The 288,358-nt window shown below is 42.1% G+C and overlaps 9 protein-coding genes and 1 long non-coding RNA gene across 22 annotated transcripts in view; 4 read left to right on the top strand and 6 right to left on the bottom strand.

Moving 5' to 3' along the window:
• LOC117526653 (E3 ubiquitin/ISG15 ligase TRIM25-like) overlaps positions 1-1,895 on the bottom strand; it is a 13,913-nt gene extending 12,018 nt beyond the window's left edge. Inside the window, exons 1-2 of the mRNA XM_034188708.1 lie at positions 1,782-1,895; positions 891-1,499 (exon numbers count right to left, since the gene is read on the bottom strand). Coding sequence (XP_034044599.1) covers positions 891-1,481 — 591 coding nt within the window. The 5' untranslated portion in view covers positions 1,482-1,499; positions 1,782-1,895. The remainder of the gene's footprint in view (positions 1-890; positions 1,500-1,781) is intronic.
• Positions 1,896-5,953: 4,058 nt separating this feature from the next.
• Positions 5,954-41,287, bottom strand: rasal3 (RAS protein activator like 3). Of its 3 annotated transcripts, none has more exons than XM_034187409.1 (19): positions 40,358-41,287; positions 36,923-37,068; positions 35,033-35,111; positions 25,675-25,742; positions 25,501-25,586; positions 24,781-24,910; positions 24,592-24,690; positions 23,795-24,472; positions 23,474-23,618; positions 21,432-21,576; positions 19,759-19,995; positions 19,415-19,616; positions 17,210-17,301; positions 17,021-17,134; positions 16,504-16,678; positions 15,276-15,386; positions 14,986-15,176; positions 9,303-9,387; positions 5,954-6,900 (listed from the first exon to the last, which is right to left on the bottom strand). In XM_034187409.1, the coding sequence occupies exons 1-19, from the start codon at positions 40,932-40,934 to the stop codon at positions 6,769-6,771; spliced, it is 3,492 nt and encodes a 1,163-aa protein (XP_034043300.1). In that variant the 5' UTR covers positions 40,935-41,287; the 3' UTR covers positions 5,954-6,768. The 3 variants fall into 3 exon arrangements, with proteins under 3 accessions (XP_034043300.1, XP_034043301.1, XP_034043302.1); XM_034187410.1 differs by having other exon boundaries at positions 36,923-37,065; positions 40,358-41,286; XM_034187411.1 differs by lacking the exons at positions 35,033-35,111; positions 36,923-37,068; positions 40,358-41,287 and adding an exon at positions 34,527-34,710.
• Positions 41,288-65,119: 23,832 nt separating this feature from the next.
• Positions 65,120-155,538, top strand: si:dkey-237i9.1 (SEC14-like protein 1). 4 transcript variants are annotated; one of them, XM_034187416.1, is made up of 16 exons: positions 65,120-65,438; positions 67,952-68,041; positions 97,211-97,360; positions 97,652-97,783; positions 101,629-101,757; positions 132,535-132,808; positions 133,069-133,178; positions 133,407-133,596; positions 135,197-135,285; positions 135,521-135,591; positions 145,613-145,784; positions 145,946-146,080; positions 146,221-146,355; positions 148,277-148,528; positions 148,976-149,154; positions 152,364-155,538. In XM_034187416.1, exons 2-16 carry the CDS (start codon positions 67,979-67,981, stop codon positions 152,467-152,469), a joined length of 2,187 nt encoding a protein of 728 aa, XP_034043307.1. In that variant the 5' UTR covers positions 65,120-65,438; positions 67,952-67,978; the 3' UTR covers positions 152,470-155,538. The 4 variants fall into 4 exon arrangements, with proteins under 4 accessions (XP_034043307.1, XP_034043305.1, XP_034043306.1 ...); XM_034187414.1 differs by lacking the exons at positions 65,120-65,438; positions 67,952-68,041; positions 97,211-97,360; positions 97,652-97,783; positions 101,629-101,757 and adding exons at positions 125,874-126,023; positions 126,316-126,447; positions 130,293-130,421; positions 149,538-149,564; XM_034187415.1 differs by lacking the exons at positions 65,120-65,438; positions 67,952-68,041; positions 97,211-97,360; positions 97,652-97,783; positions 101,629-101,757 and adding exons at positions 125,874-126,023; positions 126,316-126,447; positions 130,293-130,421; positions 149,538-149,564 and having other exon boundaries at positions 145,613-145,789; positions 145,951-146,080.
• A 5,236-nt stretch (positions 155,539-160,774) lies between these two features.
• On the top strand, positions 160,775-166,387 carry LOC117526165 (cyclin-dependent kinase 12-like). 4 transcript variants are annotated; one of them, XM_034188199.1, is made up of 4 exons: positions 160,775-160,947; positions 162,868-163,767; positions 163,860-163,961; positions 164,847-166,387. In XM_034188199.1, the coding sequence occupies exons 2-4, from the start codon at positions 162,904-162,906 to the stop codon at positions 166,140-166,142; spliced, it is 2,262 nt and encodes a 753-aa protein (XP_034044090.1). In that variant the 5' UTR covers positions 160,775-160,947; positions 162,868-162,903; the 3' UTR covers positions 166,143-166,387. The 4 variants fall into 4 exon arrangements, with proteins under 4 accessions (XP_034044090.1, XP_034044091.1, XP_034044089.1 ...); XM_034188200.1 differs by lacking the exon at positions 160,775-160,947 and adding an exon at positions 162,485-162,702; XM_034188201.1 differs by lacking the exon at positions 160,775-160,947 and having other exon boundaries at positions 162,796-163,337; positions 163,371-163,767.
• A 3,982-nt stretch (positions 166,388-170,369) lies between these two features.
• On the bottom strand, positions 170,370-198,832 carry LOC117525620. Its single transcript, XR_004565105.1, has 2 exons — positions 198,789-198,832; positions 170,370-170,514 (listed from the first exon to the last, which is right to left on the bottom strand). It is a non-coding gene; the product is annotated as an uncharacterized LOC117525620 (long non-coding RNA).
• Positions 173,071-203,646, top strand: LOC117525619. 2 transcript variants are annotated; one of them, XM_034187517.1, is made up of 9 exons: positions 173,071-173,241; positions 173,877-174,375; positions 174,581-174,730; positions 175,477-177,669; positions 183,524-183,529; positions 187,669-187,675; positions 202,664-202,881; positions 203,152-203,227; positions 203,365-203,646. In XM_034187517.1, exons 2-8 carry the CDS (start codon positions 173,923-173,925, stop codon positions 203,212-203,214), a joined length of 3,090 nt encoding a protein of 1,029 aa, XP_034043408.1. In that variant the 5' UTR covers positions 173,071-173,241; positions 173,877-173,922; the 3' UTR covers positions 203,215-203,227; positions 203,365-203,646. The 2 variants fall into 2 exon arrangements, with proteins under 2 accessions (XP_034043408.1, XP_034043409.1); XM_034187518.1 differs by lacking the exons at positions 183,524-183,529; positions 187,669-187,675; positions 202,664-202,881; positions 203,152-203,227; positions 203,365-203,646 and adding exons at positions 182,882-182,957; positions 183,083-183,375 and having other exon boundaries at positions 173,073-173,241; positions 175,477-177,735.
• A 4,021-nt stretch (positions 203,647-207,667) lies between these two features.
• LOC117526102 (group XIIB secretory phospholipase A2-like protein) lies at positions 207,668-210,250 on the bottom strand. Its single transcript, XM_034188116.1, has 4 exons — positions 209,942-210,250; positions 208,691-208,779; positions 207,997-208,162; positions 207,668-207,798 (listed from the first exon to the last, which is right to left on the bottom strand). The coding sequence occupies exons 1-4, from the start codon at positions 210,198-210,200 to the stop codon at positions 207,680-207,682; spliced, it is 633 nt and encodes a 210-aa protein (XP_034044007.1). The 5' UTR covers positions 210,201-210,250; the 3' UTR covers positions 207,668-207,679.
• A 4,917-nt stretch (positions 210,251-215,167) lies between these two features.
• Positions 215,168-225,288, top strand: LOC117526573. The gene is made up of 11 exons (XM_034188635.1): positions 215,168-215,311; positions 215,400-215,481; positions 217,884-218,240; positions 220,338-220,451; positions 220,621-220,735; positions 220,847-220,956; positions 221,042-221,175; positions 221,288-222,954; positions 223,045-223,134; positions 223,926-223,984; positions 224,791-225,288. Exons 1-11 carry the CDS (start codon positions 215,262-215,264, stop codon positions 225,052-225,054), a joined length of 3,042 nt encoding a protein of 1,013 aa, XP_034044526.1. The 5' UTR covers positions 215,168-215,261; the 3' UTR covers positions 225,055-225,288.
• Positions 225,289-229,542: 4,254 nt separating this feature from the next.
• Positions 229,543-269,441, bottom strand: zmp:0000001082 (integrin alpha-X). The gene is made up of 31 exons (XM_034188194.1): positions 269,317-269,441; positions 261,547-261,664; positions 258,983-259,062; positions 258,805-258,887; positions 258,578-258,692; positions 252,172-252,302; positions 251,945-252,087; positions 250,893-251,040; positions 250,406-250,541; positions 248,305-248,378; positions 247,128-247,251; positions 245,586-245,728; positions 243,757-243,903; positions 243,479-243,676; positions 242,438-242,574; positions 241,148-241,305; positions 240,905-241,065; positions 239,873-239,989; positions 239,487-239,557; positions 239,268-239,409; positions 234,681-234,779; positions 234,449-234,525; positions 234,266-234,343; positions 234,076-234,148; positions 232,529-232,636; positions 232,403-232,444; positions 232,192-232,317; positions 232,011-232,121; positions 231,882-231,935; positions 231,680-231,787; positions 229,543-230,790 (listed from the first exon to the last, which is right to left on the bottom strand). Exons 1-31 carry the CDS (start codon positions 269,372-269,374, stop codon positions 230,521-230,523), a joined length of 3,630 nt encoding a protein of 1,209 aa, XP_034044085.1. The 5' UTR covers positions 269,375-269,441; the 3' UTR covers positions 229,543-230,520.
• Positions 269,442-281,128: 11,687 nt separating this feature from the next.
• The window catches only part of LOC117526821 (nicotinate-nucleotide pyrophosphorylase [carboxylating]-like), a 13,064-nt gene continuing 5,834 nt past the window's right edge, over positions 281,129-288,358 (bottom strand). For 2 of the 4 annotated variants that reach the window (XM_034188892.1, XM_034188896.1), the window contains 4 exons: positions 284,131-284,378; positions 283,089-283,435; positions 282,836-282,967; positions 281,129-282,757 (listed from right to left, as the gene is read on the bottom strand). In XM_034188892.1, the coding sequence (XP_034044783.1) occupies positions 282,524-282,757; positions 282,836-282,967; positions 283,089-283,435; positions 284,131-284,378 (961 nt within the window). In that variant the 3' untranslated portion in view covers positions 281,129-282,523. The remainder of the gene's footprint in view (positions 282,758-282,835; positions 282,968-283,088; positions 283,436-284,130; positions 284,379-288,358) is intronic. The other 2 variants (XM_034188893.1, XM_034188894.1) reach the window with 2 other exon arrangements.

The following is a 288,358-nucleotide window of genomic DNA, read 5'->3' as shown; positions in this document are numbered from 1 at the left end:
ATTCTTGTATCTCCTAACTTATAGGCTTCCCGTAGGGAGAGGGCGGAATCCACTCCACCGCCCTGCCTAAAGCCCGCTCTGCATGGCAAATATTGAAACCAGAGTTGCTTTGTTGTATGCTGGAAGCTTAACCAGTTACAACCAGTTCATGTGTTGAGTTATGCATGTTTAAAAATATAACAAAAACTCATAAAAAGTATAACCATTTAACTATAGCAATTACTTAATAACAAGATAGCAAAATAGAAGATAAACACATATATCTAACAATATAGTTAGATTTTGGCCAATCATCTCCTGCGATGTCATGTCAGACAGCTGTGCTTAGAGGGCCATACTAAAATGGGGCGAAATAGGGACTGATAATCACGAAATGGGATAAAATGTAACTAAATGGAGCAGACTGACTCCAAATATGTACTTTTATTTAAATGTTTGGCATTTGTTTGTTTTTGTGAGATGCGCTCAGTACATGTACTAGGGACAGGTCTGCCATCTGGTGTTCAAGAGCTGAAACGTCAGCCAATGGGTCAGTCTGCTCCATTTCGTTACCTTTTACCCCCATTTTGGTTAAAAAAAAAATTAAAAAGTACTTAATTGAATCATATTTGGAGTCAGTCTGCTCCATTTTGTTACATTTTACCCCCATTTCAAGATTATCAGGCTCCATTACATCCCATTTCGTCCATTTCTTATTTTAGTATAGCCACGTAGATGATGCCTTATCCAGCACAGTCATATGCTTCAAGGATCCTTCATATTAATCGCAGTTATTGCAGTTGATCAGTCACCCATTCTCAAAACACAGATATCTGGGGCTCTGCAGAGGATTCTCATTCCTGTTTATGGGTTCCAAAAATTGGAGAACTTGTCAGATAACATCCACCCACCTCATTGACGTTCCTCCGCTCCTCAGTCGTGGTAAAGTTGCAGCCTTTGTGGGCTTGCTGGAGACAGAGGCTGCAGATTAAGCGGTCATGCTGGGTGCAGAAGAGCTCCAACAGCTTGTGGTGGTCGGGACAGATGTGTTCAGAGAGGTCGATCACTGACTCACTCAGCTGGTGGAGATGAAATCTCGGGTTCTCCCTGTGAGGTCTCAGGTGTTCCTCACAGAAGGAGGCCATGCAGGTGAAGCAGGTCTGAAAAGCTTCTGCCTCCATACAGGTATCACAATGTATGAAGGCTTTTTTCTCAACTTGGACCTCGTCTACCTTGTCCTCAGCCCTGGTCTGTTTCATCTTGAAGGTGTGGACTACAGTTGCCAGGACAGTGTTCTTCTTCAGCTCGGGTTTGGTGGGGAAGTGGCACCGGCACTGAGGACAGCTGTAGGTGTCTGTCCAGAAGGACAGGAGACAGTTCTGGCAGAAGTTGTGTCCACAGGGGATAGTCACCGGACAGTCAAAGGCAGACAGACAGATGCTGCAGGTCAGCTCGTCCTCCAGACTGAGCAGGGAAAGCTCACCGTCCATACACTCCGCCATGACGACAAGAAACGAAACCTAAGAAGACCGAGGACGAAAAACGAAAGTAAAGTTCTCAACTCCTCCTTTTATTTACAAAGCGTTATTTTACTTTAAGAGCTGCCCCTTTTTGTCAGAGACAACAGGAAATGAGGAATGGCAAAAAAAAAAAACAGCAAAATAAATAAGTAAATGAAAGACGTTGTTTAATGTTAAACGCCACCAAGACATCCAGGAAGTAGACGGACTCAAATCACGAACACATCGTGTGGAAAACAGGAATATGTAAATAAGACAGATATAAAGTATATTTCAACACACCTTCTGGGTTCAATAAGTCCAAGTCCACATAAAAACTTCTCAATTACTGCAAAATGAAAGTTTGTGACAAGAGAAGTCGCTCTCGCTCTCTCTCTCTCACTTTTCTCCTCCGGGGGGGGGGCTGACAGTGTTGTGAAATTATCAAAACACACGCAGTCTAAATATACAATAAAAACGCCTGCGAAAAAAAAAATAATAATAATTTTTACTATTTTAATTACACAATTTCCATGGTCTATAGAATTAAAAAAAATGCACAGATATTTAAAAATTTGTCTGCCTCTTGCATTAAATCAAACACATTTTTTAAATATAAGATAAAAACTCTTGTGAAAATCACAAATGAATTTCAGCATTTTTTTTATCACTTAATTTCACTGTTCTCTTTAAAAAAAAATATGCATAGGCATAATACAAGCATCGTGCAGCAGCTCGAAGCTCGCTCATGGTACAGGGTGTCCTAAACAGGAAGTGCCACATTTTGAATCCACAGTAAAACTAGCACTGGTACCACAGTCTCTTGTACAAAGAGACTGGTTGCGTGTTTTTGAAAATATGGCTGTGATTGGTCCATCTGATACGTCGGCCGCTATTGGCTATCACGCCACGCTCTGTGATTGGCTGTGGCGTAACCGCTGAAAATGTGAAAAGCAAATCGAAAGACTTGAAAAGTGAGACAGACTAGTTGCAAAATGTCGCAAATGTGGGGGTTGGGAGTTTATTTCACCCCTGTTAAACCAAAAGGAAAACCAGGTATTTGCTTTGTGTGTCTGGAATTCGCACGGCAACCGAAAACATTTGGAGGTTTGAGGAGTGGAACCAACTTACCATCCTCCTTGCATTACTGCCATTTTGATTTTGAAACGTTGTAAACAAAGGCTGCAGCCAATCAGAGAGCGGCGTGTCTCAGCCAATTAGCAAAATGTCAGAATCCTGACTAAAAGTCACGTGACCAAATAACCCGATACCGACTCCTTTGCCTTGGCTGGAGGAGTGAAACCAACTTACAGTAAAACAGGACAGGTGCCGTCTCCATTCTGGATTACAAGGAGGCTGGCGCGTGATAGAAAATGGAGAGAATGTACGGTTATTACGATGCTTTAAATCCTCAAGATAAAGCTATTTATCATGATAGATGTGTAGCAGTTGGTTCAGTGGATCCGTATCTTATACCAGATAGTGAATTTAGTGTTGATGTAATGAACTGGCCGACAGTGTCACACTGCGATATTGTGAACTAGGAAGCTGCCGACCAGCCTCCTCAGCCTCGCCGGCCTCCTGCAGAGCATCACAGCGGAGCTCTGAAAGCGGAAGTCGTCTTGAAGTCCTGAGAGATTTCTCTCACCAGGCGCTAGAAGGGCAGCTTGCGGATCAGCAGCTTGGTGCTCGAGGACCACAATGTAAATAAGCATCCGTATTGGAAGCGTTCTTGTGTTATCCTCGGCGGTATTTTTATGTATTCTTATATAATTTTATTGCCGAATAAAATGAAATAAAATTCTGGGAGCAGTGGATTTCTGTTAGCAGCGGATCTCTCTCAGCACCACGGTGCCGTGAGGCTTCTTCACACCGATGTTGAAGCTTCTGTAATTGTTCGCCAAATGCACGTAGCGTATCGCAGCGGCCACCGCGTCGTAATCCAGAATGGCCGCTGGACACAAAATGACGTGACCGATACGTCACATGAAAACCCTATATATATATATATATATATATATATATATATATATATATATATATATATATATATATATATATATAACCACAGCTGCTTACTGTAATTTAACTTTAGAACACTACTTTATATATATATATATATATATATATATATATATATATATATATATATATATATATATATATATATATATATATATATATCTTCTAACACAACTAGCTTTACTCCAGCTCCAGCTGTACAAGGATAATGGGATAAGTTGTAGTGTAATTTTTGCTGAAGAAAGTTGATGTAAATGGACTGCATTTATATAGCGCTTTTCCATCTGCATCAGACGTTCAAAGCGCTTTACAATTATGCTCACTACACACCGGGAGCAGGGGATTAAAGACCTTGCCCAAGGGCCCTTAGTGATTTTCCAGTCAGGCGGGGATTTGAACCCAGGATCTATGGTCTCAAGCCCAACACCCTAACCACTAGACCACTATGTGTTATTCAAGTGTTTATGTCATTTATACTCTGTGCACACTAAAGAATGATGGAATTTTTACATTAAACTATGTGGAGTCAAAAGGATTTTAGACCAGGCAGTCCCAGGCCTTCTGTAGAAAGAAAGAGTCAAGACATTGGCCATTTGTCAAAATAACAGCCTCTTTAATACGAAGCTTCGGACGCTGTATCAAACAGCTTGTTCTGATTGGAACAGTGTGAAGTGTGGCTCTCTGGGCTCTGGTTTTATGCACGTCAGGGCGGGACCCACACACAGTGTCTAACAAATGCATCTATCAAACATAAACACAGAGTTAATTCAAAAACAGGTTGTTAAAACAGAGTCCCACCTGAAAGGCTAAATGATTGTCCTTTTATCTACAAGAATGATGGCTTTTGTCACAATGTTTGTGGTTCACAGTACTGTGGTGATCAAAGGATTGTCTTTCATCTGAGAGACTGTCTTTTTTATCACAGTGCTGATTGGAGGTCACTTGGAGGTTGTGAACAAAGTCTCACTGTGAAGATACCTTTATTTAAGACAGTGCCTTTTCTTCTGCATTGTAATTGATCACAATGTTTAGTCATTTCAGCTTGCAACTATTTGTGTCACTCAGAGGTCATTTGGGTCTGATAAGGCTCAAGGGATGACTTTATCAGATGCTATGCAGGGGTCATTCAGATGCTGTAAAGCTGAAGATGTTTTGCATACTGGGCATGGGGTCACGTGCAGTCAAACAGAACATTTAGTTAACAGAAAAACAGTATTCATCATTTGGTTTCCACAACTACAACATGTTTCAAATAAATGCAGATGTGATTTGGGCTTCACTGTGGAAGTGGAACACTGACACAATACATCAAACTGCAGTTCCTTTATTTAGAAAAGTTACACCATGTGACAAAAGTGTCTGAGATACACTGGAAAAATAAAAGCAGAGAAAGCCTGTAAGTTTCATGATGTTCTCACTCAAAGACAAAATTAAATTGCATCTTGTGTCATGTATACAACGAGTAAAATAAACAAGTATTGAACACGTCACCATTCTCTCAGTAAATATATTTCTAAAGGTGCTATTGAGTTGGAATTTTCACCAGATGTCGGTAACAATCCAAGTAATCCACACACGAAGAAATCAAACCTTAGATGTCCATAAATTATGTGTAATATTGTGAAATAACACAGGGGAAGTATTGAACACCTGAAGAGGGAGGCACAAAAAAGGAATGAAAAGCCAAAACACTAGCTGAATTCTATCAGTAATTATAAAGCAGTCCTGCTCCTTGCCAGTGCAAATTATTATCAGCTGGTTCAGTCAGACAAACACAGTCACACACACACACACACACACACACCTACGGACAATTTAAAGATTCCAATCCACCTAACCCGCATGTCTTTGGATGTGGGAGGAAACCGGAGCAACCTGGGAAACCCACGCAAGCACGGGGAGAACATGCAAACTCCACACAGAAAGGCCACAGATGGGAATTGAGCCCATGACCTTCTCGCTGTGAGTCAACAGTGCTAACCACTAAGCCACCGTGCTGCCATGTACTGAGGCATTCATGATAAAAAAATCTCTCATCTACCAGGATGATGAAGATGTGGACATTTCAGCCAGACAATGATCCCAAATACACAGCCAAGGAAACTCTCAATTGGTTTCAGGGAATGAAAATAAAGCTGCTAGAATGGCCCAGCCAATCACCTGACTTGAATCCAGTAAAAAATCTATGAAAAGAACTAAAGATCATAGTTCATAGAAAAGGTCCTACAGAACCGTCAAGATTTGAAGACCATTTATGCGGAAGAATGGGCCAAAATCACACCTGAGCCATGCATGCGATGAGTTTCTCCATACAGGAGGCATCTTGAAGCTGTAGGCGTGGAGATTTAGAACAAAGTCCCTGATCATTGGAGGAGAGTCTAAGTGTTTCAGCTGTGCTCAGTTATTAAAAATGTCTTCTTAAAGGTATCCAGAAAAGTCATAGAGAATCAGTCTCAAAGCAACAGTTTTTTATTTTGCTGGCAAAAGGAATCAGCTCACAGAGTCCCTGTAAAACAGCAAAAACCACTTCAAATACACAAGGATGACAATCATTTTATACATTCAGGGTCAGTAAAGTGGGTGGCCTTTCCAAACTAACAGAGGTTACTCCATTAATAACAGCTGTCCGTGACATCACTTTTTCCAGCAATATACAGGTGTAATGACTTTCAGTTTCTTGGAAATCCCCAGGCCTGTGAGTTCACTCTAGGTCATCAGGTCATCCTTCATTTCCCAATTATATATGGGTGTGTAATCCAACATTTACTTTCCTTCAAAAATTAGTGCTTTACTCAATTACACACTTAAATCTAAATTCTGGCCTTAGAGTTCCCTTTAAGAAATCATACATTTGCACACAACATATGTCCTTCTAAACATCTTTAACTGTCATCAGAAATACACAACAAACCATTTTCGGGCATTACATATTATCATGATAAATTTGTTATCAGCATGTCATCTGTCTTGTTGGCAAAAAATTAACACTCCGCGGTCATTACCAACAAAGGCTTTCATGCAAAGTATTAAACAATTTCAGTAAGTGTGTTCAATACTTTTCACTGTGTCATTCCATTATATAACATATAATTAATTTCTGTTCTTATTTGTTTTGGTGTCTTTGCATGTATGGATGACTTGGGTTGTACGACATCTGGTGAAAATTTCATCTCAATAGCACCTTTAGAAATATATTACTGAGAAAAATGGTGATGTGTCAATACGTATTTCACCCACTATATATGTAATATACAATTATTCCATGACCCTAAATAGCCTTTTCAGTGGGTACAGGTGTTGGTGGTATGTTCTTTTCAGCGTGCTGGTTGTTGTTTTGGCAGCTGGTGGAGGCTTCACTGAATCGCTGAAATTCCTTCATCAGGCCAGCAAACTGTTCCTCCTGTGAAGATGCAAAAATGAATACATTTTCAACAGCTTATAAGTCAGTTTCTGTACAAATGAAAGCTTCTTTTATGTATCATGTACAGCTATAAGATGTTGAATTAACCAACAACCCCCAGAGTTTACAGTCCTCTGTGTTTGATGGCCCTCAGAAAGTTACTGCAGTTTTGGTTGAGTAGATAATTGTCAGGATCTGCTCCGGCCCGGGGTTCATGTCTGGGTTTTCCCCCTATTTTGGTCTAGGCTTCCACTGAGGGTTTTACAGTTTTACTTTTCATATTATTATATGTTGTCATGTAAGTCTTGGTTTGGTTCTGTTCGTTTCAGTACTTTCTGTAATGCTTCTGTTACCGGTTTTATTCTGTGTATCATTTATTTATGGTTTAGTCATTCATTGCACTACCTAGTCCCTGGTTTTGATTTGTTCATGATTTATTTCCTATTCTGTCAATAGCTTGTTTTGTCATGTTTAGTGTATTCACTTTCCTGTGTCACGTCCTCTCTTTTTAGTTATTATCACTGGTTTTCCAATCCTCAACTCGCCACCTTAGTTTTAGTTTCGCCTCCTCTGTTTTGGTCGTGTTTATTATGGCTAGTCAAGCACATCACATTTTGCACCGTTGGTTTTTCTGTCATTCAATTATCTTGCTCCAGTTCACTTTGCTTTTGCCTTACTGCACTGTCGTGCACTTACCTTTGTCTTCCCTGGCCACGCCCCCTTCCAGCACTCTCTGCACACGTTCCTCATTTCACACTCTGATTCTTCCACTAGTATTTAAGCCCTCACAGTCTCACAGTCCCTCGCCAGATTGTTGCATTTCGCACTTTCCCGCCTCACGCCATTGTCCAGTTGTGCCTTGTTGTATTTCTGACCTTGCTAGTGTTACTGACCTCCGCCTCGTCTTATCCCTGAACTCTGCTTGTTTTTTTACTTTGCCTCTGCCTCAGCCCTGTGAACTCCTTGACGCCGTGTATTTGGAACTTTGCTTGTTTTTGGGCTCTGCCTCAGCTTGCTACCTGCCTGTACCTCCACCACGTTGTTTCATTCCCTGTGTACCGAACCTGTTGCCTGCCTATCAGATAAAGCCATTTTTCTTGATCTACACCTGTGTCTGTGAGTCTGCATATGCCTCCTACAACCTTCAGGGCCAAGCCACCACAAGCCATGACAATAATAAATGCATTTTCATTTCAGACATGCAGGATTTCATGATTTCTGAGTTTGAGAGAGAAAATTTCGCACATCAGACTCCTCAAACGGGTGCATAGGAGATAAGGGACAAGCCCAGCTAAACGTGAAAATGAAAAGGTCCCGCACTCCGGCTTACTTGCTGTAGAAAAATTTATTCAGGACTGTATCACCAACATTTCAGTGCCGAAACGTTGGTGATACAGTCCTGAATAAATTTTTCTACAGCAAGTAAGCCGGAGTGCGGGACCTTTTCATTTTCATGATTTCTGAGTTTAAAATCATCATCGTTTATTTATTTGTCTGTCTGTCTGTCTATTATCAGGATTATGTCAAAACTACTGCATGGATTTTGACGAAATTTTCACCACAGATACACATTAGGCCATGGAAGAATTGTGAAAACTAAATAACTTTCATGTGCCATGTTTATTTGATATTGTGTTCATCACTGTGGGAATGCACTGTGAAATGTCCTTACTTAATCCAGAGACTGTTCATGCAGTTTGCACAAAACGACTGATAGCCACATGTTTCTGTCTGATCCAGAGTGACACGGGAATTTTTTGCGGGAATTCGTCTCTCCACAGCCTGTTTCCAGATGAAGTCATTTTCAGATAGCTACCAGTATCAGTTTGGGTAGATGAGCTCATGAGAACTTGCGCAGGAACACCATCCTGACGTGTACATAAGGGTGCACTCTAAGTGCTGATACACACACACACGCTCAGACACTTGCTGTATGCTGTTTGTTTGGTGTGTCCAAAGGGTTTTTTGTAATAAACCTGTTAATTTTGACAAACAGTCAACCTCCTGACTCTTCCTTCCACAGACGGCCAGAGACCGCTTGGTTCAAAGTTTAAGGTTTTGCCTCGACAGAACCCATTAAATTTTGGATGTGATCCTGATTCAGATTCTGGATAAAGTTTCACTTTATATACGCTTTGAAGGATTACATCACGGATCCTCACTAAATTTGCACCACAGATAGATATTAGGTCATGGAAGACTCCACTGAATTTTGGAGGTGATCCTGATCCAGATTCTGGATCAAGATTGCCCCATATATAGGCTTTGAAGGAGTTCTTCAAAACTACTTCACGGATTCTCACCAAATTTGGCCACAGATAGATATTAGGTCACACAAGACTCCACTGAATTTTGGAGGTGATCCGGAGCTTGGTGACTTTATTGCGTTCTCATTTTCTTACCAGAATATTCATCCGTTCGGCTGCTGCAGTGGCGACACTCAGTTTTCTCACGTCTTCCTCCCTCTCCTCCTCAATCACACCCAGCCTGGAACAGATGCAGACAGAAGACAAAAGCAGAAAATAAGAAAAGCAGCAGTGGCCTTATTATAGGCCGCCGGGCCTCGGATTTGGAAAAAAAAAAGTGCAGAGAGAGAGAGAGATAGGGAGAAGGAAGGGGAGAAGGAAAATATAACTGCCTTGCTATATATAATCATAAAAGAACTCCTTTCTACGGTTGTGAGGACTTGTTGTCGTGTCATGTGTTTGGTGTCATGTGACTGGCATCTTGTTCAGGGTGTACCCCGCCTCACGCCCTCTGACTGCTGCATAGGGTGATCAGATGTCCCACTTTGTGCGAGACAGTCCTGCATTTCCATGACCTTTTTACAAATTGCAATGGAGTCCATCATTGTTATTGATAGTCAGTCTTCAGGTTTGACATGCGTGTTTGATGATTTGTTCATCAAACACGCATCATAAAACACGCATGTCAAAGTGAGACATCTGGTCACCCTACTGCTGGGATACACCCCCCCCCCCCCCCCCCCCCGCCCCGTCTTTTAATTGGAGTAAGCAGTTGAAATTTACTATATTTGATCAGCGTTGCCACAGTAACTTTGAAAAGTTACTTTATTAGTACTTTAAAACAGTTACATTTTACAGTTGCTTGTTGGCAGCTTCTGAGTGTAACCAATAAAGTAAATTGTAATCTTACTTGGTTATTTTCAAGACTGAGTACTCAGAAAAGTAACTATTAGTACTTTGCTGATTAGTTACTTTGCTGCTTACTCAATCTTAAAATTAAGCAAGTTAAGGTGTGCTGACACTTTGATGCACGCACTTGCACGATTTGTGTCTTGCAGGAGAGTAAACTCGTCGTAACGGGTGAAGACTGAACGTGAGAGGGGCACCGGTGCGTGCATTTGCGCAAGAGAATTTTGAAATATTAAAAAAATCTTTCACGCATAAATGTCGTGCAACGTGGCACGATCAGCTCACCAGCTCTACGTGCAGCTCACCAAGTGGATTAAAGAAGAAGTGAACGGTGCGAGTGGTTATGTCAGAGCACCGCATCAGAGCGCAGCTCGTCTGAATGATTATAATGAGATGTTAAATCTATCATAAACATATTTTTACAGCTGCACACAAGAAGGAAAGAACATGCAACTGTTTTACCAAGCCATGATAATATAAACATGACAAATAATTGCCTTTTTTAGACGGCTGCTGCTGGAGTGGTCCTCTGTGATTCAGGAAGCGATTAAAGCTGTTTTCAGCAGCCAGCTTGCAGAGAAAATAATTAATCCACTATGAAATAATTATTTTAGATACAAAGCGTCCAGTGCAGAGCACATGGCAGCCGGTGGAACAAAGCACGGTGTCCAGCTGGGAACGCAGCAGGTGGGATCAACACGACGACGTGCGTGCAAGCACGTGAATCAAAGTCGTGCAAGTGTCAGGGCAACTTCAGACTACTAGTTACCTTGTTAGTTACATTACTTATTAGTTACAAGTTGATGGCAGCTGCTAATAAAGTAACTGTGTCAAGTAACTAATAAAGTAACTTTTCAAAGTAACTGTGGCAACGCTGTATTTGATCTATCTTTTTTCTTAATACCAATTATTATTAGATATATGTGTGTGTGTGTGTGTGTGTGTGTGTGTGTGTGTGTGTGTGTGTGTGTGTGTGTGTGGTGTGTGTGTGGTGTGTGTGTGTGTGTGTGTGTGTGGGTGTGTATGCATGTGAACTCTCTCTTTCATGGCCCCATTCAACCCATATCTCACTTCTCCATCTTCCTTGCACAGACACACCTAAATTCATGCAAAATCCTTTCTGCAGCTATCAACCTGCAGTATGTCCACAGTACAGTAAGTATAAAGAGTGAGGTGAGTCAGCAATGACAGAGGAGCTGCATTTGTGCCACAACTGCTTAGGCTATGAACAGCTTTCAAAACCAAAATGTTATAGTCACCCAATGCATGGGATCCACATGTTGATCTGATTTTTTCCAAACATAATTCCAGCTGTATAAGGAGGATGGGTCACAGGCATACTTAAGTCTGAGATATTTTGCTTGGTAGACAAGCACACTTACTGTTTCAACCACTGTGCTGTCACACAACAGGAACTACTCTGAAAATACATTTAATTGTATATTATATTCCCACATTAACATATTTGTGCTTTAGTTGCACAAAGAATGTTAATATGAAAAGTTTTGAACAATTCGAGCTACTAAATATCACAAGATTTTCAGACTAATTCACTGAAACCAAACATTAACCACTTGGCCACCACTCCTGCTCTTGGTCACCACCCCTGCTGTCTGGCTCTGTTGTGTTGTCTCCCTTATGTGGCAGCACCCTCACATCGGGGTGAATGTGAGGCATTATTTGTAAAGTGCTATATAAATGCAGTCCATTTACCCCTCCCTTCTGTGTTTCTCTGCCAGTGGAGTTGATTGTCTACACTTGTGGCTGCAGCACATCTGCATCAACTCGCGGTGTCCTACTTAAGCCTCCAAATCTTTCCCTATACGGAAGTGATTATCTGGTCTCCCGTTTGTTGTTATCAAGTACCTTAGCATTCATTCTCCGCGTTTGGATTATTCTCTCTTTGTTCATCCTTGTGTTTTGTTTTTCCCTTTCTTGCAGTTCACAGTCACAGATACAGCTGCAGAAACATCTCAAGGATGATCAGTGGAAACAGGATGCACCTGAGCTCAATTTTGAGCCTCATGACAAAGGCTGTGAATACTTCTGTACATGGGATTTCTTAGTTTTTATTATTATTTTTAATAAATTCATAAAATCTCAAAAAGCTTTTTTTGCATTATCATTATGGGGTATTGCGTGTAGAATTTTGAGCGAAAAAACTAATTTCATCCATTGTGGAATAAGGATGAAACATAACAAAATGTCGAAAAAGCGAAGCACTGTGAATACTTTCCAGTGTCAGGTCCGCCCCTGTCTGGTCCCACGTCCTCTGCTGTTTAGGTCTTTGTCACGTTTTATCCCCCGTCTGCCTCCACTTCACCCCTTTGATCCTCTGTCTTTGTTTTTATTTTAGTCACTTGAGTCTTTCTTTTCATCATTCATCAGTTCATCATTCTTCAGCCATTGTGAGTTCTGTTCTAGTTTAGTCTTAGTCTTTTATTTTCTTGTTGTTCTACTTTTAGGTCTTTCATTTTATTTCCTAGTTTGTATCCTTGTTCTGTTCATGTTAATATTTGTTAGGCCTTTGGTCTTATCTATCTTTTGCAGTTTTGTGTTATTCATCATTGGTGTTTCTGTCACTGATTTATCTTGCTTCTGTCTGCGTTATTGTCAATCAATCAATCAATCAATTTTATTTATATAGCGCCAAATCACAACAAACAGTTGCCCCAAGGCGCTTTATATTGTAAGGCAAGGCCATACAATAATTACGGAAAAACCCCAACGGTCAAAACGACCCCCTGTGAGCAAGCACTTGGCGACAGTGGGAAGGAAAAACTCCCTTTTAACAGGAAGAAACCTCCAGCAGAACCAGGCTCAGGGAGGGGCAGTCTTCTGCTGGGACTGGTTGGGGCTGAGGGAGAGAACCAGGAAAAAGACATGCTGTGGAGGGGAGCAGAGATCAATCACTAATGATTAAATGCAGAGTGGTGCATACAGAGCAAAAAGAGAAAGAAACACACAGTGCATCATGGGAACCCCCCACAGTCTACGTCTAAAGCAACATAACCAAGGGATGGTCCAGGGTCACCCGATCCAGCCCTAACTATAAGCCTTAGCGAAAAGGAAAGTTTTAAGCCTAATCTTAAAAGTAGAGAGGGTATCTGTCTCCCTGATCTGAATTGGGAGCTGGTTCCACAGGAGAGGAGCCTGAAAGCTGAAGGCTCTGCCTCCCATTCTACTCTTACAAACCCTAGGAACTACAAGTAAGCCCGCAGTCTGAGAGCGAAGCGCTCTAATGGGGTAATATGGTACTACGAGGTCCCTAAGATAAGATGGGACCTGATTATTCAAAACCTTATAAGTAAGAAGAAGAATTTTAAATTCTATTCTAGAATTAACAGGAAGCCAATGAAGAGAGGCCAACACGGGTGAGATATGCTCTCTCCTGCTAGTCCCCGTCAGTACTCTAGCTGCAGCATTCTGAACCAACTGAAGGCTTTTTAGGGAACTTTTAGGACAACCTGATAATAATGAATTACAATAGTCCAGCCTGGAGGAAATAAATGCATGAATTAGTTTTTCAGCATTACTCTGAGACAAGACCTTTCTGATTTTAGAGATATTGCGTAAATGCAAAAAGGCAGTCCTACATATTTGTTTAATATGCGCTTTGAATGACATATCCTGATCAAAAATGACTCCAAGATTTCTCACAGTATTACTAGAGGTCAGGGTAATGCCATCCAGAGTAAGGATCTGGTTAGACACCATGTTTCTAAGATTTGTGGGGCCAAGTACAATAACTTCAGTTTTATCTGAGTTTAAAAGCAGGAAATTAGAGGTCATCCATGTCTTTATGTCTGTAAGACAGTCCTGCAGTTTAGCTAATAGGTGTGTGTCCTCTGGCTTCATGGATAGATAAAGCTGGGTATCATCTGCGTAACAATGAAAATTTAAGCAATGCCGTCTAATAATACTGCCTAAGGGAAGCATGTATAAAGTGAATAAAATTGATCCTAGCACAGAACCTTGTGGAACTCCATAATTAACCTTAGTCTGTGAAGAAGATTCCCCATTTACATGAACAAATTGTAATCTATTAGATAAATATGATTCAAACCACTGCAGCGCAGTGCCTTTAATACCTATGGCATGCTCTAATCTCTGTAATAAATTGTCACTGCACTCTCTTGCACCTGCCCTCAGTCATTTTCATTTCTTTCTTCTACACCCCCTTGTTCCCTCACCTGTGTCTCATTTTTTTTTGTGAATACCCCTCTGTTATTTAAATCTTGTGTGTTTTGTCCTTCACTGCCATCTTGTCATTTCTGTAAGCTTCGTTCCGGCCTCTCGTTTAGTCCTGGTAGCGTTTCCGTTTTTCAGCCTTGCTTTGTTTTTTGGATCACGCTTTTGTCTCAGCCCATCGACCTCTGTGTTACCGTATTTTGATCTCAGCTTGTTTTTGACCACTAACCCTAATGCCTGACTGTTACCTCTGCCACATTGACTGCCACCCTGTGTACTGAACCGCTGCCTGTTTTATCAGATAAAGCTTTTTGATTAATTCTATGCCTCTGTGAGTGTGAGTGTGCCATTGTGTCCCCACACTCTCTGAGCCACGTCGCATCGCATCATTACATCCAGACGCACTGTATGCTACCAGGTCAGCATGTCCTATCTTTAAATAACTCTCATTTTTCATAAGGACCATGTAAAAGTGTCATTTGATTGTTAATCTCTGTCAGAAAAATTAAAGCGCCCCATCTTATCATATTTGTCATTAGTAAAACATCTGTAATTGGAACAACGCAATGTTTTGCAAATAGTAACACATTATGTTCCCTTCAGCATTAATCCCACACAACAAAGAAAAAAAAAAAAAAATGCAAGCAAACTGTCACCTTGAACCATACTGCATTGTTTTGTACGCTTTGCTGAAGATAGGCTCATGCACATTGGTGTTGCTTCACTGACGCAATCTTACCTGAAGGTGGCGCTGGCAAGCTGATCCTCTAGCACAACCAGCAGATTCCGTAGTTCAGTGACCTCTGCCTGCAGCATTGCATTCTGGTCCTGGCTTTGAACAATGAAGTCCTCAAGCCTCTTTGCCATGTCCACTTCACGCTCGGTCACCTGCATTATTCCCAGACGAAGCTCGGACAGCTCCTGAGCGTGCTGGTGTGGGAATCGAACAGTCGCATTTCACATCATAAAGTAGTGTTTTAAGAATGATGCTGATTTTGTCAAAAGAGTGGGTGTGAAGGTCAGACGTACCCTGTCCAGTAAGCTGAGCTGCTCATTCTCAGTCTTTGTCTCATCTGTCTCCCTGTTATGCATGACTTTGATCCAGGGAACTGGTGCAGGTGGACGCTTGATGGTGTCACGCTGAAACAAGTGGAAAATGTCATGATCCTGCTCGTTCTGGACTCCTGTTATAGTTTGTCTCATGTCAGTATCCATGCCTCCCTCTCTGATCTTCAGCATTTGATAATCTGATTGTGTTCCTTTAGTTACTGGTTTTGTTTTCTGTTTATCACTTATTTTCTGTCCAGCCTGTAGTTTGATTTGCCAGTTTGTAATCATTAGTTGTATTATCTATTATACTTCCACCACTTGTGAGTTCTGGTCTAGTTTTGTCTTAGCATTTACTTTCTTGTTGATCCCTTTGCAGTTTTTAGATTTCCTCATTCCATAGTGTTGGGTCTTCTTTATTTTATTTCTTATTTATTAGGACTTGGATTTTTGTTCATCTTTGCTTTTGGTATTTTGTTTCGATCGCTGTGGTTTTACATTCATCTTTTAGTTGGATCCTGTTCACTTTGCTTTTGTCTTACTGCACGCTCTTGTCTGATGTGCAGGATTTGGTATGGGTGTGTCTTGCCCCTTCTGTTTGCCACACCCCCTCTTCCAGATTGTTCTCCCATACCTGTGCCTCGTTTCCTAATGACCACCGGTTCTATTTAAGCCCTTTGTCTCCTCACTGCCAGTTCATTGAATAACATTCACATTCTAGCCTTTTTCCACAGTCCTGTTTTTGCCTTGTTCTTCTGCCTGCCCGTATTTTGACTCTGCCTTGTTTTGAATTTGATTTTGTCTCTACCACTGAAACTCCACCACATTGTGTATTTTTTACCTCTGCTTGTTTCTTGGACCACGCCTCAGCCTCTCCACTGTCTGCTACCTCCGCCTCGCTGCTTGACCTCCTGTGTACCGAATCTCTGCTTGTTTTCCATATTAAACCTTTTTTTCTTACTCCATCTGCTTGTGAGAGTTTGCATTTGTGTCTACCAAGCCTGACAGAAAATTGTCACACAATTCCAAATACTTTAAGAATTTATACTGTCCACGTGTAATTCTAATGCATTTTGATTGTTGCCTCAAATAATAATTATTTAAAAAAATTCCAAATTTCAAGCCTGCTTGTCTAATATCACCTAATATGTTTAATTCTGGCAATGGCTCTATCACATGACCTGCTGAGCTCAGTGGCTGTCAGACTTACTGGATTTGGCGGGGAGATATGCGGTTGTTCAGACTCCATCTCTTTAACGCGGTCATCTTCATGCACGTATTCAGTACTGCTCTGTCTCTTCAAAGGATATTTTGCATGGATGGGTCTGTGTGGAGCGCTCTGAGTTCTGGTGACTGGCTTCCTCTCTCTCTTGCTCCTCCGAGTCCTGCAATCAGTCCATGTGTTTGGTTATTTAAACATCCAGTAAGTGGCTTTGGAGAAGTCTGCTCGTATCTGTGTAGTACATAATGCGTCGGTACAGAACATACTACATATATGTAGACTACATATTAGACATATTTCTTTAGATGTAAAGTGAACATGATGGGGTATCTCATCCTGGTAGATCCTCAATTAATTCCACAAAACACTTGCAAATCCCCTCCTACGCTCTTGTTTGATGTGCAGGATTTGGCCATTGTTCCACAAGTGTTTTGTGGAATTCATTGAGGATCCCATGCCGAGGATCGTGAGTTTGCGCTGGAATTAAATGATGCCATCTTCATACCAATCTGTGAGACTTTTGGGATCCACAGGAAGCTGCTGGAGGGATGACTGGTGAGGGCTGTACTTGCTCAGGTCTTTAGGGGGAACATATGTAGGCTTGCTCGGCTCCATGTGGCTGCAAAGAAGATGCTGCTTCAGTAACGGGTCACACTGTCATGCTGAGTAGGAGGGGATTAATTTTCCCAAATACCTGCTGACTGTGATCCGAGGGGCTTGAGGCCCTAGTGATTCTGTAATCTGGTTCAGTATCAAAGGCAAAGGATGCAGCTTGTCAGTTGTTTCCTGAGGAATGAACAATTTGAATGTGAGATCCAGTTTAGTGTTCAGTCTGCATGCAGTCAAGTTGCCACATCCACTACACCACAGAACCACCATGGTTCAGGTTACTGAGGGTACTTAGGGAGTTCCCAAGTTCCCATGACTTGGACTCCCCAAAAGAAGTAAAAACAACAGTTTGTGGGGTTCAAGGCATTTTACATCTTGCCTATAATTGTAAATATTACAATGTATTTCCCATTCTCATGTAACGGAGGCCAGCAGGTGTTGCTGTACAGTTGTAGTTAGTAAACCTCACTCCCAACAGCACAAAAGGATTCTCTGGTCACAAGGCCAGGGCCCTGGGTTTTAGCCTTCTGGTTAGAGAGTCTGACTCCCATGCAGAAGATCATGAGTTTGCGTCGAGAGGGGAGAGAATGGGCGGAGACATAACAACACAACGCAGAGTGCAGCCACTACAGTGGTGCCGTGACCCGAATGGGAGTGAGTTTAAGGGGGTGTGTAATGGAGGCCAGCAGGTGTCGCTGTGCAGTTGTAGTTAGTAAACCTCACTCCCAACAGCACAAAAGGATTCTCTGGTCACAAGGCCAGAGCCCTGGGTTTTAGCCTTCTGGTTAGAGAGTCTGACTCCCATGCAGAAGATCATGAGTTCGCATCCCAAGGGGAGCGAATGGGCGGAGACATAACAACACAATGCAGAGTGCAGCTGCTACACTAGTGCCGTGACCCGGATGGGAGTACCTTTAAGGGGGTGTGTAATGGAGACCAGCAGGTGTCGCTGTGCAGATGTAATGAAAAAACCTCACTCCCAACAGCACAAAAGGATTCTCCGGTCACAAGGCCAGAGCCCTGGGTTTTAGCCTTTTGGTTAGAGAGTTCGACTCCCATGCCGAGGATCGTGAGTTTGCGTCCCAAGGGGAGCAAATGGGCAGAGACATAACAACACAACGCAGAGTGCAGCCGCTACACTCATACCTAGAGCAATCTGGTAAAATAATTTCAGACACCGAAGTGGGCCATATCTTCTTAACCTTACTTGACCTTCTTGTCTCTCTGCCTCACTACCATCATTGCAACGGCTCATTTAAGTCTTAAACTCCAATGCACTTTGTATGTATTTAAAGGTATGCCTGTTTTGTCAATGCCTAAGTATTTGTTGGCTTGGCTGTAAACTTGATGACACTTGAATATTCAATATAGATGTGAAATACCCTGATGTGCAATATTGTTTAGTGTAAATTATATAGTTTTTAAACTTTTTATTGTTATTAGGTTTGCCAAGGATGTAATAAAATCATCGGCGTCTGTCTGTCTGTCTGTTAGCAAGATTACATCAAAACTACTACATGGATTTTGACAAACGTTTCACCACAGATAGATAATAGGCCATAGAAGACTCCTTTAAATTTTGGAGGTGATCTGGCTTCGAAGCCTATATACAGTGAAACTGTATATAGGCTTTGAATCCTATATACAGGATTACTGTTAGCTGGATTACGTCAAAACTACTGCACGGATTTTGACGAAATTTTCAACACAGATACATATTAGGCCATGGAAGACTCCACTAAATTTTGGAGATAATCCATCTCCGGATCCGGATTCTGGATCAACATTTCCCTTTATATAGGCTTTGAAGGATTACTTCAAAACGACTTCACAGATTCTCACCAAATTTGCACCACAGATAGATATTAAGCCATGGAAGACTCCACTAAATTTTTGGAGGTAATCCATATCCGGATCCAGATTCTGGATCAAGATTTCCCTTTATATAGGCTTTGAAGGATTACTTCAAAATGACTTCACAGATTCTCATCAAATTTGCACCACAGATATTAGGCCATGGAAGACGCCACTGAATTTTGGAGGTGCTCCGGATGCAGCTGGGCAGACATAAGAAATCTCTGACTGCTCTTGTCTTATAGTGTGTCTGTTTGTAACCTGTTTGTTCTTATTTGTTGTTTGTCTTTTAAGCAGCACTGAATATGAGCCTCCACCTCAATTTCGTTGAACTTGTGCAATGACAATTAAAGATATTCTCATTCTACAGGTTGTACAATCATAGCTTGTTATTCACTGTAACTATCAAAGCGGACTTGTTGGTTTTCAGTCTCACCTGGTCTCTCTGGTAAATAATGTCTACTAGCAGGCCGTGCAGCACAGCTAAGCGCAGAGGCAGGTCCACATAGCCATCAAAGGAGGTCATTGAGATGTCAGTATCTGGATTGGACACGGTTTTTAGAAAGCCAGTCATTCCATCCCAATGCTGCTCTAAGAATTCATTCATGAAGAGCATGTACTCCTCCTTCTCCCCAAACCTGAATCAGAATAAAAAAAATCAATTTACTTCAGTCACCTAGTCTGTAGTGATAATCTTGCTGTATACTGTCCGTTGTGTTGGTCAGGTGAGTTGGTTCAAATTTATTAAAGTGATGTATTTCACTGTTTATAGCCACGTACAGGGTGAAGTTAGCCAAATTCTGTACAACTTTGGCAGTTAAGGTGAGGGTACGCAGGGTGTTTGGCTCTGGGTAAGGCTGTGTCAGACCAAAAAGAGAAGGACTGAGGATGGCAGGACATAAGAAGCGAAGAAAGAGAGAAGCAGAGATGAGGCGGTGGCCGATCTCCGGTCTGCCTTGGTCTTCACACAGTTCCACCCAGCTGGAGAAGATTCTGTTTAATTCTTCAGGAAATGGTCTGAAGGCAAGAAACATGGGATTTTACTTTTTTTAGTGAAAACAATTAAAACAAGATTGATCTATTATTATCTAAAAAAAAACTAGTGCAGCAGATAAGAGGAATATTTACAGAGGAATCCTTCAAATGGTGATGCAAGCACTAAATTTGGCACAAATACTACTTAGACATTACTGTTTTGTAAAAGCAGAGTGTCCACTTGAATTTTCAATAGGCGGCCAAGTAGGAGTCAATTGAAGAATTACACAGGGGTCAAAATTTTAAAATGCTCCAATCATATTGAAAGGTATTCCATATTATTTTTCTGATCATAAAATTTCAAAAAGGTGTAGCTCGAACTATCTATGATTGAATTCTATGGAGTTGCAGGGTAAAAAAAATAGCAAAAATTGTGAGAAAAGTCGAGTTCAGTTTTTTACAGGGGTCAAAAGTTAAAGTTGCTCCCATTTTGGTGAAAAGTAATGCAAAGTATTGGTTGAGCAAACAGAGTTGTACAAACTGAAATTGATCTTTGTCACCATTCTTGTTGTTTTTACCCCATAACGTCATAGAAATCAGTGATAGATACACTCACAGAAATATTTGCCTATGTATAGGTAGCATAATTATTATGGAATTCAGACAATATACTTTATGTATTTTAAATAAATACTGTCATTATTATTGATTTAGAGTAATTCTATTTTATTAATACTAAATACATAAAACTGAGGATTATGCATTTCAAATAAATAGGATTAATGAATATGCATCATGTAAGGTTTATTTGGTAGGTTTGTATTAAAATTATCTAAAAAAAAAAGTAAATGGGAATTTGTCATGTAATAAAATTACATACATCTTAAAAGTTAGGGCAAATATTTCTGTGAGTGTAGTCCAAACTATACCTTTTGGAATCTTTATGATCAGAAAAATAATGTGGCATAGTTTTTGATATGACTGGAGAATTTTTAAATTTTGACCTCTGTGTAATTCTTCAATTGACCTCTACTTGGCTGCCTATTGAAAATTCAAGTGGTCCCCATGCCTTTTCAAAAGAGGAATGTCGAGAGTGTATTTGTGCCAAATTTGGTGCTCGCATCACCATTTGAATGATTCTCTTCAGTTATCCACTGCACTCTCCCTTGTGCAAAGCAGTGCACAGTGCATAAGTGTAATTGCTAGTTTCCAACCAACACTTGTCATTTTCACATCCAGCACACACGATGTTTACAGAGCAAGTGTACTTGTGCTCATCTGTCGACCCATCAGCACAGACTACACCAAAAACCTGGTCTAAAGTCATGCACGATTATACCATGTAAACAACAAAGTGGAGTTGGATGCACCTTAAATGTACTTGCGATATGCACTTTTACACTTATGTGCTACAGATAGTCAAGATAGGGCCCTCAAGCAGTTATTTCTTGTGCTTCATATGAGCTCTTTTCTCTTACCCATGAATCTCAGTAATCTTCTGCACCACTTCCTCACAGGTTTCTCTCAAATGTTTCTGATTGTTTGAAATCTCAGAGGCAGGACATTTACGTGGGTCAACTTCACAGCTGTCCACTGAGGCATACAGACAGGTGATGAAGTCTCCTGCAGAAAAAGCAAAAAAAAAAAAAAAAAGGACAACAATAACTGGGCTCAGTGGATTCTGGAAATCCACTGAAAAGACAAGAGATATTAAACCAGTACTCTTAATAATCAAATAGTCTGGTGTCATCGCATTGCTGCGAGTATAAACTGTTATAAAAATGTACTTATGAGCACAATAAATGAGCAATGTTTCCGTGAACATTGCTGCTAGGACAGACGTTTGTGAACTACCAGCCAAAATTACTGAGATTTTTGAAAATGGATTATGGAGTGATGACAAATAATGAGTTAAAGTAATATCCCATACAGGTGCTGGTCATATAATTACAATATCATGAAAAAGTTGATTTATTTCAGTAATTCCATTCAAAAAGTGAAACTTGTATAATGTATATATTTATTCCACACCAACTGATATATTTCAAGTGTTTATTTGTTTAAAGTTTGATGATTATAACTGACAGCTAATGAAAACCCCAAATTCAGTATCTCAGAAAATTTAAATATTACTTAAGACCAATACAAAAAAAGGATTATTAGAAATGTTGGCCAACTGAAAAGTATGAACATGAAAAGCATGAGCAAGTACAGCACTCAATACGTAGTTGGGGCTCCTTTTGCTGAATTACTGCAGCAATGCGGCGTGGCACGGAGTCAGTCAGTCTGTGATATTTTCTGACAATTACCACATTTTCTGGAGTGTAAGTCACTTTTTTTAAAAACTAATTTAACTACTTTGTGTGACTTATACTCTGGTGCAACTTCTATATTAAAATAAATAAATAAATCACACATTCATTATGAGGTAAGTCCTGTATAGGCCCTGAGGGCTGTTGGTTCCAGTGCGTATCTCCAGATTTTGCAGCATCAAGCGGTTAAGAGACCCAGTACCCATTTAGAGCCGGGTGGACTGAGACAATGTAGATTTCAGTGTCTTGCTGAAGGACACAGACAGGCTGCAGCAGCTGGATTTGAACCCAGGTCTACATATTAGAATGCCAGCATCTTATCCATTCAGCTACCTGCTCAATTGAAAAGATTCTATTGAAAAACTCAGTCATTCATTCTCACTCTTTAAAAAAAATAAATGAACTGACTGTTAACTAGTTAAGAATAGAAATGGTGAAATATGAACATGAATTTTTACATTTTTTTTAATCTGTGTGAACTGAACTTTGAGCAAGTTCTTGTACAACACTGGTTATTGTTGGGGTGGGTGGGGGTGGCACTGACATATACTAGGGGAGCTACGACCACTACCTTTGCACACACACACACACACACACACACACACACACACACACACACACACACACACACACACACACACACACACACACACCCCGCCCCAGGACCAAACCAAACCAACTTTTTTAGCTTCCTTAGATGACCCCAAAACACAATCAGGATGTTCCCAAAAATAAAAACTGGCCTCAAGCCAGTTATCCAAGATGGCCACCAAAATAGTTTTTTTTTTCCCACTAAAACACCTTTAAACAACATATAAACAACTTCCTACTATGTATTTTAATGATAAGGGTCTACTGGCAGCCATCTTAGACACCATTTTGAATCTTAAACCCATGAATAAATTTAGTTTAGGCACAAATGAGTTTGCTGTGACCTGCAATGGTCTTTCCATTGAATCTCTGTGATATTTAAGTTGTTTGTATGTTGTTTAAAGGTGTTTTAGTGAAAAACCCCATTTTGGTGGCCATCTTGGACGCCATCTTGATAACTGGCTTGAGGCCAATTTTTATTTTTGGGAACATCCTGATTGTTTTGGGGTCATCTAAGGAACCTAAAAAAGTTGTTTTGGTTTAGTCCTGGGGGGGGGGGGGGGGTGCAAAAGTAGTGGTCGTAGCCCCCCTTGTAACAGAGCATACTTTGTCCCTACCGAGTGTGTCAATGAGATATTTCTGCCCAACCAACTTCATATATTCATCGATAGCTTTCGTAGCCAGTGTGTTCTCTCTGAAGATTAGCGCCTCTTTCTGTCCAAAACGCTCCACTTCCGCACTGCCCAAATCGACGAGGAACTCCTGAAGCATACAAAGACATGAAGAAGTGACATTTTCCAGTTTCTTCAATAAAATAAATGCTTATTATATAGACATTTTTAAACACTGTATCATAAAATTGTCATATGATCTTGAACCATTGTTTTCTATATTGTATTGTTAGATGCTGTGCTGTTGATATGAGACTCTTTGTTGACCTTGGCTTTGCCGATGCTCTGCAGTACATGGACCAGAGCTCCTGCCAGCTCTTCCTTCTCCTTCACATTCAGAAGAGGCTCCAGGCTCCTGCACATTTCCACGTAATCCACTGTTACATACTCAGCAAACTCCTTGTATTTCTCCATGGGCAACACCTGCAAATTCTGGAAGCGAGCCTTGATACGAAGTGAAGCCTGGGGTCCGAGCAGTTCTTTGTTCCCCGCTGAGCCCGAAGACTTGTATGGAATAATAGGATACCACTTCTCCTGATAGGTCCTCCCTCTGATCTCAGCTAAAGGTACAGCCACGCTGCCCAGTGGGTGCAAGGTGGACTCATCTCGGGAGTGACGCTTTTTCTTGGGGTCATCTTCGCGGAAAAGGTGTAAGGTGATTTGTGAAACAGAGGGCAGGTTGTCCAGTTCAAAGAATTCACCCCAGAATAACTGGCACCCTCCACCCACACCACCACCACCGGCCCCAGAAGCTCCCGTAGACCCCGTAGAACTGTCCCCTGCCACGGTGGACCGGTGGGACGGTTTTTCAACAGCCCGGCTGCTGGAGCGAGCAAAGAGGGTCCCATCAAGATGTAATTCACAGTAATACCGCCGTTTTGGGGGCAGATCCTTAGCTTCATTTATCCAAAGACTTAAGGAGTTCTCTAAGCGCTCAATGTTATCCTGTGAACGAGACAATAAGGAATCAGTAAGAACAACAGCAAAAACAAACCAAAATAAATCTGCCCATTTTCACCTTCATAATACATCACAGTTTTCTAGGCAAAACAATAACAACTCACCTTGTTGGGCTGGGCAGCCCGTCTCAAGTCTTCAATCCAACGGTCGCGCTCAGCAGTCGAGGAGCAGCCGAAGCAGTGGGTGTTCTCAGAGTTTATGACCTAAAGGTTGGGAGAACCAAAATATTGTTTTAGATTCTTAATTGAAAGTAAAGTATTGGAAAAATAGAACAAGTCAAAGGTCAAATCTACCTCAAAGCAGTACTTTTCCCCCAAAATAGAGCTGTGGACCGGCCTGATGATGGTGCTGGTGTCCGCACTCAAGTCTAGACTCCCTACTGCACTGACTGGGATCGACACGGACTCTCTGGAACCGTAGTGCCTTCAGAAAACATGTAGTGGGAAGTAAATAGTTAAAAAAAAAAACATCTAAGAAAGAAGGGCCATCCAGGATTTGTTAATTTTAACAAAATGTGGTTAAATCGTTATTGGGAGAATAATGATGGAAACATCCAACTTTTATGGCTCAATCTCCAACAATGCAATAACAATGATGTGGCTTCCCACAGTCACAATGTTCTTTTAACAGTACAACAAGTGCATATGATCTCATTCAAAACAAGATTAAATTAACTCTCTCTTGGTGTATGGTGTTAAATCATCTGATCAATGCTTGTGGGATTTAATAATTCATTTACAACATGACAGACTTGGTTTAACGCTATGACAGCGTGAATTTAACACAGTCTTTAATGGGGCCACATGCGGTTGCTGCAGTGTTACATTAACAGATGCTTTTTTTGACAAATGCTTGACATATGTCACTAAACAGAAATACGTTTCAGACATTTCTAAAACATACAGATCATTTCCCTGCACCTTTAAACTTTTTTACCAACAAAATGTTAACGTGAAATCTTGTTTGTTGATGTACAGAAGTTAACTTAAATGTTGTCCACAAACATACTGTACCTGCTTCCTTTGCTTAGGCCAATGGGGTTCATTTGGGTGTTGCTGTTTCTTTTGACCTTGTTCTCAAGACGTCGCTTGATTAGTCCCTGAGGTTGCAGAAGCCAAGCAAGGAGTATGATGATAAATAAGTATTACATGATTTGCAGAGGAAGTGGAGTATAGTAGTGTACTCACCCTCACGCCACCATCTGGAGCCTTTGGTCGGGGTCCACCTGACAGGCCCACGTGATCTGGACTGCATTCTGTATTATAGCAATAGAAATTAAAACATTAACAATCAGAGTTATAGTGCGTCTGGAAAGTATTCACAGCGCTTCACTTTTTCCACATTTTGTTATGTTACAGCCTTATTCCAAAATGGATGAAATTCATTTTTCCCCTCAAAATTCTACACACAGTACCCCATAATGACAATATGAAAAAGTTGGATTTTTTTTTAGATTTTTGCTCATTTATTAAAAATAAAAAAATAAACAAAAAATCACACTTACATAAGTATTTGACAAAGTGACAAAGTGACAAAGTTTTTTAATTTGGCACACAAAATATTCAAATAGAAAAAAATGAACAATTCCACAAACAAACAGACAAAACTAGTGAGTCCGAAAGGGTGTGGGCTGAAGCAAAGCTTATTAGCGCCCACCCCTGCTAGTACAAGTCCAACAATTCTAATCAGTCATATTTACATAAATATAAATTCACTACTACATGTCGACACACAGACATACACATCAATATACTATTCACTTATAATTATATTTATATAGTACCAGATCATAAGAAAGTCGAATCAAGGCACTTTACGCCAGTAAGGACTAACCTTACCAACCCCCAGAGCAAGCACTAGGCAACTGTGGTGAGGAAAAACTCCCTATAAGGAAGAAACCTCAAGCAGACCAGGCTCTTGGGGGTGACCCTCTGCTTGGGCTGTGCCACATATACCTATATACATACGTATATACTTTACAAACATAAATATATACATACATATACACAGTCACTTATATACATATACACCTACCCATATCTATATATCTACATACACATATACATACCCACACATTCAAATATACAATAAGTCCCACTTATAAATTGAACATTCCATATAAATCAAATTATATTTGCTTCTTTATGATACTTAGACATAATGTTATTTTTGAGTAGTTTCTTAAATCTCACTAAGGTACTACTCATTCTAACCTCTGTTGAACATTTGTTCCATTTCCTCACCCCAACCACAGACACACAAAAAACCCTTTACATTTGTTCTTACTGGTGGTTTCATAAAAATTGCACAACCTCTTAAACTATATCTGGATTCCCTCAATCGGAACAGACTCTGGACATGTCTCGGTAAGGCTTGGTTTTTTCGCTCGAAATAAAGTTTGAATTGTAATGTAATCGACCAAATCAATGAATTTTAATAAATTTAAAGACACAAATAGAGAATGAGTTGGTTCACGATATTGTTTATTGCAGATGATTCGTATGGCTCGTTTTTGCAAAAGGAATATTGGATTGGTATTTGATTTGTAAGTGTTTCCCCATGACTCAACACAATATGTCATATATGGTACCATCAGAGAATGATATAAAGTAAGTAACCCTTCTTGCGGCAGTAGGTCTTTGGCTTTATACAAAATGGCTATAGTTTTTGACAATTTTGATTTCACATAATTTATATGTGGTTTCCAGCTAAGTTTATTATCAATTATAACACCTAAAAATTTATTCTCTGTTACTAACTCAATTTCCTTATTGTTTATAGTTAAATTTTTACATTTGGGTGCCTGTTTATTTCCAAATGTAATACATTTAGTTTTCCCAAGGTTGAGTGACAACTTATTAGCGTCAAACCAAACCTTAAATTTTTCCAGTTCTTTCTCCACTATGTCCAGAAGCTGTTCAAGATTTTCACCGCTACAGAACACAGTTGTATCATCCGCAAAAAGGACACATCTCAGTGAACTCGACACCCAACTTATATCATTTATATAGATTATAAACAACAAAGGACCCAGCACTGAGCCCTGCGGCACCCCACATGTGACATCCCTGAGTTCAGAATTTGTATTATTGAATTGAACATACTGAAATCTGCCTTGTAAATAACTAGCTAGCCATTCATATGCCAGACCTCTGATTCCATATTTCTGCAGTTTACTTAATAGTATTCCATGGTTAATTGTGTCAAACGCTTTCTGTAAATAAAAAAAAACACCTATTGTGTATTGTTTATTATCAATTGCAGTTGCTATACTTTCCACAAGGTCCATCAAAGCATGTGATGTAGTTCGAGACCTTCTGAATCCATATTGTTCTTCACAAATTATGTTATGCTTCAGTAAATAATCATTTAATCTTTTAGCAAATATTTTTTCCAAAATTTTGGAAAATTGTGGCAGGAGTGATATAGGTCTATAATTAGAAAAATGTGTGTTTGTCACCAGTTTTAAACAGAGGAATTACTCTGGCTATTTTCATTTGAGAAGGAAATTTACCAGTACTTAGTGACATATTGCAAATATAATTGAACAGTTTTACTATACAATCAATAACTTTTTTTAATAAAGCCATATCCAAATGATTAAAATCAGTCGATTTCTTACTTTCTGAACCATGAACCAGATCAAGTATTTCCCTTTCATGAGTACCACCAATGAACATTGAAACAGATTTGTTAAACGTTGAATTATTTACCCAGAAGTTATTAGTTGATGAGTCAATCTTACTGGCAAGATTTTTACCCACATTAACGAAGTATTCATTAAAGTGTTCAGCAATAGACTCGTCGTTATCAATCGTGATGTAGTTGTTACTCTGAAAAAATGAAGGATAATCTCTAGTTACTCTATTCTTTTTTACTATTTCATTTAATATGTTCCATGTGTTTTTGATGTTATTTCTATTTTTGACAAGTAACTCATTATAATGTTTTTTTACTGAGTCTCATGATATTGATTAACTTATTCTTATATGTTTTATACTTACTTTCAGCTTCCTTAGTTCGTAGTTTTATGAATTGTTTATATAGTACGTTTTTCTTTTTACATGCCCTCTGAAGTCCCGTAGTTATCCATGGTTTGTTGCTATATTGATTTCTATATATTTTGTCAACAAATGGACAGTGTTTATTATACAAACTGGAAAAAATGGAAATGAAAGCATCAAATGACCTGTCAACATCATCAACAAAAACATCTGACCAATTCTGACTTGATAAATCCTCCCTTAAATTATCAATTGTTTCAGGTGTTACTTTTCTACTCATGAATTTGATATTGCTTCGATACTTACAACAACCCTCCAATGCAAAGACTGAGAAAACTGGCAAGTGATCACTGATATCACTGACCAGTAGTCCCCCACTAAGATTACCGGATATAACGTTAGTTAAAATATTGTCAATGAGAGTTGTTGAGTCCATAGTTATTCTGCTAGGATGAATGATGGTTGGAAACAGTCCTAAACAGTACAAGGTGTTTATAAATGAGGTAATTTGTGGATGATTGTGAGGGTTTAAAAAATCTATATTGAAATCTCCACAGACAAATAAATGCTTATTTCTGTTGATTTTGTTGTACATTCCTAAGAATGTACAACAAAATTTTGAGCTTCATTGCTATGAAGCTCAAAATTGCGCTCAGGTGCCTCCTGTTTCCACTGATCATCCTTGAGATGTTTCTATAGCTTAATTAGAGTCTGCCTGGGGTAAAGTCAGCTGATTGGACATGATTTGGAAAGACACACACCTGTCTACATATAAGGTCCCACACAAACCAAACCAAGCATGAAGTCAAAGGAATTGTCCGTAGACCTCTGAGACAGGATTGTCTTGAGGCACAAATCTGGGGAAGGGTGCAGAAACATTTCTGCTGCATTCAAGGTCGCAATGAGCACAGTGGCCTCCATCATTAGTAAATGGAAAAAGTTGGGATCCACCAGAACTCTTCCTAGAGTTGGCTGCCCGTCTAAACTGAGCGAATGTGGGAGAAGGACTTTAGTCAGGGAGATGACCAAGAACCCGATAGCCACTCTGTCAGAGCTCCAGAATTCTACTGTGAAAGCCACTCATTAGTAAAATGCACATGGCAGCCCACCTGGAGTTTGACAGAAGACACCTGAAGGACAGACTATGAAAAACAAAATTCTCTGGTCTGATGAGACAAAGATTGAACTCTTTGGTGTGAATGTCAGGCGTCATGTTTGAAGGAAACCAGGCACCATCCCTACAGTCAAGCATGCTGGTGGCAGCATCATGCTGTGGGGATGTTTTTCAGTGGCAGAAACTAGGAGACTAGTCAGGATTGAGGGAAAGATTAATACAGCAATGTACAGAGACATCCTGGATGAAAACCTGCTGCAGAGCGCTCTTAACCTCAGACTGGGGCAACAGTTCATCTTTCAGCAGGACAATGGCCCTAAGCACACAGCCAAGATATCAAAGGAGTGGCTTCAGGACAACTCTGTGAATGTCCTTGAGTGGTCCAGCCAGAGCCCAGACCTGAATCTGATTGAATATCTCTGGAGAGATCTGAAAATGTCTGTGCACCGAGGCTCCCCATCCAACCTGATGGAGCTTGAGAGGTGCTGCAAAGAGGAATGAGCAAAACTGCCCAAAGATAGGTGCACCAAGCTTGTAGCATCATATTCAAGAAGACTTGAGGCTGTAATTGCTGCCAAACATGCATCAAAAAGTATTGACCAAAGGATGAGAATACTTATGTATGTGTGATTTCTTAGTTTTAAATTTTTAATAAATTTGCAACACTTTAAAAGAAAAGCTTTTTTCATGTTGTCATTATGGAATTTTGATGGGGAAAAAAATGAATTTCCTCCATTTTTAAATAAGGCTGTAACATGATAAAATGTGCAAAAAGTGAAGCAGAGTGAATACTTTCCAGATGCACTGTAACAGAAATGCAATGCCCAGTTACCTGTTTTAAGTGTTTTATGACCTCAAATTGATATTTTAAAATTCCACCTTATTCATGCAATAATTCTAAAAATGTACGCTGCTGATTTTAAAAGTGTAAAAAAATTACAACATACTTTAAATGTAATTAAAATATGAAACACAAAATTATTATTTAAGTACTTCAAGACAACAGACCCTAAACTAGAGCACTGTGCTTGTCGAGTGCAAATCGCTACAAAAACTAGTTTCCAGTTCCACAAAATTTTACCTTGGAAAATGTTTGAAACATCTTCTGGATGCAAAATATGTTCTGGATTAAATTCTGAGTAAAATTCTGGGGCATTATGCATCTGCTCACTAAATTCCATCAATGTCCTCTCACAGCTTTTTGAGTTAAATGTTGCTTTGTGCCAAATATTCTTCAGGATATCAGTTCCAGAAATTATTTTGGATCACCTCCTAAAATGAATCACTTATTTTTCAGAACATCATCTATCTACTCACTAAATTTCACTGAAAGCTGTTCATTGCTTTTTGAATTTTTCTGGTGTTCGAATCCTACCAGTAGCCAAAAAGATATAGCACTTGGTTTCAGGAGTATTACTGCAGGTTTTTATTTTAAAAAAGAAAGAAAGAAAGAAAGAAAGAAAGAAAGAAAGAAACTAACAATGTAAAACTATTTTTGTGCAACTTCTGTCACCATTTTAAATTTTGGAGGAAATTTCGTAACATTTCACATGTCTTAGCCACAGAAAGTAAAACTCAAATTCAGTACAGGTATGTGGATAAGAATACGCTTAATCACCACATAGTGTTACTAGGTTAGTAGTAGTAGTAGTAGTAGTAGTAGTAGTACTGCAATAGTATTAATAATACTGGATTCCACCGCAGCTGCTGTTGGAGCACTAAGTACTACCCAGTGTTGCCACAGTTATTTTGAAAAGTTACTTTATTAGTTACTTGATACAGTTACTTTATACGGTTACTTCATTAGCATCTTTACGTAGTTACTTCATTAGCAGGTGGCGTCAGCTTGTAACTGATAAGTAATGTAACTAGTAATCTAACTTGGTTACTCTTAAGCTTGAGTCAATCAATCTTTAAAATAACCAAGTTAGATTACTAGTTACTTTATTTGTTGTGTGGGCCGCTGAAGAGGAGGTACTGCTGGCCCACCACCACCAGAGGGCACCCTGCCTGGAGTGCGGGCTCCAGGCACCAGAGGGCGCTGCCGCCTCACAGGAGCAGCCGGGGTGACAGCTGACACTCATCACCTGTGACAGCTGTCACCACTCATCTGATCTGCATCGGTATATCAGCAAGACGTCATCTCCACCTCTTTGCCGAGATATCGTTCTACCTGAAAGGTAATATCCTCAGCCTGACTGCTTGATAGAAAGCCCTTTTTGTGATTTTTGTGAGCTTGGGTGCAGACGCACCCACGTTTAATTGTGTTTTTGTTCCTCGCCAGCAGTACCAGGTCCGACACGCGGAGGCAGTGGCCACCTGGGAGTTCGGGACTTGGCGGCTCCAGTATTCCCGGGGTCTGGTGGCGGAGGAAATCGTGTGGTTCCGGTTCTGCTTTGGACAGGCGTCTCCTATCTTCGAGCCTGCCCACACGACACCTTGTAATTTGACCTCTGATCTATTGTGTAATCTGTTGTGTTTGTTGTGCACGTTCGCAACAGTAAAGTGTTGTTATTTGACCTATTCCATTGTCCGTTCATTTGCGCCCCCTGTTGTGGGTCCGTGTACTTACACTTTCCCAACATTATTAGTTTCATTCAGCAGTTGCCGATAGGTTGTCCACAGCCGCTAGTGAAGTAACTGTACAAAGTAACTGTAACATGAAACTGTAACATGAAACTAATAAAGTAACTTTTCTCGGTAACTGTGGCAACACTAGTACTACCACTGGGTATATGGATACATAAATAGGATGTAAATCTTTTTTTTTTTTAATAAAACTGTATAAAGTAACTGTAAAAAGTAACTAATAAAGTAACTTTTCTAAGTAACTGTGGCAATACTAGTACTACCACTGGGCATGTGGATATGTAAATAGGATGCAAATAATTTTTTAAATTAAAATAAACTGTATAAAGTAACTGTCACATGTAACTGTAAAAAGTAACTAATAAACTAAATTTTCTAGGTAACTGTGGCAACATCAGTACTACCACTGGGTATATGGATACATAAATAGGATGTAAATAATTTTTTATTAAAAAAAACTGTAAAAAGCAACTGTAAAAAATAACTAATAAAGTAACTTTTCTAAGTAACTGTGGTAATACTAGTACTACCACTGGGCATGTGGATATGTAAATAGGATGCAAATAATTTTTAAATTAAAATAAACTGTATAAAGTAACTGTCACATGTGACTGTAAAAAGTAACTACTGAACTTTTCTAGGTAACTATGGCAACACTGGTACTACCACTGGGTATGTGGATATGTAAAATAAAACTGTATAAAGTAACTAACATATAACTGTAAAAAGTAAATAATAAAGTAATTTTTCTAAGTAACTGTGGCAACACTGGTACTACCACTGGGTATATGGATACATAAATAGGATGTAAATATTTTTTATTAAAAAAACTGTAAAAAGTAACTGTAAAAAATAACTAATAAAGTAACTTTTCTAAGTAACTGTGTCAATACTAGTACCACCACTGGGCATGTGGATATGTAAATAGGATGCAAATAATTTTTTAAATTAAAATAAACTGTATAAAGTAACTGTCACATGTAACTGTAAAAAGTAACTAATAAAGTAAATTTTCTAGGTAACTGTAGCAACACCGGTACTACCACTGGGTATATGGATACATAAACAGGATGTAAATTTTTTTTTATTAAAAAAACTGTAAAAAGTAACTAATAAAGTAACTTTTCTAAGTAACTGTGGCAATACTAGTACTACCACTGGGCATGTGTAAATAAGATGCAAATAATTTTTAAAATTAAAATAAACTGTATAAAGTAACTGTCACATGTGACTGTAAAAAGTAACTAATAAAGTAACTTTTCTAGGTAACTATGGCAACACTGGTACTGGGTATGTGTATATGTAAATAATTACTTTTTTTTTTTAAATAAAACTGTATAAAGTAACTAACATATAACTGTAAAAAGTAAATAATAAAGTAATTTTTCTAAGTAACTGTGGCAACACTGGTACTACCACTGGGTATATGGATACATAAATAGGATGTAAAGAATTTTTTTTATTTAAAAAAACTGTAAAAAGTAACTGTAAAAAATAACAAAGTAACTTTTCTAAGTAACTGTGGCAATACTAGTACTTCCACTGGGCATTGTGGATATGTAAATAGGATGCAAATAATTTTTTTAATTAAAATAAACTGTATAAAGTAACTGTCACATGTGACTGTAAAAAGTAACTAATAAAGTAACTTTTCTAGGTAACTATGGCAACACTGGTACTGGGTATGTGTATATGTAAATAATTACTTTTTTTTAAAATAAAACTGTATAAAGTAACTAACATATAACTGTAAAAAGTAAATAATAAAGTAATTTTTCTAAGTAACTGTGGCAACACTGGTACTACCACTGGGTATGCGGATATGTAAATGCCTTGTACCTGTAGCCCCGTCCTTTAAAAAAAAAAAAAAAAAAAAAAAAAGTTCCCGATTATTAAAAAATACAATGTTTCTGGTTTTGTTTTTTGTTTGTTTGTTTATTGATGTTGTTCAAATCAATTCAAAGCCTTGCTTGGAAATGTTCTTGTGTCAATCCCTGACTTGAATAAAGGAATCATCAAGTAGCCAAAGATTTAGTGGAGGGACCTGTAATGAAGACATTCTTAGCTCACTGATGTTTCAACTGTAGTATTAGGTAACTCGTTCAGATTAAGCTGCACAGGATGTGGTTTGCAGCTGAAACTGCTGCCATTTTATAGTACTGCACCAGCAGACGTTGTTTTTCCAGAGAGCCATTTCAAGGTTTGCAACCAGTGCAGACCAAAATCACATTCTTACTCAATTTAGATTTTTTTTCTGCATTATAAAATAAAGATGTCTATAAAGGTATAGACGAAAAATAGAATACTGTCAGACAAACACTATTTTGCTTACCCAAAGACCCACCACAGACAATCCAGCGTTTAAATCCCATCATTTAACCCAAAGGTGTGCAAACGTCTTCAGTCTGAGTCCCTTCTGGCTTTATGACACTATAAGGTTGGTGCGGTTGGAGAACCAACCAGCTAAAATCAGATCTATCTCAACTTAGCCTGAGCTCGATCTGAACAAAATGGCAAATGTGAGCAGGAGCCGATCTTGATTATGGCCTCGCTCTCTCTCCTTAACTTATGATTGGACATTTAAAACACCCCGGCCTGCCTGATGCTATCATCCTCCAAAACACAGAGGAAGCAATTTCACAACCGCTCGTGTGCATAAACATTCAGCCATTTCCTGTGTGATGTCTTCACAGTTTACTTCATGTGTTGCTGTGATGTCGTGATGTCAGTCCCCGTGAAGGTGCTCCCGCTGACCGACTATTTCTTCACAACTGTGCATTTAAACCTAATCTGTTGGTTGTTTTGCTTGTGTTAGGAGTGTGTGCTTCGCGTGTTGACCTGTGTCGATATCTGCGAGGTTCTGCATGCTGAGGTTGGACAAACAGCTGCTGACACGGTTGCGGGTCCACATCGTTGGCTGAGAAAAAGACACAAAGACACACAACGTAAAATCACTGAAATGTGTCATTTTAGGTATAATGTTCATTGACCAACGAAGAAGGAAATAAGGGTCCCCTCCCTAAAGACTTTGAAGATATGTGTCAGATTCTCAACTGGGGTCATGATGTCCTACCAAAGTCTTCTCTGGGTTTTTAAAATGACCTTTTTTCAGAAAAACCACTTGTCTTCTGTACTGATGCCTTTACGGTGTCAAATTTCACGCGCAATCATGTTCTCGAGATTTCGTTGTCAATGTAAACAAGTGTTTGCGGGTGGTGAAGTAGACAAGCAACAAGCAACTTGTTTGCAACATTGCGTCATTATGGAGGTGAGCTCAACCAAAATATGTATTTAGGTGTGTAACTAAGATAATCCTGAGTCTTTAATGTGCGTTTTAAAAAAAATAAATAAAAAGGCATGTTGTTGTTAGGGTTGCGTGTCATGAACCTGTTCTTTTCGGGTATTGTTAAGAAATGATTTGATCCATCGACATCAATAGCCTTTTTGCTTAATGATTCCCTTATCGGTCCTCCAGAGCGACCATTGTTTTTGGGGGTGTTTGTCAGGAAAATGATCATTTCTCTACATTGATTACAGATGCTGCAGTGGGTCTGTAATCAAGCGTTTCTACAGCGCAGCTCTACTTTGGACCTTGAACCAGTGAAGCAGTGCTTCGATCTTTGATCTGCTGCTTCATTGGTTCTTTGTTTTATTTTGCTTTATCTTAATTTTTCCCCACTAAAACCCCAAAGAACATATGTCTGTGAGTAATTTTTACCTTTTTTATGTTAAACTTACCTGTTATGGTCTTCTGAAACAGTTAATAGATGTATTTTATTGCTTAAAATCGGGACCGATGCTAACACGTTAGCATGTCTATGGCATTTTCACTGTTAAAGTTAGCATTTAGCTGACCCATTATTAAGCCTCCCTCCCCAGCACGCAAAAGATTCTGGGATACTCTAAAACCATCAATAGGGTTGGGGTTAGGGTTAATAAGTCCTCTATAGGCCTTGATGCCCCTTGATGCTGGTGCTTATCCCAGAATTTCATGGTGTGAAGCAGATCCCTGGATGGAACGCTTGTCTGTCACGGGTTATTTTCACATCTAAGACCGGCACCGGCACCCATTTGCAGATGGGTGGACAATGAAGATGAAGGGGTTTTTTTGTCCAAGGAATGGATGCCAGATCTACATATTGGTAACCCAACTCTTTATCCCACTGAGCTACCTGCTCTACATTAGGGGCTGGTGTTTATTTTATTTTGAATCATAGCAGAAATAAAGCCATCATAAGCCAATCATAGCCGGTGTCTCTATGGGCTAGGATCTATACCCACATGGTTTTTAAATGGTTGCTAATGTATATTTGTACAATGCCACAGTCCCTTGGACGCCACTATGTATGTCGCTGTCTTCTTAGATGTTCTTCTTTGGTTAAGAGGCTCTAGCTGCCTCATGGGAGAGCATAGTGAAGTCAGTTAACACCTATGCAGGTAGTAGATCCTCTAGGTACCCTTCAAATACTACTAAATGCCTATTTACTACCTTTTGCCAACTATATATTAAACTAGTATAAGTTCTTGGACTTTGCAGTAGAGTGTCATCAACTATACGCAAGCAAAATCTGGTGAAAAGCACCTGCACCAATGGACCTCTGGGTCTCTACAGGAATTACTTTAACTTCTACTGTTTATGCACAATACTAAGTAAGTATTAAACAAGTTATTGCTGTCACTACTAACAGAGGCATTAATGATGGGGTGGAACTGAGTGGAGCAGGGTACCTCATCCTCTGGTGAGATGAGAATTTGTCCATCTTCAAGCACACAGTTGCTAATGTCCCATAATGGGACCTCCTGAGAAGGAACCCACTGCAGCCTTGGAAGTTCAATGGGACCAGCTGGTACAGGCTCAGCCTCCCCCACATCTGCTACACAAAGAAGTACATAGAGTCAAACACAGGGAGGCATTGTTTTATCATGCAACATGGCTAAAGAGCTACAGAGAACGATCCTGCTCTGTGATCTCTCTTTACGCAGTTCCATTCAAAATGTGTTCTGCAAAATTCTGCTTTTGATACTGTTGACCATAAAATTTTATTACAGAGATTAGAGCATACCATAGGTATTAAAGGCACTGCGCTGCGGTGGTTTGAATCATATTTATCTAATAGATTACAATTTGTTCATGTAAATGGGGAATCTTCTTCACAGACTAAGGTTAATTATGGAGTTCCACAAGGTTCTGTGCTAGGACCAATTTTATCCACTTTATACATGCTTCCCTTAGGCAGTATTATTAGATGGCATTGCTTAAATTTTCATTGTTATGCAGATGATACCCAGCTTTATCTATCCATGAAGCCAGAGGACACACACCAATTAGCTAAACTGCAGGATTGTCTTACAGACATAAAGACATGGATGACCTCTAATTTCCTGCTTTTAAACTCAGATAAAACTGAAGTTATTGTACTTGGCCCCACAAATCTTAGAAACATGGTGTCTAACCAGATCGTTACTCTGGATGGCATTACCCTGACCTCTAGTAATACTGTGAGAAATCTTGGAGTCATTTTTGATCAGGATATGTCATTCAAAGCGCATATTAAACAAATATGTAGGACTGCTTTTTTGCATTTCCGCAATATCTCTAAAATTAGAAAGGTCTTGTCTCAGAGTGATGCTGAAAAACTAATTCATGCATTTATTTCCTCTAGGCTGGACTATTGTAATTCATTATTATCAGGTTGTCCTAAAAGTTCCCTGAAAAGCCTTCAGTTAATTCAAAATGCTGCAGCTAGAGTACTAACGGGGACTAGAAGGAGAGCGCATATCTCACCCATATTGGCCTCTCTTCATTGGCTTCCTGTTAATTCTAGAATAGAATTTAAAATTCTTCTTCTTACTTATAAGGTTTTGAATAATCAGGTCCCATCTTATCTTAGGGACCTCATAGTACCATATCACCCCAATAGAGTGCTTCGCTCTCAGACTGCAGGCTTACTTGTAGTTCCTAGGGTTTGTAAGAGTAGAATGGGAGGCAGAGCCTTCAGCTTTCAGGCTCCTCTCCTGTGGAACCAGCTCCCAATTCAGATCAGGGAGACAGACACCCTCTCTACTTTTAAGATTAGGCTTAAAACTTTCCTTTTTGCTAAAGCTTATAGTTAGGGCTGGATCAGGTGACCCTGAACCATCCCTTAGTTATGCTGCTATAGACTTAGACTGCTGGGGAGTGTTTCTTTCTCTTTTTGCTCTGTATGCACCACTCTGCATTTAATCATTAGTGATTGATCTCTGCTCCCCTCCACAGCATGTCTTTTTCCTGGTTCTCTCCCTCAGCCCCAACCAGTCCCAGCAGAAGACTGCCCCTCCCTGAGCCTGGTTCTGCTGGAGGTTTCATCCTGTTAAAAGGGAGTTTTTCCTTCCCACTGTCGCCAAGTGCTTGCTCACAGGGGTTCGTTTTGACCATTGGGGTTTTTCCGTAATTATTGTATGGCCTTGCCTTACAATATAAAGCGCCTTGGGGCAACTGTTTGTTGTGATTTGGCGCTATATAAATAAAATTGATTGATTGATTGAAAATAAATATGGAGTAGCCAAAATCATTCATTGAAACATGAGTACTGGTCCATCGTAATTACGGGCACATGGAGGCTGTTATTTGTTTTTCAGTTGTGGTAACTATGACAGGATGGCAGTTATCTTCCTCAATGCTTGGCCACTGCTGGAGCTACAGATGCTATCATCCCCTTTTCATGACACGCAAGGGTGAAGTACGCACATCCTGTCATTCCTCTGGATGTTCTCTTCACTTCCGTCAGCATGTACTTGTGGAATGTTTTAAGTAGACTTTATTAGCCTATATGTCAAACTGATGGTCAAAAATAGCTGAAATAGCTAATCACAGCGGGCAGCACGGTGGTTTAGTGGTTAGCACTGTTGCCTCACAGCAAGATGGTCAGGGGATTGATTCCCACCTGTGGCCCTTCTGTGTGGAGTTTGCATGGGTTCCCTCTGGGTCCGTAAATTGGATCAAAGACCAGAGAGAAGGATCAAAAATAAGGAACACTATCAATGATTCATAAAAAACTGGCAAAATCACAGTTCAGAAATTGAGATCAAAGATCAGTGTTCATATCCAAAACTCAGTGATCAGGATCAAAGCTCAAGAACATGGTAAAAATGAGTAATCGGGCTCAAAGGACCGTACCAGACATGAGTGATTAGGATCAAAGGTGTCTAATTAACTATAGAAGGTCAGCAGTCTCTATCAAAGTTTAGGACTATGATCAAAGGTAAACAATTAAGATGAAAGGTTAGTATTAAGTATTAAAGTTCTGTCATCAGGATCAAAGTGCAGGATTAAATATCAAACATAAGAAACAAAAGTCAGGAACATTATCGGACATTAGCAATTAATGTCAAAGTTCAGTAACTGGATTACAATTTCAGTAATTGGCATCAAATACCAGTAATATTTGATCAATGAACAGCATTAAAATTCATCAACTATCGTCAAAGCTGAGATATTAGGATCAAAGATTAGTAATCAGGAGAAAAGGTCAATGTTCACAATCAAAGATCAGGGTCAATGGTCATTGATTAGTGTCAAAGTTGAGCTATCAAGGTCAAAGATCAATCACAGAAAAGGTCAATGTCGCCATCAAAAATATCAGGATCAAAGGTCATCTATTATGGTTAAAGCTGAGCTACTGAGATCGAAGATCAGTAATCAGGAGAAAGGTCTATCTTCACCATCAAAGATCAGGGCCAAAAGTGTTCAGTTGTGGTCAAAGCTGAGCTATCAGGATCAAAGATCAGTAATGAGAAGAAAAGATCAATGTTCACAATCAAAGACCAGGACCAAAGGCCATTGATTAGGGTCTAAGTTCAGCTATCAGGATCAATTATCAGTAATCAAGAGAAAAGGTCAATATTCAGAATCAAAGATCTGGTTCAGCTGTCATTGACTAGGGTCAGAGTTGAACTATCAAGATCAAAAATCAGTAATCAGGAGAAAACGTTGACGTTCATTATCGAAGATCAGGAGCAAAGGTCATCAAATAGGGTCAAATATCAGCTATCAGGACTTAGAGAAAAACATTTAATTCATCAAAACAAGTGTGCAAATATATTTGAACTCCTGTTCCATCCTGAAAGAAAAACAAAACAAAACAGGTGATAAAGAAATTAAAAGTGTGACTGAGAGATTCTCACTTGTCAGGGAGCTGTTGTGACTCTGCAGCCTGGGCCTCTTCAGTTTCTGGGACACGTTCCTCAGGTACTTTTTGAACAGTGCCCCTCCACCTCCTCTCTGTGAAGGCTGAGTGGAGGAGACCCCTGACGCCTCCACAGCGGCTGAGGCTGGAGCAGCACTATTAGACAGAGACAGGGCAGCGAGCAGCGTCCCTGGGGGCTCAGACAGGGCCCGTCTGAATGGATTCTTACGTGTTCCAGTGTTTTTAGCTGCTTCTCCACCTCGCCCAGTACTGGAAGACTTATCTCCAGATTCTTCACTCAGTGCTTTACGCCAGCTTTGCATCTTGCTCCACTTGGAGGTTGTGGATTTCTGGACCTTATCAGGTACCGATGTTGAAGAACCCGTTCCTTCTTCTTCTTTCACCTGTTCGAGTGCTGCCTTGGAGCCAACATGCCACTTGTAGGTGTCGAGAGGGTCATTGTTCTCAGGCGGGTGACCCTTATCGTTCTCCAGAAGAGATTCTTTTTCCTTCTCAGCTGAATTCGGTTCCTCTGGCGATTGTTGAGGTTCGCTCTCTTTTTCCTCGCTACCCATGTCCGTTTTTTACTATTAAGATGATACTTTCAGAATTTTACCTTCATAGTAGATGTTTCCCCTTTCCCCTGCTGATGTGCTACCTTGAGAACAGCCTGATGTTTTAAGTAGGATCTCGTCTTCTACAACTGGGTTGGAACTCTGCGTCTCTCGTTTCCTGTCTTGCAAAAACGTTATCCGCCAGTAAAAAAAAACAAGCCTCGCTGCAGTGTCTGTGTTTGCACCTCTGCAGTGTCAGACGTGTCCTCTCACATACTGGTTCTTTGCTTCCTCATGCAGTGACGGCAGAAGTTATGTACAGAAATCACGTTTTCTTTTTTTTCTTTTTTTTCCTTTTTCACTTGATACTTCTGTTTGTTTTTGCTTCCTGTTCTGCTTTTATGCCTTTTTCTTAGGTTTCCCACCAAATGGCCTCTTCAGGTGGAACACTGTGAAGAAAAAAGCTTTGTCTTTACTTTAAAAACTGAAGGATACACATTTGATGTAGCTTATTAGATTCTACATTCAGTGCGTTAATTTTTTCTTTGGCCGTTGAGTCTCGGTCCTGGTATGAGTATGAGAGCTGTGGTTTAGCTGTCGGCACAGCTGCAATTCAAGTCATTACTCCTATTATATCTCCTGAGTGACACAATTATGTTCATCAGCGCATTGAATTATAAATCAAGTTTTCAAACAATTGAAATAAATGTTGATGAAGGTCATTCACGTGGGAGATATCTAGATATCTTCTTTAGGCTGAACAGGTCTAAAGAAGATTAGATTTGATTAGATTATGTAGGAGATTTTATTGACTGGCAGATCCCCTCCCGGTAATTTTATGTGTTGAGCAAACTTGAAGACTCAGAGACTGACAAGGCACGGACTTCAAAAACCAGATGTTGTACTGAAAAAAATGAACAGAGTCATTACGACAGCGATGGACTCTTGCAGCAAACGTCGCACCCCCCCCCCCCCCCCCCGAGTTACATACAAGACCCCTGACATAGCGCCCTGCCTACATTTTTAAGCCTGTGCTCGACTGGCCCCCAGGTGGGTGAGTCTTGCCCTATAGCGTGGATCAGTGCAGTTATGTGATTTGGATGGAGAGTGTTGCATTTGACATTTGTATGAGGGTGACATGCTTGTGTAGTTTATCAAGTCAAGTTCTGCATTATAATTTTACATGACAGATGCAAAAATTGCTCAGAAGATGATAAACACATGAAACTTTGGCAAAGACATTCACAACAATATTCTTTCAGAGGCATAGCCAGAGTAAAATTAATTACACAGCAATGGTCACTCTGCAACATATTTTCATAATCAGCCTGAGGATGCCTACCTACAATTTTTTTTCTAACCAGTAATATTTGTGTTTCATATGCATGACAATAAACTTCATATTAGCATTAATTTAAAGTCACTGATAATATGCAAGGGCACCAGGTGTCAGCTCTCCCTCCTACCAAGGCGGCCGGCCCTGAAGCAACATCTCTGGAGAGTAGTGTTGCAAGGTGGACACCACTGGGGACGTACTGCCATGCCATATTGTCCGTTGCCATCTCCTACTTGTCCAGAACAGTGGAGACCCCGTAGAACAACCTTCCCAGAATCCAGTGCATACTGCCTGGGAGCTGCTGACGTGTGCATGTTGGAGCAGGTGGAGAGACTTACATGGAAGATTGTGACAATGTCTGAACTGACTGTATGTATTAGCTGCTGCCTGGTAACAAAACAAATTTATTTATTTATTTATTTTGTATTCTGTTGACACCAGTCAACAGAAAACCATGTCTTCAGAAAGTTTTGATGTTCTATAACTTAGCACCATCCATTTTTTTTAATGGAATAGATAGCATCTAATACGACAGAGTTTTAGGGCCACATTGAATTTCTTTTTTTTTTGGACTTCGAGAATAAAGTTGTAATATTACAAGAATAAAGTCGTAATTTTACGAGAAAAAAGTCGTAATATTGCAAGAAAAAAGTCGAAATATTATATTATGACTTTATTCTCGTAATATTACAACTTTATTCTCATAAAATCACGACTTTTTTCTCGTAAAATTACAACTTTATTCTTGTAATATTATGACTTTATTCTCAAAGTCTTAAAATTACGACTTTATTCTCGTAATATTATGACTTTATTCTCGAAGTCTAAAAAAAAGAAATTAAATGTGGCCCTCAAACACCGTTGTACTCTATTAACTCATTGTTTGAGTAAATGCATTTCCCAGCAACCTTTGATAAAGAATCAGGATAGTTTGGACAGTAACTGTGCCAAATTTCATGCTTTTATCCCTGACTGAGCAGTTCTGGCTTTGTTTTACATCTATTGCCTCAAGACTATTCGGACACAACTCCATCACTTTGAGCAGGTGGGATCAGTTAATCAGTGAAATCACCTGGGGGAGTGTGTGGTTGCAAAGAAAACCTGCACCCTCTTGTCCCTTTCTGGAATCAGTTTGAGACCTCTTGTCCCTTTCTGGAATACTTTGGACACCACTGTTGTAGAGGAATCTTCTAAATTAAGATTTACATCTAAGTGCTCTAACAGTAGCTGACACAAGTCATCAATAAAATATTAATGTGCATGCTGAAAAATATGCAAGCAAAATTTTGCACCTGCTTTGTACAACATTGGGTTTGACATGCTGTCTGTATAGTGTTTTGTCTGATCAGTATGTAAAGGAGTCTCCCCCCCCCCCCCCCCCCCCCCCGACACATATACACACACACACACTTTTTGTTACTGTTGCTTTAAATGGATAGGATCCGCTCTCTTATGAAATAAAAAATGGGCATCATTGCTTTAAATGTTTGACATCAAGTCATGCAAATTATTTCTTTGTGATTCAGCAGTAACACTGTATGAGTGAAGTGACGGCGTCGCAGGCGTCAGCTCATGCTCGCTTTATGGTAGAGTGTATGTCATAATTTCCCCCGGCCTCAGCTCTGGATACTGTTTTTAACTTGTGTCGTGTTTTATTTCCCACTAGATGACGTCCTTAGTTTCTAGCCACAGCTGATTCTAATTACCCATGAGACTGTTTATACTCTGAGCATCTGTTAGTTGATCGCCAGATACTTTTGCGATCTTAGATCCAGAGACGTGCATGTTTTTTCTGTCTGTGCCTTGCTTTCCACGTTTTTGCCTCGCCAGCTTCCAGCCTTGTTGAAGGTGAAGATAGAATGAAGATAGATAGAATGGGGAAATTTAGCCTTACTGCTGACCCTGAACGTGTCTTCCAGCCGTGGGCTCATGTTGCTGAAGCTTCCTACAGCTTATACTCAGGTAAAGCAGGTCTCTCCCTCTAATTCCAGCATTAGAGCGAACTGTCTTTTCCTACTGTTCCAGGCAATCCCAGTACAGCTTCCAAGCAGACCTGGACCCTGGTACTAATACCTGCACCGCAACGTCAATTTGGGAACTCCTCTTCCCCCAGTGTGGTGCGTTCGTTGACTAAACGCCAGTTAAGTTCCCCTCGTCTCTGTGAGATCCCATTCTCACTAAATTCCTGTTGTGACTGTGCTATGATAAAGAACTATTTCAAGAACTCTGTCTACAACTAAGAACTGCACAAACTCCGATATCAAACAACTGAGAACTCTGCCCACCTGTATCAAGTCCTACTTAACTGGAACTGCGCTTCAAAGCACAGCACTTGACCTCTGACCTCTGGATACAACTTATGAACTGTGAACATTTTGCTTAACAGTGAACTGCAGCTCCCTAATTTCACCGCTAGAGGGTGGGCCACTCTCCATACGGCAGGCACGCCAGTGCAGCATAATCATTTATTTATTACAAATAAATCAGATTTTCCTTTGTACTCCTCTCCAAGTCCAGCTCCCTGCGTTTGGGTCCATAGTCTGAAACGGTTTGGTTCCATTCAACCCCATAACCATAACAGTGTAGCCCAACAACTGGCCTGAATTAGGCCAGACACCTATCTCTCTCTCTCTCTCCTAGCCTGTGATTGGTTGGCGGCTGAGATGCTGACCTCAGCGTTGGTCAGCCTCACTTTGGTCAAGTTTGGGGGTGTAGCGTGAGCACTGCTCTCCTATTGGTTGTTTAAGAGTGGGAATTCCTACTCCTAAATGTCAGCCAGTATCTGGCCTAATTCAGGCCAGTTGTCGGGCTAGGTAAAGCCGAAACCGGAAATACGAAATGTTAAAATCTTCCTGGAGCGATAATAGAGGAGATCTCATGGTAATAGAGGAGATCTCGTGTGAATTCAGTGGACAGTCAACACTGAAACCGGAAACGCTAACCTGGGTTAGTGGACTATATAGCCTGTAAATTACATGTAAAAATCACTCCTCCAATCACAACACACACACAAAAAAAAAATCAGATATCTTGCATCTTTTTTGTACAACTACCTTGGGATGGAAGGCAAAATCAGGGGCCCTGGTTTCAGTACCAAATGATGGACATCACAAGGAGCTTTGGTTACGTGCTTCTGCAACAGTTTTTTCATTATTATACAGAAAAAGTCTGCAGAAACCATATGACCCTTGATGGTTAAGTGTTTCTTCTACAATTTCATTTTGTAACTCTAAATTATACTGAAAAAATCTGAAGGACCTAAATGACACAGTGAGGTGGTGAGGAGCTTTGCTTGAATTGTAAATGTAGTCGTTTTTTAACTGTGTGCCCTCCTTTGACTGAGTTTGTGTAAGATAACCGTTCATGCTTAGATCACATCAGTGTCCTTTTGTTTCCTGTCTCTTGTCCAGTCTGTGTCTTGCTGTTGTAGCAGTTAGTGACCCTTATGTAATGTAGTCTGTTGGTGTATTGTAAGCTTCTGTGATGTTTGTGTGTTTTTACTGTAAATTGTTTGTTAATTTTTAGTCTGTCAGGGACTACAGATGGAGCCCATGGCTATAATCTGACATATTTACACTTTATGTGTTCATCATTGTGTGTTGTCCTTTTTAAATAAATAAATGAAAATGAAATCATTAATGTCGGCAACATGAAATATATTACCTGGTTCTGTGTGGTTGCAGCATTTGATCAATTAACAGGCAGTGAGGATACATGGCACCAGAAGTGGGTGGACCCACAATGCAGACTCCCAAATCAGGCGTAGGAGTAAAAAAAAAGTTGAAGTCTTTATTTAGGGCCAAGGTACGGTACACAGGGTATCAGTCAGCGGAGCAACGGTACAGACAGGGCAAGGAAAAAACGCAGTCATAATCAAGCAGGGTCCAAAGGCACGAGCAAACACAGATATCAGGGCAGAGGCAAAAAGGGCGCGGTCAAAAATACAGAGCAGGATTCGGAAACACAGCAAGACAAAACAGGACTGATGCAAGAGCTGGTAAGTGTACAATGACAACAAACTGGCAAGGGAGTGGTGCCTGAGAACTGTTTAAATAAACAGGTGGGTGACTGGATAACAAGGTGCACCTGCAGGAGAACATTCTAGACAGGGGGCGTGCCCGAAGGACAAAGACAGTGCAAGGTGCAAGATAGTGAGGTGGAGAAACACAAAGTGGAGTGATGTAAGCCACAATGACACGTGAGCAAGTGCAAAGACTGTGAGTGGATGGAACCACTAAACAGAAGAAATCACAGTGAGAGATGAAGACACAAGAACAGGGGCAGGGGCATGGAGTGACAACACAATCAAACGGAGTGAGGAAAAACTGTGAAAAAGATAAATCAGAAACCAAGGACAGAATACAATACTAATAGGCAAAGACTCACACTAAGTTTAAACCTAAGAACTGAAAAGGGAACAATAAGAAAATAAACACTAAGACAAAACTAGACTGGAACTGACTAAGACTAAGAAAACAAAGTGGCTAAACAACTATCAGTAAAACAGAGACTAGATAATTAACAGAAAACAAAACTCGATACAACAGCATAACTGATAATATCACAAATGATAAAAACAAGATAACCAAGTGATAAACTAATGATAAACAATGAAAACACAGACTGGCAGGACAAAATAAGAACGGGACTGAATCATGGCTAAAGTATGAAAAGTAATAAAGATACAAAAGTGGCAACACAAAACAGAGAATAAACATGTGACAAAATAAAACACTAATAAATCAAGGCCAGGGCAGATGGTGGGTAAAAGAAAGGGGAAAAATAAAACCATAACCCAGATCACGGCTGAAACCTGACATCAATTCTGTCTAAACTTTAGCCCTGTGACAGGCCAGTGGCCTCTCAAGGCTTTTACCCAGTGACAACTGGGATAGGCTCCATCCTTTTGCGACCCTTAACAGAAAATGAATGAATGTCTAAACTTTAACCACTTTATCCATAACTTACACACAATAGGTGTATCTTTAACCAGTTCCTTAGATTAGCCATTTTGATTATTCCCAATATATATATAAGGATTTGACCCAGATTTTACCTTGGTCGGTGACCTTACCTTTTAACTAATTTTTCTCCAAATTATATCATTGTGTCCTTGACTGACCCTCAGTCATTCCACCATGTTTGATCCAAATAGAGATTGGCACAGAGCATTAAATGGTAAATGGACTACATTTATATAGCGCTTTTCCATCTCCATCAGATGCTCAAAGCGCTTTACACATCAATGCCTCACATTCACCCCGATGTGAGGCTGCTGCTATGCAAGGCGCCCACTACACACCGGGACGAACTAGGGCATTAAGGACCTTGCCCAAGGGCCCTTAGTGATTTTCCGGTCAGGCTGGGATTTGAACCGAGGATCCTCTGGTCTCAAGCCCAAGCCTTAACTGCTTGCCCACCACCCCTGCGCTGAGTACATAAGTCCCTTTGGCTACTCCCTTGTTTTCACTCGGGCTCGCCACAGCAGATTTTGGATCATTAGTTCAGAAATGTGTTCATGATAAAACAAGCATTGATGTCATGGTCTGCCTCCAGAGCCTATTAACACCTGCTGCGCCTCACCGCTCATCACAACGGTGCACCTGTCGTGTTTGAGCGGCTGATGAGCGGCAGGCTATTTAAACCCAGAATTTCAGTTCACCTGTTGCCGGATACTTCCCCAGCTTCCAGATCCTTCCAGATGCTTCCAGGCACTTCCAACCCTGGCCATGCTCCATGAAGCCTGAGACTCCTGACCTTGACCTCGTCTTCCTGCTGCTCCTATGTGCTAAGATGACGGAGCTTCCCACAGCTAAAGTCAAGGTAACCTGGCCAGCTCTCTAATTCCTGTATTAGAGCAAACTGTCTTTCTTGGTGTTCCAGACACTATCCTGTGCAGCTTCCACGCTGCCCTGGTTCCTGGCTCCCAACTACCTGCACAGCAACGTCACTTTGGAACGCTACAGCTCTCAGCTCACAGCGTGCTGCTCTGCTCTGCCTCCAGTTAAGTTCCTTCATGTCTCAGTGGGATTCTGGTCTCACTCATTCCTGCCTGTGTCTGTGCATGTCTAAGAACTGTTCCAAGAACTGCTCCCAAGAACTGTATGAACTCTTTGATTGAACTGCTAAGAACTTTCCAAGCCGTCAAGTCCTGCTTAACTGGACTGTGTCACAGATGTGCGGTACTTGACCTCTGACCTGAGAAGATAATTCATGAACTGTGAACTATTCCTGACCTGTAAACCTTATTTCCGAAACGGAGAACATTATTTTCAGAACGCTGAACCCTTATGTTTTAAGCCGCCTGCAAACAGTGACTTGTTGAAGGCATCCTGTGTTACGAGTGCAATCACTCACCATCTTTCTCCTCCATTCTCCTAGTTCCTGGTCTCGGCTTTGTGTATCCCACCTGGTCCTTGGTCCTGAACCATTCAAAATTTCAGTTTGTTTGCAAGACTGGCTCAGGAACCTGCAGCTCCCGATTTTCCACCGTCACAAGCGGGCTGACATTCCACTCTGCAGGCACCCCCAGCGCAGCATTATTATTTTCTTCTTTGTAAATAAAAGTCTTTTTATTCACTACCCGCTCTGTTCCTTGCTCCCAGCATTTTGGTCCATAGCCTGAACCGGTCGCGTCCCATCCAGACCTTTAATCATAACAATTTATGCATCTTTTTTCTAAACAGAATTTCTTTTGTCTCACTGTATTACAAATTTAAATATTTTTAATAATCCATAATAGGCAGAGGTGAGGCCAAGTGGTTAGTGTACTCAGTTTCAGTGTGGAAGGTTCCAGTTAAAACTCTACCCCTTCCATATTTCTCCATGTAATGTGGAGGTGCATCAGGAAATGCATCCAGTGTAGAATTTGTGCATGCCAAATCAACATGCAGATCCAAACTGGATCTGCTGTGGCAACCTTGAGTGAAAACAAGTGGAACAGCTGAAAAATTGTACTTTTTATGAATAAAGCGAGTACGACGGCATTTTAGGGCCACATTGAATTTCTTTTTTTTTTTTTTTTAGACTTCGAGAATAAAGTCATAATATTACGAAAATAAAGTCGTAATTTTACGAGAAAAAAGTTGTAATTTTATGAGAATAAAGTCATAACATTCTGACAATAAAGTCATAATATAATGTTTCAGCTTTTTTCTTGTAATATTACGACTTTTTTCTTGTAAAATTACGACTTTATTCTCGTAACATTGTGACTTTTTTCTACAATTTTATGACTTTATTCTCATAAAATTATAACTTTTCCTCATAATATTATGACTTTATTCTCAAAGTCCAAAAAAAAAGAAAAAAAAAAAGAAATTCAATGTGGCCCTAAAACTCTGTCATAAAATTCAATGAAAATATTGAATTGATGATTGCTAGTAAATGTTACTTGAGTCTTTTAGAAAAACTAATATATAAAATTTACTTAAGATTTGTCCTTGTAAAATTTACTTGGAGTTTCTGAGTGAAAAAAAAACTTTCCTAGGTTTTTTCAAGTAAATATCACTACAAATTTTTTTCAGTGTAAAACAAAGTCTAGCTTCACCCTTAATTTGGAGACCAAGTGTTTAAAATGAACTTTAAAAGAGAGCTCTATGTCAATAGTCAGTCCCAAATACTTGTAGCTGCTGACTAGCTCAAGAACATTACCTCAGGCAGTTTTGATTGATGGGATGTTCTCCAAGGAAACAGGTGATTTAGATTAAAAACATTAATTTGGATTTTTCTGCATTCAAGACTATTTTGAATTTCTCCAGATGGTTCTGCACCACATCAAAAGCGGACTGCAACAATTCAAATGCCTTTGTCACTCTGTTTGAGCAGCAATAGATTACGGTGTCATCAGCATACAGATGGTAGAAGGTGTTTGATAGGTTTGTACACAAATCAGTATTATAAAGTATGAACAAGATAGGTCCTGAGACTGAGCCTTGAGGAGGTGAATTGGAAACTTTAAATTGTCCATAGGTGTGGGTGTAATTGAGTGTTTGTCTATATGTGGCCCTGCGACAGACTGCCATCCTGTCCAGGTTGTACTCCGCCTTACGCCCTATGACTGCTGGGATAGGCTCCAGCCCCCCCCCCCCCCCCCCACCCCATGACTCATAATTGGAATAAGCGGTTGAGGATGAGTGAGTTTTCATGTCATCTTGATGAAATTAAGTGGAGTCTCAATAAGGGGAAACAAATATTTTATGTAGATTTCAATCAATTTCATAAAAACTAATATACTGATATTTATGAAAATGCTACATATTCCATGAAAGACAATCAGTTAGAGAAATATCACTGAAATCTGGATGTATTAGAATAAAATTTCCACAGTAGTGAGATTAAGAAAATTGTGTACTTTTTAATCATTGCCCAGTAGAGGGCACTGCACATCTAAATCATCATTTACAGTTCACAGGTCAGAGCAACCTTCCATATAACATGATAAATAAGGACAATAAGCAGTCTTTAAATCATCAGCAAACATGAAAATAAGAGTTGTGTGAAAAGGGTGATAGCATGAGGTGAACCACATTTCAGTTTAAAACAAGCAGTTCCTTTCCATTTATAACCATTCAAGTCATAAGAAGTATTTTCTTCTGTACCACTTTAGTTTTGTTACCTCACATTAAAATGAGGGATTCACAATCTTATATCAACAATATAATCAAATTGGTCCTTGTCTGGAAACAATGTATGGTTTCGATCCAGGCGAGTTAAAATACAGACACAATTTCATTATGCACTTTCAGTGGGTGGCTTCATCGAAGATGACTCACAGGGGCTCCAATCCTTGAATGGCATGCTGGGAAATGATGTCATTTGAGGGTTGAACAGCTGCTATGCATCATACTCTACTGTTAGCATCATGGCCCAAAAGAAATACAATCAATCTTCTATTACGAAAGTGACGGAAAACTATGTAAAACTGAAGCAGAAACAAAGCAACGGACACAGTGAGCAAACATATGTGACCAGAGAACCTGTTTGGAAGATATCAGCAAAAAAGAAAAAAAAACAACCCTGGTTTTTGAAAGTTTTGCTGGATATTTGCTGGACAGGTCAGATAACACTTACAGAGGTCTGGTGTTACCATTTTTAAAAAAAATATTACAGCATTTTTACTTGGTTTGTCAAAATAAATCCTTGGGGAGACTAACATTCATCACAGTTGAATTTCATGTGTTTTTCCAAGTTCTCCATATGTTGGAAATTCTGAGTTCTGAGTTTCTATTGAATGCAGCACAAAATTTGAACTTTGTACATGATGCCGTGTATCTGAGTCCAAAGCTGGATGTCATACTTAGTACAGAACCTCTGCCTTTAGCTGACTGAACAGCTCAGCTAATAAGCTAATTGATTTACTTTCTGTTGAATTTTCAGTTATTTTTATGATAATCTTGACTTTGGATCAAAGCCGTGACATATATGATGATTCACATATACCGTTTTATTGATAAGTAATGAAAAATGTGTGTTTAGGTGGATTCATAACTGATTACATATTCTTGGGTTAGATATTATAAATCAGAAATACACTGCATAATAATAATGGCCAATGGGCAAAAACTTTGGTTGAAAAGATCCTGGATATGATCCTGAACTCCATCTGGAACTGCAGATGCAGGTGGTCCCCCCAGCACGTTGGAGGGGTTGGTGGTGGGTTTGACACTTGAACTACTTGACAGGCAACAATGGCCTCTCGTGGCCACCAAGACCCTATGATTAGCCATAACGCTTCACAACCAACTTGATAGGCATGGCTGTCTTTATTTTTTGGCATGTCATTGTGCATGTTACAATATGCCAACATGGCATAAAATAGAAGCTTTGGTGGTCTTCACCTGTGCCTACCAAAGCTCAAAATTCCTGAGCTGACTATGTAATAGTTTTCTGGAATTAATGATGCAAATTCTGTGAACCTCCTGACTCACTGATTGACTCTATTAATCCTAGTACAGCTCAGAAACAAAAGAGAAACCTGCAGGATGAGCATTACTCTGCTGTATCATTCTTTCAGAGAAATTATAAAAGAAAATAATTTGAATCCACAACATCAACTGATCAAATGTTGTCATAGTTTGCATTTTAATATTAATTTAATCTTTATTTAACCAGGTTAGTCCCACTGAGATCAAGATCTCTTTTGCAAGCGAGACTTGAGCAATTATAAAGTTTCCATAACTGTGGGAGAAAACCCATGCAAACACAGGGAGAACATGCAAACCCCACACAGAAAGGCCACAGGTAGGAATTGATCCCATGACCTTCTTCCTGTAAGGCAACCGTGCTAACTAGAGGTGGGCGGATCGATCCTAATATCGATAATATCGATATCAATGCTGGTATTGATATTGAACGATCCTCGTGTAAAAAGATCGATACTCAAGCTTTTTTTCTCTCCCGCATGCACTGACTGCTGCGCACGCAGATTCAAAGTCTACTCTCTCTCTGTAAGAGCAGCGCTGCGCTGTGTTATACAACACGAAGCAGTGCACCCTTGTATTGTGGTTTGTCAGCCCTCTACCTCAGGAGATTTTGTTTTAAGTTGTGTTGTGATTTTTTTTTAAACAAAAATGTTGATTGTGATAATAAAGTATTTTGTTGTTACGTACAATGTTTGGCGAAATTCTATCCTAGGTCTTTTGGATCCTTTGGATTTATGAAGCTTAAATATGAAAAAGTATTGGTATCGGTATCGATATCAGCGATACTGGGCCTGTATTTACTTGTTATCGGATCAATACCAAAATTCCTGGTATCGCCCACCTCTAGTGCTAACCACTATACAAAGCGAACATTTTCTTCTTGTCATGGCTACTCCCGTTAGGGGTCACCACAGAAGATTAACGATTCTTTTTCTGATGCAACACTACTCATTTATCTGGGCTTGGGACCAGCACTCAATGCACTGGCTGCACACCCCACCTGGCTGAGTTAATATTATGCAAAGCAAACAAATCAAGTAAATTAGAAATAAAATAAATCCAGTTTTGTATCCTTCTTGTTCCAAATAATGAGTAATAAGTAAATGCTGACACAGCTGATAATATATACGTTAAAAACTAAACTGAAAATACATAATAAAAAAGGTTTGAGAGCACCAATAAGCAGAGAAAGTTAACTCCCCCTTCTCTTTAACCACCTTGTTATGCTAACTGCAGACCATTCACCCTACTGAGGTTTCAAATCCCACAAAATCTTTTAAAATCTCGTAGAATTTGCTGCAATGCATTGAGAAATGCATTGAGACGGTCTGTTAAGGCTACAATTTAACCACTGTACACGGACAACAGCATTAACATCGCAACATAAAACTCTTTGTATATTGTGTGTTGTGAAAGTGTAGGAACACGGACCCACAACAGGGGGCGCAATGAACGGACAATGGAGAGAGTAAATAACAAGATTTACTACAGAAACCAGCACGAGTAATACAACAAACACAATTTGGGGTCGAATCCGTTGGTGTCGTGTGGGCAGGCTCGAAGGTAGGAGACGTCTGTCTCAGTCGAACCGGAACCACCCAGATCTCCTCTGCCACCGAACCCTGGAAATACTGGAACCGCCAAGTCCCGAATTCCCAGGTGGCCACTGCCTCCGCTCGTCGGATCCGGTACTGCTGGCAGGAGAGAGCAACAACACACAGGAGTGGATGAACGCACCCCGTAACAGAGAGGGGAGAAGCCGCCTCCACCTCTTGGCAAGAATAGCAGGAAGGTGAGTACTTATCCCAAAATGAGGTGTTTAGTAGTCACCAGTCCTGAAAACAAGGTTTTAGTTGATAATGCAATGTGTACCTGCAGAGAATACTACCTTGGTCTTAGGCGATATCTCGGCACTGAGGTGGAGACGCCGTCCTCCTGATATACCTTGGTGCTGAGTAGAACAGCTGTGTCCGGTGATGGGTGACAGCTGTCACCCAGGCTACTCCCATGATGCGGCAGCGCCCTCTGGTGCCTGGAGCCCGCACTCCAGGCAGGGCGCCCTCTGGTGGTGGTGGGCCAGCAGTACCTCCTCTTCAGCGGCCCACACAACAGGACCCCCCCCTCAACGGGCGCCTCCTGGCGCACGACCGGGCTTGTCCGGGTGGCGTCGGTAGAAGTCGGCCAGGAGGGCCGGGTCCAGGATGAAGCCCTTCCTCACCCAGGAGCGCTCCTCGGGGCCGTACCCCTCCCAGTCCACCAGATACTGAAAACCCCGGCCCATCCGACGGACGTCAAGGAGCCGGCGGACAGTCCAAGCCGGTGCTCCGTCGATGATCCGGGCAGGAGGCGGCGCCGGACCCGGGGTGCAGAGGGGTGAGGTGTGAAGAGGCTTGATCCGGGAAACATGGAAGACTGGATGGATCCGCAGTGAGGCCGGAAGCTGGAGCCTCACTGCGGCGGGGTTGATGACCTTGAGGATCTTATAAGGTCCGATGTACCGGTCTTGCAGTTTGGGCGAATCAACCTGTAGGGGAACGTCCTTCGTGGACAACCAGACCTCCTGCCCAGGACGATACTTGGGGGCCGGGGCTCGCCGCCGGTCTGCATGTCTCTTCGCCCTCGTCCGGGCCTGCAACAAGGCAGAGCGAGCGGCCCGCCACACCCGACGGCACTTCCGTAGGTGGGCCTGGACCGAGGGCACACCGACCTCTCCCTCTACCACCGGAAACAAGGGGGGCTGATACCCCAAGCACACCTCAAACGGGGAGAGGCCGGTGGCTGATGACACTTGGCTGTTGTGGGCGTACTCGATCCAGGCCAGGTGGGTACTCCAGGCCGTCGGGTGCGCGGCTGTCACACAGCGAAGTGTCTGCTCCAGTTCTTGATTCACCCGCTCTGCCTGCCCGTTGGTCTGGGGGTGGTACCCAGACGAGAGGCTGACCGTGGCCCCCAGTTCCCGGCAGAAGCTCCTCCAGACATGTGAGGTGAACTGGGGACCGCGATCGGAGACGATGTCTGATGGTATGCCATGCAGACGGACGACGTGGTGGACCAGGAGGTCCGCTGTCTCCTGGGCCGTAGGGAGCTTCGGGAGGGCCACGAAGTGGGCCGCCTTGGAGAAACGGTCCACTATCGTGAAGACGACGGTGTTTCCCTGGGACGGCGGGAGACCCGTGACGAAGTCCAGGCCGATGTGGGACCAGGGGCGATGAGGCACGGGCAATGGCTGTAGCTGCCCTGAGGTCTTCCTATGATCGGCCTTGCCCCTGGCGCAGGTGGTACAGGCCTGGACGTAGTCCCGGACGTCGGTCTCCAGGGATGCCCACCAGAAGCGTTGCCGGACGACTGCCACGGTCCTTCGCACCCCTGGGTGACAGGAGAGCTTAGAACCGTGACAGAAGTCCAGGACTGCAGCTCTAGCCTCTGGTGGGACGTATAGTCTGTTTTTTGGTCCGTTTCCGGGGTCCGGGACGGTCTTCTCTACGTCCCAGGTGAGGGCGGCCACGATAGCGGACTCCGGGATGATGGGATCCGGGGGATCCGACGGTTCCGTTTTGACCTCATCTTCGTGCACCCGGGACAATGCATCCGATCTCTGATTCTTGGTCCCGGGACGGTAGGTAATCCGGAAGTCAAAACGGCCAAAGAACAGTGACCAGCGGGCTTGCCTGGGGTTCAGACGCTTGGCGGTTCTGATGTACTCCAGGTTCCGATGGTCAGTGAAAACCGTGAATGGCACGGCTGTTCCCTCCAACAGATGTCTCCACTCTTCGAGGGCCTCTTTCACAGCAAGGAGTTCCCGATTGCCGACGTCATAATTCCGTTCAGCGGGGGTCAACCTGCGAGAAAAATAGGCACACGGGTGAAGGACCTTATCGGTCTTCCCGCTCTGGGAGAGCACCGCTCCTATCCCTGAGTCCGAGGCATCCACTTCAACCACTAACTGGCGGCTAGGATCGGGCTGCACCAGAACTGGTGCAGACGAGAAGCGCCGTTTCAACTCCTTGAACGCGGCCTCGCACCGGTCCGACCAGGTGAAGGGAACTTTTGGAGAGGTCAGGGCTGTCAGGGGGCTAACTACCTGACTGTAGCCCTTAATGAACCTCCTATAAAAATTAGCAAAACCGAGGAACTGTTGCAGCTTCCTACGGCTTGTAGGTTGGGGCCAATCTCTCACCGCCGCAACCTTGGCCGGGTCCGGGGCGACGGAGTTAGAGGAGATGATAAACCCCAGGAAGGACAAAGAAGTGCGGTGGAACTCACACTTCTCGCCCTTCACAAACAGGCGGTTCTCCAACAACCGCTGCAGGACCTGACGGACATGCCGGACATGAGTCTCAGGATCCGGGGAAAAGATGAGTATATCGTCCAGATACACGAAGACGAACCGGTGCAGGAAGTCCCGCAGGACATCGTTTACCAATGCTTGGAAGGTCGCGGGAGCGTTAGTGAGACCGAACGGCATGACCAGGTACTCAAAATGGCCCAACGGGGTGTTAAATGCCGTCTTCCATTCGTCTCCCTTCCGGATCCGAACCAAATGATAGGCATTCCTAAGATCAAGTTTGGTGAAGATATTGGCTCCATGCAAGGGGGTGAACACCGAATCCAACAGGGGCAACGGGTATCGATTGCGAACCGTGATTTCGTTCAACCCCCTATAATCAATGCATGGACGAAGCCCGCCATCCTTTTTACCCACAAAAAAGAAACCAGCACCCATCGGAGAGGTGGAATTCCGGATCAACCCGGCAGCTAATGAGTCCCGGATGTAGGTCTCCATTGATTCACGCTCCGGCCGTGAGAGGTTGTACAGCCTACTGGACGGAAACTCACTGCCTGGAACCAAATCAATGGCACAATCGTATGGGCGGTGAGGAGGAAGCGTGAGAGCCAGATCCTTGCTGAACACATCAGCGAGGTCACGGTACTCCGCTGGCACCGCCTTCAGATTGGGCGGGACTCGGACCTCCTCCTTAGCTTGGGAGCCGGGAGGAACCGAGGAACCTAGACACTCCCGATGGCAGGTTTCGCTCCACTGAACCACCACCCCGGACGGCCAATCAATCCGGGGATTGTGCTTTAGCATCCATGGAAACCCTAAAACCACACGGGAGGTGGCCTGAGTCACGAAGAACTCGATCACCTCCCGGTGGTTACCTGACACCACCAGAGTTACTGGAGGTGTCTTATGTGTGATTGGTGGGAGTAGGGAGCCATCTAGCGCCCGAACCTGCACAGGCGAGGTAAGAGCCACCAGAGGGAGCCCTATCTCCCTGGCCCATCTACTGTCAAGCAGATTCCCCTCAGAGCCCGTGTCCACCAGTGCTGGGGCCTTCAGGGTTGAATCCTCATAAAGGATCGTGACTGGGAGTCGTGTAGCAATGTGGGTGTGTCCCACGTGAATGTTTTGGCCCACCCCTGGCCCAGTCTCTAGGGGCGGGCGTTGGAGTTTAACCGCTCGGGGCAGTCGTTTGCCATGTGCTCACTCGAGCCACAAACATAACAAGCTCCGTGGGCCCGCCTCCTTTGTGCTCCAGGTGCCCTAAATGTTGCCCTGCTCGTGTCCATAGCTTCGTCAGCAGGGGGAGCCATAGGCGCACGGAGCGCAGGAACAGAGGAGCGTGGGGAGGGCGGAGCTCGATCGGACCCGGAAGGGAGAGGGACGACGCGTGCTTGGCCACGCCCTTCGCCTCGTTCCCGACGGCGTTCTTCTAACCGGTTGTCGAGTCGTATGACTAGATCGATGAGCCCATCTAAATCCCGCGGTTCGTCCTTAGCCACCAGGTGCTCTTTTAGGACCAGAGACAGTCCGTTTACAAAGGCAGCGCGGAGGGCAGTGCTATTCCAGCCGGATCTCGCCGCCGCGATGCGGAAGGTGACTGCATAGGCAGCTGCGCTCCGACGTCCCTGTCGTATGGACAGTAGTGCGGTTGAAGCGGACTCTCCTCTGTTGGGATGATCGAACACCGTTCTGAGCTCCCGTACAAACCCATCGTATGAACGAAGGAGCCGTGAGTTCTGCTCCCAGAGCGCTGTAGCCCAAGCGCGTGCCTCCCCGCGAAGCAGATTTATCACATAAGCTACTTTGCTAGCATCAGTCGCGTACATCACGGGACGCTGAGCGAAGACGAGCGAACACTGCATAAGAAAGTCCGCGCACGTCTCCACACAGCCTCCGTACGGTTCTGGAGGGCTTATGTATGCTTCTGGGGACGGAGGGAGGGACCGTTGAACGACCAGTGGAACGTTACTTTCGCACGCAGGGTCCTCGGGAGGGAGAGCCGCAGCGGCGCCCGAAGGGCGCGCCTCCACTTGTGCGGCGAGAGCCTCCACCCTGCGGTTGAGGAGAACGTGCTGCTCGGTCATTAAGTCGATCCGAGAGGTGAAAGCGGTGAGGATCCGCTGCAACTCACCGATTACCCCTCCCGAAGCCTCCGCCGCGCCTTGGTCTTCCATTGGCCGTTCAACAGCCGGTTGACGCCCCTCGGGATCCATGACGCTGGCCGAGATATCCTGTTGTGAAAGTGTAGGAACACGGACCCACAACAGGGGGCGCAATGAACGGACAATGGAGAGAGTAAATAACAAGATTTACTACAGAAACCAGCACGAGTAATACAACAAACACAATTTGGGGTCGAATCCGTTGGTGTCGTGTGGGCAGGCTCGAAGGTAGGAGACGTCTGTCTCAGTCGAACCGGAACCACCCAGATCTCCTCTGCCACCGAACCCTGGAAATACTGGAACCGCCAAGTCCCGAATTCCCAGGTGGCCACTGCCTCCGCTCGTCGGATCCGGTACTGCTGGCAGGAGAGAGCAACAACACACAGGAGTGGATGAACGCACCCCGTAACAGAGAGGGGAGAAGCCGCCTCCACCTCTTGGCAAGAATAGCAGGAAGGTGAGTACTTATCCCAAAATGAGGTGTTTAGTAGTCACCAGTCCTGAAAACAAGGTTTTAGTTGATAATGCAATGTGTACCTGCAGAGAATACTACCTTGGTCTTAGGCGATATCTCGGCACTGAGGTGGAGACGCCGTCCTCCTGATATACCTTGGTGCTGAGTAGAACAGCTGTGTCCGGTGATGGGTGACAGCTGTCACCCAGGCTACTCCCATGATGCGGCAGCGCCCTCTGGTGCCTGGAGCCCGCACTCCAGGCAGGGCGCCCTCTGGTGGTGGTGGGCCAGCAGTACCTCCTCTTCAGCGGCCCACACAACAGGACCCCCCCCTCAACGGGCGCCTCCTGGCGCACGACCGGGCTTGTCCGGGTGGCGTCGGTAGAAGTCGGCCAGGAGGGCCGGGTCCAGGATGAAGCCCTTCCTCACCCAGGAGCGCTCCTCGGGGCCGTACCCCTCCCAGTCCACCAGATACTGAAAACCCCGGCCCATCCGACGGACGTCAAGGAGCCGGCGGACAGTCCAAGCCGGTGCTCCGTCGATGATCCGGGCAGGAGGCGGCGCCGGACCCGGGGTGCAGAGGGGTGAGGTGTGAAGAGGCTTGATCCGGGAAACATGGAAGACTGGATGGATCCGCAGTGAGGCCGGAAGCTGGAGCCTCACTGCGGCGGGGTTGATGACCTTGAGGATCTTATAAGGTCCGATGTACCGGTCTTGCAGTTTGGGCGAATCAACCTGTAGGGGAACGTCCTTCGTGGACAACCAGACCTCCTGCCCAGGACGATACTTGGGGGCCGGGGCTCGCCGCCGGTCTGCATGTCTCTTCGCCCTCGTCCGGGCCTGCAACAAGGCAGAGCGAGCGGCCCGCCACACCCGACGGCACTTCCGTAGGTGGGCCTGGACCGAGGGCACACCGACCTCTCCCTCTACCACCGGAAACAAGGGGGGCTGATACCCCAAGCACACCTCAAACGGGGAGAGGCCGGTGGCTGATGACACTTGGCTGTTGTGGGCGTACTCGATCCAGGCCAGGTGGGTACTCCAGGCCGTCGGGTGCGCGGCTGTCACACAGCGAAGTGTCTGCTCCAGTTCTTGATTCGCCCGCTCTGCCTGCCCGTTGGTCTGGGGGTGGTACCCAGACGAGAGGCTGACCGTGGCCCCCAGTTCCCGGCAGAAGCTCCTCCAGACATGTGAGGTGAACTGGGGACCGCGATCGGAGACGATGTCTGATGGTATGCCATGCAGACGGACGACGTGGTGGACCAGGAGGTCCGCTGTCTCCTGGGCCGTAGGGAGCTTCGGGAGGGCCACGAAGTGGGCCGCCTTGGAGAAACGGTCCACTATCGTGAAGACGACGGTGTTTCCCTGGGACGGCGGGAGACCCGTGACGAAGTCCAGGCCGATGTGGGACCAGGGGCGATGAGGCACGGGCAATGGCTGTAGCTGCCCTGAGGTCTTCCTATGATCGGCCTTGCCCCTGGCGCAGGTGGTACAGGCCTGGACGTAGTCCCGGACGTCGGTCTCCAGGGATGCCCACCAGAAGCGTTGCCGGACGACTGCCACGGTCCTTCGCACCCCTGGGTGACAGGAGAGCTTAGAACCGTGACAGAAGTCCAGGACTGCAGCTCTAGCCTCTGGTGGGACGTATAGTCTGTTTTTTGGTCCGTTTCCGGGGTCCGGGACGGTCTTCTCTACGTCCCAGGTGAGGGCGGCCACGATAGCGGACTCCGGGATGATGGGATCCGGGGGATCCGACGGTTCCGTTTTGACCTCATCTTCGTGCACCCGGGACAATGCATCCGATCTCTGATTCTTGGTCCCGGGACGGTAGGTAATCCGGAAGTCAAAACGGCCAAAGAACAGTGACCAGCGGGCTTGCCTGGGGTTCAGACGCTTGGCGGTTCTGCTGTACTCCAGGTTCCGATGGTCAGTGAAAACCGTGAATGGCACGGCTGTTCCCTCCAACAGATGTCTCCACTCTTCGAGGGCCTCTTTCACAGCAAGGAGTTCCCGATTGCCGACGTCATAATTCCGTTCAGCGGGGGTCAACCTGCGAGAAAAATAGGCACACGGGTGAAGGACCTTATCGGTCTTCCCGCTCTGGGAGAGCACCGCTCCTATCCCTGAGTCCGAGGCATCCACTTCAACCACTAACTGGCGGCTAGGATCGGGCTGCACCAGAACTGGTGCAGACGAGAAGCGCCGTTTCAACTCCTTGAACGCGGCCTCGCACCGGTCCGACCAGGTGAAGGGAACTTTTGGAGAGGTCAGGGCTGTCAGGGGGCTAACTACCTGACTGTAGCCCTTAATGAACCTCCTATAAAATTAGCAAAACCGAGGAAACTGTTGCAGCTTCCTACGGCTTGTAGGTTGGGGCCAATCTCTCACCGCCGCAACCTTGGCCGGGTCCGGGGCGACGGAGTTAGAGGAGATGATAAACCCCAGGAAGGACAAAGAAGTGCGGTGGAACTCACACTTCTCGCCCTTCACAAACAGGCGGTTCTCCAACAACCGCTGCAGGACCTGACGGACATGCCGGACATGAGTCTCAGGATCCGGGGAAAAGATGAGTATATCGTCCAGATACACGAAGACGAACCGGTGCAGGAAGTCCCGCAGGACATCGTTTACCAATGCTTGGAAGGTCGCGGGAGCGTTAGTGAGACCGAACGGCATGACCAGGTACTCAAAATGGCCCAACGGGGTGTTAAATGCCGTCTTCCATTCGTCTCCCTTCCGGATCCGAACCAAATGATAGGCATTCCTAAGATCAAGTTTGGTGAAGATATTGGCTCCATGCAAGGGGGTGAACACCGAATCCAACAGGGGCAACGGGTATCGATTGCGAACCGTGATTTCGTTCAACCCCCTATAATCAATGCATGGACGAAGCCCGCCATCCTTTTTACCCACAAAAAAGAAACCAGCACCCATCGGAGAGGTGGAATTCCGGATCAACCCGGCAGCTAATGAGTCCCGGATGTAGGTCTCCATTGATTCACGCTCCGGCCGTGAGAGGTTGTACAGCCTACTGGACGGAAACTCACTGCCTGGAACCAAATCAATGGCACAATCGTATGGGCGGTGAGGAGGAAGCGTGAGAGCCAGATCCTTGCTGAACACATCAGCGAGGTCACGGTACTCCGCTGGCACCGCCTTCAGATTGGGCGGGACTCGGACCTCCTCCTTAGCTTGGGAGCCGGGAGGAACCGAGGAACCTAGACACTCCCGATGGCAGGTTTCGCTCCACTGAACCACCACCCCGGACGGCCAATCAATCCGGGGATTGTGCTTTAGCATCCATGGAAACCCTAAAACCACACGGGAGGTGGCCTGAGTCACGAAGAACTCGATCACCTCCCGGTGGTTACCTGACACCACCAGAGTTACTGGAGGTGTCTTATGTGTGATTGGTGGGAGTAGGGAGCCATCTAGCGCCCGAACCTGCACAGGCGAGGTAAGAGCCACCAGAGGGAGCCCTATCTCCCTGGCCCATCTACTGTCAAGCAGATTCCCCTCAGAGCCCGTGTCCACCAGTGCTGGGGCCTTCAGGGTTGAATCCTCATAAAGGATCGTGACTGGGAGTCGTGTAGCAATGTGGGTGTGTCCCACGTGAATGTTTTGGCCCACCCCTGGCCCAGTCTCTAGGGGCGGGCGTTGGAGTTTAACCGCTCGGGGCAGTCGTTTGCCATGTGCTCACTCGAGCCACAAACATAACAAGCTCCGTGGGCCCGCCTCCTTTGTGCTCCAGGTGCCCTAAATGTTGCCCTGCTCGTGTCCATAGCTTCGTCAGCAGGGGGAGCCATAGGCGCACGGAGCGCAGGAACAGAGGAGCGTGGGGAGGGCGGAGCTCGATCGGACCCGGAAGGGAGAGGGACGACGCGTGCTTGGCCACGCCCTTCGCCTCGTTCCCGACGGCGTTCTTCTAACCGGTTGTCGAGTCGTATGACTAGATCGATGAGCCCATCTAAATCCCGCGGTTCGTCCTTAGCCACCAGGTGCTCTTTTAGGACCAGAGACAGTCCGTTTACAAAGGCAGCGCGGAGGGCAGTGCTATTCCAGCCGGATCTCGCCGCCGCGATGCGGAAGGTGACTGCATAGGCAGCTGCGCTCCGACGTCCCTGTCGTATGGACAGTAGTGCGGTTGAAGCGGACTCTCCTCTGTTGGGATGATCGAACACCGTTCTGAGCTCCCGTACAAACCCATCGTATGAACGAAGGAGCCGTGAGTTCTGCTCCCAGAGCGCTGTAGCCCAAGCGCGTGCCTCCCCGCGAAGCAGATTTATCACATAAGCTACTTGCTAGCATCAGTCGCGTACATCACGGGACGCTGAGCGAAGACGAGCGAAACACTGCATAAGAAAGTCCGCGCACGTCTCCACACAGCCTCCGTACGGTTCTGGAGGGCTTATGTATGCTTCTGGGGACGGAGGGAGGGACCGTTGAACGACCAGTGGAACGTTACTTTCGCACGCAGGGTCCTCGGGAGGGAGAGCCGCAGCGGCGCCCGAAGGGCGCGCCTCCACTTGTGCGGCGAGAGCCTCCACCCTGCGGTTGAGGAGAACGTGCTGCTCGGTCATTAAGTCGATCCGAGAGGTGAAAGCGGTGAGGATCCGCTGCAACTCACCGATTACCCCTCCCGAAGCCTCCGCCGCGCCTTGGTCTTCCATTGGCCGTTCAACAGCCGGTTGACGCCCCTCGGGATCCATGACGCTGGCCGAGATATCCTGTTGTGAAAGTGTAGGAACACGGACCCACAACAGGGGGCGCAATGAACGGACAATGGAGAGAGTAAATAACAAGATTTACTACAGAAACCAGCACGAGTAATACAACAAACACAATTTGGGGTCGAATCCGTTGGTGTCGTGTGGGCAGGCTCGAAGGTAGGAGACGTCTGTCTCAGTCGAACCGGAACCACCCAGATCTCCTCTGCCACCGAACCCTGGAAATACTGGAACCGCCAAGTCCCGAATTCCCAGGTGGCCACTGCCTCCGCTCGTCGGATCCGGTACTGCTGGCAGGAGAGAGCAACAACACACAGGAGTGGATGAACGCACCCCGTAACAGAGAGGGGAGAAGCCGCCTCCACCTCTTGGCAAGAATAGCAGGAAGGTGAGTACTTATCCCAAAATGAGGTGTTTAGTAGTCACCAGTCCTGAAACAAGGTTTTAGTTGATAATGCAATGTGTACCTGCAGAGAATACTACCTTGGTCTTAGGCGATATCTCGGCACTGAGGTGGAGACGCCGTCCTCCTGATATACCTTGGTGCTGAGTAGAACAGCTGTGTCCGGTGATGGGTGACAGCTGTCACCCAGGCTACTCCCATGATGCGGCAGCGCCCTCTGGTGCCTGGAGCCCGCACTCCAGGCAGGGCGCCCTCTGGTGGTGGTGGGCCAGCAGTACCTCCTCTTCAGCGGCCCACACAACATTGTGTCTAAAATTCTCGTGAATATATTATCTGGGTTTTTGTTTGATGTTTTGTTTGTTTTGTTTGAATATATATATATATGATGTATGAAATTCGGTTTGCGTTTATAAAATTCAACACAGGTTAAACATAGCAGACACGGAATATTTTGAATATTTGTTTTAGCAAAGTCTTATTAACGTGATGAAAAGCATAAAAATTACATTTTGGTAGTATAATGTTCATTTGCAATTGTTGTCATGTGGTTTCTTTATGTTGTTTAGACTGCAGCAACTCTGACGCGCAAGGGATTATGGGATATCTCATAGGGAGAATTCAGCCCACCAGGTGAAAACTGCTTCTGCCGCCGATGTAAGACCCATTTTTTTTTTTTTTTTTTGCAGAAATAGAAGGAAGTCTCCTGTAATTACATGCATTTAGCACTGTTTGAGAGTTAGTGGAAATTGTCTTGCAGTCAAATTTTACTGTAACTTTCAAATTATTATTTATTTGATTTTTTTCGCCTGACTGTCTGTGGTAAAGTTTGCCCTGCAGTTCAGCAAGGCGCCGCCAGGCTGCGCAGACAGTAGCCAAAACCGCTGAAAACTGATCTGAAAGGGGCGGAGTTACAGCATTAGGATGACAGTGAGAGGAGGAGAGGACCGAGAGAGGTTTATTTGTCTTCTCCTTTGCGGTTCAGTTGTGTTTTCCTTTGCCTGTTTTGTTCATAGTTATTGCCGTGCTCGTCGCTGTCGTGTTGCGAGGAATTCTTACTTAAAGGTTTGCATGTTGATCCGACTACATGCCAGCTAGCACAACAAAGCTAGCTCGTTAGCCGTTGGCTTCAGATCGCTAACAGGTAAAGTGAAGAATCGGAGTCGCTGAAGGGAATGGAAAGAAACAACGACTAATCAGAGAGAACCACTCACGGATTCTGTCTTCTTGAGTCACTGGTAAGCATGACGTTTTGTGGGTAGTGATGTCATAAGGGTTTTTTAATCAAGGATAAATAAACGGAAGAGATTTTAATCACACCTGGATCTTTCTCAAAAACAATAATCTCCACACAAAAGTTAATTGAAATCCGGCACATACATTTTAAATTACTGTGAACACAGTAGATTGACAGCTTTCCTCCTGTTGGAGGTAAATGTAGACACAGACAGCTCTTGACCACCTGATAGAGGAAGGTTCTATGTCTCAAGTCTATATAAGCATACAGACAGTTGCCCAGTTCGGGATCACCTTTTCTAAAGTCCCGCTATACGAAGCCATAATGCAACTGAATGTCCTTTATTGGGTATTGTTGTATTGGGTATTTGGATGTTATCTGGCTGAAGAAGTCTGGATGGTGTAGCCCTTCTACTTAAAGTGTGAAGCCACATTATGTGTGGTGCAAATATTTGCCGGAAATGGATCACTTTGCCCGGTTCTGGATCACGACACTCTCTGTCACTTTGGGGGCCTTTCTGGCATCTGGCTGGAGCCCTTCTAATGCAGAATGATGCACACTGTGCCCGAGAATGTGTTTTGAACACAAAACTATATAAATTATACTTATTAAATGAGAATTTACTTAGTTTCGAAAGGAACTGTTATACGTTTTTACGAGCGAAAAATTAAGTGTGGAGGTGAGATTTCTCTCGAATTAAAAAGTAAAAGCCCCCACATTCATGCCCATTCGTGATGTTGAGGTGACCCCCAAAATAAACATGGCTCACAAGTACTGACACGAAGCTGCTGCTTCAGTGATCCACAACCGGCATATTTTTGCGTCAGAGATAAATGCGTGCAGCAATTAAACAGCAAGACATAACACACTGACATTTTCTACCCAAGTAAGTAAGTATTTTCCCACTCTGGAACCAAAAACACCGAATGGCTAACTCACCTTTGCTACGTCTTAGAGATCGTTACTTTCAAACTTGCAGGAATGAGTGAGTCAGAAAAAGTGCGCACACCGCAGACACCGAATGTTTTGATTCCTCTGCTGATCACAAGGATGGCTGGATCCGGTCGAGCTTGTTGTCGTTTGTAGACAAAACATCAGTCTTTCCATTGGTACCAAGTATTAGCTTATTCACACTGATTATGAGTAACGGCGGCGCAAATACTACAGCAGTGATTCGGAACCAGCAATGATCCGGAACTGGGCAAGTGACTGTACATGAATGTGAATTGGAAAATTTTCAGATTGGATCAGGACCTTATCAGGGTTCTGCAGCTGTACATGACTTCTTGTGGTCCGGAATTGCCAGATAAGTGTGACTCGTCCATTGCATCAAATTACAATTTAACTAGCACAAATGAAATGTTAGCTTGTATTGATAATTTAAGTAATGATACACAGGAAATTTTGCTGAGTAAAATTTATTCTGCTGGGATAACATTTGATCTCAGTCTAAATAGAGTAAATTACACGCTGTCATAGAGTAAATCAGCTCGACAGTTCTAGCAGTCTGAACGGCCCACCCCCTAAACATTGGTCTGCGCTGCCTCCACCGTGCATGTGCCATGCTGGAGCCCAGCCGCTTGTCTGACAGAGTCTCTCTACCCAAAGCAATCAAATAGATTAATCGGATAGCAAGTGTGTTTAGAGATGAATGCCGTTGCAACCTTTCTGTCCTAGACAGGTTATTATTAGTCTGCCAGCCCTGATCCCTCTGTAAGTAGAGCTAGGACATCAGCTCATGCTCCTCCTTGACACCATATTCCCATCACAAGATATCAAGAATTACACAGGCATGTGTCAGCATGCTCAACAAATCTGTACCTCAGAATAGGAAGTTCAAGCCAAACTATGCATTTTGCGCAATGTTGTGCTTCTGTGACAAACCTGTTCAAGCACACTTGTGCAAGCAGTTTTGGATTTCACTGCTTATGCATACAGTCTTTCCTACAACAGAGTACTTTACTACAAGTAAAAATGGGGAACTTACTGGTGTATTCTTGATGTTCTTTTGCACTTTGTTGCCTGTTTTCTATCCTCTGCACAAATGTTCCAGATAGATAATGTGCTTTCTACAGCATAAAGAATGAGCACCTGCATGTTTGTCACAACACAGTGTTGTTTGTACTTAGTCTACTTGAATCCCATGTAGGTTGCAGGTATCCATTGCTCAGTGAGATGCTGGGCTCTAGTTTCCTGAAATCTGTGCAGTTTTCTAAAGCTTTGAAGTTTGTGCCAACATGCACAAAAACATTCAAGCAATCTGGCGTCATCCAACCATTCATCCAAAACCACACCTTTACTTAATCACAGCTCAGCTGTCCTGTTGTATGGTGACCATTACACCTACAATACTGTAATGTTAGCCTTTAGTACAGAGTACAGGTATATTTATTGCAATTCAAAGCAATGCAGCCCACAATCCAGGCTTTTCCCTTTTATAAAAAATATGATCATGCTTATATACACTGCAATTACTGATAGTTTTCTTTCTGACTTTTTTTTTTTACTACTCAGGTTATTAGTGTTGCTGTAATCTCCAATATGGTGCAGAAGTATCAGTCCCCAGTGCGGGTGTACAAGCATCCCTTTGAGCTGGTAATGGCGGTAAGTATCTGTGCTTTTTATATTTTCCTCAGTTAACCACCTCTTGACATGCATATTTCATTGTATAAATGGTGAGTAGCTGATGCTAATGTGTGAGTACTTCAGAGGTCACCCTTAGAAGATAATCTTTGAATTGCACAAATTTGAACAGAAGTATTTTTCTGCATGCTTTTTCCATTTAGTGAAATGAAGATGCGGTCACACATTGCTTTCTTGGTTTCTGCTCTGTGCTTAAGGAACTGTGATTTTAATAATACCCAACCCGCTTATTATGACATGTGCAGTGTTCAGAGTAAATAATGGGTTGTCTTTGACTGACCTGATGTAATCCATCAAAAATTGTCCTGATACAGATAGTAAGCAATTCTTTGAGCCTAAGGACTTCCCAACATTGATCATTGAATTAGCTACAATTGTTGATTTTTATTATTATTATTATTATTATTATTATTTTGAGTTGCTGTTTGTGGCAGCTACATAAAATACAGCAATTAACTAGATACTAGTGACTACAGTGAGTACATACAGGGAAAAAAGCAGTTGTGTGTTCACATCAATGGAGCATGTTAAAAGCAGACAGCCTCTACTGCCTTGTACTCTGACTATCACGTCAGGGTCCAAACACTGAAAGAATCACTCCCAAATATTAGTAGATGAGGATGGAGTGTGTATGTTGTGCTTTCCTTGTGTATTTCTGAGCCAAGTGTGGGTGGGTCCGAGGTAGCTAGTAGTCCACTGGGCTTGGGGGGCTTTTGCCCTTATTCATGTTGTGTGGGATATTGTAATTTCTTAGCAGCGCAGTCTACCATATAAAAACACAAAAAAAGGTTTGTTATAGGTAAAGGTTCCACTGCAAAGTGTGTGCTGGCAATCCATTTGCAATTTTAAAAATTTCAGTGTCTTCCACAGCTTTTAGTGACTGATTGCTTTGTTGTATCTTTTCATTCATTCACGTATAAATGCCAGTGTTCAGTGTAGGAGAACGTGTGAAACATACGAAGTAAGGCATTGTTCTTAACTGTAATGTGTCCAAAAGCCACATCGGGGTTTAGTTATATATCATTAAACATAAAAAATCCAGTGAATCACATGGCAAATTGCAAAAGGCCCATTGTGCTTAGCGCCGAGGGGCCAATGGCCGCTTCACATTTTATACAGGCTGAATCCGTGTATGTGTGTGTATATGTATTTTTTTTTTCTCCACTATCCTAGCACACTATAGACTTTCTCTTCCTAAAAAAATGATCTTACATTTGCCATGATTGTAGGCATCAAGTGTACTGCACACAGCTTTTACTGCACACCGTAGGATAGCTGGTGAGTCAGTGTTGGAGAAGGTTCACTGAGTAAATGCTTCAGCAGAGAGCAAGTGGAAAAACAGTGTTGAGTTCCTGAATTGTGGCTTTTCCTCCCGGTTCTTTCCTTGTGACAGTAAGGCTGATGGACAAGAGGAGTTTGGGTTTATTTTGAGCTTTTACAACATATCTCTACATCTGTTGAGAGCCTTATTTTTCTTCATAGAAATTCATTAATGGATAACAGGACAATCATGTGATGCTAGAAACATATATACTGAATTTGTCTTAAGATTGTGTCCTGAGTTACTTGTGAGTGTTTTGGTGCTATTGTGTTCATACAACTGGGTTTGTAACTGATATATCCATCTCTTTTGCTCTCTATCATGTCTTTTGGGCTTCTTAAGCATAGGTTCAATTTTCTTAACAAGAACATGTCCCTTCTACGCTTGGAACAAGAGTGTTGTAGTACTTAATCCCCTTATGCCATGGATTGGACTGGATTGAGGCACTGTACCTGTGCACAACTATAAATGGAAGCCTGGTACTAGGCTGGGTCTACACATTCAGCTGAAAGAAGGGAATAACAGTAATTCTTGGGCTGAAGCTAATTCTTTATTAAATTGCGTAATCAAAATGGGAACAATCTTCTACATTGATGAATTGTTTTGTTCTAGGAATTGGAAAGGATTGGATAGTCATTATTTTATAGTAAACTAATATTGGTCTGGAGTCACCTGACTGAATTCAGTCATGTAAAAGTCACATGAACGAATTAAGCAATTGTCCCATTAAATTCACCAGCCTCAGTCTCTGTTCCAATGCATTTTAAAAGTGCACGCTTCACGCTATATACGAGTTTTTAAATTATGTTAATAGGCCTACTATAACCTGAATTATGATAAATAATTTCTGCAATGTGTGAATTTTATGATCATGTTTGGTGTGCGTATTTGCAGAATTCCGCAATAAACAGTCTCACATTTCCTCATTCAACTGAGCTGAGAGTTCCAAGTGGAGAAAAAAACACGCCTTCCACTTTATCTTTGGTGGAACCCCACGACATGAGCCAATCAGGATCATCAACCCACATGGTGGTCTGTGAGGTCTTTCTGGAAGAAATGCCACCCAAAGCAGACAAACTATCACTGCCTCCTGCTGGACAGAAGCAGGAATGGTGAAATGAGATTATTCCAGTGCACAAAAATACACATCTAACAAGTCAGAGAATCAGGCGCTCAGAATTAATTATGTTATTTTTTTTTGTTGTTGTTGGTTTTTTTTTTATTTGTTTATTTTAATCAATTTAGCTTTGCAAAGGGTCTATGTGACCCATTCAGAAACGCTTCCATTCCATACCATTACCGTGAAGGGAGATATATATATATATATATATATATATATATATATATATATATATATATATATATATATATATATATATATATATATATATATATATATATATATATATATATATATATATACATACACACACACACACATGAATTTTAGGTCATATCACCCAGCCCTGTTAGACACAGATGAATCCAGGTTCCTTTAAAATTCCAAAAATGACTTTGTGTATGTTCAGTTTGATCTCTGTGAGTCTGAATATATTGTGAATCTTAATTGAAGAGCTAAAAATGATGAGTTCAGTATGTTTGCTCTGACTTATCTCTGCAGAGTATTACTGCAGACACAGCAACGCAGACTTAACTATGCGTCACAACAGTTCCTGCATCTTTCTATTGAAACATTACTTCCTTTAGCAAGTCTTTCACCATTGCAGCACACTGAGTGTGACAACACATCCTGCATTTGTTGGAACTGTAATGGAAGGACTTATGCTGTGTGTGTATATAGTCTGTGTTAGAAATAATCTGCACTTTATTGATCTTTTTTAATTCCTCCTTGCTTTTTCTCTGTCAGAAGCTTCTGAACCATTCAGCAGTAATGGTGTCTGCCTTTTTTCTTTCTGGTGGTTACACTGTACTTTGAGGAATTTGCTGCACTTTCTTTGCTCTGTTCTGTCTTTTGGATAGTGTCACTTCTTTGGAATACCCATTTGTTTTTCTGAGAACTAAAACACTCAGGCGTAGTGTCCCCCTGTTAAAGCACTGAAATGCATTCCTTTAGTCGCAATGAAATACAGTCTTTTTACTTGCCCGCGAGGAGCCGCTCAGTTCACTGACAGGTGCTCTAAACATATTTCGACCTGTTGTGTCTTGAATGTGTAGTTGCACAAGTTATGCTTTGTTCCCAGATGGCCTTAAGCTGTTTTTGTTCAGTGTTTAACCGCACAATCCTCTAAACATTGCATTCCCAGTGTTGACAGTTCTTTGGCAAACATCATGGACTTCTCTCAGCTTGGCAGTTGTAATCCCAACTTCTTGATTATATAACTTGTATGCTTAACTGTCAAATGGTAACATACCTGTGCTGTAACTGACCTAATTGTTTTATGTTTTGCTCTCATCACTCATCTTCAACTAATCTGGGATCGGGTCATGGGGGTAGTAACAGCTTCCGCAGGGGACCCCAAACTTCTCTTTCCCGGGTCACATTAACCACTTCTGACTGGGGGATCCCGAGGTGTTCCCAGGCCAGTGTGGGGATATAATCCTTCCACCTAGTCCTGGGTCTTCCCCGGGTTCTCCTTCCAGCTGGACGTGCCTGGAACACCTCCCTAGGGAGGTGCCCAGAGGACATGCTTACCAGATACCCAAGCCATCTCAGCTGGCTCCTTTCAACATGAAGGGGTAGCGGCTCTGCTCCGAGCTCCTCATGAATGACTGAGCTCCTCACCCTATCTTTAAGGGAGACACCAGCCACCCTCCTGAGGAAACTCATTTTGGCCGCTTATACCCGTGATCTTGTTCTTTTGGTCATGACCCAACCAACCCTCATGACCATAGGTGAGAGTAGGAATGAAGATTGACCGGTCGATTGAGAGATTTGCATTTTTGGCTCAACTCCCTTTTTGTCACAACAGTACGATAGAGCGAATGCAGTACTGTCCCTGCTGCGCCAATTCTCCGGCCAATCTCATGCTCCATTGTTCCCTCTGTTGTGAACAAGACCCAGAGATACTTGAACTCCTTCACTTGTTACATTTATTTAAAAAAAAAAAAAGTTTATAACTTGTTACAACAAAAGTCTAGCGCAGGTAACTCAGTGGAAAATGATTTGAGCTACCAATATGTAGAGCTCTGGATTTGATTCCTCATCATGCTACCTGTCTGTAGGTGGGTCTCCATTATCCTCCAAATTCCAAATGCATGCATTTCGAAAAAAAAAAAAAAACATCCTCTCAAATATTGCAGAAAAGTTTTTACACTCACATGAGGTGGTTTTTCAGGCAATTTCAAAAATTTATATTTTGCTAAACTGGGGAGAATCACTTTTGCTGCCGTTATAAGTCAAATGACATACAGAAAGAGCCACATGATAGTTTGAAATCCATGGCACAGTATGCGTGGACAGAGTAAGATGGAATGCTTGTTAAAGCTTATTAGAGAAGACAATACAACAATATCCCATTAGAAGGAAATCAAAGAAACAATGAAATGTCAATATTTAACAGGACTTGCCCATCGGTCACTATGACTTTTGAAATTAGTTCTCGTGAGAGCCTTTGCTGGACTGATGGTTATCGTAAGAGCACAAAACCCAATTGGAGACCGCAGTCTTGTTTGCGGGTGGGTGATAATGGTTAAAATATAACGCATATGATTTCTCTACTTCAGGGGACCAACCACAGCATTTTCAATGGGTTTTTGGGCAAATTACATGCAAACAAAGTGAAAATGCAAAGAAAAAGTGACGATGCGGTGGGAAAGTGGACATGTGTTGCAGATTGTTTATGATCCGGAGCACAAACGTGTCAAGGCGGTTTTGCAGGCGAGAGAACGGAGCTACTCTGGCTAGCTGTGTAGGCTAACACTTACCGACACGACCTCTCCCACTCACTTCGTCTTTTCTTCTCCACTGGGAACCGAAAAACAAAATAGTTTCTGCGACTGCTACGGTGATTGCAGCGGAAAACAAAACAGTACACCATTTATCCATGTGAAGTTATACTGTGTATATATTGCGCAACAGAGCGCAGGCATCCCTCAGTGGTCAAATCCTGAGATATCACGTAGGGTTCAAATGAGACTGCGGCACCCTATAGGCACATTTTATCACTCAGTGGAAATGCTGTCATTTCACTATTGTGTTTTGTCAACATTCTGGAAATATTGCTTAATTTTTGTGGCAATCTGTAATGGAACTCAAACTTTATTGTCATGAGTTATAACATTGGTAGAGAAGAAAAAGGCAAGTGTGTATTTGCAAATTTTAAGCGTGTATTTGCAAATTTTGTTTGCCTTTGAGAAAGATGAGAACAGCAACACACAGTCTTGTTTGCAAAAGTCATTAATAAAATAGCAAAGTATCTAAAGGGCCACTCTTGTGATTTATATATTTATATACACTGTTCACGTCAATACTTTGTGACCAGTCGATGTATTAACAGGATGTGAGTTATAATGGTGCGTGTACGTGTGTGTTTCATTGTTATACATACATTATACTTTTTATATATACATACATTATACACCATGCAATTGATGGGCTTAAGCATCAGCATTAAATCATTTGTTCTAACCATTGTGGTGTTGTAACTTTTTGATTGGACACAGTTCAAAAATTCTTGCCTATAAATTAATATTTATAGTCATACACTGTACATTTTATTCATACACATAAAAAACACACATTGGTTGTTCTGTGCTAAATAGAATTTTTGTTTACCCTTTGCTGTCCACACTGCTTTGTCTTCCACTCACTTATCTTGTTCTTTCATGGTCACTCAGTTTTTTAAAACTGCCCTCCTCAGACAACTTTACCATGTAGTACTCCACTGTTTGTATTTCTCAGTATTTGATATAAATGAAGTTCAAGGCCTAGTCAGTGACATAGTGTTTGTGTCTATTCCCTGACGCATGTAAGGGAAACTTCTTGTGAAAGTAATGATTTGCATAAAAAAGCCTTATATTCAGTTTGTCCGAATACTTATGAGCTCCAAAGATGGAGGCACTATGAAATACACATGGCTATAAGTTTTAAGTGGTTAATGTAGTGTTTTTTGTTAAACTCCTTGAATTAGAGCTAACAGTTGACATCTTGAGTGGTTCTTTTCAACTCCATTGTAGTGATATACATGGGGAAAATTACAAAAGTTGTCATTCTGCAATTATTTCTGGACCTAACTGTGTGTATGTATGATACTTTGTGAACTGTACTCTGTGTGTGGTGTCCTGCCAGTCACTGAGTGCCAAAACTATCTCATTTAGTTTGGTCTTATTAAACATGCAGATACACTTATGTGTTAATACTGGCCTTGATAACTTAAAAAAAAAAAAAAAAAAAAATCCTCCAACAAAATGTTTTTAGGAGAGCGTGGCAGTGTGTCATCGAAGTAATGTAGAACAGACACAGTTTGTTTATACAAAATCAGCCTTGGCCTGCAGCGATCCCTTGAGTCTGCTACCACATCTCAAAAACAGGAAACGTACTCAATGCTGTTATTGCTATCATGGTGCAGGTCGCTCTCAGAGCCTCCAGTCTGTCCTCGGGGAGTCACATAAGAATGTCAACAACACAACACAATACCTCCATCACTGTTGTTTCAGGCCTGAAGGGACAGTTGCTTCTGGAACACATTAATTATTAAAGAATGACTTGAGTGGACTGACCCCAGAATAGCACATAACTTTCTAAATTGATGCCATCTGTCACAGTTGAATTTAATCGACACAAAATATGTCTAAAGTCTTTCATATCATAGATTAGTACACACACAGTAGAGAGGAGGGTATTAACTGAGTCAAAGCTTGTTGTTGTCTAACCTGCTCCATGGAAACGTATGGGCCTGCAGTTAATCCATGGGGACAAAGCGCTTTGGTCCTACCCCTGTCCCAGCAGAATTTCCACAGTGGAGGGGAAAGGGAACTGAGCGTGCTATGCCGGTTTAATGCCTGCTTTGCGTTTACACCCAGTCGTCAACAAGAAATGTTTTCGTCCAGATGATTTCCACATAAACCACACCAGAGATTCATTATGCGTAACCTGGAAATTTTGTATTACAACAGACCGGCTATTTTTAAAAGCATAATTTGATTTGTAGGTTGACATAAACAGGTAATGGGCAGTGTGACCCATACGTTACACTTTGGTCTTTGCAGCATGTCTTCAATCAGTAGCTGATTTTTCAAAAAGGGTGAATTCCTTAACGATAAAGCCAACTAAATGTTTTTTTTTTTTTTAAATATATCTATTTTTCACAACTGTAAGTTGTGCTTGTCAGGAGAAATTTTGTCCTTCTAGCAAACTTTTGCATATTAAAACTCAAGAACTGTCAAACTCTTAAAATCCTACTTTTTTATATATTAATACTGGGAGGTCAAAGCTCTCCATGCTAAAATAAATGCATTTCAGTCATTTATAAATTGCCTTTCTTAACCACACATGTACAGATATGTGCTCATGCACTTAAACCTCTTAAACTTAAAAGTTAAATTGAGTTTAATAATATGTTGAATTGATGGTCAAGTGTGATTTCTAAATCTTGGACTGGTTGACAGCCAAAAATCAGCTTACAGTGGTGTCCCTTTGCCTTTATCAGCAGCTTAATTGTGCTATTTTATGTGGAAATATTCATCAGTGTTTTTTTTTAATTGACTTTAAATAAAAAAAAAAAACCTGTTCTAGTTGACAGGTCACAGATTCAATGTAACCTGAATGTTCCGATGCCGACAAACTTTTGTGATAATTCTTCCACAAACTTAAGCAGTGTGACAGTTTTGCAGTTGCTTCTATCAAAGAATTTGCTTTCTTTTACAATGTGAAACATGCAATTTTTATTCATTTGTTAGGCATGCCTTCTGTAATTGTCTCCATGTAGGTTGATCCTTAACATGTCGCGTTAGAGCTCATTATTTTTGTTCCATTTACTCAGGAGCTGACATATCTAAACTTGGTTAATCCTGACAGCCTTGTCTGTCCCTGTCTGGAGCCACTGGGCCGGGGCAGTGTTCTGTCTTCCCGTATCCTGACCCACTTACCATCATGTCTGGTTAAAGGTGTTGCAGTCTAGTTCTCTAACATTGCAGCGGCGCTTGCTTTACTCGCTTGTATATCCAGCTATAAAATGCTTGCCTGTCTCCTATTACCTTGTGGCCTTACCTGTAGTGGCATGCACACTGTTTGTACACTATCTAAAGCAGCTGTAACACCAGGCCAGGTTTGGTGGAGTTTTCTCCAAGTGGTAAGCTTCAGTGGTTCCAAATGAGACCCACCAGGAAGGAAAAGTTGCAATTCTTTGACTGGCCACTTGAGGCTGGCTCCAAAAGTGACCACACTGCCACAGACACAAAGATTAAAAATAAAATATGCAATTTTAGAGGAGAAAAAAGGGCTTTGGTCTGTGTATATATATTTTCCCCTTTCATGACAACTATATGAAGGGAGAATTTTTTTTAACTTCTTATTTTAGATTAGATTAGATTAGATAAACCTTTATTCATCCCTCATTGGGGAAATTTCAGATTTCCACACTCACATTCCACATACAAACAGCAATTGATCTACATTTATTACTTGTTTACTGTAATAATGGCACACATCAGAATTAGGACAACACATATACATTTTACATTGTTTATGTGCACTAAACTTGAAACAGTCCGTTTTCCAATTGAGGCGATGTGAGTGTGTTGGTAGCCGCTGCAACTATCAAGTCGCGCTGCCTGCCAGCTTGGGAAAGAACGGAGGCCAGCCACAGGAAGGGAGGGGCAGGAAAGAGGTGAGAGGAGAGTGGAGGAGATGCGACTGCCCTCGTCGGAGTCCCAAGCTAAGATGTTTTAAGACATAGTTGTGCATAATTAGGGGCATGACCACTTTGAGTGACAGCTTTCTGAGCCAAGAGTTCAGACTCAGAGCATTGTGGAGGGCTATCTCTGTCGTGTTTTGAGCATTTTATTGCAAATATCTGTCATAATGTCTAGTTGTGTGGCTAATTCTCTTGACTGATCATCTAAGATGTCTGTGCTTCAATATTTGCATAGAGTGAAATTTTTATCTAATGTTGTATGCCAATGGTGTTAACACTTCCATTAGGTCCATTTAATCTGTGATTAAATAATAAATAAGCGGGTCATAATTTTTTATGCCCAGACCAAAGCAAACCTTTATGAGAACAATCGCCCAGTCACCAAAAAAAAGATTTATTAAAACACCCTAACTGAGTTTGCCTTTTAGGTTAGCTTATCAATAACATGAAGCTGGGGGCATATTCAGGCTTTTTGTCCCACCCAGGTCATGACTGTCTCACCCACACACCACCTCTTTTTCCAAACATAGGTTAATTGTGACGTAGGCAGAGTAAGCACTGTCAACATGGCAACACCCAAAGCAAAAACTTTTGGCCTTCATATAGGCTCTTCCGGGTCTATAGAAAACCTATGGGTGACGTCATGCAAGGTTTGTCCAGTATATGTACAATAGGGGTGTCCATAGGGGTGATCTTTTTTTTTGGCTCAGAAAAGAGAGTCAAATACTACTTTACTTTCCATTAAAAAAAAAAAAAAAAAAAAAAAAAAGAACTTGATGAACAATGAAAACAAGGAACTTTTGCCTGTGGTCCTGAATGAAAAATGAGAACAAGTTGCCCAGTGTTTTACATTTTTACTGCGACTGCATCAAAATTAATGCAGTTATCTCTTCAGAAACAAGCCACTTGACACTAAATCACACTTGTGTAATAATATGCATTTAATCTGCAGTTCAGATGCATGCCAAATCCATATGTACCACGGAACAGCTATGATCTTGTATATAGTCTATGGTATTCCCGATCAGTGCCTCTGCAAAGCTTTTGGGTGTCCCAGATGGAAGTAGACATGTTGGTTAAAGCCGTGCTGTTTTTCATCATGTTGAAAATTTGCAGGAGCTCAGTTGGACTCTGTGTGCTTAGCTCAGAGTGGTCCAGTGCATGTTTGGGAGAATCACCCGGGGGGGGGGATTATATTATATTATTATTATTTTGGACTGACTTTTGCCAAGAGGAGGGCCTGCTCTGGACGATGTGGTATTGAACTCAGCCAGACTGGAGCCCCTTTGAGAAATTAACTGCACCAAGCTGTACGTCAGCTCAAAACAAAGCCAGGTGTAAAAGCAGCTTTAAGAGTTTCAGAGTTACTGATGTGTAAGTACACATCAGCATTTCTTGAAGCATGAAATGGGCTCATTTAAGGATTTTGCCTCGTAAATTTTTTTAATTGTCCTTGAAGTAAGAGAAAATACTCAGCTTAAAAGCAACCCTGATTACACGTTGTTCTTGATATTCTGAATAATACAGCTTTGTTTTTTAAATCATAGCAGCTCTGCCAGAAGTTTTGTCTTGATGTTGTCCTGACATTGTACATGTCTGTCCTAACTGATGAAATATCCATCTGTTTTTTCTTAATGAATCGTGGTCCCTCGCCTGCACTGTCTCATTCATTTAGTTTGCTCAATGCCGAAAAGAGAGTGTGCTCTTCTGTGGGGACAGATGGCTGTTCAGCTTTGAAAAAGCATTAATAAAAGACTGTACCTCCAAGCACCATGTGACTGTGTGAACCACTGAGAAAATTTTGCAGCAGAGTTCATTCGCTGATCACAAGGACTCTTGCTCAGCCTCCTTCCTGCTGCAAGGCTGAAACGTTGCGCCAGCAGCTCCGCTCCCCCCACCGTGTTCCTCTGTCCGTTCAACAGAAACGGACACGTGCACTGACAGATGCATGTGTAAGCGTGCACTCTTACACAATGATCCTGTAACGTGTTGCATACTGCAGTCATACTACAGTACAAGGTGGCACTGGATAATAACGTGTGTGTGTGTGCGTGTGCGTGTGCGTGTGCGTGTGTGTGTGTGTGTGTGTGTGTGTGTGTGTGTGTGTGTGTGTGTGTGTGTGTGTGTGTGTGTGTGTGTGTGTAGATAGATAGATATCGGGTCCCACAAAATATGCAACATTTTATCAGCAAAGAAAATGGTCAAAGCAGATGTCTAGGAAATAAATGTTTTGCTAGATAGAAAGCTGAAAGGTTGAAGTTTTTCATACCAATGTCAATATTGGCCCTGCATTTTGTCAGCCTAGCATAAAGTAACTGCACCCGTTTGACACTCATGGTCTGGTGCCAAAACTCAATAAAATTTTTGTTCGCTGTAGTATGGTTAATCTTGGCATTTTCCTGTCTTGCTTGGCATCAACATAAACTTCAGGGTCTCTGCAAGTAAAAAAGAAACAGTAGTGATTACGTTTGTAGCATTTAAGGGTTAAACCGAGTGCTTTAAATGTTGTATATATTTTTTTGGAACACCCTATATGAGGTCTATTAGAAAAGTATCCGACCTTATTATTTTTTTCAAAAACCATATGGATTTGAATCACGTGTGATTGCGTCAGACAAGCTTGAACCCTCATGCGCATGCGTGAGTTTTTCCACGCCTGTTGGTTGCGTCATTCGCCTGTGAGCAGACTTTGAGTGAGGAGTGGTCCAGCCCCCTCATCGTTGTTTCATTGCCAGGAAATGGCGGAATGATTTGGGCTTTTTTTTCCATCAGAATTTTTTCAGAAACTGTTAGAGACAGGCAGCTGGAAACCATTAGAAAAAATTTATCTGGCTTTCGGTGAAAATGTTACAGGCTTGGTAGAGAATAAGGAGTGTTACTGTCAATTTAAGGACGGCCCCCAGTGGCTGTGGGGCGCGCCACGCTCCGAAGCCGCCATCGACAGGCTGAACGACCATTTCATTTCTAAACGGATGGCTGTCTGGATCCGTGACCATCGTGTGCTATTTCTCTGGTTATCACAAGAGCTGGACATCAACCATTTTCCGGCAGATTTCACTTTTAACAAGAGATTTTGTCATGGAAAGCCAAGCGGAGGCTTCGCGCGTCACGATGGATTTGCTACTGGAGCGAGACAAAACCACCTCCGTTTTGATCTCACAGGACGGCTTTGAGATGCCGTTCAGACAGCTGTCAGTGGTTTTTCCATCGAGTGATTATCCGAGAAATTGTGGATGTGCCTGGACATGCCAGAACATGTCCCATGAGGCTTCATTACGGCGTTGCTTTGCGCCATGCGGCACCACCGCGATGCGCGAAGCCTCCGCTCCTCTTTCCATGACAAAAACTCCTGTAACAGTGGAATATGCCGTTCATTTCCAAACTGGACGCTGTGTTTTATCCGGGACGTCGTCTGACTAGCACAGGAATTGTGAAAAGACGTGGACATCAGCACTTTTTCGGCACATTGAGACAGACGTGCGGAGGAATGGCCATATTTTGGCCTTGGGTAAAAATAAAGAATGGTGCAGAACGGTCAGTGAATGAGTTGAAAACAATACTACATATATCCATAGTAAAACACCCTGAGAAATCCATGTTGTTGAGTGTTGTTGTGTGAACAGTGGTGATTTATTTATTTATTTTCTTGTGTGTGTTGAAACTTACTTTGATAATGTCCTATGATTACCTAAGTCTGATGTCAGCACAGCTGTTATACAGTTCAGCATTTCATGTTTTAACTGCAGCGAGTCCTTGGCATGTGCCAGATGTCCATCTGCTGTCTTTAATTCTCAGAATCACACACGTGCCCTGTCATGCATTCATAACCTAGCAGCACTCATGGAATGTCATCCTACCATGTAATGTGGATGTTACTTGGAAGATTATTTCCTTCTTCCAAAGTTGAGTTTTTTCACTACAATGCAACACAGTGTGATCACTGGAGGAAGAGAAGTGCGTGGTGTAACTTGAAGAAACTAAAGGCTCTATTGTTGCATCTGTTCAATCAGAGGTTTGTTCTCCTTTCATTCTTTATGTTCCTATTATTCTTCCTGGCCACTGACAACCCAATGGATGGAAATTCCATACCGGATGCAAGCACGTTATGTATACTATCAGTAGAAAAGAGAAGAAGAAAAAAACTATTTTGATGAATGCCATTGACCACTATTTGTTCTTGAAAATAAGAATATTTTATTTATTTATTTATTTATTTTTATTCATTTAAATAAGTGTTTTTTTTTATCTTGTTTTAAAATGGTGCTATGATTTCCAGTCTAGATGTTTATATAGTGCATTCTGTTTCTGGCGCTCACTGGTGCAGAACAACAGATCATATCATTTGACTCTCTTTGTATCAAGCACTCAAATGTACTTTCCTACTAGTCTTACTGATGACGTGTCATTGTATGCAGCTGTATCCACAGTATTCCCGTCGCGCTGCGTCAGTAAGTTGTATTACTGGTCAGACCAGCTATGGAGAAAAAGGACATGGAGATTACAGGCCTGTTTCTCCATTGAAATGCACCATCTGTGCACTTGTATTCAAAAGGCGATATGGACACCAGACTAGGTGCAATTCATATAGCTCAAACTCGAGCCCCATCACCATTGTTTGGTCACTGGCAATTACAGTATTTGTACATCCACGGAATCCCAATAACATTTATGAGAAAAGTTTAACTGCAGCTTTGCATGATGATTGCAAAAGTTTAAGAAAAAAACGAAGCAAATGCACTTGCTGATTTGAATCATGACTGGAGTAATGCTACTTAGTATCCCCAATTGGAACCAATCATGAGAGGGGAGGTATCAGGCGCCAAGGTCAGCCAGGACTCAAACCAGCCACCTTCTGCACAGAAGTCCAGTACTCTTACCACCAAAGTATGTAAAACTGCCTCTGGACTTTTATAGCATAGATGAAATTAAACCCCTGAGCTCACACATGAAAATATTAGAATTTTATTTTACTCAGAATTTGACTGAGATGAAGAACTGGGAGTTGAAGAACCCACAGATTCAACTGAATCTGTGGGTTTTAGATGTATTTCTTGATGGCCTACTTTGGCATTTGTAGCTGCACTCTTGAAAATGAAAACCAGGACAGATTTACTAGGCCATTCCATACTTCATTCACTCTGAGTCTTTCACCTAACCTTTCAAACCCTCCAACTGCCAACAAAATGTTCTGTTCATATACTAATGTAGTGATTCCATCCTCTTTTGGAAAAGCACAGAAAAGTGAGGCTCCCTTCAAACCTTCTTTGGTTAAGCTGGTATTGTGGACATGAAACAAACATGGTCCAAAATTCATTTTTATTGAAGTAGCATTGACGAGCCCATACCTGACATGTTTTTCATGTTTGCAAATCGTAATGTTAAGCAAAACACCCAAACAGGCAGAGAGTTTATTAAGACATAAAAGCACAAGGCTTTCACAACACCTGCGTGCATCCCAGAGCAAACTGGTCTTTTTTTTATTTATTTATTTATTTATTTTTGCGGGGGGATAATTCCTTTAATTTATTTTTTCCTGTCAGAAATCTGTCCACTTTGCACCTGAAATGCTGCTGTTCTGTTTGAATAGATGTTCTTAACTTCAATTTTTACAGTTCGCTGTTCCTGTGTGAATCGGATTAATCCAGCTTTTGTTCCATGTCACATTGTTCCATATGTTTGCCCCCATTTTAGGTACCATTGCTGTTTTAGAAGCACTGGTTTTCCACATGGACAGCCAGTGTTGAAACACTAATTTATAGACTGAAGTCTCTCAAATGTTCTTATGATCCACGTTGTGTACCAGATGGCATCACAACATCCTCTGCATGAGTTAGACCAGCAACATCGACTCATTCTGTGCAGATAATTACAGACACATGTTAGAAAGTACACAACAAAGCCACAAATGTATGACGTATTATGCTTAGCATCTATGTTAAGTACAATACGTCATACATTTGTTGTTATGACAAGCCTATGTCATGCCAACCCTGTGAGCTGGTGGTAATTTTTTCTGCCAAATCTTGGGAATATTGTGGCATAATTTCCAGAAATGAACTCCCTTCTGGCTGCCCTCATTCAGTGTTAGATGTCATTTGCTTGTCTTGTCAATGTTTTACAGTTTATAATTGGTTGTTTCTGAGGAAATGTCAGCAAAAAGTTCAAAGAATGGTCCACCATATGTTGGCACACAAAATAAGGGTTTCTTTTTCCCCCCTGAGGTTAAGTCTTATTCATCACTGAATTTGCAAGAGTGAACTCTTTTTTTTTTTTTGGCTTTATTTCTGTCACTAGATGCTGATGTAGCGTAATGCTTGAGCCCCTAAATAAAATATCTGAGCTTCTCCTCCTTGCCGTCACCCAACTGAGCTGAAGGAACAGCAGTTGAAGATTTCTTTAACAGGTGTAATAGCTTTCAGTGTGGGGAAAAATGCTGGCGCATGTGGATTCTAGTCTGACCATGTTCTTGGTCAGAGGCATTTTTAGTCTCCAAATGTAACTTTTGGGCATATTTCTGGAAAGTTGCTGACATTTGGGGGGAAAAAATTTGATAGCTATGTGGTAAATAGTGAGTACTGCTGTTTCTTTATGCATGGGGAGAGGCAACAGTTTCACAGGGCAGGGCCTGTGCACTAAATGTGCATTAACAGAGGTCTGTTACACTACACAACCACACTGAGATTGTTAAAAAAGTTGGGAGGATGTTTTTTTTCATTCTCAGCACAGGACGCTATTAAACTAGTACCGGTAAATATTTACATTCAAAATAGTTGTTAGCTACTATATTAATGTTCAAAGGGTCATTTAAGGCACTTATGAAGTGGGGATAGGCATGCTAGTATCTACAGATGGCCTGATACCACTTCTTTTTTATTCTATGAATACGAATAATTGAGTACTGGCCATCACCAAGTTATACTAGGCAATTTAGTATATCTCCAGAATGAATAATGTGAGTAAAATTACATGAGATGGTATCCAAAACGAATACCTGGTACTAGTACCATATATGAAGAATGTGCACAGGTAGTCTTGAACCAGGACCCTTCTGTTTTGAAAGCAACTGCATTAATCACTCAGCAATCATGTTGGCCAAGATGCATTGATAATGTATTGGCATGTACAATTTGTTGCAACAGTTGTATGTATCTAGCAATGTCTAGCTGACTGATTACAGTCTTAGTTTATCAGACATACTGGATTAGCTACGAAGACGAATGTGTTACAGTACGGTTTACCATCAAGTCAGGTCATGTATTGGGCACGTTGTGATCCCTCCTCATTCGTGTGAAGGATGATGAGTTGTCAGTTGATTGAAGGCAGCTAATGAAACTGGTTGCTATGTTAATGAATTTCACAGGACTTTCTGTGTGAGGGCACGTCTTTGGAAACACCTCACATTCTGTCTCATTACCTTTTCTGCAGTTTTCATATTCATTAATCATTTTTCAGAAATATTCCACACAAACCTCAAATGCTTGTGCCCTGTATGCTTTTCTCTTTACGATATCAGGCCAAATGTCACGTTATATTTGCGAACGATTTAAGCCAGATAATGATCACACTGCCAGCCAGCACTCCATTTTCCCCTTTGCAGTCGGCTGCTGTTTATAGACTTAAGCTGCATTTCCTGCTTTCTTATGTGCACTGATTTCCTGATTGAAATGGTTCTGTTTTTGTTCCAAAGGGAATGTACTTTCTGCATATTCAGGAAGGGATAAAGTAACCATGTATTGTTGCTCATATACCCCTAGAAAGCCTAAAGTCTCCAGCCAAATTCCAGGAACTGTTAGTCACAGCTTGGCTTGTTGACTGGTGTCAAAAATAATTGTGTAATCATAGAGAATGGAGAACATTGTTCTCTCACTCGCCTTGAAATATGTACATTTATTGGTGCTAGAATCGAAACTCGGGTGTGGATGTGTGTGTATGTATGTGTGTGTGTGTGTGTATATATATATATATATATATATATATATATATATATATATATATATATATATATACACACACACACAGTGGGGTAAAAAAGTATTTAGTCAATCCCTGATTGTGCAAGTTCTCCTACTTAGAAAGATGAGAGAGGTCTGTAATTTTCAACATAGGTACACTTCAACTATGAGAGACAAAATGAGAGGACAAAAATCCAGGAAATCACATTGCAGGATTTTTAAAGAATTTATTTGTAAATTATGGTGGAAAATAAGTATTTGGTCACCCACAAACAAGTAAGATTTCTGGCTCTCACAGACCTGTAACTTCTTCTTTAAGAAGCTCTTCTGTCCTCCACCTGTTACCTGTATTAATGGCACCTGTTGGAACTAGTTATGTGTTTAAAAGACACCTGTCCACAGCCTCAAACAGTCAGACTCCAAACTCAACCATGGCCAAGACCAAAGAGCTGTCGAAGGACACCAGGAAGAACATTGTAGACCTGCACCAGGCTGGGAAGAGTGAATCTACAGTAGTCAAGTAGGTTGGTGTGAATAAATCAACTGTGGGATCAATTGTAAGAAAATGGAAGACATACAAGACCATTGATCATCTATCTCGATCTGGGGCTCCACGCAAGATGTCATCCCGTGGGGTCAAAATGATCATGAGAACGGAGAACAAAAATCCCAGAACTACACGGAGGGACCTGATGAATGACCTGCAGAGAGCTGGGACCAAAGTAACAAAGGCTACACTCTACGCAGAGAGGGACACAAATCCTGCAGTGCCCGGGGTGTCCCCTTGCTTAAGCCAGTACATGTCCAGGCCTGTCTGAAGTTTGCCAGAGAGCATATGGATGATCCAGAAGAGGATTGGGAGAATATCATGTGGTCTGATGAAACCAAAATAGAACTTTTTAGTAAAAACTCAACTAGTCGTGTTTGGAGGAAGAAGAATGCTGAGTTGCAATCCCAAGAACACCATACCTACTGTGAAGCATGGGGGTGGAAACATCATGCTTTGGGGCTGTTTTTCTGCAAAGGGGACAGGACGACTGATCCGTGTTAAGGGAAGAATGAACATGGCCATGTATCATGAGATTTTAAGACAAAACCTCCTTCCATCAGTGAGAGCATTGAAGATGCAACGTGGCTGGGTCTTCCAGCATGACAATGATCCCAAACACACCGCTTGGGCAAGGAAGGAGTGGCTCCGTAAAAAGCATTTCAAGGTCGTGGAGTGGCCAAGCCAGTCTCCAGACCTCAACCCCATCGAAAATTTGTTTGATTGAGTTGATGTCCGTGTTGCCCAGCAACAGCCCCAAAACATTATTGCTTCTAGAGGAGATGTGCATGGAGGAATGGGCCAAAATACCAGTTACAGTGTGTGCAAACCTGGTGAAGACTTACAGGAAACGTTTGGCCTCTGTCATTGTCAACAAAGAGTATGTTACAAAGTATTGAGCTGAACTTTTGTTATTGACCAAATACTTATTTTCCACCATACTTAGAAATAAATTCTTTAAAAGTCCTACAATTTCTTGGATTTTTTTTTTTCTCATTTTGTCTCTCACAGTTGAAGTGTACCTATGATGAAAATTACAGATCTCTCTCATCTTTCTAAGTAGGAGAACTTGCACAATCAGGGACTGACTAAATACTTTTTTGCCCCTGTGTGTGTGTGTGTGTGTGTGTGTGTGTGTGTGTGTGTGTGTGTGTGTGTGTGTGTGTGTGTGTGTGTGTGGTGTGTGTGTGTGTGTGTGTGTGTGTGTGTGTGTGTGTGTGTGTGTGTGTGTGTGTGTGTGTGTGTGTGTGTGTAACTTCCTTTGGCATCTCCCTTGTTTTCCACTGTTGGCCACTACAGTAGATCCAAGGTAGGTCTGCATGTTGATTTGGTACAAGTTTTATGCGAGATGCCCTTCCTGATGCAACTCTGTATTGGAGGATGGACAGGGGTGGAGTTTGGATCAGGAACCTTCTGCACTGGAAACACCTGCGTGTGTGCGTGTGTGCATAGTTGTTTGTGGTTATTTAAATGCAGTTCAATGTAAAAGGTGTGTGTGAAAAGTGTCTAAAAGTGGTTAAAGCTGTTATGTTTTATTCATTTATTACAAAAGTTAAAATGTAGTCAATAGGAAAAAAAACTCTAAAAACTTTTCTTACTTTTTAAATGACTAAATTTACAGTTTGGTTGTCAAAATAGTTGTCATTAATTTTCTGTTGAGTTTTCTCTCAAGCAACCAAACACTAGTTCTGATAGCACATATGCTGCCAATCCCATGACTGTCAAGCGTCCTGTTTTTATCACTTTTTTTGACAGCTGAGCTGTTTTCAGTTTGCCCTACTCAAGTTTTTTTGTTTTAAATGAGGGTGGCGTGCACAGGCTATTTGAGGTCAATGCATTGTTGTTGACATACAATTGTTTTAAATGGGGTGCGTACAAGCACTCTTATCTGCAGTGAAAAGCTCGTGGCCTGTGCTGCAGAGGGCTGGAGCTGAAAAACAGAGTTCATGATTCACGAAGTGGTAGCAGGCTGAGTGACACTAGCCGAGCCGTGTTCTGACCTGAAACCACAGCTAAGCAGTTGAAAGTCTGGGGTTATTGGCTATGATGCAGCAGTACCTGTATCTGTTAAACACCTTCTTTAAACATTGGGAAACAGAATCATCACATTGTTACCAGTGACTGTGTATGTGTGGATCAGTACGGGTAACTAGAACATCGTTCAGCTTCAGTGTTGAGTTGTTTTGGTAATTTCTGCACCTCAAATGTATTTTACAACCCTATTGCAGCAGCGGTGACTTGGCTGTTTTGTATTGTTTTTCAAAGCAGCTCAAAGTCATATTGGTTGTTTAACGCTCCACAGAACACAGCCTCTTTATCTGCAGAACCCAGCCGACCTCCAAGTCCTTCCAAACAGCACTCAGTCTTTGATTGCACTGTCACCTTCCCCCTATAATCTGCCTCTGCTTCTCTAGTCTTTTTATTTATTCATTTTAATCTCTTTCACCTATTTGCTCATTCAGTCATAGCAAATGTCATTCATTCATTCATCCCCTGGTAACCTGAGTGTTGGGGTACAATTTGAGAAATGGCGACAGAAAAATACATAATACATGCACACTATAATAAATCAGTTTGCAGTCATTAATGTCAGACAGGTTGGTGTGGCTTTAATCGTCTGATGTTCTAACGAACCTGCCTGTTATGCAACCATGCCAGTCAAATTCAAAATGTTGCATTGTGGCGATAATAAAAAGAAGACGTGCATAATGCTGTTGTGGCCTCGGGGTGCTAACAATAAATTGATATTGAGCCCTTTGTAACAAAAAATTGAAGTGTAAATATTTCACTTTGAGCTGTTCTGTGGTGTGACTAAAGATGGACACTGTACGATATTTTCAATCGTTGTACTCTGCTCCAACTCAAACTGTACAACAAAACCGCAGGGTGTAAAAGTTCAGAGTGCACGATTTATGTTCTCACACTATACGGCCCGATTATCTGATGCTGTCTGACTACTCCCATTGGGCCTCATGTATCAACGTTGCATACGGCGATATTTGAGTGTGTATGGGGTGTACGCCAAAATGGCTGCGCTACTTGGCATTTATCAATGTGGTCTTTGGCGTACGGTGCGCTGAAAATATACACCAGGTCGAGAGGTGGCGTAAATTATACACCAAAATGAACCAGCTGTTGTGAAAGTGTTGGAACACGGACCCACAACAGGGGGCGCAAATGAACGGACAATGGAGGAGTCAAATAACACTGTTTTTACTGTTGTGAAACAGGCACAACAAACACAGCCGATTACAATATTGAAATTGAGTCCAATTACAACGGTGTCGTGTGGGCAGGCTCGACGATAGGAGACGTCTGTCCAAGTCGAACCGGAACCAACCCGATTTCCTCTGCCACCGAACCCCGGGAATACTGGAGCCGCCAAGTCCCGAACTCCCAGGTGGCCACTGCCTCCGCTCGTCGGATCCGGTACTGCTGGCAAGGAACAGAAACAGTCAGGTGTGGGTGCGGCTGCACCCAGCAACACGGAGGGTGGAGATTCCACCTCCACCTCTCGTCAACAACAATAAAGGAATGTAGGAAGGTGAGTACTTATCCAAGAGTTGTCCAGTAGTCAACTATCCTACAAACAATCAACAAGAATTACAACTGTAATTAATAGCACGTTTGGGCGGAGATTGTTACCTCTTTGATAGGGCGATATCTCGGCAATGAGGTGGAGATGCCGTCCTGCTGATATACCTCCCTGTTGATTGGAATCAGCTGTCTCAGGTGATGGGTGACAGCTGTCACGCTGGCTGCTTCTGTGAGGCGGCAGCGCCCTCCGGTGCCTGGAGCCCACACTCCAGGCAGGGCGCCCTCTGGTGGTGGTGGGCCAGCAGTACCTCCTCTTCAGCGGCCCACACAACAGGACCCCCCCCCCCTCAACGGGCGCCTCCTGGCGCACGACCAGGCTTGTCCGGGTGGCGCCGGTAGAAGTCGGCCAGGAGGGCCGGGTCCAGGATGAAGCTCCTCTTCACCCAGGAGCGTTCTTCGGGGCCGTACCCCTCCCAGTCCACCAGATACTGAAAACCCCGGCCCATCCGTCGGACGTCGAGGAGCCGGCGCACAGTCCAAGCCGGCTCGCCGTCGATGATCCGGGCAGGAGGTGGTGCCGGACCCGGAGTGCAGAGGGGTGAGGTGTGATGAGGTTTGATCCTGGAGACGTGGAACACTGGATGAATCCGCAGTGAGGCCGGAAGCTGAAGCCTCACTGCGGCGGGATTGATGACCTTGAGAATCTTGTACGGACCAATGTATCGTTCTTGTAGTTTTGGGGAGTCCACTTGTAGGGGAATGTCCTTGGTGGACAACCACACTTCCTGCCCAGGACAATACGTGGGAGCCGGGGTCCGCCGCCGGTCTGCATGGTTCTTCGCCCTCGTCCGGGCCTTCAACAAAGTAGAACGGGCGGCACGCCACACCCGACGGCACTTCCGTAGGTGGGCCTGGACCGAGGGCACACCGACCTCTCCCTCAACCACCGGAAACAACGGGGGCTGATACCCCAAGCACACCTCAAAAGGGGAGAGGCCGGTGGCTGATGATACTTGACTGTTGTGGGTGTACTCGATCCAGGCCAGGTGGGTACTCCAGGCCGTCGGGTGCGCGGCTGTCACACAACGTAGGGTCTGCTCCATCTCTTGGTTGGCCCGTTCTGCTTGCCCATTGGTCTGGGGGTGATACCCGGACGAGAGACTGACCGTGGCCCCCAGTTCCCGGCAGAAGCTCCTCCAAACGTGTGAGGAGAACTGGGGGCCGCGATCAGAGACGATGTCTGATGGTATACCATGCAGACGGACGACGTGGTGGACTAGGAGGTCCGCTGTCTCCTGGGCCGTTGGTAGCTTTGGGAGGGCCACGAAGTGGGCCGCCTTGGAGAATCGGTCCACTATCGTGAGAATGACGGTGTTTCCCTGGGACGGCGGAAGACCCGTGACAAAATCCAGGCCGATGTGAGACCAGGGGCGATGAGGCACGGGCAGCGGCTGTAGCAAACCCGAGGTCTTGCGGTGGTCAGCCTTGCCCCTGGCGCAGGTGGTACAGGCCTGGATGTAACCCCGGACGTCGGCCTCCAGGGACGCCCACCAGAAGTGCTGCCGGACGACTGCCACGGTTCTTCGCACCCCAGGATGACAGGAGAGCTTAGAACCGTGACAGAAGTCCAGGACTGCAGCCCTAGCTTCTGGTGGGACGTAGAGTTTGTTCTTCGGTCCGGTTCCGGGGTCCGGGTCTCGTGTCAGGGCCTCCCGGACGGTCTTCTCCACGTCCCAGGTGAGGGCGGCCACGATAGTGGACTCCGGGATGATGGGATCCGGGGGATCCGACGACTCCGTTCTGACTTCATCTTCATGTACCCGGGACAAAGCATCCGATCTTTGATTTTTGGTCCCGGGACGGTAGGTGATCCGGAAGTCAAAACGGCCGAAGAACAGTGACCAGCGGGCTTGCCTGGGATTCAGCCGCTTGGCGGTCCTGATATACTCCAGGTTCCGGTGGTCAGTGAAAACCGTGAATGACACGGACATTCCCTCCAACAGATGTCTCCACTCCTCAAGAGCCTCTTTCACTGCAAGGAGCTCTCGATTGCCGACGTCATAGTTCCGTTCGGCTGGGGTCAACCTGCGGGAAAAATAGGCACACGGGTGAAGGACCTTATCGGTCTTCCCGCTCTGGGACAGCACGGCTCCTATCCCTGAGTCCGAGGCGTCCACTTCAACCAGTAACTGGCGACTAGGATCGGGCTGCACCAGAACGGGTGCAGACGAGAAGCGCCGTTTCAACTCCTTGAACGTGGCATCGCAACGATCCGACCAGGTGAAGGGAACTTTTGGTGAGGTCAGGGCTGTCAGGGGCTAACTACCTGACTATAGCCCTTAATGAACCTCCTGTAGAAATTAGCAAAGCCTAGGAACTGTTGCAACTTCCTACGGCTTGTGGGTTGGGGCCAGCCTCTCACCGCCGCAACCTTGGCCGGATCAGGAGCGACGGAGTTGGAGGAGATGATGAACCCCAGGAAGGACAAAGACGTGCGGTGGAACTCACACTTCTCGCCCTTCACAAACAGCCGGTTCTCCAACAACCGCTGCAGGACCTGACGTACATGCTTGACATGGGTCTCAGGGTCCGGAGAAAAGATGAGTATATCGTCTAGGTATACGAAGACGAACCGGTGCAGGAAATCCCGCAAGACATCGTTAACCAACGCTTGGAAAGTCGCGGGAGCGTTTGTGAGACCGAACGGCATGACCAGGTACTCAAAGTGACCTAATGGGGTGTTGAATGCCGTCTTCCACTCATCTCCCTTCCGGATCCGAACCAGGTGATACGCATTTCTAAGATCGAGCTTGGTGAAAATTCGGGCTCCATGCAGGGGTGTGAACACCGAATCCAACAGGGGCAACGGGTATTGATTGCGAACCGTGATTTCGTTCAGTCCCCTATAATCAATGCATGGACGAAGTCCGCCGTCTTTTTTACCCACAAAAAAGAAACCTGCACCCATCGGGGAGGTGGAATTCCGGATCAACCCGGCAGCTAACGAGTCCCGGATGTAGGTCTCCATTGATTCGCGCTCAGGCCGTGAGAGGTTGTACAGCCTACTGGACGGGAACTCACTGCCCGGAACCAAATCAATGGCACAATCATACGGGCGGTGGGGGGGGAGAGTGAGAGCCAGATCCTTGCTGAACACGTCGACAAGGTCGTGGTACTCCACCGGCACCGTCCCCAGATTGGGCGGGACTCTGACCTCCTCCCTAGCCTGGGAGCCGGGAGGAACCGAGGAACCTAGACACACCCGATGGCAGGTTTCGCTCCACTGAACCACTACCCCGGACGGCCAATCAATCCGGGGATTGTGCTTCAACATCCAGGGAAATCCTAAAATCACACGGGAGGTGGCCGGAGTCACAAAAAACTCGATCACCTCCCGGTGATTTCCTGACACCACCAGAGTTACAGGTGGTGTCTTATGCGTGATTGGAGGGAGTAGGGAGCCATCTAGTGCTCGAACCTGCACAGGCGAGGTAAGCGCCACCAGAGGGAGCCCTATCTCCCTGGCCCATCTGCTGTCCAACAGATTCCCCTCAGAGCCCGTGTCCACCAGTGCTGGGGCCTTCAGGGTTGATTCCTCATAAAAGATCGTAACTGGGAGTCGTGTAGCAATGTGGGTGTGTCCCACGTGAATGTCTCGGCCCACCCCTAGCCCAGTCTCTAGGGGCGGGCGTTGGTGTTTAACCGCTCGGGGCAGTCTCTTACGTGGTGCTCTATCGAGCCACAAACAAAACAAGCTCCGTGGGCCCGCCTCCTCTGTGCATCTGGTGCCCTAAATGTTGCCCTACTCGTGTCCATAGCTTCGTCAGCAGGGGGAGCTGTGGCCCCACGGAGCGCAGGGGCCGTGGAGCGTGGGGAAGGCGGAGCGCGGTCGGAACCGGAAGGCTGAGGGACGGCGCGTGCCCGGCCACGCCCTTCGTCTCGTTCCCGCCGACGTTCTTCTAACCGGTTGTCTAACCGTATGACAAGATCGATGAGCCCATCTAAATCCCGCGGTTCGTCCTTAGCCACCAGGTGCTCCTTAAGAACAAATGACAGTCCGTTTACAAAGGCGGCGCGGAGGGCAGTGCTATTCCAGCTGGACCTCGCAGCCGCGATGCGGAAGTCGACTGCATAGGCAGCTGCGCTCCGACGCCCCTGTCTCATCGACAGTAGCACGGTTGAAGCGGTTTCTCCTCTATTAGGGTGATCGAACACGGTTCTGAACTCCCTCACAAACCCATCATATGTCAGAAGGAGCCGTGAATTCTGCTCCCAGAGCGCTGTAGTCCAAGCGCGTGCCTCGCCGCGAAGCAGGTTTATTACATAAGCTACCTTACTAGCATCGGTCGCGTACATGACTGGACGCTGTGCGAAGACGAGCGAACACTGCATAAGAAAATCTGCTCACGTCTCCACACAGCCTCCGTACGGCTCTGGGGGGCTTATGTAAGCTTCAGGGGAAGGTGGGAGGGGTCGTTGAACGACCAGTGGAACGTTGCTGTTACGCACATGGTCGACGGGAGGGAGAGCCGCAGCGGCGCCCGGGGGGCGCGCTTCCACTTGTGCGGCGAGAGCCTCCACCCTGCGGTTCAGGAGGACGTTCTGCTCGGTCATTAAATCCAACCGAGTCGTGAAAGCGGTGAGGATCCGCTGCAACTCACCGATCACCCCTCCCTAGGACGCCTGCGCGCCCTGTTCTTCCATTGGCCGTTCAACAGCTGGTTGACGCCCCTTGGGATCCATGACGCTGGCCGAGATATCCTGTAGTGAAAGTGTTGGAACACGGACCCACAACAGGGGGCGCAAATGAACGGACAATGGAGGAGTCAAATAACACTGTTTTTACTGTTGTGAAACAGGCACAACAAACACAGCCAATTACAATATTGAAATTGAGTCCAATTACAACGGTGTCGTGTGGGCAGGCTCGACGATAGGAGACGTCTGTCCAAGTCGAACCGGAACCAACCCGATTTCCTCTGCCACCGAACCCCGGGAATACTGGAGCCGCCAAGTCCCGAACTCCCAGGTGGCCACTGCCTCCGCTCGTCGGATCCGGTACTGCTGGCAAGGAACAGAAACAGTCAGGTGTGGGTGCGGCTGCACCCAGCAACACGGAGGGTGGAGATTCCACCTCCACCTCTCGTCAACAACAATAAAGGAATGTAGGAAGGTGAGTACTTATCCAAGAGTTGTCCAGTAGTCAGCTATCCTACAAACAATCAACAAGAATTACAACTGTAATTAATAGCACGTTTGGGCGGAGATTGTTACCTCTTTGATAGGGCGATATCTCGGCAATGAGGTGGAGATGCCGTCCTGCTGATATACCTCCCTGTTGATTGGAATCAGCTGTCTCAGGTGATGGGTGACAGCTGTCACCCTGGCTGCTTCTGTGAGGCGGCAGCGCCCTCCGGTGCCTGGAGCCCGCACTCCAGGCAGGGTGCCCTCTGGTGGTGGTGGGCCAGCAGTACCTCCTCTTCAGCGGCCCACACAACACCAGCACTGGAATCCATATAAAAATGAAAATGATCAACATGATAAACAGTGCCATTATACAACTCAATGCATATGTTAGATAAATAACACTTTCTTGATTATACTACATAATAATTAATACAAATCCCGCTTTTGCGGGATTGTTGGTCTCGAGCACGATCCGTGGCCACAGCGCTGACTGCAAAGAAAGTGCTGCTCGCCTTTTTCTCCAGATTTCGAGCCTGGAGCCAGAGCAGCGCTGAGCTTAACTTTATGTGGTGTGATCGTTTTAGACAATGGAATTGATAATTACAACTGTAGTGTTGTCATTCCCTTCGCCCGTGCTGCAATCAGGTTGTGTCGTCTCCATTCGTTTGTTACAATAAAATAAATAAAGAAATACATTTTTAAAATAAAGAAATCTGAAAAATTAGGAGTGTCTTATTAATTGAGCGAGCAAATATCCACGTCAAGAATTATTGACGTGAAAAGAGAATACAGTGGTCCCTCGCTATAACACGGTTCACCTTTCGTGGCCTCGCCGTTTCGCGGATTTCTTTAGTCCAATTTTGCATGCCTTTTTTTTACAGTACATTGTGGTCTGCATGTCTGTTTATAAGAATCTTCTCGCCCCATATGAAAAAAGAGCGCCAACAACTACTCTTAACTGTGTTTGTCACTCGGAAAAAGACACCTGCAACGAGGTTTGATTGGAAAAAGACGCGACAGTGGTGCAGCGCCAGGACGAAGAGGTGCGGTCAGAGGAACTGTGAAATACTGGTCAGTCACTATTAATAATTTCTTATGTGTCCAACCTCGTAGGTTGATCGTTAAAATTAAATTTGTTAGTTCTAAAAGCCATCATAATTATTTATAGCAAAAACATTCTATTTTTATTTGGCAAACAAATGTTTGGGCCTGAAAGCAGTTTGGTCTTATTTTTCTACTAAGGTTTGAACTTTGAGAGTGTTTACACATGAGAGAAAAGTGAGAAAATGTTCATGCCTGATTGAGAAAAGTGTATAAAGTGGATTTACAGGGTTTTTACAGCTGTAAAACGACTATAATAATTGTAAAAAATAAGGCTGACTACGTCGCAGACTTCGCTTTTTGCGGACTATTTTTAGATTGTAACTCCCGCGATAAACGAGGGACCACTGTAACACTTTTTTGATTATACTACAAAACAATTAATACGACAGCCGCTTTTGACACTCTATTGGCACGCGTGATTGGTGAAGTTCTTTTTCTTTGCCGTCTTCCTGGCTTCCATGTCGTAAAATGAGGATGTGTCTGAAGCGGAGTCTGAATATTTATGGGCGTGTTTATTATAATTACAATTGTTTTCACCCGCCGCATTTATCAAGGTCACGTCAGGCGTACGCCGGAAATGGGCAGGTGCGCACTGCTTGATACTTGTCACAGCAACTTTGGTGTATTTCAGATTTACTCCGTAAATTTACGCCACAAGTGCGCAACTTTGATACATGAGGCCCAGTGTACGTTCAAAAAAAAAAAAAAACACGTCGGACTCGTGTTTCTGGAAGCAAAACGTAAACAGAAGCTTTTTTTCCCCCAAACTTTATTTACATTGCTTATTTTTACAAAAACTCTTGATGGGAGACACCAAAGTTTAAAAAAATAAATACAAGACTTTACATGAGTTGAAGATTAAGGGGGAAAATGAAACAGAAGCTGCTCTCCCAAAGAGATGATCACTGTTTATGCTCTCTCCGGTGTTTGCACATGCGCAGTGCGAGAGGTTGGGGTAAATCAGCTCGTAGACGCTTGTAGCGCTGCTTCAACAGCATGATACTCTCACGAGGGCCGACCAGAATATCAAACAGGTTTGATTTTCATCCAACCATACGATTGCCGATCAGGAGGTGGTTGTGAGAGGTTAAACGCAGCTCATTACTCCATGTATACTACACGAAGCAGGACACACAATTAAGCTGAATCTCGGCGCGATCCAAAAAATTCTCGTACGAGTGAAAAATTGGCTGAAAGAGGGCCAAAACTTGCACAGTGTAAGCCCAGCTTTAGCTGAAGTGGGAAGTTTTAAACAATGGTCAGCTAAAAGAGCTTTTGTTTGTAATCACTCTTGAGTTCTTCATAAAGTTATTAAATTTTCACCTTTTCTATATCTTCAGTCTACTGTAGTTCAGTGCTTCTTTTTGGCCTATGTCTAATTTTGTGCCAATGTTTTAGGCACATTGTTTCTTTGTAGGAGTACCCACCAACTCAGTAACACAAGAACAGTGGCAGATGGTCACATAATAATAAAATGGTTATTATTTTTCAGCATGACTCAGTTTTGTACTGTATGATGCTATGCAGGACCCAGTATAGCCATGTGTTTTACCACCTCTGTGGACATGAAATATTATCTTGCCGAAATAAAACTTTTAACTGAAAATAACGTATGTTTTCTCAGCTTTATAAGTGTTCTGACAAATCTCTACGTCTCCCCCCTTTCAGGCCTACGAGCGCCGGTTCCCCACATGCCACCTTATTCCCATGTTTGTCGCGAGCGATGTGATGAACGAAGAGAGCAGCGAGGATGGATCCACTCACAAAATAGAGCGGCGCTGTGCACTGGATGTGGATGCTCCACGCCTTCTTAAACGGGTATGCACATGTGGGATAATGATTGTATTTTACAGTGTGAGAACATTCATCCTTTGCTATAATTGATCTTCAAATTTTATTTCTTTTTCTTGGGTTGTCAATTTTTTATTACCAGGTAACCTTTTTTAAGTGCAACTCAGTGCATGCTTTTTATTTCTCTGCTTATTTAGGCTTCATTCAGCATAAATAGGTGTGTGTGTGTGTGTGTGTGTGTGTGTGTGTGTGTGTGTGTGTGTGTGTGTGTGTGTGTGTGTGTGTGTGTGTGTGTGTGTGTGTGTGTGTGATTTACAGATTGCAGGCGTGGATTATGTCTACTTCATCCAGAAAAACACGATTAACCGAAAGGAGAGGACGCTGCACATCGAGTCTCATAATGAGACGTTCTCCAATAGGGTGATCATCCTTGAGACTTGCTGCTATTCGGTTAGTAGCAAAGAGCAATGTGCCTTTTAATGTCAGCTACGTTCCAAAGGAAGCTTATCGTACATGGATATATTTTTTAAATTCACATAGGAAGGAGTTAAAATCAAACCCCGACCTTGACAGTTTTTGTGACCCAAAACTGCATTTACATAATCAAAGGCAAATATGCAAACACACTCCTTCAGTAAATTGAGTGTTCAGCTCCTGAATAGTAAGATGTTTGCAGCTGCCCATATTCATGTTTGTGTCTCCCCTAATCTCATCCTTTCACAAAAAGCAATCTGCTCGCACTGGGCGTTGTGCCAGCTGTCTCAGCCCTTTTGTAGTGAATAATTATCTGGTCACCTTACATCTACTTGAAGTCTAAAATTCCCATCTGAAACCAACAGGGATGCAAAGAATAACATTCACCAGGGGTGTTCAGTTAGAATTGATATTTCCAGTTTGAGATAATAACCCATCCAAGGTTCCCAAACATAATAATGTCAAACCTGATTTAGTTACATATCTGCTGAAGTAGTTTCGTAGTTGTTTTTCTGAATTATCAGCTCTTTAATTTGGGATTTTTTTTTTTCGTGCATTGTTATGTGTAATTTTTGTTGTTGCCATTTCTTCTTCTTTTTTGCACTTTGATTCCTGGAAAAGTTCCATATAAACACTTCCAATTTATTAATGTGTGTAATTTTTCAGTGTATAGATCACACTAGAGTATAAATCGCATGATCTTCCAAACTATAGTAAATAAACCGTGAGTTATACCATATGGCCAGAGAATATTTGGCACATGACCAAGATGTTAGCGACGACTTTCCCTCCCAGTGTGATTGGTACGAGTCATCTGAGTCTCTCGCAGTAACCGTTTGTTTTGACACAGAGTTGTACCAGCAGTTCCCAAGGATCTTCTGGAGAGACCAAGTACTGAAGATGTCCACGTACTGGTTTAAGACATTTTTTGTGTCATATCCTTTGTATGTGTGTGTGTCCAGCCTGGAGAGTTGAACATGCGAAACCAGCCTGATTGAACTCACCTACAGAACACAGTTCTGTGCATTACATGGCTCACTGTGACTTCAGATCCACGAATGGATGTTCCCTGAGTTAATAAGGTCAACGACTTCGTATTAGCCTTGAGCCAACTGCAATACTGAATTTAGGTGCAAGGCCACACAAGAGTTCTCATTATGTGAGTTAGCGCAGTATGTTAACAGATAAGGAAAGGGATGAACAGCTCAATTCAGCCGAGATAATGGACTTGATTAAGGATAAAACATTCAGCTTACTGCAGTAGAACTACTGGTATAATGGCTTCTGATAAGTACGTAAGCATTCAATTTGACTTGCTAGTCGGGTTTCCATTACCCTCCAAATGGCGCAAATTGATGTAATGAATTGAAACTATGCTTATGGAAACAAGTATTTTTCAAACTCTCAAATATTGCAGAAATGTTTTATGATGGAATGAGGTGGTTTTTCAGATGATTGGAAAACACTTATTTTGAAATGCACCAATGGAAGTACTTCTTTCATTAGTACTGGTCACATTATGTACAGAATGTCACATGACATTTTAAAATCTTAGTCTTAGTCTTGGTCAGCTTTATTGTCATTTCTACAATACATCACAGACATATTGAGAACTGAAATACCTGATCTCTGGACTCCCTGACCTCACAAAAGAAGGTATTAAAGAAATATAATAACAAAGTATAAGTATAAGTATCAAGTGTAGAAATGTAATAACAAAGTATAAGTATAAGTATCAAGTGTAGAAATGTAATAACAAAGTATAAGTATAAGTATCAAGTGTAGAAATATAATAACAAAGTATAAGTATCAAGTGTAGAATTGTAAACAAACAAATACTTGTAGTGCAAAGTGGTAGGACAACATTCAGCAGTAATGGATATGTGCAAATTCCATGACCAGAGCAAGAATATATACAGTTGTTGATCATTGTGCAGAGAGTATTGTATGTATAAAGTGCAATATCTTCACAGCAGCTTAGGTTAGGGAGGTTAGGGAATAGACGGGAGTGGAAAGTGAAACAGTCCAGTTTGTGTTTATGTGTGAGTGGAGGGCAACAGGGGGAAAGGGGGCAAAGCAGGGAGGGAGTTGAGTGACCTGACAGCCTGGTGGAAAAAGCTGTCTCTCAGCCGGCTGGTCTTGGCCTGGAGACTGCACAGTCTCCTCCCCGACGGCAGCAGGCTGAAGAGACTATGTAATGGTCTATGTAATGTAACTATGTAATGTAATGTAAAATGCACAAAGTTGTACGTGTGTATGGAATAAGCATGGTGAAGCCTGTTAAACGATATAAAAGATGACATTACAGCAATATTGGATTAAAAAAATGGCAAAAAAAAAAGAAACGGCACTATTTAGTGGGAATTAATGTGCCATCACCATATCTGTAGGATTTACAGTTCTCGTGAGAGCCTTGCTAGAATGACAGTTATCATGACAACACAGAAATCAGCAGTCGCTTGCCATTAGTTAACAGAAACGCTGTCATTTTGCCCTTCTGCTTTGTTGACATTCTGAAAACATCGTTAAACCTTTGCACAACTCTGTAATGAAAACCCAGATATTGACCAGTTTGATGCTCCTGTAACAGGAATCAAAATTATTTCAATTTCAATTCAATTCAGTTTCAATTGAATTAGCTTATAATGCGCCAAGTCACAGCAAAAGCCGTCTCAAGGCGCCTTCCATGAAACAATTCAACATAAAATTTAAATAAATAATTAAAAATTAATTTTAAAAAATTCAAATACATAATTAAAAACAGAAGTAAAAGAATAAAACAGATTAAAAAATAAAAAATATTCATAAGAAAGAGAATAAAAATGGGTTTTCAGTCTTGACTTAAAAATGTCCACGGACTCTGACTGCCTCACAGTCGCAGGAAGGCTTGCAGCAGGTTTACTCACACGGCACAGACTGAGAGGAACACATGGTTAAATTAAAGCACGATCCTCCCGCTCTCCCTCCCCTTAGTCTCACTGGTCCATGCTCCACCTGTTCCTTCTCTTTCTTCAGTCAGTGTCAGTAATTTTCGATCACTGTCACCCGGCACAAGCCCATCCATCAGGTTTGGAGCTACACTTTTTGGCCAGTTCTCTGGGTTCAGCCGTCCCTTTCAGGCCAGCTCCTTGTTTCTTGCGCAGGGCCTGGTGGTTAGTCTCTGCTAGCTGGACTTGAAGTCCTTGTGTGTTTTGGATCATGCTGTCTTCCATGTTGTGAAGTGTCTCTTATTTTTGTAACATGTCTCTCAAACACTCGTCTTCTACCAGATTGAAGACTACCAGACTGATGTGAAGACCTATATTTTTGTGCCTAAGCTGGTCCTGCCGCAGCTGTAGACAGTCGGTCATCCTCATCCAAACAGTGCTGACCTCACTTCCATCATGTGGATATAACGCCCTATAAAAAGATTTATAAAGGAAACATGAACAATAATTAAACTTTTTTTTTAAATTCAGCTATAACCCCTGCTGTTCTGCAGAATATGCTGATCATTAAATAGAAGACAATTGTGCTACATTTTGTCCTAAGGTGACAGTCTAATTAATGTAACCGCACACTGGCATTAAGCCCTTGTGTGTTTGTGAGTTGTGCTTTTCTGCGTCAAACTGTTTGTGTGTAAACGGCTGGCAGATTTTGATGTGGACAGGCTGACACGTACTCCCACTCATAGTGCACAGCGTGAAAATTGCTCTGTGTGCGTCATCAACTTCTGACACCGGGTGTGGGGTTGCTATAGAAACATGGCCATCTTTTTCCTGAATGTGTGTACAGTATATAGAGAATTTTTTGTTTGTTTGTTTCTGTGTGTATGTGTACAGGTCCACCCAGACAATGAGGACTGGACATGTTTTGAGCAGACTGCCAGCCTGGACATCAAGTCCTTCTTTGGCTTTGAGAGCACAGTGGAAAAGATTGCCATGAAGCAGTATGCCAGCAGTATAAAAAAGGTATGTATGTGGTATTACACAAAATCACACACTGAAATTCCTGCAGTATTTTAAACACTCCAGCATTTGTCCAACAGACGTGCACACATTTTTTCCTGTATGTGTGTACGCGCAGATGCATGGACAACTTCAAGACAAAAGAACAGCATATTTTCCAACTACTCATCGCTTCCTTCTCACATTCAGCATAATGCGGGCTTTATGCATGAACTGACTCGATGTGTTCTGTGCAACAAACAGGCTCGGTGTTCAAAAAGTTGCTGAATCATGAGTCATTTTTTGCTGTAACAGTATAATTGGGCTTTAAATGCAGGATTGGACAGAATCACTGCAGTGGGTGTTGATGCCTTGTTAGAATTGTACATTCCATCTTTCAGTTCATGCAAGTATTCTTACCATTGTACTCATTGTCATTTGTGTCATATGAAATGCATGTACAGTACTTACAGTAGTGTTCAGAATAATAGTAGTGCTATGTGACTAAAAAGATTAATCCAGGTTTTGAGTACATTTCTTATTGTACATGGGAAACAAGGTACCAGTAGATTGAGTAGATTCTCACAATCGAACAAGACCAAGCATTCATGATATGCACACTCTTAAGGCTATGAAATTGGGCTATTAGTAAAAAAAAAAAAAAAGTAGAAAAGGGGGTGTTCACAATAATAGTAGCATCTGCTGTTGATGCTACAAATTCAAAACTATTATGTTCAAGCTGCTTTTTTTAGCAATCCTGTGAATTACTAAACTAGTATTTAGTTGTATAACCACAGTTTTTCATGATTTCTTCACATCTGCGAGGCATTAATTTTGTTGGTTGGAACCAAGATTTTGCTTGGTTCCTAGTGTGCTTGGGGTCATTGTCTTGTTGAAACACCCATTTCAAGGGCATGTCCTCTTCAGCATAAGGCAACATGTCCTCTTCAAGTATTTTGACATATCCAAACTGATCCATGATACCTGGTATGCGATATATAGGCCCAACACCATAGTAGGAGAAACATGCCCATATCATGATGCTGCACCACCATGCTTCACTGTCTTCACTGTGAACTGTGGCTTGAATTCAGAGTTTGGGGGTCGTCTCACAAACTGTCTGCAGCCCTTGGACCCAAAAACAACAATTTTACTCTCATCAGTCCACAAAATATTCCTCCATTTCTCTTTAGGCCAGTTGATGTGTTCTTTGGCAAATTGTAACCTCTTCTGCACGTCTTTTTATTTAACAGAGGGACTTTGCGGGGGATTCTTGCAAATAAATTAGCTTCACACAGGCGTCTTCTAACTGTCACAGCACTTACAGGTAACTCCAAACTGTCCTTTGATCATCCTGGAGCTGATCAATGGTGAGCCTTTGCCATTCTGGTTATTCTTCTATCCATTTTGATGGTTGTTTTCCATTTTCTTCCATGCGTCTCTGTTTTTTTTTTTTTTTTTTTCCATTTTAAAGCATTGGAGATCATTGTAGATGAACAGCCTATAATTTTTTGCACCTGCGTATAAGTTTTCCCCTCTCCAATTAACTTTTTAATCAAACTACGCTGTTCTTCTGAACAATGTCTTGAATGTCCCATTTTCCTCAGGCTTTCAAAGAGAAAAGCATGTTCAACAGGTGCTGGGCTTCATCCTTAAATAGGGGACACCTGATTCACACCTGTTTGTTCCACAAAACTGACGAACTCACTGACTGAATGCCACACTACTATTATTGTGAACACCCCCTTTTCTACTTTTTTTACTCATAGCCCAAAGAGTGTGCATATCATGAATGCTTGGTCTTGTTGGATTTGTGAGAATCTACTGAATCTACTGGTACCCTTGTTTCAAATGTAACAATAAGAAATATGCTCAAAACCTGGATTAATCTTTTTAGTTCACATAGCACTACTATTATTCTGAACACTACTGTAAGTAATGCAAAAAGCAAGATACAATATGCATCATGGCTTCATCTTTCCAAGTCCAGAATGCCACACCTCGACATTTCCTCTTTTCTGATTTACTTATAGTGTTACTAAAACAGTCTGTGACAGTTCTGTGCATTCATGACCTCTTCTGCTGGTGTTGGGAAAACGTCCATTTGACTTGTTGTCATAATTGTCGCTTCCAGGGAAAGGAGATCATTGAGTTCTACCTGAAGGAACTTGAAGATGAGGGCATTACTCACGTGCCACGCTGGACTCCTTCTTCTGTTCCCTTTACTCCCAGCCAGCCAACCAGCCTCCCCATCAGCCCGGCTAACCTTCCCAAAACTCTCAGTCACTCCGGCCATTTCTATCCCGCTGCCTGCCAGTGTCAAGGACAGCGCCATTCAGGATGTCAAGCAGGAGAACAGCGTGCTTCTGGCAGATAGTTTAGGAGACTTGCTGGCTGGGACACCTGAAGGTCTGTACCCGCACACGGTGCCTGTTCTTCAGTATGTTTCTAGTAAAACAAAGTAGCAAATGAGAAAGAAAAAAAAAAAGAAAGGAAAAAAAAAACCCTACAATAAGAGTAAAATTGGAAGAGTAAGTACAGAGCACACACCTTTGCCAACTGAATAATCACCTTCAACAACTGACAGAGAAGATTAGTTAGATTTAGTTTCAGTTACAGTTATGCTTGACATAATGATTACCTTTGGGTGTTATATTTGTTTGGTACAGACAAACTGGATGCAGGATTATATCAAACGTTACCTTGGAGACCTCACCCCCTTGCAGGAGAGCTGTCTAATCAGACTTCGCAAATGGCTGCAGGAAACACACAAAGGTAAAGGTAATATTACTGTTTGTAATATTGACATAAAACTGTTCATTTTGAGGTACGTCATCCAAAAGTACTTTCAAACTTCCTCTGCCTGTAAATGTTAAATTTATTTTGAATTGCATGGCTGTTGACGGTGTGTTTGGGGAAACTGGTAACTAGCTTTACATTTTTACATTGCTCTATTACATTATTAACATATGAACTTCCCTCTAATGTCATCTGCTTATAATCTAGATCCCAAAGGATGAGCACATCCTGCGCTTCTTACGTGCCAGGGACTTCAACATAGATAAGGCTCGGGAGACCCCTGTGCCAATCACTGACCTGGAGGAAGCAGCACCAGGTGGACTACCTGTTGGAGACTGGACCGCACCACAGGTCCTCCAGGACTACTACACCGGGGGCTGGCACCACCACGATAGAGGTAGGCTCAGATGAACAGGAACAGACGTGCCACTGCTCATATGATTAATGCAAACCACCTGACAGCTGGACCCTACTGTTCTGTGAGCTGGAGGAAGGACTTGGTTCTCCAGTTACTTGCACGCTCAAATTACACACACCAAACACACGATCTAGCGTGTTTCAAGCAAGCCAAAGCCATTTTAGCAATGCGAGTGAATTAAACATGAGGATAAGTTTTTGTTCCTCTTTGTTTGCACAAATAGTTCATGCACTGTGGTCTGTGAAGTGGATCCCTTATTTAATGCAGGGCGTGTTTGTCGGATCATTTAAACAGTATCCTAAATGCTCTTCTGTTTTCTTTTTTCCTCTCTCCACAGTGCAGTTAATCTTGTGTTTTTACTTTACAGTGGTCCCTCATTTATCGCGGGAGTTACGTTCTAAAAATAACCCGCAATAAGCAAAATCCGCGAAGTAGTCAGCGTTATTTTTTACAATTATTATAGACGTTTTAAGGCTGTAAAACCCCTCACTACACACTTTATACTTTACACGCTTTATATTCAAACCACTCCCCTCGGGCAGGAGGCTACGGTCCATCCGGACCAGAACCTCCCGCCATAAGAACAGTTTCTTCCCCTCTGCCGTTAGACTCATGAACACCTCATAACTCAGTCACCTTAAGCTTAACTCTGTCACTTTCTCATTTTATCACGGGTCACTTTAGACAATGTACTTTGGTTTTTAATTGCACTCCTCCCACTGCACTGTTTTTTCTGTTTTTCTGTTGCACACAGCCTTTCATATTTCATATTTCTTTTTTTTTATCTTATATTTTATCTTATTTTGACACATATGTTATATTTTTATCTTAGCATTTTATCTCTTCTTAATGTTGCACCATTGTACCGAAGCAAATTCCTAGTCTGTGAATCCTATTCACTGGCAATGGCAATAAACTTATTCTGATTCTGATTATACACTTTTCTCAACAGGCATTAACATATTCTCACTTTTCTCTCGTGTGTAAACACTCTCAAAGTTCAGAAATAAAAATAGAATGTTTTCCTACAAATAATTATGATGGCTTTTAGAAGTAACAAATTTAATTTTAGCGATCAACCTACGAGGTTGGACACATAAGAAATTATTAATAGTGACTGACCAGTATTTCACAGGTCCTCTGATCGTGCCTCTTCATCCTGTCGCCGCGCCGCTGTTGTGCCTTTTTCCACTGAGTCACACCTCGGTGCAGGTGTCTTTTTCTGAGTGAAGAACACAGTTATGGGTAGTTGTTGGTGCTCTTTTTTTTCTGGGTGAGACATTCTTATAAACAGACACGCAGAACACAATGCGCGTGCTCTCCCTTCGCGGTGCCGCGACTGCCTGCTTGATGAGGACGCAGAACACAATGCGCTGTAAAAAAAAAAGCATGCAAAATTGGACTAAAAAAAAATCCGCGAAACTGCAAGACCACGTTATAGCGAGGGACCACTGTATATGCATAGTCACCTATTGTGACCTACAGCATAGAGAGTCAACGGAGCAACCTGTCGTTTAAACGGTACAGCCTTGGAAAAGTGTATAACGTGTTCAGTGATGGCATTTTTTTTTTCTTGTAGACGGTCGTCCGTTATTACATCTTGAGACTGGGCCACATGGACACCAAAGGACTTGTTCGTGCTCTTGGAGAAGAGTCTCTTCTCAGACATGTATGTACCACAGTCTCAATGCATGTAAGGCTTGTGCGCCTGTGTGTGGAATGTTCTGACAGGTGCCTTTTAGTATATCGGAAAGTGCACCATGAGTATGTAAAGAACGTGACTTCTTACTTTGTTATCACGTCGTACTCTCTGTCAAGCACTGGTTATGTGTTAATCAAATGTTTGAAATGTGTTCACAGTTACTCCTTTATGCTGCTGCTGAGTACATGTTTGATTTTTAGGTGCTGTCTATATACGAAGAAGGCTTGAGGCGCTGCGAAGAGAACACAAAGGTGTTTGGTCGACCTATCAGGTAACGCTACATGACAGATCAGTACTAGTTCCTCTCTCATATAGTAGTAACTATATGAGAGCTAAAGAACTATATGTTTAATTTTATATAGCATGCCTTTTATATGCTCATGCCATACAGCTGCTAATTAGCTAACCATAATGAAGCCAAGTTGGAATTAGTTACTTTGGTACACAATGGTGAATTCTGTGATAAAGCTTTTTTTTTTTTTACTACATTCATAAAAGGGTTTTTTGGTTGTTTGTTTGTTTGTTTGGTTTTTTTTTTTTGCATCAAATTTGTAAAGACAGAACTCTCTGTGAACACAGTAGCAGTATTGTGAGATAGCCAAAATACCCATGTTTCTGGATCTGGAGATGTTTTTTGATGCCTTCAGTTTTCTTGAGGAATTGCAAGTGACTGAAAATGATAAGTAAGGAGAAAGTGACTTGGGTTGATGCAGGTGCAACAGCTCTGTTATGCAGAGCAGGTAACTCAGTGGGATAGGAGTTGGGGTACCAGTACGTAGTAGGGCTGCAACAAACGATTATTTGGATCATCAATGAATCTGATGGGGTTTCGTCACGATTCATCGGAATTAGCGGGGAATTTTTAAAAATGTGCCAGGGAAACAATTTTTCTCTCCCTTCCTCACTTTATTTAACAACAGAACATTATTTGAAAACTTAAAATACTTGAAAATCAACAAATCGTCAAATGTCCCTTGGCTGTTGAAATATAAAATAATAAAGAATAAATCAGTTTATAATAAAGAACAAAAATAATTATTTCAAATGCAATGCTTTATCAAAGTGCTGAGTTGCCATAAAACAACATTGAAACATATAAATGTTATAAAATATATGGTGAAAAACGAGGTATTTTTGTTGCTGCAATTAGCATAACCAGTTAACCATAAAATCTAAATAAAAAATGTAGCCTGACTCATTATATGTGCAACATTCTCTGTATAACTTGTAAATTATGTGGTCATTTCACAATGACACACGTGACTCATGTCTCTTTCTCTAAAATTGTATTGTAGCATTATTAGTTATTATTACTATTATTATTGTTTGCTATTATTATTATTATTAATATATAAATAAATAAATATTAGAATTTGTAATACATTTGACTCTTTTACGACAACAAACGCTGAGCCATTAATTATTATACAGAAAACAAATGCACAAACATGCTGAAATGCCAGCAACTTAATGCTAACTTTAACATTGAAAATGCCATAGACATAGGCATTAGCATAAAATACGAGGTCTATTAGAAAAGTATCCGACCTTAATATTTTTTCAAAAACCATATGGATTTGAATCACGTGTGATTACATCAGACATGCTTGAACCCTCGTGGGCATGCGAGAGTTTTTTCACGCCTGTCGGTTACGTCATTCGCGTGTGGGCAGGCTTTGAGTGAGGAGTCGTCCACCCCGCTCGTCGATTTTTTTCATTGTTTAGGAATGGCTCAGAGACTGTTGCTTTGTTTGATAAAATTTTTTCAAAACTGTAAGGCACAACTGAGTGGACACCATTCAATAAATTCAGCTGGTTTTCGGTAAAAATTTTAACGGCTGATGAGAGATTTTGGTCTGGTAGTCAATCAATCAATCAACTTTTTTTCTTATATAGCGCCAAATCACAACAAACAGTTGCCCCAAGGCGCTCCATATTGTAAGGCAAGGCCATACAATAATTATGAAAACCCCAACGGTCAAACGACCCCTATGAGCAAGCCTTGGCCACAGTGGGAAGGAAAAACTCCCTTTTAAACAGGAAGAAAGCAACCTCCAGCAGAACCAGGCTCAGGGAGGGGGCAGTCTTCTGCTGAGACTGGTTGGGGCTGAGGGAAAGAACCAGGAAAAAGACATGCCGTGAAGGGGGGCAGAGATCGATCACTAATGATTAAATGCAGAGTGATGCATACGGAGCAAAAAGAGAAAGAAACGGTTGCATCATGGGAACCCCCCCACAGTCCTACGTCTAAAGCAGCATAACCAAGGGATGGTCCAGGGTCACCCGATCCAGCCCTAACTATAAGCCTTAGTGAAAAGGAAAGTTTTAAGCCTAATCTTAAAAGTAGAGAGGGTATCTGTCTCCCTGATCTGAATTGGGAGCTGGTTCCACAGGAGAGGAGCCTGAAAGCTGAAGGCTCTGCCTCCCATTCTACTCTTACAAACCCTAGGAACTACAAGTAAGCCCGCAGTCTGAGAGCGAAGCGCTCTAATGGGGTAATATGTACTACGAGGTCCCTAAGATAAGATGGGACCTGATTATTCAAAACCTTATAAGTAAGAAGAAAAATTTTTAATTCTATTCTAGAATTAACAGGGAAGCCAATGAAGAGAGGCCAACACGGGTGAGATATGCTCTCTCCTGCTAGTCCCCGTCAGTACTCTAGCTGCAGCATTCTGAACCAACTGAAGGCTTTTTTAGGGAACTTTTAGGACAACCTGATAATAATGAATTACAATAGTCCAGCCTAGAGGAAATAAGTGCATGAATTAGTTTTTCAGCATCACTCTGAGACAAGACCTTTCTGATTTTAGAGATATTGCGTAAATGCAAAAGGCAGTCCTACATATTTGTTTAATATGCGCTTTGAATGACATATCCTGATCAAAAATGACTCCAAGATTTCTCACAGTATTACTAGAGATCAGGGAAATGCCATCCAGAGTAACGATCTGGTTAGACACCATGCTTCTAAGATTTGTGGGGCCAAGTACAATAACTTCAGTTTTATCTGAGTTTAAAAGCAGGAAATTAGAGGTCATCCATGTCTTTATGTCTGTAAGACAATCCTGCAGTTTAGCTAATTGGTGTGTATCCTCTGGCTTCATGGATAGATAAAGCTGGGTATCATCTGCGTAACAATGAAAATTTAAGCAATACCGTCTAATAATACTGCCTAAGGGAAGCATGTATAAAGTGAATAAAATGGTCCTAGCACAGAACCTTGTGGAACTCCATAATTAACTTTAGTCTGTGAAGAAGATTCCCCATTTACATGAACAAATTGTAATCTATTAGACAAATATGATTCAAACCACCGCAGCGCAGTGCCTTTAATACCTATGACATGCTCTAATCTCTGTAATAAAATTTTATGGTCAACAGTATCAAAAGCAGCACTGAGGTCCAACAGAACAAGCACAGAGATAAGTCCACTGTCCGAAGCCATAAGAAGATCATTTGTAACCTTCACTAATGCTGTTTCTGTATTATGATGAATTCTAAAACCCTGACTGAACTCTTCAAATAGACCATTCCTCTGTAGTAGTGTCGCTTTAAGGACGGTCCACGGCGCCTGACGGCGATCTGCGCTTTGAGGCGATCTGCGCTTTGAGGCGGCAGCGTCTCGCCGTTTCAAGTTGAAACTTCCACATTTCAGGCTCTGTTGACGCAGTAGTCGTCAGAGAACAGAGAACTTTCAGAAGAAGTCGGCATGAGGAGTTTATTCGGACATTCCATTGTTAATGGTCATTTGTAATGAAAGAACGTGCGGGCAGAGTCGCATGTCGGGCTGGACCCGACCGCGGGGGGGGTCGCGGCAGGAAAAACACCTCCGTTGGAAATCTTAACGGGCAGTTGGAACATGCCCAAGCTGTTAAACAATTTCTCAGTTACTCACTTGTTGAAAGCCATTAAAAGCCGCCTGAATTCTACAATGGTTTTCAACACGGAGGTGTTTTTCCTGTCGCGGCGCACACAGATTTGCCGAGTCGTCACGGAAACGACTCGGCGAATTTGCGCGTACGTCTTTCATTAAAAAATGTCCTTAAACAGTGGAATGTCCGCATAAATTCCTCATGCCGGCCTCTTCTGAATCTTCTCTGTTCTCTCACGATGTCCTGGGTGAATTAAGCCTTAAATTAGGATGTTTTAAGCTCGAACAGGCCGACGACAGCGCCTGGAAGCGCTGCAGGACGTCCCGCTCCGTGGGGACGAAAAAACAACATTGAAACATATAAATGTTATAAATATATGGTGAAAAACGAGGTATTTTTGTTGCTGCAATTAGCATAACCAGTTAACCATAAAATCTAAATAAAAATGTAGCCTGACTCATTATATGTGCAACATTCTCTGTATAACTTGTAAATTATGTGGTCATTTCACAATGACACACGTGACTCATGTCTCTTTCTCTAAAATTGTATTGTAGCATTATTAGTTATTATACTATTATTATTGTTGCTATTATTATTATTAATATAAATAAATAATATTAGAATTTGTAATACATTTGACTCTTTTACGACAACAAACGCTGAGCCATTAATTATTATACAGAAAACAAATGCACAAACATGCTGAAATGCCAGCAACTTAATGCTAACTTTAACATTGAAAATGCCATAGACATAGGCATTAGCATAAAATACGAGGTCTATTAGAAAAGTATCCGACCTTAATATTTTTTCAAAAACCATATGGATTTGAATCACGTGTGATTACATCAGACATGCTTGAACCCTCGTGGGCATGCGAGAGTTTTTTCACGCCTGTCGGTTACGTCATTCGCGTGTGGGCAGGCTTTGAGTGAGGAGTCGTCCACCGCTCGTCGATTTTTTTCGTTGTTTAGGAATGGCTCAGAGACTGTTGCTTTGTTTGATAAAATTTTTTCAAAACTGTAAGGCACAACTGAGTGGACACCATTCAATAAATTCAGCTGGTTTTCGGTAAAAATTTTAACGGCTGATGAGAGATTTTGGTCTGGTAGTCAATCAATCAATCAACTTTTTTCTTATATAGCGCCAAATCACAACAAACAGTTGCCCCAAGGCGCTCCATATTGTAAGGCAAGGCCATACAATAATTATGAAAAACCCCAACGGTCAAAACGACCCCCTATGAGCAAGCACTTGGCCACAGTGGGAAGGAAAAACTCCCTTTTAACAGGAAGAAACCTCCAGCAGAACCAGGCTCAGGGAGGGCCAGTCTTCTGCTGAGACTGGTTGGGGCTGAGGGAAAGAACCAGGAAAAAGACATGCCGTGAAGGGGGGCAGAGATCGATCACTAATGATTAAATGCAGAGTGATGCATACGGAGCAAAAAGAGAAAGAAACAGTGCATCATGGGAACCCCCCACAGTCTACGTCTAAAGCAGCATAACCAAGGGATGGTCCAGGGTCACCCGATCCAGCCCTAACTATAAGCCTTAGCGAAAAGGAAAGTTTTAAGCCTAATCTTAAAAGTAGAGAGGGTATCTGTCTCCCTGATCTGAATTGGGAGCTGGTTCCACAGGAGAGGAGCCTGAAAGCTGAAGGCTCTGCCTCCCATTCTACTCTTACAAACCCTAGGAACTACAAGTAAGCCCGCAGTCTGAGAGCGAAGCGCTCTAATGGGGTAATATGGTACTACGAGGTCCCTAAGATAAGATGGGACCTGATTATTCAAAACCTTATAAGTAAGAAGAAGAATTTTAAATTCTATTCTAGAATTAACAGGAAGCCAATGAAGAGAGGCCAACACGGGTGAGATATGCTCTCTCCTGCTAGTCCCCGTCAGTACTCTAGCTGCAGCATTCTGAACCAACTGAAGGCTTTTTAGGGAACTTTTAGGACAACCTGATAATAATGAATTACAATAGTCCAGCCTAGAGGAAATAAGTGCATAAATTAGTTTTTCAGCATCACTCTGAGACAAGACCTTTCTGATTTTAGAGATATTGCGTAAATGCAAAAAGGTAGTCCTACATATTTGTTTAATATGCGCTTTGAATGACATATCCTGATCAAAAATGACTCCAAGATTTCTCACAGTATTACTAGAGATCAGGGAAATGCCATCCAGAGTAACGATCTGGTTAGACACCATGCTTCTAAGATTTGTGGGGCCAAGTACAATAACTTCAGTTTTATCTGAGTTTAAAAGCAGGAAATTAGAGGTCATCCATGTCTTTATGTCTGTAGGACAATCCTGCAGTTTAGCTAATTGGTGTGTATCCTCTGGCTTCATGGATAGATAAAGCTGGGTATCATCTGCGTAACAATGAAAATTGCAATACCGTCTAATAATACTGCCTAAGGGAAGCATGTATAAAGTGAATAAAATTGGTCCTAGCACAGAACCTTGTGGAACTCCATAATTAACTTTAGTCTGTGAAGAAGATTCCCCATTTACATGAACAAACTGTAATCTATTAGACAAATATGATTCAAACCACCGCAGCGCAGTGCCTTTAATACCTATGACATGCTCTAATCTCTGTAATAAAATTTTATGGTCAACAGTATCAAAAGCAGCACTGAGTTCCAACAGAACAAGCACAGAGATAAGTCCACTGTCCGAAGCCATAAGAAGATCATTTGTAACCTTCACTAATGCTGTTTCTGTACTATGATGAATTCTAAAACCTGACTGAAACTCTTCAAATAGACCATTCCTCTGTAGTAGTATCGCTTTAAGGACGGTCCACGGCGCCTGACGGCGATCTGCGCTTTGAGGCGGCAGCGTCTCGCCGTTTCAAGTTGAAAACTTCCACATTTCAGGCTCTGTTGACGCAGTAAGTCGTCAGAGAACAGAGAACTTTCAGAAGAAGTCGGCATGAGGAGTTTATTCGGACATTCCATTGTTAACGGTCATTTTGTAATGAAAGAACGTGCGGGCAGAGTCGCATGTCGGGCTGGACCCGACCGCGGGGGGTCGCGGCAGGAAAAACACCTCCGTTGGAAATCTTAACGGGCAAGTTGGAACATGCCCAAGCTGTTAAACAATTTCTCAGTTACTCACTTGTTGAAAGCCATTAAAAGCCGCCTGAATTCTACAAATGGTTTTCAACACGGAGGTGTTTTTCCTGTCGCGGCGCACACAGATTTGCCGAGTCGTCAGGGAAACGACTCGCGAATTTGCGCGTACGTCTTTCATTAAAAAAATGTCCTTAAACAGTGGAATGTCCGCATAAATTCCTCATGCCGGCCTCTTCTGAATCTTCTCTGTTCTCTCACGATGTCCTGGGTGAATTAAGCCTTAAATTAGGATGTTTTAAGCTCGAAACAGGCCGACGACAGCGCCTGGAAGCGCTGCAGGACGTCCCGCTCCGTGGGAAGTCCTTACACCGACAGAAACACCCCATAATCTCTCATCAGCCATTAAACTTTTCACAGAAAACCATCTTAATTTCTCGAATAGTGTCCACTCGGATATTCCTCACAGGTCCAGAAAAATTTTGATAAAGCAACGCGCGCCGTCTCGAGCAGCGTGTGAAACAAAGGAATTCAGCCGAGAGGGCGGGACCACATCTCACTCAAGGCCTGCCCACAGGGAAATGACGTCACCGACACGCGTGAAAAAACTCACGCATGCGCACGAGGGTTCAAGCATGATTGGTGTAATCGCATGTCATTCAAATCCATATAGTTAAAAAAAAAAAATAAAAGGGTCGGTTTATTATCTAAGAGACCTCGTACATCTATCAACTGTTTCAGAAGACCATAACAGGTCAGTTTAACATAAAAAAGGTAAATATTCCTCACAGACATATGCTCTTTGGGGTTTTAGTGAGGAAAAATTAAGATAAAGCAAAATAAAACAAATGAAACCAACGAAGCAGCAGCTCGAAGCACTTCTTCATTCTTACCAAAGCTCGGTTGATTATATGGAAGAAACGAAACATTTGCGGTAAAACAAAGTTATTTAGCAACTAATCAATGACTAAATAAGTTGACAACTATTTTAATAATCAATTTTAATCGATTAACTCAATTCGTTGTTTCAGCTCTAATACGTAGACCGTCTGTGTCCTTGGACAAGACATTCTATTAGCACTATCTCGGTCCACCCAGCTGTAAATGGATACCGACCTTACCTAAGTACGTTTGCTGCATCAGACTGGCATCCCATCCAGGGGAAGTCCGACTAGTCTCTCAAATGCTTCACACAAAAGAACCCAGGGATAAGCACCAGCCCTACTGGGCCTCAAGGCCTATTCAGTTCTTATTACTTCTCTTCTGTAACTGAGATATCAGTGCTTTCTAAAATGAGGTCAGTTTATAAATACAATCGCCATTGCTTAGATCAGTGATTCTCAACCGGGGTGCCGCGGCACCCTAGGGTGCCGTGATCGATCGTCAGGGGTGCCGTGGGTATTTTTCATATTCGCGATTATTTTTCATATTTGCGATTACCGTGAATTATTTATTTTATCCATAAAGCATAAAACGACTCAGAATCTGATGTCAAACGTGCTGCAGCCTCGCTCTCGTCTTAAGGCGGGACAATAACAAGGAGGCTGACAGCCGATTAAAACAGTGCCGTCTCCTTCAAAAGCCGTCTAAAATGCGGAGCTGTTGGTGTGTGTCAGTGCCTGTGTGTGTGCGCGCGTGCGGAGTTAACAGGCTGCAGACTGCGAGGGAGGGGGTGGGTGAGGGAGATTCCTGAATGCAGGTTCAGTGCACAGCGAGCGCGGAGCAGAGAGAGGATTTTAACCCAAGTGAACGTTAACAAAACGGAAACATGAAGCTGCCTTTACTTCTCTCTGAACTTTCTCTAAAGGTGTGATTCTGCCGTTACCGTCCTGTTCACACCATGTGCGCGTCGTATGCTGAATTTATGAGATCATGAGATGAAATAAATGGTCAAACATATTTAAAAAATGAGAATATGAAGCTGAGCCACAAAAAAAAAAAAAACCAATGTTCAGACGCACAGATCACAAAAAGCAGGTGAGAACTCTGAACTTTAACAGCTGTTATTTTCCAAAGGTATTTATTTGTTCAATCTTGAGCTTAATGCAGTGTTTAAGCACAAAACGTGACTGATGAGGAGAAACAATTTCAGAAATGCAACAGAAACAACCACAAATCAGAAAAAGTTGGGACTGTATGTAAAATGAAGATAAAAATAAAAATGTTGCACCATTCCCAGTTTCTCCACTCACAGAAGCCAAACGTTCTTACAGAGTTGTGTAATTATACTACAATAGTAGAATATAAAGAAGGGAAAAAAAGAAAAAAAATAGACAATATATTCGTCAATCGCAATTATTTGTCTGACAATTAATCGTCTCCAGAAATTCGTAATCGTGACAGCCCTACTTGAGATCAGAGCGCAAAATGCTTGAGGATTTTCGAAATGCGGTGTTTTCTGTATCGATTTTCTATTGCGATAATTGGGTTCTGCGCAAAACCAGAGGTAATAGCATTATAATATTATTTTGGTTGGTGGTGTGCCGCAGGATTTTGTAAATACAAAAAGGGTGCCGCGGCTCAAAAAAGGTTGAAAATCACTGGCTTAGATAACATTGTATTATGATGACGTCAGGTTCCCGTAATTATCATCATCCTTAATAAAATTTTAGTTTGAGGTGTTTTCTCACTCAGAAAACCTCTCTCTAATCATACATTCTTTTGGTGGATTCAGACACTATTCAGCACCTGGTGTGTTGGTACCAAGTGCTGTATCCTGAAGAACCAGTTCTCAGTTAGAGTTATTTGTTGACACCTGAGGGAGTGCTCTTTATTTATTTTAAACATATATTTATTCAGTGACATTGTGCTGAGAGCGATGCTGTCTTTTCCAGGCCGCACCCTGTTGACACACAAAAATTTCTGCTTTAAATATATATCCTTCTTTCAGATAAAGTGACATGCAAAAGAACATACTGAACCCAGTGTATTTTCGAACGGGTAACTAGAACATCGTTCAGCTTCAGTGTTGAGTTGTTTTGGTAATTTCTGCACCTCAAATGTATTTTACAACCCTATTGCAGCAGCGGTGACTTGGCTGTTTTGTATTGTTTTTCAAAGCAGCTCAAAGTCATATTGGTTGTTTAACGCTCCACAGAACACAGCCTCTTTATCTGCAGAACCCAGCCGACCTCCAAGTCCTTCCAAACAGCACTCAGTCTTTGATTGCACTGTCACCTTCCCCCTATAATCTGCCTCTGCTTCTCTAGTCTTTTTATTTATTCATTTTAATCTCTTTCACCTATTTGCTCATTCAGTCATAGCAAATGTCATTCATTCATTCATCCCCTGGTAACCTGAGTGTTGGGGTACAATTTGAGAAATGGCGACAGAAAAATACATAATACATGCACACTATAATAAATCAGTTTGCAGTCATTAATGTCAGACAGGTTGGTGTGGCTTTAATCGTCTGATGTTCTAACGAACCTGCCTGTTAGCAACCATGCCAGTCAAATTCAAAATGTTGCATTGTGGCGATAATAAAAAGAAGACGTGCATAATGCTGTTGTGGCCTCGGGGTGCTAACAATAAATTGATATTGAGCCCTTTGTAACAAAAAATTGAAGTGTAAATATTTCACTTTGAGCTGTTCTGTGGTGTGACTAAAGATGGACACTGTACGATATTTTCAATCGTTGTACTCTGCTCCAACTCAAACTGTACAACAAAACCGCAGGGTGTAAAAGTTCAGAGTGCACGATTTATGTTCTCACACTATACGGCCCGATTATCTGATGCTGTCTGACTACTCCCATTGGGCCTCATGTATCAACGTTGCATACGGCGATATTTGAGTGTGTATGGGGTGTACGCCAAAATGGCTGCGCTACTTGGCATTTATCAATGTGGTCTTTGGCGTACGGTGCGCTGAAAATATACACCAGGTCGAGAGGTGGCGTAAATTATACACCAAAATGAACCAGCTGTTGTGAAAGTGTTGGAACACGGACCCACAACAGGGGGCGCAAATGAACGGACAATGGAGGAGTCAAATAACACTGTTTTTACTGTTGTGAAACAGGCACAACAAACACAGCCGATTACAATATTGAAATTGAGTCCAATTACAACGGTGTCGTGTGGGCAGGCTCGACGATAGGAGACGTCTGTCCAAGTCGAACCGGAACCAACCCGATTTCCTCTGCCACCGAACCCCGGGAATACTGGAGCCGCCAAGTCCCGAACTCCCAGGTGGCCACTGCCTCCGCTCGTCGGATCCGGTACTGCTGGCAAGGAACAGAAACAGTCAGGTGTGGGTGCGGCTGCACCCAGCAACACGGAGGGTGGAGATTCCACCTCCACCTCTCGTCAACAACAATAAAGGAATGTAGGAAGGTGAGTACTTATCCAAGAGTTGTCCAGTAGTCAACTATCCTACAAACAATCAACAAGAATTACAACTGTAATTAATAGCACGTTTGGGCGGAGATTGTTACCTCTTTGATAGGGCGATATCTCGGCAATGAGGTGGAGATGCCGTCCTGCTGATATACCTCCCTGTTGATTGGAATCAGCTGTCTCAGGTGATGGGTGACAGCTGTCACGCTGGCTGCTTCTGTGAGGCGGCAGCGCCCTCCGGTGCCTGGAGCCCACACTCCAGGCAGGGCGCCCTCTGGTGGTGGTGGGCCAGCAGTACCTCCTCTTCAGCGGCCCACACAACAGGACCCCCCCCCCTCAACGGGCGCCTCCTGGAGCACGACCAGGCTTGTCCGGGTGGCGCCGGTAGAAGTCGGCCAGGAGGGCCGGGTCCAGGATGAAGCTCCTCTTCACCCAGGAGCGTTCTTCGGGCCGTACCCCTCCCAGTCCACCAGATACTGAAAACCCCGGCCCATCCGTCGGACGTCGAGGAGCCGGCGCACAGTCCAAGCCGGCTCGCCGTCGATGATCCGGGCAGGAGGTGGTGCCGGACCCGGAGTGCAGAGGGGTGAGGTGTGATGAGGTTTGATCCTGGAGACGTGGAACACTGGATGAAGCCGCAGTGAGGCCGGAAGCTGAAGCCTCACTGCGGCGGGGATTGATGACCTTGAGAATCTTGTACGGACCAATGTATCGTTCTTGTAGTTTTGGGGAGTCCACTTGTAGGGGAATGTCCTTGGTGGACAACCACACTTCCTGCCCAGGACAATACGTGGGAGCCGGGGTCCGCCGCCGGTCTGCATGGTTCTTCGCCCTCGTCCGGGCCTTCAACAAAGTAGAACGGGCGGCACGCACACCCGACGGCACGTAGTAGGTGGGCCTGGACCGAGGGCACACCGACCTCTCCCTCAACCACCGGAAACAACGGGGGCTGATACCCCAAGCACACCTCAAAAGGGGAGAGGGGTGGCTGATGATACTTGACTGTTGTGGGTGTACTCGATCCAGGCCAGGTGGGTACTCCAGGCCGTCGGGTGCGCGGCTGTCACACAACGTAGGGTCTGCTCCATCTCTTGGTTGGCCCGTTCTGCTTGCCCATTGTCTGTGGGTGATACCCGACGAGAGACTGACCGTGGCCCCCAGTTCCCGGCAGAAGCTCCTCCAAACGTTGTGAGAGAACTGGGGCCGCGATCAGAAGACGATTCTGATGGTATACCATGCAGACGGACGACGTGGGGTGGACTAGGAGTCCCTGTCTCCTGGGCCGTTGGTAGCTTTGGGAGGGCCACGAAGTGGGCCGCCTTGGAAATCGGTCCACTATCGTGAGAATGACGGTGTTTCCCTGGGACGGCGGAAGACCCTGACAAAATCCAGGCCGATGGGACCGGGCGATGGCACGGGCAGCGGCTGTAGCAAACCCGAGGTCTTGCGGTGTGTCAGCTTGCCCCTGGCGCTGTGGTACAGGCCTGGATTAACCCCGTCGGCCTCCAGGGACGCCCACCAGAAGTTCGCCGGACGACTGCCACGGTTCTTCGCACCCCAGGATGACAGGAGAGCTAGAACCGTGACAGAAGTCCAGGACTGCAGCCCTAGCTTCTGGTGGGACGTAGAGTTTGTTCTTCGGTCCGGTTCCGGGTCCGGGTCTCGTGTCAGGGCCTCCCGGACGGTCTTCTCCACTCCCAGGTGAGGCGGCCACGATAGTGACTCCGGGATGATGGGATCCGGGGGATCCGACGACTCCGTCTGACTTCATCTTCATGTACCCGGGACAAAGCATCCATCTTGATTTTTGGTCCGGGACGGTAGGTGATCCGGAAGTCAAAACGGCCGAAGAACAGTGACCAGCGGGCTGCCTGGGATTCAGCCGCTTGGCGGTCCTGATATACTCCAGGTTCCGGTGGTCAGTGAAAACCGTGAATGACACGGACATTCCCTCCAACAGATGTCTCCACTCCTCAAGAGCCTCTTTCACTGCAAGGAGCTCTCGATTGCCGACGTCATAGTTCCGTTCGGCTGGGGTCAACCTGCGGGAAAAAATAGGCACACGGGTGAAGGACCTTATCGGTCTTCCCGCTCGGGACAGCACGGCCTATCCCTGAGTCCGAGGCGTCCACTTCAACCAGTAACTGGCGACTAGGATCGGGCTGCACCAGAACGGGTGCAGACGAGAAGCGCCGTTTCAACTCCTTGAACGTGGCATCGCAACGATCCGACCAGGTGAAGGGAACTTTTGGTGAGGTCAGGGCTGTCAGGGGCTAACTACCTGACTATAGCCCTTAATGAACCTCCTGTAGAAATTAGCAAAGCCTAGGAACTGTTGCAACTTCCTACGGCTTGTGGGTTGGGGCCAGCCTCTCACCGCCGCAACCTTGGCCGGTATCAGGAGCGACGGAGTTGGAGGAGATGATGAACCCCAGGAAGGACAAAGACGTGCGGTGGAACTCACACTTCTCGCCTTCACAAACAGCCGGTTCTCCAACAACCGCTGCAGGACCTGACGTACATGCTTGACATGGGTCTCAGGGTCCGGAGGAGAAAAGATGAGTATATCGTCTAGGTATACGAAGACGAACCGGTGCAGGAAATCCCGCAAGACACGTTAACCAACGCTTGGAAAGTCGCGGGAGCGTTTGTGAGACCGAACGGCATGACCAGGTACTCAAAGTGACCTAATGGGGTGTTGAATGCCGTCTTCCACTCATCTCCCTTCCGGATCCGAACCAGGTGATACGCTTTCTAAGATCGAGCTTGGTGAAAATTCGGGCTCCATGCAGGGTGTGAACACCGAACCAACAGGGGCAACGGTGTATTGATTGCGAACCGTGATTTCGTTCAGTCCCCTATAATCAATGCATGGACGAAGTCCGCCGTCTTTTTTACCCACAAAAAAGAAACCTGCACCCATCGGGGAGGTGGAATTCCGGATCAACCCGGCAGCTAACGAGTCCCGGATGTAGGTCTCCATTGATTCGCGCTCAGGCCGTGAGAGGTTGTACAGCCTATGGACGGGAACTCACTGCCCGAACCAAATCAATGGCACAATCATACGGGCGGTGGGGGGAAGAGTGAGAGCCAGATCCTTGCTGAACACGTCGACAAGGTGTGGTACTCCACCGGCACCGTCCCCAGATTGGGCGGGACTCTGACCTCCTCCCTAGCCTGGGAGCCGGGAGGAACCGAGGAACCTAGACACACCCGATGGCAGGTTTCGCTCCACTGAACCACTACCCCGGACGGCCAATCAATCCGGGGATTGTGCTTCAACATCCAGGGAAATCCTAAAATCACACGGGAGGTGGCCGGAGTCACAAAAACTCGATCACCTCCCGGTGATTTCCTGACACCACCAGAGTTACAGGTGGTGTCTTATGCGTGATTGGAGGGAGTAGGGAGCCATCTAGTGCTCGAACCTGCACAGGCGAGGTAAGCGCCACCAGAGGGAGCCCTATCTCCCTGGCCCATCTGCTGTCCAACAGATTCCCCTCAGAGCCCGTGTCCACCAGTGCTGGGGCCTTCAGGGTTGATTCCTCATAAAAGATCGTAACTGGGAGTCGTGTAGCAATGTGGGTGTGTCCCACGTGAATGTCTCGGCCCACCCTACCCAGTCTCTAGGGGCGGCGTTGGTGTTTAACCGCTCGGGGCAGTCTCTTACGTGGTGCTCTATCGAGCCACAAACAAAACAAGCTCCGTGGGCCCGCCTCCTCTGTGCATCTGGTGCCCTAAATGTTGCCCTACTCGGTCCATAGCTTCGTCAGCAGGGGGAGCTGTGGCCCCACGGAGCGCAGGGGCCGTGGAGCGTGGGGAAGGCGGAGCGCGGTCGGAACCGGAAGGCTGAGGGACGGCGCGTGCCCGGCCACGCCCTTCGTCTCGTTCCCGCCGACGTTCTTCTAACCGGTTGTCTAACCGTATGACAAGATCGATGAGCCCATCTAAATCCCGCGGTTCGTCCTTAGCCACCAGGTGCTCCTTAAGAACAAATGACAGTCCGTTTACAAAGGCGGCGCGGAGGGCAGTGCTATTCCAGCTGGACCTCGCAGCCGCGATGCGGAAGTCGACTGCATAGGCAGCTGCGCTCCGACGCCCCTGTCTCATCGACAGTAGCACGGTTGAAGCGGTTTCTCTCCTCTATTAGGGTGATCGAACACGGTTCTGAACTCCCTCACAAACCCATCATATGTCAGAAGGAGCCGTGAATTCTGCTCCCAGAGCGCTGTAGTCCAAGCGCGTGCCTCGCCGCGAAGCAGGTTTATTACATAAGCTACCTTACTAGCATCGGTCGCGTACATGACTGGACGCTGTGCGAAGACGAGCGAACACTGCATAAGAAAATCTGCTCACGTCTCCACACAGCCTCCGTACGGCTCTGGGGGCTTATGTAAGCTTCAGGGGAAGGTGGGAGGGGTCGTTCAACGACCAGTGGAACGTTGCGTTACGCACAGGTCGACGGGAGGGAGAGCCGCAGCGGCGCCCGGGGGGCGCGCTTCCACTTGTGCGGCGAGAGCCTCCACCCTGCGGTTCAGGAGGACGTCTGCTCGGTCATTAAATCCAACCGAGTCGTGAAAGGTGAGGATCCGCTGCAACTCACCGATCACCCCTCCCTAGGACGCCTGCGCGCCCTGTTCTTCCATTGGCCGTTCAACAGCTGGTTGACGCCCCTTGGGATCCATGACGCTGGCCGAGATATCCTGTGTGAAAGTGTTGGAACACGGACCCACAACAGGGGGCGCAAATGAACGGACAATGGAGGAGTCAAATAACACTGTTTTTACTGTTGTGAAACAGGCACAAACAAACACAGCCAATTACAATATTGAAATGAGTCCAATTACAACGGTGTCGTGTGGGCAGGCTCGACGATAGGAGACGTCTGTCCAAGTCGAACCGGAACCAACCCGATTGTCCCTCTGCCTACCGAACCCCCGGGAATACTGGAGCCGCCAAGTCCCGAACTCCAGGTGGCCACTGCCTCCGCTCGTCGGATCCGGTTACTGCTGGCAAGGAACAGAAACAGTCAGGTGTGGGTGCGGCTGCACCCAGCACAACGGAGGGTGGAGTATTCCACCTCCACCTCTCGTCAACAACAATAAAGGAATGTAGGAAGGTGAGTACTTATCCAAGAGTTGTCCAGTTAGTCAGCTATCCTACAAACAATCCACAAGAATTACAACTGTAATTAATAGCACGTTTGGGGCGGAGATTGTTACCTCTTTGATAGGGCGATATCTCGGCAATGAGGTGGAGATGCCGTCCTGCTGATATACCTCCCTGTTGAGTGGAATCAGCTGTCTCAGGTGATGGGTGACAGCTGTCACCCTGGCTGCTTCTGTGAGGCGGCAGCGCCCTCCGGTGCCTGGAGCCCGCACTCCAGGCAGGGTGCCCTCTGGTGGTGGTGGGCCAGCAGTACCTCCTCTTCAGCGGGCCCACACAACACCAGCACTGGAATCCATATAAAAATGAAAATGATCAACATGATAAACAGTGCCATTATACAACTCAATGCATATGTTAGATAAATAACACTTTCTTGATTATACTACATAATAATTAATACAAATCCCGCTTTTGCGGGATTGTTGGTCTCGAGCACGATCCGTGGCCACAGCGCTGACTGCAAAGAAAGTGCTGCTCGCCTTTTTCTCCAGATTTCGAGCCTGGAGCCAGAGCAGCGCTGAGCTTAACTTTATGTGGTGTGATCGTTTTAGGACAATGGAATTGATAATTACAACTGTAGTGTTGTCATTCCCTTCGCCCCGTGCTGCAATCAGGTTGTGTCGTCTCCATTCGTTTGTTACAATAAAATAAATAAAGAAATACATTTTTAAAATAAAGAAATCTGAAAAATTAGGAGTGTCTTATTAATTGAGCGAGCAAAATCCACGTCAAGAATTATTGACGTGAAAAGAGAATACAGTGGTCCCTCGCTATAACACGGTTCACCTTTCGTGCCTCGCCGTTTCGCGGATTTCTTTAGTCCAATTTTGCATGCCTTTTTTTTTACAGTACATTGTGGTCTGCATGTCTTGTTTTATAAGAATCTTCTCTCGCCCCATATGAAAAAAGAGCGCCAACAAACTACTCTTAACTGTGTTTGTCACTCGGAAAAAGACACCTGCAACGAGGTTTGATTGGAAAAAGACGCGACAGTGGTGCAGCGCCAGGACGAAGAGGTGCGGTCAGAGGAACTGTGAAATACTGGTCAGTCACTATTAATAATTTCTTATGTGTCCAACCTCGTAGGTTGATCGTTAAAATTAAATTTGTTAGTTCTAAAAGCCATCATAATTATTTATAGCAAAAACATTCTATTTTTTATTTGGCAAACAAATGTTTGGGCCTGAAAGCAGTTTGGTCTTATTTTTCTACTAAGGTTTGAACTTTGAGGAGTGTTTACACATGAGAGAAAAGTGAGAAAATGTTCATGCCTGATTGAGAAAAGTGTATAAAGTGGATTTACAGGGTTTTTACAGCTGTAAAACGACTATAATAATTGTAAAAAAATAAGGCTGACTACGTCGCAGACTTCGCTTTTTGCGGACTATTTTAGATTGTAACTCCCGCGATAAACGAGGGACCACTGTAACACTTTTTTGATTATACTACAAAACAATTAATACGACAGCCGCTTTTGACACTCTATTGGCACGCGTGATTGGTGAAGTTCTTTTTCTTTGCCGTCTTCCTGGCTTCCATGTCGTAAAATGAGGATGTGTCTGAAGCGGAGTCTGAATATTTATGGGCGTGTTTATTATAATTACAATTGTTTTCACCCGCCGCATTTATCAAGGTCACGTCAGGCGTACGCCGGAAATGGGCAGGTGCGCACTGCTTGATACTTGTCACAGCAAACTTTGGTGTATTTCAGATTTACTCCGTAAATTTACGCCACAAGTGCGCACACTTTGATACATGAGGCCCAGTGTACGTTCAAAAAAAAAAAAAACACGTCGGACTCGTGGTTTCTGGAAGCAAAACGTAAACAGGAAGCTTTTTTTTCCCCCAAACTTTATTTACATTGCTTATTTTTACAAAAACTCTTGATGGGAGGACACCAAGTTTAAAAAATAATACAAGACTTTACAGTGAGTTGAAGAGTAAGGGGGAAAATGAAACAGAAGTGCTCTCCCAAAGAGATGATCACTGTTTTATGCTCTCTCCGGTGTTTGCACATGCGCAGTGCGAGAGGTTGGGGTAAATCAGCTCGTAGACGCTTTGTAGCGCTGCTTCAACAGCATGATACTCTCACGAGGGTCCCCGACCAGAATAATCAAACAGGTTTGATTTTCATCCAACCATACGATTGCCGATCAGGAGGTGGTTGTGAGAGGTTAAACGCAGCTCATTACTCCATGTATACTACACGAAGCAGGACACACAATTAAGCTGAATCTCGGCGCGATCCAAAAAATTCTCGTACGAGTGAAAAATTGGCTGAAAGAGGGCCAAAACTTGCACAGTGTAAGCCCAGCTTTAGCTGAAGTGGGAAGTTTTAAACAATGGTCAGCTAAAAGAGCTTTTGTTTGTAATCACTCTTGAGTTCTTCATAAAGTTTATTAAATTTTCACCTTTTCTATATCTTCAGTCTACTGTAGTTCAGTGCTTCTTTTTGGCCTATGTCTAATTTTGTGCCAATGTTTTAGGCACATTGTTTCTTTGTAGGAGTACCCACCAACTCAGTAACACAAGAACAGTGGCAGATGGTCACATAATAATAAAATGGTTATTATTTTTCAGCATGACTCAGTTTTGTACTGTATGATGCTATGCAGGACCCAGTATAGCCATGTGTTTTACCACCTCTGTGGACATGAAATATTATCTTGCCGAAATAAAACTTTTAACTGAAAATAACGTATGTTTTCTCAGCTTATAAGTGTTTCTGACAAATCTCTACGTCTCCCCCCTTTCAGGCCTACGAGCGCCGGTTCCCCACATGCCACCTTATTCCCATGTTTGTCGCGAGCGATGTGATGAACGAAGAGAGCAGCGAGGATGGATCCACTCACAAAATAGAGCGGCGCTGTGCACTGGATGTGGATGCTCCACCCTTCTTAAACGGGTATGCACATGTGGGATAATGATTGTATTTTACAGTGTGAGAACATTCATCCTTTGCTATAATTGATCTTCAAATTTTATTTCTTTTTCTTGGGTTGTCAATTTTTTATTACCAGGTAACCTTTTTTAAGTGCAACTCAGTGCATGCTTTTTATTTCTCTGCTTATTTAGGCTTCATTCAGCATAAATAGGTGTGTGTGTGTGTGTGTGTGTGGTGTGTGTGTGTGTGTGTGTGTGTGTGTGTGTGTGTGTGTGTGTGTGTGTGTGTGTGTGTGTGTGTGTGTGATTTACAGATTGCAGGCGTGGATTATGTCTACTTCATCCAGAAAAACACGATTAACCGAAAGGAGAGGACGCTGCACATCGAGTCTCATAATGAGACGTTCTCCAATAGGGTGATCATCCTTGAGACTTGCTGCTATTCGGTTAGTAGCAAAGAGCAATGTGCCTTTTAATGTCAGCTACGTTCCAAAGGAAGCTTATCGTACATGGATATATTTTTAAATTCACATAGGAAGGAGTTAAAATCAAACCCCGACCTTGACAGTTTTTGTGACCCAAAACTGCATTTACATAATCAAAGGCAAATATGCAAACACACTCCTTCAGTAAATTGAGTGTTCAGCTCCTGAATAGTAAGATGTTTGCAGCTGCCCATATTCATGTTTGTGTCTCCCCTAATCTCATCCTTTCACAAAAAGCAATCTGCTCGCACTGGGCGTTGTGCCAGCTGTCTCAGCCCTTTTGTAGTGAATAATTATCTGGTCACCTTACATCTACTTGAAGTCTAAAATTCCCATCTGAAACCAACAGGGATGCAAAGAATAACATTCACCAGGGGTGTTCAGTTAGAATTGATATTTCCAGTTTGAGATAATAACCCATCCAAGGTTCCCAAACATAATAATGTCAAACCTGATTTAGTTACATATCTGCTGAAGTAGTTTCGTAGTTGTTTTTCTGAATTATCAGCTCTTTAATTTGGGATTTTTTTTTTCGTGCATTGTTATGTGTAATTTTTGTTGTTGCCATTTCTTCTTCTTTTTTGCACTTTGATTCCTGGAAAAGTTCCATATAAACACTTCCAATTTATTAATGTGTGTAATTTTTCAGTGTATAGATCACACTAGAGTATAAATCGCATGATCTTCCAAACTATAGTAAATAAACCGTGAGTTATACCATATGGCCAGAGAATATTTGGCACATGACCAAGATGTTAGCGACGACTTTCCCTCCCAGTGTGATTGGTACGAGTCATCTGAGTCTCTCGCAGTAACCGTTTGTTTTGACACAGAGTTGTACCAGCAGTTCCCAAGGATCTTCTGGAGAGACCAAGTACTGAAGATGTCCACGTACTGGTTTAAGACATTTTTTGTGTCATATCCTTTGTATGTGTGTGTGTCCAGCCTGGAGAGTTGAACATGCGAAACCAGCCTGATTGAACTCACCTACAGAACACAGTTCTGTGCATTACATGGCTCACTGTGACTTCAGATCCACGAATGGATGTTCCCTGAGTTAATAAGGTCAACGACTTCGTATTAGCCTTGAGCCAACTGCAATACTGAATTTAGGTGCAAGGCCACACAAGAGTTCTCATTATGTGAGTTAGCGCAGTATGTTAACAGATAAGGAAAGGGATGAACAGCTCAATTCAGCCCGAGATAATGGACTTGATTAAGGATAAAACATTCAGCTTACTGCAGTAGAACTACTGGTATAATGGCTTCTGATAAGTACGTAAGCATTCAATTTGACTTGCTAGTCGGGTTTCCATTACCCTCCAAATGGCGCAAATTGATGTAATGAATTGAAACTATGCTTATGGAAACAAGTATTTTTCAAACTCTCAAATATTGCAGAAATGTTTTATGATGGAATGAGGTGGTTTTTCAGATGATTGGGAAAACACTTATTTTGAAATGCACCAATGGAAGTACTTCTTTCATTAGTACTGGTCACATTATGTACAGAATGTCACATGACATTTTAAAATCTTAGTCTTAGTCTTGGTCAGCTTTATTGTCATTTCTACAATACATCACAGACATATTGAGAACTGAAATACCTGATCTCTGGACTCCCTGACCTCACAAAGAAGGTATTAAAGAAATATAATAACAAAGTATAAGTATAAGTATCAAGTGTAGAAATGTAATAACAAAGTATAAGTATAAGTATCAAGTGTAGAAATGTAATAACAAAGTATAAGTATAAGTATCAAGTGTAGAAATATAATAACAAAGTATAAGTATCAAGTGTAGAATTGTAAACAAACAAATACTTGTAGTGCAAAGTGGTAGGACAACATTCAGCAGTAATGGATATGTGCAAATTCCATGACCAGAGCAAGAATATATACAGTTGTGATCATTGTGCAGAGAGTATTGTATGTATAAAGTGCAATATCTTCACAGCAGCTTAGGTTAGGGAGGTAGGGAATAGACGGGAGTGGAAAGTGAAACAGTCCAGTTTGTGTTTATGTGTGAGTGGAGGGCAACAGGGGAAAAGGGGGCAAAGCAGGGAGGGAGTTGAGTGACCTGACAGCCTGGTGGAAAAAGCTGTCTCTCAGCCGGCTGGTCTTGGCCTGGAGACTGCACAGTCTCCTCCCCGACGGCAGCAGGCTGAAGAGACTATGTAATGGTCTATGTAATGTAACTATGTAATGTAATGTAAAATGCACAAAGTTGTACGTGTGTATGGAATAAGCATGGTGAAGCCTGTTAAACGATATAAAAGATGACATTACAGCAATATTGGATTAAAAAATGGCAAAAAAAAAGAAGAAACGGCACTATTTAGTGGGAATTAATGTGCCATCACCATATCTGTAGGATTTACAGTTCTCGTGAGAGCCTTGCTAGAATGACAGTTATCATGACAACACAGAAATCAGCAGTCGCTTGCCATTAGTTAACAGAAACGCTGTCATTTGCCCTTCTGCTTTGTTGACATTCTGAAAACATCGTTAAACCTTTGCACAACTCTGTAATGAAAACCCAGATATTGACCAGTTTGATGCTCCTGTAACAGGAATCAAAATTATTTCAATTTCAATTCAATTCAGTTTCAATTGAATTAGCTTATAATGCGCCAAGTCACAGCAAAAGCCGTCTCAAGGCGCCTTCCATGAAACAATTCAACATAAAATTTAAATAAATAATTAAAAATTAATTTTAAAAAATTCAAATACATAATTAAAAACAGAAGTAAAAGAATAAAACAGATTAAAAAATAAAAATATTCATTAAGAAAGAGAATAAAAATGGGTTTTCAGTCTTGACTTAAAAATGTCCACGGGACTCTGACTGCCTCACAGTCGCAGGAAGGCTTGCAGGCAGGTTTACTCACACGGCACAGACTGAGAGGAACACATGGTTAAATTAAAGCACGATCCTCCCGCTCTCCCTCCCCTTAGTCTCACTGGTCCATGCTCCACCTGTTCCTTCTCTTTCTTCAGTCAGTGTCAGTAATTTTCGATCCCTGTCACCCGGCACAAGCCCATCCATCAGGTTTGGAGCTACACTTTTTGGCCAGTTCTTCTGGGTTCAGCCGTCCCTTTCATGGCCAGCTCCTGGTTTCTTGCGCAGGGCCTGGTGGTTAGTCTCTGCTAGCTGGACTTGAAGTCCTTGTGTGTTTTGGATCATGCTGTCTTCCATGTTGTGAAGTGTCTCTTATTTTTGTAACATGTCTCTCAAACACTCGTCTTCTACCAGATTGAAGACTACCAGACTGATGTGAAGACCTATATTTTTGTGCCTAAGCTGGTCCTGCCGCAGCTGTAGACAGTCGGTCATCCTCATCCAAACAGTGCTGACCTCACTTCCATCATGTGGATATAACGCCCTATAAAAAGATTTATAAAGGAAACATGAACAATAATTAAACTTTTTTTTAAATTCAGCTATAACCCCTGCTGTTCTGCAGAATATGCTGATCATTAAATAGAAGACAATTGTGCTACATTTTGTCCTAAGGTGACAGTCTAATTAATGTAACCGCACACTGGCATTAAGCCCTTGTGTGTTTGTGAGTTGTGCTTTTCTGCGTCAAACTGTTTGTGTGTAAACGGCTGGCAGATTTTGATGTGGACAGGCTGACACGTACTCCCACTCATAGTGCACAGCGTGAAAATTGCTCTGTGTGCGTCATCAACTTCTGACACCGGGTGTGGGGTTGCTATAGAAACATGGCCATCTTTTTCCTGAATGTGTGTACAGTATATAGAGAATTTTTTGTTTGTTTGTTTCTGTGTGTATGTGTACAGGTCCACCCAGACAATGAGGACTGGACATGTTTTGAGCAGACTGCCAGCCTGGACATCAAGTCCTTCTTTGGCTTTGAGAGCACAGTGGAAAAGATTGCCATGAAGCAGTATGCCAGCAGTATAAAAAAGGTATGTATGTGGTATTACACAAAATCACACACTGAAATTCCTGCAGTATTTTAAACACTCCAGCATTTGTCCAACAGACGTGCACACATTTTTTCCTGTATGTGTGTACGCGCAGATGCATGGACAACTTCAAGACAAAAGAACAGCATATTTTCCAACTACTCATCGCTTCCTTCTCACATTCAGCATAATGCGGGCTTTATGCATGAACTGACTCGATGTGTTCTGTGCAACAAACAGGCTCGGTGTTCAAAAGTTGCTGAATCATGAGTCATTTTTTGCTGTAACAGTATAATTGGGCTTTTAAATGCAGGATTGGACAGAATCACTGCAGTGGGTGTTGATGCCTTGTTAGAATTGTACATTCCATCTTTCAGTTCATGCAAGTATTCTTACCATTGTACTCATTGTCATTTGTGTCATATGAAATGCATGTACAGTACTTACAGTAGTGTTCAGAATAATAGTAGTGCTATGTGACTAAAAAGATTAATCCAGGTTTTGAGTACATTTCTTATTGTTACATGGGAAACAAGGTACCAGTAGATTGAGTAGATTCTCACAAATCGAACAAGACCAAGCATTCATGATATGCACACTCTTAAGGCTATGAAATTGGGCTATTAGTAAAAAAAAAAAAAAAGTAGAAAAGGGGGTGTTCACAATAATAGTAGCATCTGCTGTTGATGCTACAAATTCAAAACTATTATGTTCAAGCTGCTTTTTTAGCAATCCTGTGAATTACTAAACTAGTATTTAGTTGTATAACCACAGTTTTTCATGATTTCTTCACATCTGCGAGGCATTAATTTTGTTGGTTTGGAACCAAGATTTTGCTTGGTTACTAGTGTGCTTGGGGTCATTGTCTTGTTGAAACACCCATTTCAAGGGCATGTCCTCTTCAGCATAAGGCAACATGTCCTCTTCAAGTATTTTGACATATCCAAACTGATCCATGATACCTGGTATGCGATATATAGGCCCAACACCATAGTAGGAGAAACATGCCCATATCATGATGCTTGCACCACCATGCTTCACTGTCTTCACTGTGAACTGTGGCTTGAATTCAGAGTTTGGGGGTCGTCTCACAAACTGTCTGCAGCCCTTGGACCCAAAAACAACAATTTTACTCTCATCAGTCCACAAAATATTCCTCCATTTCTCTTTAGGCCAGTTGATGTGTTCTTTGGCAAATTGTAACCTCTTCTGCACGTCTTTTATTTAACAGAGGGACTTTGCGGGGGATTCTTGCAAATAAATTAGCTTCACACAGGCGTCTTCTAACTGTCACAGCACTTACAGGTAACTCCAAACTGTCTTTGATCATCCTGGAGCTGATCAATGGGTGAGCCTTTGCCATTCTGGTTATTCTTCTATCCATTTTGATGGTTGTTTTCCATTTTCTTCCATGCGTCTCTGTTTTTTTTTTTTTTTTTTTTTCCATTTTAAAGCATTGGAGATCATTGTAGATGAACAGCCTATAATTTTTTGCACCTGCGTATAAGTTTTCCCCTCTCCAATTAACTTTTTAATCAAACTACGCTGTTCTTCTGAACAATGTCTTGAATGTCCCATTTTCCTCAGGCTTTCAAAGAGAAAAGCATGTTCAACAGGTGCTGGCTTCATCCTTAAATAGGGGACACCTGATTCACACCTGTTTGTTCCACAAAACTGACGAACTCACTGACTGAATGCCACACTACTATTATTGTGAACACCCCCTTTTCTACTTTTTTTACTCATAGCCCAAAGAGTGTGCATATCATGAATGCTTGGTCTTGTTGGATTTGTGAGAATCTACTGAATCTACTGGTACCTTGTTTCAAATGTAACAATAAGAAATATGCTCAAAACCTGGATTAATCTTTTTAGTCACATAGCACTACTATTATTCTGAACACTACTGTAAGTAATGCAAAAAGCAAGATACAATATGCATCAATGGCTTCATCTTTCCAAGTCCAGAATGCCACACCTCGACATTTCCTCTTTTCTGATTTACTTATAGTGTTTACTAAAACAGTCTGTGACAGTTCTGTGCATTCATGACCTCTTCTGCTGGTGTTGGGAAAACGTCCATTTGACTTGTTGTCATAATTGTCGCTTCCAGGGAAAGGAGATCATTGAGTTCTACCTGAAGGAACTTGAAGATGAGGGCATTACTCACGTGCCACGCTGGACTCCTTCTTCTGTTCCCTTTACTCCCAGCCAGCCAACCAGCCTCCCCATCAGCCCGGCTAACCTTCCCAAACTCTCAGTCACTCCGGCCATTTCTATCCCGCTGCCTGCCAGTGTCAAGGACAGCGCCATTCAGGATGTCAAGCAGGAGAACAGCGTGCTTCTGGCAGATAGTTTAGGAGACTTGCTGGCTGGGACACCTGAAGGTCTGTACCCGCACACGGTGCCTGTTCTTCAGTATGTTTCTAGTAAAACAAAGTAGCAAATGAGAAAGAAAAAAAAAAAGAAAGGAAAAAAAAAACCCTACAATAAGAGTAAAATTGGAAGAGTAAGTACAGAGCACACACCTTTGCCAACTGAATAATCACCTTCAACAACTGACAGAGAAGATTAGTTAGATTTAGTTTCAGTTACAGTTATGCTTGACATAATGATTACCTTTGGGTGTTATATTTGTTTGGTACAGACAAACTGGATGCAGATTATATCAAACGTTACCTTGGAGACCTCACCCCCTTGCAGGAGAGCTGTCTAATCAGACTTCGCAAATGGCTGCAGGAAACACACAAAGGAAAGGTAATATTACTGTTTGTAATATTGACATAAAACTGTTCATTTTGAGGTACGTCATCCAAAAGTACTTTCAAAACTTCTCTGCCTGTAAATGTTAATTTTATTTTGAATTGCATGGCTGTTGACGGTGTGTTTGGGGAAACTGGTAACTAGCTTTTACATTTTTACATTGCTTCTATTACATTATTAACATATGAACTTCCCTCTAAATGTCATCTGCTTATAATCTAGATCCCAAAGGATGAGCACATCCTGCGCTTCTTACGTGCCAGGGACTTCAACATAGATAAGGCTCGGGAGACCCTGTGCCAATCACTGACCTGGAGGAAGCAGCACCAGGTGGACTACCTGTTGGAGACCTGGACCGCACCACAGGTCCTCCAGGACTACTACACCGGGGGCTGGCACCACCACGATAGAGGTAGGCTCAGATGAACAGGAACAGACGTGCCACTGCTCATATGATTAATGCAAACCACCTGACAGCTGGACCTACTTGTTCTGTGAGCTGGAGGAAGGACTTGGTTCTCCAGTTACTTGCACGCTCAAATTACACACACCAAACAACACGATCTAGCGTGTTTCAAGCAAGCCAAAGCCATTTTAGCAATGCGAGTGAATTAAACATGAGGATAAGTTTTTGTTCCTCTTTGTTTGCACAAATAGTTCATGCACTGTGGTCTGTGAAGTGGATCCCTTATTTAATGCAGGGCGTGTTTGTCGGATCATTTAAACAGTATTCCTAAATGCTCTTCTGTTTTCTTTTTTCCTCTCTCCACAGTGCAGTTAATCTTGTGTTTTTACTTTACAGTGGTCCCTCATTTATCGCGGGAGTTACGTTCTAAAAATAACCCGCAATAAGCAAAATCCGCGAAGTAGTCAGCGTTATTTTTTACAATTATTATAGACGTTTTAAGGCTGTAAAACCCCTCACTACACACTTTATACTTTACACGCTTTATATTCAAACCACTCCCCTCGGGCAGGAGGCTACGGTCCATCCGGACCAGAACCTCCCGCCATAAGAACAGTTTCTTCCCCTCTGCCGTTAGACTCATGAACACCTCATAACTCAGTCACCTTAAGCTTAACTCTGTCACTTTCTCATTTTATCACGGGTCACTTTAGACAATGTACTTTGGTTTTTAATTGCACTCCTCCCACTGCACTGTTTTTTCTGTTTTTCTGTTGCACACAGCCTTTCATATTTCATATTTCTTTTTTTTTATCTTATATTTTATCTTATTTTGACACATATGTTATATTTTATCTTAGCATTTTATCTCTTCTTAATGTTGCACCATTGTACCGAAGCAAATTCCTAGTCTGTGAATCCTATTCACTGGCAATGGCAATAAACTTATTCTGATTCTGATTATACACTTTTCTCAAACAGGCATTAACATATTCTCACTTTTCTCTCGTGTGTAAACACTCTCAAAGTTCAGAAATAAAAATAGAATGTTTTCCTACAAATAATTATGATGGCTTTTAGAAGTAACAAATTTAATTTTAGCGATCAACCTACGAGGTTGGACACATAAGAAATTATTAATAGTGACTGACCAGTATTTCACAGGTCCTCTGATCGTGCCTCTTCATCCTGTCGCCGCGCCGCTGTTGTGCCTTTTTCCACTGAGTCACACCTCGGTGCAGGTGTCTTTTTCTGAGTGAAGAACACAGTTATGGGTAGTTGTTGGTGCTCTTTTTTTTCTGGGTGAGAACATTCTTATAAACAGACACGCAGAACACAATGCGCGTGCTCTCCCTTCGCGGTGCCGCGACTGGCCTGCTTGATGAGGACGCAGAACACAATGCGCTGTAAAAAAAAAAGCATGCAAAATTGGACTAAAAAAAATCCGCGAAACTGCAAGACCACGTTATAGCGAGGGACCACTGTATATGCATAGTCACCTATTGTGACCTACAGCATAGAGAGTCAACGGAGCAACCTGTCGTTTAACGTACAGCCTTGGAAAAGTGTATAACGTGTTCAGTGATGCATTTTTTTTTTCTTGTAGACGGTCGTCCGTTATACATCTTGAGACTGGGCCACATGGACACCAAAGGACTTGTTCGTGCTCTTGGAGAAGAGTCTCTTCTCAGACATGTATGTACCACAGTCTCAATGCATGTAAGGCTTGTGCGCCTGTGTGTGGAATGTTCTGACAGGTGCCTTTTAGGTATATCGGAAAGTGCACCATGAGTATGTAAAGAACGTGACTTCTTACTTTGTTATCACGTCGTACTCTCTGTCAAGCACTGGTTATGTGTTAATCAAATGTTTGAAATGTGTTCACAGTTACTCCTGTTATGCTGCTGCTGAGTACATGTTTGATTTTTAGGTGCTGTCTATTAACGAAGAAGGCTTGAGGCGCTGCGAAGAGAACACAAAGGTGTTTGGTCGACCTATCAGGTAACGCTACATGACAGATCAGTACTAGTTCCTCTCTCATATAGTAGTAACTATATGAGAGCTAAAGAACTATATGTTTAATTTTTATATAGCATGCCTTTTATATGCTCATGCCATACAGCTGCTAATTAGCTAACCATAATGAAGCCAAGTTGGAATTAGTTACTTTGGTACACAATGGTGAATTCTGTGATAAAGCTTTTTTTTTTTTACTACATTCATAAAAGGGTTTTTTGGTTGTTTGTTTGTTTGTTTGGTTTTTTTTTTGCATCAAATTTGTAAAGACAGAACTCTCTTTGAACACAGTAGCAGTATTGTGAGATAGCCAAAATACCCATGTTTCTGGATCTGGAGATGTTTTTGATGCCTTCAGTTTTCTTGAGGAATTGCAAGTGACTGAAAATGATAAGTAAGGAGAAAGTGACTTGGGTTGATGCAGGTGCAACAGCTCTGTTATGCAGAGCAGGTAACTCAGTGGGATTAGGAGTTGGGGTACCAGTACGTAGTAGGGCTGCAACAAACGATTATTTGGATCATCAATGAATCTGATGGGGTTTCGTCACGATTCATCGGATTAGCGGGGAATTTTTAAAAATGTGCCAGGGAAACAATTTTTCTCTCCTTCCATCACTTTATTTAACAACAGAACATTATTTGAAAACTTAAAATACTTGAAAATCAACAAATCGTCAAATGTCCCTTGGCTGTTGAAATATAAAATAATAAAGAATAAATCAGTTTATAATAAAGAACAAAAATAATTATTTCAAATGGCAATGCTTTATCAAAGTGCTGAGTTGCCATAAAACAACATTGAAACATATAAATGTTATAAAATATATGGTGAAAAACGAGGTATTTTTGTTGCTGCAATTAGCATAACCAGTTAACCATAAAATCTAAATAAAAAATGTAGCCTGACTCATTATATGTGCAACATTCTCTGTATAACTTGTAAATTATGTGGTCATTTCACAATGACACACGTGACTCATGTCTCTTTCTCTAAAATTGTATTGTAGCATTATTAGTTATTATTACTATTATTATTGTTGCTATTATTATTATTATTAATATATAAATAAATAAATATTAGAATTTGTAATACATTTGACTCTTTTACGACAACAAACGCTGAGCCATTAATTATTATACAGAAAACAAATGCACAAACATGCTGAAATGCCAGCAACTTAATGCTAACTTTAACATTGAAAATGCCATAGACATAGGCATTAGCATAAAATACGAGGTCTATTAGAAAAGTATCCGACCTTAATATTTTTTCAAAAACCATATGGATTTGAATCACGTGTGATTACATCAGACATGCTTGAACCCTCGTGGGCATGCGAGAGTTTTTTCACGCCTGTCGGTTACGTCATTCGCGTGTGGGCAGGCTTTGAGTGAGGAGTCGTCCACCCGCTCGTCGATTTTTTTCATTGTTTAGGAATGGCTCAGAGACTGTTGCTTTGTTTGATAAAAATTTTTTCAAAACTGTAAGGCACAACTGAGTGGACACCATTCAATAAATTCAGCTGGTTTTCGGTAAAAATTTTAACGGCTGATGAGAGATTTTGGTCTGGTAGTCAATCAATCAATCAACTTTTTTTCTTATATAGCGCCAAATCACAACAAACAGTTGCCCCAAGGCGCTCCATATTGTAAGGCAAGGCCATACAATAATTATGAAAAACCCCAACGGTCAAAACGACCCCCTATGAGCAAGCACTTGGCCACAGTGGGAAGGAAAAACTCCCTTTTAACAGGAAGAAACCTCCAGCAGAACCAGGCTCAGGGAGGGGCAGTCTTCTGCTGAGACTGGTTGGGGCTGAGGGAAAGAACCAGGAAAAAGACATGCCGTGAAGGGGGGCAGAGATCGATCACTAATGATTAAATGCAGAGTGATGCATACGGAGCAAAAAGAGAAAGAAACGGTGCATCATGGGAACCCCCCCACAGTCTACGTCTAAAGCAGCATAACCAAGGGATGGTCCAGGGTCACCCGATCCAGCCCTAACTATAAGCCTTAGTGAAAAGGAAAGTTTTAAGCCTAATCTTAAAAGTAGAGAGGGTATCTGTCTCCCTGATCTGAATTGGGAGCTGGTTCCACAGGAGAGGAGCCTGAAAGCTGAAGGCTCTGCCTCCCATTCTACTCTTACAAACCCTAGGAACTACAAGTAAGCCCGCAGTCTGAGAGCGAAGCGCTCTAATGGGGTAATATGGTACTACGAGGTCCCTAAGATAAGATGGGACCTGATTATTCAAAACCTTATAAGTAAGAAGAAAAATTTTAAATTCTATTCTAGAATTAACAGGAAGCCAATGAAGAGAGGCCAACACGGGTGAGATATGCTCTCTCCTGCTAGTCCCCGTCAGTACTCTAGCTGCAGCATTCTGAACCAACTGAAGGCTTTTTAGGGAACTTTTAGGACAACCTGATAATAATGAATTACAATAGTCCAGCCTAGAGGAAATAAGTGCATGAATTAGTTTTTCAGCATCACTCTGAGACAAGACCTTTCTGATTTTAGAGATATTGCGTAAATGCAAAAAGGCAGTCCTACATATTTGTTTAATATGCGCTTTGAATGACATATCCTGATCAAAAATGACTCCAAGATTTCTCACAGTATTACTAGAGATCAGGGAAATGCCATCCAGAGTAACGATCTGGTTAGACACCATGCTTCTAAGATTTGTGGGGCCAAGTACAATAACTTCAGTTTTATCTGAGTTTAAAAGCAGGAAATTAGAGGTCATCCATGTCTTTATGTCTGTAAGACAATCCTGCAGTTTAGCTAATTGGTGTGTATCCTCTGGCTTCATGGATAGATAAAGCTGGGTATCATCTGCGTAACAATGAAAATTTAAGCAATACCGTCTAATAATACTGCCTAAGGGAAGCATGTATAAAGTGAATAAAATTGGTCCTAGCACAGAACCTTGTGGAACTCCATAATTAACTTTAGTCTGTGAAGAAGATTCCCCATTTACATGAACAAATTGTAATCTATTAGACAAATATGATTCAAACCACCGCAGCGCAGTGCCTTTAATACCTATGACATGCTCTAATCTCTGTAATAAAATTTTATGGTCAACAGTATCAAAAGCAGCACTGAGGTCCAACAGAACAAGCACAGAGATAAGTCCACTGTCCGAAGCCATAAGAAGATCATTTGTAACCTTCACTAATGCTGTTTCTGTATTATGATGAATTCTAAAACCTGACTGAAACTCTTCAAATAGACCATTCCTCTGTAGTAGTGTCGCTTTAAGGACGGTCCACGGCGCCTGACGGCGATCTGCGCTTTGAGGCGATCTGCGCTTTGAGGCGGCAGCGTCTCGCCGTTTCAAGTTGAAAACTTCCACATTTCAGGCTCTGTTGACGCAGTAAGTCGTCAGAGAACAGAGAACTTTCAGAAGAAGTCGGCATGAGGAGTTTATTCGGACATTCCATTGTTAATGGTCATTTTGTAATGAAAGAACGTGCGGGCAGAGTCGCATGTCGGGCTGGACCCGACCGCGGGGGGTCGCGGCAGGAAAAACACCTCCGTTGGAAATCTTAACGGGCAAGTTGGAACATGCCCAAGCTGTTAAACAATTTCTCAGTTACTCACTTGTTGAAAGCCATTAAAAGCCGCCTGAATTCTACAAATGGTTTTCAACACGGAGGTGTTTTTCCTGTCGCGGCGCACACAGATTTGCCGAGTCGTCACGGAAACGACTCGGCGAATTTGCGCGTACGTCTTTCATTAAAAAAATGTCCTTAAACAGTGGAATGTCCGCATAAATTCCTCATGCCGGCCTCTTCTGAATCTTCTCTGTTCTCTCACGATGTCCTGGGTGAATTAAGCCTTAAATTAGGATGTTTTAAGCTCGAAACAGGCCGACGACAGCGCCTGGAAGCGCTGCAGGACGTCCCGCTCCGTGGGGACGAAAAAACAACATTGAAACATATAAATGTTATAAAATATATGGTGAAAAACGAGGTATTTTTGTTGCTGCAATTAGCATAACCAGTTAACCATAAAATCTAAATAAAAAATGTAGCCTGACTCATTATATGTGCAACATTCTCTGTATAACTTGTAAATTATGTGGTCATTTCACAATGACACACGTGACTCATGTCTCTTTCTCTAAAATTGTATTGTAGCATTATTAGTTATTATTACTATTATTATTGTTGCTATTATTATTATTAATATATAAATAAATAAATATTAGAATTTGTAATACATTTGACTCTTTTACGACAACAAACGCTGAGCCATTAATTATTATACAGAAAACAAATGCACAAACATGCTGAAATGCCAGCAACTTAATGCTAACTTTAACATTGAAAATGCCATAGACATAGGCATTAGCATAAAATACGAGGTCTATTAGAAAAGTATCCGACCTTAATATTTTTTCAAAAACCATATGGATTTGAATCACGTGTGATTACATCAGACATGCTTGAACCCTCGTGGGCATGCGAGAGTTTTTTCACGCCTGTCGGTTACGTCATTCGCGTGTGGGCAGGCTTTGAGTGAGGAGTCGTCCACCCGCTCGTCGATTTTTTTCGTTGTTTAGGAATGGCTCAGAGACTGTTGCTTTGTTTGATAAAAATTTTTTCAAAACTGTAAGGCACAACTGAGTGGACACCATTCAATAAATTCAGCTGGTTTTCGGTAAAAATTTTAACGGCTGATGAGAGATTTTGGTCTGGTAGTCAATCAATCAATCAACTTTTTTTCTTATATAGCGCCAAATCACAACAAACAGTTGCCCCAAGGCGCTCCATATTGTAAGGCAAGGCCATACAATAATTATGAAAAACCCCAACGGTCAAAACGACCCCCTATGAGCAAGCACTTGGCCACAGTGGGAAGGAAAAACTCCCTTTTAACAGGAAGAAACCTCCAGCAGAACCAGGCTCAGGGAGGGCCAGTCTTCTGCTGAGACTGGTTGGGGCTGAGGGAAAGAACCAGGAAAAAGACATGCCGTGAAGGGGGGCAGAGATCGATCACTAATGATTAAATGCAGAGTGATGCATACGGAGCAAAAAGAGAAAGAAACAGTGCATCATGGGAACCCCCCACAGTCTACGTCTAAAGCAGCATAACCAAGGGATGGTCCAGGGTCACCCGATCCAGCCCTAACTATAAGCCTTAGCGAAAAGGAAAGTTTTAAGCCTAATCTTAAAAGTAGAGAGGGTATCTGTCTCCCTGATCTGAATTGGGAGCTGGTTCCACAGGAGAGGAGCCTGAAAGCTGAAGGCTCTGCCTCCCATTCTACTCTTACAAACCCTAGGAACTACAAGTAAGCCCGCAGTCTGAGAGCGAAGCGCTCTAATGGGGTAATATGGTACTACGAGGTCCCTAAGATAAGATGGGACCTGATTATTCAAAACCTTATAAGTAAGAAGAAGAATTTTAAATTCTATTCTAGAATTAACAGGAAGCCAATGAAGAGAGGCCAACACGGGTGAGATATGCTCTCTCCTGCTAGTCCCCGTCAGTACTCTAGCTGCAGCATTCTGAACCAACTGAAGGCTTTTTAGGGAACTTTTAGGACAACCTGATAATAATGAATTACAATAGTCCAGCCTAGAGGAAATAAGTGCATAAATTAGTTTTTCAGCATCACTCTGAGACAAGACCTTTCTGATTTTAGAGATATTGCGTAAATGCAAAAAGGTAGTCCTACATATTTGTTTAATATGCGCTTTGAATGACATATCCTGATCAAAAATGACTCCAAGATTTCTCACAGTATTACTAGAGATCAGGGAAATGCCATCCAGAGTAACGATCTGGTTAGACACCATGCTTCTAAGATTTGTGGGGCCAAGTACAATAACTTCAGTTTTATCTGAGTTTAAAAGCAGGAAATTAGAGGTCATCCATGTCTTTATGTCTGTAGGACAATCCTGCAGTTTAGCTAATTGGTGTGTATCCTCTGGCTTCATGGATAGATAAAGCTGGGTATCATCTGCGTAACAATGAAAATTGAAGCAATACCGTCTAATAATACTGCCTAAGGGAAGCATGTATAAAGTGAATAAAATTGGTCCTAGCACAGAACCTTGTGGAACTCCATAATTAACTTTAGTCTGTGAAGAAGATTCCCCATTTACATGAACAAACTGTAATCTATTAGACAAATATGATTCAAACCACCGCAGCGCAGTGCCTTTAATACCTATGACATGCTCTAATCTCTGTAATAAAATTTTATGGTCAACAGTATCAAAAGCAGCACTGAGTTCCAACAGAACAAGCACAGAGATAAGTCCACTGTCCGAAGCCATAAGAAGATCATTTGTAACCTTCACTAATGCTGTTTCTGTACTATGATGAATTCTAAAACCTGACTGAAACTCTTCAAATAGACCATTCCTCTGTAGTAGTATCGCTTTAAGGACGGTCCACGGCGCCTGACGGCGATCTGCGCTTTGAGGCGGCAGCGTCTCGCCGTTTCAAGTTGAAAACTTCCACATTTCAGGCTCTGTTGACGCAGTAAGTCGTCAGAGAACAGAGAACTTTCAGAAGAAGTCGGCATGAGGAGTTTATTCGGACATTCCATTGTTAACGGTCATTTTGTAATGAAAGAACGTGCGGGCAGAGTCGCATGTCGGGCTGGACCCGACCGCGGGGGGTCGCGGCAGGAAAAACACCTCCGTTGGAAATCTTAACGGGCAAGTTGGAACATGCCCAAGCTGTTAAACAATTTCTCAGTTACTCACTTGTTGAAAGCCATTAAAAGCCGCCTGAATTCTACAAATGGTTTTCAACACGGAGGTGTTTTTCCTGTCGCGGCGCACACAGATTTGCCGAGTCGTCACGGAAACGACTCGGCGAATTTGCGCGTACGTCTTTCATTAAAAAAATGTCCTTAAACAGTGGAATGTCCGCATAAATTCCTCATGCCGGCCTCTTCTGAATCTTCTCTGTTCTCTCACGATGTCCTGGGTGAATTAAGCCTTAAATTAGGATGTTTTAAGCTCGAAACAGGCCGACGACAGCGCCTGGAAGCGCTGCAGGACGTCCCGCTCCGTGGGAAGTCCTTACACCGACAGAAACACCCCATAATCTCTCATCAGCCATTAAACTTTTCACAGAAAACCATCTTAATTTCTCGAATAGTGTCCACTCGGATATTCCTCACAGGTCCAGAAAAAATTTTGATAAAGCAACGCGCGCCGTCTCGAGCAGCGTGTGAAACAAAGGAATTCAGCCGAGAGGGCGGGACCACATCTCACTCAAGGCCTGCCCACAGGGAAATGACGTCACCGACACGCGTGAAAAAACTCACGCATGCGCACGAGGGTTCAAGCATGATTGGTGTAATCGCATGTCATTCAAATCCATATAGTTAAAAAAAAAAAATAAAAGGGTCGGTTTATTATCTAAGAGACCTCGTACATCTATCAACTGTTTCAGAAGACCATAACAGGTCAGTTTAACATAAAAAAGGTAAATATTCCTCACAGACATATGCTCTTTGGGGTTTTAGTGAGGAAAAATTAAGATAAAGCAAAATAAAACAAATGAAACCAACGAAGCAGCAGCTCGAAGCACTTCTTCATTCTTACCAAAGCTCGGTTGATTATATGGAAGAAACGAAACATTTGCGGTAAAACAAAGTTATTTAGCAACTAATCGATGACTAAATAAGTTGACAACTATTTTAATAATCAATTTTAATCGATTAACTCAATTCGTTGTTTCAGCTCTAATACGTAGACCGTCTGTGTCCTTGGACAAGACATTCTATTAGCACTATCTCGGTCCACCCAGCTGTAAATGGATACCGACCTTACCTAAGTACGTTTGCTGCATCAGACTGGCATCCCATCCAGGGGAAGTCCGACTAGTCTCTCAAATGCTTCACACAAAAGAACCCAGGGATAAGCACCAGCCCTACTGGGCCTCAAGGCCTATTCAGTTCTTATTACTTCTCTTCTGTAACTGAGATATCAGTGCTTTCTAAAATGAGGTCAGTTTATAAATACAATCGCCATTGCTTAGATCAGTGATTCTCAACCGGGGTGCCGCGGCACCCTAGGGTGCCGTGATCGATCGTCAGGGGTGCCGTGGGTATTTTTCATATTCGCGATTATTTTTCATATTTGCGATTACCGTGAATTATTTATTTTATCCATAAAGCATAAAACGACTCAGAATCTGATGTCAAACGTGCTGCAGCCTCGCTCTCGTCTTAAGGCGGGACAATAACAAGGAGGCTGACAGCCGATTAAAACAGTGCCGTCTCCTTCAAAAGCCGTCTAAAATGCGGAGCTGTTGGTGTGTGTGTCAGTGCCTGTGTGTGTGCGCGCGTGCGGAGTTAACAGGCTGCAGACTGCGAGGGAGGGGGTGGGTGAGGGAGATTCCTGAATGCAGGTTCAGTGCGCAGCGAGCGCGGAGCAGAGAGAGGATTTTAACCCAAGTGAACGTTAACAAAACGGAAACATGAAGCTGCCTTTACTTCTCTCTGAACTTTCTCTAAAGGTGTGATTCTGCCGTTACCGTCCTGTTCACACCATGTGCGCGTCGTATGCTGAATTTATGAGATCATGAGATGAAATAAATGGTCAAACATATTTAAAAAATGAGAATATATGAATGAACTGAGCCACAAAAAAAAAAAAAAACAATGTTCAGACGCACAGATCACAAAAAGCAGGTGAGAACTCTGAACTTTAACAGCTGTTATTTTCCAAAGGTATTTATTTGTTCAATCTTGAGCTTAATGCAGTGTTTAAGCACAAAACGTGACTGATGAGGAGAAACAATTTCAGAAATGCAACAGAAACAACCACAAATCAGAAAAAGTTGGGACTGTACGTAAATGAAGATAAAAATAAAAATGTTGCACCATTCCCAGTTTCTCCACTCACAGAAGCCAAACGTTCTTACAGAGTTGTGTAATTATACTACAATAGTAGAATATAAAGAAGGGAAAAAAAGAAAAAAAATAGACAATATATTCGTCAATCGCAATTATTTGTCTGACAATTAATCGTCTCCAGAAATTCGTAATCGTGACAGCCCTACTTGAGATCAGAGCGCAAAATGCTTGAGGATTTTCGAAATGCGGTGTTTTCTGTATCGATTTTCTATTGCGATAATTGGGTTCTGCGCAAAACCAGAGGTAATAGCATTATAATATTATTTTGGTTGGTGGTGTGCCGCAGGATTTTGTAAATACAAAAAGGGTGCCGCGGCTCAAAAAGGTTGAAAATCACTGGCTTAGATAACATTGTATTATGATGACGTCAGGTTCCCGTAATTATCATCATCCTTAATAAAATTTTAGTTTGAGGTGTTTTCTCACTCAGAAAACCTCTCTCTAATCATACATTCTTTTGGTGGATTCAGACACTATTCAGCACCTGGTGTGTTGGTACCAAGTGCTGTATCCTGAAGAACCAGTTCTCAGTTAGAGTTATTTGTTGACACCTGAGGGAGTGCTCTTTATTTATTTTAAACATATATTTATTCAGTGACATTGTGCTGAGAGCGATGCTGTCTTTTCCAGGCCGCACCCTGTTGACACACAAAAATTTCTGCTTTAAATATGATAATCATCTTCTTTCAGATAAAGTGACATGCAAAAGAACATACTGAACCCAGTGTATTTTCGATGAGGGTTCTGGGTTCAGGTGGAATGTTTTTCAGAGCTGTTTTGTGTAACATTCACAGGCACATTTACTTGGAAAGAATGCAAGAGCATTTTTTCTGAGAGCACTGATTTAGATGGCAGTGCAGAGGGAGAAAGTCGAGATGTCTGTTATATGTCAGTCCTCTCAAAGAGGAGGAGATGGCTATGATAAGATCCACGCGGGAAGGCATGTGAACCATGAGTGTCACTGCTCTCTAGCAAAGGGGAGTCCAGAATTAACCAGCCTCACAGTCTGCACTGAAACATCAGGTTAATGGGTGATAAGTGATGGGTTTGTGCATGCGTGTGGTGTGTGTTTATCCACACCCTAATCCTGTCACTCCCCCCCTTTATTTTTAAGCTGTTGGACATGCCTGGTAGATCTGGAGGGTCTGAACATGCGCCATCTGTGGCGGCCAGGAGTCAAGGCCCTGCTGAGGATCATTGAAGTCGTGGAGGCCAACTACCCCGAGACACTGGGACGGCTGCTTATCCTGCGAGCGCCCAGAGTCTTCCCTGTCCTGTGGACACTGGTGAGGTCCAGGAAGCAGGAGCTTGAATGATCTGACATAAGCTGCTTAAGTGCATTTGAAATATGTTTGGTCTCTGAATAATGAGTGATGCAGCAGCTTTATTTTCCTTATCACATTTCTTGTGCGTGTTTTCTTATCTGTCTATCCATCTGGGATCTTAGGTGAGCCCCTTCATTGATGAAAACACCCGAAAGAAGTTTCTAATCTATGCGGGCAATGATTACCAAGGGCCTGGTGGCCTGGTGGACTACATAGACAAGGAGATCATCCCCGACTTCCTGGGAGGAGAGTGTATGGTGAGTGTTTGAGGAAGGTTTAAGTTTGTAGTTCGGCATTTGAGAGTAGACTTTAATTCGAAACTGAACATCCAGGGATTTGACACCACTCTCATCAAGGTCTTGTTTGTTGACCCTATTTCCTGCACTTTTCCCTGCAGTGTGAGGTTCCAGAAGGTGGACACGTTCCCAAATCTATGTATCGGACACCTGAAGAGCTTGAGAATGAGGATGTCCGCCTCTGGACTGAGACCATCTACCAAAGCGCCAGCATCTTTAAGGGAGCGCCACATGAGGTGAGGTTTAAGCTAGGGCACCTATTTCTGGCATGTGGGACATGAAGACAGGAAGCCGGTGGTGATATTTTATATGTGGGTCAGGGCAACAGAGAGCTGCATAATGTCTCTGAAATGTTTGGACTTTCTGCCACCTAGTGGTTTGTAGCTAAATTCTTCATGCTATCTGAACTCCTTTTTGGAACATACTGCATATGGCACAAGAAATATTCTTCCTTCACTGACACTATGATGACTAGTGATGTGACATAATTTGTATCAAAGGGAAAGCTCTGTAATATCCTGGTGTGCGTTTCTGCAAAGAGGAGGCTGATGCCTGGATATTTCAAAAAGGTCATACTCGGTAGGATCGAGTAGCAGCTGCTTGTTGCTCAGTAGTCACAGCAGTCCCATTTCATGCCTTAAAAGTCAACCATCAACCACTTTCTGGTTCTTTGAGTACACACTAAATGAAAGCGTGAGTACAGACTGAGTTTGAGTGTTCAGTGATTTTTGTGAACCCAGTGGATGTCTTGATTGTAGCACTTGAAAAGCTGAGTGAGCAGTCAGAGTGTTTGGGTTCATGATGGTCCTTGATCAAAATGAGGATACAGGCTTTCACTGACTTCCTGGACTCAACCATCAGAAGTGTATATGTTTACAGGGAATGCGTCAAACTTTTTGACACATTCCCTTTTCTCTGCAGTGATGTTTGTGTCTCTTGAGAAGAGTAACGGAGTTGTGAGGCTGCCAGATAGAAGTGTTTAGTAATGCCGATGTCTTACAGGAGAATGAAGGTCAAAGCCTTTAGGGTCCTGATGTTTCTTGTCAAACCAGTTACAAAGGTGGTGCCAGTCTCTCTGGAGGATCCTACAGTATCATTTAATTGGCTTTGAGCCATATCAGTAGTTCCTTATGGAGACAGAAGACATATCTGTTGCATTGTGTGCTAAGACACTGGCCATGTGGTGCGCTTCCCTGAGCGTGATCAAACACGCAGTCACCTCAGCGTTGAGCACCTGAGCTAAAACTAAACAAGCCTAAAGTGATGGCCGTGTATCACATGACTGTGGCAGACAGACGGCTACTTTTTGGAGGTGAGGATGGACCAGTGGTCTGCCTGGGTGGTTGCCAGTCACGACTCAGGGTGGTTCCATAGTGTGATGGATATGGCAACGAGCACTCCCAGACCTGACCTGACTTGGCCCAACCTTAGAGGTGCATGTTGATGAGTTTCTACCATTATGGAAATTGATTTTGTTTGAATAGCAAATACCTGCAATAGACTAACATCCTGTCCAGGGTGTACCAGGCCTCACGTCCTGTGACTGCTGGGATAGGCTCCTGCTCCCCCCCACCAGTCCCTTGATTGGCGTAAGTGGGTATAGAAATTGAAATTAGCAAATAACCTGACAGGTTTATCTGTCTTGTTCTTCTCTGATGTTTTTAACTGTATTTTCATTCGGCAGCCCTTAAATTTACATTCATTCATTTCCTACGCCCGGACACTGGGGCTGGAGCCTATCCCAGCAGTCATTGGTTACACACATAGGTAGACAACCTCAGTCACATTTCTCCCCTATGGTCAGTTTAAAGTTTCCAAATAAATATGACATATTAATTTTGTGTATGAAATCGGTTTCCAGTGGTTACTGATGTCATTACTATGACAGGCGATGAGGTTAAAGCAGTGAGCTTGAGACCAGAGGATCCTCAATTCAAATCCCTGTCAGACCAGTAAATGACTAAGGTCCCTTGGGCAAGGCACAAATACCAAAATTGATCTATGTGTGCAGTTGAGCAAGTTCATTTACTGTATGAACCATGTCTGAGGGGAATAAATGAAGTGTGAAAAGAAGAGCTATTTAAAGTTTTTCTTCTGAAACATTTTTTCTGTCTTGCTCTGTTTCTCTTCAAACTGTCCTCTTGCTTTCCTGTTCAGCTTCTGATTGAGATAATCGATGCCTCCTCTGTCATCACCTGGGACTTTGACGTGTGCAAAGGTGATGTGGTTTTCAATATCTACCACTCCAAGCGGGCCCCCCAGGTGCCACGTAAAGATACGCTGGGAACTCATGGCATCACCTCCCCAGGAGGCAACAATGTCCAGCTTATTGATAAGTCCTGGACACTGGGTCAAGATTACAGCATGGTGGAGTCTCCGTTCACCTGCAAAGAGGGAGAGAGTGTGCAGGTATGATTTTATTATTATTATTTTTTAGCCAAGGCCAAAATATGGCCGCAGGGTATTGCAAGGGCCTTGCGTGCGTCCGTCCATCCATCTGTGCTCAGCGTAAGTCCATTCCTATTACTGCCAGGGTCTTCAAATTCACAGGGAGCATTCTTGGAACACAGACCTTGGACAAGTTCAAAGATGACTAACCTTGACCTATTTTAAGAGGTCAAAAGGTCACATGCTGTTTCCTGTTTTTATGCTCATACGGCCAAGGGTATTTTAGCATTGCATTATATTTTATTTCTTCAGATTCCAATTCCAGCCATTAATGTTCCGACTTAATCTCTTTAACAACCAGCTAGAAGTGACCAGTTGGTGGTAGAAAGTGTGTGTGTGTGTGTGTGTGCACGCGTTGAGTTTCGTACGTACGTACTATGAACTGAAGAGTCCGTGTCCTTGCCGCAGGGTTCCCACATTACACGCTGGCCTGGTTTCTACATTCTCCAGTGGAGGTTCCACAGCATGGCGGCGTGCGCTGCCACCAACCTGCCACGCGTGGACGATGTTTTGGCCACGCTGCAGGTCTCCTCACACAAGTGTAAAGTCATGTACTACACCGAGGTGCTGGGCTCGGAGGACTTCAGGTTGGTACCGCTTCACTTGTGTCTGTGCTGTAGGTACCGTACGTGGGCTGTGTTTCTGCATTTTAAAGGTTGTCTACTTTTGTTTTAACAGTTTTAATTTCAAACATTGTTTCCTTTGTGATTGTTCATTCTCCCTCTTGTCCCCCCCCCACCCGGCATAGTGCCACTTCTGATGCTTAATGCTTGAAAGAATCAAATATGTGATCTTGCTAAAATTACATTTTGAAATTGAGATGGCTAGTTCCAAAAATCAGAAAAGAGGATGACTTCCTCGCTCTAATCTAGCCTTTTTTTTTTTTTTTTTTTTTTTTTTTTGTCCAATACGCTTCTGTGTTTTTTCACCTCCTCCTCCTCCTCCTCCTGCTCTGTCTCTTCCTCTGAAGAACGGCTTGCTGTGATGTGCAGAGTTTGTAAGTGGCTCAGTGTTTGCACCTTTTTTTCTTTAGCTAGTTTCACCTGCACTGCTGCCGTAGCAGTCATGCTTCAGGTTGATTAAGGAGAAGCTTGTTTGCATTATTTCTTGCTTCTGGCTTTTATTAGCTTTGGCGCACAGATTGTTTTACTGAGCTACCTTCCAGCTTCAGTCACTCTTGATTGCATGACTAACAAGATCAGGATTCACGAAAGACTGAGGCTCAGCTGCTGAATATCAATAACAGGCAACATGTTTAATGTTGTTTCTTGTTTCCACTCTACTGAAAAGTTACCAAAGTGTGATTTTTCTATACAATTACACTCCTATTTTTTTTTACCATGTAGCTTGCACTAGAGTATAAAAAGGTAACTTATAGTCTGGAAAAGATGTCATTTATCTTCCACTGTCAGTGAGTTGAGCCTTTTCTCACTTTCATACATGTGCATCCCAGAAGGGAAGGTCAGCAGCGTGTGAAGGTCACGGTCATCCATGAACGTGATCTCACAGTTTGATGACATAGCATGCCGACGTGTTGCACACTATAATGTCGTAACACACTGTGCTAGTACCATGCTATGTGTACAAAAACTATATACACACACCCACACACAGTATAACTTGACACAACTGCTGTGCTTCCTGAAAAACCTCCCGGAGATGTTACAACATGTATGACAACATTACATGCTTCACAAAAATGTAAGGAATTACCAAAGTATGTCAAAGGTGTGGGAAGAAAATAACATTTAAAACATATTTACAGCTTAGCCACAATTATAAAACAAGACCAGGTCATAATGATGTAATATTGCACACCACCATGTCCACCATCCCAGAGCCTTGGAGGTTTTCCAAGGTAAGGACAAGATTTTAACCTGCTGGCTTCCAGGATGCTTTTCCTGGAATGAATGATGAGTGAATGATGGCTTTAAACTGCAGACATACACTGTTTTTTAATCCGCTTGCTGCTTCTTTACCATTGTATTCTAAAGCAAACACATTGCTGCATTTTTTTTAAACAGGATGATTTGCTAATGGTTGACATAACTTTCCAGATGTCAAACATTAAATTAGTGCACATCTCATCTATGTACAGACGAGTGACAGATTAAAGGAAAAACGGTGCCTTAGTCACGTGTTGAGCCGCCACACGGTGCCAACACAGATACAATACACATGGTTGTTGATTCGGCAAGTTTCTGGAACTCTAGTGGCCTGATCGAAGACCATTCTTCCAAAAAATATTCCCACATTTAGTGTTTTCCTGATGGTGGAGGGTGGCGTCTAGCACAGTTGTCAAAAAGCTCCTACAGGTGTTCAGGTGGTTTGAGAATGAGTTCAAGTGACAACAAAGGTCAATAACATATGATTCACATCATGGGGTATTGATTTGCAGTGCCCCCCCCCCCCCCCCCCCACACACACACACACACACAGGGTATAACAGCGCCACCGGATCCCCTTGCTGTCGGGGTGACATATTCAGAGTTTTCCTTTAATTTGTCACGTTTGTCTGTGATGTGTTATTTGTAAGTGTATATCGCATTTTAAATATATGCACATGTTCATTTTGCAGTAGGACAGTTTGTAACAACGGTGGCACAATGTTTTCAGCCCTTATTAACAGCTCTGACAAAATGCAAGCTGTAACACTGCAAGATCATGTTGCTTTCAAACTGACTGCATTTTCACTTGGAGAAAGAGTTTCTAATGCGGCCACATGCACAATGTGATAAATATATATTTACCGTGTTGGGGAACGGCCAGCTTTAAGAGAAATTAATGTACTTGATTTTGTGTTACAGTCATTAGAATTAAGAAGTTATTTATGCTGCTCTAAAAATAGGGATATTCTAAGACTATTCACAGAATAGGTATTATTGTCAGTATGATCATTTTAGATATAATTCTGTTATTATTATTATTATTTTATCTATAATGACCTGTAACAGATAATAGCCACCTGTTTCATGTTCTGTCTGGATAACATTTGCATTGTTTTTGCAGAAACAGGTTTTGACACACACACACACACACACACAGTCGCTGTTGTTATACATTTTTAGTTTTTTTTGATTGGCAAAAAGAAACCTCTCTTTTTGCAATTTAAAGGGATTGGGAGGAAATGTGAAAGTTCTGAGAAGTTTTGTTACTAGAAATGATGACGGATATTTATTTAAGATGGGTGTGTCTGCTTTTTGGGTCTACATACAGGAACTGCACCTTTACTTTCATCATTACATTATACCAGTAATTGTCAACCTCACTTTCATATATGTTGACATTTTAATTTACAGTTTTTTGTTTTTTTTTTAATCCCAATATATAGAGGATGTAAAGTGCCAAATATTAAAAAAAGACAGCTGTGGGGGGGAAAAAACTGGAAGAAAATTTTGCACACAGCTTTCCCTCTGACTAAGACACAAAAACACACAAAATAAAATCCGAACACATTTCTCAGGGCTTAATTTGATCATTAATCATTGCAGTTGTAAATGTGACACGGTGAAACTCTTTACATTTAATGTTGTTTTGTGTCACTTACCTCCAGCACCATTAAAGTGTCCTTGTAACCAGGTTGAGATATGTGTGGTTTGGCTGATCACAAACTAGTCTGAGTGATGACATAGTTTAAAACTCCATCCTGTGCCTTCGATTTGTCTGCATGGTTCCAAGTCCGCACAGGTCGTGCACATAAAATGCACTCAGGTGTTTGCTGGCAGACTGATGTTGCTCAGATGTTGAATAAAGTGATCCAAAGAAGTGACAACCTTCCCTCTTTCTTACTTCTCAGGGGGTCGATGACCAGCCTGGAGTCGAGCCACAGCGGCTTCTCTCAGCTCAGCGCCGCCACCACCTCATCGAGCCAGTCACAGTCCAGCTCCATGATCTCGAGGTAGAAACCTGAACGCAGAAGACTTTGGACTTCAATACCCACAACTCCCCTGTACCCTTGCTGTCACCTGTCCTCCTGCCCCGTCTTCTTTGGACTCCTGTTGTACAGCCAGTCTCTACAGAACTGAAGAATGCTGGCAAAAATAATACAAAAAAATATAGAATATAAGTATATATATTTAAAAAAAAAGAAAAAGAAATCTGAAGCAAAAAGAAAACACAAAGACTCTGTGAAAAATTTTTAAGGGCTGACATTTGCACAAAGGTCGTACTTTTTACGCCTCCGCCAGACGTCACTTTGAAATCAGAACATTAGTAGAATGTTTGCATGTGGAAGACTTGATAAGATGACCTGGTGCCTCTGGGGCACTGGAGGTGGGGTGCAGCAATATACTCATTCTGGGTGCTCTGGGACCAGACCCAAAACACTGGAGGACCTGTTACATATATGCATTCATTTACACACAGATATACATATTTACAGCACGTTACAGGTGCGTACCTCATTCGTGTGCATTGGCTGAGGAGACTGGATGAGCTGTTACATGCAAACATGCAGGGATGTGTGATTTACAATGTGCACTGTTTGCCATATGATCTGAGGGTTTTATTTAATAGGTCAAATGTGTGTGAGTGTGTGAGTGAGGCAGAAACTCTCAGCCAAACCTCGATTAAACAGCACTTAAATAGTTTATTTTAGATGAAACAAAGTCACCGACTGGGTGACGCGTACTGAGTGAACACATTGCAGACGACACCAGCAAAGCTTTGCAGTTGTCAGGAAACTCCAACATTCTCGCTCCGCTTTCATTTTCTTGACACGAGTATCGGAATTCCGCCAGTCCATCTCACTAGGGGCTGAATCGCTTTTTCAATTCTTTGACTTGAGTTTAATTCTTGATGAAAGCAATAACACAGATTTGACTTTGTACTGTGTGAAGTGTTTTTATTTATCATGTGGAAGACGGGCGGCGATTGGATGATTTGTTGCGTGCAGGCAGACGGACAGACAAGCTGAGCCAGTGAAACAACAAGAAGTGTACGGCATAAACAGTTCTCCATGCCTTATAACACCTTCATAACATGGCGCCTGCTTCAAGAGGCACAACCTTGTAGCGGTTCGAGTTCAAAATGGCACCCCAGGCCCGTTTCAAAATGTAAATGCCAGAGGATTTTGAAAATGAGGATGTGGGGGGGGAAAGGCCTGTTTTGCGCTTGATGTAAACTGAATTATGAATTGTTCTGACCACACTTGGTTTGCGTTCTGTCCCATATCTGCATGAATGACACGCTCCTACCTTTTCATTGATAATGTGAATGTGCTACTGATGGAACTAGCGCACACTAACCAATGAGATGCCTGAATTAGGAGGATCTTGACGTAATCAAGCAGAGCTGCCGTCGTTACTTTTTTTTTTTTTTTGTAACTTTGATTCGGTGTACTTTCAGGGACGAATGTTACTTTGTGAAGATGCGTATCATTTGATGGCGCACTGGTAGAAAACCTATTGATACTGTACATTTCGGGTGGCACACGTTGCCGCTGTGGAAACGGTGTTACTGCATGTGCACATGGTAACCAGGTTTACAGATCTCTATTTAAAGACGTTTTAAGAGCCATGTGTCAATAACAGTTTTAGCCTTTTGTAAGCGTCACTTCTTTTTTTCTTCTTCTTCTCCCTAGAAGGTCACTATTTTATTCGAGCGGTAATTGTGAATTGAATGATGTGATCATTTTTACATGCAACACTTTTTCTATATGACAACTTTAGATATTAAAGAGTTCTAGCACTTTCTGTAAGATGTACACGATCAGACCAGCCCCGCGAAGGCGTCTCGAGTAGTTACTGGAAATTATATAAATCCGCAGCGAGCGGCTTTCCTGAATTGATTGGCCGCTGTTTATCTCTCTTTCTCTGTCTTTCAGAATGAATAAAACACTGTTGTTTTTAATCTGTGTAAATACAAGATCAAATGTCACTTTTAGTGTCCATAGTTAATTTCAGTAATCTGAAATGCTTCGTGTGTAAAGGACCTCGTCAGACTGAGGGCTATTTAGTGTTAGAGCAGCTGCTAAAGACTTAGAATTAATGTTGGTTAGAAATTTATGCATCGCTTCCCAAAAAGAGCATGGCAGGTGTATCAGTCTGCTTCGGGGGTCACCACCCCTGCACGTGATGCTCGCCTGCCCTGCATGTTTTCCGGGGCGTGCTCAGCCAAACTAGGAAATGCCAGACTCCACTAACCAGCTGCAGCTGCAGCAGGTACACACGGAAAATGTGCAGGACAGGTGATCTCTCCAAGAGGAGGGTTGTGACCCCTGGTCTATTTATATGTCCTAGAACCACAGGGCTTAATTTTCACCTGGTAACTCATTAAAAAGATCAGATTCCCGTTTATTTAGGATTCCGCTGACTAACCGTGATGTAACTCCTTCCGGTTGGCTCTTGACGCTCTCATACACTCCAGCTTTGCATTTTGCTTTAAAACGCTTTTAATCATTAAAAGCAAAGCAGACCCGCGATTCCTGAAGCTCGCTCATAAAAGATGAGATATGAAGCCATACGTGTAAAGCAGGGGTGGCCGTGGCCAAGTTCGGTCCTCGAGAGCCACCTTCCTGACACTCTTAGTTGTCTCCCTGCTCCAACACACCTGAATCCAATGAAAGACTCGTTAGCAGACTTTTAATGAGCCTTTCATAGGATTCAGGTGTGTTGGAGCAGGGAGACAACTAAGAGTGTCAGGAAGGTGGCTTTCGAGGACCGAACTTGGCCACTCCTGGTGTAAAGTGTACTTGGATCAGATGTTTCATATTGGCCTTAGTTTGGTGTTAATGCCAGAAAACATCCACTTTCTGCTGATTTCCTCCCAACACTTTCTACACATTCATCAGGATCTCTTTGACATATGAGGGCTATAATTGTTTTGTTGGCTGTTCAACACATTTATGTCTTTTCTAACATTGTTGCATATCTTTGATGTGAGAAACTGTATAAAAATAATAGTTTGGATTCATGAAAAAAAGACATCTTGATGGTTTTTGTTTTTCAAAGCATTAAAGTTGAATAATGAGAGAGTGTGTGTTTTTGTGATGTGTGATGAAAATGTTTGCCTCCAGATGTTGCCACACAATTTATTACATTGTTAGATTTTGCCTTGAATTGTTTTTCCCAGGCTTTTGAAAAGCCTGGGCAGGTACCTAAAACATAGTGAGTAAACAGATCAATCAATCAATCAATCAATTTTTTTATATAGCGCCAAATCACAACAAACAGTTGCCCCAAGGCGCTTTATATTGTAAGGCAAGGCCATACAATAATTATGTAAAACCCCAACGGTCAAACGACCCCCTGTGAGCAAGCACTTGGCTACAGTGGGAAGGAAAAACCCCCTTTTAACAGGAAGAAACCTCCAGCAGAACCAGGCTCAGGGAGGGGCAGTCTTCTGCTGGGACTGGTTGGGGCTGAGGGAGAGAACCAGGAAAAAGACATGCTGTGGAGGGGAGTAGAGATCGATCACTAATGATTAAATGCAGAGTGGTGCATACAGAGCAAAAAGAGAAAGAAACAGTGCATCATGGGAACCCCCCAGCAGTCTACGTCTATAGCAGCATAACTAAGGGATGGTTCAGGGTCACCTGATCCAGCCCTAACTATAAGCTTTAGCAAAAAGGAAAGTTTTAAGCCTAATCTTAAAAGTAGAGAGGGTGTCTGTCTCCCTGATCTGAATTGGGAGCTGGTTCCACAGGAGAGGAGCCTGAAAGCTGAAGGCTCTGCCTCCCATTCTACTCTTACAAACCCTAGGAACTACAAGTAAGCCTGCAGTCTGAGAGCGAAGCGCTCTATTGGGGTGATATGGTACTACGAGGTCCCTAAGATAAGATGGGACCTGATTATTCAAAACCTTATAAGTAAGAAGAAGAATTTTAAATTCTATTCTAGAATTAACAGGAAGCCAATGAAGAGAGGCCAATATGGGTGAGATATGCTCTCTCCTTCTAGTCCCCGTCAGTACTCTAGCTGCAGCATTTGAATTAACTGAAGGCTTTTTAGGGAACTTTTAGGACAACCTGATAATAATGAATTACAATAGTCCAGCCTAGAGGAAATAAATGCATGAATTAGTTTTTCAGCATCACTCTGAGACAAGACCTTTCTGATTTTAGAGATATTGCGTAAATGCAAAAAAGCAGTCCTACATATTTGTTTAATATGCGCTTTGAATGACATATCCTGATCAAAAATGACTCCAAGATTTCTCACAGTATTACTAGAGGTCAGGGTAATGCCATCCAGAGTAAGGATCTGGTTAGACACCATGTTTCTAAGATTTGTGGGGCCAAGTACAATAACTTCAGTTTTATCTGAGTTTAAAAGCAGGAAATTAGAGGTCATCCATGTCTTTATGTCTGATCAAACCATCCTGTCCAGTTTAACGCTATAACTCAAAAAGTAATAAATGCAGTTAACTTGTAACATAATAAATTTAAAGGGTAACCAGATGAATTAAAAAAAAACTTTATTTTGCCCACATAACATCCTTGTAGATGTCTGCCACCTGGAGGACAGTTAGTGGATGTTTAATTGATGATGGATTAGGAGCAGGTGTGGCTGTTGGTGAGAAGGATGTACCACTTCACCATAGAAATTTGTGAAAAGAAATAAAGACTTTCTGATTAGTTTTATAGTGGTTACGTTCTAAAACGCAAATGATTGACACATTCTCTTTCTCCCTTTGCCTTTGGTTAAAAACTAACATTTTTGCATAATGTAACATCAAGAATGTCACAAGGTTTTTCCTAAACTTCTTTTTACTATTGTTACAACTCAAACTAAAATGATGATAGACTCCTCAATCAAACATAAACCAACCTCTTCCACATGTATGGAGAAGGTGGAGGACTAGCCAGCCACTGAGGGTGGTGGCTAGATCGGAGCAGCTTCTTCTTTCTGCTTGTTCCCATTGTGTCGCCACAGCAGATCAATCATTTCCATTTCACCCTGTCCTCTGTAACCTCCTCTGTCACACCAAACACCTGCATGTCCTCCCTCAGCACATCCATAAAAATCCTCTTTGGCCTCCTCCTCTTCCTCCTGCCTGGTTGCTCCATGCTCAGCATCTTTCTCCCTATATGCTCTAGGTCCCTCCTCTGCACATGTCCAAACCATCTCAATCTCACCTCCCTGACTTTGTCTTCAAACCGTCCCACCTGAGCTGTCCCTCTCATATGTTCATTCCTAATCCTGTCCATTCAAAATCACATCTTCAGATCTGCCACCTGTCTTTTTGTTATTGCCACCATCTCTAAGACGGACAACATAGCTGGTCTTACTACTGTCTTTCAAACTTTCCCCTTCACGCTTGCTGATATTCTTCGGTCACAAATCACTCCTACACCCACTCAACCCTATGTGCACTCTCTTCTTCACCTCTCTACCACACTCCATTATTTTGGACAGTTGATCCCAATTAAACTCATCTACTTTCATCACTTCTACTCCTTTAATTGCACTATTCCGCTTGGCTCCCTCTCATTCACGTACATGTACTCAGTTTTGCTCCTACTGATTTTCATACGCCTTATCTCTAGAGCATATCTCCACCGTTCCAGACTAGACTCAACCTGCTCTCTCATTACAGATCACAATGTCATCAGCAAATATCAGTGCATGGAGACTCATGTCTGGTGTCATCTGTCAACATGTCCATCACCACTGCGAACAAGAAAGGACTCTGAGCTGATCTTTGGTGTAATCCCACCTCCACCTTGAATGAGTCTCATTCCTACTATGCAACTCACGGCTGTCACACTATCCTTGTACATGTCCTGTACTACCCTAACATACTTCTCTGCCACTCCAAACTTCCTCATACAATACTACAACTCTTGTCATCCTGTCATAAGCTTTCTCTAAATCCACAAACACATCTCCTGGCCTTTTCTATACTTCTGCATTAGTACTCTCAGAGCAAATGTTGCAGTTGTAGTGTTCTTTCTCACCCTGAAACCATATTGCTGGTCACAGATCTTCACTCATCTTCATCTTTTCAGGTCCCATCTTATCTTAGGGACCTCGTAGTACCATATTACCCCATTAGAGCGCTTTGCTCTCAGACTGCGGGCTTACTTGTAGTTCCTAGGGTTTGTAAGAGTAGAATGGGAGGCAGAGCCTTCAGCTTTCAGGCTCCTCTCCTGTGGAACCAGCTCCCAATTCAGATCAGGGAGACAGATACCCTCTCTACTTTTAAGATTAGGCTTAAAACTTTCCTTTTCGCTAAGGCTTATAGTTAGGGCTGGATCGGGTGACCCTGGACCATCCCTTGGTTATGCTGCTTTAGACGTAGATTGTGGGGGGGTTCCCATGATGCACTGTTTCTTTCTCTTTTTGCTCCGTATGCATCACTCTGCATTTAATCATTAGTGATCGATCTCTGCCCCCCTTCACGGCATGTCTTTTTCCTGTTTTTTTCCCTCAGCCTCAACCAGTCTCAGCAGAAGACTGCCCCTCCCTGAGCCTGGTTCTGCTGGAGGTTTCTTCCTGTTAAAAGGGAGTTTTTCCTTCCCACTGTGGCCAAGTGCTTGCTCATAGGGGGTCGTTTTGACCATTGGGGTTTTTCATAATTATTGTATGGCCTTGCCTTACAATATGGAGCGCCTTGGGGCAACTGTTTGTTGTGATTTGGCTCTATATAAGAAAAAAGTTGATTGATTGATTGATTGACTCTAAGCCTAGGTTCTACTACTCTTTCCCATAACTTCATGCTTTGGCTGGTCAACTTTATGCCTCTGTAGTTACTGCAGCTCTGCACATCACCCTTGTTCTTAAAAATAGGAACCAACACACTTAGTCTCCACTCTTCGGGCATCCTCTCACTTTCCAAGATTTTATTAAAGACTGGTTAGAAACTCCTCTGCCACATTTCCATGCCTCCACTGGAATGTGATCTGGACCAACTGCCTCATCCTCTTCATAGCTGCCCTAACTTTATCCTTACTGATCTCTTGTACTTCCTGATCATCCAACCTTTTCTCTCTCTCATTTTCTTCATTCATCAGCTCCTCAAAATATCCCCTCCACCTTCTCAACACACACTCCTCGCTTGTCAGCACATTACCATGTGCCGGTTTCGGTCATAGACTGTATTTTTTTTAATAAACTATATATTTTTTCTTTTTATATTATCTTTTCTTTCTTCTTTCAAACACAGCAGCAAATCTCATCAACTCTGCCAGAAAATGACGTGATCAGGTAGTTGGGACATTTATTTATTTTGCTGTTCTGCTTTAAAATGTTTAACACTTGAGTTAAAAACTATTTATGAATAGAACTTTATGTGGCGAAAATATTGTACATAAGAGTGATTCTTAGACTACGGGCACTTATGTCCTTTGATCATATTGTATGAAAAACAGAAAAAAGGGGAAATTTCACACTTTTATAGTTATCTTTACAATGAAAGTGTGAAGAAATTTTTTCTAGTAGTCTATGATGACTTTTTCACCTTTTTTCAGCATCATTATATGCAAATATTGCCGTTTTGTGCTTGTCCCACACCCAGACTTTTGATCTTCAATGATAAAAATGAATGGTAAAGAAACGTTTTTTCTAATGTTTTAAAATATCTCTGAATAAAATATCAGTAAAATAATCAAAACATAATTGGGGTATTCAATGTCATACAACTGTTTTTTTTTTTTAAACAAAATGTAGTTGTCCCACACTATTGCTGTAATTTCCACCACAACACTGTAATGTCCCTTTAAACAGTTTGTATGAAAGATTGTTTGGGTAGTTTCTATGGAGATAAACAGTGACATCAGAGCACATGTATATAGCGCCAAATCACAACAAACAGTTGCCCCAAGGTGCTTTATATTGTAAGGCAATGGTGTGGTGGAAATTACCTTTACAAGGCCAATAGTGCCCGTAGTTAAAGAATCACCCATAACACAGTAGCAAATAAAAAGGCATGAACCAGTCTGTTTTACGTCTGTGTGAGCCAATCAGATGCGCTCAGTGCGTCGCTCTCCAGCCAATGAAATAGAAGAACTCGCTACTATATGCCTGCCTCTTTTCCGCGTGTGCAGTGGTCAAGCTTCACATGCACGTTATTTGTGGCGATAATCTGAGGGGAAAAAAAAGCAAAACGGAAAGAAGCAGTGGAACAAGCGAAAAATAAAGTGTCCCCAAATGGTTCACAATTGTGGTGACACTGATTTGTGTCATAATTCCTCACAAATCCAGGCTGTTCAAACCCCGGCCACATGGTGGCGGAGTTGAAAAATGTGTTGCAGATTTGGCAGGAAACCGGACTAGCTCGATAAATTGCTAATGCAAAGCTCGGTGCAAGAAAAAAATTACCGAAAACAATTTCACTAATTAGCAAATAGTTTGCTGTTGTTGAGAGATTGCCAGATTCAGATTTTTGCTTCTTCTATCTGGCCAAGTTTGACCTGTAAGCGGAAGCGTGCTGCGGTCAAGGTAATCTCTAATCTCGTTCGTGAGCGTTTAGTTTTGCTAACTGTCGCTATGATCGTCCTTTAGCTAACATTTGCCTTAATTTGTGGACAACCAGACAGAAGACTTGCGTGCAGACGTGTCGCTTCTAACTGGGTATTATGTCAAAATGATTATACTTTATCCGTCATCACTGCGGCCGATTTGTTGTTCTACACGAGTTAGCCACATAACGCTAGCATTAGCCTGTTAGCTGAAACAAAAGCTGCTGCAGTCTACTCTTTACGACGTTTGATGGAAGCTTCCCCCACCCCAACGCATGACACATTTGCAGACTTTCTAAACTAAGCTTTTTCGTTAAAGCGCAATAAATTATATTGAATAGGCCAAATACATGCGTATGTGCATGCGCCAGTTTAGGCGGAACTACAGGCCAAAGGTGGAACGCGAGTATATCGGTTCTGAGTGCATTGCTTCTTTACCTTGGGGAAACCTGAAATTAATCTTGATTTCAAATTAGGTCACAATGGAAATACTTTTCATAAAGTTTCAGAGTAAAAGACCGCTGGTGTATTATGTACTTTCCCCTGGGCTCAGTGTAAAGCTAAATAAATGCAGTACCTAAATGTAGTACCTAAATGTAACTAACTTGTCAACCATGTTGTATGCTGGTGAACAGGTTTGTCTTCCCCATCTGTGACTGATCTTCAGATTCTCTTACAAGGTTGTGATAAATTTTGTGTTGATGAAGTCAACTTTAATGCTCAGAAATATTCAGTGATATTTTGTTTGAAGATGCTGAAAAAGGCTTTAATACAAAAATTTAAAATGTGTGGCAATTGTATAGAGGGTTTTCAATCACGTGACCGATTTGCTACAGGACAGGTGCCCTCTCCATTCTGGATTATAAGGAGGCTGGCGCGTGATAGAAAAATGGAGAGTGTGCGGTTATTACGATGCTTTAAATCCTCGAGGTAAAGCTATTTATCGTGATAAATGTGTAGCAGTTGGTTCAGTGGATCCGTATCTTATACCAGATACTGAATTTAGTGGTGATGTAACGAACTGGCCGACAGTGTCACACTGCGATGTTGTGAACTAGGAAGCTGCCGACCAGGTCAGCCTCGCCGGCCTCCTGCAGAGCATCACAGCGGAGCTCTGAAAGCGGAGGTCGTCTTGAAGTCCTGAGCGATTTCTCTCACCAGGCGCTAGAAGGGCAGCTTGCGGATCAGCAGCTCGGTGCTCGAGGACCACAATGCAAATAAGCATCCGTATTGGAAGCGTTCATGTGTTATCCTCTGCAGTATTTTTATGTATTCTTATATAATTTTATTGCCAAATAAAATAAGATAAAATTCTGGGAACAGTGGATTTCTGGTAGCGGCGGATCTCTCTCAGGGCCACGGTGCCGTGAGGCTTCTTCACACCGACGTTGAAGCTTCTGCAAGTGTTCGCCAAATGCACGTAGCGTATCACAGCGGCCACCGCGTCGTAATCCAGAATGGCCACGGGACACAAAATGGCGTGACCAATACATCACATGAAAACCCTCTATACATGAGGCAAACAGGTTTAGATGTCTTGACTACATTGTGTCAAATGACTTGACTGATGATGCTGACATTAAGAGACTGGTTCAGAAACTGTATGCACAAGGAAAATAATACTGCAATGAAACAAACTAGATATCTTTTTCTACCAATTTTGTAATAGACTTTTCAAGGAAACTGATTGCTTTTGTTCCACTCCCAAGAGCAATTATTCTGAAATGGCATACAGGTAGTGGCTTTCTCAGACCTGCTATGACTGTCTGTTGGATTATACAACAGACATGTTTGATGTTTACTTTTCTGTTCAGTTACCTGCAGTAAATTTTAGTAATTTTTTTTTTACAGATGAAACCTACACATTGAAATCAACACTGCTTTTCCTTTCTTGCTGCAGACTTTGTTGTCCGCTCTTCTTGGAGTCTGCTGGACGATGTATTTACACAAGTCTCAGTACGACGATGGTCAGAAGTATAATGATATGCATGCACGGCTGTTGGATGACTATGACAGAAGTAAAGAAAAGCAAACATCTCGCAGTGAAATATTGCAGGATTTTTATAGTAAATATGGTGAGGAGGCATACAGTGGCACAGAGAGGAGAGAGTATAATGACTCGCCAAAAAGGCTGTACACTGAAGACCCATTGAAGCGGGACTGGAGTAGAAACAGTCCAGGGAGGAGACGCATGTCTTCTCCAGGTTATAGTGTCCCAGAAAAGAAAAGAGGGCGGTATCCAGAAGATGATGATGATTACTACAAATACAGGAATGAACCTGATGATAAAATGTACATGAAAGACTCTAGACCCAGGCATGATGGGCCTGATTCAAAATACAGGAAGGACTATGACAGGCACGATTCAAGATACAGAGAAAAGTATGATGGACAAGAATCAAGATACAGGGATCAGGATGATGGACACGATTTAAAAGACAGGAAGGACTATGATAGACAAGACTTGAGACACAGGGAGAGGAGGGGGGTGTATGACAGGCAAGAACCAAGATACAGAGAGAAGTATGATGGACAAGAATCAAAATACAGAGAGCAGTATGGTGGACACAACTTGAAAGACAGAAAGGACTACGATAGGCAAGACTTGAGACACAGAGAAAGGAGGGGGTCGTATGACAGGCAAGAACCAAGTCGCAGGGATCAGGATGGTGATTTCTCATACAGGCCATCGCCTGAGGGATTCACTCACAGACGACAATCTGGATATCCTAAAGATGCTCCAGATAGGAACCGGGGCCATTCACAAGAGAGGACACATTCATATGAATTTCCTACGAAGGTTAATCATGTTTTGCATTGAAGTACTCCGAATTGCATTTGCCAGATTGAACTGTGTTTTAATTGTTCAATATTTTTCTTCATTTTGAACAGGTTTATCCCATGCTCAGAGAAAAGAGTGATCGTATTTTCACAGATTCTGTGGAACCTCGCCACACTGAGACAAAATTTCCAATAAATGGATCCAGTGGACAGGTGAGTTTATTTCCCCTCTTACTGGTACTTTGAGTGCATTTACACAACTGATGTTGGTCATCTCTGGTGGTATTTTTATTTAAGTAAACTTTGGACTTGGCTTTTGCCATTTTGTATCCAGCTGATCAAATACGCTAAAGACTTGAGTGTGTGCAGATGAACTATTTGGATGTTTCGTTCATATCCTCCTGACTACCAGGATATATATGGATATCTAAGTTTTTAGAAAACGGACGCAAATGCAGATGAAATCAGCGCGGAGTGCAGACAGAATCCACCATTCATATTTACATTCAGCATTGAACATAAATGATGCTCATGTCTGTTTCATATAGTTGAAAAAAAATGTCTCAAACTTTTGAAACAATTGCTAATTCGATGACAATTAAATGTAGTCAGACAATGTACAAACCCGATGCGTATCATTGGATTTCCAATACATATCACAATATCGATACAATTATCTGCTTAGTATTGCTGATATAAATTTTATTTCTAGCTATTTAGTATTTTAGTAATATTGCTTATTGTGTGTTCTATTTTATTTTGTACATTTTCACGTTTTTCTTTGCCTTTACCCTATCCCAAATTGATTTCAGGACCTACCCAGGACTCATAATCATTTTCATATTTATGACTTCCGTAACCCTAATAGGTCTGATTTTAAAGACAACCCCAGACAAACGCAGTAATGCCTGAGCTTAGATATTGCTTCAAGAACAAATAAATAAATAAAATATACTGCTTCACATTCCACTTGCGCTGATTACTGATGTTTCGATAATACAGCTAACCGGTATGGACTTCTGATATGTAGCTGCTGGGTCTAGTAAAGAGCACAGATGTAGGTACAATAAACTGGTTTCTTCTGTGTTTCTCCATCAGTCTTTGGGATATGTTCACCAGAGTCCTATTCAGGAGGAGATTAAATCCAATGAAGGTTTCCAACGTTTCCTCAGTGTACTCAACAAAGGTGTGAATGTCGCCATGCTTAACAAGATGATGACTCAAGACTCTGCAAGAGTGGATGCTCCATCTCCATCTCCAACTTACTTTTCAAATGCAAAGCATTCATGGTCCCCTCCTTACAGTGAGAGGCAACAGCAAAAATACCAAACTACCCACAAATGGAGCAAACCTGATGAGTCCCAAGGACATGCTTCTCCACAGTACAGATCTTTGAGCCCAAAGGATTACTCTTTGCCTGATACAAAGCCTAGAAAAAGGCATGATGAGCCAGTAAGCACCACCTTCAGTGCTTACAGTCAATCCAGGTCCCCCACTGTAGTAGAAAGAATGAGACTGAAACCAGAAGATGAGCACAAGCACCGACAGGTGCAGGATGTTTTGCACGCCATCGGCATGGATTTGGGATTCGAGGAGCTGGGCCAAATGACACATCGAATTCAGGAGCGGCTATATGGTAAGGATAATGACAGGGGTCACCATCGTAGTAGCCGGGAGAAGAACACGCTCCAGTCATTTTCTCCAAGACGACAAACCAGATCCTCTTCATCACCCGGTAGATTGGAGGAGGCGGGCCAACTGTCACCTCGTATTCCACGATGGTTACATTGGAAAGACAGCAGGGGCCAGAGCAGGGAAAAGGACATGAAACAGGCTTTTTCTCCAAAGAGCCGAAGCAGATCTAGATCCTCATCAAGCAGATCTAGTTATGGTCCCGGTGCTCGGACCTATACCCAGAGAAAAGATCAGGAGATAAAATACGGTCGCTTTGCTGCAGAGAGCAGCAGTAAGTCTGCACAGGACACTGAGAAGTCTGAAAGTCACCACCAGAGACGCACTGGTGCGTTGTCTTCATTCCCCACAAACCCAACCAGCACTCAGTCTCAACTGCCGTTGCCTCCGCCTGCAGTGCCACCTTTCCCCCTCATGCCCTTTCCACCAATAGGGTTCCTGCCTCCGCCTCCAACTGTGCCTCCTCCCTGGCCCCGGCCTTTTGCCCACCCCCCGCCCCCTTTTCTCTCCTACCCCTCTGCTCCACATTTAAATGCTTTCCCAGCATTATGTGCTCAACAGTCTGTCTTCGGTGCTCATCCTCCTCCATATTTCAACACACCGCCGCCGTATCCAATTCAGCAATTACAAAACACACAGAAGACAAAACCGCAAGCAAGGCCCCGCTGTTTACAGGTCATTACGCCCAAACAACCCGGATGAAGACTGATGGATTTGGGTGAAATTAGATGACAGAAGGTGAATAATTGTGAGGTTATGGATGATTTTTATTGTATTATTATTACTAAATACAGAAAGCAGATCCATCTGATTCGTTGCGATGACTTTGAACAAAACAGCAGAATCCAAAAGAGAAAACTGTGTATTCACGACACTACAAATAATGTACAAACTGTTTATTTGACCTTCATGGTGGCAAAAATCAGTTTTGAAACTGTCTTGGCAAACAAAGGTTTCAGAAAAGTTTGAAACAATGCAGACATTTAAATTCACAACTGCCTGAGTGGTTTGGGAGACCTGAAGTCTAGCCTCCACATTGGGCTTTGATCCTTAATCTAGTTTGCTGTTGTTGTACCTGTAACACAATGACTGAAGCATGTGTAGAAAATTTTTATACTTTTTTCTAAAGGCTAAATTGGTTTTATCAAATATTTACTTTAATACTGACATTTGATAAGCTGTAATTTTCAGTATGTCTTGGTCCAAAGAGGTCTTGTTGTAGAATCCAGGGTTCTATTCAAATAGTACACCGTAGTCCAATGTCTTGTCCTTGTGTTGTTGCTGACTTACAAAATATATGTGGCCCATGTTAAACTGTTTTTTGTTTGTTTTTGGGTTTTTTTGTTTGTTTGTTTTTTTGGAGGGGGGTCAACAACAAAATGATACTGTAAATACTTGAGTTGCATAATATTAAATATGCTACATAGTGAGCAGTTATTGTATTCATTTTTCTGTTTTGTTAAAAAAAGTTTGGTTTGAGGACACGTGATGCTCAGATGTGGGGCTGTCACTGGCTTTTGTGAATTTGCTCTCTGAGGAGGGATACACAATTCATGCAGATGCTATTGTTGCAAACTTAAACAATAAACGTTCAAATACGGCACATGGTGGTGGAAAACTGGTTTTGAAAAATGGTCAGCTGTTGAATTTCATACATATGTTACCCTAAATAAAACCTCTGCATTTCAATTTGATTTTGTATAGCCCTGAATCCCAGCAAAGCTGCTTCATTGCGCTTCACACAAGTAAAATCTACCTTGACCAACCCTTAGAGCAAGCACAAAGGTGATAGTGGTGAGGAAACTTTCCCTCTGATGATATTGAGGAAGAAACCTCAAGCAGACCAGACTAAAAGGGATGACCCGCTGCTTAGGCCACTCTAACAGTTACAAGGTTTTTACAAAGCTGAAGAAACAGGAAATCAAAACATTGCTTGCTACATCAGCTTCAGGAATGGCATCTCGTGGTCAGTCCAGCATCCCGTTGTCCACAGATGCCACTCCCATGCATTGGCCTCCGCACCTCGGACAGAGAGAAAAAGAGCAGAATCAGTTAGCCGGAAAAACCACACCTAAGGTGCAACCCCTGGCAAAAATTATGGAATCACCGGCCTCGGAGGATGTTGTTTAATTTTGTAGAAAAAAAGATCACAGACATGACACAAAACTAAAGTCATTTCAAATGGCAACTTTCTGGCTTTAAGAAACACTATAAGAAATCAGGAAAAAAAAATTGTGGCAGTCAGTAACGGTTACTTTTTTAGACCAAGCAGAGGGAAAAAAATATGGAATCACTCAATTCTGAGGATAAAAATTATGGAATCATGAAAAACAAAAGAACGCTCCAACACATCACTAGTATTTTGTTGCACCACCTCTGGCTTTTATAACAGCTACAGTCTCTGAGGCATGGACTTAATGAGTGACAAACAGTACTCTTCATCAGTCTGGCTCCAACTTTCTCCGATTGCTGTTACCAGATCAACTTTGCAGGTTGGAGCCTTGTCATGGACCATTTTCTTCAACTTCCACCAAAGATTTTCAATTGGATTAAGATGCGGGCTATTTGCAGGCCATGATATTGACCCTATGTGTCTTTTTGCAAGGAATGTTTTCACAGTTTTTGCTCTATGGCAAGATGCATTATCATCTTGAAAAATGATTTCATCATCCCCAAACATCCTTTCAATTGATGGGATAAGAAAAGTGTCCAAAATGTCAACGTAAACTTGTGCATTTATTGATGATGTAATGACAGCCATCTCCCCAGTGCCTTTACCTGACATGCAGCCCCATATCATCAGTGACTGTGGAAATTTACATGTTCTCTTCAGGCAATCATCTTTATAAATCTCATTGGAACGGCACCAAACAAAAGTTCCAGCATCATCACCTTGCCCAATGCAGATTCGAGATTCATCACTGAATATGACTTTCATCCAGTCATCCACAGTCCATGATTGCTTTTCCTTAGCCCATTGTAACCTTGTCTTTTTCTGTTTAGGTGTTGATGGCTTTCGTTTAGCTTTTCTGTATGTAAATCCCATTTCCTTGTTTGTATTTGGTCCAGAGTTTAGACACAGCTGACTGTGAACAACCAACATCTTTTGCAACATTGCGTGATGATTTACCCTCTTTTAAGAGTTTGATAATCCTCTCCTTTGTTTCAATTGACATCTCTCGTGTTGGAGCCATGATTCATGTCAGTCCACTTGGTGCAACAGCTCTCCAAGGTGTGATCACTCCTTTTTAGATGCAGACTAACGAGCAGATCTGATTTGATGCAGGTGTTAGTTTTGGGGATGAAAATTTACAGGGTGATTCCATAATTTATTCCTCAGAATTGAGTGAGTCCATTTTTTTCCCTCTGCTTGGTCTAAAAAAAGTAACCGTTACTGACTGCCACAATTATTTTTCCTGATTTCTTATAGTGTTTCTTAAAGCCAAAAAGTTGCCATTTGAAATGACTTTAGTTTTGTCATGTCTGTGATCTGCTTTTTTTCTACAAAATTAAACAACTGAATGAACATCCTCCACGGCCGGTGATTCCATAATTATTGCCAGGGGTTGTATAACTGAAAAGCATTAAATCGGCAGGAAAGCAGAAAATACTAAGGTGATCACCTGCTGCTAGCCCTAAGCTTCACTAAGATCCAGAATGTTGATGAAGTTGCAGCTGAGATCTGTCCCATTACGAATAAAATGAAAAGTATAAGAAGCATAGTTCCATAGTAAGCTAGTATGCTAGCCATATGAAAGGGAGAAAAAATGCCTTAAGTGTGGAATTAAATGTTTATAGAATCTTGTTTTATTGCTCATTCCACAAAGCAGGTGCATGATAAGAGAAAGCTCTGTGGCCAGCAGAGGTTTTATTCACCCTAGGTAAACAAAGCAGTCCTGTGTCCTGAGAACGCCGGGCTGGTACGTAGGGCTAGCTAGGTAAGCTAAGCAGGGAGTTGCTACTAGTAGCAGAATGTTAAAATCTGATCTCACAGGGATGGGAAGCCAGTGAAGAGACACCAAAATGGGTGTAATGTGGTCAAACTTTCTGCTTCCTGTCAAGAGTCTGGCAGCAGCATTTTAAACCAGTTGGAGACCCCTAATGCTGGACTGCGTTAAACCACAAAATAGTCCAATCTAGAAGAAACAAATGCATGAATCAGGGTCTCTGTGGCAGCCATAGAGAGGAAGGGACAAATCTTTGCTATGTTTCGCAGGTGAAAACAGGCCTAGTAATATCTAATGTGGAGGTCAAACGACAATGTGCAATCAAAAATCACCCCAAGGTTCCTCACTTTGTTAGTGTGATGTATGTCACACATGCCTAAGTTAAACGTTAGCTGGTCAAACTGATGCCGATGTCTCGCTGGACCAAGAGCCATCATTTCAGTCTTGTCCTTGGATATGATGTCAGCAATGCAAGGACATTGAGTAAGACCAAAATAATTCTTCAGCCTGTCAAGTAGAATATGGAATACAGAGCTTTCTCTTACCATGCCCTGTTCTGTGGAATGATCACCCTGCGTCAATAAAGCAGATTCTGTAGAGACTTTAAAGTCCAGACTTAAGATGCACTTATTTTCCCTTTTGTATGGCTGTCATACTGGCATGTTATGTTTCTATGCTTTTTACGCTTTAATTTAATAGGAAACAGAGCGTGCCGCAGCTTCAACTTAATCTAAATTCTGGGTCTTTAGTGAAGTTTAGGGTTAGTGGCTGGTGATCACCTTTGTATTTCTTCTGTTTTTCTTGTTGCTTAATGCTGTCAAATTACACTGTATTTGTTGTCTTTTTGGTGCCTGTTTTCTCTCTCTCTCTCTCTCTCTCTCTCTGTTTGAGGTGCGGCTCCATCCAGAGATGGTGTCGATGTCTGTTTCTGAAACCCTCCTGTCCTGTGCACTGGCAACATTTCTTGTATGTTATGTTTGTGAATTGTTTTGTAATTTGTGTCTGTAGCATGGCCCAAGCAGAGGGTCACCCCTTTGAGTCTGGTCTGCTTGAGGTTTCTTCCTCAGAGGGAGTTTTTCCATACCACTGCTGCCTGTGGGCTTGCTCTGAGGGTTGATAAAGTTAGACTTGAGGCAACTTTGTTGTGGTTCGGCGCTATATAAATGAAATAAATTGAAACTGAATTAAATTGAATTGAATACAATGATCCACCGTATCAAATGCAGCGCTAGTTAGATTTTGCTGGAATATTTTTGCATTTGATTTTACTGGAATAGCGAACACGATCTTCTGAAACACCAAGCATCTGCTTAGCTGATGTGCTGTTGTACAATAAATGTGAGTGTACCCGGTGCACCATTATGTTGCTGAGGCCTTTCTGATACATTTCTACAAGACATTACTAAAATACTCAGAATTAAATAGACTTGAAATACTTTGCAATTCCAATTTGTTAAGGCACAGCCTAAATGAATTTGTAATGAAAATGTTTGAGCACCAAACAAAACTACATTTTTCAGATGTCCTCCTAAAACCATTCCCTGTCACATGAGAACAGAAATGTAGGTTTTCTGTTCCAGTTTTTGACTTTTCAAAGGTTTGTCTACCAAAATTACTGCTCAAAAGGTAGCAGTGGACATTTTGAATGACCTGGTAATTGTATCTGTGGGCATAAAGACAATAAGGGCAACACCGAGCTGACCTGATCTTGTTCTTCAGTCACATGAGTGACTGTAGTTTGGTTGAAGATAATATTCCTTGACCTTTGTAAAAATGAACATAAGTTCAGAAGATATCTGAACGGACCTGAGAGCAACAGGCCAAAAAACAGGCAGATATGACCTTGACCCCGCTGTTTGACCTTTGGCAAACATCACCTTGCCTGGGCCAGGTTTGGTGCAGTTTGTTGTGCAAAAACTTAAGTTTTGACCTTTGACCTCATTAATCTTGACACCAGTTATTGACCTTTGTCAAATATGCTCTCACTTGAGTGATTTCTGAACCTATGTACATGTGCACCAAGTTCAGTGCAAATCAGATATAAAAAAAAAACCTTCAGTTTTAACCTTTGACCTCAACAACCATGACATTTGGCAAAACAAACTCTTCAAGAGCAATTCTGGGGTTGAATGTCATCCACATATCAAGTTTAGTCAGGTATGCTGCATTCAAAACACACTCAAGTTTGGAGATTTCAACTGCTAGGTTGGGGGAAAATACTATGAATACTCCAATGGACCGGAATTTTAACTCGGAAACTCATAAGGAAATTGGGCAACCCGAATATCCGAGTTGACACGTTGAAAATGTACTGTTAAAATGAATTTTTAACAAGACATTAGTGCTATATGTAATATATTCACATTCTCCATGCAGTTAGTTACCAGCACCACACAAAAGCAAAATCTGACATCTGACGATTTCATTTAGCCCAAGTGATAAAGTTAGCCCTTCTGTGATAGGCTAAACAGTTGCTCTATACTTGTCTAGTATGATGATTGATTCTAGCATACAGCCGTGTACATACGGGCGTTCAGTTACATTTTTTTTTCAACCCATATAACTAACTGGTAAAGTTTTTTCCTACCTTTATGTCACAGTGGGTTCATCTGCATTTTGATAAACCTAAAATAAACTTAATTGTTGAAACCTTAGAACAAATAAGTTGAATACAATGGATTTTCTTAAGACATGTATTTCTTCTAATGAATAATTAGAAAGTGCAGAGTGAATCATGAAAATATTTTCATCCAGCCAACAAAGAAACCCGCAGCAATAAAGCTTCACAAACAGCCGTGGAACCCTGTCTCTATTACATGTTATGGTGCATGTAAAAAGACACCAACAGGGCAACAAAAAGGTTCACCTGTTACTGGGCTTTCATGACTGGTAATCAACACACCCATGAAAAATGTCAGATTTTTCATGCAGATTTAGAGTTAAAGTTAAGATTTCCAAAGTCACCTCATATAGTTGAGAAATTCAGATCTGAGTTTTCTTGGGGAACACTCACAGTTGTACTTAGCTGCTGACAATTTTGAATATGCTCAAATCTGCTATGACTTTTCCCAGTTTGAGCCGATCTGTGCCATGCCACGTGAGGCATATGCCAGGGCACTGTCAGGAGCTGGCAACATTTTCACATTCAGCTGTATACCCAAAAATGATCTGACTTAACTGTTCCAGTTATATCGGGTGTCCCAAAAAAATATGCAACATTTTATCAGCAAAGAAAATGGTCAAAGCATATGTCTAGGAAATAAATTTATGGTGGGATAGAAAGCTGAAAGGAAGTTTTTCATACCAGTGTCAATAATGGCCCTGCATTTTGTCAGTCTAGCATAAAGTCACTGCCCGTTTGACACTCTTGCTCTGGTGCCAAAACTTGATAATTTTTGTTCGCTGTAGTATGGTTAATCTTGGTATTTTCCTGAGTCCTGCTTGGCATCAACATAAACTTCAGGGTCTCTGCAAGTAAAAAAAAGAAACATAAGTGATTAAGTTTGTAGCATTTAAGGGTCAAACCGAGTGTTTTAAATGTTGTATATTTTTTGGGACACCCTATATATATGCCTTGCAGAATGGATGTGTAACATTTAAACTGATGAAAGAATGCTATTTGTACTCCAGCCAGCTGGCGGCGCTAAACAACGCCGCTGGCTTCCATTTGACACGGATATCGCTGTTGCGCTAATCCAGTTTTTGACTCCAGTCGTGCTGGTTTTAAACATATCGGCTGTTGTTCTTGCGTTCTTTTGGAACTAGCCACAAAAATTCTCCTTTTCCCCCGCCCATCTATATTTTCAGCGTCACACTATCGATTAATCTCATCAAGAAATGCAGTTGAAGATGAGGTAATTTCATAAGCTTACTGTTGTAGCTAGTTAGCTGTTTGCTAAACGACGTCTAAATGTGAGATTTATTTTTTTAAGTGAGCAACCAACCAAGTAAATAATAGTTTGTTGCACTGTGGTGACATTTATTTGTCAAACTTTAACATGGCTAGTAGCCTGCTTGCGCTTTTTGTTTTTTGGCCTTTGCTTCGTAAGCGATTGTTGTAAATAGGTACGGAATCTCGCCCCTTAGTATGAGGGTTAGTGAATGGGATGCCGTGGGGTTGTCAAATGATGATGATCAGCCAATCAGAATTCATGTTTTGGGACATTTTTCCTGGAACTGTAGCCAGTGTCTTAAAATAAATAGTGATAACATAGCAGTTAAATACATACATTGATTTTTCTATTTCTAACCCTCTCCTTTCCTCTAACCATAACCCCCCTGACTAACTCGCCCTGCATTTTGTGCTCCCGTTGTCACAAAATGAATTCATACTTGCGCATGTGCACTTAGAATCAACCTGAGTGGTCGGAAAAGAAAATACGGGTAAAGAATTGTACGCCACAGGGCAGCTGACGTTAAAATAACGTTGCAACTGTCAGTATAATGCTTAAATGAGATCATGATTCACCTTGTTTTTCTCATCATGTAGGACTTAAGACGAACGGCACAGACAGCTGGACAGACCAGATATAAACATGTGGAGTGCCCCAGGAATTAACAATCCACCGATGGGATTGGGAATGAATGCAAAAAATACACAACTCTGTCCTCCTTATCTCAGCTTTGGCAGTGGAATGTCAACAGCTGGGCATAATGATTCAGATGGACAAAAAATGAGGGAGGATGAAGAGGACCCAGAGCTGGCAAGGAAACGGAAAGAACTTCAAGAGATTGAAGAACAAATTATATTAAAGAAAGCTGCCCTTTATCTGAAACAAGGCAACACGTTTATGGATGACACAGCATCCTGTGGGGTTCGTGATAAACGTGTGGCCCATAACACACCAGACACATCTGGAATTCATGCTTTTTCAAGGCATTCAAATGAAGATGGAGGAAGAGCATTTTTTTGTCATAAAGGTGCACCTCTAAGAGACAGAGTGAAATCAGTTTTGCAGAAAAAGCATACTGACGACTATTTCACAAAGGTGGGTCATTGATTTGACATGTCAAACTGGTCTTGACTTCTTATATCTGCAGTTGTTTTCTTTAGCATTCTGACATCCGTGGAATGCCATTCAACTTTAAGAAGTCAGCTACTGTAAAAAAAAACAAAATAAAAATGTTCTGTCACTTCCCATAAAACACTGCTTCTTTTTGGTTTGGTTCCATCTTCAATCTAATTCTACACAGATGCAGTTCAAGACAGCCGAAGAGACTATGAACTCATTCAGCCAGAGTAAAGATGGTTTGATGAAGGAAGAACATCCACTAAGACGAAGAGTGCATGAGTTAATGAGGCGGATGTTAAGTCACGTCAGTGAAATTCCTGCAAATCGGGAGGTTTGTAACTTTTTGTTTTGTTTTTTTGTTTGCTGTATTGCCGCTGTAGTTGCAGGACAGAACCATTATGCATGTAAACACAAAGACAGTATCTCAGTTATGTCACTCGTTTGAGCTTTTCCTCATATCTTTGACAGTCTTCAGGCTTCAGAGATAAAATACAACTAGAGGAGAAGCTCATTTCAAACAAATGAAAATAAATTATTATTTTTAAATTGTGAAGAATTTGTGCTTTTTAAGTTTTCTCAAGACATTGAGGTACGCTTGAAAAGCCACCTGTGATATTGATTGACACAGCCTTTTTGTTATCGCCACTGAATGGCAGAAGAGGGCACTGGTGTTGTGTGATCATTTGTGCCTGTTTGAGGACACTAAAATTCAAAGTGATATACTGATAACAAAATTTTTGAGCCTATTTTGGTGGTGGTTGGAATCTATCTCATGCTAGCTTTTCTATTTTCAGAATTATTTACATTATATTTATCCATATTGATTCATATTTGTAGTATTTCCTAATTATGGCATTATAAAGATCTGATGGGAATAAAATAAGAATTTGACTGTCTCAGTTGATGCCTGTAATAATTTTTTGGCAACTTTTATCCCTGTGTAATTGTGGTGTCTCTGCACCTTCTATGAATTGTCATATTAAAGTTAGAAACACAACTGAATTGAGAAAAGCTGCTGGTTTGGATTTTCACTGTGTAGTAGACAGTAAATTTCCCCTTGTACCTTTTCTTTGTCAGGTTGCTGATATCTCACAGGCTCCTCCAAGCCAAAGTCTTCATCCAGCAGTTCAGGAGAGCATCTTTATCAACAAGGGATTCCAGCGCTTCCTCACTGTGCTCAACCAAGGAGTAGACATAAATTTACTTAGTAAGATTGTCAATGATGACACTCGGGACCTTCCTGTGAGGGATGATCAACCACCTGCTGTGGAGAAGAAGTCTGACCTGTCAAACAGAACTGAGTGGAGTGACAAGCCACCATCTCACAGTGGAGCACAATGGCAAGACTACAGACAGACCAACAGTGGAGAGAGCAAAACTGAACCGGCCAGCAGAGAGCAATCCAACAAGAAAAGAATATCCAAGGCAGATGAGAAGAAGGATAAGGGAGGCCCTTTGGGTTCTTCACCATCCACCACTGGAGGAATATCCAAGACAGATGAGAAGAAAGATAAGGACGGCCATTTGGGTTCTCTACCATCCACCAAGAAACGACTATCCAAGGAAGATGAGAAGAAAGATAAAAGAGGTCATTTGGGTTCTCCACTATCCAATAAGAAAGGACTATCCAAGGCAGATGAGAAGAAAGATAAAAGAGGTCATTTGGGTTCTCCACTATCCAACAAGAAAGGAATATCCAAGGCAGATGAGAAGAAAGATAAGGGAGGCCATTTGGGTTCTCCACTATCCAACAAGAAAGGACTATCCAAGGCAGATGAGAAGAAAGATAAAAGAGGTCATTTGGGTTCTAGCAGTCAGTCACAGTCTTCACCATCCAGCAAGAAAGGAATATCCAAGGCAGATGAGAAGAAGTGGAGTGACAAGCCACCATTCGAACAATGGCAGGACCACAGACACACCAAGAGTGCAGAGAAGAAAACCAAACTGGCCAGCAGAGAGCAACCCAACAAGAAAGTATTATCCAAGGCAGATGCGAAGAATGAGAGAAGAAGCAGTTTCAGTCGTAGCAGTCGGTCACAGTCTTCACCATCCAACAACAAAGGAATGTCCAAGATAGATGAGAAAGATAGAATAGTCAGTTTGAGTCGTAGCAGTCCGCCACAGTCTTCACTGTATAACAACAAAGGCATTTTGAAGGCAGATGAAAAGGAAGATGAAGACCGTATTGGCTCGAGATGTAGGTCACGGTCTTCCGCAGCAGTGGACCATGTAGAGAAGGTGGATATTCATCAAAAACAGCTCCAGAACATCCTTAAAACTCTAGGCCTGAACTTAGAACCAGAAGAAATGAGTAGACTTACAGATCGCACTCAGGAAAGGCTGTATGGGAAGAAGATTGATGACAAACAGATGGATAACAGCAGACAAGAGCAAGAGTATAAGCAAAGGAGCCCAAAGAGACGCAGGAGTTCTTCATCTTCCTCTTCCAGCTCAGATATTTATCGCGGATTAAGTCCAGCTAGCAGTGACTCTGGGGAACAAGGACAAAGTTCAGACTCTAGCAGCTCAAGAACCATACCAACATTTCAAGAGAGCAAACAAGTGCAGCAAGGCATTCTCAGAGACCAAGATAGAGTAGGCTTCAAAGAAATTCCTAGTCACCACCCATATACAGAAAGCCAAATTTACTCCATTCCCCTGTCTCATGTGTTGACAAACTATGGTATGGCCCACTACTCTCAGCATCCCTACCTTAGTGGTACTTACAACAGAGATTTAAACCTGGGATATACCCAGGATGCCTTGTCTTCCTGGTATTATCTCAACAGATACCATTACCCTCAGAATCTCAATGCCCTCACTTTTGGAGCACCTTCTGCAGGCAGTATATTTGACACTAGCCTGATGGTTAACCCTGACCTCTCTATGAGTGAGGGCCAAAGTGGAATGTTATCCGGCCCTCGCTATATACAGACCATCGATACTCAGCATGACCTCACACAGAGGCATTGGATAATGCCAGGGTACGAAGTAAAAAGCCAAGAAGGAAAACAAATGGAGAAAGAGAAGGGTGTACAACAATGTACAACATCCGATTCAGGTATGGAGGTTCCTGAGAACACAGATAAAATGGTCTCAGAATCACCAGTGTTAGAAGTCAAAGAGCAACCTACTCAGCCTCGACAGGAAGACAAACGGCAACCAACTCAGCCTCGACAGGAAGACAAACGGCAACCAACTCAGCCTCGACAGGAAGACAAAGGGCAACCAACTCAGCCTCGACAGGAAGACAAAGGGCAACCAACTGGGCCTTCAGAGGAAGACAGACTGAAACAACTGAGAGAGAAGGAAATAAAGGCAAACCTGAAGAGGAAGGTCAGTAATTGTGTGCATTATCTTCCCAAAACTTTGTTTTTGTTTTGGCAACTTTGCTTTGGCAGGATATGTTAGTCAGTATTTATGTTTGTTGTTTTTTTTTTTATCTTACCAAAATGAAGTTTTGCATGATATGTTAGTGAGTTTGTATGTTTTTATTTTTTGTGTGTGTAATCATTGTGTTTTTCATATTTAACTCGCTGTGCAGTACACAGTTTACATCTCAGACTCTTGTAGCTTCACATATAGCAGCCCTAGCAAGGTACCTTTCATCACACAAAAGGATCAAGCTCAAGGTCAAGGTCACAGCAAGATCAAACACTAAATTCAACAAAACAACTTTCCAGATTGCGATTTTTGAAATTTTGCCTCCAAATTTGGCATGAACATAGTGATAGGCCTTGTCCATAAGCCATTACCTGGGATAAGAGATTGACCTTGACCTTCAGGACTTTGCTTGAGGTCAAAGGTCACCTAAATGAGGTCAAACTTCAGATTACAGTAAGACATGTCATGTAACACACCACATTAAAGGGTTTGATGAGAGAATCCAGAATCTAGCAAATGTTTTAAGTTATGATGTCATTTGATGATGTCATCACAAAAAAAACTTGCAATACAGTGGTCCCTCGTTTATCGCGGGAGTTACGTTCTAAAAATAACCTGCAATAGGCAAAATCCGCCAAGTAGTCATTGTTATTTTTTTACAATTATTATAGATGTTTTAAGGCTGTAAAACCCCTCACTACACACTTTATACACTTTTCTCAAACAGGCATTAACATTTTCTCACTTTTCTCTCCTGTGTAAACACTCTCTTTTTTTTTCTTCTGGGCAAGAAGATTATAAACAGACACACGCAGAACATAATGCGCATGCTCTCCCTTCGCTCACTGCCTCCGGGGGTATGGATGCGGGACCCGCAAAGAATCCAAGTCATTGCCATGGAGCTCTGCGGCTGCAGTTACCGAGACCATGCAGCGGGCGCTGCGGATTTTTCCACAAGAAGTCTATCCTTGCGGGCTGCCGGAGCGCTCCGCATCAAAACAGCAAGCGTAGTCTCTGGACCTGTTGCCAGAGGTGTGAGTGGCCCACTGCGGCGTTTACCGAGCCCGCAGACTCCGTAAGCGCATCGGAGGCAGTGAGAGCAATTGCGGTGATGCCGACTGGTGTCGTGACCGGCCCGCCTGATAAGGACGCAGAACACAATGCGCTGTTAAAAAAAAAGAAAAAAAAAAGAAGCATGCCAAATTGCACAAAAAAAAAAATCCGCGAACCTGCGAGGCTGTGAAAGGTGAACCGCATTATAGCGAGGAACCACTGTATTTTGATTTTTTTTAAGGGTTTGACAAAGTGTGTAAATCATCATTGCAGACTCTTGTAAGTTCACATATAGCAGTCCTATGGAGATACCTTTCAGCACACAAAAGGACCAAGGTCAAAGGTCAAGGTCACAGGAAGGTCAAACACTAAATTCAACAAAACAATATTCCTGGTCACAATTTTTGAAATTTTGCCTCCAAATTTGGCAAGAATATAGTGATTGGCCTTGCCCATAAGCCATTACCCGGGATGAGTGATTGACCTTGACCCTCAGGGTTTCATTTGAGGTCAGACATGGCCTAAATTAGGTCAAATTTCAAATTACAGTAAAACATGTCGTGTAATAAAACTTTTGTAATAAAACCCCCACACTCACATTTCCTCAATTCAGATGACGGACTGTCTTAAGGTTTAGTGTACATAAACAATCAAATGTATATGTATGGTTGTTTTAATTCTGATGTGCGCCATTATTATGTTCAACTTGTAATAATTGTGGATTAATTGTATTTTTGTCTGAGGTGATTAGGTGTGAAGAAATTTCATTGCACTTGTTGCAATGACAATAAATCTCTCTCTCTCTCACCAAATTAAAGGGCTTGATAAGAGGATCCAGAATATATCAAAGGTTTTAAGTTATGTAATTTGATGATGTCATCATGAAAAAACTTGCAAATTTTGGATTTTTTAAGGATGTGACAAAGCGTGAAAATAATTATTGCAGACTCTTGTAAGCTCACATATAGCAATCCTATGAAGATACCTTTCAGCATACAAAAGGATCAAGGTCAAACACTAAATTCAACAAATCAACTTTCCTGGTGGCAATTTCTAAAATTTTGCCTCCAAATTTGGTATGGATATAGTGATTGGCCTTCCCATAAGCCATTACCTGGGATAAGCGATCAACTTTGACCTTCAGGGTTTACCTTGAGGTCAAAGGTGACCTACAATTAGGTCAAATTTCAGATTACAGTAAAACATATGTCATGCATTAAATTAAAGGGCTTGATTAGAGCATCCAGAATATAGAAAACGTTTTAGGTTATGACATCATTTGTTGACATCATCACAATACAACCTGCAAAAGTTAGATTTTTTTTTATTTTTTTTATGGTGTGGCAGTGCACTAAATTCAACAAAACAACTTTCCTGATGACAATTTTTTAAAGTTTGCCTCCAGATTTAGCATGAAAAAAGTGAATGGCCTTGCTTGTAAGCCATTTCCTGGGATAAGCGATCGACCTTGTCCTTCATGTTTACCTTGAGGTCATACGTGAGCTAAAGTAGGTTAAATGTCAGATTTGAGTAAAACATGTCTTATAATAGGGCAGCACGGTGGATTAGTGGTTGCCTCACAGCAAGAAGGTCATGGGTTTGATTCCCACCTGTGGCTTTTCTTTGTGGAGTTTGTGTGTTCTCCCCGTGTTTGCGTAGGTTCTCTACGGGTGCTCCAGCTTCCTCCCACATCCAAAGACACGCAGGTTAGGTGGATTGGAAACTTTACAATTGTCCGTAAGTGTGCATGCAGGTGTGCATGTGTTTGTTTGTCTATATGTGGCCCTGCGACAGACTGGCGTCCTGTCCAGTGTGTACCCCACCTCACGCTCTGACTGCTGGGATCGGCTCCAGTCCCCCGCGATCCTTAATTGGACTAAGCGGTTGAAGATAAGTGTGTGAGTATGTCTTATATCACACCAAATTAAAGTGCTTAATGAGAGCATCCAAAATCTATCAAACGTTTTAGGTTTTGATGTCATGTGTTGTTGTAATCACAAAAAATTTGCAAAATTTAGATTTTTTTTTTAAAGGGTGTAACAAAGCCTGTAAATCATCATTGCAGACTCTTGTACAATTACATGTAGCATTCCTACAGAGATACCTTTCAGAACACAAAAGGGTCAAGGTCACAGGAAGGGCAAACGCTAAAATCACAAAAACAACTTTGCTGCTTGCAATTTGTGCTTTTTATGCCTCCAAATTTGGTTTGAATATAGTATATTCCCTTGCCCATTAGTCCCTCTCATGGTGGTCTTTCCTTGTGGTACTCTCTTTTGTTCAGCTTTTGGCAAGATACCAGTCACTCTCAGGGTGACACTGACAGTTTTCATTTAAAGAGTTTCACTCTGCTTTTCTGTCTTTCATTTGTCAAAAATGTATATAGTGGGGCAGATATGTAACAAAAATTGCCCGAGATGTTCACATCCAGCAGAAAGTATGTAAATTTGCATGCATCGCTGAAGTATGCTGGTTTCAGGTTTTCCTGGGTCCAAGCACTTTACCCAAGGGGTCCAGTCGTAAAGTGAGAATAAAAGATGGCCACCGACGTTATGGGTTCATTAGGTGTCATATTCTGTTCTTTGACACCTCATCACCTTTGAGTGTCAGTAGGACAGTTTGTCAGTAGGAGTCAGGATAGCTCAGTGGTTAGTGTTGGTCCACTAATCCAGGTAAAATGCAGGATCTCCTGGGAGACAGGTTTTAATATGTTCGTTTTGATGAAATCCAAATTATATGCAGCAATATTTTGATGGCGTAGAATATGATTGAGTGCATTTACAGGTAAATTAGGCAGAGTTTTTACACTTAAAACTGGCTGACATACCTTAACCTACATACCTGTCATTTTTCTCAATTTTCAGGTGGCTGTTCCTATGTGAAAGGCTTGTTAAAGAGTGTTTCAGGTTGATAATGCAGTAATATTTTCAAAGGCAACTGAAGCTTTGGATAACAATAGGCCTGACACTATTCATGTCAATTATTTCTTATGTCTTTTATTTTTCAGGACTTGTGATGATATCTGGTGGCTGATGAAATGTAGAGTAGAATTAAATTAATTGTATTATGTATTAATTATTAATGTATTAATAATTCAACATGTCAAAATACCCTTGTGTACCAAATTTCAGTAACCCGTGTCCTTTAGAAACCAAGATGGTGATTATCAATATTTCAACATAGCAGCCATATTGGAATTCAAGATGGAAGCTGACCCAATGGTCAGACCTCTTGGATCTGGCAATTTTTGAATTCAGCATTTGAAAATACCCCTGCATGCCAAATTTCACACTTTCTGCCAGAAGTGAACATCTTTTTCACGTATCTGCCCCACTAATGCAGTCAGGTCCGTAAGTAGTTAGGGAAAGTGTTGCGATTTTGCCCTTGTACACCACCACAATGGTGTTGAAATGCCATAATGAATGACAGAATGATGATTTATTGTCATCACAAGTGCAATAAAATTATCTTCACACCCAATTACCTCAAACAAAAACACAGCAATTAATCCACAATTATTACTAGTTGAAAGTAATAATGGTACACATCAGGGGGACAGAAACACGAGGGGGGGTGGGGGGGCACGCCAACCTCGATAATCATGACGGACAGATGTGGGATTGTGGTTTTGGTGGCAGTCGTCTTGCCAGTTTTCTGGTATATCAGGGCCGCTTGTAATCCTAGTAGCAGAAGCCCTCCTACCATAAAGACAAATAACAATAAATCCTCTACGTCTTCCACGGAGAGTGGCACCAAGCACGCTACGCACCAATTCTTGCAGGTGTCGAGAACGTAGCCTGCGGGATAGGTTCCTTCTGGGCACGCAGGGTCCCCCAACCCTGATTTCCTTGTTGAAAAGATAGTGTCAATAGCATTGAGAGACCAGCTGATCAGGAGGAGAGGAGAGAGGAGGAGATGCAGCCGCCCTCCCCGGAGTCAACAAGACGTAATTGTTTTGTAGACTTTTGTGACTCTTATGTGATAGGCCTGATGTAATTACCTTGGTGATCTCCATTAATTCACTGTCTTTTTCAACCATTTGTAGCTCGACATATTTAACCAGATGGTGAAGCAAAGATTCGCAACAGCCAGAAACTCCCTTACCTGAAAGACTGCCCAGAGTGAGTACATATAAGAAACTAAAGATGTAACCCAAATACCTGAAGTTGTGATTATTTTAAGTGAATTTAATGATCAGTGTAAAGGAAAGTTGTAATTAAGTTTTTTTATTTTTTCTCTTCCACAGATCTGTGCAGAATCTTGTGGATGTATTTGATCTGAACCACCTGTAAACCTGTAGTTTTCCAAAATCATTTGGCCGTGTGTGTCAACTTTTGACCCAGTTTTTACTGAATCATGCTGAAATACTGAAGTAATTTTTTTGGATGGGGTGGGGTGGGGGGTGGGGTGGTGATATTCATGTTTGTATTGTTTTCTGTTTTAGGTTGACGTTTTGCCTGTTTTATGTCAAAAGTGTGTCTCACTAAAATACTTTTAATGTCTGACTTTCTTGATGTAAAACTTGCGTTCAGACATAAACAGTTGTCGCTCTGAATTGATATTTAACAATTTATTGTCCCGCTACTAATTTAAGTGACGAGAAACCTAAATCGATAATGGCTGCTGAACTTTTCCAACACATTCCCTCCCCATGGGAGATGTTCTTGGTTTTAGTTTGGTGTTGATATCTCAAGTCTTTGATGTCCAAAATAAAAGTCATTTGAGCATCAAAGTCAAAAGGACAGATAGCTTTTTGTACCCAGATTATCTTTTTTATATCCCTTGTGGGCTTGGAGGAGTCACAAGAACAAGAGACGACTCCTTTTCCTCCATCGCATCAATCACTGTCCCAAATCGAAGTCATGTTGAAGGTGAAAATGAAGCCATATCACACTTGTATCTGTAGCCATCTGGGAGGAGCCACATTAAAGGAGATTTTGTGATGTCATGATACTGAAGAACCTCAGTTCTGTAGCTTTCATGTTGTGTTGTGGCTTGCGTTTTTAAAAAAAAAGCAGGTGTGCAGATATGAAGTGACAAAAAAGTATGATGTTATTGCTCTGTACATATGAATGAATCTGGGCAGAGGTGGTGGCCAAGTGGTTGGTGCATTTGGTATCAGTGTGGAAGGTTCTTGGTTCAAACCCACCCCTGCCACATTTCTCCATGTTGTGTCAGGAAAGACACTGGCACAAGTAAAACTCAACATGCAAATCCACTTCGGATTTGCTGTAGAGACTCCGAGTGCAAACAAGAGAGCAGCTGAAGGGACTTACTTATTATGTATGAATGAATCTGTACGTTTTATGGGTGTATCAGGGTTCCCTGATAACTGTAGGACTCCGTTGAGCTTTTACTTTTGACTGTGACTCTTTATCACATCTGTGAAGAATCCTCTCAAGAAACCTAGTACCGAAGACATCTTGTTGCCAGAGATGACTGGTTAGCGTCTAACCACGATTTGTAAACATGTATTAGAATTAATTGACATGTAATGGTTAATTTATCCAATTAGTTTAAAAGCAGTCACAACATACAGCTTTCTTTGGGATTCTTCCATTTTCCTTTTGGTTGCCACAACAGATCCAGGATGGACGACTGCAATACTGTAATTATTGCAAGTGCACGTACAAATGCACAGCTAATGATTGTAATCAGTGTTAGTCATGTCACCACAAATTCCTGTCCTAATAATTATGACAACAGGCAAAATGGCACAGGACAGTCAACCACAATTGTAATAATTAAGAAAAGGATTATCTAAGAATCTGCAGACTTGACTTGTATATTACAATAGAAACATCACTAACATTTCTGAAGTCAGAATTCAGCCACATGGGGTGTGCAACCAGTACATTCTGTGTACCAGTCCCAAGCCCGGATAAATGAGGAGGGTTGCGTCAGAAAGGGCATCTGGTGTAAAACAAGCCAACATAACCATGCAGAGTACAAATCAAACTTCCATACCGGATCAGTCAAGGCCTGGGTTAATAACGACCATCACCGGTGCTGTTGCACAACAGGGTGCCAATGGAAATTGGGCTACTGATGGAAAAGGAAAACATGTCCACAGACGGTGGGAGAAGAGGAAAACTAGAAGGGTGGAAGTGAGAGTCAGGATGTTTAAATGTTGGCAGTATGACTGGTAAAGGGAGAGAGCTGGCTGATATGATGGAGAGCAGAAAGGTAGACATTGTTTGTGTGAGAGACCAGGTGGAAGGGAATAAGAGCAGGAGCATAAATGGTGGATTGAAGTTGTATCATGGTGTGGATAGGAAGAGAAATGGTTTTGGGGTCATTTCAAAGGAAGAGTATACTGAGTGTGTTGGAGTTTAAACGAGTGTCTGACAGGATGATGAGTATGAAGTTGGAAACTGAAGAGATGATGATGATGAATATCATCAGTGCATATGCCCCCCAGGTAAGTTGCAAGACAGAGGAGAAAGAAAATTTCTGGAGTGAGTTTGATGAGGTGGTGGAGACTGTGCCCAAGCATGAAAGAGTGGTGATAGGCGCGGACATCAATGGGCATGTTGGTGAAGGGAACAGAGGTGATGAGGTAATGGGTGGATGTCGTATCAAGGGCAGCAATGTGGAAGGGCAGATGGTAGTTGATTTTGCAAAAAGGATGGAAATGACTGGTGAATACCTACTTTAAGAACAGGGAGGAGTACAGGGTGATGTATAAGAGTGGAAGAAGGTGCAAACAATTGGACTACATTCTGTGTACATACATGTCAACCTATATGGATTTTTCCGAGTTTCAGAGTCATACGGATGTACAGATAAAGTCTTACGGATATTCAGGGTTTTCTGTTGTATACGACGGCTGAGGACAAGTTTTACTAAATTACAAATAACTTTTAATGATATGAGATAGAAGCTTACTTTATTTTGCTGAAAAATTAACTCCGCGGACTTTCGGCCAGCCATCCACCATCTTTGTACTCATAGAAACTGATGACATGCGTAATATGTGTCCAATGGGAATTGGTTCACTGTCACATGGTTTTCCAATATCCAGTTGTAGGGCCAAAGATTGTTAGGAGCAGTGATCTGTTAATCTGAGTTCTTGTTTCTGTAGAACTCATAGAACAGATAGAATAAATAGAACAGCTGTGTGACACTATATTCACGGGAAATATATTGTTTGTACAAAATATCTACAATGTACTTGTAGACATAGATTTTATTGACAGCAAGCAATTTTACTGTGGAGCAAGAGGATTTAACTGTGGAGGACTTCCACTATAAAAGAGCCCATGGAGATCCCTGGTGTTAGTTATTAATATGTGGACAAAACCCAGTTATGTGAAATAGACAGGTGCCCAGTTCCGGATCACCTTTTTTAAAGTGCCGCTATGCAGTTCAGACAACTTTATTGATACCAAAAAAGGGCAATTACGTTTACACTCCAATTACCTCAGACAAGATACAGCAATTAATTCACAATTATTACTTGTTTACTGTAATAATGGCACACATCAAAATTAAAGACAACACATATACATTTGACATTGTTTATGTGTACTAAACTTGAAGCAGTCCGTCATCTGAATTGAGGTAAAGTGGGTGAAGGCCGCTGCAACTGGAGTCGTGCCGCTGCTAACTTGGGGGGAACGGGACCTGCCACAGCTAAAAACTGCGGAGGAAGGGGTGGCATGAGCGGTGGCCGGGATGGGGTGAGTGATGGGGGAGTAGGAAGGGAGGTAAAGGGAAAAATGGAGCATGCTTCAGTCTTGTCCATGTGTAAGTCTGTCAGTTTATTGTTTTTGTGGGTTGAGATAAGAAGGAGCCGAATAATCTCACCAGAGTCTGAAGACATTCCCCTGGAGCAGGGGTAGGCAACCTGTTCCAGAAAGAGCCATGAGGGTGCAGGTTTTCTTTGCAGCCACTGACTCCACCAGGTGATTTTACTGATTAATATCACTTTGAGCAGATGGAATCAGTTAATCAGTGAAATCACCTGGTGGAGTCAGTGGCTGCAAAGAAAACCTGCACCCTCATGGCTCTTTCTGGAACAGGTTGCCTACCCCTGCCCTGGAGGAAAACAGTGGGCAATTTGTCCTTGAGGCTAGATAAGCCTGGAGTGTTGTGGTTGAGCAGTGAAAAACACTTTTAACAGTTCCACTTGAACAACCAAATTCCAATTATGAATTAAGAATATTCACTGGCCTCCGAAACCTTCAGCTTCAACTGCAAGGTACGCATCAGCTCCAAGATGTCATCCAATTTGCATCTGAGTTCAAGAGTCAACGCAGTCTGAGAATGCACTGCTTTGTCAACCTCGTTAATCATGACGGACAAGCGGGGGCCGTGGTTCTTGATGCCGCCGTCTTCCCAATTTTCCGTTAGATCAGGGCAGCACATAAGCCAAAAAGTACCAGCCCTGCTACCATGAGACCAAAAATGAATAAATCCTTGACGTCCTCAACAGAGAAAGGCGCCAAGCATGCAACATGCCAGGAACTCTAGGAGTCGAGGCCATAGCCCGCAGGATACATTCCATCTGGGCAGGTAGGATCCCCCGGTCCTGACCTTCTTGTAGAAAAAATGGTGTCAATAGCGTTTAGAGACCAGCTGATCAATTCCATGGTTAATCCAATAATAGTCCAATAGATCCAGAATCCAATATAATTTGAGGAATTCACAGTCTGGTGAGGTCGGGACTTGAAGGTTAAAGGCAGAGAACAGAGATAAGGGAAAGCGGAGGAGATGCAACCGCCCTCGTCGGAGTCCCAAGCTGAATTATGGAGTTGCATTATGGAGCCATAATGCAACTGAATGTCCTTTATTGGGTATTGTTGTATTGGGTATTTGGATGTTATTTAGCTGAAAAGTTCTGGAAGGGGTAGCCCTTCTACTTAAAGTGTGAAGCCACATGTGTGGTGCAAAATTTGCCAGGAATGGATCACTGCCCGGTTCTGGATCACAACACTCTGTGTCACTTTGGGGGCATTCCTGGCATCTGTCTGGAGCCCTTCTAATGCAGAATGATACACACTGTGCCCGAGAATGTGTTTTGAACACAAAATGATATAAATTATACTTATTAAATGAGAATTTACTTAGTTTTGAAAGGCACTGTTGTATGTTTTTACGAGCAAAAAATGAAGTGTTTACTCAAATTGAGTGGCATTCCTTAATAAATGAAGATAAAATAAAATCTGTGGTAATAAACATTCTTGGATTTTGGCTTCTCCCCCTAAGCTTTTAACTCAATGAAGTGGGTCAAGATAGCACAAGATGCCCCAACTTGCTATCATTTCGCACATTATATTGTTAGAGATGGAGAGCAAAGGAGGGTTTTAAATGTGTGGAGGTGAGATTTCTCCAGAATTAAAAAGTAAAAGCCCCCACATTCATTCCCATTTGTGATGTGGAGATACACTGTGGAGAGAAGGGGAATGAACATCAGCAGGAGCAAGACTGAGCACGTATGTGAATGAGAGGACGCGTTTAAATACTTGTGGTCAACTGTCCAAAGTCATGGAGAGTACAGGCAGAGTGAGTGGGTGGAGAAAGGTGGCAGTCATGATTTGCGACCAATTCAATTTATTTCAATTATACAGCGCCAAATTTCAAATTATTTTTATTTATATAGCACCAAATCACAGCATACAGGTGACAGTGGTAAGAAAAAACTCCCCCTCATGATAAACCCAGTAAGTGAGTGCTCAGAGACCACTGATGCAAGAGGCATGATGTCAGTATTTGTAACAGCAATACCATATACAAGAACCAAATCCAGGGTATTTCACTAATGTTCATCGAATCCTGAATGCATTGTTGGAATCCTAATCCATCCATAATTTCCATAAATGATTTGCAGAGGGGATCAGAAGGCTTATTTATATCAATGTTGAAGTCACCAATAATCAGAATGTTATCTGCAGTAGTTGACAAGTTAGAGATAAACTCACCAAATTCATCCAAGAATTCAGAGTATGGGCCAGGGGGCCTACAGTGACAAAGTAATACGGCTGATTTTTATTCTTGTGACATTGGCAATACGTAGCATGTTGGGCAGAGTGGAGAATCAGATGTTCAAATGAATTATATTTGTGACCCACGGCTAATAAACTAAACTTAGATTTAGAAATAAGAGCAACACCCCCACCTTGCTTTGCATCACAAGGGACGTGACTAAATGTGTATGCCGGTGGGCAGGCCTCATTTAAGGGCAGGACAGCTGTGGATTTAAACCAGGTTTCACATAACCCAATCATATCTAAGTGGTGATGCATAATTATATCATTAATCAACAGTGATTTTGACAACAGTGATCTCATGTTCATGAATGCCAGACTAAGGACTGCACTGGGGTTGACAGTTGGACTGTGTGGATTTAGGGGTGGTTCCAGAGTAGCATATATAAGATGCCTAGAACTATATCTGCAAGAGTGAAGAGGAAGGTTTGCAAGACAGTCATGAGACCAGCTATGTTGTACGGCTTAAAGACGGTGGAACAAACAAAAAGCTGAAGATGTTGTGATTCTCTTTGGGGTGATGAGAATGGACAGGATTAGGAATGAACATATCAGGGGGACAGTTCAGGTGGGATGGTTTGGAGACAAAGTCAGGGTATATAGGGAGAAGGATGCTGAGGATGGAGCCACCAGACAGAAGGAGAAGAGGGAGGCCAAAGAGGAGGTTTATGGATGTGGTGAGGGAGGACATGTAGGTGGTTGGTGTGACGGGGGAATTTACAGAGGACAGGGTGAGATGAAATGATTCTGATGTGGCACCCCCTAACGGGAGCACCCCAAAAAAGAAGACTAACATTTCTGACAATAACAGTTGAGTTAGCTGTGCCTGTGCATTTACATCCATGGTCCTAACAGTGTTTCAGTGATGTGGATTATGTTGCCGTGTGACAGTGGTGTGTAGTAGAGTCCCTTAATTGAGAGAGTTGCGACATGACAAGTCGAAAAAAAAAAAAAACGGTCACGTGACTCATAGTGCCATCTTGGGGCTAAAATAGCGTTCGCTGTTAATCTGTCTGCATGTAAATCCAGCTATTTTATTTATGTATTCACTGATAATGCGGGTTGTTGGCATTTAGATGTATAAATAGACACAACAAGGGCTTCAAGATGTACAGATTCCCTGCAAATCTGAACAGAAGAAAAATTTGGGAAAATAAAGTCAGCGATGTGGGATGGAACGACTTCATCGTCAAAGTTTAAGAGGTAAATTTAGTGTTTAGTCCATGCACAGTAAAACTCACCTAAACCGTCATCGTATAAACTGGATATTTTCAGTCACCGGACAAAAAAATCCCAATGTTTTTGTATTGTTTTCCATGAAATAAACACCGTACATAACGGATTTTGTATAACAGATTTTTCGCTCACATTGGATAAAATGTCCCGTCCGATTGCAATGTATTTCCATTAAAAACCTCTCGCATGTGAGACCTGAGTCATTTCTGTGATAAAAAAAAAATGGCCGTTTATTTTTTCACACCGTGTTCAAACTCGGACCCGCAGCCTGACGTGCACCTGTTAAATCAGACACAGCAAAAGGCTGTGATTTGACACTTTTCTGCTTTCACTACTTTGTCTCCCATCATATTTTAATAGTTTTTGCAATGTGCATGCTGATTACATCATTTTGATCATGGCTCAAATATGTTTGGCAGAAAAATTTCAGAGGAAATTTTGACCCAGTCATTAAATGAAGTGCAGGGCCCAATTCAGGATGAAAAAAGCTTCCCTAATTTGTACCTTGAAAGAAGTGATTAAACTGCATATAAATGAATCATCATAAATTGTAAATTTGATAGCTTAAATATTTTTAAACTCACCTGAACAGTCATGGTATAAACCAGATGTTTTTGTATTGTTTTCCTTGTAATAAACACCGTATATCAGAGTTTGTGTCACGGATTTTTCGTTCGCATTGGATAAAATGTCCAATCTGATCACAATGTATTTCCATTAAAAACCCAGAGCAGTCTGGATGTGCAAAGTAACAGAGGTACAAATTTAAAGTTCAGTGCTGACACGCGCCAATTTGAGGAAAGTGGGACCGGAGTCATTTCCGTGATTAAAAAAACGTTTATTTTTTTCACACCGTGCACAGACTTGGACCCGCAGCCTGATGTGCACCTGTTAAAACACAGCAAAAGGCTTTGATTTGACACTTTTCTGCTTTCACTCCTTTGTCTCCCATCATATTTTAATAGTTTTTGCAGTGTGCACGCTGTTCACATTTCGGGATAACATACATTTGGCAGAATAGTCCGCAACTTTACAACACGGAGTCAAAAAAAGATTAAATTGTACAGCTTACCTTTGAATTGGAGGTGATGATTGTTGAAGGAAAAGCTTGTTCAGGGTCAAATTATTTTATACTAAAGCATAATCCAGTGATGGAGAACTTTAAAACTGTTACATACGTCATTGCATGACAGAGTTACAGAGCTGCAGAAGCACAAATCTGGCTTTAAATTAATTAAATAAATCATTATAAATTGTAAATTTTATATCTTAACTATTTTATATTTATTTTTATAGTACCGGTATCTGGATGTATTGCTGTATGTGCTTAAATTATAAAAAAAAAAAAAAAAGTTGAAAACATAAATGGTTCATTCAGCAGTTCTGCACAGTTGGACCCAAAATGGCGCCATGTTCTGAGTTGACGCCACTCTCTCTGGCAACATTTTCACATTCAGCTGCTTGAATGTGAAAATCAATCAATCAACTTTTTTCTTGTATAGCGCCAAATCACAACAAACAGTTGCCCCAAGGCGCTCCACATTGCAAGGCAAGGCCATACAATAATTATGAAACACAGTCTACGTCTAAAGCAACATAACCAAGGGATGGTCCAGGGTCAAAATGTTGCCAGGTATGTACAGCAGCACACGGTGGAAGCATATTCTCCCTCCCGCAAGATTATTTTAACAGCATATGTAAAAATGATCTGACTTAACTGTTCAGTTATATGTCTTGAAGAATGGATGTGTAACATTTAAAATGAAGAAAGAATGTTATCTGTACTCCAGCCAGCTGGAGGCGCTAAAGAACGCTGTTGGCTTCAATTTGACAAATATCGCTGCTGCACTAATCCCTTTTGACTCTCGTAGTTGGTTTTAAAAATATCGGGTATTGTTCTTGCGTCTTTTTGGAATCAACCATGAAAATTACCCTCCCCTCCAAATATATTTTCTGCGTCACACTATCGATTAATCTCATCTGGAAATGCAGTTGAAGACGAGGTAATTTCATAAGCTAATTGTTGTAGCTAGCTAGCTGTTTGCTAAACGACTTCTAAATGTGAGATATTTTTTTTGTTAACAGTGTTTTCAACAAACAGTTTGTTGAAAACATTTTTATTTTGTGAAAAATAAAATTAGTACAAAATTGTACATAAACACACACATCAATATAAAAATAACTTAAAAACTGTACTAATGCCGATCGTACATATTCTTAAATTCATTAATGCTATTAGCTAGGACAATATGGTTGGGCAAACTGTTCCAGAGGGTTACCACCCTGTTACAAAAGAAATGTTTCCTTACGTTAAGTCCAGCTCAGTGTCCTCTCAACCCTGTGTCATCTCTAAATTGGAAGAACTGGTTGCAATCAATATGTTCATAACCATTCAGAATTGTATATGTTTTGTATATGACCCTTCTCTCTTCTAAGGTGGTAAGACCAAGTTCTCTCAATCTGACTTCGTACGGTAAATTTTCTAAACCAGGTACAATTTTAGTAGCTCTACATTGAACTCTTTATAGAATGTCCTTGTCCTTCTGTAAGAAGGGGGATCATACCTGTACACAGTATTGAAGATGAGGCCTAACATAGCTTTTATACAGCACTGAGAAAGATTCTTTTGTAATGTAAATGAATGCTCTATTAATGAGACCAAGTACCCAATTACCCTTTGCTGCAGCATTGCTAATGTGCTTTGAAAATGACAACTTATTTGTGAATGGAATATCTAAGTCCTTTTCTTCAGTAACAGTTTCTATTCTGTCTCCATTCATAAAGTAATCATAACCTGGATTTTTTTGCACCAAAATGCATCACCTTGCAATTTTTCTATAAAAACTAAGTATCCATTCATTCAACCATAATGCTAAATTATCCAAATCATTGTTAATACAAGTATAATCAGCCGATGATAATATAGGATGAAACAGTTTTCTGTCAACTGCAAAAATTTTGCTCTCTGCTGTAAGCACTTCTGGCAAATCATTAACAAAAATCAAAAACAAAACTGGCCCCAAGACAGATCCCTGTGGGACCCCACATTCAGTGATGACGACTAGTGTTGGGCGAAATGAAGCGAGGCTCCGAAGGCTGTATCAAGCAAAAGGGGGCGTGTCAAATGAAGCCCCGCTTCGAGGCCTGTATCAAACCACGTGACTACAGCTAAACGAGGCCTCGTTTCCTGAAACCACGTGACTGCTTCGTTGAGCAAATCGATTCGCTGAAAAGCGCTCAAAAAATGCAGGAAACGTTTGGTGCTTGCCCGGTCCAGCGCGTGGAGGAGAGTGATTGACAGGTTCAATGCGTGCAGCTGGGATGCAATTTTATGGATTGTTTTAAATTGTTGATTATGGACTTAGCAGCCCCTCTCTCCCCAAAATAGTCTTTCATTGTTATAAATTATTATATGAAACCACCCATTTAAAAAATGACATTAATATATGTCTCAAAACTAATATGTCTAGGGCCTTATTTGTTTAATTCACTCAGTCATTTGTTTAATTCACTAAGTTAACGAACAATATTATTCTTGGTTTATTAATTTATTGTTTCAAGTATTTATTTGCACAATTTAAGGTCAAACATCAAATCCAGGGGGTCGTCAGAGTAAATTCATCCTGTGCATTTCTTTCTCCACTTGATGGCAGTACAGCAAACCAAGCGCTGCGTGAGGCCTCGAGACATGTATCGAAACGTTTGATGAGAAGCCTCGAGTCTTGAATGGGGCTTCATTTGCCCATCACTAATGACGACTTGTTACCGTTCATACAAACACACTGTTTCCTGCCCCAAAGGAAATCCTCAATCCATGCATTCAATTTTTCCTACAACACCATACTTATGTAGCTTTGTAGGTTAGCCTAGCAGCTTTGTAGGTTAGCCTAGCGTGGCGGATGGAATCAAAGGCCTTGCAAAAATCCAAATGAAGGGTATCACAAGGCAACCCTTCACGTGAAGTCTGGACCATTCATCCAGAGTAGTTAATAAATTGGTGAGACACGTTCTTCCTTTCCTAAACCCGTGCTGTTCTTCACAAAGGATGCTAACACTCTAGGAAACTCATAATATTCTGTCTGATAGTCTTTTCACATAACTTGCAAACCTGTGACATAAGACTGAGAGGTCTGTAATTCTCAGTAAGTGACTTTCCCTTTTTGAATATAGGTGTCACATTTGCCATCTTCCACATGTCTGGAAGAATGCCATTATCAACTGATTGCCTAAATATAAAGTACAGTGGTACGTGTATAACTTCGGCTAACTCTCTAAGCACCCTAGGGTGGACATCATCCGGGCCCATGGCCTTATTAGGATTAATATTTAATAACAACTTTTTGACATTTTCTGGTGTAAATTTAACATCGTCAATACTTGCAATACGAGGTATACCTAGAAAATTGAAGGGCTCAGGAACACTGCTGTCAAATACACTATGTACAAAGTCATTGAAATAAATAAGATCTTTATCATCTTCCTTAACATACACAGGTTGAAAAAACCTGTTTAGTTCCTCAGCAGTCTCAAGATTGTTACTCATTGCTAGTCCATCACTACCTTTAACTCTTAACACTGCTAATTTTCCCTTTGTTTTGCTATTGATATATAAAATGCTATTGAATTCTCTTGATCTTTTTCCACAAGTTTTTCTCGTATTCTCTTTTAATCTTCCTTAAGCTTTTATCAACTCTTTTTCGATATGGTGGCAACACTTATACATGGACCACCACCTGTAGTTCGCTCTCCTTTTACAGCTCAAGATTTCCTGGATTACTTCAAGACGAAAATACTAGAAGACATTAGATTGAGCACATCCCAGCATGCCTTAATGCAGCCACTACACCCTGTTATTGAGGTGGGTGCCATTTCTGAGGCATTACTTAGATTTGCAGAATTTGATAGTATCTCACTAGGCCTGCTGACAAAACTTGTAATGTCTACAAAAAGCACAACCTGCTTATTTGATCCCATACCAACAAAACTGTTTAAGGACCTGTGGCCCACTCTTGGGCCAACTGTGCTGAAAATTATTAATCTCACATTAACTTCTGGATCTGTTCCTAAATGTTTCAAATCTGCAGTGATTAAACCATTACTTAAGAAATCTAATCTTGACCCTAGTGTATTGAAAAACTATCAGCTGATATCAAATCTATCATTTTGCTCTAAAATTTTGGAAAAGGTGGTTTCACGGCAGCTCGTGAACTATCTTGCTGAGAATAATCTTTTTTTAAGCCACTGCAGTCTGCTTTTAGGAAATATCATTCCACAGACACAACTCTCACTAAAATGATAAATGATCTTCTACTTGCAATGGATTCAGACACCACTACGGTTCTGTTGCTGTTAGATCTCAGTGCTGCATTTGATACCATGGATCATCTTATTCTACTCGATAAGATGGAGAATAATTTTGGGATTACTGGGAGTGCCCTTGCATGGTTGACATCATACCTGACCATTTGTTCTCACTGTGTTTTGTACAGTAACACTACCACTAACCTTAGTGACATGAAATTTGGGGTTCCACAGTGGTCCGTCTTAGGCCCCCTGCTTTTCTCCCTTTATATAACACCCCTTGGGCACATATTGCGGCCTTTTGGGATTATCTTTCACTGCTATGCCTATGATACTCAGTTATACATGCTGATAACTGCTGGTAATCTCATCCACATAAAATCCTTAGAAGATTGCCTTGCAGCAATGAGAAGTTGGATGTCTAGAAATTTCCTACTTTTAAACTCTAATAAGACTGAAATGATGGTTCTTGGTCCAGTGAGACATCGGTATCAGTTTGAACAGTTAATGTTTAGCCTAGGCTTGTGTGTCATACATCACACTGACAAAGTGAGGAACCTTGGGGTAATTTTTTGATTCTACGTTGTGCTTTGACCTCCACATTAAGAGATACGAGGTCTGTCAATAAAGTATAGGTCCTTTTTATTTTTTTCAAAAACTATATGGATTTCATTCATATGTTTTTACGTCAGACATGCTTGAACCCTCGTGCGCATGCGTGAGTTTTTCCACACCTGTCGGTGACGTCATTCGCCTGTGAGCACTCCTTGTGGGAGGAGTCGTCCAGCCCCTCGTCGGAATTCCTTTGTCTGAGAAGTTGCTGAGAGACTGGCACTTTGTCTGATCAAAATTTTTTCTAAACTTGTGAGACACATCGAAGTGGACACGGTTCGAAAAATTAAGCTGGTTTTCAGTGAAAATTTTAACGGCTGATGAGAGATTTTGAGGTGATACTGTCGCTTTAAGGACTTCCCACGGAGCGAGACGTCGCGCAGCGGTCCCAGGCGTCATCGTCAGCCTGTTTCAAGCTGAAAACCTCCACATTTCAGGCTCTATTGATCCAGGACGTCGTGAGAGAACAGAGAAGTTTCAGAAGAAGTCGGTTTCAGCATTTTATCCGGATATTCCACTGTTAAAGGAGATTTTTTTTTAATGAAAGACGTGCGGACGGGTCCACGCGTAGGGACGCAGCCGGTGCGGTGCGGCGGCACAGGAAAAACACCTCCGTGTTGATAACCATTTGTAAAATCCAGGCGGCTTTTGATGGCTTTCAGTGGAGTGAGTATATGAGAAATTGTTTAACAGCTGGACATGTTCCAACTTGTCCTTAAGGCTTCCAACGGAGGTGTTTTTCCTGTGGCGGAGCATCGCGGCGGCTGCGAGCCGACGCTGCAATCCAACGCTGCAATCCGTCCACACGTCTTTCACTAAAAAAAATCTCCTTTAACAGTGGAATATCCGGATAAAATGCTGAAACCGACTTCTTCTGAAACTTCTCTGTTCTCTCACGACGTCCTGGATCAATAGAGCCTGAAATGTGGAGGTTTTCAGTTTGAAACAGGCTGACGACGGCGCCTGAGAGCGCTGCACGATGTCTCGCTCCGTGGGAAGTCCTTAAAGCGACAGTATCACCTCAAAATCTCTCATCAGCCGTTAAAATTTTCACTGAAAACCAGCTTAATTTTTCGAACCATGTCCACTTCGATGTGTCTCACAGGTTTAGAAAAAATTTTGATCAAACAAAGCGCCAGTCTCTCAGCAACTTCTCAGACAAAGGAATTCCGACGAGGGGCTGGACGACTCCTCCCACAAGGAGTGCTCACAGGCGAATGACGTCACCGACAGGCATGGAAAAACTCACGCATGCGCACGAGGGTTCAAGCATGTCTGACGTAAAAACATGAATAAAATCCATAGTTTTTGAAAAAAATAAAAAGGACCTATACTTTATTGACAGACCTCGTATTACGAGACCTGCTTTCTTCCACCTGCGAAATACAGCGAAGATTCGTCCCATCCTGTTTATGGCTGATGCTGAGACCCTGATTCATGCGTTTGTCTCTTCTAGATTGGACAACTGCAATATTCTATTTTCTGCTTTACCGCAGTCCAGCATTAGGGGACTTAAGACACACTTATTTTCCCTTTCATATGGCTAGCATACTGGCATAGTATGGTACTATGCTGCTTACTCTTTTAATTCATTTTATTAGGAAACTGAGCGTGCCACGGCCTCAATTTTACCTAAATTCTGGGTCTTTTAATGAAGCTTAGGGCTAGTGGCTGGCGATCACCTAAGTATTTCTTCTGTTTTTCCTTGTTGCTTATTGCTGACAAATTATTTGTTGTCTTTCAAATTGTTTGTTGTCTTTCTGATACTTGATTCTGCTTTTTTTTTTTTCTCTCTCTCTCTCTCTCTCTGTTTGAGGTGCAGCTCCATCCAGAGAGGGTGTGTCTGAGAGAGGTGTATCTGTTTCAGAAACCGTCCCGTGTACCGGCACCATTTGCTGTATGTTCGTTTTGTGAATTGTTTTGTAATTTGTGTCTGTAGCATGGCCCAAGCAGAGGGTCACCCCTTTGAGTCTGGTCTGCTTGAGGTTTCTTCCTCAGGGGAAGTTTTTCCTTATCACTGCTGCTCTGGGGTTGATAAGGTTAGACCTTGGCCTCTTGGATATTGGCCTCTCTTCATTGGCTTCCTGTTAATTCTAGAATAGAATTTAAAATTCTTCTTCTTACTTATAAGGTTTTGAATAATCAGGTCCCATCTTATCTTAGGGACCTCGTAGTACCATATCACCCCAATAGAGCGCTTCGCTCTCAGACTGCAGGCTTACTTGTAGTTCCTAGGGTTTGTAAGAGTAGAATGGGAGGCAGAGCCTTCAGCTTTCAGGCTCCTCTCCTGTGGAACCAGCTCCCAATTCAGATCAGGGAGACAGACACCCTCTCTACTTTTAAGATTAGGCTTAAAACTTTCCTTTTTGCTAAAGCTTATAGTTAGGGCTGGATCAGGTGACCCTGAACCATCCCTTAGTTATGCTGCTATAGACGTAGACTGCTGGGGGGTTCCCATGATGCACTGTTTCTTTCTCTTTTTGCTCTGTATGCACCACTCTGCATTTAATCATTAGTGATCGATCTCTGCTCCCCTCCACAGCATATCTTTTTCCTGGTTCTCTCCCTCAGCCCCAACCAGTCCCAGCAGAAGACTGCCCCTCCCTGAGCCTGGTTCTGCTGGAGGTTTCTTCCTGTTAAAAGGGAGTTTTTCCTTCCCACTGTAGCCAAGTGCTTGCTCACAGGGGGTCGTTTTGACCGTTGGGGTTTTACATCATTATTGTATGGCCTTGCCTTACAATATAAAGCGCCTTGGGGCAACTGTTTGTTGTGATTTGGCGCTATATAAAAAAAAAAATTGATTGATTGATTGACCTTACTTGTGTGATGTGCCTTGAGTCAACCTTGTTGTGATTTGGCGCTATATAAATGAAATATATATATATATATATATATATATATATATATATATATATATATATATATATATATATATATATCTCTTTCTGTTGCCGTACATTGATTGCCAGCTACGGAAAGCAACACTCTCAGCTGTGGGGTCTCGCCCAACAACAAAAAAAGGGGGTGGGGGATGTTACATACTTTTGTTTCCGCTGTGTTTTACTTCGCCAACATGCATTTTGTGCATGTGTTTTGTTTTTTATTTTACTATTTCTAACCCTACCCCTTTCTCAAACCCTCTCCTTTCCTCTAACCATAACCCCCAGACTAACTCGCCCTGCATTTCGTGCTCCCGTTGTCACAAAATGAATTCATACTTGAGCATGTGCACTTAGAATCAACCTGAGTGGTCGGAAAAGAAAATATAGGGAAAGAATTGTACACCACAGGGGAGCTGATGTTAAAATAATGTTGCTCCTGTCAGTATAATGCTTCAGTGAGATCATGATCCACCTTGTATTTCTCATCATGTAGGACCTAAGACGCTCTGCACAGACAACTGGACAGAATGGATATAAACATGTGGAGTGCCCCAGGAATTAACAGTCCACTGATGGGATTAGGAATGAATGCAAAAAATGCACAACTCTGTCCTCCTTACCTCAGCTTTGGCAGTGGAATGTCAACAGCCGGGCATAATGATTCAGATGGACAAAAAATGAGGGAGGATGAAGAGGACCCAGAGCTGGCAAGGAAACTGAAAGAACTTCAAGAGATTGAAGAACAAATTATATTAAAGAAAACTGCCCTTTATCTGAAACAAGGCAACACGTTTATGGATGACACGGCATCCTGTGGGGTTCGTGATAAACGTGTGGCCCATAACACACCAGACACGTCTGGAATTCATGCTTTTTCAAGGCATTCAAATGAAGATGGAGGAAGAGCATTTTTTTGTCATAAAGGTGCACCTCTAAGAGACAGAGTGAAATCAGTTTTGCAGCAAAAGCATACTGTCGACTATTTCACAAAGGTGGGTCATTGATTTGACCTGTGTCAAACTGGTCTTGACTTCTTATATCTGCAGTTGTTTTCTTTAGCATTCTGACATCCGTGGAATGCCATTCAGCTTTAAGAAGTCAGCTACTGTTAAAAAACTAAAGAAAATAAAAATGTTCTGTCACTTCCCATAAAACACTGTAGTAATTATACTGCTTCTTTTTGGTTTGGTTCCATCTTCAATCTAATTCTACACAGATACAGTTCAAGACGGCCGAAGAGACTATGAACTCATTCAGCCAGAGCAAAGACCGTTTGATGAAGGAAGACCATCCACTAAGACGAAGAGTGCATGAGTTAATGAGGCGGATGTTAAGTAACGCCAGTGAAATTCCTGCAAATCGAGAGGTTTGTAACTTTTTTTTTTTTTTTTTTTTTTTTTTGTTGTTTGCTGTAGCCGCTGTAGCTGCAGGACAGAACCGTTATGCTTGTGAACACAAAGACAGTATCTCAGTTATGTCACTCCTTTGAGCTTTTCCTCACGTTTTCTCAAGATATTGATTTACACTTGAAAAGCCACCTGTGATATTGATTGACACAGCCTTTTTGTTATCGCCACTAAATGGCAGAAGAGGGCACTGGTGTTGTGTGATCATTTGTGCCTGTTTGAGGACACTAAAATTCAAGGTGATATACTGATAACAAAATTTTTGAGCCTATTTTGGTGGTAGTTAGAATCTGTCTCATGCTAGCTTTTCCATTTTCAGAATCTCTTAACATTGCAAGATAGGATTATATTTGATCCATATTTGCAGTATTTTGTATTTATGGCACTATAAAGATCTGATGGGAATAAAATAATTAATAAAAAATAATAATAAAATAATAATAATAAAAATTTGACTGTCTCAGTTGATGCAAAATACAAAATTTTTGAGCCTATTTTGGTGGTGGTTGGAATCTATCTCATGCTAGCTTTTCTATTTTCAGAATTATTTACATTATATTTATCCATATTGATTCATATTTGTAGTATTTCCTAATTATGGCATTATAAAGATCTGATGGGAATAAAATAAGAATTTGACTGTCTCAGTTGATGCCTGTAATAATTTTTTGGCAACTTTTATCCCTGTGCAATTGTGGTGTCTCTGAACCTTCTATGAATTGTCATGTTAAAGTTAGAAACACAACTGAATTGAGAAAAGCTGCTGGTTTCGATTTTCCCTGTGTAGTAGACAGTAAATTTCCCCTTGTACTTTTTCTTTGTCAGGCTGCTGATATCACACAGGCTCCTCCAAGCCAAAGTCTTTGTCCAGCAGTTCAGGAGACCATCTTTATCAACAAGGGATTCCAGCGCTTCCTCACTGTGCTCAACCAAGTAGACGACATAAATTTACTTAGTGAGATTGCCAATGATGACACTCAGGACCTTACTGTGAGGGATGATCAACCACCTGCTGTGGAGAAGAAGTCTGACCTGTCAAACAGAACTGAGTGGAGTGACAAGCCACCATCTCACAGTGGAGCACAATGGCAAGACTACAGACAGACCAACAGTGGAGAGAGCAAAACTGAACCGGCCAGCAGAGAGCAATCCAACAAGAAAAGAATATCCAAGGCAGATGAGAAGAAGGATAAGGGAGGCCCTTTGGGTTCTTCACCATCCACCACTGGAGGAATATCCAAGACAGATGAGAAGAAAGATAAGGACGGCCATTTGGGTTCTCTACCATCCACCAAGAAAGGACTATCCAAGGAAGATGAGAAGAATGAGAGAAGAGTCAGTTTGAGTTGTAGCAGTCCGCCACAGTCTTCACTGTATAACAACAAAGGAATTTTGAAGACAGATGAAAAGGAAGATGAAGAAGACTGTATTGGCTCTAGAAGTAGGTCACAGTCTTCTGTAACAGTGGACCATCTAGAGAAGGTGAATATTCAGCAAAAACAGCTCCAGAACATCCTTAAAACTGTAGGCCTGAACTTAGAACCAGAAGAAATGAGGAGACTTACAGATCGCACTCAGGAAAGGCTGTATGGGAAGAAGATTGATGGCAAACAGATAAATAACAGCAGACAGGAGCAAGAGCATAAGCAAAGGAGCCCAAAGAGATGCAGGAGTTCCCCATCTTCCTCTTCCAGGTCAGATATCTGCGCATTAAGTTCAGCTAGCAGTGTCTCTGGGGAACAAGGACAAAGTTCAGACTCTAGCAGCTCAAGAACCATACCAACATTTCAAGAGAGCAAACAAGTGCAGCAAGGCATTCTCAGAGACCAAGATAGAGTAGGCTTCAAAGAAATTCCTAGTCACCACCCATATACAGAAAGCCAGATTTGCTCCATTCCCCTGTCTCATGTGCTGACAAACCATGGTATGGCCCACTACTCTCAGCATCCCTACCTTAGTGGTACTTACAACAGAGATTTAAACCTGGGATGTACCCAGGATGCCTTGTCTTCCTGGTATTATCTCAACAGATACCATTACCCTCAGAATCACAATGCTCTCTCTTTTGGAGCATATTCTGCAGGCAGTAATTTTGACACTAGCCTGATGGTTAACCCTGACCTCTCTATGAGTAAAGGCCAAACTGGAATGTTTTCTGGCCCTCAATATGTACACACCATCATTTCTCAGCCTTCAGTTGATTGGCACTACCTGAAGCACATTAAAAAGAAGAGGAAGAAGGAGCATCAGAAAGCCAAATGCAACAAAATACAGAACATAGGGCTAGAAGGAAAACAAATAGAGAAAGAGACCGGTGCAAAAAAATGTAAAACATCTGATTCGGCTATGGAGGTTCCTGAGAGCACAGATAAAATGGTTTTGGAATCACCAGTGTTAGAAGTCAAAGAGGAACCAACTGGGCCTCAACAGGAAGACAAATGGCAACCAACTCGGCCTCGACAGGAGGACAAAGGGCAACCAACTGGGCCTCAACAGGAAGACAAAGGGCAACCAACACTGCCTCAACAGGCAGACAAAGGGCAACCAACTGGGCCTTCACTGGAAGATAAACTGAAACAACTGAGAGAGAAGGAAATAAAGGCAAACCTGAAGAGGACGGTGAGTAATCGTGTTCCTTTAAAGAGTTTCACACTACTATCGACTTTCCTGTCTTTCATTTGTCAAAAATGTATACAGTCAGGTCCGTAAGTAGTTGGGTAGGGAGGGACAAGTGTTGCGATTTTGCCCTTGTACACCACCGCAATGGTGTTGAAACAACATAATCAAGGCGTAATTGTTTTATAGACTTTTGTGAGTCTTATGTGATCGGCCTGATGTAATTACCTTGGTGATCTCCATTAATTCACTGTCTTTTTCAACCATTTGTAGCTCGACGTATTTAACCAGATGGTGAAGCAAAGATTCACAACAGCCAGAAACTCCCTTACCTGAAAGACTGCCCAGAGTGAGTACATATAAGAAACTAAAGATGTAATCCAGATAGCTGAAGTTGTGATTATTTTAAGTGAATTTTACGATCAATATAAAGGAAAGTTGTAATTAAGTTTCTTTTCCTTTCTTTTTATTTTTTCTCTTCCACAGATCTGTGCAGAATCTTGTGGATGCATTTGATCTGAACCACCTTTAAACCTGTAGTTTTCCAAAATCATTTGGCCATGTGTGTGTCAACTTTTGACCCAGTTTTTACTGAATCATGCTGAAATACTAAAGTAAAAAAAAATTGGGGGGGGGAAGATAATATTCATGTTTGTATTATTTTCTGTTTTAGGTTGATGTTTTGCCTGTTTTATGTCTAAAGTGTTTCTGCCTAAAATACTTTTAATGTCTGACTTTCTTGATGTAAAACTTGCGTTCAGACATAAATAGTTGTCGCTCTGAATTAATATTTACCAATTTATTGTCCCGCTACTAATTTAAGTGACGAGAAACCTAAATCGATAATGGCTGCTGAACTTTTCCAAAACATTCCCTCCCCATGGGAGATGGTCTTGGTTTTAGTTTGGTGTTGATATCTCAAGTCTTTGATGTCCTAAATAAAAGTCATTTGAGCATCAAAGTCAAAAATACAGATTTCGTTTGTTCCTAGATTATGTTTTTTATATCCCTTGTGGGCTTGGAGGAGTCACAAGAACAAGAGACCACTCCTTTTCCTACATCGCATCAATCACTGTCCCAAATCGAAGTCATGTTGAAGGTGAAAATGAAGCCATATCACACATGTATCTGTAGCCATCTGGGAGGAGCCACATTAAAGGAGATTTTGTGATGTCATGATATTGAAGAACCTCAGTTCTGTAGCTGTCGTGTTGTGGCTTGAGTTTTAAAAAAAAAAGCAGATGTGCAGATAAGAAGTGACAAGAAAAAGTATATTAATGCTCAGTATGTATGAATGAATCTGGGCAGGAGTGGTGGCCAAGTGGTTGGTGCATTTGGTATCAGTGTGGAAGGTTCTTGGTTCAAACCCACCCCTGCCACATTTCTCCATGTAGTGTGGAGTTGTGTCAGGAAAGACATGCAAATCCATCTCATATTTGCTGTAGCGACTCCGATTGCAAACAACGGAGCAGCCGAAGGGACTTACTTACTATGCATGAATGAATCTGTAAGTTTTATGGGTGTATCATGGTTCCCTGATAACTCTAGGACTCCTTTGTGGTTTTACTTTTTGACTGTGACTCTTTATCACATCTGTGAAGAATCCTCTCAAGAAACCTAGTACAGAAGACATCTTGTTATTGCCAGAGATGACTGGTTAGCGTCCAAGTCTCCCAACCACGATTTGTAACCATGTATTAAAGAATTATTAATTGACCGCAAGGTCTGTACGGGGAAATATTAGACCGATGTGTTGTCAGTACAGAATGTGAGTTAGTGAGGTCCATGCAAAAAACACGGAGGTCTGATATCCCCATACAGACGGAGCAAGCGAGGTAAATAATTTATTTGTTATATAGCTATTATATATAAACACATACAATACAAACTTACAGTGTCGCCCAAATATGAAAGCTGCTGTCGGCTCGTAGTCAGTCCTGTTCACCTCTATGAAGAACGTGCCAACAGATGGTCTGGTCGTTAGCTAGTAAGCTTTCAATCTGTGTTTTTTCAGATGCTGTTTAGATATTTATGGAGTATGTTTATGTCCAACTTGGTTTTTTAATTGTATTTTTTTGCTTCCTGGTTTGTAACTAAAATACGCTTTGCGGACCGGTTGTCGTAATGGTCAATATGGGAAAATATCGGACCGGTAATCACCCAATCAGAGCGCACGTAGCGTTGCAGCCATATAATAGAATTTATTTACATGAAATGGTTCCTTTTTATGATTAGTTCAAAGAAATCGCAACATCTTTCTTTGTGATTCTTCCATTTTTTATTTTGGTTACCACAACAGATCCATGATGGACTACTGCAATGCAAGTGCATGCACAAATGCACAGCTAATGATTGTAATCAGTGTTAGTCATGTCACCACGCATTCCTGTCGTCATAATTATGACGGTAGGTTGTGAGACAAAGGAGAAGGAAAATTTCTCGAGTGAGTTTGATGAGGTGGTGAAGACTGTGCCAAAGCATGAAAGAGTGGTGATAGGAGCAGACGTCAATGGGCATGTTGGCGAAGGGAACAGAGATGAGGAAGATATGGTTTCAAGGGCAGCAATGTGGAATGGCAGATGGTAGTTGATTTTGCAAAAAGAATGGAAATGGCTGTGGTGAATACAGAACAGGGAGGAGCACAGGGTGATGTATAACAGTGGAAGGTGTACACACGTAGAGTGCGTTCTGTGTAGGAGATGCAAGCTAAAAGAAATTGGAGGTCATGGGTGTGACATCTTGACAGCTGAAAGAAGACCAGGGGACCTATTGGTGGAATGAAGATGTCCAGGAAAGCATAAGGAGAAAGACACTGATGAAAAAGAATTTGCATAGTCGGACAGATGACGGAAGTAGACAGGAGTACAAGGAGATGCAGAGTAACCTGAAAAGTGGCAAAAGCTAAGGAAAAGGCAAAGCTGTACAAGAAGTTGAATAGTAAGGAAGCAGAGAATGACTTCTGTCCACTGGCCAGACAAAGGGACAGTGCTGGAAAGGATGTGCAGCAGGTTGGAGTGGTAAAAGATGCAGATGGTAATGTGCTGACAAATGAAGGTGGACAGAATTTTTTAAGGGGCTGATGAATGAAGAAAATGAGAGAAAAGGCTGGATGATGTGGAGAGAGTAAATGAGATTGAGGACAGCTATGATGAGGCAGAAGAGTGGAAAGGCAGTTGCCAGATGATAGTGTAATGGAGTTTCTAATCAGATTGTTTAATAAAATCTTGGAAAGTTAGGAGGAGTGGAGACAAAGTGTGCTGGTTCCAATTTTTAACAGCATAGGTGATGTGCAGAGCTGCAGTAACTACAGAGGCATGAAGTTGGTCAGCCACAGCATGAAATTATGGGAAAGATTAGTTGAAGCTCAGTTTAGAAAACAGGTTAAGATCTGTGAGCAGCAATATGGTTTCATACTGAGAAAGCACTACAGATGCAGTATTTGCTCTGAGAATACTGATGGAGAAGTATCGAGAAGGCCAGAAGGAGTTACACTGTGTTGTGGATTTAGAGAAAGCATATGACAGGGTGCCAAGAGAAGAGTTGTGGTATTGTATGAGGAACTCTGGAGTGGCAGAGAAGTATGTGATGGTCGTGCAGACCATGTTCAAGTATTGTGTGACAGTTGTGAGATATGCAGTATAACAGACTCGAACGTGGAGGTGGGATTACACCAAAGATCAGCTCAGTCTTTTTTTGTTTGCAGTGTTGATGGACAGGTTGACGGATGAGATCAGACAGGAGTCTCCATGGACTATGATGTTTGCAGATGGCATTGTAATCTGTTGTGAGAGTAGAGAGCAGGTTGAGTCTAGTCTGGAAAAGTTGAGATATGCTCTGGAGAGCAGGGGAATGAAAACCAGTAGGAGCAAGACAGCATGTTTGTGAATGAGAGGGAGCCTCAGTGGAATAGTGTGATTACAAGGAGTAGAAGTGAAAGTAGATGAGTTAAAATACTTGGGGTCAACTGTTCAAAGTAATGGAGAGTGCAGGCAGGGTGGAGAAAGATGGCAGGAGTGATTTGTGGCCAAAGAATATTGGCAAGACTGAAGCCACCAGACAGGAGGAGAAGAGGGAGGCCAAAGAGGAGGTTTATGGGTGTGCTGAGGGAGGACATGCAGGTGGTTTGTGTGATGAAGGAAGTTACAGAGGACAGGGTGAGATGGAAACATTTCTGCTGTGACAGAAAAAGAAAAAGCAAAGAAGAAGACTAGCATTTCTGACAATAGCAGTTGAGTTAGCTGTGCGTTGCATCCATGGTCGTAACAGTATTTCAGTGATGTGGATTATGTTGCTGTGTGACAGTGGTGTGTCGGGCTCCCGTTACATTGCTAAGTAATATTACAAAGCACTCATGCACATTCTCAAACTGTCACTAGAGTAGCACAATCCACTATTTTCACAGTTGCATTTAATTCATAGAATAGATGAACCTAAATTTGACGTGTTGCACAACACCTTTCAGAGATGTTCTCTGGTATTCTCGCATTATGACAGAGTGCGTAGTGTCTGTACCACAAATATGTCTTGACTTACAGTGAAAGATGTTTATTGCCTCAAAATGTAAATTACAAAAATGTCCACTCATGGGATTTGAAACAAATTCATGTACAAAGTGAATAATAGTTGGTGCACATCTAGAAATTAATAGATCGATGTCTTGCAACAAATTTGACAGTTTAAATTTGGTTACATCCAATAATTATCTGTAGCGGAGTAAAAGCATGGCCAAAAAAAAGTCACACAATACCAAACAGCTGCAATTGTGGAATTATAAATATGGAATTTTTTATATTTTTGTTTTTTAAAGTTCATCTTTCTCCTCTCCTTGACAGTAGCAGGCTGCCCGCTGGCTGTTCATATACGGTCTGCAGCCCAGTGTCCACACGGTGTTGAACAAGGTGTCGGCTACCGTTTCACATGCTGAGGAGACAAACAGGCAGGAGTGTCAGTCTGTGCGTCGTGCTTGACAAAGTCCTAGACTTCATTTGCTTCAAGGCTTAATTGGTTTGACAGGCACATATCTCTCCCCCACCTAACAGATGAGGTAGATTGATGCTGGAGCGAGCACTGTGTGTGACACTGTCCTGAAAGATGTCACAGTTAAAAGGCCATACCAACCTTCAACCTTTGACACAAATCCAAGGCTCTTCTTGAGGTCAGAGCAGATGCTGTGGAGGCACCAGCGGAACTTGGAGTCACAGCGGTACTTGTTTGAGCCGCAGGTGTCATAGCACATGTCCAGCTGATTGCAGCATTTTGTCATGGCGGGTATGCCCATGTCCACCTGGAAGACCATAAAGGTGATTAAAAGTATAATTTAAAAGACTTGCACGCTGCAAAAATTGGTTTTCGTCTGGATTTTGCAGCTAGATGTTCAAATGGCAAAAATTTCATATGCACGTGTGACGACTTGGTTCTTAGCAACACGGTTTAAGCTGTAAATGATGTGTTGTGGACTTCTGTGGCATAAATGATGTGAGGGACTCTGTACCTGAACTGCTGGTGGAGAAATGCCCACAGGCCTGATTAAGAAGTCCAAGACAGGCTCTCAGACCTACTGTTACAAGGGCTTATCCTCTGCTTCCATAGAGTGAAGTGGATAAGAGTCCACGACTCTCCCTCGACAGGACACCAGCCCGAAGAAGGTTACATCCACAACTTAAGGCTAGTTCCCATTTATAATTTGGTGGACTGGGAGAATCTAGATCAAGTGCCTTATCCAAGGTCTCCTTATCCTACTGAGCTACCTGGTCTACACCTGACTAAATTCATACTTAAGTATCTGGTGTATCTGTTTTGAGAAGAAACGCACCCCATCTGGAACAGGAAGGCCAAAAAAGTAGGACCCACAGCCATCAGGTTCTGGTGTCTGGTATCCTGGACGTGGAAGTGGAGCTTGGCCTGAGAAAGAATGAAAGATATATCAGATGTTTTTACCGGCTGCAGAAAAATGCTACATAAAGGCTTTTACAATAGATCTGTATGCACACGCACAAAAAACTGAGTGTGCCATATGGGATCATGTGCTGGTGTCGCACATCGCTACATCCATCACACTGCTGAATTGCTTCGGGTACTGGACGACAACCATCCAGGCAGACAACTGGTCCATCCCCACCTCTCAAAAATAATCATCTATGCCACAGCCTGATGGAACGGTGGAGTCCTCTTAGTCTCCTCTAACTGTTGAAGTCCTCAACACCGAGACACCTGCGTGCTGGACTCATGAGAATTGCGCCACATGGCCAAGATGTCGAAGCTGACGCTTCCTCATCTGACTCATTAAGTAACCATTTGTTTGACACAAAGTCACTCCAGTAGTGAACATTATCCCAGATAATATTAAAGACTAGTGTACCTGCATTAATGGTAAAAGTCCCCCAGGTGGAGATATTCCTCCATTTCAAGAACCTTAAGTATAGGCTGCTGTGAGACACCAAAGACAACCAACCTGTTGCTTATATTAGTAGATGATTAATAGAAATATTTTTATTCTACACACCTAAAATAGATCTTTTTATTCCTTTCTGTCTTGAAAATTAACTTGCTGAAAAGCTTGCAAGTCCTATATAGACCTTGAGCTCATGCAAACCAGTGCTAATCCCCAAATAGTAGATGAGAAGATAAAGTAGATGAGAGTTTGAGGCTACCCCTGGATTGGACTCCAGTCCATCACAGATTACTTCCCTAGCTAAACCCATTTACAGCTGGTGGATTGAGACAATGTTGATGAAATGTCTTGTCCAAGGACACAGCCGAAGAAAACAATGTAAGCCAATGTATAATATTGGAATGTCTGTACCAGTATTTATTTATTTCTGGGTTAACACTGAGTATTTAATCTCACCATTTTGAAATTGTGTTTTCTGTTTTCATTTGTATCAAAGTAGAAAAAAGCATTATTTCACTTGTAAAAGTACTGTTTTAAACGATAAAGCATGTTAATAATTCTACCTTTCACTTATGATTCATTTCTAAAAGTTGGAATTTACATCCAGAAATATCGTGAAAATGTTATTGGTTTAACTCTCGTTCTAGTGGCTCACAGTGTGAACCGACTTACCGTATCGACATCGGTATTGGCACACTCCATCACGTCCGCCCATGAGCTCCAGCATTGAGTCAAAGTAGTTGCCTACGGACTCGAAGCTCTCTCTGAGGGAGCTCAGCCCCCAGTCCCCGGCCTCTTGCTCCACCTGTGTGTTATTGGGGGCTTGACTGGGTGCCTGTGATCCTGCTGCTGGGGCTTCAGGATCTTTACTGACAGCGCTGGAGAAGTACAGACCCAGCAGGAAGAGAAGGAGAAAAGCCTGGCGGTTCATTCTGTAGCCCGGACAGATCAGTATGAGGAGAAGAGATAAAGCGCTCGAAGGGAATACTGAAACTGCGTGAGGTGGACTTTGAGCCCGACACAGGGCGAGTCTCACATGTGGAAGAACAAAGTCCGGCTTCTATCTCATCTCTTTGACAAGTCTGAGCTTTTATCATTTTGCTTCATTGATGATTGTTAATCATCATTCAGCAAGCTGACTTCATTATATTACAAGTAATCTCTTTACAGCTATATGGAGCAATCGAGATGAAGTGATATGAGGTAACACAGTCCTGCTACCCTCCCTGATTTTGAAAACTACTCCAGTACCATCTTCCATCAGCTGGAGGAGAGTTGCTGGTGTGCCAGTCATCCTGGTTAAAAAAAAAAAATAAGACATTTTAACCAGCAGATGTGAGTTCCTGTGGAAATCGAGTTCTGTCATTTAGTAAACACAGATTAAAGTCTAGAAGGCTGTCAGTGCATACATCAACTATGACCACATATGTTCCAGACCAAATTCAAAATAAAATCCCCCATTCTTACATTCACCAAGGACATAATAAAATCATCAGTGTTTTTTATTTATTTGTCTAACTTTTAGCAGGACTACATCAAAACTACTGCACGGATTTTGATGAAATTTTGCATCACAGATAGATATTAGGCCATGGAAGAATCCATTGAATTTTGGAGGTGATCCAGAATGGCAGCCTTCAGAAATCTCAGATTGCTCTTGTCTCAGATACTATCTATCTGCTCACCAAATATCAACATTCTCTCATGACGTTTTGGCCTTACATTACCAGTCAAAATGGGATTTTTAGCGTATTCAGATTGTATCTAGCTTGATCTTTTTTTTGCGGGATGGGGTGGGGCAGTCTGGACAGTGAAAAATCACAGGAGAACCAATTTTTCCAAAGTGGATTCAAACCACATACAGACGTGGTTTGAAATGCAATTCAAATAAATCCCTTTCAATCTGAACATCTCAGTCATTCATGTTGATTTCAAAGCGTCTCTGCATTATGACGTAGTTCCGGAGAGACGGAAGTTGATTTGAGGCACCTGTGACCGCAGGACCTTTGTGGCCGGGACAATCGAACCTGGACGGCTCGCACCAAAGGCCATTCCTCTACCAGGTCAGCCAAAGGGGAATTCCCCCGTTAGCCAAGCTAGCGGGAACGTCTTTTCAATCAGGACCTGGGACCTTCATCCCGCTACATATCTCCCCACCATTTTTGACTTCGTCCCGAAGTCACAGGTGCATTTAAGCATGTTCTGTGACTACCCACATCCTGTTCGTGATGCCAGATTGTGACCGCAGGACCTTCGTGGCCAGGATGACGGTGAGATCGAACCTGGACGGCTCGCACCAAAGACCATTCCTCTACCAGGTCAGCCAAAGGGGAATTCCCCCGTTAGCCAAGCTAGCGGGAACGTCTTTTCAATCAGGACCCGGGACCTTCATCCCGCTACACACCTAACCTGTGGAGCTGGAATAAGTGGGGAAAAATTTAAAGAAAACTGTCAAAAACAATGGAGTATGGAGGAGAATAATAAAATGTGGAGGGACGAGAAAATAATGTGCCTGTTAGATATCTGGGCTGCAGAAACAGGCACAGTTGGCTGTCCTCTATGTTTTTTCCTGGGCGTAGCCTGTTACCATAGCAATCAGTATGGCCAAAATGATGTCACTGTGGACACAGATCTGATCACTTACTGTATATAATGTGGACAGTCAATCGATGAGATCTGATTTGAGTCAAATTTGCAATAAATCGGATTTCAGCCTGCAGTGGAAACAATTGTCTCTGTGCCAAACATATTTCCAAATCTCTTTTCTAGAGTATAACCTGGATCACCTGAACATTATCTGTCTGTCCACCAAATTTCACTGAAATCTGTTCATTACTTTTTGAATTATCTTGCTGTCAGACAAACTGTCCAGTAAAAATGTTTCATGATATCGTCGCTGTATCGTAGCATCTTCTACGTAACTGACAAGCATAATTTCTGATTAAAAGACAAATTCAAGAAAGAGGAAATCAACACTTTTAGACTGATCAATGGAAAAGCTTTGGCCAGTTCAAGAAGGTGAAAACATGGTTGTTGGATATGTGAACAAGAGAAGACCGAGAGGAAACATGATGGATGGAACTAGCAGAGAGAAATGAAGGGGTGAGGGTTATTTATTTTTTTGGTGGTGGGGGAAGGGTACTTAACTTTTATCACAAGAAAACAAACCAGCAAGTACCACCAGATGGTCACCCCACTGAATCTAGTCTGCTTGACGTTTCTTTCTGTAAAAAAAAAATAAAAAAAAATGCAGAGGAAGTTTTATCTCAGCATTGTCACCAATGTCCTTGTTCCAGGGGTAGGTGAAGTCTCGATAGACCATAGTTGTAACATGATTTGGTCCTGTTTAAATGTATTGGAAAAAGCTTTTTAGCGGAAGAAAATGGATGGATGGATGGATGGAAGGTGAGAGTGGAGATTAGTTAGAAAATGTTTAATGAACTCCCCCTCTAGCTGCCACCTTATCGTGGTGGGGGAGTTTGCGTACCCGGATGATCCTAGGAGCTATGTTGTTGGGGGCTTTGTGCTCCCTGTAGGGTCTCCCAAGGCAAACAGGTCCTACGTGACGGGTCAGACTAAGGGGAGTTCAGAACCTCCATGACCAGTAAAAAATCAAGGACCGAGACATCGCCCGGTATGGCATGGGGAGAGGCGGAGAGCTGGGGTCGCATTGCTTATTGCTCCCCAGCTCAGTCGCCATGTGTTGGAGTTCACTCCGGTGAATGAGAGGGTCGCGTCCCTACGCCTTCAGGTCGGGGACAGGTCTCTCATCGTTGTCTCGGCCTACGGGCCGAGCAACAATGCAGTGTACCCGACCTTCCTGGAGTCCCTGGGAGGGGTACTAGATAGCGCTCCGACTGGGGACTCCATTGTTCTCCTGGGGGATTTCAACGCCCACGTGGGCGACGACAGTGAGACCTGGAGGGGGGTGATCGGGAAGCACGGCCTCCCTGATCTGAACCCGAGTGGTGTTCAGTTGTTGGACTTCTGTGCTAGTCACGGTTTGTCCATCACGAACACCATGTCCGAGCACAAGGGTTGGAGACATGGAGTCCGAGTGGACCATGTTTTCCACTTCCGTTGTTGATGCGGCCGCTTGTAGCTGTGGTCGCAAGGTCTCTGGTGCCTGTCACGGCGGCAATCCCCGAACCCGGTGGTGGACACCGAAAGTAAGGGATGCTGTCAAGCTGAAGAAGGAGTCCTACTTATCTTTGTTGGTAGGTGGGACCCAAGAGGCAGCTGACAGGTACCGGCAGGCCAACCGTGCCGCAGCCCGTGCGGTTGCAGAGGCAAAAACTCGGGTCTGGGCGGAGTTCGGGGAGGCCATGGAGGAGGACTTTCGGTCGGCCTCGAAGAGATTCTGGCAAACCGTCCGACACCTCAGGAGGCAGAAGCAGCTCTCCACCAGCACTGTTTACGGTGTGGGTGGGGAGCTGTTGACCCTGACTGGGGATGTTGTCGGGCGGTGGAAGGAGTATTTCGAGGATCTCCTCAATCCCATCATCACGTCTTCCGAAGAGGAAGCAGAGACTGGTGACTCAGAGGCGGACTCATCCATTACCCAGGCCGAAGTCACCGAGGTGGTTAGAAAGCTCCTCTGTGACAAGGCTCCTGGGGTGGATGAAATACGTCCTGATTACCTTAAGTCTCTGGATGTTTTGGGCCTGTCTTGGTTGACACGTCTCTGCAACATCGCGTGGCGATCGGGGACAGTGCCTCTGGATTGGCAGACCGAGGTGGTGGTCCCTCTGTTTAAGAAGGGGGACCGGAGGGTGTGTTCCAACTATAGGGGGATCACACTCCTCAGCCTCCCCGGTAAGGTCTATTCCAGAGTACTGGAGAGGAGAATTCGACCGACGGTCGAACCTCGGATTCAGGAGGAGCAGTGTGGTTTTCGTCCTGGTCGCGGCACACTGGTCTAGCTCTACAGGCTCCATCGGGTGCTCGAGGGTTCATGGGAGTTCGCCCAACCAGTCCACATGTGTTTTGTGGATTTGGAGAAGGCGTTCGACTGTGTCCCTTGGGGCACCCTGTGGGGAGTGCTCCGGGAGTACGGGGTCTGGGGTTCTTTGCTAAGGGCTATCCGGTCCCTGTACAACCGCAGCAGGAGCTTGGTTCGCATTGCCGGTAGTAAGTCAAACCTGTTTCCAATGCACGTTGGCCTCCGCCAGGGCTGCCCTTTGTCACCGGTTCTGTTCATTATTTTTATGGACAGAATTTCTAGGCGCAGCCAGGGTGTAGAGAGGGTCTGGTTTGGGAACCACAGAATCTCGTCTCTGCTGTTTGCGGACGATGTGGTTCTGTTGGCTTCGTCAAATCAGGACCTTCAGTGCGCACTGGAGCAGTTTGCAGCCGAGTGTGAAGCTTCCGGGATGAAAATCAGCACCTCCAAATCCGAGGCCATGGTTCTCGACCGGAAAAAGGTGCTTTGCCCTCTTCAGGTCGGTGGAGTGTCCTTGCCTCAAATGGAGGAGTTTAAGTATCTCGGGGTCTTGTTCACAAGTGAGGGACGGGACTGTTCATCATGTTCTGTTAGCCTGCCAAGCATACAGCATAGAAAGAAGTATTCTGCTAGAGGAGGTCAGAGAACTGGGGGAGACCAGGCTCTCTCTTGAGGGACTACTTTCCTTCTCTGTGCCATCAGCTTGGAGGTTTGTGTTTAAGTTCCTTAAGAACACAATACTTTTTGATAGGATTTAGTTGACCTTATTTATCTAGTTATTTATTTCTTTATTTTTATTTCTTTCTTTCTTGTTTTTTTATTTTATTTATTTTTTTTATTTTTTATTTTGTCACTCCGTGGATGCTCCACATCTGTAGTTACACAATTACACAGTTGGTGGTGGTAATGCAACATTCCGGATGCCAACCGCTAATAAATTACAAGAAGAAGAAGAAGAAGTGACTTGCATGTGTTTAATCTGACAAAGTGTTCCAATTTTTGCACGTCGGTCTGGATAAGTTACGAATAAAACAAACTATATCGAATAAAATGGCTTTCACAGATCTTTTCAGTGAGCTGTCAGCGCGTCTTCAACACAGGTAGTTGTAATGTTATCTTAGCTGGGCATTAGCTTAGCCTTAACGTTCTCTTTTTTCTCTTTAAATACTTGTTAAATTTGTTTCGCAGGGATGATGATGGTGATAATCATCGGAGGGGTAACGACAGTAAAAGGAAAACCCGGAATGATCAGGCAAATTCTTATCAGGAGGTAAGTTTAAGTTGATCGTTAGTATGCTTTTTTTTCAGCAAATCACGTTAGTTTCACTACTAAATCTTAAAATTTCCCCGCTTTCCTAAAATGTATTAAATCAGATTTTCCCGTGTCTGCTAAAATCAAACCAGAGTGGTATTCATGAGATCTTGAAGGATTGAAGGCTCTGAATTTATTCACTTGTAATCAAACCAAAATACTTGGAATTGTCTACATCTACAGAAGATTTATCCTAAAACATTAATTCCACAGATATGGTAGAAGAAGAAGAAGTAATAGAAGAAACATTTGTATACAGGCAGAATAACTTAAAGTCCTATGGATCAGGGTTCGTGGTAGAGTTAATGTGTGGGCCCTATCTGTAGGAACTTGACAGGTGTGAGGACGATCTGCCAATCATGGGAATTGTGTTTTAAGTCCTTAAAGCCACTGCAAAATTCTCATATTTCTAACGGATAGAGTTGTTAGTTTTTGTGTCAGAACAACCAGCAGGAATTGTATTAACATAATTGGCAATGATAAAAGTTACAATAAAATACATACCGTATTTTCCGGACTATAAGTCGCACCGGAGTATAAGTTGCACCAGCCACTTTATCATTATAAAGAAAAATAAACCATAAATAAGTTGCACTGGACTATAAGTCCCATGGACATACAGGTATGTTAACTTAACATGAAAAGTTCAGATGATAATATTGTGACGGCTAACGTTTTCAGATGCATATTTCACCAGTCGTAACTTACAATCTGCAGAGTATGATTTTCTTTTTGGTGGCATTTTTTCGGGCCTTCTCCGTTGTCTTGTTAAGTTATCAGTAACGTTGAAATTTTTATTTTTCTATGGTAGTCAGAAGTCGCAGGAACAGTCACACAAGCCTTGAGTGCCCTCTCGTGAGCTGCGTTTTACCTACAGATATGTTTGTATTTTGCGGACCACATTGCGAGCCGAACCATGCAGCACCTACCTGCGCAGCTCATGACCACCCAGCGTTGTCGATCCAGCTCCTTCCAAGTGGAGACGCTAATCCTCCGCCGTCGCTCAGTGCTCCCATGCAGCTCTCAGCGTCAACTCTGCTCACACTGATATCCAAGGGTTGAAGCTGTTTTGTTAGCCGTCCCGGAATAAACATCATGTTCGTCTGCTTCAAACGCTATTCACAATCTTCGACGCCAGCTCCTTCCAAGTGCACACACTAATCCTCCGCCGTCGCTCACCCGGTGCTCCCACGCAGCTCTCAGCGTCAACTTAAACACTCTGCTCACACTGATATCCAAGGGTTGAAGCTGTTTTGTTCGCCATGCCGGAATAACAGCAAGCACCGTATTCCTCAGCTTCACACGCTGTGGGTGAGGTGAGGAATACGCGTCCAACGTTCTGTTCTCTGATTGGTTATCGCGACCAGCGTGACCTGTAGGACGGCCGCCATACTACAGTGTCCATGATGCATTGCATTTCCTTTTCTGGTGGCCATTTTAAAACATAGATCGACTCTGTCACGTAAAATTGTTTTGTTACAGTAAATTAATTGAGATCCTACCGGTATATTTTTCATTTATAAGTCGCACCGGAGTATAGGTCGCACCCCCGGCCAAAACATGTAAAAAAGTGCGACTTATAGTCCGGAAAATACGGTATGTGATATTTCTTATGTCACATTAAAACACTCATGGCGACAGTAATGAGATGGGTTATAATACTGCAAGTGTAGTGGCTGCTCTGCCTTGTTTTGTGTTTGAGTCCTCCCAGTTGCTCCACTCAGGATGTGAACTTAGTCACCTGTGTGGGAGGTGGACGCTCTGACCAATCAACCAACACCAGCCCAGTCACACGCTTTTGTTCATGCTCTCAACACGAAATGAGTCAGATTTTCATGACGCGGTTTTTTAAATTTTATTTTACTATTTCTGACCTTACCCATTCTCGTAACTCTCCCCCTTCCCCTAACCCTAACCATAACCCCGCAGGGCTTCCCCCACATCACCCTGCATTTCGTGCTCCTGTCACGAAAACGCTTTTTGTGATGGTATCACAAACTAAAAGATTTACTTTTTCTGATGCCGTCATGAAATGGCATGAGATAGGTTTGGCCAAAACCTGGGATCAGGCCTGAGTGGCCAGAGAATCATTTGGCTGTTGGGGGTGTGAGGCCTGTTGACTACCATGTGCACAGCGACCCCTGCTGGCCTCTGTCACACAAGCATGCTGTTATATATTCGCAACAAAACACAGACAGATGAAATTTTACATGAAGATGTTTATTGCTTTGTTTTCACTATTAAAAAAGTAACATTGCAGCTGCTAAACTGCTGATGGGATTGAAACTTGATACTGACCAGCACTGACAAATGTGAACATTGATGTTAAATTTTTGTGTATTTTCTTTAATGTTTTCCAGAAGCAGTATTACAGAACGCGACAAACAAGGACGCATCATGTGCCTGCATCCTCCAACGATGACGAGGCATTTAACTCCCATTTTCTCAGGAGTAGGAAGGAACATGCAGTTGCTGGCTTTTCTGGGGAACTGGGTCAAAGCCACAGCAGAAAAGCTGACCACAATAACTTCTATCGCAAAATCCACAATTCTAAGAGTAGAAACAAGTGTGACGTGAACCTGCAAAAATGTCAGAAAATGGAGGATGCAGGTCAGCACGGGCATAGGGATCAGCGATGGACCTCCGGCAGAGGTAGAGGCCGTCAGTGGAGACCTCCTTCCAGAAGAAATGAAAGAGTCACTAAAAATAGCAGAAAGGTAAGCGAGACCTGTTGGGTCTGTTAATCACAGAGGCAGCGAAATGGAGCGTGTATCGCTAGAACACGTCTGAGTTAGGCATGTGGAGATTAATCGATACGAATCGGTATCTCGATACAAACACGTATGGTGCGAGTGTATTGATTCACTCAGTGTGCATCGATTCAATTGATGGGTGAAATCGTGATGCATTGTTCGCTGCGTGTTTACATCCCCCCCCCCCCATGAGTCACATTGAATGCATTGAATTTCGCGTTTTGTTTTGAACACTGATGGATGCCAGAAAGCACATTTCTTCTGCAGCAAATCTTTTTCAACATGGAGATCTGCGAGAACAGCAGCAAGCAGTTGGAGATGTTTGATACACCTAAAACATTTGAAGACGCGGGTCGTTTGTAAAGAATGCTGTGCTGCTAAACCTTAAGGTGCAGTTTATCTCTAACTTCGCACCATGTGTGAAGGGGCCCTTAGTCAGGGAGGTGACCAAGAACCTGATGGTCGCTGTCACTGTGGAGTCAAGAGAACCTTCCAGAAGGACAACTTTGTCTGCAGAAATTCACCAATCAGGCCTGTATGGCAGAGTGGCCAGAAGGAAGCCACTCCTTAACACGACCTGTGTTGTGCTGGAGAGTAAACTCGTCTTTAACTGGTGCAGACTGAACGTGAGGGGGCGCCGGTGTGTGCTGTTGCACACAGAGAATTTTAAAATGTTCAAAAAATCTTTCACTCACAAATGTCATGCTACGTGGCGTGATCTCATCACTAACACGACGTGCAGCTCGTCAAGTGGAGCAAAGAAGTAGTGAACAGAGCGAGTGGTGATGTCAGCAGATCACATCAGAGCGCAGCTCGTCTGAAGGATTATAATAAGTTAAATCTGTTATAAACATACTTTAACAGCTGCACACAAGAAGGAAAGAACACATAACTGTTTCACCAAGCCATGACAATGTAAACATGACAAATAATTACCTTTTTAGATGACTGAAAATGAGTTATCCAGCTCGTTAGGCACGTGCGCGAACGTCACCAGCTGAAGCCTCCTCTGTGATTCAGGAAACGATTAGAGCCATTTTCACCAGCCAATTTGCAGAGAAAATGATTAATCCGCCACAAAATAATTATTTTATATACACGTCGTCCAGTGCAGAGCATGTGGCAGGCGGTAGAACAAAGAACAGTGTTCAGCTGTGATCACGGTGGGTGGGGTCGTCACAACGACAGGCATGCTAGTGCGTGAATTAAAGTCATGCTCGTGTCACTGCGCCTTTACACTGGCGGTACAACATATTTAGGGACTCTTTTGAAGAGAAAGCACAGCATCGATACAGCCCCCGCTGCTCCCCCCTAACTCGGATTCCTCTGAGGAAGATTATAAACTGAGCTCCAGCAAATCTGGTGAGAAAAGTATCTCAAATTACTTTTGCCAAGGGGGTAATCTGAACGTGTTGACAGTGTCACTTTAAGTCACTCATTGAGAGTAACGTTGTCTCATTGTTTACTGTTTAAGTTCTGACAGTGTGATGAAATGGGTTCTAAACATGAAGAAACCAGTTCCTGTCCCTTAATGTTGAATCTGGTAAATTCACTGCTTATAAGGAGTAAAATAAATCATCTGCTTCTAGTAGAATCAGAAGAAGAATACCATAGTGCCATCCTGAATTGCAGCTTCTTATTTTCCTATTTAAGTTTTGCATCATGTTGAACCGCATTGTGAGGAATTGAATAGCCAGTAGTGTATCAAGGTGTGTATCAAGTGGTTGTCAGTGATGAGATTCACATGCCTAGTCTGAGTGCATCCAAATCTTCAGATGCTGACAGTGCTTTTGCAGTTCATTAAACGTCACATCATCCTTAATCCATTGTGATGTCTGTGTAACAGGCCCGAAAAACAAGGAGCATCCTTTTTACAGTCACTTTTCACCATCATTTTGTCACCTGTCATTTTGTCACCACCAAATAGTGTACTGATGAAAGCACACCAGCAAACCCATTAAAAGGAAAATCAGTGGGTCAGAAGTGCCTCTTAAACATTAATGAAAGTTACTCTGAAGAAATTGAGGTGTTTTTGTAAAATTCATTATGCTAATGTTTCAGAACATCAAAGTGCAGCGTGAAAGGTTCATGACACAGGAGTTTAAGGACCAGAACGGCATGTGTGTGGATGGGCGGCTTCTTTGTCGACATTTCCTTTGGGGAAAGTGCATCAAGGCAGGTTATCTTTATTGTGTGTAGCATCTGTTGACGGTTAATTTTTTTTTCTTTCATCAATCAAAATCATGTCATTTGCAAAAAACAAAACAAACTTGTACAATGATAAAACATGAGGCATGTACGTGTCTATGGCATAATCTTAATTTTGCTTTTGTACTACATGCAGGGAGATGACTGCCAGCTGCTGCACGGCGAGAGAGCCAATGATTTGATTAAAGAGCTGTGCAAATTTTATGTCCAAGGATACTGTATGAAAGGGGAGACCTGCCCATATATGCACAATATCTTTTGGTTTATCACAAATAATATTGATCTTCTGTCGTACTGCTGTTAGCAACTGTAGACTGTCACCTCTTGTTGATGTGCTAAAACTTTCCTTCACTGCGCTGCACAGTCCTTCCCCTGCAAGTTTTTCCATAGACTAGGAAGGTGTTCTCAAGGAGACGATTGCAGGTTTTCACACGGGCCGTTAACAGATACCACAAATCAGCTGTTAGAGGAGGTATGTTTGTAAAAGACCAGTCATAAATATTTTCTGTGCATGATTGTATATTAAAGAATAATTAATGTGGTCTACCTCACTGCAGGCATTCAAACGGGACAGTGAGCTGCCCGAAGCGGTGAAGAAAGCTGAAAAATGCCCCTCAGAGCAGCCGGCAAGGATGGATCACTCACCTGTTGATGAAAGTGTGCTTCCTGATGTACTAACGCAACCAATCAGGTATGCACATTGATTAAATGTGACATTGCAGTTCAGAAATGTATTGGAATCATTCAACATTAGGTTTTTAATCAACTTTTTAACTGGCATGCTGGTGTTTATTATTTTGCAGGCCAAACTTTTACAATAGCACAGATGCGCTTGCTGAAAAGGAGACTATGAGCATGGAAGAATTTGCCGATGTTGCCCAAGCTCAGAGTCCAACGTCCACTAATATGAACCAGGAGGCACCAGTTTGTTATTCTGTTGAAGCAGTCCTCGGACCGCAACTATCCAAACCCTTTCCTAGTTTCTTTGGAACACTTGGATGTAAAGTGTCTCCCCCTTCCTCAGTTCCACCGGCATCTTTTGATTGCGCTCTAGGCTCTGCAAAAGAAAGTGAAGGTCCACAATCTGACAGTACTATGGTCAAAAATCCTGCCTTTGGCTCCTCATCTAGCCCTCTTATGATTCAAGCGTCATCCCGTAACCCAAAAACACTTTTAGAAGATGTGACTGAACCCCAATTAATCCAAAATGTTGTGGACGAGTCTCAGGAAAAAACTGTCAAGAGAATGCCATTTCTCCAAGTCCATACTTGTTCAGTTCCAACCATTGATCTGTCTGGAAAAACCCACCCTGAGCTTTCATTGAACTTTGAGGACACAGCAGAGCCTCAAAAACCTGCGCAAAGAACTTCCAAAGTGAAATTGGACTCCTTGCATTCTGCTGTCCCTGTGCTGGGGGAGTCTGTGTCATCTGAAACTAAAGTAGGCATGAAAATGGACGCTGTCTCTTGTAAGTCTTTCACACCTCAGAGTACACAAGCTAACCCGCAGAGGGAACGGAAATGTTCTCCAGACTGTAAAACTAAGTGTTTTGGACCTATGACTAAGCCCACAGGAAAAGTGTTGTTCAGCCTTTTTTCAAGATCCCCTAATGAGGCATCTCCAAAGCCTGCTGCACAAAAACCACATCTCAGCAGTCTGGCATCAGAATCACGAGGCCCATCGCGCTCTTTTGACGCCTTGTCAGGTCTTACAGAGTTAAAAAGGCGAGGAGTGATTCCTGCTGAATCTGTCCCTGCCTCTGTGAATATCGCTGATCCTCTGAACACAGGCGGTCATCATATTGCAGTGGAACAGCCCACTGAGCACCAACGAGACTCCACGTTAGCGGATACTGACGTCAAACAACACAACTCCAATGAAACCACACCTGAGTGCGCCCGCAAGACGGCAAACTCCGCTCGTTTGGCTGCTGGATGTCACGAGACGCAGAGCAAACTTTTTCAAAGACTTTTTGCAAGTTCCATCACTGACAGCCTGCAGCAAGGTTCTGTAAGGAGTCCTGCTCCTAAAGGCCGTAGTAAGCTGTTTCGTCATTTACCACCTCCTGTAGATGGGAGGAGTAATGATGGTGGTCCAGCAGTGATTAAACCTGCCAGACCACTCCTCAGTACTTCTGCCTCCCCTGTCAGTGAGGCTGTGCCACACTTAAGCCTGCAGTTCCACCTAGATAGTGGTTCCTCATGTCCTCAGGAGTCCATAAAGTTGGAGTCAGGTTCCAATCAAAGAACTGCGTGTTTAGAAATTCCTTCTTCGGGTATGTTTTCGGGTTTTCTCGATAATGATGTGAAGAAAACCTCTGACAAGCAAAGGCAGATGGGAAATCCTGTTTGTAGCTTTGTGCCAGATTCTCCTGGTGCGATATCTGCGAATCCACTTCCTAACAGTAACAGTTTAGATCCATCTGGAATCCAGACTTGTCAGCCGCTGTCCAATATCCCGTTGACCAAAGGTAAGAACGTGAAACGCACAATTAATTCAGAGAGAACAATTCAGTGATGATGTTTGTTCAAATCTTTTAATTTTGTCGTTCACTTAAAAGAAACAAGTACAACTTCAGTCTTGAAGACACTGTTTGTCAGCCTGGGCCCATACCAGCAGGATCCACAGCAACAGGCCGCTGTCCCTCCAGGTAACGTGTTTTTAAATGTTACGTTCCTGCTGTAACTGCTTGGAAATTCCTGGTGGTCTGTCTGTTAGTCTTTGCCTGTTCGTCACTGGTCTGACTCTTCTGAAGAAAATCTATAAGCGTTTTTCACTTTGCTCCTCTTGAAGCATCTTTGGGTAAATTGGCGCAGTGCTAAAGTTATACATCGTTCTCCTGATTTTGGCAAACTTTGATAAAAAACAAGGCATGATTTGCTCATGATTAGGCATTTGTAGATAAATTAAAGATGACACTCTTGCTTTTTAACCTACATTTTGTCAATTCTTACCACAGAGCCAACAGTACCACTGTTAATTTCAAAAAAGGGCCAAATTCTCAGATTTCAGTTTCATAAATGTGAATATTTTTTAATTTCTTTCTCCTCGGACAATAAATTAAATATCTTTAGTTTGTGGACAAAACAAGACATTTGAGGATGTCATCTTGAGCTTTGAGAAGCACTGATCAGGATTTTCTCTAATTTTATTTGCCAAACAACCAATTAATTGAGTAAATAATTACTGATTAATCAGTAATAGCAATAATCGTTAATTGCAGCCCTACTGAAATTTATAGTCCTTTTTTAATCTACTTTTTGTCCCATCCTGTTGCATAAAAAGGGCAATGACATACACATATATTTTTAATTGTCGGCAGAGTATGCATCATATTTTGATTTGATTTAATCTTCCTGAAACATCGTAGTGTTTGATGCGTTGATAGCGACTTTTTCTCATTCTTGTAACTGACAGTTTGTCATTTTTATTTTATTACAGAAATTGAAGACAGCATGCCGTGTGAAGTGCAACATGAGTCAAAAAGAAGAAAAATAAAGGTCAGTATTGTGCTATTTGATGAACAGTGCTACTTACAGGAGTACAGTCTAAATGGCACCTTATTGACTAATTGCTGGAGATACATGAGAAGATTTTTATGCCCTCTACATTTGGTCTTGGATGTTTGTTGTCTCTTCCCGCCCCCTCGGCTGCCTTAATTTAAGGCTGCAGCACAGTACACACAGTTTTGTCAGTTTGATATGTTACTAGGTAATAATACTCATTGGTAAGAAGACAGTAACCCTTGGTAAATTTGTTGTTGCCTGGGCAGTTCCAGAATGACCAACAAATTGTGTGTGCCAGGTTTGTAGACATCTAAATTTCTGAACACAGCTGTTTGATTGTGAGACATGTTTGTCTAGAACCTATAATGTGGTTCTGAATCAGAAAATATGAAATGTGTTTTTAGAAATTCTTCAAATTGTTCAAGTTTACATTTTTATTCATGTAGATGAACTGTTTTGGTTTTTAGAAATGGGTTTACCAAAGACTTTAGGTCACAAAAGTAGTATAGTATATGACATGATTTAATAGAAATATGAGGAAAACATGATTGGAAATGATGATATCCAGGAAGGTTCGGGTTAAATCGGTTTCACTGATCACATTTGGTGGAAACTCTCCAAAGGACCGGGGTGGAGCAGTGGGAAAAAAAACCAAACATTTCTGAAATTACAGTATGATGTCATCAGGGTTGACATTATTTGGCTGTTGTAGGGGTTTATTTACTCGTTTGTGGACAGGGTGTGGTAACTTTGCCTCTTTCTTGTCCCATGTGGTTTACGTTGTGTGTTACAATCCTCAGGTTGACCCAGAACCGCACCAGTCTTTGAACTGTGGGTTGACACTCCAGAGTCCAGCTTTGAGTGAAGGTCAGGTGAGAACGTTTAGTACACAGTCTGACCAAAAGGTGAATCCAGCGCCGCTACTTACGCGTTGTTATAGCCGAGCAACACGAAAGGAAACATCAGACAAAGGGAACGGGGGTGCCAGTGGAAAGGTGAGGTTCACGCCACTCAAGGACCTTTTCAAGACTTTAGATTCCACTGCTTTCAACTCTGGACATTAACGTTTGGCATGAAATTAATCTCAACTCGCACTGATGGACTCTATTTATATCATCCTAGACCCAAATATCTTGGGACCAGTGTTTGAACTGTGAAATGAAAAGGTTTGTCTTTCTTACCTGTTTGACAGGAGAATATCGACGTCCATTCTTCAGATGAGCAGCTAAAAGTTTGATAATTCATATCTGTGACACAAACGCAATAAAGCTGGGATTTGTTATGTTTTTGTCTGTCTTTAGGTTTCTTTGTGTTACCTCCTATTAACTGTTTTTTAAAAAAGTTATTGTCAAGAATTGCAGTCTGAGTCCCGCGGTATTGGCCTTTATAAGTTAGGCTGTGACCAGACGTCTACCAGCCTGCTCCATAAATCAAAACTGTGTACACCTGCTTGATGTAATAATGTTTTTTATATAGTATGATTCCTTCGTGTCACAGCAGTATTTGCAGATAATTCACCTTTTTATTTCTATGACGTGCACTTCAACAGCAGATTTGAGCTAATTGGTATATTCAGTAGTTGAAATGAAATAGAAATCTTCTGTATTCCTGTGGAATAATCTGTCTTAAACAGGTGTGCACTCGTTTGTAAGTATGATTTAAAGTATAGCACTGATCCGGTGTGACCTTTGCCATGTATGTAGTTAATAATGCTTAAAATTATTTTTGCAAATAACTTTCTGAAATTTCTTTGAGAGATGAGAGTAGTAACAAGCTGCATTACATTTTATGCATTTTGATTTGTGCAATTTGTATGGAATCAGAGAATGGTTATTCTGAAACTTGTTGAACATTACTTGCTTTTTATTCTCATGAGCGCATGAGAATCTATGACTCCCCCTGGATGGGATGCCAGTCTGACACAGGTTACTTCCCCAGCCAAGGCTTGTACCCATTAACAGCTCGGTGGACTGAGACCATGTAAATTGACCAAGGACACAGACAGGTAGCATGATAGCATCAACCACACTGTAGAATTCATTAATATATAGTGCCTCTCCATAACTGTTGGAACACTTGGTATTTCATGCATTTTAATTTGTTTATGCAATTTCAAATATAACAAATTCTAAAATGATCTTCCTTAATCTCAAACTGAAAGCAAAGCTCTACAACATGAAATAAATTCATTAAAAATATAAAAGCCAAGATGATGGGTTGCATAAGTAATGGAACAGTTTGGTATAATACCTGTAAATAATCTGTTTATTGCCAGTTTTCTTCAGACAAGTCAGGGGATGATACATGAACATTTCCAAGTCACTGAATATGTCTTGGACTTTATTTACATCAATTATGAAGAAATACAAACAGTATGACACTCTATGGTAAATCTGTGTGGCGTAGATAGTTCTAAAAAACTGAGTCACTGTGCAAGAAGGAGAAGAGTGTGCTTGAGACTAGAGGATCCTCTGTTCAAATCCCAGCCTGACCGAAAAATCACTAAGGGCCTTTGGGCAAGGTCTTTAATCCTCTAGTTGATCCCGGTGTGTAGTGAGCACCTTGTATGGCAGCACCCTGTGTGAGGCATTACTGTAAAGCGCTTTGAGCGTCTGATGCAGATGGAAAAGCGCTATATAAATGCAGTCCATTTACCATTTAAGAGTGAGTAAAGACACCCAGACAACCCAGAAGAAATTTTAGGCTTCTCTGGCTGTGATTGGAGAAATTGTAGATAGTGTATGTTTTGCATCACCAGTTACACAGCTTCATGATGAAGTGTTGTAGATGAGGATTTTCCTAAAAAAGAAGACCTGAAAGTTCAGCTACAACTTCCCAGAAAGTACATCTGAGATGCAAGCCTAGATTTGATGTTTTGGCGAAAGAAAATCCTCTCACAAGCCCTCTCACCCCTTACATGAGACTATGGAAGCCTTAAGAAGCTCCTTCAGTAATAGATTGTTGCACCCTCTGTACAAAACAGAATGCCTCCACAGGTCACGTATTCAAGCTGCAGTCAGACTATAATACCTCAAAATGTTTCTAACACCATAATCACCTGCTGATTTTGCATCATCAGCTACATCTACCGCCACCTTTTGTGCTTTATAACATGCACAACTTTGCAATTTATTTTGTGCAATTATTTTAGCATCTGTATATACTTATACTCACTATATTCTAATTTTCACATAATCTGTTGACAATCAGTATGTATGCACCTACCAACAAACATCGCAGTATACGTCTAGTCACCTTTCTTTAATGTAAATATTTTTCTTTACTACTGTATGACGCTTGCTGCTTCAACAAGCTGCTGTGGGATCAATAAAATTTATCTCGTCTTATTTCTTCATAATTGATGTACGAGTAAATAAAGTCCAAGACATATTCAGTGACTTGGAAATGTTCATGTAGCCATCCACTGACTTGTCTGAAGAAAACTGGCAATAAAATTGTTTATTTACAGGTATTATATCAAAGTGTTCCATTACTTACGCAAACCACCATCTTGGCATTTATAATAAATTTATATCCTGTTGTTGAGATATGCTTTCAGTTTGAGTGTTTAAGAAAGATAACTTGAGGATTTTTTTTTTTTTTTGTATTTGAAATGCCATAAACAGATTAAAATGTGTGAAATACCAAGTATTCCAATACTTTTGCAGGGCACTGAATCAATATTCTGTAGTTTAATGGAAGTTTTGTGAAGTCACAGGTTTTACATTAATAAACATGCTCACATGTATAATATAAAAAGAGATTTAACTAACGGCACAAACAAATGCAACAGATGACAAACAGCTGAAGGCATCTGCGAGGGGTGACTGAAAAGTTTTGAGCCCGGCCAAGAAGAAACCACAATTGAATTAATGTAATGTTTTACTTTTCTAAATTATCCCCTCGTCAGTCCACACACTTTTTTACGTCGCTGCAGTGTCGTCTTAATGTTCTCACTGAAGGTCCTATCCTGGATACCCATATCCTACATTTTCTGTGTCAGGCTCCAAACTTTTCAATCACCCCTTGTAGTAAACTCAACGTTACTATGCAAATATTACATGTTATTAGTGGTACAGTGGTGTCTTTGTTGGCCAAGAGGAACACTCCTTTTGTTTTTCTGCTAGATGTGTTGATACAGCACTGTAAGACGTGCCTGTACGCCGCAGAATAAATCCTGCAGTAGGCGCCAGCTATAAAAAAAAAAAGTCACCATGATAGTTGGAGGTGTAACAGATCACAAAAGCCACGATAAAGAACTTTCGTTCGTGGACCTGGATGAAAGCAAGGTGTCCAATGTTTTACATAATATTTTTAAATACTTATGTATTAAACTGCAACATGAACAGTACCGGTGAATTAAAAAAGCTTTTATCAAATCATTATCAAAAAGAAAAGCAACAATCTTTTTTTATCCTCATGAGGCGAAGATGTATGTCTTGTCTGAGAAGGTAACAGTGATTTTATTCATAATCTTTTCTGGATAAATACACTCATCCTGACAAGCAGATGCTTCTGAGGATGGTCGAAGATAAAAACCCGGATAAAACCTCCTTAACTGTCAATCAAGTAGCACTTTCCACATAAATACACAAGTCCTCCATTCTTCCTGCTCAGACTGTGCAGACCAGAGCCTCATCCAAACGAAAAGATGGCCCCGAGTAACAGCCCATTTTGAAGACATTTTTTCTTATACTATTACTACTACTTTTACTAATAATAATATTATACTTTTAACAACTAAAATGTTTAATCAATGTTACTCTGTGGCTTGGTTTTACTACAGTTGTGTACTTAGTGGCATTGATGAGCCATATAAAAGTTGTAAGTCCCTTCGGCCACGCCATTGTTTTTCACTCTGGTTGATTTTGGCACAATTTTTACACCGGATGCCCATCTTGACACGACTCCACATTACTTGGAGAAATGTGGCAGGGGTGGGGTTTGAACCGGGAACCTTCTGCACTGAAACCTAACACACTAATCAGTTAGCTACCACTCCTGTAAATATATTTACTTAATTTAACTTTTCTCCATAGCTACACTGGGATGTGATGTGCTGTCTTTATCTGCACCAATGAAGCTGAGCGGAGGTTATGTTTTTGCTCTTCTTTGTCTGTTTTTGAACAGCTTGAAGGCCACAATTTTTTCATATATCACTATGATTGTTTTTTTTTTGTTTTGTTTTTTTTCCTCACACAGAGGATTCATGGCAAGGCTCCTGGGGTGGATGAAATCCATCCTGAGTACCTTAAGTCTCTGGATGTTGTGGGACTGTCTTGGTTGACACGCCTCTGCAACATCACATGGCGGTCGGGGACAGTGCCTCTGGATTGGCAGACCGGGGTGGTGGTCCCTCTGTTTAAGACGGGGGACTGGAGGGTGTGTTCCAACTACAGGGGGATCACACTCCTCAGCTTCCCCGGTAAGGTCTATTCCAGAGTACTGGAGAGGAGAATTCGGCCGATAGTCGAACCTAGGATTCAGGAGGAGCAGTGTGGTTTTCGTCCTGGTCCCGGCACACTGGACCAGCTCAATACGCTCCATCGGGTGCTCGAGGGTTCATGGGAGTTCGCCCAACCAGTCCACATGTGCTTTGTGGATCTGAAGAAGGCATTCGACCGTGTCCCTCGGGGCATCCTGGGGGGGGTGCTCCGGGAGTACTGGGTCCGGGGTCCATTGGGTTTGGGGTTGTAGCATTAAAATCAGGTCAGGTTGAGCGAACCCATAATTGTGAAAATGATTAAAGCTTTTGGGGTTAGTATTTTTATCATACAAACATGTAAACTGTGAGCTCAGTTTGGAGTAAAAGCAAAGAAAAGATGAAATGTACCAAAGAAAATTAAGCAGTAACTGGGTTGTACACTAACTTATAAACACATTTAAATATATTAAGCACATAAATGTATCTCTACATATTGAGTATTGGACGTCCAGTGTATCATATTGAATTTTGAGGAGCAATATAGAGCCCCAGCTGAGCCTGTTTTTGTAGCGGTCTGAGCACGAGGTTGTAACGGGCTGTGTGAGCGTCCAATGACAGCGAGAGCTACAGTCTCTCCGCGAGGCAGCTTTTTTTTATTATTATTAAGTGGGCTGTATGTGGGTCTGGAACATTTGCATTTCACTCAGACTGTGAATTTACAACAACTGCATCAAAATGATCAGTTATCACATTAAAAACAAGCCACCATAACACAAAATCACACTTTTATAAATTCTGCAATTACTCCACGGCTCACGTGTTCCAAACCGGTGTGTGCGGCCATATGGATCATGAATTAACTGTGAGCCGTTACACTACTAATGACAACAGAATTACTTCAACTTGTGCCTAAGCCGATAAGCAAAATTTTAGTCTTTCAGTCGTGCAACATGTTACATAAGGTAAAAAAAAAAAAAAAATCATTAATGCCTCCTTACGATGTTTGGGGAATGTGTGATGTTTCAGGAAAGAGGCTCACAATATTTATGTTAGTGACCCACAGCGTGCAGACAATGTCCTTTAATGGCAGCAAAATCCGTACAAGTCAGTCCGTACAGTCAGCGGTAGATTCACTAATAGGCTCAGTCAGCTCTAATTCCTTCTCCGTACTGTCAGGCGAGATGCTGCTATCAGCGTTGCCGTTATCAAGAACCAGTTTTTCCTCTGCAGGCTGGTCGGGCTTGCCATCAGTTTCTGATTGGCTGGCTGATGTAGGTGTCACTGCAGAGTTGTTCTCGAGGAGGGAGGCAGTTTGAGGAGAAGTTGCGTTCTGTTGCTGATAATACTCCTGCGTCTTCCTCTTGAAACATCCCAACTACGGGCAGATAGAATATGTTGGTCAATGCGATGTATTCATCCATCCTGTTCTACTTGGCTGCTGTGTGGATCTAAGAGGACTTCTGCAGGCCCAATGATATCATAGTCCAGCAGATAAGAGAATATTTAGAGCGGAATCCTGCAAATGCTACAGGATACAGGCACAAATACTCCTGAGACCTTCCTCTTTTGAATAAACAGTTTCAGTTTGTACAGGGTTCAAAAGTTAAAAGTTTTTCCAATTTTGATAAAAAGTGATGCAAATTATTAGTTTAGTTAACAGGGTTTAAAAAGGAATAGTTTGGACCATGTATCATGCCAAGTTATCACATGGGGTATGTCACATGTCATAGAATCCAATGAATGTTGACCTTGTTTGACCTTTACTTTAGCGACCAAACATTCAGCACTGTCAAAACTATTCCATTTATTAATCCACTTATAGCTCAACCAATAATTTGCATCACGTTTTACCAAAATTGGAGTAACTTTAACTTTTGACCCCTCTACAAACTGAAGCTGTTTTTATCCCAATAACTCCATAGTATTCAGTCACAGATAGTCCAAACTATCCCTTTTTGGAATATTTATGATCAGGGAAATAATGTGATGTAGTTTACAATATGATTGGAGCATCTTTTAATTTTAACCCCTGTGTAATTCTTCAGTTGACCCCTACCTGACCACCGATCAAAACTTCAAGTGGCCAATCGGCAAGGAAAGTCTAAGGAGTATTTGTGCCAAATTTGATGCTTGTATTACCATTTGAAGGATTGTTTCAGTTATCTGATGCACTGTCAGTGTTAGTCCACATGGCTTTAATGTACAGACAATATTAAAACAAACAAAAAAAAGTAGGAACAAGAAAAATGCAGAAATGGACTCACTTTACACAGAATAACAGTGATGATGATCAGAAGTAAGAATCCCAAACCAGCTCCGGTTGCAGTGATGACTAATTGATTAGGAGGGATTATGAACTCCACCTGAACTTCCTATTGGGTGAGAAGTCAGTTGGTTATTTGTCACAACTGGAATTTCTTGTGGTTAAAATAGTTTTAATTGTCCACATCTAAACAAAAACCGTACCGATTGCTTTGCCGGTTCATTGCCTTTCGAGAAAGCAGATTTTTCCTGTGTGTTCTGTAGTAAGTAAATATTAAAATGGTGTTATAAGACGTCTTTTAAGCGGAATTGTTGAGGTCTAGTTTGACTTACCTGTTTTTGAGATGCTTGGATGTAACGTTGTCTGTCATAATCAACATGTAGGCTGCTCTTAAATTTAATTTCGGCTCTGTCTCCGGTATATAGTTTTAGAAAAGCAATACTCTGCAAGGTGAGAGTGTGAGCAAGTCATATGTTAAACGATTTATGTTTTTATGTTTTCAGTGGTACTTACCCCCGCATGTTGCTTCAGGTCCAGAAACTGTACGTCCCCAGACAGTGTAAAGTCAACACTTGATTGTCTGTCCAGGGTGAAACTGTCGCATACTATAGATTTGCAGTATTTCTCCAGGGAGCAGTACTGGCAGTGCAAAGGCAGTTTACAAGAGTTGTAATTTCATGCCATGAAAATGGAGAACGGTTTGATACTAATTGTCGTTACTTACTTCAGACTTCACATCCATGATTATGTTGCATTGAGTTTTATTCTTAAAAAGAAAAAAAAAAAGAAAAACTGGGTTTGTCACTTTAATTACAGCAGCAGTAGTAGTTTTGTTCAGTTGACAAGTTACCTGTTGAACGAGGACTTGAACCTTGTGCATTTCAAAATTATACTCCAGTTTAGTTGGCAAGACTAGGGACACGTTGACAGGAAAAGCCTTAAAACCCAGATTATTTACCTGCAATCAGTGAGATACAATTTTTTTTTTTCTCTCAAACACATGACATCCACATCTCTTAATTTCTAAAACTTTGCTCACAAATATATTTTTTTAAAGCTACAGTGTGTAGGATTCAGTGTAATCTATTTAACTGATTTTTATTTGAACCTCTAATCAACTTCATTAAGATTGGGGCATCTCTAGCTTTTACCACTTGGTGGCTTCCCTCACCAGTCTCCTTCTTGGTCACCCAATTTTTGAAGACTGCCTGCTCCAGACAACATTCATCATCCTATTTGTACTTCTGAGTGACTGATGTACAGGGTGACCAAACGCAACAACAACAAAACAACACAGAACCTATAAAAATTGTAATAAATCCTACAAAAGTGGAGCAAATTTCTTATAATTTGCTGGACTTAAACTGCAGTCTGTGTACGATCATTCCCAAAGGTTTCAGTTGTCGTAGTTGCTTTGCATAAAAGCAGTGTCATTTCAAAATTATGTTCTAAATGGTATGATTTGTTGGTGAAATAGGCCTCCAGGCAAAATGTCTTTTCCTTGGTTGACCGACATGTTATAGGCAGTGGTGGGCACAGTTCTACTAACCGCGAATGAGTGAAGCTAACATTTTTGTTAGCGGATGAACTTCTCAGCTAACTTCAAAAACCGTCAGCGGACCAATTAGCTTCCGCTAAATTTAGTTCTGCTAACTTGGTCTGCTAATATATATATATTTTTTACTGGCATAGTTAGTAACGGTCAAAAACATTTGTAAACCCTAAAATCATACATGTTGGTTCCTGTCTGCTACTATAGGACATAGCTTTTATGCAAAGCGACCAAGATAACTGAAACTTTGGGGAATGATTGTACACAGATTGAAGTTTAAGTCCTTTGAAGGATTTATTACAATTTTCATGGGTTCTGAGGTTTTTATTATTTATTTATTTTTGGATCCTTTTGTCTTTATTTTTATTTAATTCTCATCAATTTGTTGAGTGTTGTTTTCAGTTTGAGTTTAGAGAGGATCATTTTTAGACATTTTAATATCGAGAAGCCTGACTTTCTCTCTCTCTCTCTCTCTCTCTCTCTACAATGGCATAAAGAAATTCAAATGTGTAAAAACCCAAAGGTATGAATACTCGTTATAGCTGCTGTTGATCTGTTTCATTGGCTGCTCCATCAACATAGCGGTGCATCATGGCAGCCTCCATGAGGGGGCGCATTCCCATGTAGATCAGAAGTGCTCATGAAGTCTCATTTGTTTGTTGTTGCAGGTATTTATAGATTATTGAACTAAGGGTTGTAAATGCTGTTTTCCTTTTATGCAAAGAAGGTTCCCTTTAAATCCTACACACTGTAGCTTTAAATTGTTTGTTATAAATCAATTGATAATCATAAGATACACTTTCTAAACCTGTTCCATAGTAACTTCAAAACTTGTACTTCTTTACCTTATAAGTAGTTACTAGTTTTTTAGGTGCACTGTCCTCTGGAGTGAAGTTCAGATAATTGACCGTGTCTGTCCTGGAAACAATATAGAGTCTAATAAATACTAATTTATGGATTAAATAGAAATAAAATAATGTCAAAATTATATGAAATATAATTTGGTTGTAAAAATATTGATTGTGGTGAACTTACAGGGTTACAGCCATGTCAGTTTGAAACTGCACAGGGATGTGTTTGGTCAGGGAAGCGCTGGCTGAATTCATATTATCGCTGTAGAAAACATGATTTCACATAAATGCTTGTTAGAATTTAATATTTTGGTAAATGTGTAATGCTGTCTGTGTTTGCAAAGGCTTTTTTTTTTTTTTTTTTTACCTTTTTCCAGTGATGGTCATTGACATTGTGTCGTTCCAGTCATTACTGATGATGCGGAAAACTGTTTTGAATGTTACCTTGATGAAGAAAAAAAAGCGAGAGAATAGCGGAGGTGTTAAAGAGAGCAGATGTTTGATTTGAGGAAGCAGCTACGCTTCCACAGGAAGGTCGCTTTTTTTTTTTTCTTCTCAGGGTCGCTGCTCTGAGTGTGTCAGCGTGCATGGTGACTCACGGAAGATCTGCTGCGGTACACAGGAAGACTGATGCCACATGTGGTTTTGTCAATGACTTCTTTTTGGTCATTGCAGCTGTGCAGCGTCGGCCTCGTTTGCTGTTAGAAGAACACAGACCAGATTCAGAATGAACGGAATCTTTATCAAGTCTTGGTTATGTTTGTTTGTATGAAAATTGCTATTGTTTTTGATGTGCACATTTGGAGGCTAATCAGTAATTGTTTTGCATAATGATTTAAAGAGCCTTTCTTTTATTTTGGGGGGTGGCTGGGGGTTCTTTTAGGAACAGGACTTTGTTTTTTTTTGTTTGTTTTTTTTGTAAGGACAGTGTAAGAGTTGTGACATTCTGTTTAGATTTACGTTGGAACCATTGCTTCTAACTTTAGAGGACTTCATGCTTCAGTTATTATCGCCGGTCCAAATTTCTCTTCCATCTGTTGTCTCTTCCGGGTTATCCTGGAAAATGTCCCTAGGAAGCCTTTATGGCATCAGATCAGTGACAAAACCCCACTCGTAAAAAATGCATTCATGCATAGATATTAACTGTGCACACGCAAATTAGCTCTGTGCACGCGCAAAGGTGCTGTGATGAGGACCAGCGCCTCCCGCCCGCTCGAACTTGATTTCTGCTCACGCGAAGTTGAATTCTGCTTGCTCGCAGAGAATTCCTGCTCTTTGGCTTGAAGTTTATGGCACTATGGGGGAGGGAACCAGGTCAGCACTGGCTCTGCTGTGATTGGCTGTCTCTGGAGGGCAAGGTTTGATTGACAACCCCACTCTCTGACGTGGAAGTCAGTCAGAGTCAACGGCGCACACTCGCACAAGCGCCATTAGCTTAGCTTATGACAAGCTAAAACTGGGTGCTCTCATTATGGCCGAACAACCCTCCAGTTTCTGGGTATTCTGTCTTAGTACGCGGCCGACGTGCTTGATGAATTCCTGTGCAAAAAGTAATTCCCAGATAATTATGATATATTCCTGTGAGATAATGAGTATATCTCATCTAAATCAACTCTTAAATTTACCAGTAATAATAAATAAAGATAACTGAAGTTTTAAGAGTGGCCGTAATAAATATTTAAGAAACTTAAAGTTTATGAGCAACTTCACCTGTTATCGCTGAAGAACATTGTAAACATTGACACGATGGAGTTTGATGTGAAAGAGTTCAGAAAGATGCGATTGGAATGTTTTGGTGACCATTTATACAGTTGGTGATGAAAGACTTGGGTGTTAACTTCGTGTTGAAGTCAGAACAAGAAGCTGCACTGAAAGAGATCTATCTGGGAAGAGACACATTCTTTGTGTTGTTGCAGAAAACGAGAGCTGCATGCTGAGCAGGGTGGCCAAAGTAGTCCGACGAGCTCAATCTGTGGGCGAACTATCCCACAATGCCAAAATAGCAGAGACGTCGGTCAGATGAGAGCGGCACTCTGAGCAGGGTGACAATGGCGTTAAGCAATTATCACCTTGTTTCCGCTTAACTCTTCACTACAGTCATCATCTATCTCAGCAACACATCTCTGAAGCTTCTGTACAATCATTTCCACATAAATTCAGCATTATTTCATAACAAATTGCCGAAAGTTCTAAAATTGACCTTGACACTGGCTTGTCTGCAGAGTGACTGTACACCCAAACCGATCAAAGGGAATAATGTGATTGACCATCAGATCACAAATTAAAACCTCTTAAATCACGTGCAAACCATGACGCCACCACCTCCCTGCAGAAGACAACGGCGTCTCCTTTTTTTTTTTAAAGTTACTTAGTAAAATTATATTAGAGTTGATGTCTGTGTGATGTTAAGATCGCTGATCCAAATTCCTTCAGAGATGATCCATTGTTGAAGGTCAAACCAAAAGCTTTGCACTGTTTCACACGAAAAGAAAAGATGGTCCAGCATTTCTTCAGTTCCAGTCAGTTACTGACATCCATTTGGAATCTCTGTTTTAAAAACTCCTTAGTTGGATAAATCTTGTTAGTAATTTTCAGTTGAGTTCTTTTGTCTTTGGTGAGACTGGAAATGTTAAATATTTACATCTAATCTTTTGTATTTCCTCCTTTCTAAAATCTTTAAGAATATAATCTCTTTTTGGGCAAATTTGTGAGACAATTATTAAGTAATTATAATGACTTTGGCATTAATAATATAATTTTACGAAGCAAATATTACACACGTCGTCTTTTTTTTTTCAAGGAAAAAACCAAACATTACTCACTGGAGAAATGAGTTGAAACTTAATTATGAATCTCTATCATTGATTTAATCCAGTAATGTTTTAAAAGTAGTTTCTTTTATAGACAAATTTGATTTGTAAATGTTTGGTTGCCCTATATTTACTGTTATTTGTAAATAATATTCAGTAAGCCCCTTATGTTCTTGTATTTGTATTTTCATGGATGCAGCTATTTCAGGATTTTGTACAGGACCTGTTTTGTTTGGATTTGATTAATACATTTTTTGGTGGTGGCATCATGGTTTGCACGTGATTTAAGAGGTTTTATTTTGTCATCTGATGGTTAATAATCACATTATTCCCTTTGATTGGTTTGGGTGTACAGAGTCACTCTGCAGACACGCTGGTTTCAGGAGGTCAGTTTTAGGACTTTCTGTAATTTGTTATGAAATAATGCTGAATTTATATGGAAATGTTTGTTGTGCAGAAGCTTGAGAAATCTGTTGCTGAGATAGATGATGACTGTAGTGAAGTTTTAAGCAGAAACAAGGTGATAATTGCTTAACGCAGTTGTAAACGAATGACGTCTGCGTCAGAGAAGGGGGCTGTCAATCAAACCTTGCTCTCCAGAGACAGCCAATCACAGCAGAGCTAGTGATGACCTGGTTCCCTCCCCCGTAGTGCCATAAAATTCAAGCGAGAGAGCAGGAATTCTCTGCGCATGAGCAGAATTCAAATTCGAGCAGGTGGGGGGGTAGTATGGCAAGCGAACAGTGCCACAAATACGCCACTTTCAGTCACGTATCACCAAAAATCCGCTGTAAAAAACAGTTTTGTCAGTTATTACGGCGCAGCGTATTTTTTGACACATGATGGCGCATTTAACGGCGTCGTCAGTTATTACGCCGTAAAAAACGCGGTAATAACTGACAAAACAGCGTTTTTTTACGCCATATTTTTGGTGAAACGTGTCTGAAAGTGGCATAATTGCGGCACTGTTGGCTTGCTATAGGGGAGCGCTGGCAGAGATAATTTGTGCGCACGCACCTAATATCTACGTGTGAACGTATTTTTTACGCGAGTGGGGTTTTGCCACTGATCTGATGCCATATTCCTTCCTGAATCACGTTGAACTTTTTGCACACTTTTTCCCCCTTGCAGATGGAAGAGGCATAATTAGAAATGAAATGTATTTTGAAACAGAGAGGAAAAAAATGCTTAACCTGTCTACCAGTATCCTTGCATAAGACCAGACCTTCAGCAGGCAGATGGAAACGGTGCATGTATCTAATCCAAAAGATCCAAAAGAGAGATATCACAACCTGTCGGCATATTTAGAGATACCAGTTGAACTAAAGAACACGTCTTTAGACTGTAGGAGGAAACCCCCACAGGAAGCGACACTGGGTTTGACTCTTCTAGAAGATTACTATGTAAGACAACAGCACAACCACTGCTGCCCCAGATAAACCTGAAGATGCAGGTGTTCATGGTCTTATTTTAGAGTTGGTAGAATGAGCGAAAGTGAAGTCCATCACTAAATGCAGTAACAGAGGTTGGCTGTGTTTCGTCTTCCTTCCCTCTGTTGCAGTCTGTAACGTGAGAACACGAGTAACTGCTGTATGTTAAAATCTACGGATGAGACAACCAGCAGTGGCCTTATTGGCCAATAAGACCCTACAATTAGCAACAACGCTTCATAAAGCTGTTTGAAAGTAAAGGCCAACTTTTAGCGGCGTTCTTCTTTCCAGTTCATGTCCTGATGTATGGGCTATGGTACAGTTCAGGGACAGTTCTTTTTATTATAAGTAGATTCAGTTTGGTTTGGTGCCATGTGATTCTTTAAATGCACAAATTCATTTTCCACGGTAAACTCGAATAAGCCAAAAGTGGCATTGCCTACCTTCAAATATATAATTCATAAAAGACCAGGGAATCAAGTATTTTTGTTACTTTATGATATAGGGAAAAAGTAGAAGAATAATATATAACATTTCAAAAGTGCATGTTTTACCGTGTTGTCTCAGCGTCTGTACTTAACTACCGCTCTACGCCACTTTACAAACAGCTAAACTTTTACAAAACTTTCCTTCCTAATTATGAAATCCAAATCTGATCAAAAAATTTTCAGAGTTTGTTCATGTGCAAGTAGCAATACAACAGTTCATAACTCTAAAAAAAAATTTGTGGACACATACTGATGGACGCGTTTGCATCCAAACTTCCTCACTGATCGTTATCCCCATGCATGTCCTGCTGATCACAGGGAATTTCATGCAATTATCATAAGCCAACAGCAGGCAGCGTTGTGCAGGACACTCTTCCATTCCATGGCACTATAAAGCATTTAGGTCAGCGTTGAGTTTTCAAGAGGTTAAAACATGCAGTATATTGGCTGACCCTCACCTTTGTCAGAGTCATCATGGAGAAGGAGAGGCCCGGAGGGTAGAACAGTGTGAGGCTGGTGTTGTACGAGTCGTCTCCATGATTGGACAGTGTTACAGAGACGTTGAAATAGTCCTGGTCCACCACCAGTAATGTTGAGGTCCTAAAGCATATAGTGCATTTCTTACATCTGTTCACATGACCTTAATGTTCCTGCTGCCGTGCTGATCTGATACGTACATGAAGTTGAAGTCCACCTCAAGTTCTGCAATACAGGTGTCATTTTGTCTGCATTCTTTCGTAAAGGGAACCTATCAAACAGTTATTTGAGCAGATGTCATCGCAAGATAATAAACTTTAAAACATCTCGTATCTTTGGAATAGAGAAGGTGAAATTATTAATGTGAAGCCTGTAACTGTCGTGTAAAGCGGACTGTTTCCTTTTACTATGGGTTACCATTAAGATGTTCTACAAACTGTCTTCATTGTTAAAACATTGATCAACACAAGTCGTCATCCCCTACTTTCAACAGAATAAAAAAATTCCATAACCTGCTACTGTGCATAGCTGACATTTCAATCAAACAAGAATTCTTCACAGATTCCTTTTACAAGAGTGTCCCTACTTTAACCACGGCGTGCCTTGTGTTGTCCACATTCAAGACTGCATCTGCTTTCTCATCATCCACTTGTGAAAAATTAAGTTGGACGCTGACTGGTGACAATGTGTCTTTCACGCATGTCTACAAGAAGAAGAAAGGTGAAGATTAAGGTGTTTACTATGGTTATCTTGTAGTTTTTAAGCTTACAAATCCATATGAACTGTCTCCTCTAACTGTTGTACGAGATGAATAGTGGGATAGGAGCTCATGCTGTATCTTCAGTATAGGTTCTGTAGAGACTTTCAAGTCCAGACTTAAGACACATTTATTTCCCCTTTCGTATGGCTAGCATACTGGCATAGCATGGTACTATACTTCCTACCCTTTTAAATTAGTTTTATTAGTAAACGGAGCGGGTCTTGGCTTCAGCTTTATCTAAAGTCTGGGTCTGTTGGTGAAGCTTAGGGCTAGTGGCCGGTGATCACCTTAGTAATTCTTCTGCTTTCCTGTTGCTTAATGCTGACAAATTATACATTAAGTGTAGTTTTTCTGGCTGACTTTTTTTTTTTTTTTTTTCTCCTCCTCTCTGTCTCTGAGATGCAGGTGGATCCATGTGCTGGATTGGATGAATTCTGTGGCGGATGCTGGACGGACTCCACTGTAGGTACAGATCTGACGAGTGGCTCAATGACCCCTTCCCCATGATGGTCAACTGGACGCTTGCATGAACTCTTGTCAGTTGTTATTGTGTTCTGTATTGTAAACCTTTAGAATGGCCTAAGCAGAGGGTCACCCCTTTGAGTCTGGTCTGCTTGAGGTTTCTTCCTCAATATCATCAGATGGAGTTTTTCCTTACTCCTGTCACCTGTGTGCTTGCTCTAGGGGTTGGTAACATTAGATCTTACTTGTGTGAAGCGCCTTGAGGCAGCTTTGTTGTGATTTGGCGCTATATAATCTAAATAAATTTACACTGAATCGAATAGAGCAAAAACACAAATGTTAACTTTCCAATGTTTGCATCTGAGGTCAAACAATAGGTCCAGTAAATCTCCATACCGGCATGTAGATCAGGTGATTGAAGCAGTTGGTGTTGCCTGTCAGCAGCTTGGTTAAGGTAAGGTTCCGAGCTTTCCTGTTGCTGTCGCTTAAAAAACCTCGGTGCATTAGTCTATTTGGATCCACTTCAACTGTGTATGAAATGTTCAAGCTCTTTTCTCCTGCAAAGGCACACACCAGGTTTAAAATTGTCATCCCTGTGATGAACAGTACGTCATGAATTGTGCTGAGTCAGGCCCCTACCTGGTTTGCTGAATGTTGTCTGTACTTTTTGAAAACAGACGGTTAAATTTCCCATAGGTAGATTAATTTCTGTGTACGTCACGCAGTTGATGTTCTCAGTGCTTATCTCCAAAGGTTCAAAAGATAGCTGTGCTGTGACATTAAAAATGGGCTTTGACCTGCAAGAAATTTTTTTTTTTTTTTTTTTTTTTAGTTAGATGTTGCACTGCAAGGTGTATTTATTAAGTGTTAGACATATAATCCAGGGGCCGAGCAGGGTTTTAGTACTAACTCAGGACACTAAACAATGCTTTCAATCCAGCCTTAGTATATCATGGCTTAGACAAAAATGTGTAACCTTCCCAGAGTGATATCAGCAAGTAGATTAGGATCATTGAAGGTTTACACGGCGGTCAAAATGAATACATTTAATCACGTTGAAAACCATACCACATTATTTATTTGATAAAGATGACAAAAAACAGTTTGTGGTCACCTAAAGCTAAATGTTAGTGAGTTCTGTGGGTAAAAATGCATTATATTGATGATTTTGGTTTAAAAAAAAAAATGCAAATTATGGTTATAGCTCGTAGGATTAAAGAGTGGATTGGTGCTGGGCTAACAATATGGAAACCAGGCTTTGATTCTCGGTCAGACGACCAATCTGTGTCCTTGTGTCGGTAGCATGGCCCAAGCAGAGGGTCACCCACTTTGAGTCTGGTCTGCTTGAGGTTTCTTCCTTAAATCATCAGAGGGAGTTTTTCCCTTACCACTGTCACCTGTGTGCTTGCTCTAGAGGTTGGTAAGGTTAGACCTCACTCGTGTGAAGCACCTTGAGGAAACTTTGTTGTGATTTGGTGCTATATAAATGAAATAAATTTAATTAATTAAGTTGGCCAAGACACTGGCATTGTCTTAATTGACTCAGCTGGAAATGGGTACCAGCCTTGGCTGGGAAAGTAACCCTATGATGGACTGGCTGGCATCCTGTTCAGGAGGAGTCTAATCTATGGATAAGCACCAGCACCAATGGACTTCAGAGCCTGTAGGTCTTACTACTGGAACTGGGAAATATAGTCGTGACATTTGTTGGTGCATGTGTTTAAACATTTGCAAAGATACTCAACCACCTCCCAGTCATGTTCACACTTTTATTTACTGCTTTTTTCTGCTGTGCATGTCATTGATGGTATGTAGAAACTGCACGAGAAATGGTTCATTGCACTTTTGGTACAGCCATGTTTTTACTGGCTTTGCCTTGCAGAATTAGTTTTTTATTGCACATACTTTCCTGCAGAAATATATTCATACCGTAAGACAGTTGCAGTGCCATGTGATCCAACTACGATATCTGGTAGTCCATCTTCTCCAAGGTCAATGTTCCCATCAATGGATTGTCCAAAAAATCTCAGATTCAGCTCTGGTTTTATTTTCTGTCCCGGGATTCTCTGGAATAACACATCAGGCCCTTAATATACAAAACTTGTATGCAGATGTGCTTCCGCGCCTCCTGAGCGTGGGGAAGAGGTGGGCGTCTGAAGAAAACATTTGAACTACATCATCTGCAAAAAGCAGCACTGCAATCCTGCTGCCACTATAATGAGAAATCTGCACGCAAGATTGTTTTGCAATTCTGTCCAAGATAATCACAGAATCAGTGATTAGGAATAAAACAATTTGTGTAACAATGTTATTACTAATGTTACTACCAGTAATTGCTAGGAAGAGTCTAGGTTGTCCTCAGGGGAGATCATCAGCCATAATATTTTAGTGGTTTGCATTTCTGTGGCCCATGTGTCACCTTGCTGCAGCAGACCAATGGTTACTCTCAAGAAGTGTTGACTGACTGGTGTTCTGCCTGCGTGGTTGCCATTTATAATGTGGTATGTGTGGCACCGCTGCATGCTCCTTGATCTGACCTGCTCAGCTTTGATGTCATGTCGTGTCATAGTAGCTGTACCATAACTAATAATTAGTAGTAATGATTTTTTTAAAAAGTGGCTCGAGCACACTCCAGACTTGATCCACCTCTTTGCCAAGTTTCATAAAAATCGCTTTTGTAGTTTTTCTGTAATCCTGCTAACGGACATTGGTTACATCATAACCTTGTGGGAAGAAGTCATGAATGAAAAATGTATTTATAAAATAAAATACATAACTCAAATATGCAACCTCAAAGATAACCCTACGTGACCCGTAATGTCTGAATTGGATAAAGCATTTGGCTGCAGTTGAAATTAAGAACCACTCACTATATTGGTCATATTGAAAGAATAGGACCCTCAGTGCAGAGAACTCCTTTTTGTCACTAGTTAAGATTCTCCTCATGAGAACCGCTTGTATTTAAGCTACCTGGCTGAAAGTGGTGCGCATCCCTCTGTGCTGCTCTCCCAGGTAGATGTACACAGCCCCTCTGTTATTATCCTCCAATGGGGCTCCAACAGCAACATCTCGTAATTGATCTCCATTCAGATCTGCCAGAGAGGAGATGGTGGTTCCAAATCTTCCTAAAGATGGCACAGATACTGTCATCTCTGCCTGCAGGTTTATCTGGAAGACATGACATTATGATGACGTCCCAATACTCTCACACAGGTTCACCTGTCTTAAGGCTGAATTTTCGAGTCTACCTCTTGAGTCAGACTGTAGATGTAGATCTGCCCCTCCCTCTTCTCTTCAGGCAGGTAGAACTGCGGTGCCCCCACCAGTAAGAAATCAGTGTTGCCGTCTGAGTTGATGTCCACTGAGCACAGCTCCGCTCCAAAATAAGAACCAATCTGAATGTGTGTGAGACGCACAAATAGGTCAATTTAATGCACGCAAGTTAAAAATTAACTATTTTAAACGAACTTGGAATAAGAGTTTGTTCTTCAAATAAAATTATTTTTTGTAGGGAAAAATGGTGCAGTATCTCAGTCATTTCTACATCCATTTATTCAAATTAAGGCCTATCCCAGCAGTCAGTCAGTGGTCGAGAGTACATATAGACATATATTCACACCCACGGTCAGTTTAGGTCACTGTGCATATGTGATGTAGATTGAGCACAAAGTAGTAATCGAGACAAAATTCTGGTTTCTCTTCTATAAAAGCAAGTGCAGCATGAAGCATCATTTAAAACTATAGAAGTTACTCGATGCAGCTGTTTTTAATTTCTTCAATGCAAAAAGTAAAATAAAACTCTGAAGTCTGAAAGGTGCCTTTTCAGAAGACTTTGGGGGAAAAAAAGTATTTGCAGCTTTGCAAGTTCTACCTTTTGTAGTCGGGTTGTCACGGTACTAGAATTTCAACACTCCATACTGATACTCAGGAAATACTCAATACATTATACCGCTTTCCATACCAGGGGAAGGGGGGGGGGGTGCAAAAAAATTAAGGTTTTAAAATAAAGACTAGAACAATACAAACAATCACATTGATGACATCACTAATTTTAACTTGTCTGATGGAGTGCGAAAGAATATGTAAACATAATTGTAATGTGTATATATTACAAATATTTTTTAGTATATTTTATAAAGGTAGTGCAACAAATTGGGCTATTTTTAGGTTGTCTGAGGTAGTATAAAACTATACTACAACTTAGGAGGGACGATTGACAAGTTTTGAGCCTGACCCAGAAAAACTAGAGCGTGCTTCTCCATCTTTTTCAATCTGAGAAACCAACATTTCTTGAGAACGTGTGAGGTTTTGACTCTCTGGGTGAAATGTTGAGAAATACTACAGAATATAAAAGATTTGCATACTGAGAAACCAACATTTCTCAACATTGCGCCCAGCTGAGTCAAAACATCATACATTCTCAAGAAATGTTGGTTTTCCAGAATGCAAAAGATGGAGAACCATGCCCTACTTTATCTGGGTCAGTCTCAAAACTTCTCAGTCATCACTCATATGTGTTTCCTTGTAAAGACAGCAGAGCTTGAATATGTTTCTGCATGCATCCATATTGTTTTTAGAGTTCAAGTGAATGCAGTTTTCCAAAGTTTCCAACTTGGGATTTCGAAGTTTTCTTGAACAAAAACTTAGCAGAACTGAAAATAACACTTTCACCAGCAAATGACTCTTAAATGAGACACAGTGGAGTCTTGTGAAATCTAACACGGCTCTGCAGTACTTTATTACTAATGGAGGAGGTGAAGACGGCACTGTTGGTATCAATACTGTTGTAAATGAGTATCTAATTTTTCAGTACTTCAGTATTTATAAAACCCTACTTAAAACTAATATTTATTTGACTCCATTTCACTCGCCAAGCTCTGTAAAACTAATTAATGCATCGGAGTTCTTTCAGATAAAAACAAACAAAAAACACAAATCTGGGTTTATCAGAAATGTTCCTGAATTTGATTAAAACTCAGTTGAATCTCAAAGTCCTTATTTTCATTCACTCAAAGCATTTAAAAGACCATTTAAGAAATGCATGATTTAAAAACAACCATACAGAACTCTGACTTACCTGTGTGCCATTTATTCTGTCTCTTACAGTCCAGTTATTGCCATTATGTGTGAAAAGAATGACCTGTCCTTCATGGTCAAATCTTGGTGCACCCGTGAAATATAGAGGAACTTTGTTCTTCTCTCCAACAGCAACAGAATATCCTGCAACAGCAGTGGTCACAAGAAGTTGAGTACGTGTGTATATATGGAAATATATGTAGCAGGGTGAAGTCCAGATTGAAAAGATGTTCCTGCTAGCTTGGTTAATGGGGAATAACCCCTTTGACCTGGTAAAGTTCTCATCTTTAGTTTGAGAAGTCCAGGGTTAGATCGCACCGCCGTCCCGGCCACAGAGGTCCTGCTGTCGCAATTGCTGTTGTTGGCAGGATGTGGGTAGTCACAGAACATGCTTAAATGCACCTGTGACTTTGAGACGAAGTCAAAAATGGTGGGGAGATATGTAGCAGGGTGAAGTCCAGATTGAAAAGCGTTCCCGCTAGCTTGGCTAATGGGGAATTCCCCTTTGGCTGACCTGGTAGAGTAGTCCGGGGTTCGATCCCACCGCCATCCCGACCACAAAGGTCCTCCGGTCACACGTATATATCGTTGTTGCAATGGGCTGCATTGACAGGCTACCCCAGGTGAAATGGACCGTCAGATCACAACATGCAGCAGGTGATCTGAATGCCACGTCATCCATGTGAGCTCTGTTCCACATTATGCGGTGTCTGTCCCGCAGTGCACTGTCCAGAAGACACGCGTGTTGGGCAGGACACGCCGCCAGCAGATGTGGATATAAGAGTGCCCTGTTTAATCATTCATGTCATTTCATGACTGTATATCTGTGACCATGGGTCATCTACAGAGGAACAGAGGATCATACTTGTATTGTCCACTTGATAAGAGGGATTCAATAAAATGTGGTGTTTTATATGGTTTGTGGTTTTATTTTTTCTTAAATACGTCCATGTTCTTCTTGATATCATGCATTTTCCTGCACCTTTTACAGGACAGTGATGGTAAAGTTTTTGACTGGCCATCAGAGCTTTTGGAAAGTGCAGGTTCGAATCACGTGGATGACATGTTTTTTTTTTGTTGTTTTCCACAGCAGCTGTGCAATGTGGTTACACATGCTGCAGCTGCTCACACTGTGTTCCCGCATGCATGAAACCATCGCAGCGGCATCATGCACACCTGCCCGTCGGCTCGATGTTTTCGTGGTTCGCTCATACGAGCTGTTCTGCAGTGATTCGCCTGATTTGTACTTAGTCGTACTATGGGTGAAGGGGCCCTTAGATTATGAACACTTTAATGAAAGTTTACATAGGCGCATAAAGGGGTTATACTCGTGATCTGCAGGTCAACCAGGTACCAGCGTGTCAGGTGGGTGTGTCTTTTTAAAAAGCCTGACCCGCGCATCTCTAAACACATGCTCACACTTTGATACTCACTAATAACTGCATACAACTGTTTTTCCATTTATCATATACAAGCTGAATAGGTCAGGATTTATCTAATATTAAAATAATCCATAAAAAAGAGCAGAGAAAATATTCCGTACCCATGTAAGAATCGTTTTTCATGTTGGGATCTGTGATTTGGTTTTCGGCTGCTGTTTCCAGGTGATGTTCGTAAAGAGAGCCCCTCCAAGAGTTTGATCCGACTGCACCCAGAACCAGCGTACGCTGTCGACATAAAGGATTATGGGGGGGGGCAATGACAAAAATATTCAGTACACATCAAAGAAAACCAGCTGCCAACATAAGATGTGTTAAGTTGCAAAGCGTTAACGTGGCTGGAATGCTCGGGTTACACTCACAAAAACTGAACTATGTTACATGCACGGTGCGATGTATGTCTTAGGATACTGTTTACATGCAAAATACAGTACAAGTATTCATCTCTTTACAAGATACGTTTTTGTCCCCCACCATGAAATAAGGGAGACCACTGAAATGGACCTAGATTTCCCTCTTGCTCCTTTCTGAGTCATTACTTGCCTGTATCATGTTGTAAATTGACACAAATGTGATGTCTACACATGACCTTGACCCAGAATTCCAAGGTCATCTGAGATAACGGCCGACAAAAACATCCATCTTACCCCAAAATACCACTTTTTTTCTCTTCAAATGTCAATTCTAGAGCTTACATTTGTATTGAACAGCGATAGAAAATCATGTATCCTTACTCCCCTTAGACTACTTTTGACCTCAGGGTCAAAGTCAAACATGGCAATGGAACTTTTTGGATATGCTATTTTGCCTTCTCAGCACCAAATTTCTCTTCTAAAGTCTAAATTTGTGTTGAACACCTATAGCAAATCCTTCATCCCAGGTCCCTTGAGCCAACTGCATTTGACCTTTGACCTTAGAGTCAAGGTTGTGCATAAAAATTAATAGAAAACTACTTTCCTGTATTATCTGGCCTTTTCCACTCATGTCCCACACCATGAAATAGGGGGGGCCATTAAAATGGACTCCACGCCATGCTGTATCAGTATAATAAGCAGGGTGCTCAGTCCAGTATTGGCTTGTTTAATGTTGAATTATCATGGACTTATTTGGTGTTTCATACACATCAAACTAACGAGTCCACTAACTAATAATATGTAGTTGGAATAACTTTTTTCTTTATTGCGTCTTTGTGATAAGATTTGACCAAACAGATGGATGATCACAGAACCTCTGCTGCTCCTCCGTACAAGATACTGCGTTGTGGTACTGACACTCGCTCACCTTGTTGTAGGCAACACTGAATCCACTCTGAGACATTTCATTAGTCATTTCTCCGGCTCGATCCACGTCAGTCCCTAAATACAGGACAGTGCATTTTAATACTTCATGGATGTTCTTTGGAGAATATTCAACATTTTTTTCACAGCATAGGGGAGGGAACTTAGCAGGGCATAGCTGTGTGACGAGTGTTGCAGGTGTACCCCCGGAAATGTTTAAATTTATAACCTTTTGAAAGACTGTTTCCTGTATTTTAAGGGCCACTTTGTGTTGCTACCTGGGATGTTAAATAACGTCCGACATGTCCTTTAAAAAAGGAAAAAAAGCAGAAAACCTCCCCCTACACTGGTTACATCACAGTGTAGGGGCCCAAATCTCAGCATAGGGGCCCCTTATGCTCAACTTCACTGTTGAGAATCCTGATATGTGTAGTTTTAGAGAATTAAATTATTGTACAGTGGTGGAAAACACTCCAGTGGTTTCTCTAATAAATGTTTGCATGGGAGGTACTTCAAAGCAATTAGACACAGATATATTTATGACATCAACAGGATGCACCCATGTGATATTCTCGATGGGTTTGTTAATTATTAGCAAGAGCATGAGAACATGCAAATTCCACACAGAAAGAACCAAGTGCCAAGATAATAAATCTAGAAAATTTTTTTTTTTTTTTTTTTTTGGAAGGAAAAAATGCCTTCCTCTGTGGCGGATTTGAACTGATTCCATTGCCATTCCATTGTAGTTCAATACTTTGGTTGCGTGCATTAAATTGTCTGGCTACAAGGAATTTCTCACTACTGGTTGTTGCTGGAGATTGAGGGTGATGGTCTTCCACTGTCAGAGGCAGTTTTGGTGGGTTTGGATATGGCTGATGATGTATTTGTTGCAGATATCTTGATGCAGTGGAGATGGCTCCGTGCAGCAGGTAGAGGAGACTTTTGTTCTCACACACGTCTCTTCTAGTTTCCACCTGGACTGTTTAATCCACTCCCTGATGAAAGCGGAATCTCAAGGCATTCCTGTCTTGGGTGTGTTACTTGAAAGCTGTCCTTATCACTTTTGTCTTGATTGCTTTCCTTCCTTGACTGAAGGTCAAATACTTTACATTTGGAGAATGTGTCCTGCCCAAAAAAGATGATTCGTGTCGTTGATCGCTTTATTGCTGGTGGACTTTGCTTCATCAAGCCCCCTGGGGTTGGTTGTTTTGTCCTCACAGCTGATCTTCTAAGTGTTGCCAAGACTGTGTTGATGGAACCTTTCCAGTTGCTTCCTGTAAGTTACCTAGGACTCTGATCACATTTCAGGTGATGTTGCATCTCATGATCTTTATCAGCAGAAGCAGAGAGGAAACTTCCCAGATAGCTGAAGCTGTTAAACGTTCTTGAGTACTTGACTTTATAACTAATTAGCAAGTGGTTGTAGGTTTTTTTTTGTTGTTTTTTTGTGCTGGGATCGGTTGGGGAAAAGCCTTGGTTTTGATCAGGTTGATAGTCCCATTTTGTGGTATGCAAATTTTGTTGTTGTTGCACTTGTGTAATGACAATGACAATAAATCTCATCTCATGAATATACATGGATTGACAGTTCACCATGAGATGACTGACCCTAAACATCTGACGAGGGCCGTTGTTGTTGGTCCAAAAATGGGTTTGAAGAAGCTTTGTTGATTCTATCTTCAACATGTTTGATTTCTGTGAGTCTTTCAGGTCTCATGTTGTCTTATGTCAGAAGGTATCATTGCTGTTTGTTCTGCTTCCTCTTTGAATTTGGGTGTCCTTGGAGAGCCTTTTTTTAGCGCAAAGAGTTGTTGCGGCTTTTCTGAGTTTTACAGGGGCTCTGTCATCCTATTTGAAAAACATTTTTTGGCTACATCTCCTTGTGTACCAGAGCTTGAGGTACCGTAGTTGTCCGCACACAAAAGAAGTGTATCTGCCTGATGTGTCAGTACAACAAAATATTTGAAATCACGAGAGTTTTATCCTTTGGAGCTTTTTTTTTTTTTTTGCATCATTACGATTATTTTGAGAATTAAGCACACAGCTGCTTTATACAGAGTTGAGCACATTGTTTGACTATTTATAACGAATGGAAAAAACATCACCTTCCATTTGAAAGATCTTTATCTGGAAGTTTTCCAGTATTCCTTTCAGTCCGCTATAGTCCTCAATTTTGAAGGTGTTGTTTTGTCTCGGTTCTGAAGCGATAGCCTGAAGCTTTTCCAGTTGTACATTTTTGACCTGAAACAAGAACATGGCTTAAAATTATTTCTTAGTAAGATCAACAACAAAGGTTTGAACAAGATTGGACACCAAACTGGAGTTGGTTATTGGCTTTAAAAACAGTATTAACATTATAAAACAGCCCAACGTATGATTTATACATTTTAATTAAGTTAATAGTGATTACCTTCTGATCTCTGGCTTTATTTCTTTATGCTTAGCTTTGAAAGGAGACGATGTGATGATGAAAGATGACTATGAATTTAGCGTGCATAGCGACAGCGCTAAAGTTTGTGAAACTGCACCTGTTTGTCACATGATCTTGAAGGAAAATGGTCAAATAGAGTAACATGAAACATTAGTGCTTACCCCAATGACGAAACGAATGATGTTCTTTGCATCATATGTTTCAATGTCTTGGTTGTTCTTATCGGTGGGATCGCCATCTGTGATTAGTATCACAACTTTAGTTGCATCAGGGGAGGCTCCAGCTGTTTGATTTTCAAGAATGTTTATTCTGAAATGAAAACAGTGGCATTTAGCATATTTAGATTAATCAAAATCTTGATAATCTATCTGATAAAGTTGTAGCTACCATTAGAACCAAGATGATGTATCGGCTTGCTGATATCAGCCATTATGAGCCTTTCACAACCATATCAGCATCAGCGTTATTTTTACTGATATGAAAACTTTCATTTTACCAAATAAACAATACAGGAAATGCACAGTTGGAAATGGTCTCATTATGTTGTTTGTCTAGCAGAGTATTGTTTACAGTGCTGTCATGCATGGTTGGGACCCCATCATCCCATTGTCACATTAGGTACAAGTGACAAAGGCAAAGTGACCAGCTGCCATTCATTTTCAGTGAGAGTGGGCATTTTCCAGCGGCAAAAGTCAAGTGGCCATTATGCCGCTAGCTAGGTTGGACCAAAACAGACAAGAAGTTTATTTGATGCTAATGTTGAACAATGCAACACAGAGACTGACAATCAGGGTGACATACAAACAAAATCTGTTACATTTCATTATCAAAGGGGTTGCTAACAAAATGTTACAAATTAATGCCATTTTTTTTTTTAATTTATCATCCGATATATAGGTTTTGTAAATAATAATAATAATAATTTCATCTATATCTGTATCTTATTGGCCCTACAAAAATCAAATCCATATCAGTCTGGCTACAGGTCAATATTAATTATCAACACTTCATTGAACACAGTTATCAGATATTAACACCTAATAACTGTATAATGTATAACTGTATAATACTCTGTTAGTGAATAATGTTCTATTTTGTAACAACCCTACAAACATGTCTGCCGGTACGTTTTATTCGATCATCTACAGAAATCTTCAAAAAAAATGTAGAAATATACTCATAAATGCTTTATTTTTCATTTATTGTAACTTACAGTGTATAATTGAGAGCCCTGTGTGTGTTGGTGAGTTTCTTCATATGCTCTTCCCGCTGCAGCTTAGCGAACGAATCACCCGCATCATAGTCATTGAAGTCAAAAACCTTTCTGGTTTTCGAGGAAAATTGAACTGCAGCAAACTGAATAGAAACAAATAATGTGTTAGTTACATAATGTACTTTGGATATTGGCAACGACATTAGTGCTTGCAGTAGAGCAATGACCTTGATTGATGTGTTCTTAAGGCTGTTCATTACATCCACTATGAAGACTTTATTTTTGTTGAAATCCTCGGTGGTCATACTTTCCGAGCCGTCAAACAGAAAGACAAGGTTGACAGTTTTCTTTGTACATGCTGAAAAAAGGATTGAAAGTTACCCATTAATATTTAGTCAGCATAAAAACTTTGAGAATAATGAATAAATGCAAGAAAGATAAATGGTAAATGGACTGCATTTATATAGCGCTTTTCCATCTGCATCAGATTCTCAAAGCGCTTTACAATTATGCCTCACATTCACCCCGATGTCAGGGTGCTGCCATACAAGGTGCTCACTACACACCGGGAGCAATAGGGGATTAAAGGCCTTGCCCGAGGGCCCTTAGTGATTTTCCAGTCAGGCGGGGATTTGAACCCATGATCTTCTGGACTCAAGCCCAACACCTTAACCACTAGAAAGATCGAGTTACATATGCATTTTATTTATATATATATATATATATATATATCCATCCATCCATTTTCTTCCGCTTTATTCGGAGTCGGGTCGCGGGGGCAGCAGCTCAAGCAAAGCCGCCCAGACCTCCCGATCCACACACACCTCCCCCAGCTCCTCCGGGGGAACCCCAAGGCGTTCCCAAGCCAGCTGAGAGATGTAGTCCCTCCAGCTTGTCCTGGGTCTTCCCCAGGGCCTCCTCCCAGTGGGACGTGCCCGGAACACCTCTCCAGCGAGGCGTCCAGGGGGCATCCGGAAAAGATGCCCGAGCCACCTCAACTGACTCCTTTTGACGTGGAGGAGCAGCGGCTCGACTCCGAGCTCTTCCCGAATGACCGAGTTCCTCACCCTATCTCTAAGGGAGCGCCCAGCCACCCTGCAGAGGAAACTCATCTCGGCCGCTTGTACTCGCGATCTCGTTCTTTCAGTCATGAGCCAAATCTCATGACCATAGGTGAGGATCGGAATGTAGATCGATCGGTAAATCGAGAGCTTTGCCCCCCGACTCAGCTCTCAATTCACCACGACAGTCCGATACAGCGACCGCATCACTGCAGATGCTGCACCGATCCGTCTATCGATCTCACGCTCCATCCGTCCCTCACTCGTGAACAAGACCCTGAGATATTTAAACTCATCCACTTGAGGCAAGGACACTCCATCGACCTGAAGAGGGCAAAGCACCTTTTTCCGGTCGAGAACCATGGCCTCGGATTTGGAGGTGCTGATTTTCATCCCGGACACTTCACACTCGGCTGCAAACCGCCCCAGTCCACGCTGAAGGTCCTAATTTGACAAAGCCAACAGAACCACATCGTCCGTAAACAGCAGAGACGAGATTCTGTGGTTCCCAAACCAGACCCCCTCTACACCCTGGCTGCGCCTAGAAATTCTGTCCATAAAAATAATGAACAGAACTGGTGACAAAGGGCAGCACTGGCAGAGGCCAACGTGCACTGGAAACAGGTTTGACTTACTACCAGCAATGCGAACCAGGCTCCTGCTGCGGTCGTACAGGGACCGGATAGCCCTTAACAAAGGACCCCATACTCCCGAAGCACTCCCCACAGGGTGCCCCGAGGGACACGGTCGAACGCCTTCTCCAGATCCACAAAACACATGTGGACTGGTTGGGCAAACTCCCATGAACCCTCGAGCACCCGATGGAGTGTGTAGAGCTGGTCCAGTGTGCCGCGACCAGGACGAAAACCACACTGCTCCTCCTGAATCCGAGGTTCGACAATCGGTCGAATTCTCCTCTCCAGTACTCTGGAATAGACCTTACCAGGGAGGCTGAGGAGTGTGATCCCCCTATAGTTGGAACACACCCTCCGGTCCCCCTTCTTAAACAGAGGGACCACCACCCTGGTCTGCCAATCCAGAGGCACTGTCCCTGATCGCCACGCGATGTTGCAGAGGCATGTCAGCCAAGACGGCCCCACAACATCCAGAGACTTAAGGTACTCAGGACGCATTTCATCCACCCCAGGAGCCTTGCCACCGAGGAGCTTTCTAATCACCTCGGTGACTTCGGCCTGGGTAATGGATGATTCCGCCTCTGAGTCCCCAGTCTCTGCTTCCTCTTCGGAAGACGTGACGATGGGATTGAGGAGATCCTCGAAGTACTCCTTCCACCGCCTGACAACATCCCCAGTCAGGGTCAACAGCTCTCCACCCGCACCGTAAACAGTGCTGGTGGAGGCTCCTGAGGCGTCGGACGGTTTGCCAGAATCTCTTCGAGGCCGACCGATAGTCCTCCTCCATAGCCTCCCCAAACTCCTCCCAGACCCGAGTTTTTGCCTCTGCGACTGCACGGGCTGCAGCACGCTTGGCCTGCCGGTACCTGTCAGCTGCCTCTGGGGTCCCACCTACCAACAAAGATAAGTAGGACTCCTTCTTCAGCTTGACGGCATCCCTTACTTCCGGTGTCCACCACCGGGTTCGGGGATTGCCGCCGCGACAGGCACCAGAGACCTTGCGACCACAGCTACGAGCAGCTGCATCGACAATGGAAGTGGAGAACATGGTCCACTCGGACTCCATGTCTCCAACCTCCCCCGGGATCTGGGAGAAGCTATCCCGGAGGTGGGAGTTGAAGACCTCGCTGACAGAGGGTTCCACCAGTCGTTCCCAGCAGACCCTCACGATACGTTTGGGCCTGCCAGGTCTGACCGGCTTCCTACCCTCCCAGCAGATCCAACTCACCACCAGGTGGTGATCAGTCGACAGCTCTGCCCCTCTCTTCACTCGAGTGTCCGAGACACGTGGCCGAAGGTCAGATGATATGACTACAAAGTCGATCATGGCTCTCCGGCTCAGGGTGTCCTGGTGCCACGTGCACTTATGGACACCCTTGTGCTCGAACATGATGTTCGTGATGGACAAACTGTGACTAGCACAGAAGTCCAACAACTGAACACCACTCGGGTTCAGATCGGGGAGGCCGTGCTTCCCAATCACCCCCCTCCAGGTCTCACTGTCGCCGCCCACGTGGGCATTGAAATCCCCCAGGAGAACAATGGAGTCCCCAGTCGGAGCGCTATCTAGTACCCCTCCCAGGGACTCTTGGAAGGTCGGGTACTCTGCACTGCTGCTCGGCCCATAGGCCGAGACAACGGTGAGAGACCTGTCCCCGACCCGAAGGCATAGGGACGCGACCTTCTCGTTCACCGGAGTGAACTCCAACACTTGGCAACTGTATCATATATATATGTGTGTGTGTGTGTGTGTGTGTATGTATGTATGTATGTGTGTGTATATTCCCCTAGCTCACTGCCTGTGGGAATCCGTGGGCTCTGGATTGGGTAGTGTTTATAAAATAGGTAGCTGATATTTTTTAAGGGTGGTTATAAATTAAACAAAGCTTGTATAATGAGTTGGAATGACGTGTGAGTCCAGAACATTTGTGAAACCTTAGACCACAACAATTTTTAGTAGAGGAACACAACCCTTTCTTTCCTGTTAAGTATGTAATTTTTAATATTAATTTACTGCCTGAAGCCACAGCATGAAGTTATGGGAAAGAGTAGTAGAAGCTAGGCTTAGAAAACAGGTGAAGATCTGTGAGCAGCAATATGGTTTCATGCCGAGAAAGAGCACTACAGATGCAATGTTTGCTCTGAGAATACTGTTGGAAAAGTACAGAGGACGACAGAAAGAGTTACATTGTGTGTTTGTGGACTTAGAAAAAGCTTATGATAGGGTGCCAAGAGAAGAGTTGTGGCATTGTATGAGGAAGTCTGGAGTGGCAGAGAAGTATGTTAGGGTAGTGCAGGACATGTACAAGAATAGTGTGACAGCGGTGAGATGTGCAGTCGGAATGACAGACTCATTCAAGGTGGAGGTGGGATTACACCAAGGATCAGCTCTGAGTCCTTTCTTGTTTGCAGTGGTGATGGACAGGTTGACAGATGAGATCAGACAGGAGTCCCCATGGACTATGATGTTTGCAGATGACATTGTGATCTGTAGTGAGAGTAGAGAGCAAGTTGAGTCTAGTCTGGAGAAGTGGAGATATGCTTTGGAGAGAAGGGGAATGAAAGTCAGTAGAAGCAAGACTGAGTACATGTGTGTGAATGAGAGGGAGCCCAGTGGAATAGTGCAGTTACAAGGAGTAGAAGTGGTGAAAGTAGATGAGTTTAAATATTTGGGGTCAACTGTTCAAAGTAATGGAGAGTGTGGTAGAGAGGTGAAGAAGAGAGTGCAGGCAGGGTGGAGTGGGTGGAGAAAGGTGGCAGGAGTGATTTGTGACCGAAGAATATCAGCAAGAGTGAAGGGGAAAGTTTACAAAACAGTAGTGAGACCAGCTATGTTGTATGGTTTAGAGACAGTGGCACTAACAAAAAGACAGGAGGCAGAGCTGAAGATGTTGAGATTCTCTTTGGGAGTGACAAGAATGGACAAGATTAGGAATGAACATATCAGAGGGACAGCTCAGGTGGGACGGTTTGGAGACAAAGTCAGAGAGGCGAGATTGAGATGGTTTGGACATGTGCAGAGGAGGGACCCAGGGTATATAGGGAGAAGGATGCTGAGGATGGAGCCACCAGGCAGGAGGAGAAGAGGGAGGCCAAAGAGAAGGTTCATGGATGTGCTGAGAGAGGACATGCAGGTGGTTGGTGTGACAGAGGAAGATACAGAGGACAGGGTGAGATGGAAACGATTGATCTGCTGTGGCGACCCCTAACGGGAACAGCCGAAAGACAAAGAAGTATCCTCTTGTTAGCATATACACACTATTAGTAGTATTATTATTGTTTTATTTTATTATTACTTCTATTTTCCTCATTTGATTTTTAAATGAACCACAGTGGAAATAAGTGTTTTCACTTTCTTGTGTCATCCATGTATTTTTTTTTACGTATTTACAATTATATTATGCACTTACATTGAACTTACTAAATAAAATCACACACTCGTGCTTTAAATATAAAGATGATTTATTGCCCCCTGCTGGAATGGGGTGTGAGTCCAGAATGTAGTTAACAACGTCCATTGTTCAGTCTTGTTAGCTAATATCCGTAGCTTCTCCAAAAATATTAGTCCTGTCAACTTTCTGTTTTGGCGGCGTTCATCCTTGACCCAGAATGCATAAGCATACCAAATGGCAGGTGGCAGCGTTCCACAGTTTGTCTGTGATCAAAGTTACACGCATGGAGAGCTTTTTTCTTTTCCACATTCTGCCGCAAGCAGGTGCTTCTAATTTTGGACATACACAAACAGAGACGGTGGTGGAAGCCATCAAATGCACTACACTTTTCACTCATGTTAATGACAACATGAAAGTTAACTGACTAAACCAATTGAACTACAAATACACAATAAATCAATAACACTAACAGTGTTAAACCAACATGAATCACAATAACAACATTTAAAACCCAGAGCTCCCATGGTGCATTGCAGCACAACATCCATTGTTTACTGGTTAGCTAAAATGACTAATTTCTCCAAAAATATTAGTCTTATCAACTTTCTGTTTTTGCAGCGTTCATCCTTGACCCAAAAGCATACCAAACAGCAAACTTCAGCTCTCCCTGGTTTTGGGGTGATTGAAGCCATACACATGCACGCACACACAGAGGTCACTTGGCTATTATAAAATAGGTTCGGGAACATGTACAATACACAGTGATCTACAGTAAGGTGCTACATTAAAAATGTTGTGTACTACTAATATAAAATGTCATTAAAGCATATCATTCACTGCATACAGTATGTACACGTACTGAGTAAAAGAAATCATTCCAAAAGCTGATTTTGTTCATCTAGAAGGAGCATTTACGTTGGTGAATGTTTCCTTTCAGTTGATTAGGATTTAAAATGAGCTGAGTGAATTACACTAAATCTGGAAAGTTTGACCAGAAATGTCACATCACTGATGTGCTGGTTGTTTTGCTCAGATTATAACTCTAAAGTCCACTGTAATGTGAAGGGAAATATGCAGTTAATAATCATTTATAGTTTTATATTGCAGAGCATGTGGCTCTGTGGGATGGGACTTGGACTACCAACCAATCGACTAGGGTTTGATTGCATTTGTGTGCTTCATGCTACCTGTGTCCTTGTACAAGACCGTCATCTGCATTTTCCCAGATTAACGATTTTCAATTGGTTCAATCAATCAGTCCAACCAGCTGTAATTGGGAACCCGCATTGACTGGTGAAGTAACCCGTGAGTGACTGGGAGTCGCACAGTCACGTTGCAGTATGTGGGGTTAAGCACCACCAACTCCACTGGGCCTCAGGGCCTGCATAGGACTTCCTAATACTTCTTCATAGCGTATAGAAAGATAAACGTTTTCCAGGAATTACCATTTTTAAAAGGAAAGTACAATTCCTGCTGAAAAAATACAATTGACTACTGATGGATTGTATGAAACCTACATGTTTGTAGAATTTAATTTTCTCTTACCTTGAAAAGCAGGCTTGAAAAAGGAGGAGGGTTTTAGATCATATGTCATCTCATAGCACACACTGTGCAGGTATGAGTTCTCATGGCACTCGTGCACTAAACTTGGACTACAAACCTACAGGACATGATGAAAATCCAAAGGATTTTTTAAAAATATCACTGAGATTTGCTTCGAACAGCACATTTCTGGTCACATACACATGGTTTAGCTTGACGAGTTTTCTTACAGTGAACGTGGCGCGTGTGGGGCTTGCAGCCATCGATAGTCCAAAGTGTTTGACTGGTATTGTTTCATTTTTCAAAGAAATAGCTGTGATGAAAGCATTTGGTTAATACAGGCTTTTCCAGGTGATTTTAAAACAATAAATTGCAAAATGTTTTCTTCATAAAACTGCATTTTTATACCTGGAGGAGTAAAACACTGGTGTTGCTCAGCGTTGGATAGTTGTCCAGTTCCGCTTAGATGGGGTGCTGTGACAAGGACTCTGTGTCAGGAAGCAACAGTAATGTTTTAAAAACATTTTCTCTGTTAGTGAGATCTGTCTGTGTTTATTACTGACAGGACACCCAAAAAAAAACATTAAACCACAAAATGTCGCTTCTTCTCACGATGCAGGACTGTACAGATGTTTCAGGCACATTTCTTATGCTTTGCTCATTTGAAAAATGTATGAAAATGGTGCATTGTCTCATTTACAATATGAAACTTTAAATTATGTGACCATTTTGCACCTTTTAAAAATACTTCTCAGGGTGATGAACTTTATTAATCTCCCAAAGAAAACATTCCTTTGACATAAGGTCATTCCAGTTGTATCCAAGGGTCCTTCAAAGAGACCTAGTACCATACGCATCTAGTTACAGACTTAGGCCATCTGGTTCGCATTCCAGGTCCTTCTCCTGTAAAGGTATCTGCATCGCCAAAACACACATCCAACCATCTCATGACTCCAGAAGCCTGTAGATTTGATCCAAGATGATTGCAAATCCAGACACTCTTGAGCCTGTCTCACCCAGACTCCACGTCTCAAGTGCTGCTTGGCTCAAAGCTACCCAGTGACCGCGGTGGCACAGAACATGACAACCAGTTTTAACACTGCACAGAAAAAAAATGAATCCGAGATATCAAGAAGAGTTCACCTGCCTGGAAACATGCAAGGGGAGCTTGACTCATTAGGGTGAATTAGTAATAATATATAAAAAATAGTAATTAATTTGATTTATAGACATTTTAAAAAGTGGAAACCAATCCTCCATCTCCCTCCAATCCAGTTTCATTGTCCATCGCCATATTTTACTGCAGACATCGTATTTTTCAAACCTACGTCACCCAGTCGCCATAAAAAGAATAACCTTTCACCTGGAAGATCACCTACAGTCCCCGGATGCGGAATAACTGCATGCCCAGGACACACACATAAAATACGCAACTTGAACCAAATGTGTACCAGGCAGTGCAAAGAACTGTTTTAAATTTCATGAAACTAAAAAGTCTGATTAGATTATTTTGTTGATGGCACGTGACAAGATTTTATATATATATATATATATATATACATATATATATACGTATATATATATACACTCAACAAAAATATAAACGCAACACTTTTGGTTTTGCTCCCATTTTGTATGAGATGAACTCAAAAGATCTAAAACTTTTTCCACATACACAATATCACCATTTCTCTCAAATATTGTTCACAAACCAGTCTAAATCTGTGATAGTGAGCACTTCTCCTTTGCTGAGATAATCCATCCCACCTCACAGGTGTGCCATATCAAGATGCTGATTAGACACCATGATTAGTGCACAGGTGTGCCTTAGACTGCCCACAATAAAAGGCCACTGTGAAAGGTGCAGTTTTATCACACAGCACAATGCCACAGATGTCGCAAGATTTGAGGGAGTGTGCAGTTGGCATGTTGACAGCAGGAATGTCAAACAGAGCTGTTGCTCATGTATTGAATGTTCATTTCTCTACCATAAGCCGTCTCCAAAGTCGTTTCAGAGAATTTGGCAGTACATCCAACCAGCCTCACAACTGCAGACCATGTGTAACCACACCAGCCCAGGACCTCCACATCCAGCATGTTCACCTCCAAGATCGTCTGAGACCAGCCACTCGGACAGCTGCTGAAACAATCGGTTTGCATAACCAAAGAATATCTGCACAAACTGTCAGAAACGTCTCAGGGAAGCTCATCTGCATGCTCGTCGTCCTCATTGGGTTCTTGACCTGACTCCAGTTCGTCGTCGTAACCGACTTGAGTGGGCAAATGCTCACATTCGCTGGCGTTTGGCACACTGGAGAGGTGTTCTCTTCACGGATGATGCGAAGGAGATGTGTTGCACTGCATGAGGCAAATGGTGGTCACACCAGATACTGACTGGTATCCCCCCCCAATAAAACAAAACTGCACCTTTCAGAGTGGCCTTTTATTGTGGGCAGTCTAAGGCACACCTGTGCACTAATCATGGTGTCTAATCAGCATCTTGATATGGCACACCTGTGAGGTGGGATGGATTATCTCAGCAAAGGAGAAGTGCTCACTATCACAGATTTCAACTGGTTTGTGAACAATATTTGAGGGAAATGGTGATATTGTGTATGTGGAAAAAGTTTTAGATCTTGAGTTCATCTCATACAAAATGGGAGCAAAACCAAAAGTGTTGCATTTATATTTTTGTTGAGTATATATATATATATATATATATATACATATATATATATATATATACGTATATATATAATGCTACATATTTATGAAATGTTTCCGGTGTCTGGAATGTTTGTACAGTACTGTACGGCTTACTAAAGCAGAGCATCAATCTGCGATTATTTCCAAAGTACAGTCATGTGGAAGTCTGAAAATCACCTTATTATTGTTGCATAAATGTAAGTTCTAATTTAACAACTACCATAGTTTAAAATGTGCAGTGAAAACCAGCAGAATATTTTACTTACCCTTTGTTTGTTCCAGATGTGAATTGAAGCACTTTGTACCCAAAGGATCCTGTTTTTTTCTCAGTGTAGACGCTTATGTTTGTCGTGTCAATGTTGAAACTCAGACAGGCGGAGATGGCTGCAATTTGTGAGTGGGAAAAGAAAAATACACAGATTTTAAGTTAATGAGTGCAGTAACTTGTGTGCTGTTATGGAAGTAAAAATACTGTGAGCCCAAATAAATAGTTTGTGCTCTCAAATAAATGAAGGTGGAAACTTGAAGAAGAAAGAAAAACGTGAGCTTTTTTTGTGTTAAAACTTGAGTCATCTTCACTATTAACTGTTAGATACTTCAAAGATTGTGGATAAAAGTACCAGTAGTTCTCTACCTGGAAACCAAGCTTTACTGGAATACTAAATGCTAAATTGAGCTCACGTTGTTAGTTTAACATTATGACACTGGCAAGACCTCGAGACTCATGTTGTTTTTCTTGCGTGAAGCTGCTGTGGTTGTGATTTGTACAGTTGAACAATGAAGGAACTGCAGCAGTGCTTGGGTTTACTTCCTCATCTTTATGTGCAAAAGGCAAACGGACGTTAGGCAGCTGAGGTCCTTCATGTAAGAGTTTTATGTCCAGTTTGGGCTCAGAATGAAACAAAGAGCTGCTTTTCTTTGTTTCACTATTACTCTGAGGTGCTTGGGCTACTGGCCACCAAACTGGCTGTGCGCAGATTCGTGCACCCCAGAACTGCCATTAAGGGGTTAGTTTTGGCAGAGTTTAAGATGACTCGAGTCAAATGTAAAAATTGTGGTTATGTCTGTTTTTCCCCTACTCCTCCCAGGTCCTCTGACTGATTTCCAACAAACTTTGTGTTTATGACGAACAAGTCCAAAATTGCACTTCAAGGGTTTGTTTCAAGCAAAGGACAAGGTTGTTGGAGTAAAATGTCAAATACGTTTTTCACTCCAATATCCACTAAACTTGGCACTTGGCACACATACGTAGATGGGTTCTGGAATTGCAGAAGCAAGGAAAAATCTACCAAAGGTCAATCGCTGGAGTCATGGTCATGTCTGCCTGTCTGTTTACTAGCCTACTCCTCCCAGGTCCTTCCAAACTTTGTATGTCAGTGAAGCTTGGCACCCAAATTGCTGTGTAGAAAGATAAACTGTGGTGAAGGTCAAGAAATTTGATTTTTCCACCTTATTTGAACCAAAGATGGCACACACTTAGGTGGATTCAAGAGGTGCTCTGGCAGGTTTAGCCAGAGGTCAGACATTTGGGTGAAGGTCAAGGTGATTGGGGTCAAATGTCAGATTATCATTGCCATTACAGTCTTCATCTCCCCAGTTAGGTCGAAAACAAACATGTCAGCACTAGCAAAGACATTGGGTTTGGCCAAGTCACCCTTTTAAGATTATTATTAGTATTTGTTATAATAGCCAAGTGGCCTCCGTGTTTGTGCGTGTATGCGTACGCGTGTATGGCTTCAGTCATGGCGAAACCGTGGGGAGCTGACATTTGCCGTTTGATATGCTTTATGTGTTTTGGGTCAAGGATGAACGCTGTGAAACCGGAAAGTTGATAAAACAAATATTTTTTAATCACTTTGTGATTTAAGTTAACCAGTAAACAGTGGACATTGTGCTGCAATGCACCATGGGAGTTTTGGGTTTTAAATGTTATTGTAGTTCATGTTAGTTTAACCACTTTTGTAGTTCATTTGGTTTAGTCAGTTTAGTTAAGTGTCACACTCCTGGTACCATAAGGGAAAAGTGTAGTCCTTTTAAAGTCTTTCGTCACGATCTCTGTTTGCCAAATTAAAAGCACCTGCTTACAGCAGAATGCAGAAAAGACAAAAAGCTGCGCACACGCATGCAATTTTGATCATGCACAAATTGTGGAGAGCTGACATTTGCCGTTTGGTATGCTATTTTGGATAAAGAATGAACGGTGTCAAAAACAAACGATAGGCCTAATATATTTGAGGTCAGGAGACTGAGATGGCCACTCCAGAACCTTCACTTTATTTTGCTGTAGCCAATGACAGGTAGACTTGGCCTTGTTGTCATGTTAGAACGTACAAGTACGTCCCATGCACAGCATCTGGGCTGATGAGTGCAAATTTTCCTCTAGTTTTTTCTGATAACATGCTGCATCCATCCTGCCATCAATTTTGACCAACTTCCGTGTGCCTTTGTAGCTCACACATTTCAAAACATCAGTGAGCCACCTCTGTGCTTCACAGTAGGAAGGGTGTACCTTTCCTCATAGGCCTTATTGACTCCTCTTCAAATTTACCATTTATAGTTGTGGCCAAAAACTTCAATTTTGGTCTCATCACTCCAAATGACTTTGTTCTCTGTGCTGTTGGGCGTATTGTAAGTGGGGTACTTTGTGGTATTTTTCGTAGTAATGGCTTTATTCTGGCGACTTGACCATGCAGCCCATTTTTCTTCAAGTGCCTTCTTATTGTGCATCTTGAAACAGCCACCCCACTTTTTTTCAGAGAGTCCTGTATTTCATCAGAAGGTATTTGTGGGTTTTTCTTTGCATCCCAAGCAATTTTCCTGGCAGTTGTTGCTGAAATGTTTGTTGGTCTACCTGACCGTGGTTTGTTTCCAACAGAATCCCTAATTTTCCGCTTCTTATTTAGAGTTTGAACATTGCTGATTGGCATTCTCAGTCCCTTGGATATCTTTTTATATCCCTTTCGTGTTTTATACAGTTCAGTTGCCTTTTCTTTGACAATTCTTTTGCTTTCCCTATGACCCAGAAACCAGAAATTTCATTGCAACAGTGGATGAAAGATGAAAGGGTCTGTCAGGAGCCCAGAAACTCACTGACCTTTTATACACACACACTGATTACAAGCAAACAGATCACAGATGAGGATGGTTACCTTTGGTAGCCAATCAAACTGTTTGTGTCAACTTGTGTGCATGTTATCAGGCCAAAGTCACCAGGGTATGTAAACTTTTAAAATGAGTAAACATAGTTGATTGCCAATAAATGTCTTCACACAACCACTAACCATGAGTTTTTGTGTAATCATTCATATTCTCTGAAAAATAGCAAAAAATAAAAAATTCTCCCAGGGTATGACACCATTTGAGCACAACTGTATTAGCTGGCAACACTGAACAATGGACTTTGATATTTACATTCTGGACTCACATGCCAATCCAGCAGGGGGCAGTAAATCATCTATAAAACGTGTGTGTGATTTTATTTAGTAAGTTCAATGTAAGTACATAATATAATTGTAAAGATGTTAAAAATACATGGATGACACAAGAAAGTGAAAACCCTTATTTCGATTGTGGTCAATTTAAAAAAAAAAAATCAAATGACGAAATAGAAGTAAAAATAAAATAAAAATAATTAATACTGACGACGATGATGATAATAATAATAATAATAGTGTGTATATGATAACAAGAAACTAAACAATTTATAAATATATTAAGGCAGTAAATTAACATTTAAAAAAATTATGTACCTAACTGGAAATAAAAGGGTTGAGTTCTTCTAAAAACTCTTAGGGTCTAAGGTTCTAAAAACATTCTGGACTCACATGCCATTCCAACTCATTATTGAAACTTTGCACAATTTATTACTACCCTTGAAAAATGTCAGCTACCGATTTTTATAAACACGACCCAATCTACAGCCTGTGGATCCCCACGGGCAACACGCTAATCATTATTATCATTATCATTTAAACAACATTGCAAGTGTGTTGGATGACATAACTCTTTCACAAGTGAATCGGGGGAGGCTTTGAAACAGTTGGCCAGATCAAGAACGCCCATGAGGAAGGACAGAGTGTGTGAAAGTTAAGAATCAAGAAACTTCTCTTATGTCAGCACAGTTATCACCAGATGTAAACCTCAAAAACAGGAAGACACAAGTTGAGAAAAAAAAATCCTGGTACAGCAACAGATCAGCTTGTATTTAATGATGCCAATGTTAGAACATTTCATGGTCAGTGTGTGGGTGCCGTGCACTCACTGTCCCTTTTCTTCTTTACAGTTCTGTTGGTTTGTCCAAATACACGATTCACTGAAACCCAAGCTTGCAGTCTGCACTTTGAGCTTGCGCATAATTCGGTTTTCACACCAATATTTTGGTGGTGTCTAAAATAACAAAATTTGTCCAAACATTTTGTGGTTCAAATAATAAATATATGTTGTTCAAGAAATAAGTAAAGTAAAATTTAAAAAAGGAAACCCTGTTTTTAGTCAAAAAGGCACTTTGATGATGAAGGGAGTTTTTTTTTTTTAATGATCTTTTCAGCTAGAGCCCCACAAAAGTTGACCTAAAATAACAAGATTGTCGTAATAAGTCACTGTCCCTCACTACATTTGATTTCCTGACATTTAGGGGGATTTGAGCAAGAAATGAAATGGGTTAAAATTTCTGGCAGCACTGATTTCAGATATTAGTTGGAATATGTTCAGGTGTGGAAGTAAAAGGAAACGCAAAATGTACAAAAGACAGTTACCAGACATCTTCATCGATTAGAACAAAAGAACATTTAAATGAATAAAAAATGTGTTTAGCAAACATTTAATAATAATATAGCCTTTATTGTCATTGTACATATATATATATATATACATACATACATACATACAATGAAATTTGTCCCCTGCGTTGAACCCATTCTAATTACAGTTAGATACAGTCCAACCACGAGGAGTCCAATATGTCCATATTTTTATTTCACTATGTGAAAGCAATTTGTTTTTGTTCAATAACTTTTGGCAACTTAATATATATTCTGATAATAGTAATTTTATTTATATGGCACTTTCTATGAAGAAAACGATGACACAACTGATTAAAACAAACAAAAAACTTTTTGCAGTTATATACCCTCACTGAACATAAACAGTAAAATAACTTCAAAGAGTAACAGAACTCTGCTGCTGAATTTCAGCTGTTACACCAATTTTATGCACAATGTGCAAATGCTCAACCACCTGTTGTTTTCTTGTCAACCTTAGGAACACACTACAGAGCAGCCTCCTGAGAGTGCAGGGTATGTGCTAGGCTGCTGGCACATATGGCTGCACCAGCTCATCCAGAAGTTGGTGTCAACGGGTAGCCAGTGTTTTAAAAACAAAAAAAATAATAATAATTTGAACTTAATATTGATAAATTTCTTAGTGCCAGTTAAGGTTGAAGCAGGAACATTATGAAGATTTCTAATGCTGTTTATTGTGAGGCCATAAAACAAAAGCATGAATCAAAACCTTAATAACACTCAGAGACAAAATATGTCTTAAAAAAAAGACCATCCCTGACACCACTCAAAGGAATGAGATTGATCAAGTCCACACCAAGATTTTTAACTGCATCGCCGTGTTGACTGATACAGTCACCCAGTGATGGAGTAAAGTGATGATATGGGCGCCTCAGCCGAGCAGAACCTGTAACCTTCACATCGGTCTTATCAGGAACAGGAAGCAAAGGCCTGTCATCACTGCCAAACAGGCCTCCAACGCATTGCCAAACCCATTTCCTGTCAGAACAGCTAGGTATAACTGCAAGTCATCCACATTGCAGTGAAATTAAATCAACAGAACTGTAACCAACAACAGAATGTTTGAAATGCCAAATTGGAAAGAAGTCTGGAATTTCCCAACACCTGCTTTAAGGAGTGTTAAGTTCACAGTGAGCACAATTCACTAATGTACTACAAAGGGTATTTAGTTTGTGTGCCCTCAGTTAAGCTCTTGTTTCTGTGTGACGTTGCAATTTTTGACTTTGCATATCAGGGTTTTTTTTCCTACTTTCTATGTTTTTCAAATACAGCAATAATCCTTGGCCATCGAGTGGAGGGAGGGACCTTTTAATAATCTAAAGGTGAAGCATTTGCAGGGTATGTCACTGAGGTCTCAAACTATGACATTTATAGTGGGATAATTTGAAAACAGTTGTAGAATTGTGGGATTTAACATTCTACCTCAAATACACAAAAAAAAGTCAAAAGGCACATAACTGTTTTGCGCTATATGACCCCTTTAATAATTATTTGATCAATCTTTTATTTTCAAATCTGCTCCGTGAACATTAAAACCTGCAAAGATTTTAATAGTTTTATATGTGCACCTAATATGTGGCTGTTTAATTGATAATTGTCGAGGCATAAACTAGCATGCAGCACAAAAGTTATAATACACATAATGCAGTCACATTTTGATCTTTGATTTTGATATTTTCAAATGAAAATGACTTTCTAGCGGGAAAGTGATTAACAGGTGTGTAAACTGCTGTGAAGCACAACAGGGAAAAAACTGAGCCGTGAGCCTTCATTGCATTTCCGATGCAGCAAATTTCTAAATTAATGGATATTTGGCATTATAACTTCATTGTTACTTGCTGCAGTGTCACCAAATTCACTTCAACCACCAGTATAACCATCAGAAGACTCCTGATGTGTGAAGTGAATTTGTTGATACCACACCTTGTAACAGGGAAGTTATTGAATATTTTAATCAATGAGAACATCTCCAAATTAAAAATTACATTTTTTCCACACTGAGTGCTGTAGTGATGTGTGAAGTGAATTTGGTGACACTACATCTTGAAGTGACTGAATAATGTTCTAGTGTCTTTTCCTTTTTGCACTTTGTAGACAGTCCCTGCATGTTTGTCTCACAGCCACAGCACTTTCACATGTTATTTGTGTGGCTCAGAGGACAGTCCATTTGGATTAAAATGAGGCTGTAGCTCATTGTCTATCTTCCTGAGGTTAGAAACTAGAGTTGTTTGTCTACATAATAATAAATCAGCTCAATAAATCTACAGACTTGAACTCTGAATCAGTGGGCCAGATAGGAGCAAAGCAAACTCCATCGCAGAGAACGGGCTGAACTCAGTTTGCTTTTTGTACTTGAAAATCAGTCACACACAGAGATATATATATCTATATATACATGTATATATACACGAGGGTAGGCTGAAAAGTTCTAAGTTATAATGCAGTTAATGCATTACTCCTTCATGGGGAGCCTTAGAACTTTTCAGCCTACCCTCGTGTGTGTGTGTATATATATATATATATATATATATATATATATATATATATATATATATATGAAATATGTTCAAATATATGAAAGCTATCATTGAGATAGCTTTTTGTATCCTTCCCCAAAAGCATGATATTGAACAATCTTTGTTTTCACGTCATTTGAGAGTTGTTTAGAGGCTCCCATGTTGCCACTCATTAGAAGAGATGCAAAGGGGGGAAACATTTGCAAATGGCCACCTTAAATACCCTTTCTCATGATTGGATTCGCCTGTGTAAGAAGGTCCAGGGTCATTGAGTGTACCAAACCAATTTTATGTTCCAATAATTAGTGCTAAATGTATTTACATCAGTAAAGTGACAACTGCCCAAATTTATGCACCTGCCTAATTTTGTTTAAATAATTATTTCACACTTTCTGTAAATCATATAAACTTCATTTCATTTCTCAAATATCACTGTGTTTGTCTGCTATATGATATATTTAACTGAAATTGCTGTTCCAAACAACCAATGATTTATAAAGGAAAATCCTGGTAATCATCAGGGTGCCCAAATGTTTACATATAAAACATGCTAAAATGTAAAACAGCAAATGTTAAAGAAAGAAGAAAGGGACTTTCGGTAAAAAAAAAAATTGAATCTTTCCATTTTACAATTCTGTAACAAATGACAAATAACTTCAACTTGTAAAACATCAGGATTTTTTCTCTCCCTTTTCTATAAGATGGTTAAATGATTTCTTACCGAAGGCCACCGTATAAGTGAGCAGAAAGAAGCACTGCCGCTTCTTCATCTTTCCCATCACTGTGCTGCATTCGCTTGCAATATTTCCTGTCTTCTATGTTTTTTTAAAGGCGTTTTCGAAACACACGGTACACCACTTTTGTTTTTTGTTTTGCACTTTTGGTCTCGGTCACAATTTCAAACTTCCCTTTTTCTTTGCCAGTTCTCAAAGGGGACAGTCCAAAGGGGAAAACATAAAAAAAGAAGAAGAAACTATATATATATATATATATATATATATATATATATATACACACACACACACACACACACAGGGGCGGAGTTAGCCTATTTTTAGGGGTGCTCAAGTACCCCTAAATATATTTTAAGCACCCCTAAAAATATTTATATATATGCTTCTATACTACTATTTTTTTGGACAACCTATTTCAAGCATTATGCCAAAATATGTATTACAAGAACACAGTAATTTGATCATCTCCCCTTCTTGGGCAAATGGTTCAATCCATGATGCGCGCCTACATTCATCTCTCTTTCTGCTCTGGCATGTGTTTGTGTCACGTGGTGCTGCTGCGGGTGGTGCTCATTTAGCAGAGGCGCTGTCCTGTGAGCGCTGGTGGTAACCTCGCCCAGCTGCGCTGTCAAGTGATTTTTGCGAGGTATTTATTCACAGTTCATGTCTCTGAATGTGAAGAACAAGTGCAACTTTCTGAAAAGTGCTTATTTTACTAATCTGGCTACCTATCGCAAAACACAGTATATTGCTCTACAAATTAGTGTGCGCTGTGTGTGGTCAAATGTAAGATTGAGTCGGTATTGTCTTTTTTTTTTTTTTTTTTTTTTTCTGCAACTAAATCCTCTTGTCAGCTACTAAATGGTGCTGCCCTTCAATCTGTGTAGCTTCCATTAACAAATCACTCTCCTACATCAAATACCATGTACACAGATCTGACCTTAAATGCTTAGTTAAGGTCCTTAACTAAGCATTTCAGAATTAAGACAGTAAACTTTACCACAGAGTTTAATGCACAGCATAAGTGAATAATTTAAATTCCTGCTAAAAAGGCATAAATCATAAAACTCATTTTGTATTTTTATTTGTTGGCAGTAAGTGACAAACCAAGCCTGCAGTGCAGTGATGGATATCAGAGCATTTTTTTCAAAAGCAAAAAAGCTTCAGGTGAGGTTTGTGCACTGTGTAGACCTTATGTGATAGTAGATATGGACATTGAGAATAGCAAAGGATGGAAAGTGAAGCTAAGGGTAAATTGAATATGTGCATCAGACTGTGGAGGTGTCTTACTTGTGTTACTGGTGTTTTGGTATGAATTCTGACTTTTAAGTCACACATTTTTATTTTTCTTACTTTTAAGGACTTCATTAGATCTTGTCTGTCCTTTCTATGCTTTGCTGTTAATTCAATAAATAATTCATATTCATATATTTCTTATCCTGAACCCATTTATGTGCAGTGTACCATCTGTGTTTTCCATCCGGCCTTATAGTGCAGTGCTGCTGTCGCTGTGCTAAACCAGGTCCTCCTGCACACGGCACTAAACCTCACTGATCATAACAACTGCAACTACTGTATTTTTATGACTTACAACATGGATGTGCGTGCGGCCAGAAAAACCGAGACATCAATCAGTTTGTAGAATAAATAAATGAATAGCCAAAACTAAAACACAATCTAAGTAATGCCTAAAACTATCTAAATGTAATTGAAAAGTGATACCAGGGTGAGTGTTCTGTACTAAGTACTATGACATAATAATCTGTTAAGATTAAATAAAAAATCTTCAATAACTATAGGCTCATAACTCTAATATAAAAACAAGGATAATATACTTAACTCAGCCTCTGAATATTTCAGACCTGCTCCTAAGTTGCAATTACTATTTGCCCTCACCACATTAGGAGATTAAATTATTTCTTATATAATCTGCACCAGAATGCAGGAATTTTATGTATGGGCCGTTATCCATTGCTAATATGCTTTTTTTTTTTTTTTTATCATTTTGACAATGAATGCAGCTTTTACAAGCAATGTTTTCACTCTGAAATCATGGGAAATTGTATTTCTGGACATCTAGATTTTAAAAAATTTAAAAATGTGCTAAGCACCCCTAAAACTGGAAGTCTAAAATTGCCTCTGTACACACACACACACACATATATATATATATATATATATATATATATATATATATATATATATATATCTCAGAGGCGATTGCTCTAAGACTGCAAGGGAAGCTCAGCAAAACATAATGAAGCAGTTAAACAAACAGAGCTTTCCTAAACCGCCTTATTGATGTGACTTCCTTGCTTGGCCGTCAGGAGCTGTCAGTTAGGGGGCATGATGAGAATGTTGAATCATCCAACAAGGGGAATTACAGGGAGTTTAATGAAACATTAGCTAAATATGACTCTGTCCTGGCCACACAATTCCAGTCATCAGCTGTGTTTTCTGGTATGTCCCATGCAATCCAAAATGACTTGATCTCTGCTCTTTCAGCCACTGTTTCTGATGAGATCAAGGATGAAATCCAGGCTGCTCCCTTTTTTGCATGGCAGGTGGATGAAACAACTGATATAGCTTGCCATGCTCAACTCTCTGTCATTGTTCGCTATGTGGATAGGGCAGGTAAAATTCAGGAGCGCTTTATTGGATATTTTGATGTTTCTGGGGGAAGAGATGCTCAGTCTGTTTTTGAAGTCTTGAATGAGAACATGCAGGGCTACAATTTCAGGGAGGAACTTGTGGCGCAAACCTATGATGGGGCTGCTGTCGTGGCTTCAGCTCTCAATGGTTTGCAGGCCAAAGTTAAAGCAGTAGCCCCCAGTGCAATGTTTGTGCATTGCTATGCACACAGACTGAATCTGGTTCTGTCTCAGGGGGCTAAATGCTTATCTGAGTGCAGAATATTTTTTGTATCACTCTCTGGGTTTGCCACATTTTTCTCAAAATCCACAAAGAGGATGTCTTTTCTTGAGTCTGCAGGCTGCTCAAGGTTGCCCAGAAATGCTCCTACTCGATGGAATTTCACATCACCGATAGTGAGCACTTTGGCAAACATTTATGATGCCCTCCTGCAAACTTTTGAGATGATCATTGCAGATAAGTCCATGGATGATGACACATTAGACTGTGCCAAAGGCCTTCTGATGAAACTGGAGGATTTTGAGTTTGTGTTCATGTTGTACACATATGAACAAATCTTCTCTGAGACTGATGTGGTGTTTGACATTGTCCAGCAGAGAGCTATGGATGTTCTGTACTGCAAGAAAAGAATTGAGTCTCTTCTTGCTTTTGTCAAAGAAAAGAGGTCAGAGGGGGCTTTCCAAGCTGTTTATGCCAAAGCAGCAGATCTCACATCAGACCCACAAACTGAGCCCATGAGAAAACGCAGTCTGTCACAACTACAGGATCCCAAGGAGCGCTAGAGAAATCTGTACATGGCCATCCTAGACAATCTCACAGAGCAATTACCTCGGCGTTTTGCAAATTTGGAAAGTCTGCGCTTCTTGGAATTGGTCAGTCCAGGGAAATTTGATGAGATGAGACAAGTGTTTCCAGAGGAGGCATTTCAGAGTGTCCTGAAAAGTTTTGGCCAGTTCTTTGATTCAGGGAGACTGAGGTCTGAACTTCAAGTCCTATATTCAAACCAGGACTTGCAGGGCAACAGGGGAAAGCTATGTGATTTCTTGCTGTTTCTAAAAGACATGGAGTTGGACAGTGCAATGCCTCAGGTGTACAAACTATTGTCATTAGTGGCAACGATTGGAGCTACATCTGCAGGTGTAGAGAGGAGCTTCTCCTGCTTAAAGCGGCTCAAGTCTTACACCCGCAACACCATGGGCCAAGGCCATTTAAGCAGCCTAGCTCTGCTGGCCATTGAGAGGACACTAGTCAAGTCCCTGGAAAAGACGCCTTGTTGGTACGACAGGGTCACAGATCATTTTCTTGAAAAGGAACGGAGGGTAGAATTTACGTATAAATAAACCGACACATTTTATGATGTAGGCCGAAAATGAACTTCCCCTCCTTGAAAGACCAGCATCCGCCACTGATATATATATATATATATATATATATATATATATATATATATATATATATATATATATATATATATATATATATATATATATATATATATATATATATATATATATATATATATATATATAACACACACACACAGTGGCTTGCAAAAGTATTCAGCCCCTTGGTATTTCACGCATTTTAATTTGTTTATGGCATTTCAAATACAAAAAGTAAATCAGGCTTCTCAACATAAAAAAAAAAAATGAAATTATCTTTCTTAACCTCAAACTGAAAGTAAATCTCTACAACTTGATATCAATTAATTAAAAATATAAAAGCCAAGATGATAGGATGCATAAGTAATCAGCCCCTTTGGTATAATACCCGTAAATAATCAGTTTAATTGCCAGTTTTCTTCAGACAAGACAAGGGATGGATACATGAACATTTCCAAGTCACAGAATATGTCTTGAACTTTATTTATGTCAATTATGAAGACATACAAACAGTGTGGTACTCTGTGGTAAATCCGTGTGAAGTAGACAGTTCTCAAAAACTGAGTGACTGTGCAAGAAGGAGAAAAGCGAGGAAAGCCACCAAGACACCCAGACAACCCAGAAGATGTTACGGGGTTCTGTGGCTGTGATTGGAGAAATTGTGCACAGTGCATGCTTTGCATTTTGCATTTTGTATCCTCATTTATACATTAAATCTAGGCTTGCATCTCGGATGTGCCTTCTGGCAAATTGTAGATGAACTTTTAAGTCTTCTTTTTAAATAAAATCCTCCTCAATGGCACTTCATCATGAAGCTGTATAACTGGGGATAAAAAATGCAAAACATGCACTGTGCACAATTTCTCCAATCACAGCCACAGAAGCCTGTAACTTCTTCTGGGTTGTCTGGGTGTCTTAGTTGCTTTCCTCACTCTTGTTTTTGCACATAGTCACTCAGTTTTTGAAAACTGTCTACTCCACACAGATTTACACACTGTTTGTATTTCTTCATAACTGATGTAAATAAAGTCCAAGACATAGGTCAGTGACTTGGAAATGTTCATGTATCCATCCCCTGACTTGTCTGAAGAAAACTGGCAATTAAACTGATTATTTACGGGTATTATACCAAAGGGGCTGATTACTTATGCATCCTATCATCTTGGCTTTTATATTTTTAATTAATTGATATTTGCTTTGAGTTTGAGTCTAAGGAAGATCATTTTAGAAATTTTTGTATTGAGAAGCCTGATTTACTTTTTGTATTTGGAATGCCATAAACAAATTAAAAAGCGTGAAATACCAAGGGGCTGAATACTTCTGCAAGCCACTGTGTGTGTGTATATATACAGTAGTGTTCAGAATAATAGTAGTGCTATGTGACTAAAAAGATTAATCCAGGTTTTGAGTATATTTCTTATTGTTACATGGGAAACAAGGTACCAGTAGATTCAGTAGATTCTCACAAATCCAACAAGACCAAGCATTCATGATATGCACACTCTTAAGGCTATGAAATTGGGCTATTAATAAAAAAAGTAGAAAAGGGGGTGTTCACAATAATAGCAGCATCTGTTCTTGATGCTACAAACTCAAAACTGTTATGTTCAAACTGCTTTTTTAGCAATCCTGTGAATCAGTCCGCTCCTCAACCCGCGTCGACACATAACAGTAGTTCCCGGCCATTCCATAATGGACCCAGCGGCAGAGGCGGTTCCTTTTGCCGAAAAAGTTCAAGAACACTTGGAGAAAATATGGGAGCAATTACAGCATCTCGCAAACCAAATTAAACAAACAGACGCCCGTGTTACGGAGCTTGCAGCGCAAGCCGTTCCGCTTCCTGCTGCTCCAGCTGCGGCACCATCGATACTAGTGCAGATAACTCCGTCACCCAGAGATTCGGCGTCCGAACCGATTGTTTGTCATCCGGAGCCTTGTGCGGTGATGCAATGTTCTCTGGTTTCTGCTCAGTCAGGTTGGAGTGCCGCAGCTTTACGAGGAATGTTTGTAGATGGGTTAAATGAGTCATTAAAAGACGAGCTGGTAGTCCATGACGAGCCAAACGATTTAGATGAGCTAATATCGTTGGTGATTCGTCTAGATGATCGGATGAAGGAGCGTGGACGCGAGAGAGGACGCCCATCAGAGCGGGTTTTTTCGTCTCGGGGCTTTCCCCGACACAGATCTAGGCCGTCTCTTCTTCGCCCCACTGAGGCTCCTCCGACGGGACCTCTGGCTCCTCCTGTTGACGAGCCCATGCAGCTCGGACGAGCAGAGATTACTGTATTGCCCCGACATATAAACGTCAAGAAAAATAATGGTGACGTATCTCCAGGTGTTCTGGGACAGGCAAAATAACACACATAAAAAAAAAAGAAAATCTAGTACGGGTTAATGTTTTGCTTTCCTTAAATAGGGGTTATAATTTGTTTGGGGAGTCAGAGGCGTATCTGGTGGAGTGAATGTTAGGCAGTTAGAGGTCCCCCTGGGCTCACGTCATTGTTAATTTTTATGTGTTTTTAGGTATTTTCTGTTTGGGTTGTTGGGTCGTTTTATTTTGTTGTTTTTTATTTCTCTACATCCCTAACCCCAACCTCACTTGCCCCAAGACCGTTTGTCTTGTGGGTTGTGGGGTGGTGCAGGTTGGTCACGCTGAGCATTCTCAGAAGACCTCTGCACCTGGGGGGGGGGGGGGGGGGGGGGGTGTTAGAGGCGTTTTTCTTGGTTTGGTTAGGGCCCGGTTCCACTCCAGCCTCAGTGAGCCTTTGTACCGTTCGTCATTGGTGTTGCCGGGGTATGGTGCAGCGGAGACTTACCTCAGTCGGAGGGGTGGGCCGATCTGTTGCTGTTCGCCATTTCGGTAGTTCCACCCCTCCCGAGAGGCTGGGGTATGGTCGAGTTGGGGCACCGGACGTATTTCCGGTTCTCCGCTGCGCCTTGGGGTTGGAGCTGGGTTAGTTTTTTCCTGTTCCCTTCTCCGGCTTAATGTTTTGAGCCGTTCGCCAAAGTTGAGCCGCCGAGGGGCTCTGGGAGGGACCCGGGGTCTTTCGGGGTGCCAGGGAGGGTAACAGGGTTTACGGTCGTTTATATCCCCCCGGGGTTGTTTTTGGTAGTCCTCCGGGGGTTGATTTTTGATTTTGTTCTGTTTCCTTCCGGGTTCCACCTCCAGGGTTGATGGGACGGTCCTCTGGGGGGGGAATTGGCTTGGGGCCAACTAGCCAAGTGTGACCGGGTCTGGGGTTCCGGGGTTGTGGGGAGGGTACCTCCTGGGGTTGATGGTACGGTCCTCTGGGGGGCGCCGTTTGCTCCATGTACACCTGGGGACCTTTGTGGGATTATGGTTCTGGCTGTTCCTCCTGGAACTGGCGATGAAGGCCTTTTGGGGGGGGTTGGGCTCTGCAGGTCATTCTGGGGGGGTTGTTTATTATTTTTCTTTTATGCATTTACGTTTGTATTGTGTTTGTGGGGCTGTGTTGGGTTTTTGCGTTTGGGAGTTTTTCTTTTCTTCCCGGGGTTTGATGGGACGGTCCCCTGGGGAGGTTTTGGGTGGGTTTTATGTTTTTTTTCTGTGTGTTGAATTGTACTGGGGAATGTTTTGGGGCTTTTGTTGATGCCAGCCGGCCTTCCGGCTGCGGTGCCTGTCCTGCTGTCTGTGGTGGACCTTGGGAGCGTGGTGCTGTCTGCTTCCTGACGTGGACCCCGGAGGGAGGTGCTGTTCTCGGGCCTGGTCTGTTCGGTCGCCGGGAGGCTTCCCGTTGATGGGGGGGTACTGTTGTGTGTTGGGGGTGTGGCTGGATATTTTGGTGTTCTTTTCTTTTCTTTGCTCTTCAGGTGGCATGGAAACTGATTTGTCTGTGGAGAAGGTGCTGGCTGAAGAGTCCTCACCCTCATCAACATCATGTGTAGCACCTGTGACTGGTGCTCACATGCAACCTTAAAGACTTTCAGCTGAAGCAGATAATTGGATGGCGTTCTGCATTTAAGTCATGTGTGATTCAAGCAGAACTGCCGGGAACTCGACCTTGTGATGTTCGTTTGTGAGACGCTGAGGACCGCGCCTGGGTTTGACACATCGAGCCCGTGAAGCAAGGAAGGGTGAGGACACATGCTGTCAGCACACATCAAAGGTGATTAAGTGTTTGACTAATTGTTGATAGTAACTTGGTGTTTTGTTACACAGTATACTTGAATTGTGATGAGAATTGTGCAGCTTGCTTCTCACTGCTGTGGCATGCGGATAAGTGATCCTCCACCTGTTGTGAGAAGTTGCTCATTTGCATAAAGTTAAAAAAGATACAGACCTGAATGTGTTGCTGATAGCGTGTGTCTTTTGAAAGATATTGTTGTAACTGCTGACTTACCTCACCTCTTCTTTGCTTCACAGAGAGTCAGTTTGTCGTGTCCACCTGGGGGGTGTTTGGCGGTGGTAGTGGGTCCAGGAGCGCCGGGCTTTGATCCTTACGGGCGCTGGAGAGCGTGCCAACAGTCACTCCACCAGAAAGACGCTGTTTAGTTTGTACACATTGTTATGCACCAAAGAGGGTAAAAAATAAATTGTTTTCTTTTGGAACCGCTTTCTGGTTATTTTTAGCGCTGGGTTCTATCAGACGCAGGTCCGCTCCTCAACCCGCGTCGACACATAACACCCCCTCTCCAAAAAACCTTTTTAATCAAACTATGCTGTTCTTCTGAACAATGTCTTGAACATCCCATTTTCCTCAGGCTTTCAAAGAGAAAAGCATGTTCAACAGGTGCTGGCTTCATCCTTAAATAGGGGACACCTGATTCACACCTGTTTGTTCTACAAAATTGATGAACTCACTGACAGAATGCCACACTACTATTATTGTGAACACCCCCAATTCTACTTTTTTACTAATAGCCCAATTTCATAGCTTTAAGAGTGTGCATATCATGAATGCTTGGTCTTGTTGGATTTGTGAGAATCTACTGAATCTACTGGTACCTTGTTTCCCATGTAACAATAAGAAATACACTCAAAATCTGGATTAAACTTTTTAGTCACATAGCACTACTATTATTCTGAACACTACTCTGTGTGTGTGTGTGTGTGTGTGTGTGTGTGTCTATATATATATATATATATATATATACACACACACACACACACACACACAGACAGAAAAAAATACTACTAAACAGCACCCCCTACTGGTTGACCCCATACAAACATCAAGCAACAAAAAAAAAAAACACCTCCGTGTTGGAAACCATTCAGAAGATTCAGACGGCTTTCGATGGCTTTTCAGTCGAGTGAGTATCTGAGAAATTGTGTAACAGCTGGACATGCCACAACATGTCCTGTGAGACTTCCAACACGGAGGTGTTTTTTTTGTTGCGCGCCATGAGCGGCTCCGTGCTGACGCGCAAAATCCTCCGCACGTCTTTCATTACAAAATCTCCTGTAACGCCGTGTTCACACCGGGCGCGACGTGAGCGACTGCAGCCACAGGCTGCCATGTAATCCCTATGTAAGGATGCGTTTTGGCGCCAAACCACGTAGCGCGACGCAATGGAGGCGAGTGAAGCAACGCGAGTGAAGCGATTTTGAGCGTTTTGCACGTTTGTGGCGCGATATTGCGTCGCCTCACGTCGCGCTGCCCTCCTCCCCAAGTTCAAAAGTCTGAACTTTTTCGTCTCGTTGCGCCGCGATGACCAATCAGGGACTGAATATGTAGTGACGTGGAGATGTCTGGAGTTTGACTGAAGATGTGAACATGTCCTGTATCTGGTAGCAGCCTGTGAGCAGGACTTATGTCTCTTTTGTCCTTTATTTCACAATCATGACAGAGTTTTTGGAGCAAACAGCAGCCCTGCAGCAGCGGGAGCGGAGTTTCTTTTTCTTTTTATTTTACGTGTGCGCGCGAATCGTCCTGGAGATTATTTTACTTATTAACTACACACCTGTATAAAGCAAATGATGACTGGTATCTAAACACAATTATGACAGAGTTTTTGGAGCGAGCAGCAACCCTGCTTGCAGCAGCGGGAGCGGAGCTTTTTCCTTTTTTTTATTTTTTACGTACGCGCGCGAGCGAGAATATTTTATTAATTAACTACACAGATGTATAATAAAACAAATGGTGACTGGTTTCTAAACACAATTATGACAGAGTTTTTTGGGGAAGAGCCAGCTGCAGCAAGCAGCGGAGTTTTTTTTTTTTTTTTTTTATTGTTTACATGTGCACGCGCGAACGGGACAGTTGATCCTCAAACTGGGTCCCGCAGAGGTGGAAGGACCGCTGAAAGCGGCCGTCACCCAGACACAGCTCCTGCAGCAAATAATGATACTCTTTGTATTGGGAGCTTTTCACAACAACTCGCTCTGTGTGATCCGTCCGTCATGTTAGCTTGACTGACAACCGGAGCCGGCGAGCGGAATGGAAGCTCCTCCTATTTGATGACACACCGGGGTGAATTTTCGCAGCGAAAGTCCACCCAAGCAGAGCGACACACCGGGCGAAGGAGGCGTGTCCGTCGCCTGGCGACCCACGCGAATTTGTAGCGTCATATCGCGCCTGGTGTGAACGCGGCATAACAGTGGAATATGCCGCAAAAGTGCTATGTCCAGCTCTCTTGCCATTTCTGTGGTAGTCACACGATGTCCCGGATCAACAAGCGTTCAGTTTGGAAATGATCTGGTCGTTCCAACCTGTCGATGGCCGCTCGGTGCGCCGCGCGCCCTCCGCCGCTGTGGGCCGTCTTTTAAAAGGTTTTAACACTCCTTAATCCATGTGACGCCGACAGAATCTTCACCGAAAGCCATCTGAATCTTTCGAATGGTTTCCAACTGGCTGTCTCTAACAGTTTCTGAAAAAAATTTCATGGCGCAAAGCGGCAGTCGCTCTGCCATTTCCCTGACAATAAAAATCCGACGAGGGGGTGGACCAGTGCTCACTCAAAGCCTGCCCACAGGCGAATGACGCAACCGACAGGCATGAAAAAACTCACGCATGCGCATGAAGGTTCAAGCTTGTCTGATGCAATCACACGTGATTCAAATCCATATAGTTTTTGAAAAAATAAAAAGGTCCGTTACTTTTTGGACAGACCTTGTATTTAGCATGCAAAAATAAATAGTTAAAAAAATTCACTGGTTAAGATAAACTGCTGAAATTTGAACAAATGTCAGAAATACTTTTATACAAAAAGGTTGTTTGATTGTGGTGAAAAGGGCATCCTGTGAGGACGTGGCGTTCATGAGCACCGACGTTTAGTCTACAACTTTTGCAAACTCATTCTGTCTGGATATAACTCATCCATAATATCCAACTAATTCTTAATTAAGTCAGTGTGATTCTGTATTAAACACTTCAGACATTTAAATACTGCTTATAAATTATTATAAGTGTCAATTTAGAATTATGTGAGATATTCTCTTTACAGCTTATAGTTTTTTGTTTTTTTTACACATTTCACATATTTCAGAAGGTGCAAAATTGCATACTGCTTCTTCACTTGTATGTCAAATTTTTTTTTTTACAATGTTTCTAACCCCAGTGTATTAAGTGTTGATGCTATTATTATGCAGCTCAGCTTTCACCTCTCACTCTATTACAAATATAAAAAAAACAAGCACATAATTTTCCATAATTAAGGGGCACTTTATCAAAAGGTAAATTGTCAGCAGCTTTACGTATGTCCACATTAGAAAAGGTCACTAAATTTCAGGCCCATAGATTTGGAAATTGTTAATCTGTGTGCTCTATTTATTAAATATTTTTTATGAAGGGAAATGGCAACAGATAATTATAAACTTTATTTTATATAGCACCTTTCATGCAGAAAATGTAGTTGACATAAAACACTGGAACAATTAAAATACATAAATTATTAAAAAGAAAATAAAGTACACATTTGAGATTAAACCAGAATCACTTAAAAAATGTATAAAAATGTTTTTTCTTTTTTAAAGGGGGTCAAAACAGCAGAGATTACTGGAAAACTTTGAAGAATCCACAGTGCACCTGTGGCCCACAGAGTGCAGGATGCAGCTGAACCCAAACAGGTTGGAGCTGGTTTGGATCAAACCTGTTTCAATAATTGAAAGGTCTTTCAGGAATAAAACAACCAAATCATTTTTTTAACAGTTAGCCAAAAGGTCAAGGTCACAGAGTGGATAAGGAGCTGGCCTGTCAATATTTAAACCTGGGTTCAAATCCCACTCATGCTACCTGTCTGTGTCCTTGGACAAGACTCTTAATTGACACTGTCTCAGTCCACTCAGCTGTAAAAATAGTTACCGGATTTAGTTGTGGAAGTAGCCTGCATCTCGTCCACTAGGGAGGAGTCATAGACTCTCATCCGCTTGACCCTATGGAATATAGGAATAAGCACCAACAGGTGTCAGGGCCTGTAAAGGTGGTAAGCAGACCTACTGTATTTACTCCATTAAAAGCTCCCCTCTAATTTTTTTTTTTTTTTTGGGGGGGGGGGGGGGGGGGGGGCACACATTGCATGTAGTGAAATTGTGAATTCCTGAGAGAACAGAGTAAAATGAAAATGAAATAGTCCTAACTCATTGCCACGAAATATCAAGTCTCTTCTGGTTTCCTGTTCTGTACTGGTTGCTTATGCGGCCGCAGTGCCTCGTATTTCAGACCCATCCCTGTTGGAACCGTTTTATCAGCTCCTCTTCAGTGTCCTCATAACGCACTTTCCTCCCTCCCAACAGGCAGCCATTTTGCTGTTTTGACCAGCTTATCCTTGTTCCTACACCACTCCCAGATGCATTTCCTATCATCTAGGAATAGCTGAGCTGCATGGTGCTTTCCCTTCTCTGCCATCTCTTTCATGATTTTAGCTTGAATGCTACTGAGTAGCAACGTTTGTTTGAGCCGAGCCATTTTATCTAATTGTGTAGCAGCTACTACATGCAGAAAAACATTTGTTTAGAGTCTTGTGTACCATAAGGCTATACTGGGTACAGCATGCATGCATGTGAATAATCATCAATAAATGCCCCCCCCAAACACACACACACACACAAATTGCAGGCCCTCTGGGCTTTTAATGGAGTCAATACAGTGTTGTTTTTGGGTGGACTGAGAGATTTTTTGTTTTTCTCTTTTCGGAAGCTTTAGAATTGTATCAGAAGTGGACACACAAAAGTCAGAATAAAATTGAAACAATTTGTCATTCAGTGAAGGGGACTGTCCTTACACAATGGTTGGAGACTTGAATGAGTGACAGGCTTTTGAACTTTGAGAGAAAAATCTACAATAGGGCAACCCTGCGTTATGCAGCCGAGGGACACGATGTCCACGTGAGGGGACAAATACTTGGTGAGGGTCTCTGGAGTCACTCCTCCGCTGGCTTCTATCAGCAGAGATGGGAACTCTTCCTTCAAGGCACGAGCGGTGACATGGAGATCCTGAAGTTGGTGAAGAATGATGTTAAACAGAACCCAGGGAGTAAAAACAGAAAGTGGGTCATTTTTAACATTCTCGACCTGAGGCTGAAAGTTGTCCAGCATGACAATGTCGGCTCCTGCTCGGGCCGCCTGGCTGCCCTCCTCTGCAGAGCGACACTCCACCTCGATCTTACTGCTGAAGCCACAGACCGTGCGGGCCGCCTTCACAGCCTAGATGACAAAACACCTGATGTGTCCCACATATCACGTGACACACATATATAGATAGATAGATATTGTATGTATGAATGTACATAAACACACACACGGGATAAAAATTGTTATCGCTGACCTCTGTGATGCATCCAGATGCCCAGATGTGGTTGTCCTTCAGCATCACCATGCCACTCAGGTCCTGCCTGTGCATGGACACGCCGCCAACCAGCATGGCGTACTTCTCCACCAGGCGGAAACCTGGGGTCGTCTTGCGTGTGCCGGCCACCTCGCCGTGCCAGCCCGCAGCTTTGACCACAGCCTGGAGCTGAGAGCAGCGGGTAGCAATTCCCGAGGCCCGGGCCAGGCAATTCAGGGCCGGCCGTTCTCCGAGCAGGAGGCCCCTTGCCGGTCCTCGCACCACAGCAGTCAGCGTAACGGCGTCTGGACCTGACAGAGGTATGATGAACACGACGACACCCACTGCTTATTTTTTGAGAGTAGATAAATAAACATTACAAGTTATTTTTGAAACCAATGACACAGCAGACTTTTTAAAAAGAAATACTTAGTGCTTTGAAAAGACTTGAAACCTATTTTGAAGTTAAATCAGGCATTACCTTATTTCAATTTATTCATGGCCTAAAGCGACGGTCAGATGTTTTCAGGTGAATGTAATCGCGGAAAATGTAAAAGGGGTGGAGTCACCAAATTCACAAATGTAAAGAGATTGGACATATCCTCAAATAATTGACATTAAAAGGTAACATTTTCACATTGTTTTAATACAACTAACGAATAAGGTCATAATCTATTCATCTATCATTTATTTCCTCAATCCATTGGTTATCAAATCCAAAAAATAGTGAAAAATGTCTATTGATGTTTTCCAACACACAAGACGTTGCCTACAAATGTCTTATTTCATGTGTGGATGTGGATGTGTATGTATATATTCATTTAAGGATCACCGGGGGGGGGGGCTGTGCCAGTCAGTCACAGGGCCACATGTAGACGGACAAATATTCATACATGCACAGCTGCAGTCAATTTAGAGTCAACAATTCACCTAACCTGCATGTCTTTGGAAGTGGGAACCTGCAAATGGGAAGTGGGAGCCAAGATGTGAAACTACACACACTGATGACACGATGTTCTTTGATGGACAGTCTGAGACCCACCAATCTGTGTTCCTTCATGGAAAATCCAGTCCACGGTGCAGCCGACCTCAGTGAACACTGCGGTGAAGAAGGGGCTTCCTGCCAGGACGCTGCACGCCGTTTTACACAGCAGCCCCGCCTCTACCTCCTGAGAGCCCACGCACACTCCAGCCGGGTCAAAGTTTGGCGTGTCCTCTGCCAGCCACTCCCCTGCCAGCCGCCTGAGCGTGTGGGGTGGGATCGAGTCCGACACCGTGTGTGACGACATTCTGAAAAGTGTGTGATAAATGTAAACACTGTTCAGCTGATGACACAAGCCCCAAATTTGGTTAATAAATACTTCTGATAAGTGCTTTTCTTCAAAAAAAAAAAAACTGCCACATAAAATTTAATTTTTGGGGAGAATAATGTTTCACATGTTCAATAGTCCATTCTGGAGGTTTCCCGTCTTCATGTGCTGATACAGGAGCAAAGCCAACTCCATCAGAGTGGCAGAGAGAGAGAGAGCAGTGGGGAATAAGTTTCATTACAGTAGAAGTCTTTCTGAAAGCGCTGTAACTAGGTTTAAGGATATGATTCCTTCTTTATGTTCTCCAATGCCATATACCAACACAGGCAGAGTAGCTACCTAAACTCTGTGAGTGAGATAGATTATCTCGTCTTTACGTCCTCATTGAGGACAACTTTGGATGCTGTAGCTCCTCTGAAAAAGAGAGCCTTAAATCAGAAGTGCCTGATTCCGTGGTATAGCTCACAAACTCGCAGCTTAAAGCAGATAACCCGTAAGTTGGAGAGGAAATGGCGTCTCACTAATTTAGAAGATCTTCACTTAGCCTGGAAAAAGAGTCTGTTGCTCTATAAAAAAGCCCTCCATAAAGCTAGGACATCTTACTACTCATCACTTATTGAATAAAATAAGAACAACCCCAGGTTTCTTTTCAGCACTGTAGCCAAGCTGACAAAGAGTCAGAGCTCTATTGAGCCGAGTATTCCTTTAACTTTAACTAGTAATGACTTCATGACTTTCTTTGCTAATAAAATTTTAACTATTAGAGAAAAAATTACTCATAACCATCCCAAAGACATACCGTTATCTTTGGCTGCTTTCAGTGATGCCGGTATTTGGTTAGACTCCTTCTCTCCGATTGTTCTGTCTGAGTTATTTTCATTAGTTACTTCCTCCAAACCATCAACATGTCTATTAGACCCCATTCCTACCAAGCTGCTCAAGGAAGCCCTACCATTAATTAATGCTTCGATCTTAAATATGATCAATCTATCTTTATTAGTTGACTAGGTACCATAGGCTTTTAAGCTGGCAGTAATTAAACCATTACTTAAAAAGCCATCACTTGACCCAGCTATCTTAGCTAATTATAGGCCAATCTCCAGCCTTCCTTTTCTCTCAAAAATTCTTGAAAGGGTAGTTGTAAAACAGCTAACTGATCATCTGCAGAGGAATGGTCTATTTGAAGAGTTTCAGTCAGGTTTTAGAATTCATCATAGTGCAGAAACAGCATTAGTGAAGGTTACAAATGATCTTCTTATGGCCTCAGACAGTGGACTCATCTCTGTGCTTGTCCTGTTAGACCTCAGTGCTGCTTTTGATACTGTTGACCATAAAATTTTATTACAGCGATTAGACCATGCCATAGGTATTAAAGGCACTGCGCTGCGGTGGTTTGAATCATATTTATCTAATAGATTACAATTTGTGCATATGACAATAAAATTGTGCATATGACAATAAAATTTCCTTGATTCCTTGCATTTGTTCATGTAAATGGGGAATCTTCTTCACAGACTAAGGTTAATTATGGAGTTCCACAAGGTTCTGTGCTAGGACCAATTTTATTCACTTTATACATGCTTCCCTTAGGCAGTATTATTAGACAGCATTGCTTAAATTTTCATTGTTACGCAGATGATACCCAGCTTTATCTATCCATGAAGCCAGAGGACACACACCAATTAGCTAAACTGCAGGATTGTCTTACAGACATAAAGACATGGATGACCTCTAATTTCCTGCTTTTAAACTCAGATAAAACTGAAGTTATTGTACTTGGCCCCACAAATCTTAGAAACATGGTGTCTAACCAGATCCTTACTCTGGATGGCATTACCCTGACCTCTAGTAATACTGTGAGAAATCTTGGAGTCATTTTTGATCAGGTTATGTCCTTCAATGCGCATATTAAGCAAATATGTAGGACTGCTTTTTTCATTTGTGCAATATCTCTAAAATTAGAAAGGTCTTGTCTCAGAGTGATGCTGAAAAACTAATTCATGCATTTATTTCCTCTAGGCTGGACTACTGTAATTCATTATTATCAGGTTGTCCTAAAAGTTCCCTGAAAAGCCTTCAGTTAATTCAAAATGCTGCAGCTAAAGTACTGACGGGGACTAGGAGGAGAGAGCATATTTCACCCATATTGGCCTCTCTTCATTGGCTCCCTGTTAATTCCAGAATAGAATTTAAAATTCTTCTTCTTACTTATAAGGTTTTGAATAATCAGGTCCCATCTTATCTTAGGGACCTCATAGTACCATATCACCCCAATAGAGCGCTTCGCTCTCAGACTGCAGGCTTACTTGTAGTTCCTAGGGTTTTTAAGAGTAGAATGGGAGGCAGAGCCTTCAGCTTTCAGGCTCCTCTCCTGTGGAACCAGCTCCCAATTCGGATCAGGGAGACAGACACCCTCTCTACTTTTAAGATTAGGCTTAAAACTTTCCTTTTTGCTAAAGCTTATAGTTAGGGCTGGATCAGGTGACCCTGAACCATCCCTTAGTTATGCTGCTATAGACTTAGACTGCTGGGGGGTTCCCATGATGCACTGAGTGTTTCTTTCTCTTTTTGCTCTGTATGCACCACTCTGCATTTAATCATTAGTGATTGATCTCTGCTGCCCTCCACAGCATGTCTTTTTCCTGGTTCTCTCCCTCAGCCCCAACCAGTCCCAGCAGAAGACTGCCCCTCCCTGAGCCTGGTTCTGCTGGAGGTTTCTTCCTGTTAAAAGGGAGTTTTTCCTTCCCACTGTCGCCAAGTGCTTGCTCACAGGGGGTCGTTTTGACCATTGGGGTTTTTCCGTAATTATTGTATGGCTTTGCCTTACAATATAAAGCGCCTTGGGGCAACTGTTTGTTGTGATTTGGCGCTATATAAATAAAATTGATTTGATTTGATCAGAGAGAATCTCTCTGTGTGCTACCTTTACCTAGTTTAGCCCACAAGCCAATGCGGTTTACTGGGGTGTGGCCATTGCTATGCACAAGCAACTGCTTGGCCTCATAGGTAAACGTTAGGTAAGCCATGAGGACCAGTGTTCATCCAAAGGACATGGCGGGTTTTAAAAATACGACCTCGACTACTAAACGCTTAAACCTCCATCACTAACACATGTTCTTACTTACTTACTTACTAAAAACATATAGATTCCACCTAAAAACCATGAAAATATTGCCTGAAGTTAATTTCAAGTCCCCCTCGTCCAAAGTACAATACTTAACATGTCCAACATTGAAATAAACCAAAACTGTGAAAATATAATGAAAATACATATTTTCGGGCGCCATCATGAAAAAATGGCTGCCACCTTGGAAACTTAAGAGGCTAACAGCTTTTCTTTTCTTTTCTTTTTTTTTTTTTTTGCAAAAAGTAGACCAAGAAGTACCACTTTGCCAAATTTGGTGCTTCCATCACAACATGGAGGATTCTTATGATATACAGTAGTTTCACCAAAGAATGCATTAGGCCAAAGTCAATTAATGGGTTAACAATTGAAGCTAATGTTTAATACTGTACAATATTAATAATGTTAATATTCAGTATTAATCTAATCTATGATGGAAGATGTTTTAAACACCAAGTAAAAGCATAACTATTAAATATATAATTTGTTCAACTTTAAACATCAATTTGAGACTCAGTTCTCTGCGATGATGTCAGGAGACATGGAGAAAAAATACTAAAGTGAAAAAATAACAGTAGTAGTGCAATTTTACTGAAACACTAAACTTCTCCAAAAATACAATTATGAATTCATACATTCACTTACTATACCCATTTACTCCAGCCAAACCTGTGGAGCCTATTGCAGCAGTCATAGTGCGAGAAGCAGGTCCTGTCCAGGGGTGTACCTGGACAGGACGCTAGTCCAGATTACAATTTGTCTTTATTGTCCATCCATCCATCCATTTTCTTCCGCTTTATCCGGAGTCGGGTCGCGGGGGCAGCAGCTCAAGCAAA

Source organism: Thalassophryne amazonica, chromosome 15 (assembly GCF_902500255.1).
Source record: "Thalassophryne amazonica chromosome 15, fThaAma1.1, whole genome shotgun sequence".
Lineage (NCBI taxonomy): Eukaryota > Metazoa > Chordata > Actinopteri > Batrachoidiformes > Batrachoididae > Thalassophryne > Thalassophryne amazonica.
Note: the sequence above shows the minus strand (reverse complement) of the source record. Positions and strands in the feature narration are given on the sequence as shown.

Coding starts and splice junctions, on each gene's coding strand:
- LOC117526165 (XM_034188199.1), top strand. CDS start 162,904: ATGTATTTACACAAGTCTCAGTACGACGATGGTCAGAAGTATAATGAT. Junction 163,768..163,859: donor CATATGAATTTCCTACGAAG/GTTAATCATGTT, acceptor CATTTTGAACAG/GTTTATCCCATGCTCAGAGA. Junction 163,962..164,846: donor TAAATGGATCCAGTGGACAG/GTGAGTTTATTT, acceptor TTTCTCCATCAG/TCTTTGGGATATGTTCACCA.
- LOC117526102 (XM_034188116.1), bottom strand. CDS start 210,200: ATGAACCGCCAGGCTTTTCTCCTTCTCTTCCTGCTGGGTCTGTACTTC. Junction 208,163..208,690: donor GCCTTCCTGTTCCAGATGGG/GTGCGTTTCTTC, acceptor ATGGTCTTCCAG/GTGGACATGGGCATACCCGC. Junction 207,799..207,996: donor ATTTGTGTCAAAGGTTGAAG/GTTGGTATGGCC, acceptor TTGTCTCCTCAG/CATGTGAAACGGTAGCCGAC.
- LOC117525619 (XM_034187517.1), top strand. CDS start 173,923: ATGTGGAGTGCCCCAGGAATTAACAATCCACCGATGGGATTGGGAATG. Junction 174,376..174,580: donor CTGACGACTATTTCACAAAG/GTGGGTCATTGA, acceptor AATTCTACACAG/ATGCAGTTCAAGACAGCCGA. Junction 202,882..203,151: donor AGGCAAACCTGAAGAGGACG/GTGAGTAATCGT, acceptor AACCATTTGTAG/CTCGACGTATTTAACCAGAT.
- si:dkey-237i9.1 (XM_034187416.1), top strand. CDS start 67,979: ATGGTGCAGAAGTATCAGTCCCCAGTGCGGGTGTACAAGCATCCCTTT. Junction 68,042..97,210: donor CCTTTGAGCTGGTAATGGCG/GTAAGTATCTGT, acceptor CCCCCCTTTCAG/GCCTACGAGCGCCGGTTCCC. Junction 135,592..145,612: donor GTGTTTGGTCGACCTATCAG/GTAACGCTACAT, acceptor TTTATTTTTAAG/CTGTTGGACATGCCTGGTAG.
- LOC117526573 (XM_034188635.1), top strand. CDS start 215,262: ATGGCTTTCACAGATCTTTTCAGTGAGCTGTCAGCGCGTCTTCAACAC. Junction 222,955..223,044: donor CAATATCCCGTTGACCAAAG/GTAAGAACGTGA, acceptor TTCACTTAAAAG/AAACAAGTACAACTTCAGTC. Junction 223,135..223,925: donor ACAGGCCGCTGTCCCTCCAG/GTAACGTGTTTT, acceptor ATTTTATTACAG/AAATTGAAGACAGCATGCCG.
- zmp:0000001082 (XM_034188194.1), bottom strand. CDS start 269,374: ATGGGAAAGATGAAGAAGCGGCAGTGCTTCTTTCTGCTCACTTATACG. Junction 258,693..258,804: donor CCACACGCGCCACGTTCACT/GTAAGAAAACTC, acceptor CATGTCCTGTAG/GTTTGTAGTCCAAGTTTAGT. Junction 252,303..258,577: donor TTTCAAGCCTGCTTTTCAAG/GTAAGAGAAAAT, acceptor TCCTTTTTTCAG/CATGTACAAAGAAAACTGTC.
- rasal3 (XM_034187409.1), bottom strand. CDS start 40,934: ATGGGTAGCGAGGAAAAAGAGAGCGAACCTCAACAATCGCCAGAGGAA. Junction 21,577..23,473: donor ATATCTCATTGACACACTCG/GTAGGGACAAAG, acceptor CTTTTTCTGCAG/GAGACTTCATCACCTGTCTG. Junction 16,679..17,020: donor CCCAAAAGTCTCACAGATTG/GTATGAAGATGG, acceptor GACTGATTGCAG/GACTCGGAGGAGCAAGAGAG.